Source organism: Schistocerca serialis, chromosome 2 (genome assembly GCF_023864345.2).
Source record: "Schistocerca serialis cubense isolate TAMUIC-IGC-003099 chromosome 2, iqSchSeri2.2, whole genome shotgun sequence".
NCBI lineage: Eukaryota > Metazoa > Arthropoda > Insecta > Orthoptera > Acrididae > Schistocerca > Schistocerca serialis.
In genome coordinates, this window is record NC_064639.1 from 95,330,363 (window position 1) to 95,618,720 (window position 288,358).

Genomic DNA, 288,358 nt, shown 5'->3' on the forward strand with positions numbered 1-288,358 from the left:
AGATTCCTTACGAAACCCAAACTGCTCTTTGAAATCACTGTCGTTATACAGCAGAAACTGGTCTCTTCTCTCCATTACAACCCTCATTCTTGGGATGTTCACCTCTTCCACCATCTCCATATATTCTTCGTAGGACAGGTAATCCATAGAATTTGACACTTAAAACTCAGAACTCAAAGATCGCATCTTGCTCTCTTACTATACTACTACTACTACTACATAGGAGTAAATTTTGGTCTTACTTCCTCCGTAAGTTATTAACGTATTAGTGTATTCTTCAGTGGTGCTCCCCACAGCAATGGCGCAAATAAATTTACTTCTAAAGTAAATAAAGAAGTTTACTCCTGGAGTAATTTACTCCTCTAGTTCAGTACTATCGCCTGGAAGTTGCCGATTTCCTTCCCTCTTAGTAACTTACTACTTTAGTTTCAGTTATTCCTGTTTGGTGCTCGCCACCCGTAATGGTCTTCGAGTCAAAAAAAGTCAGAAGTTAGTGACCCATTAGTCACCATTTCTCCCCAATACCGGCCACACATGTTTATACTGTGTACATGGTATATGTTGCATTTATTATAAGTTATAATGGGCTTAGCTGCCGTACTATTCAAGTGCATCAAGTAGCAGAAACGTAAACATGACGATCTCTGTTATGTAAATACGTACATACTGATTGTGTCACTTACTAAGTTGTAATGGCGCAACACCTTTGGTGAGACGAAATCTTTTACACTCAGTGATTTTAGTGGATAGTTCCTTATGCAAACATTGTCTCATTTTCGCTGCCTCTTCTCTATATTAAAGTATATTTTCAGTTTCATGACAGTCGTTCAATTACACTATGAAGAACGAAATGGTTTTTTTAATTATATTGTCTATGGATGTTACCACTTTAAGAAACACTTTTAACGGTTTGTGAAGCTGTAATGGCACCAGCACTAACAAGGAAGGCTTGTGGCATGTATTCTGTAATGAATTCGTGTATATACTCTTGCAACCTCCTGCTGTGCTTTGTGCAGTTCTGTAAGCTGTCGTCTTTTGCTAACACGAGGAAAATATTTTATATCTTGGATCTGAAGATGATTAGATTGTTAGCCAAAACCAGTAATCAATTCAAATAAAGAGGATTTCATGTATGAACTTGACTTCTTGGGTTTTCGGTATCTAATATAAATAAAAAATTTAAAACACATCGCAGATATGTAGGTTGACAACGTCAACAGACTTGAAATAAACTATCACTGGTCCACAAATTTTTCCTTTTCAATTTTCACAGACACGAAAGTATCCACACTTCATAAATTTAGATATCACGGTTAAAATTGTTTCCTAGATCAAGGTTATAAGAAATTATACACATGTGTGGCGAAATGGCTACTGATGGCAACTAACTTCTGACACGCTGCAAGAGGTGAATGTTTTACAGTTACACTCATGGGGCATTATAAGAGCAGAATGCAAAGCCATTGTCCCAAGGGCCCTCTGCCAGAACTGTGTGAGCATTGTCGAATGTAGAAACCCCGATTTTAACTGCTGTTTGCCACAGCTGCGTGCTCTCGTGTCACGTCAGTCCACTCGTTATTGAAGAAATGTCGTGGCAGTGAATGTATGTAAGGTGAGGTGCTGAAATTGAAGAATATTGCTATTGTACATGAGTACACTTTTACAAAAATTCACCTTACCTGCAGTAACAAACCTGATAATTTTTGGTACATTTGTAGTTCGAGAAGCCAACCTCTCATTAAAGCAGTGAACCAAGCATACGACATGTAGTTCTGGTGTCTAGTTCGAGACTAAGGTAAATCGTGGACTTCACACTTGGGTTGGACCTCGATGCATGATAAAAACGTCTCCATGAAGTTTGGCGTGCCTCCTATTTAGCGCGGATTGACGCGATGCATTGGACTGGTATTTTTGTATGGTGCCTCGCTTCATAAAAGGAATCAGTACCAAGAGAAACGGGAATATTCAGTACCCTGACATCACATTTGTAATTCGCCCTGTGGCTCATGGCAGAAGATTGTCAGCTCCTGTTCCTCCACGTGTATCGCTATCACGCAGCGATAGCGGTGATCTCGAACCGACTCATACAGCTTCAAATGTCCAAATATCCACCAGTGACAGTCACCATACATTTACACAAACGTCGTCATTTCGAGTACCACACACAGTCGCACATCGTGAACTCAGTGATCTGATTAGGAGTTTAGATAAGCATAAATCCAATCTCTTGCCCTCGTGTCTGCAGCAGACCTTGCTGACACAGTACATGTGTCTGTGTTTCGGGAGTGTCGGAAAAAACTTGAGTGTCATTTCGGTACCGAAGGCGACATTACATTCTGCAGTGAAATTAGCGATGTGTTAGAAGAGCTGAACATTACATACAAACCAGACGAGTAGAAACTCTTTATGCATGGCTCAAAAACAGACTGGAAGGCAGTAGCTTTGCACAATAGTAATAAAAAAGGCCACCCATTCTTGTCTCATATGATGCCCTAGCCAAATATTACATGCTGAAATCCGCTGTAAATTGTGGAATGAGTGGCTGGTATTTGGAGATTTCAAAGTTACTGCGACGCTGTGGTGTTTCCAAAAGTGGTTTCACTAAGAATTGCTGCTACCTATGAGACAGGGCCAGTCACACTAGGGGAAAACATTGCGCACAAGGGGAATGGCCTCCACACACACCTATTTTGCCTGCGTAACAAAATATTGCCGAAGAAATTCCAGTGAATCAAAACAAAGTTGTTCTGCAATTTTGCACATTAAGTTCCGAGTCATGACAAAATTTATTAAGACTGTCCACAGGAATGAAGCAGCATCTCATTGTTTGTGTAACAAGTTTCCATGACTCAGTGGAGAGACGATCACAAAGGATTGTTCCACAGATTTCCTGGCTGTTCCATTCTAACCCATGATCAGCTGCATGAACTGCATTTCTTTCGTAACAATTTTGGGAAGCAGGAAGGCGAAAATTACAGGGATCTTGTGGACGGACTCATTCCTACTTCTAAGGTCATTGGCTGTAACATGACCCTGCTTTACCACCACCTCGGCGGGTCATCAGAGAACTTTCGTTCATTCAGTGATGAGGACGGCGGATGCTTCCACCAGGACATATCTCCCATGGAACAGCGGGACACGGGACGGTGGACTGGTACAGTGTTGGCTGATTTCTGCTGGGTGCAACAGGGAGATGTTCCAGGCGCCACTCGCAAGAAGGAAGGCAAAGAAACGGCGTGACACGTAACTTTTCAACTTACTTGTAACCCAGGGTTAGGAGGAAATTTTAATCGTGGTATTCGGGTTCAGCGGATCCAAATGTGTATAGACCGTCTACTTTGGTTTCTGCGAAAAGTCCACTGTGGATCAGCCTTATTAACAGCGTTTCCGCTTTAACGTCACCTGATGTCATGCAATGTATTTCGCTGTGGGTTTGTGGAGAATCACGTAATACTGCTGGTGACTCATCTGCTCGACCTGAGGCTTGAAGGGGCTGTCGCAAAGTAATTACTCGAGACGTGTTCGTCAATGAGTGGGAAGAAATCGTCAGGTAGTTCCGTGTGTGTTCTATGGCAAAAGGATCTCTCGGTGCGCTACCTTTTTAGAAGCTCTGTAGAGGTAGCTGTCCAACCTGACTTTTTGTTCCACGTGCAGGGTGATCAAAATAAAACTGGAAACCGAAAATCTCCTCTTTAAAAACAAACATGAGTTTCGCAGACAGAGATCTACTCTGTTTATCTTTGAAATTCAAAACCCTGTAGACAAAGGCAACCGGGTACATAGGGTGTTCCTTGCTTCAGGAGGGCATTCGGTGCAGTTTAGCAGCGTCGTTCAGCTAACCGACTATAGGGGCCACATTTCTGAATGTATTTAAGACTTTCTAAGAGGTACGACTCAATATATTATCCCTAATGTGCTGAAAGGGACAGGTGTAGAGGCAATTTCTGAACAATTCCAAGGGAGAGTTATAGCATATCCACTGTTAACAACAATCACTGCCTGACAGAAAGTGATGCAGCCAGAAGAGGAGGAGGAAACGAAACGAAACTTCATGGACTGAGAGTGTTGTGCTATTATTCGAGTTAAATTTGCAAAAAACTTGGCGGTATGAGCTAACGTATTAGTATGATGGTGCACCCCGTTTGGCCTGGATGTACGCACTGATTCAGTTAGGAAGGGTTTCATACAGCCTTTGTTTAGCTGGCCCTCAACTATTGGAACTGGCCCTTGATATCCCTGTCATTGGCGCTGAGACATAGTTGACATCAGAGATTGTCACACACATGGTCTACGGGGAACAAATCCGGAATATCCGGGATCATGCTGACTACAGAAATACTTTAATATAACGCAGACAGTTCATAGAGGCATATGCCATGCGTGGACAAGCATTGTCCTATTGAAATATGGCTCCATGATTCTGTCACATGAGAGGCAGCGTAAAATGTTCATGACATACCATTGTGCTCTCAGAGTTAACTCAGTCACTACCAACGTTCAGAGGCATGCTGTTACGCCATTCATCGCTGAACACAGTGCGATGCTACTCGTCAGCAGTCCATGCTTCCCTGCCATGGCACCACTCGAGATGCAGCCATTTGTGTTGTGTTGTTAACTGCAGCCCACAATTCGGAAGGTAATTCCCTAGTCCGCCCTCTCTTAATTTCCGATGAATGATGTGGGATTACACAGAATGTTGTACAGATTCCATTACTTGTTATTGTTCTCGGATGGCAGGCACAGATGTGATGAGGTTGTGATGTGGTCGGTGTAGAATACGGTGACCCCCCATTGTGATGGTCAGATATGGTTCACTAGAACCTGGAAGACAGGTACTTCTGCCCTCACTTTAACATGCGGTGCAACATTGGTTCACAGTCACTTCTAAGATTCCCACAGATCTGACTATTACACCATTCTACCAGCCGGCCAAATGGAGTCCCACAAACTTTGTCAGGTGCTGCTGAGGCTTTTTCAACTGTGTACAGGGCACACTGGTGATTTTTACAGCGATCACTCATCACCTGAGGCTGTTGAAGCCGTTATATTAGAAGAAATATGCTTACTTTTCTTGGTAAGCCATTGCTACTAGGCGTTGTGGACCAACAAAATAATCCCTAACTAATTCTATTCATCTATAATTAACTAGGGGATCGCTAACGTTGGTGTCCTACTTCACTATAGCGTTCGACTACAAAATTTCCAGGGTATCTCCTCTTTCACCATATTAAATGGCTTTTTTCGTTGGCGCAATAATACTGACAACCGCACATACGCTGCCAGCTACTGGTGTTTAATACCATCTCAGAGCCATTAGCTGACAACTGCTGACGGCTTGTGGCACATACACACTGTTAGCTTCTGTTACTAGAATACTATTTCAGTTCTGAATGCCTAGTTTTTTTGTCTGGAACTGTCAGCTAGCACTGTCTTGCCTGCTTAGCATTGTAGTTTCCACTATATCGTAAACTGAAATTATCAGCAGAAGTTGACGGAAGACGTTAATATCCTTTCGTAGGTCATTATAATGTTAGATGACTTCGGAAAGTAATTGAAAACGTATTTTAGAGAGAGTAGTAACCCTTGTTTCTTACCTATATGAATGGGTGTTAAATTCGGATCCTAAAACTATTGTTCAGTACATAATTTCTTGAAAGCGTCATAGCGTAAGCCAGTACTTTCCAAGAATACATTAGATCAGTACTGCATACGCTGTTTTCGATATTTCAGAACAAATATTTTCGTATGTTGAAAAGTAGTACAAACAATTCTTGGTTTCTTCTAAGTGGAAAGCTCGAAATACTTTCATTGACAAGTGCACTTTAACCTGTAAGACACTACAGAAATAATCATGTTTAACAGAAGAATTAAGTTGCGACAATAGTGCCACATCTGTCTTTTACTGTTAGAGAAGAAACCTTTGTTTATTTTGGTAAACACAGATAATACTTCCGTGGTGCAAAGATTGAAATTTGATTCACATTCAGAAATCTGCGTAGAACGTTTTCTAGCATCGTCATTGACAGAGCAGCTTTACATGCTGCATATGATGCATTTTAAAGCTATACTTGCGAACGGTACACAACGCATGTGTGTTTTGTACTATTGTAGAAGAAATTATTACGCATTTACATATTTAATTCAGAAAGTTTTTGTACTTACGAAAATCGAACATTCCTTTCTGTGGCACTCTGCCCATCATTGTCTTTGATATAAGCAGTGTGTGTATTTTGCGTATTTTGAAGTTACACTTGCGTATTACGAAAATATGTAATTTATGGTTTCATCAAAACCCACTATTTTTAGTAGGATTTGTTGTAATAAAACGTTTGAAAGTGTGAAGGCGGTGGATAACAGTTCTATTATTTAGTAGTTGGTTCTTGTGACAGCGTCTACAAAAGTTTTAGATAGGTCCGATCATTAAATGTCAAAAAGTCGTTTTTGTACACCGGCGGGAACATAAACAGAATATGAACCACTGTAAGATATGTCCATTACGTATTTTTGACAGTTTTTTGGAATGTAAATAAAATTGTGACACTAGTACTCCCAATAAGCCATATGTGTTTTTTCCTGTTCTAGTACAAACGTATTTTGGTAAATAATACAGACAATTCGTGGTCTCTAAAATGTGGTAAAATGATTGAAGTCTGCTAGTCGTCAAGTGCACATTCAATTGCAAGTTAGATCACCTGTGGCAATAAGTAAGCTGTATGTGTTTAGTATTGCTCTAGGAGGAATTCTTTGCTTAAATTGATAAATGATATAGACAATGTAGCTGCGGAAATATTTAACTGTTTCTTGCAACAAGTGCAACCAAGCGTGGTACGAATGTCGAACTTTACTCGTTGTCAAGTAGGAGAAAAAGAAATGAAGATTTTCTGTTTCCTTTTAATGGCTACTAAAATACTGTCAGGTGATTAATTGTTTCATAAATGACTGGTAAGATCCTGGTCTTTGATTGGAGACGAGCAGAAGATGTGTATTTTTTTTTTTTTCAGGAAGTCTCGGACTAGCTGTCTGATGTGGCTTGAAGGGAAGTAGAAAAAAGGCAAAATACTGGGCTATGATTGCAGTATCTAGATATGGGTATTGAATTAGAACTGCCCTGGCCAATGAACCTGGCTTAAGAAGAAGTTGAAAAATGTGATTGGTTGCTGAAATACTGGGCTGTGGTTGTGAAAATGAAATTTGCTCTCTGATTGGACCACCAGAGTGGCTTAAGATATGTAAAATCTGCCTAGTTTGTTTCCAAGAAAAGAGACGTGGCATGTGAGAAGAGAGGGCATGATATCTTCATAAAAAGGATGTTTGGAATGTGACAAAATGGGTTCAGTACATATACATTTACAGTACATATACAAAGTGTCTCAAACTTTTGCGTCAAATTGAAACAGATGATAGTGATTCCACAAATTATTAGATTGACATAGTGAACTAATGGTCGGAAATTCATATTTATTGTTTCAGGGGCATACACAGCATAAACTGCATAACAACAACATAGTTTATAGTAACTGTTGAAAGTGAAGATCGCTAGTTTCAGTGTATGCATAGCAACGACACCAACAGTACTGCTGTACGCTCTCAAAGATCACTGGTGTCTGGCGTACCTGGAGTACGGTAGTAACAATTATCACTACGCACGCATCACAAGCTTTCCAATGCAGCTGACACCTGAGATAGTTGGGTGTGTGTGGAACAGGTTAATGGCCAGTGCGATGCATGCGATCGTCATAGGATATGCGATAAGCTGTGTATAGTATGTCTGTTTGTTGATCAAGGGTGTATGTTATGTATCACTTGTTGTCTGTTCCAGTGTACAACAGACACCAGAGATCTTTGCCAGAGTGCGGCAGAACTGCGTGCTTCTTTGCAATACGTCGGTCGTCGGGTGTCGTTTTGAACAATTACTATGAGTTACGTTGTTGTTATGCGGTGTCCGCTCTGTTTGTCCATGACACAGTAAATATGCTTTTACGACCATTGATTTACTATTTAGATATAGTCGGTTGTGGACCCACTACCACCCAATTCAATTTGACTCAAAAGTTACCACAGTGTGCCTGACCAGCAGGTGCCAGTTTCCGCTAACATGCAGTGATTGTAGCTCTTGCACTGCGTGACCCATCAGCATGTTATGTGTTATCAGATACAATAATTTCATTGGCACTGACCGACCCGACCACGTCTTACGAAAGAAAATAATTTCATACACAAGAAGATGGGATTTTAAAATCCCGAAACTGGTTGTGGTTAGATTAAATACTAGTACAACTGAAGAGTACTTCGCTCAATTAATAAAAAAAGGTCTTGGTGCACGCTGTATACGCAGTGAAATGTGAGTTGGATGGTACATACTGGCGTCACCAATTGGCTGAGACAGGTCATATCAGATAATCTTTTCCTTGTAGCAAGAAGCGTTTCTCAACGATTTCAGGCCTGTTCTGTACCATCTCTTTAGAGTACTTTGGGTGCAGTTCAGTACTCATGGTTTAACTCCACACATTCAGTGTTTCGGTAACCATTCTTGTATCATTCAAAAACCAGCATCTGTAGTCAGCATTTAAGATAATCAGAAGGTAACAACAACACCGCTGTCAGAGGTTCCGTGGTCTGTGAAGGTCGTTATTTAGAACTGTTGTGCCATCTGGAATCAATATTATACATTTCATATAACCCGCTAAGGTTATCCGGAATTGTAAGTATCAAAAGGCTATTCATGTCGAAAGAAGAAGCTTTCTGAAACAAGAAAATATTTCGACATGCCTAGTTTTTCCAAACATCACTGCAACCGAATGAAAATTGAAATTTACAATCCTCAAATCAGTCACAAAGGTCAATCACAGTACAACGCAAACACAGGCTTGTAGTTCACAAAGATGTATTAGACATATCCCAAAAATAGTTGTACAAAATCTTTTACAAAATCGGCCTTCCAATAGCCACCAATAACAAATATAATTAAAAACCTTATACAGTCTTTACAGGAATATACGGAACGAAACAAGTCAAGTAAAAATCCTTCCTTCTAACTAAATAACAAATAGCCCCAGATAAATGTAGATGACACGCATAATTGCCCACAAATTTAACTGGAATTTACCGAGACCACATCCCCGTTGGTAAAACAAGCAACAGTACCGAACATTAAATAACAAATTTTTAAGTAAAAGAGCAAATTCTACACACGGAAACCTTAGAGCAACAAACAGATGGTAAAAGAACGGAATTGTGTAGTGACTTATTCCACTCGACTCACTCGCGAAATCCCTTTCAAGCATAACAACAAGACTTAGGCAGAGAAGACAGTTATCTTAATGGTCAGTTTAGGTTCCACGCAACAGTTGGCACACCTCAAACGGATGACCCACCCTAATACAAGAGTGATCAAACGCCTAGGGACAGGAGAGGAGTCTCCAAATAATTACGAGAGAGAATACTCAACATCCGTCAACTACTGGGGCGAGCAGCAACTCTGACAGGATACAGCCAAGTAGTGCCGACAGTCACGAAAACGTAGCTGGAGGAGTTGACGGCGCCCGAACACATTTCAATCAAGGCGCCGTCCCCTGTATTCCCGCTCGTAGTAACATTTAAATTTTTTTTAAAAAACCGACAGGCAACCAAACCAAAGAATACAACACAAACCCTCTTATTTCAGAGTTACGCCCCCCCCCTTCCCCTCTTTAAATTTAATACCCTTAACATATGCAAGACCTCAAACAAATAGCATGGAAAATTATACACTTCTTACAGCTCATGGTTCTTTACTCTTACAGGCAGACCCCAGTAACAAGCATAAAATCTGGAGACGTTAACGGCCTGCCGAACCAAGAGCATAAAAACCCATAATACAAGACACGAAAGTCACGGCCCCTTCACCTACATCTACATTTATACTCCGCAAGCCACCCAACGGTGTGTGGCGGAGGGCACATTACGTGCCACTGTCATTACCTCCCTTTCCTGTTCCAGTCCCGTCTGGTTGGCGGGAAGAACAACTGCCGGAAAGCCTCCGTGCGCGCTCGAATCTCTCTAATTTTTCATTCGTGATCTCCTCGGGAAGTATAAGTAGGGGGAAGCAATATATTCGATACCTCATCCAGAAACGCACACTCTCGAAACCTGGACAGCAAGCTACACCGCGATGCAGAACCCCTCTCTTGCAGAGTCTGGCACTTGAGTTTGCTAAACATCTCCGTAACGCTATCACGCTTGCCATATAACCCTGTGACGAAACGCGCAGCTATTCTTTCGATCTTCTCTATCTCCTCTGTCAACCCGACCTGGTACGGATCCCACACTGATGAGCAATACTCAAGTATAGGTCGAATGAGTGTTTTGTAAGCCATCTCTTTTGTTGGTGGACTACATTTTCTAAGGACTCTCCCAATGAATCTCAACTTGGCATCCGCCTTACCAACAATTAATTCTATATGATCATTCCACTTCAAATCGTTCCGTACGCATACTCCCAGATATTTTACAGAAATAACGGCTACCAGTGTTTGTTCCGCTATCGTATAATCATACAATAAAGGATCCTTCTTTCTATGTATTCGCAATACATTACGTTTATCTCTGTTATGGGTCAGTTACCACTCCCTGCACTAAGTGCATATGCGCTGCAGATCTTCCTGCATTTCGCTGCAATTTTCTAATGCTCCAACGTCTCTTTATACTACAGCATCATCCGCTAAAAGCCGCATGGAACTTCCGACACTATCTACTAGGTCATTTATAGTTATTGAGAAAAGCAATGGTCCCATAACTCTCTCCTGTGGCACGCCAGAGGTTACTTTAACGTCTGTAGACGTCTCTACATTGAGAACAACATGTTGTGTTCTGTTTGCTAAAACTTCTTCAATCCAGCAACACAGCTGGTCTGATATTCCGTAGGCTCTTACTTTGTTTATCAGGCGACAGTGCGGAACTGAATCGAACGCCTTTCGGAAGTCAAGGAAAATAGCATCTACCTGGGAGGCTGTATCTAATATTTTCTGAGTCTCATGAACAAATAAAGCGAGTTGGGTCTCACACGATCGCTGTTTCCGGAATCCATGTTGATTCCTGCAGAGTAGATTCTGTGTTTCCAGAAATGACATGGTACGCGACCAAAAAACATGTTCTAAAATTCTACAACGGATCAATGTCAGAGATATAGGCCTATAGTTTTGCGCATCTGCTCGACGACCCTCGTTAAAAACTGGAACTACCAGTGCTCTTTTCCAATCTTTTGGAACCTTCCGTTCCTCTAGAGACTTGCGGTACACGGCTGTTAGAAGGGGTCAAAGTTCTTTCGCATATTCTGGTGTGGAATCGAATTGGTATCTACATCTACATCTACATTTATCTCCTCAGGCCCAGTGGACTTTCCTCTGTTGAGTGATTTCAGTTGCTTTTCTATTCCTTGGACACTTATTTGGATGTGAGACATTTTTTCGTTCGTGCGAGGATTTAGAGAAGGAACTGCAGTGCGGTCTTCCTCTGTGAACTAGCTTTGGAAAAAGGTGTTTATTGTTTCAACTTTACGCCTGTCATCCTCTGTCTCAATGCCATTATCATCCCCTTCAAACGGAGACCACAGAATAAATCATAAGTTACTCAAGTAACATTACAAGCACACTGTCTTAACACTAAATAAGGCCTGCGCACTATCCTAAAATGACTCATGGAGCCCTCGCACTACTCATGTCTATTACTCCTGTCACTGAGCAGTGTTTTACAATCTTAAAACCACTACTCAACATAAACCGGTACCAAGAGTGAATTCCTTATTACCGCCACGGGGGGGATAATCACATGAAATCACTGTTTCCGGCTGTGAATACAAATTACAATCATGTTGATCACAAAACACAACTTGAAAGAAATAGGAGAAGCCCATCGTTAGTAGTAGCAAACAACGAGAATACATATAGCGTACGTAGGCATCCAGCATCAGGTAGTACAATATACACACTTGCTAGTGCATTGCAAGCCATCACCACCAGTCCATCTCGACACGCTCCTCAAACCATAACACAGCGCCGCGAGCAACCAACGCTCCTTCGTAACGGTCACTCCAAGACTCGCCAACAGAACTTCTGCCCAAGAAGCGGGAAAGGACCACTACTAAAGCCCCGGAGCGGAAAACCAAGAGAACCATAGCCGGAAGTGCCGAGCTTAAATGGGGACCAGAAGAGGAACACCAAGGAGAACACGCGCATTCAAGCTCGAACGGGATTACTGTCCATACTAGATAAGAGTATCACTGGCGCCTGCGACTACCCCACAGCTCTCCGAATATAGTAGTTCACAACTGCAAAGAGAATAACGGTCAGGTAATTGAGAAGGCTGTGGGAAATGATTTGACATTCAGTGTTAGACCACTGCCAAAAATTTAAGGCTAATCACATAAACAGGACATATTGTGTTATCAGGATGTCGGAAGAATCACTGAACAAGCTACAGCTCAATCACAAGACATTTGGCATAAAGCGGTGCCCGAAACAGAATGTTAGGAAAATTCTCATAGCTAAGATACACAGTTGCAAGAAAACACAATGCGAAATATTTTCCATAACAAAAGAAGTTGTAAATAGGGTAACTCCTAACAATCACAGATGCTGCACGGCGACGTGGCATGCTCTCTACGAGATGGTTCAATATCTCCCATGGCAGTCGATCGCATTCCTCAGCAAAAGCAGTGTGGAGGTATGGAAGTGTCTTTGGTGAGCACTGACCGAATGAAATTCGCCGCCCTAATGGAATCCAGGCTTGTTCTATAGTAATCAGATTCCAGGACGTCGCTGACGAGTCCATGAGAAGAATGTCTTCAAATTCACGAAATTCATCCACCAGAGCAGCTGGCTATATCATCCGTAAAGAGGAAGTCTGGATCAAGTGCACCTGTGGAAAGGCGGGCATGGGATCACAGTACTGTATCTCTGTACCCGTGACGTTTACAGTATTCCTCAGACCACTGAAGGTGTGCGGCTCTGTACGGCCATTAAACACGATGCCTCGCCATATCAAGACGCTATCACCACCAAACCGGTCACTTTTTACGATTTTCCTGGGTTTTGTCGGCAACTAGGGTCTCTCCAGAGTAATGTAAGACAAGAATAATTTTGCAAACTGGATTTCCGGTGTGACCGAGCGGTTCTAGGCGCTTCAGTCTGGAACTGCGCGGGCGCTACGGTCGCAGGTTCGAATTCTGCCTCGTGCATGGATGTGTGTGATGTCCTTAGGTTAGGTTTAAGTAGTTCTGAGTTCTAGGGGACTGGTGACCTCAGACGTTAAGTCCCATAGTGCTCAGAGCCATTTGAAACAATTTTTTGAAGCGGGATTCATCTGTGACAGCATATTCCTGTAGTCATCCGTGGTCCAATTTTGATGCTGCCGACGCCACAACACACGAGCTCGCCTCTGTGCTGGAATGGGCGGGATGCAGGCGGCCGAACGTCTAACTACAAGCCCTGCTGTTCTGAGCCTCCATTGCACAGCTCCTGAGGCAGCTGCAAGCTCTGCAGTCAAATGTTTGCAGGTGTAGTCCGATTTCGTCGGGCACTTAAGGCCAGATATCGATCCTGCTGAGTGGTGGTTAGTTGCGGTCGACCTAGCAGTGACCTACAAATAACGTCTCCTGCGTCTTCAGACCGTCGCCAAAGCCTCCAAATGACACCTCGTGGCACGTTCAAGGATACTGAGACTTCAGTCTGTTCCGCTTCCATGCGGCCGAGTATTCCCCGCAGCAAAACAGTGTCCGAAAGGTGTCTTTGTAGCACAACGTTGTCAGCATCACCAAGAGACTTGAGTGGTCTCATGCATCGTTTGTGTCTATCCTTCGGTTACGCCGCTATTCACAGCACGGAATATTTGTTTCCTGTACAAAGCGAACAAGTAGGCTTCGTAGGAAAATATTTATGGTGATGTTGGGTGATTGCTTATCTTGTCTCTTTTCGTTTTCGTGTTTTCGTGATTATGCTTAACTTTTAGACACTAGTGTACGTATTATTGTGGTTTGCTGGTACATTGTTGAAGTGTGGGCCTGGAAGCCATTACATCGAATCTTGACCGAATACTCAAATTTTTCAGTTTGTCCTTACGTTAGCCTACAATTTCAGTTCGCAGCCAAACTACAGATGCTTTGAATTCCACGTTAAACTGAAGGTGCCTTCTCACCAGTTACTAGGTTGAGTTAGATGCATTTCGAAGTGGCTTCCTGTTAAAAGAACATGCAGGCAGGTAGCTGGGCATCCCTTCTGAGGGACTTCGGGCCATTCGTGAGATACGACTTTCACTTACTTGCTTACTATTGTTAGTTATTAAAATTCAGCATGGTTTTCGGGGAAACTCAGTTGTAGATTGTGTGAGACAAATGTGTGTGTACAAGAGGAAGAACCCTGTCGTAGGCCAGACCTGGGATTGCCACAATCGCTGCAGGTAGTCAGTCATATTACTGCAAGAACGAGTAGATGAACGTCGTATGATCAGTGGATCGTTTGATAATACCAAGACAAGGTCTGATCTTTCAGCACGTGACAATACATCTTTGAATTATGGGACTGTTGGTGGACAGAAGACCAACTACAGTGGTATTGGGGGCGGTGCTACCGGTAGGTAGGAGCAGTGGCACATTGCTGCTTGGCAGTGTCGTCGCCTTTACGACTGTGAACTTTGGGACGCGTGACCTCAGCGTAGGTTCAAATGGCTCTGAGCACTATGGGACTTAACATCTGACGTCATCAGTCCCTAGAACTCAGAACTACTTAAACCTAACTAACCTAAGGACATCACACACATTCAAGCCCGAGGCAGGATTCGAACCTGCGACCGTAACGGTCGCGCGGTTTCGGACTGAAGCGCCTAGAACCGCTCGGCCACTCCCGCCGGCCTCAGCATAGGGCTTCCGACTATAGACGTTTCAGCCGTGGTTGTTCCGACCGTCATAGGCAGCCACATAGTGTGTGAGGCTCTGCCGATCGTTTTGTAATAAGAACATCCCTTTATGTTAAATGTATGGATAAAATGTTTATTCTCATATATTACTGGCAACACATATGGTAAACATGCATCATTAACTTTTTTATTTTCCTGCCCAATTTATTATTTTTTTTTACTTTGTTTTAATTTTATTTTCTTTCAATGAAATTATTTAGCAAATGATGAAACTTCTTCTCTAGTTTTATGAACTGTAAATTCTCACTCAAATTTTTGGGAGAAATTGGGATTATTATCATCGTCGTCTTAAAAAGTCCAATTGAGTCTTATAACGTCTTTTGAAAATTTGTCAAGAACTATGTACATTTTTCTTTTCCGAAGAGACTTTTCAAAAAACATTTATTGCTTGCTCCTTCACTTTATTTAAAAGAAATTATACGTGCGGATGTCTTTGATTTATTGAGGTATTTAGTTTCCTACGCCACTTTGCGTCAGCATTCGTTATCCTCTGCCGGTGATTAAAACTTTCCACATTTCAATTGCTGTAATAGGATTTTGCATCCATGGACATAATGTGCGAATTTAATGACCTTTTCTCCATTGGGCATTTCCCCTATTATTATCCTCCACGCTTCACCAATACTGCCGGCCGGGGTGGCCGAGCGGTTCTAGGCACTACAGTCTGGAACCGCGCGACCGCTACGGTCCCAGGTTCGAATCCTGCCTCGGGCATGGATGTGTGTGATGTCCTTAGGTTAGTTAGGTTTAAGTAGTTCTGAGTTCTAGGGACTGATGACCTCAGATGTTAAGTCCCATAGCTCTCAGAGCCATTTGAACCATTTTTCACCAACACTGTTTGGTGGAAGATGGGCCACAGCAGCTGACACGCGGCAAAAAAATCGGACTTCTTCTTTATCCATGTATTTGTGTGTTAATCCAAGTTGTTCTATTATGTTCGACGGACATTAGTTGAAATGAAAATTGCAGACGTCAGTTGAAGTGAAATGAACGTTGACATTTAACCCCCAAATGCTCGAATAAATGTCTAGAGGAAAGATAAAAATCAAAAATCTTGGTGCTTTAGAGGTACCCGAAACACTAAGGAGAATGTAGCACTTGTCGGAAGCGTTAGTAGCTTCACGAACAACCAGCATCTACCGACACTGGCATTCAAAAACAGTTAACATTCCCGTTATTTGCACGGCATTGGCATGATTTGAATTCATGACACTCGACATTAAGCGATTAATTGTAGTCATTTCAAAGCCTGTCAGCACACTTTCCGGTGCGGAAGAATTTGGTCGGAAAACCCACAGTGCAAAAACTGCTTGCGCTCGTGAGTCCCAGAGTCGCAAACATCACAGTCGGGTCTAAAAGCCCAGGTAGCCCGTTGGGCGCCGCGTATGTCCAGCGAGTCGTGTCGCCGGCGGATAATGGGACGCAAATTGCCGGCTTTGAATTTCGAAACCTGTCGTTTCAATTCGAGCCGCGTTTTATCATCGATCCGCGTCAGATAATGTATTATCTACTGGGCTGCGAAAGGGGGTTAGGGAGGGAGTGCGTGTGTGTAGGAAGGGGGGGGGGGGGGGGACACGTCGTACCCCCACCATTTCGGTAAAACGGGCCTCCCCATCGTTAGCGTGAACGCGAACGCACTGTCACGCGCTAAAGACGGCTCCGGTGTTTGGCTCAACAGCGTCTGGTACTCACAAGGCGTAAGTAGGTGTGTAATTACTAAAAGTCTTTTTGTGTGCTTATTACGTGGAACAAGTGTCTCAACGAAGAAACTGTCCAGATTTATTTACTGTTTATTTTAAATGGCATTAACTGGTAATGTAGATTTCCAATTCCACAACTTCCGTGTAGTCGTTCGTTGTCCAGGGTGCAGGGCCACAGCTTCATACCTATATTTGAGGCGATCTTTTAGCTTTATAAATAACCGACTGTTACCCGCGGCTGTCCTCGCACAACGGATGTTATGGTGAGCGACGGTAAGTAAGCAAGCTACTGTGAGTGAAGCAGTGTCAGCTGTCCTCACGTGTCGGGTAAGTTTGTTTCTTCTGGTTTCTTTTAGTGTGCGAAAAAGAACTGGGGTCATAAGCTATAGAACACGAAGAAAGGGAGGAGTTAAAAAAACTACTGCACGTCAGTTCGAATTGACGTAAGAGACGACAGCTACAAACAGCTTGTTACTCAAATTAATTATCGTGTAAATTTATGTTATGTTGATGAGTAATAATACAGGGAATCCACTGGGTCGATATGACATTCGGAATCCCTCACAAATTGCCGGTGCTGAACGCACGCAAATTATGTTTAAAACGTTTTGATTGAGCCGAGTTGAAAAAGCGAAAACCATAATATAAATAAAAATCATTAGATAAACGATAAATTAAAATTTAAGACATGTACATCAACGACTCCATTTGATGAGAAAGTTACAGAACCGTAATTGTATTTCATATTCGCAAAGAATTATCAAAGTTATTCACATGGCATTTAGATGTCTTTATCTATCAAATAGTAATTTAAAATATGGTGTTTTATGTGAAACTACTTATCAGAAGCGAGGTACAGGATGTTTCAAAATGAATTTACGTACTTCCAACGTATATGCACAGAGGGAAAAAATTGCAACAGCAAGAAGGAGTTGTGTGACAAGAACGAAACTTGGTTGGCGAGTTTCTACATCTGAAAGACGACGTCTCTGCTCGTCTGCTTCATAAGAGTGGTGCTGATAGCACCACTATGAGGATGAAAAACAGGTTTGCTTTAAAAATACACGCTGTAACGGTCGTGAGCTTTAGTTACCGTCAAGACTGGAAGTGGTGAGTTCATGTTAGTCAGGTTAAACTATCAACATATAACAGTATTTGCTTATGGTTCATTTAAATTCTTTTTTAATTTTTTACCTTAAAAATTTACGCAGATTGGTACTAAATTTGCTGTATATGTAAGGTAAAGTGTGTTATACTTGAGGTTGAAGTCCTTTGTATTGAATGTGAATAATGGAAGTAAAATACTACGTAAATTGTTAATTATGTTAAATACGTTTCTTATGACCTTCCGTATTTAAAAATATTTCTGTGTATAAATTGCTCATGTTGATGTAAATTTGAAAATTTTATAAATAGTCACGCTTAGCAACAATGTAAGAAATAGGAGTTATGTTAAAGCCAGTTTTGTTTAAAAAGAAAGTGGCTCTTGGGAATGGGAAAGGCGGCAAGGGTGAATTGTCACGCTACCTACAGCAAACGCGGGAAGTAAAACAGACAGTCTGTAGGCAGCAGTGATTGAGGCAACACCTTTGTGGAGCAGGAGAAGCTTTGATTGGCAAATTCAAACAAAATGCATCAGATGGAGACTGCCAACAGCTTACCGCATAGCTACGAGTTGTTGGGCTAATGTATACAGAATTGAATGACGCCAAGGAGAGAAATTAAGCCCATACGGCAAGAGACTTGCAGGCATTACTATGGGTAGTGTAGCCGCCATCACACCCAAGCCTACAGCCACGAGATAAGACTTTTTTGTAGTAAATTTACTTTTGTACTGCGTGAACCATTAATTTAAAGTGGGTTTTAAAAATCATTCTTGAACTTTAAACAAAGTGGTTCACCCTGATATTTTATCCTATCATACGCCTATATAGGTTCCTTCTTTGTGTTTGACGAATCCGAGTATCCTATTTTACACACATATGAAGTGCCAAGTTAATATAACGAGCCACCTCATAAATTGTTTATGTGCTTTCATAACAATTGCAAAGTATTATAATAGAAGTTTGCTTACGTGAAATTCAGTCAGGGTGTAGCGAAGTTAGTAGAAGCTGGTAAATGATTATACAGTGTTAGTTCATAAAATAATAGCTTTTGAAAGTAAATTCTGGTAATAAAGGGGTTTTCTTGAAGTTAAATGATCAGTATAAAAGAGTGTGCTTTAGTATCTAAATATTTTAGTCTTTAAGTTTGTTTCTTATAGAAAATGATTTTCTATATGTCCCCCCCCCCCTGGAATTTTTTTTTAGCCTCCTTCAATTTACCTAATGGCCTTTTTTTTACTTTTAAAAACGTAATGTATAAGGGTGTAGTAGTCAAAAAGAATTTCAATTGTCTGCACAAACATCATTTACGTGGAGTAATACTTATTTGAAGAATAAATTAAACAGTAGAAAGAAAGTAGGCAAAATTCATACTTCTGCTTTTCCAATACTTCACCGTTTCATTGCGGATATGCATGAGACCTAAGTATATGTTTTAAACCATTAAAAGAACTTGAAACTGAGGTGTCCTACCTTCAGTATAATATTATTCATAGTGCGTTTCTATTTAACCGCTAGGTAAAATCCCAGGAAAAGAAAAGAATAGTCTGATTTACTTATTCATTAGACACAACACACAGTCAGATCCTGTAAAAAGGGTAACACTACTGATTAGCTTTTCCTATTAAGAGGACTATCCTCAGATAGCGCACTGTACATGAAAACTAAACTAAATTTTAGTAAGACGGTTACGCGTAAGAGGACTATTTGTTCTGTCGGGGTATAGTATACGTGATAGCATAGAGACAGGGTTTTCTGTTATTTGGGTAGGAGCATCCTAAATTACAATGTAAAGGTAGGGTTATAAACAGCTCACTGAGTTTGGACGAGGTCATGTACTGGGGCCGCGAGAGGCTGGATGTTCCTTCTGCGATACTGAAGGAAGACCTGGTAATAATGTAGCCACTCTACATGATGCTGGCTGGCAGCAGTGATCACGAGAATGTACAGTCGCAAGAAGACCGCGCTACAGATGGCCACGTGGCATTTCCGAGAGGAAGGTCATCGTGTTCGGTGTATGGCTCTGGCTCTTCATACTGCATGTGCAGCAGCTATTTGAGTATAAGTTGGCACCACAGTGGCACAAGGAACTGCTACATATCGGTTACTTCAAAACACCTCCGAGCAGGACGCGTGGAACGTTCATTGCACTGACTCTTCACCACCGCCATTTGCGACTTCAGTAGTGTGAAGCGAGATCTCATTGGAGGGCAGGGTGGAAGTGTGTTGTGTTTTCTGATTAAAGCTGGTTCTGCCTCGGTACCAGTGATGCCTGTGTGTTTGACGACCAACGCAAACACTCGGTAGAGTCCCATTCTTATATTCACAGTGAGGTGGTTGCAGTGAGGTGGTTGCCCATCTTATTGAAAAATGAAGCTGCCTCCGTTTAGCCTCGGAAACAACCTGTTTTGTAACATAGCGACATACTGCTGTTCGTTAGCTGTATTTCCACTGAAGAAGAATGAACCGTAAACAGATGTGTACGTCATCGCAAAAAACGCGTTGACTTTGGGTGATTTTCGTACACGTTCAATGTGTACATATGGGTTCTGTAGGCCCCAAATTCGAAGATTGTGTTTGTTTACTTTCTCACTGTGGTGTGCGTACTGTAAGACCTTCGGTACACACACCATCAGATTATTTGACTTGTCGCTCTAACGAAGTAGGCGGGTGTCAGCAATATGTCTCGTGGTCTTATCGTGGCGTGTTTATCTTCTGCCGTTGGGTCAAACGATAGAAATGCCACTTGCACGCTTAGAGTAGCAGATTGCCGGTGATCAACTTTAAACAGAACTTGATTAATTTTCCCACATTTATTAAAATAGTAACAAGCATAAAAATAACTTAACTTGGTTCTGGATGCTATTTACAATTGACAATCTGAAGTTCCTCTGGTCTTGGCACGTTAATCTTACTCTCACATATCTCCGATACTTGACAAAGTGTCTACACATTTCTCTTCAGGCTATGTACAGGAATATGATTATCTTATTAGGCGCAGACTGAAACTTGACTATAGACTGGTACAGAAAAATGCAGACTAATGCAGACTGATGCAGACAATTGCAGACAATTGCAGACTAACCAATCGGAGGTCTGTACACTTGTTATAATACCTCGAGCATTCAGGTACCACTGCGCGAGTGTGATCCACGAGGAGAAAATGTTCTACGTTAGCAGCAGTCTCATTGGCTGCGTCACATATTTATACGCGAATCGGCGGAAGCAGAATTTGGTCCGTCTCTCAGACAGCGCCATCTCGTAGTGCGGAGACGAACGAGCGCTGCGCCTGCGCTGTTGTGCTTAGCGGGGCGCGCTCTAGTGGGAAAGTTGTGTACGCGCTGACTACGCGGAACTATGTACACAACACTCACTAAGGTGGAAAGTCGCTTCATCACTGAACACCATGCGCTGTGCGAAAGTGTTATCATTGTCAATAGCATTCTCAAGGTCGTCGGAAAATGTCACACGTTTACGTTTGTCGTGATGACGTCGGTCCTCTAATACCTGTTATTGATCAACGTCTCAACATACACCATTTTGTTGTTTTAGGCAGTTTCACTTTCCCACTGGCAGGATGAGTCGATTTTGTAGGGCTACGATGGAAACTGTTTGAATTCGTGCGACGTTTTCGGCGGAAACACGAAGGTGGCCAGAACTCTTTCCTTCACATACACATTCTGTGTCTACAAACTGGCGATATCATCTGTGAATGTTGCATCCATTCGAAATATCACTTTGGTACCTCAGCGTTAAACACCTGTACACGATAATCACGATATTACAGTTAGCAGTCTCCAGAACACAAAATGACTTCTGCTGCTGAATAGCCATTATGCAGCATATGATAGCCACCCAAGGCCCCAGAATCCCGCAAATGGTCTGCTGTGAACAGCGAACGATTTGAAAGGCGGCTCCTGTCGTGGTAAACTTATGAGCTTTTGGTTATAGCATACCTTCCTTTGCGTTGTGTCATAAACATGATTTTTCATTTAAGTATTTAACTGCAAGACAGCAATTAATTTATGAAACAACGGGAACTAGTCACTGTTTACCGAGTTTCTTTGTACGCACTACAAGAAATACGCCATGGTTGTTTGTCCATAACCAAATACAGCTTAGTACGTTAGCAAGAGCACGAGGTGCAGCATGCCGTTGTTTTGTGCCCCACATTCTTGAACTGAAATGTATTTATTTTCGAACCTCAGATCCACCGGTACTGTCAAACATAGCAGCTATTCTTAAAAAAGGAATGTAATATTGGTGATGTATCTTTCCTGGAAATGTAAGTGCTACGGCCGAAAGTCGATAACATAAAGCATCTATCATATGCACGAGACTGTGAAAGATGACATTGGTACTTTCCCGAATTAATTCATGTAATTAAACGGTGTACAACTTTCACCAGTTTTCTTCACGTACACTAGAATGCGCTGTTGTTACGACTAACAAATACTCTATGTATCCACCAACAAATATATTAAGATCGATCTGTATCCTTACAAGCCACAATACTTTTACCACAACAATGGCGTCCAGTCGAAGGCTCAAAATATTCCACGCCTACAGCTAACTCAGTGCGTTTAGTTATCTTTGATTACAAAGTCTTTCTAGTAGCTAAGCAAACAGTAGACAACCGACAACTAGCGGCAATGAATACAAACTGGACTGATTATACATTCGTTCTTCCAATAACAGCGCCTGTCGCAACGGTCGATAGTTTTGGCAACACAATGCTTTGTAATACCGATACGCTCACTTCTTTTGAAACGACCTGTATTTTGAACTCTTGCCTCGATTTAAAAACGTCACTTTCTTCACAACGTTTGTTTTTCTAAAAAAAAGTGTCAAAATTAAGATAATCAGTGTTCCCATATCAGAGTTTTAAGGATTATTTGATGGAAGCCATACCGTACAAAACCTGTTATGTCACTACAAATAAGAGATGGCTATGACTTCCTAACGTGTTAGTGAAGCTGGAGATAATTTCTAAAAGAGAAACCAAACACGAAAACCTTAATCATGAAAAGAAAGCTGATAAAGTAAATAAACGTAAAATGAGTAATATCAAAAGGAATGCATAATTTGCACAGTGGCGGAAAGTGTCTGTTATGTTAGAAAGTATAATTTAGGTCGTGACGAACAAAGCAGAATTAATTTGAAGCAATCGATTTGGAATAGATTTATTGGTCACAGTTTGTCTCGGAATTCTGAAAAGGGCATCAAGTTGAACGGGATTGTGTCGCACTATGTAGCATGGAGGTGTGCGGTTCGTACTGTGAGTGCTCACACTGGTGACGCTACCAAGCAAACTTACTTCATGCCTCTCCCGATTTAAGTTCTCTGTCGCAGTTTTGTACATACACCGTCCAGTCACATTAACGTGACGACTTGTCAAAAGCCTGAAAAACATCCTTTTGCAGTGCGGAACTCTGCACAAGACGTGCACGAAGAGAGTCAATGAGGTTCTGGAAGATACCGACAGGAATGTGGAGCCAGTGCTGGGACCAGCTGTACAAGGATTCTCGGTTGAGGATCGATTTCGCGAACAGCCCGTTCGAGGTTATCTCACAGACTCTTAAATGGCTTTAAATAAGGGGAGTTTGGTGATCAGAAGACTGTGGTAAGCTCGCGTTCCTCTGTCCTGCTGTTAAATGACATCGTGCTGGCGAAAATAAATTGCATGTAGGGTTGGACGTGGGCCCCAAGGTTAGATGCACAGATACACTGTGACTTCCAGAATGGCGAGAGCACCTAGGGAATGCTACGAAAACATTTCAAGGACCATAACACTCCCTCCTACGACCTGGACCGTTTTGGCGATTGTTGTAGGATGTTTGATTTCAGGCGTTTCAAGCTCATGACGGTATGAAAGGTGATTCGTCCGAAAAGATCACTTTGCCGATGAACAAGAGTCGGGATGGGTGCATGAACCAGAGACCTGTTGCGCGGCCCATGTACAACAACGTTCGCTGACCAATCGTTGAGGAGACACTGTTGATAGCCCCTTCGTTCATCTCGGCGGTTAGATGCTTAACAGTTACATATTTATTCGCCCGTTCACATCTCCGCAGATGCCTTTCAGCCCCGTTATTTATGGCCAATGGTTGCCTGAGCTCCAGTTTTGCATAGAGCCATTTTGCCATGCACAGTGTACTGTAACCACAGCTGCGTGCGAACAGTTTACAAACTCAGCCATTTTGGAAATGCTTCCATCTTTGGCCTGAAAGCAAATGATCATGTTCATTTGGGCTCAACTTCCACATAACGACAACAGCTGCACTGTTTGCAGTGTGCCCCATACACACCTTATATACCCTACACTGCTAGTGCTGCCACTTGCCGTCTGTGAGTGGTAATTGCACGTTGACGCTGAACATAGGCAGTGGTCACATTAATATGAATGGATCATGTATGTACACACGCATAAGATTTAAAAAGCACGCTCTTGTCTCAGAAATAAAACAGTTCCAATACCCAAATTCAACCAAGTTTTTTTTCTGGGAGTCATCAAGCGGATGCGACAACTGGGAATCCCATCGCAAAGATACGCATTTGGTGACTCTGTCTGCCACATCCCCAACTCGTTTGTAGGTAACGGACGAAAAGGAGGAAGTCTTTATCAGCCTGTCCTGGTCTCAAGAGTTGGGAACGAAAGAAAGAGAGAAAGAGAGAGAGAGAGAGAGAGAGAGAGAGAGAGACGAACGTGTTTTGAGTGCTGTCCATAAGCTGCTTCAGATTTCAGGTATGTATGCCGGTGGGTTCTTTGAAAAGTGGGTGGCCGATTTCTTGTCTGGTGGGAGCTACATTTCCAATCATTTGTGGGACGCTGCGTCACCGTCGTCCGAATTACTGTGGGACAGGAAGTCCGCTCCGGTAAGGTAGAAACTCCAGGTCATCCTTCCATCCCTCCCACGGGCGCCTGACATCCCTCCGACCAGTAGATTAGCAGAGAAAAGGTTTTTCTGATTCATCTTTTGTCTTCCATTCGCAAAGGGCGCTCTCTGTGATTGCGTTTTTGTTCCTACAGTTTATGCTCCATTGGACAGATGGCCGTTGACGTTTAGAGCGTGAAATGTCTGGAAGCAGATGGGTCCAGCCTGGAGAAGGGAGTGTTACGGTCTGGGAAATGTTTCCGTTCCATTTCCCGGGTGATCTCAGCAATTTAGAAGGCGCAATTAGTCCTTGGGGACGCTGTCCACCTCAATCTGCAGTTTGTTCTTCTTCCTCACATTGGCATCTACCAGAAGGACAATGCAATGTATAACACAGCTCGCAATGTATGTGAGTCGTTCGAAGAGCGCCAGGATGGGTTTATCGTACCCTCCACCCCTCCTCCACCCTCCCCCCCTCCCCCCCAGACACCAAAGTTCCCTCATTTAAACCCAGTCATTGAGAGTCTTTGAGACCACCTCGAACTGGCTGTCCGCGCCATGACAATCATTGTACTGCTCGCCACGACACTGGAGTCAGCACGGTTCCACGTCCCTGTTGGTACCTTCCAGAACCTCACTGACTTCCTACATGTCTCGAGATACAAAACGTGGTTATTCATGCTTTTGACAGGCAGTCTCATTGATGTGACTGTACATTTTTGAAAATTTAAAGCAAGTTTACAATCTTTGCACTATTTGAAGTCTTAGCAAGGTCAGGCTGAACATATGTTCGGTTTCGTAAAGACTGCATTTCGCTGTAGTTAGCTGCATGGTCTGCTAGAAGTCTGAGGTCGCTATTAACATTGTCGAGAAGGTCATTAACATACGGTTACTACAAGGACAGCAACACACCATTCACTAGGGTACACCTGAAGTTATCTCTACATCTATCGTCGACTCTCCATTCATGATGACTTTCTATGTCCACCACCCCAAGAAATCGTCAATACAGTCGCAAATTTTGCTTGATGCCATATACGATCGCACTTTTGATAATAAGAGTGGGCGCAGTGCTCAGTCAAATGGTTTTCGGATATCGAGAAATCCTGCATCGACTTGACTGCTTTCAGGACGTCATGTTATGAAAGTATCAGTGCATGATGCATGTTTTCGAAACCCATATTGACTGGCATGGAGGAGGAGATTGTTCTCTTCGAGAGAGATCATTATGTGTCAGCTCAGAATATGCTCAAATACTTTACTTATAGCTAATACAGGTGTTTCCTGGCAATTATTATTCTGATGTGCGATTTGGGAATGGAACAGGAGAAGAAGAACAGATAACTATGCGAGACGCTTCGTAACATGGCTGTGTAGATGTAGATACAGACGGGTCCATACTTCTCCTCTGCAGATGGGGATAACATTGGAGAGGGGTACAGACGGCGTGAAAGACTTTTAGAGTTTGTATTCGACTGTAATAGCAAAAGATTGTGGCGTTTAGATGTTCAGAGAGGCGTGGAAGGGCAGCGGCTCGATTCATTACGAGGGAGAAACTGACGAAGAGCGTCGGCAGACAGATGGAGGCCACACCCGCACAGTTTCTCACGCTCCGTCGGTGGACCTGACAGCTCGTGCCGTCGCCTGCCGCCAGAGGCGCTGCCTGCCACGGGTCCGGGTCTGTGTCGCTCTGCTGCCTTTGTGCGGCGCCCCGACCGCAGCTGACACACAACTCTTTGTGGCTTTTACGGCCGTTACGGGCCGATGCTGCGACTCGTGTCCTGCTGTTGACAGCTAAATGACCTCCGATGGAAAATCAGTTATCGGTGCAAACTCTGCGTCACCAGAGACAGCTCCGCTCAAACACAGCTCTGAAACAGCTCAAAGCGATTCAAATGTCAGCATTTTACTCGTCAGATTTTGCCTTTCCTCTATACCGAATGAGCTCGTGGGAATAGAACGAGGATGGGTATACGCCATTCGTAACGTTGGACGCTCGCTACACTGTAACTAGAATCTGAGTGACGTTGCTTACTGCAAAGCCTATAGGACAGACGCACTGCGCAATACACTCACAAAGACAGGTAGGAACTATCGAGTGATGCGTCGTGACAAGACGATGGCGCAACGGCTGCTGCCTGTAAGAGCTACCTGTATAACAGACGCATCACCCTTTCGCTTAATCACAAACGTACACTACGTGGTCGAAGGTATTCGGACACCTTATATAATGCGGAGTTGACCACTAGATGCCAGAGATGCGAAACCGTGGGTATAAAAGGAGACGGGGGGGGGGGGGGGAGGTAATTCCTTCTAATTCCTATAATCAGAGTTCCCTTAGACTTTATACCTGTACAACTGTTCCATGTCGAAGTCGGCTGTTAGCAGCTGGCAGACAGCCTAACACGACGTAAGCGACGCCTCACAATCGTTACAGAAGGGAGGATGGTCGAGGTGGCACACTTCTTGACCGGTCGATCTTACCCTCACTCGGTGAGTCGGGAACTGCCCGCTGAACGGCAGGACAATTTCCACACACGTGATCGCCAGGAAATAATAGCAGAGTTCAAGCCGTCATGAAGTTGAATGGTGGAGACGACCCATATTAAGGTCCGCTAAAGGCTCGCGTGACCGGTCGATCTTACCCTCACTCGGTGAGTCAGGAACTGCCCGCTGAACGGCCGGGTGTCGGCTTATCTAGCCCCAGGCAGAACGATATTTCCGGGACAATTTCCACACACGTGATCGCCAGGAAATAATAGTAGAGTTCAAGCCGTCATGAAGTTGAATGGTGGAGACGACCCATATTAAGGTCCGCTAAAGGCTTTATGGATGCTTTTGATCAGATAGTACATTTTCATATACAGCCACCAGGTAATAAGGATTGATGAGAACGGTTTTCAATGGTACTTAGTATACCCATACAGTCAAGGCGATGCAACAGCTGAAGAAATAAATGGACATCTTGCGCCTGCTACCAGATCAGTTTACAAAATTTATCGAAATCGTTAGAAAAGTAGCGATTAGCACTGTCAGCAAAGTTTCCTCACAACAATCTACAGTAATACCGATGTTAATAAGTGTCAAGGCTCAATTGGAAAAGATAAATAGTAATGTTTTGATATTGGAGACTGAAATATTAAAATTTTTTTTTCTTCTTGCCGTAGGAATGATTGCTTCAAAGTCATTTTGTATGTTAAATTAGTGCAGTCGCTACAGGATTATTACTAAACAACCCATAGTATACTCCTAGATTTATCTCTTAACTAAATGAGTATCTGACATGACCTAGATTTGTTTTTATTGCTTTAGTCCATACCCTGCTCCCTTTGTCCATCTCCTCTGCTCTCCTCTCTTTGTCAACCTCAACCGCACCCCACACTCTGCCTATCTCCCCCATCACCTCTCTCGGTCCATCTTCTATGTTCACTCTCTCTATTTCCTCCTCCCCACTCTCTCTGTCCAGGTTCTCCTTCCCTTCTGTCAATCTCCTCCTCACCTCTGTGAGGCCATCTTCTCTGCCTCCATTTATTTTTCTCCTCACACATTTTATCTCCTCCTTCCTCTCACTACTTCCCCCCACTCTGTGTACCTCTTCCTGCCCTGTTTCTGTCAATCTACCCCTCCTCTCTCTCTCTCTCTCTCTCTCTCTCTCTCTCTCTGTCTCTCTGACCATGTCCCCTTCCCTATTTTTGACCATTTCCTCCTTTCTGTCTCTCTGTCCATCTCCTCCTCAAGCCACTGTCGGCATCCTCCTGCCCTGTATCTTTCCTTCTCCCCCTTCCCACTCTCTCTGTCCATCTCCTCTTCCTTTCCCTGGCCATTTCCACCTCCCCATCTCTCTGTTCATCTCTTCTTCAACCCTTTATCTCCTTCTGGCCCCTCGCTCTGTCCATTTTCTCCTTCTCCTCTTTCCGTCTCCTTCACCCTTCTCACTGTCCATTTGCTGATTCCTATTCTCTCTGTCCATCTCCTCGTCTACCATATCTGTGTTCATATTTCCTTAGGCCCCTCTGTCTGTCCATCTCTTCCTCTGTCCTTCTCTCTTGCGTGTTATCACTCCACCCTCAATAGCAGGTTGCTGGTTCATAATTGCACAGTATTTCTTTAATGATAGTAAATAATAAGTGTATCAAGTTTGACTGAGTCAAGAGTTTAGAAGTTTTGAACCCCTTACTTTGACTGCAAAAGCTCATAGATATATTAAATTTATTTCACTCATATCTACTAGCGAACTGCGCCCTGCTGTTTCGTTTTGGCATAGCTCAATGTTTATATATCCTGAACTATGTGTTATACAATGATATAATTCTATAGGTACATTAAGGGCAATTTGTTGATACTATATGCGAAATGTTGCGAATAGATTTAGTAGCAAAGAAGTAATAGATTTAAAAGTCATGCAAGATGCGACAGTTTTTCACGCTTCACGCTCCACGGTGCTTATAACGTCATATCTCGTAAACTATGGGAGGTAAAATGGTAAAATTTTTCAGATACGTTCAACGTGGCCATTTGTATATGAATACTGTCTGGAAACCTTGTCATGAATACACTTAGTAGTGAAGAAGTAATAGATTGAAACGTCATGCCCGATTTGACACTTTTACTGTATGAACCGGGAAAATGCAGTAAGAAATAAACTTTTTCAATTTAATCACTTTTTGGGTGGTGGTAGCAAGCAAAAGTTTCGTAGAAGTTCGAAATTATCTGCAAGTCACTAAGTGGTATCATTCTCAAACACTACTTGATTAAATTCTGGGTATTCATATGTCGTGGCCTACACTTGTTTTTCTCCCTCACCGATTTCGTAGGTTAGTATTTGTTACCTCACAATGATTCTTCGCAGGCAGAAAGTGATATATGACCAAGTTTGGTTGAAATCGGTCCAGTGGTGTAAGACGAGACGGGGGAATATACATACATACACAGCTGCATGCATATGTATATCCACTTTACGAAGTATAGCTGACGCCTATCATCAAGTGTCTGCCGGTTCATGTTATGCAACACCCCCAAGACGCTCTCCCGTAGTCAAACAAATTTAGGGCCATTCCTGCAACCCTTTCTTATATGCAGGCAATATCCTCTGCCAGTCCTACTTCATTTATGTTCCACATACTTTTCCACACATTTTTAAATTGGTCGCACTGGAGTTATGTAAGTTATTTCTTTTGCAGGATAACAGCATATTCCCAGTATCCTACCATTGAATCCAAATCTGCCACCTGCTTTGCCTATTTATGATCATTCCATTTCATAATCCTACATACTGTTACACACAGGTATTTGCATCAATTAACCGACTGCAGGTACGATCCACTGATGCTGCGGTGGCAGCGAATAATACTTTCAGGTTTTGTGAATGGCGCAATTTTACATCTCTGAAAAGTTATGGGAAAATTTCTATATATCACAAAGAAAACTATAACATGTACAAACGTTATGTGTAAAGGTGCATGGCCACTGCAAAGAGAATTCCGCTCATATTACGTGCATCTCTTGAGTCTAAGTAGTAGTCTGCAATTACTAACCCTCTAATCAAATAAATGACTCATTTTACGTTACTTTTAAATGTTTAAACCGTTTCCCTCGCATTAACATTTTAATCGAGTGCAATTTCACTTTGATTCAGAGAACATTTACAAGCATATCCGACACCAATGACACAAAGTTACGAACAAGTGATGTTAATAAACTGTATCTAAGTTATCGATTTTCCTCGTAGTTATTTACTTTGCATATCAACCATCTGGAAATGTATTTATTCTATTCGCTAGTCAAAACTGTACTACTTCCACAGCAAATTTCAAAAGGATGAGAATCAGAGCATTATTAACTCGTGGGAGAGGGGGGGCTTCGTAGGCCTACTGACTCAATATTTCAGTGTTATATCCACGTCCTATGATATATGAGCTTGAAATCAAAGGAAGCTGTTACTGCTTTCACAACTGAGTGGTTATAGAATTTGTTGATTAAAATTAATTTATTTGAATTTATTCTCCATGTGCCTTGGAAACCCCTCCATCCTGTCGGTAATACAACGGAAACATTACAGGTGAGTGATACTTTGGCTTTAAATATTTAAAACGAAACGAACTTTTGCGTTGTTGTCTTCAAACATCTTTTTGTGACGTCGGCGGTTTATATTTTTATTTTTTTCTGTTGCTATTAAACAAGTAACATGGATAGGCAACGTTTACGTGGTAGTACTATTCAAAGAGTGCTTGAAGACGTCTTGAATAAATCAACTTTAGATGGAAGCGAAGTGAATTATGATGTGGAGGAAACTGAAACTGATTCTCCATCTGAGAACGAAGATGAGGTTCAGCCCAACACACCAGATGCTAATGATACCAATTATGATAAATTCATTGCCAGTTGTGGGCCCGAGTATGTTACAGAGCCACCTCTAGAATATCGGCGTTCTGTACAAAGTATGTTGTAGGAAAGAACGAGACTAAGACAACAAGCAAAACCTGAGTCTCCGAAACAGGCTACAGAGCTCATTTTTATTCCTCCTCAGATAAAACTACACAGAAAGTGGCTGCGTCAGTTTGAGAGGTAGCATGAGCCCCCTCTCATATTTCTATCACTCTGAGTAATTCGATTTTCCTCTCTAATTGCATGCGGTGAAAGTTGCTCTTCCTTCACACACAGACTTCCCACGCAGCGTCTCTCATTACGCGGGTGGTCCGATGACAGGTGGGATCTGCTGATCTTGAAAGGGTTACGCCGATGGGTGTGAGGGAGTCGAGTGGATGATTTCCAGACGCAGACATTGCCATAAGAGCGGGGTCGACACGCCCACAGAGGCCTGACGGAGCGGCTGGGCTAGAGATTCCGTTACTTCGCAGAAACTTTGTGAAAACACTTTGTGGCGGGCTACCAGCGAGGCGTGGGAATCACTTGTGTTCACAGGCAGTCTTTGCGGGTAAATTGCAGCGTTTTCTGCAAATTCATAACTGTGATTGGCTTGCTCATGGCATAGCTGCGTAACGTAGCAAAATCGGCGCAGAAATTGGCGCCAAGTATCTCCATTGGTGGAATAGTATTGCGTCGGCAACAGAGTGGAAATTTCCGCTGGTTTTCGAGTTGCTCATTGGAACGTTTAACCACGGCCACTGTCGTGGGGGCGGGAATGTTCTATGTTCGGCTTGTATGGGTGCTCTTGAGGGAGTGGCTCTCCCATTTCGGTCGGAGTAGGTTGCAAGACTGAGCTCTCGCTGCTCTGGACAGCCTGCCTTCCGTTGGCTGTCTAATGTACTTTCATTTAATTGTAACTGTTTGACGAAGTTGCTGAAGTTTCGACTTCAACGTAACTTTCCGAGTACAGTTGGCAATTGAGCGCTCTGCGTACAAGCGGCCTATGTTGTCTGTCTTGAGCAGTTTTGGTTAAAGTTGACTGTATCAGAGTTATTGAGTGACATCGCTTGCTAAAATCACTCACTGGACCGTCAGTGATTGTGTAGCGAGTCTTCTTCGTCTCCCTCAGAGGCGTATTTGAGTTGCTAGGAAGTCTTTAGTCTGGAACAACCAGACCAGGAGAATTTGTTTCGGGCTATACTCGCGACATTATCATCACCACGACGGGATGTCGAAGCAACCAGCCATCGCCTCCGGTTTGCCAGATCGTGTCCTTGCAGTTGAGAAGACAGCTTGGTAATGTATGTCCGCAGCACTGCCAAATCAGGGAATTTTGCTATGTGACAATCAGAGCTCAGCAGAGCGCGCCTGTTCCCGTCTTTTCTAACGTGGTTCTGTCTTAGGCGTCCATTGTCTGAGTTCTCACTACTGTAGCAGCTATTAATGTTGGGTTGGCTGGGTGTTTCTCTTAAGATTTGAGTTGCAAGGAATTGGCTCCACATACCACTTGCTCATAAATGTCACAATCTAGTTTATGGACAACTTCACCTTCACAGCATTTATTTGAGTATCCAATTTGACGTATTGTAAATATTTTATGTCTTTTGTTTATTATTTTGAGTTTAGTCATAATAAATCAAATTGTTATTTTGGACAGAACTTTCCTTCTGTGGATCGGTAAAGCAACCCTTTCATTTCTCACTACGTTAATGAAACTTTCCTTTATCAAATTAATTTCTATCAAATTAAATTATTGCAGGTGCCAAACTCTTTTCTATTCCTTTTGCACGGTCGGTTACAGCCAGTTCGCGTTTCTTCTTAATCCATGTGCAACAGCGAAAGTCGGAGTTAGAAAAGGGGGGCCTTAGAGCATCATTTCCATATGAAGATTCTAGAAGAATTTAGTGTTAAATACACTGCTAGCTCCGGCATCTCGCTAGTTTGCTCATAAAATTTAGACGGTTGAAGTGTCTTTACTCTGAACGTCTTCTGACTTCCGTTGCTGCGTATCGACTGGCGAGTGTTCATCAGAAAACTTCAAACTACCGTCTAGCCTAAAAAAACCCTCATGTGCACTTCGCAATTACTCGGCTACCTGAGCAGCTGCTCTCTTTGTGTGGCGCACGCCAGACCTACCCAGGGAAGTTCCACAAATCTTCGTTGGATTTTCTCTCTTTATCAAACGCATCTGGTGCGGAAACCAGGCTGACGAGCAATTTCAAGTATTGGTCGTGCTAGAGTTATGTAAGTCAACGGCCTTGCCGCAGTCTTAAAACCAGTTCCCGTCAGATCACCGAAGCGCTATAGGGCTGGGCTAGCACTTGGATGGGTGGCCATCCAGTCTGCTGAGCGCTGTTGGCAAGCGGGGTGCACTCAGCCCTTGTGAGGCAAACCGAGGAGCTGCTTGATTGAGAAGTACCGGCCTGGAGAGCAGTGTGCTGACGACATGCCCCGCTATATCCGCACCCCGTGACGCCTGTGGGCTAAGGATGACACGGCGGCCGGTCGGTACCGTTGGACCTTCCAAAACCTGTGCGGACAGAGTTTAGTTTAGGGTTATGTAAGCTATCTGCTTTGTTGATGGACTACATTTCCTGAGGATTCTTCTGATGAAACTCATCCTGGCGCTTGCTTTGGATATTTCAAGGATATGACTGCTTCCAGTGATTCCTCTGCAATCGTGCACTCTTACTGTAATCGGTCTTACTGTCTATGTATACGCAGTACGTCACATTTGTTTATGTTGAAGGTCCAATGCCACTCCGTGTACTACGGATCGACGTCTGCAGGTCTTTCCGTATTTGGGTACAATTTTCTAGCGTCACGACCACGAAAAGCCTCATGGAATTTCCGATGTTGCCTACTAGGTCACTTATATGCACTGTGAAATGTAATCGTCCTGTAACGTTTCCTTGACGCACGCTCAAGGTTATTTTTACGTCTGAGGACTTTTCTCCTTTGAGAATGACATTATGTGTTCTGCTTGCTATAAACTTTCTAATTCAATGACGCAGGTGGTCTGATCTTCCGTAGGGTCGTGTATTATTCATTAGGCGCCGGTACCTATTTGTATAAACATACTGTGAGAGTAAGATACCCCACTACCACTACAATTGGGGGTGCGGATGAGAAGGAGTGACGTAAAACTCTTTGAAAGTGACTTTTTGGTATTTATTTTCTGTATCTAGTTGACTTAGAGTACTCTTAAAAGTATGAAGTGCAATTTATCTCTTATTTGTGCTGTTGAGTGCGTCAAATAGCTCGCGAGAATGAGCACTGCATCGAACCAATAGTTCTGTGGAACTGTCTTGACACCTAAGATCACGGCCCACAGCTGAATACCACAGATGAAAAACAGATAGAAAAGAGCAAAGAATTAGGTGTACATATGTGCAATACATGTCGTACATGTATATGCTGAGCTTCTCCTCCTAAGCCACTGGATTAGTTTTAACAAATGCTTACTGTCTACAAAGAAATAATGTGGAGATAAAACCAACGTCCCTTATGACTGAGGGTGATAATGAGGTGACGGATAGGGAAGTGGGGGGGGGGGGGGGGCAAGGAAGTGGGCTGAGAGAGGCAAAGGAGAAGATGGATGACAGAAGTTGAGGAGGATGATGAGAGAAAAAGACAGGTAGGAAATCGTTCGACAGGGGGGATGGACAGAGGGAGGCAGAAAGTGGAGTGGAGGAGATGGGTAAAGGGTGGGAGGAGACTGTGTTGTATGAGAGGTTTGTGTGGGAGTAAGACCAGCCTTATATATCCTTTTACAGTGGCTACACATGTATATAGGCATGCCTGAGAGAAGGCTGAGATGGATACTGGAGGATATGGAGAGGCAGAGATCAGAATTGGATGGACAGGATAGAGAGGGCAGGAGGGAATTGGTAGGGAGACAAGGGTCAGGAGGAGAGGTAATGGTAGAGAGAGAAGGGGAGTAGGAAAGGAAGAGAGGGTGGAGGATGAGGTGGTCAGGTAGGGAGGTGACGAGGTGATGGGCAGAGAGAGAAGAGACTAGAAATTCGTCCAAGAGGTGTGTGCATTTTATGTGACACTTGTGTATGCAGAAAAAGCTGTGGGGAAGGTCTAGTATGTACTGTATACAAAGCTGAGAGTTTGTTTGTAGATGGTAAAGCTCCTCCCAGGCCCCTGGACATAGCATCTCACGCCTTATAGACATGACTTGCAGGGCAGCCTACACATCAGAAGCCTGAAATTGTTTTCCATCTGTCCAGCACAACAGGCTTATTCAGATGAGGTAGTATATCTGCTTTATCAGTGTGCTTTGGTGGCAGCCTACACATCATTGGGAAAAATGGCTCCCAAGGCTCTGTCATACAGGCTCCGCTGCATGAGAGGCGTGTTGTACGAGTAATATCAGCCTGCTTTATCAACCTCTTTTGCATGGCAGACAGACATCAGCTATGGCCTGAAGATGATGTACTGAATCACCAGCACTGGTTGCCGTAAAATAACATCTAAATGATGGCTGCAGTTGTTTAATTTTATTATGTGCCTGGGGAAAGTTGGAGATGGATAGAGAAGGAGATGAAGAGAGAGAGAGGGGGGGGGGGGCGGCAAGACTGGAAGTATTGGGACAGAGAAGCCAGGACAGAATGGATGGGGAGAGAGGGTGTTAGAGGGGATAAACGGGAATAAACAGAGAGAGAGGGGGAGAGGGAGATGGACAGAGGGAGCGGGCAGAGGAGATGGCCAGAAAGTGAAGAGGGGAGACCGCGAGGTTTAAGTAATTCTAAGTTCTAGGGGACTGATGACCACAGATGTTAATTTCCATAGTGCTTAGAGCCATTTGAACTATTTTGAAGAGGGGAGAGACGATGGGTTGAGAAGTGGGATGAGGGGATGGATAGATATGGAGGCAAATAGATGATAGGCAGAGAGGAGAGGAAGAGATAGATCAAGAGATGTGTGCAGTATGTGACACCGGTGAAGCTGCAGGGAGGAGGCTTGTTTATTATAAAAGTGCTTGTATGTGTGTTTCACCCATCTCGTAATGATCAATTACAAATAAACTTAGTACACTAACCTCATTGCATGGAAGGAAGTCTATGGTTATAGGAACTTGAGTCGTGAATTTACTTTCAAAACTTTTTCTTAAGAATTTACTTTATTTACTAGCGACTCATCAAGAACATTAACACATTTAATCACACTATGTGAGCGTGGAAGTAGTTGCCAGTGGGTAACTGATGAAAAATAATTTCTTTCAACAAGTGGAAATTTTATTGCTAAAAACCCTTTCCTTTTATTTAAAAAAAAAAACAGATTTAAAAATTATAATCAGAAAGCGCCCTCTAAATATCAAGTTACAATTTTACAATTTATTCAGAGGCAGAAATAACATTTTTTTTTTTTTTTTTTTTTTTTTTTTTTTTTTTTTTTTTTTGAGCTTTCGGGCTGAGAACCTTGCCGCTCCCTTTTAACACGGCCCTAGTCACGACCGCCCACAAAAACCTCTGAAAGACTACAATTGTGCAAATCTGCAACACACCTGATTACTTTAAACTAAAAATTTTAACAACTCACACAAACACATAAACTACGCACTCCGAGGGAGGAATGGAAATGGTACAAAACACTCGAATTTAAAAAAATTACTTGCCACCGAAAGTGCAACTTGTTTTTAAAGGAAAACTCTTACGTTGGAACGGTGGCAACTTTATATACTAAAATGACCATTTAAATAAAAACACACGAAAACCAGTCTTACATAAAATGTACAAATATGCTCTACATTACACATATACTGCCTCTCAAGGTGATAGGCAAGATACAAACATATTTTAGGAATTCGGCCGTTACACTTCAGGCAATAAATTAGGTAACACCGAATCTGACAACATGACAGAGGCAGCTGTTAACGTACGGCAGACCGACAGACAGACAGACACTAACTGCCTAACAAATGCGGACGAGAGACAGACGAGCAATCTGGGGACGAAAGACTGACCAAGAAAAACCGTAGAATTTAATAAGTAAATGAAACAACATCTCACGAGTCACTAAACTTCTAATAAACTGCGATGCCTGGCGAAGAACTGGCGCAGCACCCCCCAAAACACTCTCCCGAACCGTCCGCTGCCAGCCGCTTCAACGGACGCAGGAAGGCGCGCCGATCTCCCGTCTCATGGCGTCACAGCTCGCACCGGTCAGCTCGACGTCGTGGTTTCACTCCTGTTGCTCTCGTGTCGGCCGCGAAGCCACTATCCCTCGCTATACGGCGCGGCCCACTGGACTGACGTGGCGACCTTACATGCGCCGACGCTCAAGACGGACAAGTAATCTGGTGTATCAGTGGGCGACCACAACCGATCGATCCAACAGCCTGGACTGACGTGGCGACCTCACATGCGCCGACGCTCAAGACGGACAAGTCATCTTGTGTCCCGTTCCAGTACGCGACCGAACAACCGATCGATCCAACCGCCAATGACCTTTGCCCGAGCAACTCGAGCAGACTGGCGGCCTAACACATAGTAGCACTCCGGTCGACCGACAGACACTGACTGGCCTACACTGACACGGCTGACCAACTGAGCAGACTCGGCCCCTAGCGAGCTCATAGCGCCTCTTAAATGCACGTGAGCAAAATGGTTCAAACGGCTCTGAGCACTATGGGACTCAACATCTATGGTCATCAGTCCCCTAGAACTTAGAACTACTTAAACCTAACCAACCTAAGGACATCACACAACACCCAGTCATCACGAGGGAAAGAAAATCCCTGACGCCGCCGGGAATTAAATCTCATTTTGTTCGCTTTCGTTCGTTGCATCTGCTCGGGGCGGACGTTGTAAGACATCCGTTTAAGTTCGTTGTTGATCGATTTACTCAGTTTTTTTTTTTTTTATTACAGAGGGCTGCTAATCCTCTGACCGAACACGCTGAGCTACCGTACCGGCTGCACGTGAGCAGGCTACCTTTCCCCTTTCCCACCATAGGGAGACACCAAAGCTGCGATTGCCACAGCGGCGCCACCGCCATAAACGGAGGGCGACTGCTTTACACTACGCGCTGCGGCGCGCTCTTCAAAACAGCAGATTTTACCACGGCTCAGACCTATTTCCCATTGGGGTGGAGATGTGGGTTTAAACGGGGTGATGTGCGAGAGGGACAGGAAGAAGGACAGAGAGAAGAGGGAGTAGTAGATGGATAGAGAGAGAGAGAGAGAGAGAGAGAGACAGACAGACAGACAGACAGGCAGACAGACAGAGAGAGAGAGAGAGACAGAGAGAGAGGATGGAGATAATTGACAGTCATGGGGGTAAGTAGGAGATAGGGGTAAGTAGGAGATGGATGGAGGGAGGGGCGTCGAATGAGTTTGGCAGATAATAAGAGGGAAGGGGATACGGATAGAGATAGGGGGAGAAGAAGATCTGTGTAGTACGTAGGTTTTCCTAGGAGGAGTGATCGATGTTCAGGGAAAGGAACGATCTTTCGGTGTAAAAAAAATTTCTAGTCAATATGGACTCTAAAATGCATACCTTCGGACCAATGAGCCTTTCTTCTTCGAAATTGTTGAAAAAAATTCTTCGACTGTAAGCTCTTTGGTTTTCGTATGTTGGAATAAGGTAGTAGGGACCAAAACAAGAAAAAAAGTGCAGTAAACATAGGCTCACACATTAAGAGCTACGCACTTTACAGAACGCTAAGGAAAAATGTGAAGAAGATAAGAGTGTAACATGCCGTCGACAGCGTGGCCATGAGAGACAAATTACAAGCTCGGATTACGAAGGGATGAAGAAGAAAATAGGCAGTAAATTTCGCAATGAAATCATTACGCTATTTCCTGAAGCGATTTGGGAAACCACGGGGAACCTAACTCTGTGTAGCCGAAAGGGGAGGGGTGGAGGGTGATTTAAAGATGCTTCATAAACTGCATTCAGTTGTGCTCACACTGTGAAGACTGATTGTTGTTGCAACGTAGCATGGACAGATGGGAATTTCTACGGGGGTGCAGGGGAAACGTGATCAAGAAAATTATAACTATTGCTAAGTTTAATCAGTAGACAACAGTTGTTTCTTACATCGTTTGGCGCTGCAGTGGTCGGGATGGCGAGGGACTGGCTGGGACGTATGGGGCTGACGACGTTCTGAACGACCAGTAGTGTACTCTCGGCGTAAGCTCGAGGAGCTATGCTTCAGCTGCTGCTGTAGACCCATTAGTGTTGGGAATGCAGGAGGAGATCGCAATTCAGGAACTAAAAAATTACAAGGCATGTGGTGAAGACCATGTATTTGCAGAAATCTGGAAGAATGCTAGAAAACCTGCGGTCATAAATATCCACCAAAATCTAATTAAAATGGATCACAGAGAAAATTCCAGAGCACTGGACCTCAGGAATAATTCATCCATTATTTTAAAAAGGAGACAGAACCAACCCAGATAATTACAGAGTTATAACCCTTCTGGACATCAGATACAAAATTTTCTCCTGCATAATGTACAGTAGGATCAAAAACATTATGGAACCCCAACTTGGGCAATATCAAGGGGGATTTGCATCATACAGAAGCTGCTCAAACGACATTCTTAGCCTGAAACTAATAACGGAGTATTTCAAGTATTGAAACAAAGTTATTCATATCATTCATAGATTAAAAAAAAAAGCATATGATAGACCCACACTTATAAAAATCCTCAGATCATGTGGCCTCCATCCTAAACTGGTAAGATTAATCAGCTAACTTTAACTAGCACAAATTCGAGCGTAAAGCTTAGAGGAGAAATGTCAAAAGCTTTCACAATAAAAACAGAAGTAAGACAAGGTGATGAACTGTCCCCTTTGCTTTTCAGTGTGGCCTCGATTACATCGTGACAATCTGATAAAAAGAAAATCCATGTAAAATCAAAATTGGAGGAAAATCAGCAATAAGAGAAAACGGCCTTGGGTTTGCTGACAATTTAGCTCTCTTAGCCCATGGCATGGAAGAAGTTCGTGCTCAGATCACAAGTCTCCAGAAAATTGCTTCAAAAATATGATTACAAATATCCTTTGAGAAAACTGAAATCATGCCCATGAAACCTCTTTGAAGAGAAAAAATCTTCATAAATGATCAAGCAATTAACATACTTCCGCAATTTAAATATCTTGGAGAAATTATTTTGCGCAACTTGGATGAGGAAGCAACATCGATAAATAGAACCAACAAAATGAAAAAAAGCACAATTTATAACCTGGTCAGCATATAATAAGAAATGCCCGTCAATAGACACTAAGATCCAACATTACAAAACTATAACTCTCCCAGAAGCAACGTATGCTTGTGAAACTACGTTCCAAATTAAAAATGAAAGAACAGATCAACTCCTCAAGACTGAACGAAGAATTATCAGTAAATGCATCAATAAAAAATACCAGGTTGATGGAGTCAGGAGAATCCTCCCTAATGAAACAGTCTGTTGTGAGATTGACTCAATCACCAGCACAATGAAGAAGAAAAGAATCTCATATTTCTTTCATGTCTTACGACTGCCTGACAACACTATTTTAAAACACCTAGTGGTGATGAGTCTCGGAATGAAGACAGAAGAACAGTGGGTCAAAGAAATTCAGCAAGATCTTGATGCAGTTCGACTCAGAATTACTGATGTAGAGAACAAAAACAAAATTAACATTCTACTTACGAATCATAAATTTTCAGCTGAAATGATGCAAAGAAGACCGGTAGAGATTTCATACGAGTTAAGAAAATTGCGTTCAGAACGAATGAAAAGTTACTGGGCTGAGCGCAAGAAGCAAGTAGTCTAATCTTCAAACAGAAAATGAACATGGAATGACTCGAGTGATCCAATGTAGCCTATCAAGTTAATAATAATAAAAATGAAGATACCGCCTCACAGAACATGTTGAAACTTTGTGATACGATACTACGTATTATGATATGGACATAGAAGAGTCGAATATCTTGCATTGAAGATGATGACAAAGTGGCCGAAATTGATCTGCAAAATAAAGAATTTCAATATTTACCTCTGACGCTGTCACTTGTCAAAAATATATGTCTTCACATTGTTCTTGTTGTCATCTTATAAATAAAATTAAGCTGTTCCCACCAGTTTAGGAGCAGAGACTGAGTGAAAACCACAACCTTGACACAGTTTCCACATTGTGAGCAAAGTGTGTGCATAGTTTGACCCGTACACCTTAACCTTTTTTACGACACTTGGTCGCCCTCGGAGACTCAATAGAAACCCAAAATGCGTACAGTTCGTTTCTGGAAAAAATCCACTCGGGTGACGAGACACATTGTTATCCGTATGAACATACCACATAACAACAAAATGCCCAATGGCTTGGAGGGTCAGTGCTTTGACGACATAATCGGCATTCATGCCAATGTAGCGTCTCAGTTGAATAAAATTACAAAAACAGATTTTTCTGGAAGTTTCAAGTGACTGTGTAGTCGTTCTGTGCATTGTACTCAAGAGGGAAGATACCATGTACAAGTAGACCACCTGAAGCATTCAAAGCACCATCTTAACGTTTCTCTATTCTTCAAATAGGAAGATGAAATAGACGAGGCTGTTTTGTTTCAAATGTTAGCTTAATATCAATTTAGATTATTTAGTTACAACAAAAGTTACACTAGGAAGGGTAATAAAATATATAACCTTTGTTTTTGATTTGGTATTACTGAGTGAAGACTATGGAATCAAGATGAATGTGAAGAACATCGAGACAGCGATTTATACAAAGTAGTCGATGAATATGAAGTCGGAAGTTTGTGAAGATTTAGTGAAACATGTTTATTACTGTACATAGAATGCAAAGTTGCCAGTTATTGAGGTATAAACCAATAATAATTAAGGCAAACGAATTGTTTCACAAAAGCAGGTGCATTTTCTGTGTTTCATTAAATAAACATTTAAGGAAAGGTTTAATAGAGTGTTTCGTATGGAGTGTTTCCCTGTATGGTGCCGAAACATGGGCACTATGGCAGAGACAGGAGGAATGTTTAGAGGCTTTTAAAGTGCGGGTCTGGAGAAAATTGAAAATAGGTTGTGAAATTATCTGATGAAACATGTAATGAAGAGTTATTAGACAGCTTGAAGGAGAAAAGATAAATACTGGAAGCAATTAAGAAGAGCACAAGAAACTGACTGGGACACCCAATGTGAAGAGACTGCACACTAAGGGATGCATCAGAAGAAATGGTGAGTACAAAAAGTACCAGAGTTAGAAGGTACCAATGAACTGACAAAACCAATATAAATGTCTCACAAGCAGTAACGAAAAGGAAGGCGGAAAACCAGAAGAACTGGACAATGCTGGTCTTGTAGTAACGGACCTGCCTGAGGGACATATGACATCACTGTGATATGGTGATGGTCTTAAATGCATCACAGTCATTAACTTTTACAGGTCTTAAAATGAGTTTTACTTTTGTTTTAAGCTTACTGCTTGGTTAAAGACTTAGCTACAGCTATGGCTAGACCAGAATGCAGGTGAGCGAGCATGCCCCAGCCCACTAATTCACCTTACTGCACAATAGTTGGTTTTTAAGAACTGTATCAACTAATCTTGTCCTGATGTATGAAATGAATTGTCGAAAATTCATCCACACTGTATGGAACTCGTCGCTCAAATTGACGATATTGTAAGAGACAGTTAAAACAATTGCCTTGTTATTTAAAGTCCCTCAGGTAATGATTAGGCAACGAAATGTATCCATTGAAACCAAACAGGTACCTCTGCAACCCGTGTCAAACACTACTTGCCCTCAAAGCCAACAAATTTCATTGAACGATTTTTGGGTAGTTATTGGGCTTAGTGGTCTCAAGACTCGTGCTCCAAAGACCAAGCCTCAGAGTCCCTCCATTGCTATGAGTCTCTTTAAGCCTTCACCACTAATATTCTAGTCCACAACAGATTATCATCTTAACAGAGTATAATTTGGAAAATCACTGTAAATAGCAAAAATATACAGCAGGAGCTACTGATGATAAGTTATGAAACGAGGACATAAAGGATTAAAACTACACCTGCACATACTTTCAGTTACATTGTGCTAAAAAGAGACGTCTTAACTTTATTTTACCAGACGAATTTCAAAGAAGAACCACGTCCTCACATTAAGAGGCGATTACTTTGTGTGTTTCAGATGTTGAAACACTTTGTTTCTGAGTGCGAAATTCTTTAATGTCACAGTTGCAATTACCATAACAGAATTAATGTGTAGATCTGTTTCTCAGATTTACGAATGAGTGTGTACCAACAATTTTCGAATTTTCAGACATATATCACGAAAGCAGAAGTGGCACACCGTAATGGTGGCTGCCTGCACTGTCGAGCGAAGCGGCTGGCGGCGGCCCGCCGCCACTGTATCTCAACGTGAAGGATGTGCCGGCCTTATCGCGGCTCCTGAGCAGCACCCAGCCGGAGAGCGGCGGGAGGAGCGGTGGCCCGCCGGTGACCCGGCGGCGGTGGACCTCGTAAATCAGGCGCTGCCTGCAGGCTGCCGCCTGTGGCTGAACAGGCGACCGTGACAGGATGCGGCCGCTCCGCATGGCCAGTTCAGCTGCGTGGCGCATCGTGTTCTCCACAGCAGCTACATCTGTTGGCTGTAACTACTGAGTGCTGCTGAAATTGAATGATTACATGATATGAAAAAGATAATGGCAACAATAAAAGTATTAGCTATTCTAGTAATTCCACACTCGCATGGTAGTTTGTTTCAGGCTACTTTTATTCACCTAACTGTGTAATTCATCACTGATTAATATAATTTGTATTTATACCACCTCCGTTTTGTAAAGTTTCCTGGGATACACTGTTTGGGTTTTAAGGGATTTGATTCACTTTATAGTGTGTCTGCCCTGGAATGTCTTCTTCGATCGATTAGCCTCTATCAAGTCTCTATTATTTTGTAGCCTATCTTGGCTTTTCACACACTCAAACTGTGGGCTCCAGTGCTTCTTTCTTGATAGGTGTTGTTCCTGGTTTTATCATCCAGGAAAATATCGAATCCATCTTCGAAGCTTTCTTACCTTTACGTTTAATCAATGCTCCTTTTCTTCCATTGAAACCAACATCCATTGCCCTGCAGTGCCAATAACTAGCCGACGTCAAGGTAGCCTTTATAACTCAGCCGATCGTTTACTCAATGACTGCTGTTGTAACAGTACGCAGAATTACAGTTGCTGCAACGAAATCATCACCTATCATAATTCACACCATATTACATTGTCAATCTTTGACAAATGAACTTGATACTCTGCGTAATTGGACATGTTTCTGATCATTTTCATGTCATTAAGTGAAATTGTTCAGACATGTTCCTGCCAAAATGCAATAGTAATCGAAAGCAAAATGTAAATAAGAAAGCCAAGACAGTATCTGTATAATAGACAATCACTGATAACCTAATTAAGATCAATACAGGTATCATTTGGTTCCAATTCAGCAAATACAGAAAAAAAATGGGTTAAATCTATAGACAGCAGTCTTGATACTTACACACTAAATAATGTAACAAAAGGCAAAAAAGTAAAAGCCCACCGTCTTGCGATAGTATCTATCGGAGAATGTTGTGAAAATATTGCTACACTCTTGCTCCATATGATAATTCTAAGAAACATGAGGAAAAAAAGAAAACAGGATAGTCAACCATCCCGCCGTGAGAGCTTCCACAGTTATAGTCGAACGAAATATCCATAGAAAATTTTAGCACCATCTGGGATTGTCTAAAGTCAAAGAATGGATCCAGAAGATCCACCCAGTCTGATCTAGATCGGTCTAGTGCTGAAACTGAAGAAAAAAGAAAAACGAAACATTAAACTAAGGTTTCAAGAATTCATCCATGAGGATACTGCTACATCGGTACCTGACCACTCACACTCTTACAAACACAATAAACTGAAATAAGTTTCCACAGTATTGAAAAAAAGACCAATAACGTTGAATACGAGCTTATTATGTAGCTCTGTTTCAGAAAGGGCAAGACAACAGCCCTAAAAAACTACAGTCTACAGTCCAAAATCGTCCATCTATTGCTGTATCCTGGACCAAATCCTAAGCTCAAATATTGTGTAATTAAAGATGGGAGAGAATCTGCTGCCATCAGAGAATCAGCACAGGTTCAGGCAAACCAAATCCTATGAATCACAGCTTGTTTCATTGGCACTCAAAATCTTGCAAACAGTAGGCACTGAATAATAGGTAGAATACATTTCTTTCATTTCCGTCAATGATCACAAAATTTTAGTCCTATAACAGCCGGATTGGTCAGCAATGACCATCTTCAAATCTGCAGCAAAACATGAGAAATTTTAGTGTAAGCAGTAGGCAGTTTACATCTTAAAACAGTAAATCTGCCATAATGTAAACCATACTTTCATAGACATAGAAACGTGCGCTTAGAACAGGTATGTCGTGGCATACCTGTTTTACAGCATGTCCTTATATAATGAAGCCATAGTGGCATCGCCACAGAGTATACGCAGTACCAGCTTAGCATCGTCGTACGTATTTAAAATGTGATGCAAACTAGACCACAATACCGCCGGAGTCATACTGTTAACGGGACTACTCTTCATAACAAGCTGCTGTACAGTAGGCACAACATCAGTGGGCCGGCCGGGGTGACCGAGCGGTTCTAGGCGCTACAGTCTGGAGCCGCACGACCGCTACGGTCGCTGGTTCGAATCCTGCCTCGGGCATGGATGTGTGTAATGGCCTTAGGTTTAAGTAGTTCTAAAGTTCTAGGAGACTGATGACCGTAGAAGTTAAGTCCCATAGTGCTCAGAGCCATTTGAACCATTTGAACAACATTAGTGGTCTCGTGTACACAAGGTATAAAATGAGAGCATATTGGTGGAGCTGTCATTTGGAGTAAGAAGATCCATGTGATAAGCATTGAGACATGATTGTGACAGCACGAAGGAAATTAACAGGAATGGTAGTTGGAGCTAGACACATGGGTCGTTCCATTTCGTTAGGGAATTCAATATTCGGAGATTCCCAGATCGACAGTGTGTCGAGAATACTAAATTTCAGGCATCACCTCTCATCACGGACAACACAGTCGGTCCGCAGCTCGTGGTCTCGCGGTCGCGTTGTGACTTCCCGAGCATGGGGTCCCGGGTTCGATTCACAGCAGGATCAGGGATTTTCACATGCCTCGAGATGACTCGATGTTTGTTTTGTCCTCATCATTTCAACATCATTCTTGAAACTGGCGAGATTGGGCTGAGCAATGGTTGGGAATTTGTATGGCCGAGCTGTTCTGGGCGCTTCACTCTGGAACCGCGCGACCGCTACGGTCACAGGTTCGAATCCTGCCTCGGGCATGGATGTGTGTGATGTTCTTAGGTTAGTTAGGTTTAAGTAGTTCTAAGTTCTAGGGGACTGATGACTTGACATTTTTAATTCCATAGTGCTCAGAGCCATTGGAACCATTTTTATTATTCCACTCTCGAAAAGCGCACGTAACAAGCCAACACCTATGTCTTTGCGTGTGAGCTCTGATTTCCCATATTTTACTATGATGATCGTTTCTCCCTATGGAGGTCGCCGCACGAAAATATTTTCGCATTCGGAGGAGAACATTGGTGACTGAAATTTTGTGAGAAGATCCCTCCCTAACGAGAAACGCCTTTGTTTTAATGATGTTCAGCCCAAATCCTGTACCATGTCCGTGACACTCTCTCCCCTATTTCTCGATAATTCAAAACGTACTGCTCTTCTTTCAACTGTCTCGATGTAATCCGTTAATCCTATATGGTAAGGATCCCACGCCGCGCAGCAGTAGTGGAAAAGAGGACGGAAAAATCGTGGGTAGGCAGTCATTCGTTTGCCTTTCCATAACAATTTCTATGTGCTCTTTCCAATTTAAGTTGTTCGTAGCAGTAATTCCGAGTAATTTAGTTATATTTGATCGATTTATCGTGTAACCGACCTTTAGCTCTCATTACCTCACACTTTTCATTATATTGGGTCAATTGCCAATTTTCGCATCATACAGATATCTCTTCTAAATCGTTTTGCAATTTGGTTTAATCTTCTGATGACTTTACTAGACGATAAATGGCAGCATCATTTGCATATACCTCAGATTGCCTCCAAAATCGTTTGTATACGTAAGGAACAGCAGAGGGCCTATAACACTACTTTGTGGAACACCACAAATCACTTCTGTTTTACTCGATGACTTTCCGTCGGGTACTACGAACTATGACCTGTCTGACAGGAAATCGCGAATCCAGTCGCATAACTGAAACTATATTCCATATGTACACAATCTGATTACAAGCGGACTGTGAGATATAGTTCTGCAAATCTAGAAAAACGGAACCAATTTGAAATCGTTTTTCAGTAGCGCTAAACTCTCAAAACCTGTGTTTATTTAGTGACAATAGACCGCTCTCTTCAAGGTGATTCATAATGCTCGAACATAATATATGAGGGTCGTTCAATAAGCAGTGCCCCACATTTTTAAGTCATTAATATCCTAGACAAACGTCCTTGTTGATGTTTCACATTTTATGTTTGTTCTGTGCGCTGGTGAAGTTTCGAACCGTCCTGGCAGACGACTGAGCCGTAGTACAGCGTCAAAATGGTGTCTACATACGACTCACGTTACAAGCAGCTTGCTATTATTGAACTCCTGTGTGCAGAAAAAGAAACCATGATGAACATCCATAAGCGTTTGTGTGCAGGGCGGTGATGCAGCTGACAGGAGTACAGTCGGGCGACAGCTGAAGAAAGTTACAGACTCAGGAAATGTAGAGAGGTTTACATGTAGAATAAGGTGGGTGCACGCCATGATCAGCAACGCACGGGACGTCCTGTCACAGTGACTGCTCCAGACATGCTGGGTCGTGCGGATGCCATTATTCGTGCCAACCGGAGCATCACAATTCGACATTTGGCTCTACGCTTGTCGGTCAGCATTGGAAATGCCTCTTCAATGATCGATACTCTCGGATATTCAAAGAGGAGCTCACGATAGGTTCCACGAACGCTCACAGTGGACCGCAAGATTCAAAGAAAGGCCATTTCATCTGAATTGTTGGAGCATTTTGAGACCGACGGAGAGGCCTTTCTCTCACGGATCGTTACGGGGGACGAAAGCTCGGTGCACCACTTTGCGCCAGAAACTAAAAGGCAGTCCATGGAATGGCTTCATCCTCATTCACCACAAAAGAAGAAATTCAAGAAATCCCACTCTGCTGGAAAAATTATAGTGATGCCAAGAGGGCCATCAATTCAGAGGCATACTCTGAATAAACAGAAGAACTGTTTCTGACGTGTTCGTTCAGACAAGAATCCAGCAGAAATCTTGCTCAAACACGATAATGCACTCCCACACACACGTCTGAGAACGCGGGAACACATCGTCAAATTGGATTGGACATCATTGCCTCATTCACCCTACAGTCCAGACCCGGCACCCTCGGACTTCCATCTCTTTCGGCCGGTTAAAGATTCTCTACCGGGAACACTCTTTGAAGATGACGAAAGTATCAGTCATGTAGTGAAAACATGGCTACGCCTACAGGAAAAGATCTTTTACCAGCAGGAAATACATGCTCTTGCTCAACGTTGGCGCACGGCCATCGAAAGTGATGGAGACTACATAAAAATAGGACATGGACGAGACATGTTGATGTATATTGTCACCAAATTCTGACTCTTAACAATAAATATGTTCTGTATTACTTATTGAACGATCCTCGTATGTTCCAAAATCCTGCTCCACATTGACGTTAACGATATGGACCTGTAATTTAGAGAATTACTCCTATTGCCTTTTTGGAATATTGGGGGCGACCTGTGTAACTTTCCAGTCTTGGGTACTGATCTTTCGTCGAGTGAGCGGCTGGGTATGACTATTAAGTGTGGAGCTATTGCATCAGCATACTCAGAAAGGAACCTAACTGATATACTGTCTGGACCAGAAGACTTGCTTTTATTAAGTGATTTACATTGCTTCACTACTCCGAGAATACATACTTCTAAGTTAATCATGTTGACAACTGCTCTTGATTAGAATTCTGGAATATTTACGTCGTCTTCTTTGGTGAAGAAATTTCTAAAGGTTGTATTTAATAACACTGCTTTCGCAGCACTGTCGTTGACAGTATTTCCATTGCTATCGTGCAGAGGGCTTTGATTGTGTCTTGCTGCTAGTGTACTTTACATACGACCAGAATCTCTTTGGATTTTCTGCCAGGTTTTGAGATAGTTTCGTGGTGGAAACTATTATCAACATCTCGCGATGAAGCTCGTGCCAAGTTTCGAGCTTCTGTAAAAAAATCACCGATCTTGGGGATTTTGCGTTCGTTTAAATTGGGCATGCTTTTTTCGTTGTTTCTACAATAGCGTTCTGACCAGTTTTGTGTATCAAGGGGGAATCAGCTCCTTCGTTTGTTAATTTATTTAGTATAAATCTCTGAGTTGCTGTCGATACTATTTCTTTGAATTCTACACTTACATCGTTAATTTGGAGGAAGTGTGTATTGTCTCTCAGGAAGGCGTCAACCGAATTTTTATCTGCTTTCTTGTTTAGGCATATTTTTTGGAGTATTTTGAAGGTATTCAGTCTCGCTACGACAACCCTGTGTTCACTAATACCAGTATTTGTGTTGATGCTCGTTATTAGCTCAGGATTATTTGTTACTATGAGGTCAAATGTGTCTTCACTAGATATCGCCATTGTAAGTCTACACATAATCGTGGATTATAAGATTGTACACAGTGCAATAAAATGAAGAATATTGTAGGCAAAGTCTATCGTGGATCCACTAAGTGTGTAAGTCTCCACGTTATAAAAGGCAATGAATCAAAAGCCCCAAGTAAAGTTATATTCAAGCTTGTTAGAAAAGGAAGCGGTTAAATGACAAAATGAAATTCTGGTACGTTCTGTGGTCATTGTAGACGAAAATAATAGCATACACAAGAACAAGGTTATCCAGCTAATAAAATGAAACAAAACTGATATAATAATTAGGGAAAGAGGCGAAATGGATGAAAACACACAACTTAAGCGAATAATTAGAGCTCTCTGTTGACGTAGGCTCCAGAATGCAGCATAGGCGAGAAGTCTGGGAAACTTAACCGCCAAAGGGTCTTTCATACCGTGCGACACGTCGTTCGAAGAAAAGTATGACAAAATATTGTTTGAGTGACTTAATAAGCTTATCTTGTGAATGAAGTATATTACGTGAACAGAGAAGGGACAACCAAACACGGGAGTAGTGGGTGGGTTCCGTCTTCCTACATTTCCGTAAGGCGTTCGAGAGCATCACTTTGTCGAATCGCAACCATAATACGCTCGTAAGGAGTACCTACCTTTAGCGACAAGATACTCGTTCATAATAGTTTTGACTAGTACAACCGAAAACATTATCCTGGACGGGAATAATCCTATAAAAACCAAATTAGTTTAAGGAAACGTAATAGGAGCACTAATGTACTAAATATATATAAATTATTTACAAGGTGCGGTGACCAGAATGAGTTCCGTTCGCTGACGATATGTTTCTTAGAGGAAAGTAACGTTGCTTTAATATCACCAGGGAATGAACGATTTGGACAGTAATTCATCTTTCTGTGCTCAATGGTAGGTCTCTTCAAATGTACATGAGTGCAAGGTAACGCACTTAATGAAGAGCAAGCTACTTTTAGCCATGCAGTAAATGAAACAGCTTGTCAGACTCTTTAGTGTGTAGCTGTATAAAATATTCGAATGGGATCTATACATAGTTAAAGTAATACAGAAGCTCAGTTGGGCAAGTTTTCCACTTGGAAGTATTCCTCACTAGGATGATTTTGAAAACTTTTTCCTGTAGTCTTATATGGCAATGCACCTAAAGCGAACATAGTATTTGTTGAGCAAATACAAGCAGTGCAAATACTGCGTAAAGAAAGTGATCATACCCTTTGCAGAGACCTTTGCAAGGAGCTTGGAATTTTTGTACGAACTTCTCAGTTATTTATTGTTGATAATAAAAATGAATTTCAGCTGAATTACATATTGTACAGACACAGTACGAGTCATAAAATTAACATTTGGGTACATTGGGCACATGCTTTCGCCTGTTCTAGGATTCATCGTGGAGTTCCCTAAAAGAGTTTCCACAAGTTCCTTACATTAAGTAAGACATGGACAAGCCCTGTCAACAAATTAAAAATATACTTAAGTTGCTACTCCTTCTAAAAATAGTTGGTTGTGTAGATAAAAGGCTCAGAAATTTCTATTAGCTACATGGCAGACAACAGCGTACGTTTTAAGAATGCAGGGCAAGTAGTAGCACACTACGGACCGCCGTTGATCAATAAAGAATAGGCAAACTCCTTACACTGAAAAGTCCCAGTCTAGTGATACAAGTATGAAGCTAATAGAAGGAGATAAACAGAAGTTATTTAATAGCTGAGGAAGCACTTTTTTTTATTTTTTAAGCTCTTCTTCCGATTCATTGTTGCGTTTACGGTGTATAGCCATGTCTGCGGAGTTGCCTGACAGACAGTTGTAACAACAGCAACCACAACATAGTTTCACCCTCTGACAGAGGGTGCTAGCGTAGTACCACTACTATACAATTCAAGTTACGTCCACTGAACTAGAACGTGACAGTCTCATTCCACACATGGAGTATTTAGAGGGTCGTGCTCCCAGCGACACGGGATTGTCTTTGAGTTGTTTACGACTGTTAACGAGAGCTCTAATGTGGTCTCCGAGTACCTGCTTCCCGGACTCCCCTGACGACGCTCTAGAAACCAGCGACCCTCGACAGGACTTATACTCTGGGACGAGTAAAGCGCTTTGTTTAAGACTTTGTGTCTAAGTGGTCATTAGCGGACTTGGATGGTTTACACCGATAAGAGTTATAACTGTACCTACTTACTGTATTTACAGTATAATAAACCTGGTGTCTCATTTTTGTCACTAAGTAATTGTGCAGCCACATTAATAAATTGAGACAATAACTTTATACATAATACCGCGCATGCCTAAGATGCTCAGAGTACTTTGCATGGCGTAAACAAAAACTGTATTAAGCAGTTTAGTCTTATAGGTACGGAATTAAGGAAGTGATACATGGATGAACAGAAAGAAAAGTATAGTAGTTTTTTAGGAGCCTCAGATGCAGAATTAGGAAACGATTGAATAAATCTGGAAAAAGGAATGCAATAAGAGGCGAATGGAAAGCTTTGAGAGATCGAACAATGACGCCGGCTCAGGTACAAATAATAAAAAATGCATGCCGCTGTATAAATTCTAGGATAAAATACAATACGATCATTGTTCGTGAAAAGAGAAAATATTTTTAAAAATGCAGGAATGCAAGTAAGCAAACGGGAATAAATGGCTCTAAAGTTTGAGATTGACACAAACTGCAAAATGGCAAAGTAAGAATGGGTAGAAGAGAAATGTACGACAGCAAAAGCACACATGAGAATGGCGAACATAGATGCCACCTACAGAAAAATTTAAGAAAACTTTGAAGAAAAAGTAATCACTGACCAGTATATTAAGAGCTCAGCTGGCAAGCCGGAACCAAGCGAAGAAGGGAAAGCTGAAAGGTCAGGCTGTTCCAACGCTGCCCTCGGTTGTTGGCCATGGGTAATTACAATCACGAATGCTTCTGCTTAGTTGATTGATCAGCCACATAGCCACAGGTCAGCTATTAGAAATTCCGCTGTCTACCACTGCCCTTGGGCACCCGAGCTGAGACACAAACAAATCTAATGGCCACCTGTGAACGGGGTTGACAAAAATGTGAAAACACAAAAACACAACACTCTATAATACTTAATACGGTGTAGAGAAAGCGTTGTCATTCATAACAGCTTTCAGCCTTTCAGAATGGACAAATCCAGGCCTCTATGCTTTTATGTGGCGTTTTGTTTCACACTTCCTGCGAAATTGTGGTAAGTACACGTAGCGATCATGGAGGTGGATAGCGATCACGAATTCTTCTGTCCACAGTAGATCACAAAGGCTCAGTGATATTGTTAACTAGTGACTAGTGGCCAAAGAAGAAGTGACTATTCATCCGCAAGCTCATAAACCCAATACTGGATGATGTGAGCCATCGTCTTTGAAAAAGATATCACTGCTGAGGAACAAACACTGTACCATAGGATGGACCTAACCAGCAAACACAGCCTTCACACACAGCGGCGAGGAGGGCCGGGCTGGGCTACGGAGAGGTGCAGCAACTGTCATCGTATGAAAGCTGGACAGGAGCTGAGATGATCAGCGAACAAAGTAACATAACAGACAGAAGGTTTACTTAACTTGTATTTCTCCAAGTGTACGAAGACTCATTACAAATAACGCAACAAGAAACACAGACCAGCGATCACAGTGTCGACAAGGACGAGGCTCTCTGAATTAAGTTCAAACAATGGAGTTGGAGCCTTCACCAGGTGGCGTCTGCGTAACGCCTTGAAGCGAAGAGGCTCAAAGTCCAAGTGGGGTCTGTGGCTGCCGCCGCCCGTCCTTAGACCGCTCCCAGTACAGAGCAGCTGCCGGAGTGCCTCAGCGGGCGCGCAGTGCTGGCCACGTTGGGTCCTGCAGGACTGTTGCCGGTGTCTGACACAAACTTGCAGTTTCGTTGCCAACTCTGACGCCCATGCGGTGGTGTCGATGATCACATAATCATCGTCAGTAATGCGACCTTCCAGAGTAAATTAGGGCCAGAAATTGTGAACAACGTGGAGTAAGACTCATCCAACTAAATAATTTTCTTCCGTTGTAGTCAAGGCTTCATAGCTTTGGGACTTAGTTTCCCTGTTATAGGAATTTGCATCACTGATGGGTGATTTTGTAATTCCAGATCTCCCGGAAATTCTTAGTTTATAGAGCGTCTTTCGTGCTTATATTTCGTCACAATCGTGTTCAAAAATCGTCTGTCACGATCACTCAACATTTGTTCAGGTTGTGACTTAGCGGACGACATTTTTCCGCTTACCCCTGTATGTGAAGATGAGATGGGAGAGACAGCACCGTGAGAAGAATTTGACAGAGTACTGGGTGACCCAAATCGATAAAATCGTACATTAGCGACATCTCTCATAATTGTTGACATCCTTTTTGAGAGCCAGCCATGCCAAAAGTAATGCACATGGTGTGCGAGATATAAGAGACAGTCGAAATGGTGATATTTCAAGAAAACTGTAATAATTTGATTTCCTTGGAAGGCGGGTGCCGACAGGTGTAAACATTACGGACATACAAATCAAGTTAATAATTCGCGGTTGCAAAACACTGACTCGAATTATTTAGAGAGGAGTGGAACCCAGTTTCATTCCGGAGACACACAGAAATGTACGGCCACATAGGCAATACCGATTTGAAACATAGGTTAAAGAAACGCAAACCTAAATTTATACCATACATTCTTCGTAATTTTGAAGATAGGAGGTGAGTGGAATGGTTACAAGATGAAGTCCAAGAAAAGTAAATCAAGAGTAATGGAATTTAGTCGAATCAAATCAGATAATGTTGCAGGAATTCGATTAGGGAATAACAGATCACTTACGCTATTTAGGCACTGGATGAAATAGGAGGGAAATAAAATGCAGACAAGAACTAATAAGAAAAATATTTCTTGAAAAGAAAAATTTCTTTAACATGGAATTCTTACAGCTATTTCCCACCACTGTTGGCAGGTGGTCCTTTCTGGTAGTGGTTAAATGTGTGTGGAAATCTGCAGGATTGATTCTGCGGTACCGCAACGTGTGAGGAGTCAAAAATGCTTTCTCAAAAGCAACATTATTTATTATTATACTGAAGAGGCAAAGAAACTGGTACATCTGCCTAATATCGTGTAGGCCACCCGCGAGCACGGAGCAGTATCACAATACGACGTGGCATGGACTCCGCTAATATCTGAAGTACTACTGGGGGGGCTTAACACTATGAATCTTACAGGGCTGTCCATAAATCTGTAAGAGTGCGACGGGTTGGAGATCTCTTCTAAATAGCACGCTCCAAAGCATCCCAGATATGCTCAACAATGTTCATGTTTGGCGAGTTTGGAGATCAGCGGAAGTGTTTAAACTCAGGAGAGTGTCTCTGGAGCCACTCTGTGGCAATCTGGACGCGTGTGATATCGCATTGTCCTGCTGGTATCGCCTGTCGGAATGCACAGTGGACGTGGATGGATGCAGGCGATCGACAGGATGCTTACGCGCGTTTCACTTGTCAGAGTCGTATCTAGACGCATCGGGGGTCCCAAATCACTCCAACGGCGCACGCCCTACACCATTACAGAGCCTCCACCAGCTTGAACAGTCCACTGCTAACATGCAGGGTCCATCGATTAATGAGGGTGTCTTCATACCCGTACACATCAATCCTCTCGTTACAATTTGAAACGAGACTCGTCTGGCCAGGAAACATGTTCTCAGTCATCAACAGTCCAATGTCGGTGTTGACGGGCCCAGGTGAGGAGTAAAGCTTTGTGTCGTCCAGTCACCGTGGGTATACGAGATCGCCTTCGGCTCCGAAAGCCCATATCGATGATGTTTCGTTGAGTGGTACGCACGCTGACGCTTGTAGATTGCGCAGCATTGAAAACTGTAGAGGTTTGTGGAACGGTAGCACTACAGTGACGCTGAACTACTCTCTTCAGTCGTCGTTGGTCCCGTTCTTGCAGGATCTTTTTCCGCCAGCAGCGATGTCAGAGATTTGATGTTTTACCGGATTCATGATATTCTCAGTACACTCGTGAAATGGTCGTACGGGAAAATTCATACTTCATTGGTGCCTCGGAGACGCTGTGTCCTATCGCTCGTGCGCCGACTACAAGTTCAAACTCACTGAAATCTTAGCAACCTGCCATTGTAGCAGCAGTAATCGATCCAACAACTGCACGAGACGCTTGTTGCCTTGTATAGGCAATGATGACCGCAGCGCGATATTCTGCCTGTCTACATATCTCTGTATTGGTATACGCATGCCTATACCAGTTTCTTTGGCGTTTCGGTGTGTTGCGTTTCATAGAGCACTCCGATGATAAATGCCCAGTCACATTCAGGGTGACAGATATTGAAATATATGAATAGAGACGTAAATTAGGTACAAACTATGGCGTGCACCCACTTTATTCAACATGTAAACATCACTACAGATATTGTGTTATGACAGATGTTATGTTATGACACGTTCGATATGCCTGCTATCATTGGCGATGATGTGGCGCTGACAAATAGCAAAATTCCGCATGATCCGCTGAAGTGTCGGAACACTGGTGCTGTCGATGAATTCTTGAATGACTGTTTCAATCTCAGCAATGGGTTTGAGGCTACTGCTTTACGTCCTGTCTTTAATACTGCCCTACAAAAATAAGTTGCATGAGTCCAGATCCGGAGAATATGGTGGCCAATCGAGGCCCATGCCAGTTGCCTCGGGTACCTCCGAGCCAGAATGCGGTCCCCAAAATGCTCTCCCGGGACATCAAACACTCTTCTGATTCGATGAGGTCGAGGTCAGTGTTGAATGAACCACATCTAGTCGAAGTCAGGATCACTTTGGATGATGGGAATGAAAGCATATTCCAAAACCTTCACGTACCGTTCGGTAGTCACCGTGCCATCAAGGAATATCGCACCGATTATCCTGTGACTGGACACTGCACACCACACAGTCTCCCGTCGAGGATGAAGAGACTTCTCGATGGCGAAATGCGATTTCTCAGTTCCTCAAATGCGCCAATTTTGCTTATTGACGACCCATCCAAATGAACGTGGGCTTCGTCGCTAAACCAGACCATATTTACAGGAAAGACTTGTTCGACAATTCTGTGGACAATCGTGTTGGAGGAACCTAGCCATTGCTCCATGCCGCTGGGGCTTAATGACTGATGGACTTGAATTTTGTATAGGAAGAGATGCAGGTCTTCAACAACGATTTGCCGCAGTCTCCTGGTTGATTGCCACCTGTTGCGCAGCTCGTCTCGTCGGTTTCCTGGGGCCATCTTGTCTCCTCAGTGTTTTCAGGCGAATTAAATTCTCGGTTTTTAGTACAGTTGGAACGGTTGTCTTCAACTTGAACTCGGTCGCAAACGTCTTTTGAGCCGCAGTTTGGCTGTTATTACTTGCAAAGTAGGCCTTCACAGGCGCTATGCGCTGAGGCACGCTGTACCTGACATTTTCACTTCAAATGGCCAATAACAACAAGCCGCGTGAGCATGCGCATATCAATTCCCATCACCCCCCGCGGCTAACCGTGCTGTTTGAACGTCTTAACGCAAACCGTTCGGAAGTTATGACGATTTTATTTAATGTAGTTCAATAACTGCCACTGCACTGTCACTACAACAGAATACAGAGTACTTCAGGAGGAATGGTCAGTATTCAAGCATATAACAGGTGCTCTCATTTGGAGAAAAATACTTGATATAGATTCATACCGTATACCGTATGGTTCCCAACACATTTAATGTACATCGTTATCTCTGGAACAGATGGCTTTACACACGACTGGTTTGGATGATACTTTACGAACAGAATTCCGAAACCTGTGCTGAATAATTCAAACAATGTTTGGAAAGGTAGAAAACTTTACTGACTAGGAAGAAATATCAACGGGAGTCACACAGGATTCAACTTTTGGGTCCACTCCAGTTTCTATGGCAGAAAGATACCTGAGCAAAAAGGTCGAAAGTAACGAGGTAAGTTGGGCTATAATAAGACATAAAAATGTCTGGGTAGATAAAAACATACTTGCACAACACTAGCCCAAACACAAATGTACATTAAATTTTGCTGTTTATTTATCTGTCGTGTTGTTCTGCCGGACATGTCCGACTGAATAGACACCACATTGTGATACAAAGGCCCCCTGGGGATGGGATGGGAGGCAATTTTAAAATTTCAAATATGAACCCCGACTTTTTATTGCAGAATAAGATTTTACGTAAGAAACTACGTACATTTTATTTTAAACATTTGTTTTGATTCTTTGTAGTTGGCGCTGTAATTCAAGAAAATTCATGTTCTCATTTTTGTGTGGAAAATGGTTATGGATAAATAAAAAATACTTATTTTCTTCGTAAATTTTGATTCGGTAAAACTAAAACTCTCACTCTCCCCCTATAGGGTGAGATTTGAGAGAGAGAAATTATAGTTTTACAAATGTTGACCCAAATACAGTATAAATTTTTTCGACAGATTCGGATAAGTTTTGTATGTTTCGTGGTCATTAACTAACTAGTCAGATTATTTGTTTGATACATAAAAGTTGCGTGGTCTCATGAATCATCTAAAACTTGCACCGCGAGTATTGCAGAAATGGAAAGTAATCTGATTAGCGGTTTTCACAGAATGTATCGGTAGTCAAGGGCTCATATGGTTAGCCACTCAACATACTGTAATAATACTTAGAAATTGTATTTTTGTGCAAATATACAATTTATTAAGTGGAACATTGGCTATTGACACTAACAAACTAAAAGTAGGGTACGTTAGAATGTTTCTGGTGTTTGTTGCAGGATTCTAGTGCGAGTCTTTTACAAGATATCGTATTGTGAAAACATCCTACACCGACACTTGGACAATACTATTGCCAGCACACAATAAAGAAAAAAGTGCATACACTAGTTACGTGGATTCTCACCAGTAACGAGACAATAGACTGTCACTGATTGTATTCAAAGTGACCACCGGCAGAGGCAATACACTCTACCAGTGTGTTAGCATTTCAGCGGAGATATCCGAGCAGACTGTAGTAATATGTCGTGGCATATCATGGGGTGTAGGTTGTATGTCCTTGTAGACAGCATCGTTCAGCAGTCTCCACAGAAAACAGTCTACAGGCGTCAAATCCAGGGAATGGGCCGGCTGAGGTACAGGTCCTCTGCGTGCGATCCAACGATATGGAGAAGATTCGTGAAGAGATGCTGTAGTACTTCGTGCGCTATGGGCTGGACAGCCATTATGTTAGTACTACAGGTTCCTCCTAGTCTGCTGAGGAGCATCTTCTAACATCCGTGTAACATGGCCTGTTAGGAGACTGCGATACTTGTGCTCGTTCAGTGTTCCGTCTACGAAAAACAGGCCTGTGAACTGGTGCCTCACTACCCCACACAACACGGTTACGCTGCATTAACGCTGACGTTCCATCTGAGGAAACCAATGGGGATTGTCAAGAGAAAAATGGTGCATGTTTCTGCGGTTTACCTGACCATGATTGGTAAATGTGACTTCATCACTAAACAAGATACGTGATGCATCAGGAGTATCCTTTCTTAATGACCACAGTGAGAAGTTAACACGGTTCTCATAATGGTTTCCATGCAGCTCTTGATGGAGAGTGATGTCACAGGGATAGAGCCTATGTCGATGAGGAATACCTAGGACACTTCTCTAACTCATGTCACTTCTCGTGCCATTGTGCGGGAGCTAACGAGTGGATTAACTGCAACATCAGCAAGAACATTAATTTGGACCACTTCTGTCGTCATTTGTCTGCTTCTGTTGCTTTGGCTAGGTGTCACATTACCGCTTTAAAGTAACTGGTTGAAAGAATTTTTAAATAATTGCTGAGATGGTTGAAGTCTATCGGGATATCTTACCACGTACACCAACTAGAACGAACTGCATTCTTCCTACAGTCTGCATACACGGTGAGCATGTCGGTTTCTTCTGCACTGGTAAATCTCATCGTCCATTCACGACCTCCATCTTGGACTGTCTCGCACTAATTCATTAGCAAGTGCCAGTGTACTCAGGGAACACAAGAACACACTGTAAGCAAACATGACATCGTGCATAGCAACTATGCAGGTTGAATGGCTCAAAGAAACCTTCGTGTGGAACGTTGCACAATACGATATTTCTTCAACCACTCGCAGTACATTCCTGAAACAAACACCACTGACTTAACTGCCTCGGCCATCAGGATACGTTTCTTATTTGAACTAAATTCTCGGTTTGTCAGACGCTACTAACATCCATTAAGCCCTTTGCCTGCAGGTTTTGGATGAGTCCCACAACTGATAGGACGCAGTGTGCGTCCGCATTGAAATTGCCGTATTCCGTCTATGCTCAATTGCTCTTCTTACAGCAGCACGAATCTCTACTAACTTTTGCCTGTCCTCATTCTCTCGATCTTTCTTGTACAGCGAACGCAACTGCCTTTGCTTCCTGAGCATTCTCCGAATTGCGCTGTTAAACCACGGTGGGTCTTTTCCGTCCGTAATCCACTTTTTCGGTACATACTTGTTCAATGCGTGATTTACAATGTGTTTAAAATTTGCCCATAATTCTTCCACGTCCATCGTACCTGAAGTAATTGAAGTCGATTCATTTACTAAGTGGGATGCTAACAACTGCTTATCTGCTCTTTCTAGTAAGAATACTCTCCTAGTCTTCTTGACCGACTTTTTAACTTTCGTAACCGTAATCTTAATGACATCATGACCACTAATCCCTGTCTCAACACTAACACCGTCTATGAGGTCTGGTCTGTTCGTGGCTACCAGATCTAAAATATTTCCATTATGTGTTAGCTGTCGACTTAGCTGCTCAAGACAGTTTTCGGATAATGTGTTCAAAAGTAATTCACACGACGACTTGTCTATACCACCTGTAATGAATCCATAGACATCCCAGTCTATACTAGGTAGGTTGAAGTCGCCTCCGACTAATATAGCATGATCCGGGTACTTCTGCGATACAGAGTGTAGACTCCCTTTGAATGATTCTAGAACTGTCACTGTGGAACCTGGTGGCCGGTAATAACACCCAACAAGGCGCTGAGCACTATGGGACTTAACATCTGTGGTCATGAGTCCCCTAGAACTTAGATCTACTTAAACCTAACTAACCTAAGGACATCACACACATCCATGCCCGAGGCAGGATTGGAACCTGAGACCGTAGCGGTCTCGCGGTTCCAGACTGTAGCGCCTACAATCGCACGGCCACTCCGGCCGACAGATAACTTCACAATCACACTCTACTTCGACCTCAACAGACACAATATTTTCGTCAACTGCAACTGCAACTCCTACTGTGTCTAATCTGTCTTTCCGATACAAGTTTCAACCCTCAACTAAATATTTCAGAATTTCCTATCTCAGGGTTCAGCCAGGTCTCAGTCCCGAGAATAATTTGCGCGCCACACGCTTCCTGGAGGGCTGTAAATTCAGGAACTCTATTCCGAACACTCTGAAAATTTACAGCTGATATCTTGATAGCTGAAGTGTCTTTACACTGAGCGCGTCCTGATTTCCCTGCCTGCACGTCGACTGGTGAGTGTTCATCAGGACACCTCGCACTACTGCCTAGCCTAAAAAAAAACCCATGTGCACGCCGCAAGTACTCTGCTACCAGAGTAGCCGCTTCCTTTGTGTAGTGCACCCCTGACCTTTCAAGGGGCGTCCTACAATTCCCCACCCAATAGCGCAAGTCTAGAAATCTGCAGCCAAGACCGTCACAGAGTCGACGAAGCCTCTAGTTGAGACGCTCCACTCGGCTCCAAACCAAAGGACACCGAACCACTTGTAACACCACAGCTCTTATGCTGTATGGATTCATTTTGCTTTATTTAATGTTACATTGTTGATCGCCTGTGAATGTGTTCAAATCGATAGCATAAAATTGTGTATTCTTTTCTTTGTCAAACCTTTGATGTCGTGATTTGATTCTATGCAAAGTAGTGTATCTGCAATTTGTATTCTTTGTCCCATTTGGAGGGAACAGAACTTATTGTATGTAATTGTAATTTTGTGTGAATAATTTTTTGTAGAAGTGTCAATATGTGAAAATGTTCTGTTTTATTTAATGTATTTGTTTGCTGTTATGTAAATTGCTGATCCTCACTTAGGGTTCTTAGTTAGTTTGTATGTAAATGGTGTAGTGGTTCCCCTCTGGAACGGAAATGCGTAGCACGCGCAAATTGTGGTTGGCATAGGTGGAAAAGGTGGAGCTGATAGTCAGTCGGAGACGAGCCTCTAGTCGGAGACGAGCCTCTAGTCGGGAAGGAGCTACCAGTCTGTGCACTGTCAATGTAAAGCTGCATATCATGCTGATTCAGAGAGAGGCTTTTACTGCTTCTTTCCAATGCCTCGGATGGGTGGATAAATAGCTGGATCTATTCTGGAATTAGTATGAATCATCGCCATGAAGATACGATAAAGTCCGGCAATTCTACCTGTAATTCCACCTACCAACATGCAGTTGCCACCACATTGCGCAATCACTGTAACGTAATACTATATTGATGTACAGTGAAGGATCAGCCTAATGGATGTGTTAGTGTGCTGAAATATAAGGTAATTCATATCGGAATTTATTTACTTACCTTGATTTTACTCCTCATCATAACACCTCTCAGGGTCCTCTCCGTTTGAAGTAAAGTGATTACCGAGTGTCCTTACTGAAAGTACGTTGAAGCCTAGAGTTTGGTTAAATAATGCCTCTTGAACTTATTAGAAAGATAGTTAAAGCTAATGTGGTAACAGAGTGAGTTAAAGCAAAGGTTATTTGTCCAATAATAATTTTCCTATTGAAGCTGTTATTTAAAGTGCTGTTACCAACTTCAAACTTTAGGCTGAGTCTTATAAAGTAAATGATCACGTTGTTGTCTGTAGTAAATTCTAAAAAGGAGAGTCAGTTCCTTGCAGTTTTGTCAACATTGTATTTCGTTGTAGTAAAAGTGAGAAAGCTGCAGTTGTGAAACGTTACATTCTCATGTATGCCAAGTGTTTGTCTCTCTTGTGTGCATATTAACAGTATAAAGACCACTCAGTTTGTGTAAACCCTGAAAGTGATAGTGTTTTTCTGTACCTGTTATAATTTTGAAAATAGTTCCTGCTGCTCTAACTGTTAGCTTCAATCTTAAAACATATGTGTGTTAGAGTTCATTGCACTCGCGCGTTGCTAAGTCTAGGTTGTGTCTGTTGTGTTGTCCATTATAGTTACTTATACCTACTTTCATAAACGAGAATGTTAATCTTTCTCTTGCCTAATTAGGCTGGCGACCGTTTCCCTTATTCTATAAACAGTATTGCTAGGCAAAATTTTGTTTGTCACTATTCCAATATTAACGTAATTCTGACTTTCATTTCCGATAAGCCACTTCCATTAGGAACAATACGGTCAACTAAACAAAATTCCTCTCAGAGGGTAACATTGCTCTGTTGCTTTGTGCCATAGTTACTTTTACAAAATTGTTTTATGTTACAACCTGCTTCTGGCATTGAGGTTATGGTACAGTAGTATAGCAGACGGGGAGTGTTATACGTGGCGCCGCGTGACAGGACGTTGTTCAGTTTGCACCTACAGACGGAAAAAAAAATTATAAGTAGTTAGCATTTTACAAACATTGAGTGAACATAAAACGTCCAGCGGCACGAACCTGTACATTACTTGACAGAACTAGTAGTGAAAGTTCAGTTTAAATTAAAAATAAAAGGTATCAGTACTTAATAATAGCTAAAATGGACAGGAAATTAGAAATAAATTTAGACGCGCGAGAGCAGAATGCAACCGAGAGCAGTTCAGGCAGCACACCAACAGATGGCATGACGCGCGAGTTTAATTACGTACGTTATCACGCAGACGTTAATAAACAGATCGAAGCTATGTGTGTAGCGCGTACTAAGCAAGACAATGTAGGCGATGTTGTCGAAGACAGTGGTTATGTTAATGAATCGCGGGATATGTTTGAATCACCAAAAACTGAAAGGAAATTAGAACTTGAACACGAAAATGTAGCAGAACCTAAAAGTGAAAAGAATTCAGATATGATAGAATTGTTAAAAATATTGTCTGCACAAATTGCAGCACAGGGTGACAATATTAATGCACAAATTGCAGCACAGGGTAGTGATATTAGTAAACAGATTGAGAAAGTTGATGTAAAAGTAGACATTGTGAGTAATGAAATTAAAAACCTCAAAAGCGAAATTACTGTCATCAATGGCAATATTGCCAACATACAAGGACAAATTGATGACATTAACGAAAGATTTGACTCCGAAGTAATTAAAATTCAAGATCAAATTGAACCCTTAGTATGTACTAAGGTTGACGAAAAGGTATTCGGTATTCAATCCGAAATACAAACCGAATGTAACGCGGAATTTGCACAGATTAAACAATCTGTAACAGAAACAAGCAGAGCTCTAACCAAACAGATTCTTACTTGCGAAAAGAAGTGTGAACATAACACTTCACAAATCCAAGGCAAAGTGTATGACTTGGAAAGGAAAATACAAACCGGACCTACACATTTTACTGAAATAATGCCTCTCAGTAAAATATTAGAGGGCGAGGAAAAATTCGACCCAGCGAAGAGACATAACGGCTGGCACCCCCTAGACTTTGTAAAGAATTGCGAAAGAAATTTTCCTGAATATTTGTCTGACCAGGAAAAAATTAATGTTGTAATTAGTGCACTAACGGGAGAAGCAAAAAGGTGGGGGTTGAATCTGGATACAAACCAGATGTCTTTTGAAAATTTTAAGCAAAAGTTTATTGACGAGTACTGGTCAGAACAAAAACAAGACCAGTTGTGGCGTGAGTTTTTAATGACCAGGGTGTATGATATCAGAGGTAGGCAAACCATGAAAGAATTTTGCGAATCATGGTACAGAAAACTGATACATTTGAAGGCTAGAAGGACTGAAGCCGAGATCGTTTGGGTTCTTTGGCAGAAACTGCCTGAGGATTCTAAACGATATGTTGGGAGTACACACAGTAGTTTTTCTGCGTTCTTGGAAAGGGTAGAAGATGAAGATCACTGGCGAAGAAATCGCGAGTACCGTCCCCATAATAACAATAATTATTTGCGAGAAAGTAATGACCAAAATGAACAACCTGAAAACGAAAGATATCGTGTAAACACGATTCAAAGAGGTCGGGCGAGAGGCAGGGGAAATTACACTACGTGCGGTAGAGGATACATGACGCGGAATTTCCAAAATAGAGAAGAAATGGAAAACTGGAAACCGCGTGTGTTACGGGCCGGATTCACGCGGAAACCGGTTTTGGGCCCAAAGAAAAGATGTCAAATATTAGATTCGAGAAGGAAAAATGTAAACTACGGGGCAGAAAGGTTAAGGACGCACCTATAGCAGACGGGCGCGGAGTGATACATAGTGGCGTTTCCAGTGCTAAGTCACGTGACCGTTCGTGCTCGGGCCAGCCGTTGCCGAAGCAGCGTACATTGCACTTGGCAGCAGACACAAATGGCAGACGGCGGAACAAGATGGCTGCCGTAGAGAGAAACAGAAGAGGCGGGATCGGACACTTCCGATGGCCGGTTTCAGTAGTAGATGAATGTAGAGATGAAAATAAAGTTAATATGTCATATGATAATGATAACTCGGTATCGGAATCGTGCGAAAAGACTTCAGTAAAGAATGAAAGGGAGATAGTAAACGCGAATGAAAAAGAGAATATTGATACTGTTAATAATGTATATGAGGTACAAGACGTAGATGTGGGGGAGGTTATGATGAATAAAGAAGAGAGGAAGGTAGAATACGCCACGCAAAAGACGTGTGCACAATTAATGATAGGTGAAAGTGATATAGAGGAGGACGTTAGTAAACATGACATTATAAGCAGTGCAGGTGAAGTTATTGTTGATGGAAAGGTGCTTAATGATTTTAATGCAGAAGGATCTGATAGGGATTTCGCACGATTACCTGAAAATGACAGCATGGAAGAAAATGAAATGAAAGTTATCGAAGTACATGACGATTATACTAAGTATGAAGTTAAGGCTGAAATCGTTCAAAGTGATAAAACAGAAGTGTCTGACTGTCCGAACGATGTGCATTGTGTAGAAAATGAGTTAAAAAACGAAGTGGCTGAAACATCTAGTGATAATCTGCCTCACTGTTTAAAAGTTGCCTTACTGCTCGAATCTGATAACGAAATAGAACCTAGTGATAGCTCAGACGAAGGAGAGACGACAGATTCAGATACAGATGAATTTTCGGAGGTAGACAAACATACCTTTACAGAAAGAGGTTACGAAAAAATTGACGACATCTTTTCGAAACAAAATCCGGAATGCGTAACTGAAACAAAACCGAAAGAGCCGCCGGATGACACTATATTAGGGCAGGCTTTACTTAATGTAATGACAGAAATAGATTTACAGAAACCTAAAGAATATTCAAAGATAAATATAGTAGAACGTGAACTGTTAAAGATCTGTAAAGATGTAGAGGTCCACAAACCTAAAAAGCCACCTGATGAAACAAAACGTTGGCAAGATCTGAATAGGTTAGTGAAAGATGTAGAAAGTAGGAGGCCTAAAAAGCCACCAGACTTAGTAACTGTTTTATGAACCATAAAAGACTGCCTTGTTAATGAAGAGACTGGAGGCAGGGTGCTGTATTTGTATATATGTTGTTAATATAATGCATGACTTTATTATTATTATTATTATTATTATATCTGAGTGTTACCTGAAAGTGGATTGTTGTTTTGTTGATCTTGAGACCTGTTGGAGGTTGTTGCTTATTTATTATAGTGTACTGTTTAACTTTGCTTAGGAAATGTTTAATTTCAATTTAACACTTACTGTTGCCAGTCTAATTATGATGAGAGGGTCATGTAGTGTGAGAAACATGAAAACTTTATGAATAAATATGCTTATGGTAACTTAATGAAAGTGCAAAGAACTCTTCAAGATAATAATTAATTTCTAATATACTTAAAATTCAGAAAGGGCTTATGTTTGCAGTATGTGGTTTACTTAAAGATACATGTAATCAGAAGATGGTTATTAACCCTCAGGGGGCAATGCACTCTTTGCATTGTCGGGTGCCTGATGAGCACCAGGGACCCGAGTTGTTGCTAGCACTACATCCATTTCTTTTCGTGCTGCCAACCTTCCTCTTCATCATTCAGAACTTTTACTATCTTCTTTCCTTCTTCTCTATCAGAGTGTATTGAATAGTGTGGCAATGATGTAAGATATTGTATATTGTTTGTGGACAAGTAAATGGAAAAATAATATGGGTACACTAGAAAATGGCAAAGAATAATGAAAATATAGTGGGTACTGTAAAGGAAAAATGAAATTAAAAAGTAATTGGAAAGAGAAATATGGATGAGAAAAGGTAAGAATATTGAAAAGAAAAGGTAAATGAATGCCATAATATAATTAAATGTAAATGTTTTGAAAAAGAAAGGGGCAAATATGGTGTTGAAAAACTGTATATGTGTTTAAAACTGAGGAGATGAACCTGGCTAAGGTATGTGTAAAGTAGATGTGAGGTATGTGGCTAGTGCCAGCAAAAGAGTTGGCAGAAATCACTTGCAATAGGATATGAAATTATTGTCCTGATCTTGATGTATGTAATGACCTAACTGTGTGTGGAAAAGCAATGATAAAGGAGTAGTAAGAAATACTTTATCCTAACTTGATCCTGAATATGACATTTAATTCTTTCTCGATTAATGTATATGTTACCTGATTGTGTCATTTGAAAAGAAATGGTTTTGTTACCAGTGTCTAATTGCTGTTTCAAAGTTACAGGTTTCATATTTTATACCACTAATGCAAATTTTACCAAAAGTGTGTCAGAATGATAAAAACCCTGGAAATGATGACAATAAACTGCTCAAAAATATGTTGATGAGCAGTAAAACAAGACAAAATAATAAAAATGCTGTGGTCCTGATGCTAAGGACTACAAAATATACGAAGTGAGCAGTAACCAAAGGACTTGCCATTGTGGGGCAAGGAGCTGATAAGTGGTCATGAACTGCCAAACATAGAGGCTGGGGCAGTGTGTCAATTTAAAAATGTGTTTTTTGTGTATTCTTAATCTAAATTGTGTTTTTGTGTCTAAATGTGTATGTAAAAAGACTGCTAAACCAATAATGGGTAGAATGTGTAACATGGACTGCTAGTGCTGAGGCAAGCAGTGAATTAAGTTAGGTTTTTTTTGAGCAATATGTTATAAACTGACTATTCTTATTGAAGTCAGTGAAAAGTTATTATAAAATGTATAAGGAATCTTATTTAAATGGATGTAGATGTTTTTAATACTAGGTTTTTTGAAATAATGTAAAGTTTTGGACTGCCTTGTTTTGAAACACAGCAGTGATGATTAAAGATAGGCTCTGAATATGTTAGTGTGTTTATGTGTAACAAATATTTTGGACTGCTATTAATGTAGAGCAGCTTTAAAGTTAATTATTTTGAAACAACCTTGCAAAGTTACTTTGGTATTTAAGGAGTCACTTGGAAAAGGTTTCTCATAGTTGTTTGTATAAATAATTGTGCATATCCAGATGCAAACTGAAATTTTCAATATTTCATTAATTGCTGAACCTTGTAAAATATACTGTGATCATTAATATGCTTGTGTGTCTGTGAAATTTTACATTCCTCTATAATTATTGAGAGACAAAATTCTGTTTTGCTAACTTAGAATGTCCTGTGTTATTGTATATGTGTTTAAATTTTTTTCATATTATTTAAAGGCTTTTCCTATTCTACTTATATGTAGATGAGTTTGTGTACTGATTGCCTATTAATTGAACTGTGTGTGTATGAAAAGAACATGCTTAAAGATATCTTGTGTAATGGTGCAAAATTAGTTTCCTTAAACCAGTGTGAAATTGAAAATTGCTTTAGATATTTTACTTTGAAAATATTTTGGAAGAAATACATGCAATTTCTTAGTGTATATACTGTATATTTGTAATGTGTGTGTGTGTGTGTTTTTTTTTCTCCCAACTGAAGTTGGATGGAATAATTTTTTTTTTTTTTGCAGCCAGCACCACTTAGGTGTTATGGATGGTTCCTTGAAGTATCCCTGATGGGAAACTTCAACGAAACATGGGGCATGTGTAACACCACAGCTCTTATGCTGTATGGATTCATTTTGCTTTATTTAATGTTACATTGTTGATCGCCTGTGAATGTGTTCAAATCGATAGCATAAAATTGTGTATTCTTTTCTTTGTCAAACCTTTGATGTCGTGATTTGATTCTATGCAAAGTAGTGTATCTGCAATTTGTATTCTTTGTCCCATTTGGAGGGAACAGAACTTATTGTATGTAATTGTAATTTTGTGTGAATAATTTTTTGTAGAAGTGTCAATATGTGAAAATGTTCTGTTTTATTTAATGTATTTGTTTGCTGTTATGTAAATTGCTGATCCTCACTTAGGGTTCTTAGTTAGTTTGTATGTAAATGGTGTAGTGGTTCCCCTCTGGAACGGAAATGCGTAGCACGCGCAAATTGTGGTTGGCATAGGTGGAAAAGGTGGAGCTGATAGTCAGTTGGAGACGAGCCTCTAGTCGGAGACGAGCCTCTAGTCGGGAAGGAGCTACCAGTCTGTGCACTGTCAATGTAAAGCTGCATATCATGCTGATTCAGAGAGAGGCTTTTACTGCTTCTTTCCAATGCCTCGGATGGGTGGATAAATAGCTGGATCTATTCTGGAATTAGTATGAATCATCGCCATGAAGATACGATAAAGTCCGGCAATTCTACCTGTAATTCCACCTACCAACATGCAGTTGCCACCACATTGCGCAATCACTGTAACGTAATACTATATTGATGTACAGTGAAGGATCAGCCTAATGGATGTGTTAGTGTGCTGAAATATAAGGTAATTCATATCGGAATTTATTTACTTACCTTGATTTTACTCCTCATCATAACACCTCTCAGGGTCCTCTCCGTTTGAAGTAAAGTGATTACCGAGTGTCCTTACTGAAAGTACGTTGAAGCCTAGAGTTTGGTTAAATAATGCCTCTTGAACTTATTAGAAAGATAGTTAAAGCTAATGTGGTAACAGAGTGAGTTAAAGCAAAGGTTATTTGTCCAATAATAATTTTCCTATTGAAGCTGTTATTTAAAGTGCTGTTACCAACTTCAAACTTTAGGCTGAGTCTTATAAAGTAAATGATCACGTTGTTGTCTGTAGTAAATTCTAAAAAGGAGAGTCAGTTCCTTGCAGTTTTGTCAACATTGTATTTCGTTGTAGTAAAAGTGAGAAAGCTGCAGTTGTGAAACGTTACATTCTCATGTATGCCAAGTGTTTGTCTCTCTTGTGTGCATATTAACAGTATAAAGACCACTCAGTTTGTGTAAACCCTGAAAGTGATAGTGTTTTTCTGTACCTGTTATAATTTTGAAAATAGTTCCTGCTGCTCTAACTGTTAGCTTCAATCTTAAAATATATGTGTGTTAGAGTTCATTGCACTCGCGTGTTGCTAAGTCTAGGTTGTGTCTGTTGTGTTGTCCATTATAGTTACTTATACCTACTTTCATAAACGAGAATGTTAATCTTTCTCTTGCCTAATTAGGCTGGCGACCGTTTCCCTTATTCTATAAACAGTATTGCTAGGCAAAATTTTGTTTGTCACTATTCCAATATTAACGTAATTCTGACTTTCATTTCCGATAAGCCACTTCCATTAGGAACAATACGGTCAACTAAACAAAATTCCTCTCAGAGGGTAACATTGCTCTGTTGCTTTGTGCCATAGTTACTTTTACAAAATTGTTTTATGTTACAACCTGCTTCTGGCATTGAGGTTATGGTACAGTAGATAGCAGACGGGGAGTGTTATACACTCTGGGAACGATGCTGCAAATAGAGAGCTCTTCTTACACACCGCGTGCGAGGAGAACTGTCTTCACCAAATCGGCCTGCCGCGCGTACGAACTGAGGATCGCCTCAGAACCCGAGCGACGGGCGCCATTGGTGCCGACGTGAGCAACTACCTGCAGGCGACTGCACCCCGTACGCTCGAAAGCCGCAGGCAAGGCCGCTTCCACATCTTGGATGAGGCCCCCCGGCAGACAAACCGAGTGCACGTTGGATTTCTTTCCAGCCCAGTACGCTATTTCCCTAAGGGGCTCCATCACCCGCCTAACGTTGGAGCTCCCAGTAACCAGCAAGCCCCCCGTGTGCCTGCTCCGGCTCTGCTGAAGGAGCGGCCACCTGCCCACTGACAGGACGAACGGGCGAGGCCAGCCGGCCAGCCTCCACATTGACCCTCCGCCTCGAGCGACGACAACGCGTTGCAGTCCGCCACTCACCCTGAGGTGAGGGCGGCCCCAACGCGCCGGGTACACTAGAAGGCGCCTCGGCGGCTGAGTCAGCGGACGCAGCAAGCGACACCTTGGGTGTCTCAAGCGACGCGCCAGACCCTCCGCCGTCGCTGCACCTCGAGGCAGCAGCCTGAAGGAGGCTAACCGTGGCCAACAGCAAGCTCAGCTGCTCGCGAACCGCGGCCAGTTCCTCCTGCGCCCGCACACAGCACGCACACGCCCTATCCATCCTGCTGCTAATATCTAACGACTCCGGAAATTTATAGTCTACAGTTATCAATAAGCAATATTACTCCTCTCAAATACGAGAATACTCAAGGATTTTATGTAATTAAATATGCAAACGCACGGACACTCGTAAAGTAATTAAGAATCGAACTACAAAGTAAATATGAAAGCTAAATGTACTACTCGCTACTGCACTGCTGCTGCACTGATACTTCACCAGTGGCTGCTCAAGGCTCACTGTTAAATGTTAAATTGTGGCTTACATGAACTATACGCACATAACCTAACCACAACTTTTCCTGTTTATTGAGTGATTAAATAACACATCATATATGTTACCTGCATATCCAGTGACAACATTATTCAAAACGTACCCATAATTAATCGTCTACTTTTAATTCCTTTCTATTGTCTCTGTTACTTTTTTTTGTGAACAAACAACTGTCATTTTCAAAATTACTCATTTCAAGTTTTCTGAACACACAAAGTTTGTATGATGTAACCAAGACCAAAGCCCACAGGCGGAAATTTCTTTAAATGTCTTTACTAAGAACAACGTTTGTGCAAGGATAAGATTTATTTATTTGATGTCGGAAGATCTGTCATAGAACACGATCTGATTTTCCTGATAACTGAAGATAAGATGTCTGGACTATTTCATACAAATCTAGTGCAAATAATTAAATCATTCGCTAAACCACCCAAAGTTCAATAAAGTAGGAGCAACAGACGAAGGAGCCCTGACAATTATATTTAACAATAAATGAAGAACATTATTCATATTTATTTGGTGATTTCTATTTGCATCGAAGACTTTTTCCGGTGTTAACTGCAGCAGCGCTTTTGTTCTAATACAGAATTAATTTATTATCACTAGAAAACATAATAACAACAACATTAACGGAAATTCAATAAATATTCATATAGTTAGACGTGGCTTTTCACGATGACTGTGGAAGCCAGTATAACAAGTCACGTGATTCCGTTTGGTAAATATCCAACTGGTGTTTCGGTGGAATTGAGCGAACTTGCTGCGCATATCACTTTACATTAAATTGCTCTTCAAGAAACACTGAAGTTTGTTATACGTTTGTAAAATGTAGGGGTCTCCTGACCTTCAGTGCTTACACATTTCGCCCTCACAATCATGTTCTGCACATCAAGATGCTTCATTCGAACCCAAACTCGATAAGATAAAGTCAATGTTGTATAAATTCAATTGACAAGTGAGTGCACCATGGTTGAAATACTCGAGGCTGGCGTGCACACAAACATTCCTCACTCGACGGTCACAGAGGCTTTTAGTTCCGGAGAGAGGCCACACAACGGGACGCCAGGCCCTTCAGAGGACGACCCAGCCCATGTCGGCCAGTGACTGCCCGTAGCGGACAGCGTGGGCCCGAGTGGAAAGGGGGGAACAACCCCGTGTTTGGCTTAAAAGCAAATTCCGCTACACTGTGTGGGAGCGGCCAGCCTACGCATTCTTTACACATAGCACGCAGTTTCGGAGATTTTCACAGGGAGACTGCAAACGCCAAACGCCAAAGCTACAAGTTTCCGGATAGGTCACCTTAACCGAAACGTCATTCTCCCGCTTTAGAAGAGCAATGCTGATTGGGAGACGATATTTCTGACGCTTTGAGCTGAAGGAATATTGGAAGAGACCGAAAGATATACACCCTTCACATCTGGCGTGGAGAGGCGAGGTTCCGTTGTCGCTCTTGGAGTGAGAACACGTAACGAGAGCGTGCGCACTCGTACGTGGACTCGAAAGGGCGAGGAACAAATCTCTCCTCAGTACTTCACTGGGAGAGCACCTGTGTCGAGAGTTAAATCAAAGGGCGACTCTATACTGAGTCCTTGCGATTAAGTGTTGTTCACTGTGTTGGCCAACACACTTATTGTGTGGTGTGAACGCCTGCGAGCGAATTTTGAGTGTCATCACGGTGGACTGGTTATCTGGCCGGTGTACCACGCCAATGATTAGACTAGGGGCGAATAGGAGTCCTTGACTTCATCAAGGCATAGGGGGAGTTTGATTGGCGAAGGTCAATCCAGATAGAACGAGAGTTATCTTATTTGTCATCAGCGGGCGGTGCAGACAGCAATCATCGCAGCTTACGGTATTGTGCACTACAGCTATTGCAAGCCCCATATTTCCTCCACAACAGTACACTTCACTGCATTTCACATGCGACAGACTCGACCATACCTAGCAACATTCTAAAGGATAATTATTCAAGTTGAGTAGGCATGCCTCTCAGCCATTCTGCCAAGTTAACTACCATCTTAAACTTTGTGCAGAAATTTCGTTAGCAAATCCTATCCTTGAAAGGTAACTTCACATTCCGAATAAGAACCAGGATATAACTTGTTCAATTCATAACTAAAAGTGTCATTGTGATTTCTCAGAATTTTTGCAAAATAAATAATAACTTTCGTTAGTTTCATGTTTTTCTTACACTAACTAGCACTACTCCAGTACCCAAGTATCCCACTAGTTAAGTAAGAAATTTTGTAAATTTTTGTGTCATTTCCTTACAGCGGACGACTCCAGGAGATATTTTTTCAGGCATTTCTCTTTAGAACGTTAGGAGCGTCTGCCTGACTTCTGTAGTAGTGTGGGTGTGGAAATTACATCTTGCAGGAGCCACAGGGTAAAGGGTACATCTCAGATTAATCCGTTGTGCAGAATAACAGAATAACAGATCAACCCCCCACACCTCAGACGTTAATCAAACAATTCTGCTGAAGTGAACATTGTGTGACCAACAGTACAAAGAGTATAGTAAATTGTGCATGAAGTTCCAGCTAAGGAATGTCAATTTCTATTTTCCATTTTATTTTCTTAATTACGTTACAAATGTTCTTAAGCTAGGTAGGAAATGCACTGCTTGGGAAAGGCCACAGACATTTGTATTTTAATATGTTTTCATTACTTCACTCTCTTGTTTGTCTGTTTGTTCAGTAGATACATTGAAACTGATTTTAAACTAACTCCTCAATGAGCTATAGGCTTGAAATTTTGAACACAGCTGAGAACTGGATGACAATGTAGTATTAAATCGCTTTCTTGTCGGTCTATTCGGCAGGGGTGGGGATGAAAACGTTTGGTAAAACCTTCCATCGTGATTGCCTTGCAGGACTGGCATGCTGTGATGGCAGTATCGAAGTGTGTTCCAGGCAGTATGCAAGAGGGAGGACTGGGGGAAACAGCTGAGCAGTGTAAGAGAATATGGACAGAGAGAAGCGGGTGACGAAATTAGTGCACGACATGTGAGTTATGTGTAGAATTGAGTTGTAGCTAAAGAGGCAGTATATATTTAAGTACTTATTTAAATAAGAAATATAATCCAATCAAAATGTGTAAAATACGTTGAGAAATTTCCTAGACATGACCACTAAAAAGCAGAAAACAATTATTTATGAAAATGTTTTTAAAAATGTAACAAGTTTTAAATCAGACTGAAAAATACAAAGTAATTTTTCCTAGCCCCATCCAAATGCCTAACCCTATACACAGAGCCCTAAAATGTGTGGTTACGAATGTTTAATAGCTATGCCAAAACTCCTAAGATTTAAAACGGGACGCATGCAGTACATAGTTAATGCATGAATAGTTCACCACCTAGTCCGATTTAAAACGCGTTATATTAAAAATTTATTTTCGTTTAAATACTTATTTCTTGCTATTCGTGTCTGAGTTTACACAGAACCATAGTTTGTCGCTATTTATTTCTTGACTGCAGTAAAGTAACTCCTACACATCGAGTTAGTGTGGATGATTCGCCTGGTATACTGCTCTCACAGGAATTTGCGTTTGGAGGTGGAGTGGAGGAGACCACACGATGGTCGAGCACCTGCTGACATACTCCTACACACAGCGTGTTACCAGACAGCGCGAGTCGACTGGGAATTGTTCCCAGGACAGCGTAAAGCCGAAATTCCCACAGTTCTGTGTGCATGCATTGCCGTGGTTTCCTCGAGGAAATTGTCATGTGACGCTGGAGGAAAGCTGTCGAAACACGCATTGAATGATGAAACAGTGGACTCTGCTGGGTAAGTGGACGTGTGGGCGGCGTGCTTCTGGCCGATTTCCCGCGCGGCAGTGTGGGGTGAGAGCGACGACCCTGGACAGCCCTGGCGGCACGTGCCCGGCGACACAGTAAATATTCAGTGGCGCGTTGCCACGGCGACAGCGTGCGGGGGCGCGCCGCTGCAGGTGGCGCTCCCGCCACGGCAAACGCCCGGCGCCGACGCGTTTTTCTGGACAGCACTCTGCAGACCTCGCATTCACTTTTCGACCCCTGCAGCTTCGTCTATCTTTGCAAGAATGAAAAATCTTTTCGGACGCGCTATCCAAAAACCTTTCAACAAATTCGCATAATAATAATTGATCTGTTATTTTTTGCTTACTTCGTTTGCAAAACATTTGTCTATTTTATCTGAGTTGTACGAAATATCATTCGTGACGTTTGTAGAACTCCTGGGCAGGAGGTGTTAACAAAGAAATTTCTTATGCAGGTGATGTTTTAGAAAACAGGCGTAAAGTACCATATCAAAATTTCTCGTAGGATAGGGGTCGAACCTGTATTTCACGAATAGTCAGTCGCGTACACTAGCAAGCACATCTCCAGAACAGACCCAGAATCTCGTTGTCACACTGTGAAAATGGCTCTGAGCACTATGGGACTTAACATCTGTGGTCACCAGTCCCCTAGAACTTAGAACTACTTAAACCTGACTAACTTAAGGACTTCACACACATCCATGCCCGAGGCAGGATTCTAACCTGCGACCGTAGCGGTCACCCGGTTCCAGACTGAAGCGCCTAGAACCGCACGGCCACACCGGCCGGCTGTCACACGGTGATTCGGCCCTACTGTTTCAACTGTTTTAATGTATCATCTTACACGTATATCAGCATTGTCATTGCATCAGATATCGACAGCCTACATCAGTATACAAACCCTGGGTAACGTGCATCGCGCAGGATATTTGGCATCTCTACTAATCATTCCATGTCCTGTTGGGAAATGGAGCTCGGGAAAAACTTTTCTACGCCTGCGTACCAGCTCTAATTTATCTGATATTTATCTGATTCTATCTTAGTGGTCCTTACGCGAAATTTAATTTGCGAGCAGTGGAACCCTTCTGCGGCCAACATTAAGTGCGAGTTCTGTAAACTTTCTCAATAGTATTTGAGGGAAAAAAACATCGTCTTCCGCACAGGGATTCCCATTTGAGTTCACAGAACATTTCTGTAAATTTGCCCATTGATCGAACCTGCCGGTACTATATCTACGGGCATACTCCTCAATTGGTAAGATGTCTTCCTTTAATGCGACCTGGTAGCAATCCCGGACACTCGATCAGTATTCAAGAATACGTCGCATTAGTGCTCTATACTCGGTCTCCTTTTTGTATGACCTACACTTTCACAGAATTCTCTTAATTAAGCGAAGTCGACTGTTCGTCTTCCCTACGACAGAGCTTATGTGCCCGTCCAAATTCATGTTGCTTTGGATCGTTATGCCTAGCTATTTCATCGGCATGTCAATCAGCGCACCATTAATGTTATATTCGAACAATATGGGATTGTTCTTCCTACTCATCTACACTAACTTGCACTTTTCTATATTTAGAGCAAGCCGCAGTTCATCACACTAACAAGAAACTCTGTCTGAGTAATCATCTATCCCCCGAGATTCACTCAGCTACGACACTCCCACGTACATTACAGCGGCACCTGCATATCGTTGTATATTGTTACTCACGTTATCCGTCTGATCGTGAGTATATAGAGTGAAGCGCCAAACAGACTGGTGTAGGCATGCGCATTCAAATACAGAGACATGTAAACAGGCAGAATACGGCGCTGCGGTCGGCAACGCCTATATAAGATAACAAGTGTCAGACACAGTTCTCGCCCCTGAGTCCTTTTGCTTTCCCCTCCACTGCCTTCCCCACTCCTTCTCGCGTCCGCTCTGCCCCCCCCTTTTCTATGTCCTCTTTCTCCATCGGCTCCCCCCTCTTTTCTTTTCCATTCCTCCCCCCTTTTTTCATCCTCATCGGTCCAGGTCCCCCCCTCCCCCCACTGCCACCATCTGCCACTGTGTCGCCTATAGTGCTGTTTCCAGTGAATGTTCAGTGTTGTGCGTCCCCTGTCAGTGTTGCGAACAGCCACCATACTGTCACACGTTGTGTTTTTTTATCTCGTGCGAACGGACTCCAGACTGTCGCCGTGTTTTTTAATTGAACCGGTCTACTTGCTATGTGTCTTCATGCGCATGGTCAACGCCGTGATTTTATATTTTAAATTCCGTAACTTTCGGCCACTTTAGTGTTATTAACAAAGTCACACTTTTATCGCCTTTTTATATTGTTTGTTATTTTACCATTGTTTGTTTGACTCTTTTCTCGGCTGTAGAGCAGCGTATTAACCTGCTGTCAGCCCGGGAGGGGGGGGGGGGGGGGGAGGAGGAATCGAAAATCAATAAAGGAAAAAAAGACGCAGTTGTGAGATCTGTTACTGGCTCTACAACGGCCGGTTATCAAGATTTAAGTGAGTCTGAACGTCGTGTTGTCGTCGGCGCACGAGCAATGGGACACAGCATCTCCGACATAGCGATGAAGTAGGGATTTTCCCCAACAACCATTTCACGAGTATAACGTGAATACGTGAATATCAGGAAAACGGTAAAACATCAAATCTCCGACATCGCTGCCGCTGGAAAAATACCCTGCAAGACGACTGAAGAGAATCAGCAGATTGCTGCTGATTTCAGTGCTGGGCCAACTACAAGTGCCAGCGTGCGAACCATTGAACATAATCGATATGGGCTTTCGGAGCCAAAGACCCCTTCGTGTACCATTAATGACTGCACGACGCAAAGCTTTACAGCTTGCCTGGGCCCGTCAACGGTGACATTGGGCTGTTGATGACTGGAAACATGTTACCTGGTCAAACGAGCCTCGTTTCAAATTGTATCGAGAGGTTGGACGTGTACGGGTATGGAGACAACCTCATGAATCTATGGAACCTTCATGTCAACAGGGGTATGTTCAAGCTGGTGGAGGCTCTGTAATGGTGTAGGGTGTGCACAGTTGGAGTGATATGGCACCCCTGATGCGTGAGACGACTCTGACAGCTGACACGTAAGTAGGCATCCTGTCTGATCACCTGCATCCAATCATATACGTTGTGCATTCCGACGGACGTGGACAATTTCAGCAGGACAACGCGACACCACACATGTCCCAAATTGTTACAAAGTGGCTCCAGGAACACTCTTCTTAGTTTAAACACTTTGGCCTGCTACCAAACTCCACAGACATGAACATTATTGAGCATTTCAGTGATGCATTGGAAGTGCTGTTCAGAAGAGATATCCACCCTTTTGTATGCTTACGGATTTATGGACAGCACTGCAGGGTTCATGGTGTCAATTCCTTCCAGCACTACTTCAAACATTAGTCGAGTGCATGCCATGTAATCTGAGATAAAAAAAATTATGCGACAGCGATATGCACGTACACAGATGGTAGTAGTACCGCAAACACAAAGTATAAAAGGGCAGCTCATTGGCGGAGCTGTCATTTGTGCTCAGGTAATGCATGTGAAAATGTTCCTGACTTGATTGTGGCCACACTACGGGAATTAACAGACTCTATATGTGGTATGTCAGTTGGAGACAGAAGCATGGAACATTGCGTTTCGAAATTCGTTAGAGAATTCAATGTTCTGTGATCCACAGTGTCAGGGGCGTGTCGAGAATACCATATTTCTGGCATTACCTCTCACCAGTGACAACACAGTGGCCGGAGGCCTTCACTTAACGGCTGAGGGCAGCGACGTAGACGTATAGTTACCAGTACTAACAGGCAAGCAACACTGCGTGAAATAGTGGTATAAATCACTTTGGGACGAATGACGAACGTGCCCGTTTGGACAATGTGGTGAAATCTGGCGTTAATGGGCTACGACAGCAGACGACCAACGTGAGTGCCTTTGCTAACAGCATCTGCAGGGCCACTCGTGTGCTTGTGACGTATCTGTTTGACCGCAGATGGGTGGAAAACTGTGACCTGGTCAGATGAGTCTCGATTTCAGTTCGTAAGAGATTCTGGTAGGTTTCGAATGTGGCGCAGACACTACAAATCCATGGGTCCAAGTTGTCAACAAGACACCTTACTAGCTGGTGGTGTCTCCATAATGGTGTGGTATGTGTTTACATGGAATGGACTGGGTCCTGTGGTCCAACTGAACCGATCATTGACTGGAAATGGTTACTTGGAGACCATTTGCTACCATTCACGGACTTTATGATCCCAAAAAACGATGGAATTCTTCTTGATAAAAATGGGCCGTGTCACCGGACCACAATTGTTCGCGATTGGTTTGTAGAGCATTCTGGACAAATCGACCAAATGATTTGGCCGATATGAATCCCATCAAACACTTATGGGACGTAATAGAGAGGTCAGTTGGTACACAAAATCCTGCACCGGGCAACATTTATGGAATTATGGACAGCTGTAGTGGTATCACGGCTCTATAGTTCTGCAGTGGACTTCCAACGACTTGTTGAGTCCATGTCACATCGAGTTGTCGCACTACGCCATGCAAGAGGAGGTCCTACACGATGTAAGGAGGTATCATATGGCTTTTATCACCTCAGTGTACAGGTGAAATTACGTCTCCTTCATGTGTAGTAATCAATATGTGTATGTTGTTTTGGAAATACAACTGGACTCACTTCCCTTACGATTTGTGAAAACAGGGCTACAATGAGCAATTGAAAAGGAAACTGTCATAAAGGTTGCTTTTGAGGTGCTTGAATAGAAGCAGAGTGTAGCAGAATCGACAATTATCACTGTTTACAGTACCGCGAGGAATGACTCACTTGGAGAATTGCAACCACAGAGGGGACGCATTCCACAGCCAGTTTTCGACGGGTGAGTAGCTGATCGCTTCTCTTTGGTGGCAGCGTCAGCTCAAGGCGCGCTGGGTCAACTCGCACCAGAATTGGACAGAATTGAAATTAGAAAAGGTGCGCCTTCCCACGGCAGTACCGCGAAATATGCGATCTAAAATACATTTGAACACGTTTGCTGTACTATTGAGATAGTAGGAGAGCCATTTAGAAAAGTGGAACTGCAAAATTCCCTTTGTGTGGAACCAGTTTTGTAAATGGCTCTCTTACGACCTTAATTGTGTAACAAACGAGCTCAAATGTATTTTTGTGCACATATTTCAGAGTTTTTAGTGGGCGGTCATTTCTTTACCGTGCGGCAGTTCCACACATTAGACAATTATTGTGCCATAATACACAATGTCATGTAATAGAATCCGATGCAGACATCAGTCTTGTCCACATAGTTTTGATGTACTGATATGCAGCAATCGAAAGTCTAGACATATTTGTTAAAGCACGAGACTTTTAGCGAGTTTAAGGCTGTTCTTTGGAAACTTTGAAATGGAGGCAACAGGGGAGATAAGAAGCTTTTTATGGAGAGGTGTGGTTCCATCCTCGTCATGTTGTTAGCAAGGACGTGGTGTAAACGCATGCTGCGAAGCTGAATCTTTTTTCTTCTTCTTCCAAGTAACTTTGAAGTCTCTGATTGGTCATATCGGTGTATGCAGAACAAGGGCCGCTCTCCCAGCTTCGAATGCCAGGCTACAGCTCGTGATTGGCTTGTGCCTACGTGGGGGAAGTCTCAGATGTGCTTTGCTACCGAGCTGAGGAGGAAGCGGACAGAAAGAGAAGAGATCTGACTCTTCTACTGGTGCTTCGCTAGTAAAGAACTGCAGGTCTCTACCTAAACGGTGTACTTTTGCTACTGTGCCACTTAGATCCTGTGCCAGTCACCTTCTGAACCACCAGAGGTACCGCTTCTAGCGTCTGGTACACAACGAGCGAAGCGTGGGTGTACTTATTTGTCTTGAGTCAGCCGTCTAAACATTTGACGTATTCCGTCACGCATAGTTGTGGCACGGAGTCACATTGGTTTTGCAGACCAGCGGGTCCACCTGCACACTGGAATCCATTGGGACTTCAGAGGCTCATAGGAAAGTACTTGCGTTCCGAATTAACTGAACACGAGACCGCGTACTTGGATTTGTCAGCCGTGCGCCATTAATAACAGATTGCGGCCGTCCATGACTTCAGTCACCCAACGCACTGTGGTGTGCCGCCCTGACCAGCAGGAGGGTAAGATATTCGTTGCTACGGCGTAGGGCTCCAATATATGTTTCACAGTACCCTGTTCCTTCGAACCATATTTTACTTCTTGGAATAGTAGAATACAGATGCTTGATGGTGGCGTAGTTTTCGTGCCATAGTGCATTTGTGTCAGCGACTTCTGTGTCACTTGTCGTCCGATTTCCCGTCGTTGCTAACGGTGTTGTCGTATTATTTTTGTGGTGTTTACTATTGCATTTTCTTTGTATTTGGTTGTTTTTGATTCTGAATCTCGTGTACTATTGTCATTGTATAGTACTGCGAATATCTTGTGAGTTATATAATACAGTTGTCCATGTGTTGCACAGATAATTAAAGTTTGTTGTTGATAGAGAATTTGAATGATAACGAGAAGTAGGGTTAGACAAGTAGACTGGTAGCGGGAAAATAAAGCATACTTCATGGAGGAAAAACGCAATGAAACGGTTGAGGCACAGTTTGAACTTAGGGAGGCGTTGGTGCTGAACGGTGTTAGCAACAACGATGGCGTGCAACAAGCAAAATCAGGGCGACGAAAGCGATATGGCTTTTTTTGATGGGACAGACAGTGTCAGATCGGGTGTGATAAAAGATGTGTGAGTATCACAACATATCGATGCTTATTAGAAATCCGGACAGAGAAGACAGGGCGGTATCAGAACGCAATGATGCGGATACAACACCACAGAAATCATGTATGAGTTCGGTCGATCACGATAGTGAGGAAAAGGAAGAGGACTTTAATCTGGTGGCATTTTTAATGGGAATGGAGAAGAAACTTGATGGACTAAAAGCAATGGAGGAGAACATTAATGAGAGGAGGACGGACACAAAAAATATCGGTGCTCAGGTAAATCAGATGCGAGAAGAACACAAGTCATTGGCAAATAAACTCCAGGAAAACCTACGTAAAGTATCACCAAAGCAATCAAAGTTTTAAAGATTGCACGTGATGCTAGGAAGACGGCAGAGAGTGCCAAGACAGTTGCAAGTTTCGCAAGACTAGTAGCAGCTGAAGCATCGAAAGCGAGTAAGCGCATAGGATTGCAAGGACGAGAGGCGGTGATCAATTTGAACACGAAGGTCGAAAGCGTGGGAAAGCAGCAAAATGACGCGGAGCAGCACACCGACACAAAAATACGTGAAGCCACGGATTTTCATGCGACAGTGGCCATGGACAAATTTGAATCCGAGCTGAGCAAATTAGGGACTGGTTCGGATGTAACAACTGCAACTCCAGTGAGCGAGACCGAAGAGCTCCGGACTCTACTTTCGTTGAAATCGCAACAGGAAGGGATCAACGCTCGCGTGAAGAAGAAATTGGAGGAGGCGCTAAGGAAACAATTTCAAATGTAGCGAAGCCCGAGCGCAACAGAACCGGAGCCGGCCAAAGTGGCCGTGCGGTTAAAAGCGCTGCAGTCTGGAACCGCAAGACCGCTACGGTCGCAGGTTCGAATCCTGCCTCGGGCATGGATGTTTGTGATGTCCTTAGGTTAGTTAGGTTTAACTAGTTCTAAGTTCTAGGGGACTAATGACCTCAGCAGTTGAGTCCCATAGTGCTCAGAGCCATTTGAACCATTTGAACAGAACCGGAAACAAATTCAGACGGGACGGATAACTGCATACCGTAAGCAGTGAGCAGAGGACATGGTGAGATTTCGCATTTTCTCGAAGCCGAGGAGGGAGCACAAACGTGGGGACGTCGAACGAGCACATCCAAAGGTCTGATATTTTCCATAGGACGGAAGTTGTTGATGAAACGCCTTTTGATTTTCAACCCTTCTTACAAGAGCGAAAATTCGAAATTTTCCCAGATGAGGGTAATTTTACTCGCCCACCTACTTGGATATCAGAATTTGACCTCTCTTTACCTTCGAATTTTCCTTTAAAATGCAAGCTGGACATTATTTGCTGACACTTGCAAGGTTGAGTTGCGGAGAAAATGCGCGGAATATCAGCAACTTGTAGAAGTAACCAGGAGTTCATGGGCAGCTTCCTAAATATTTACTGCTCCAAGGAGACGCAAGAGCGCGTAAAATACGAGACGATTGTTGGGAAAGATTTCGAGAGTTCAGGGTACAAAAGCCCAGTCAAGTTCCTTGATATAATGATTGACAAGAACCAGTATCTTGACGTACCATGCTCTACTGGTGAAATCATTCGTCATTGTTACACCAAACTTCCGTCAGCATATCCACAAGTATTAGCTGGCAGGTGTAATGTGGAGCTCAGTTCTTTTCTTAACACACTTTACGAATTAGAGTGCGCATTCCGAGCAGAAAAGCACAGAGGAGAGTCTGACAGATACGTCGCAGACTCTATGTGGAGTCCACAATATAACTTCTACAATAATAGGAACGGAAATGAGCGGAATGGAGCGCCTTACGGAAACCACGGTCGGGAAATTTCGGGGGGTAATGGAGTTGAACATCGAAGAGACTGCAATGTACTACGCAACAGAGAGAGGCTGGAATGGAAGGAGGAATGAAGGCTACGGACCACAAAACAATGGATGGCGAAACCATGGTTCCGGTTTCAATGACAGTGGGCGCAAATGAACAACGGAGGAAACGGAAGTGGAGCTCAGATCGAGGAAACTGAGATTCGCAGACTGAACGCAGCTAGAGGGGCGCGAGGAAATGCTAACCAACGCCACTGACCTTCTGAACAAGCCACAGACAGTTTAATTGTTGGTGACAGCCGAACGTAAGCTTTGTAGCATAAGTCTGTTTAGTTATAATAATTTTAAAGATTACAGTCATTTCTTTAGATCTTTTTGTCATTTACCATGGTAATTAGCATAGGAACTTCTCCCATTACTGTTAGTTGTAATAGTTGGCATTGTTAGAATTTCACTGTACAAGTATTTCTTCGTAACATGTAGCAAGTGTATAGATGTACAGTTGGTCATCCCAGAGCTGAATAAATTACAATTGTTGAGCGTAGAAATGTGCCGATTTCACGACGGAAACTTCGTTCTTTATTTGAGTCCTATTTCGCGCGAGTTAATGTATTCTCATAGCAGTTTTGCAGTTTGCACGGAACGACAGAATCAGGTGTCACCACAACGATAGAATTTTATATCTTCGAGTATGAAACAAGTGAACATCTTCTTGTAACATCTTAGAGATCAGCTACAATCATATTTGTTTTGTTTGTTATGTGTGCATCGCAGTACACGCCCTTGTACGATCTGATATATATTTCGTAGTATAGTGTGTGAGAGGAGTGTCGTTGAGTTTAGTTTGCGAGATTCTTGAAGGTATTTTGCAGGATGGTCGTGCATTGTCCACGCAATAGGCGTGTTGACTTTCTTGTGTATTTCGCTGTGGTTTGTGACCAGAGCCCAGTGCAATGTGTCTTCGCTGTGGGCTGATTATTGTTATCGCCAGCTGTGTGACGTATTTGGGGTGTGTTTTTTGTCTGTGGATGTCGCCTTTGGTGCGATGTTTCTCGTGAATGGGATATTTTATTCGAGTTTGGTTACACACCTCTCTCTCACACCTTTTAACTTTCCCCTCCTTGGGGAAGTGTTTTGAGGAGTTTGTAGCCTATTTGGCTTTTACCCCACTGTGTGAGTTGTGGTCGTGTGATAGTCAGTGGTCGAGACACCACTGATCGCTGCTACAGACAAGGTCCTGCCACACCGAGGGTGCTGCCTGTGCTGTACATGCCGAGAGAAAGGGGTAATCCGTCTTGGCAAACTCATCCGACATAGCTGCCACATCTAACCTGTTACATGACATGTGTATTGCGGTGTTTTCGTGTGACAATTGTATATTTAAAAAATTGGAGTCCCTAAAGACTTTTGAGAATGGAGCTATAGGAAGCTTTGTTTTCATGTATGTTTCTTTTATATACGTTTTATATGTGCCTTGCTGTTTTCATTTTACTAGATCACATGTATTATCTGCGTTTTATTATCAAGTATTATATTTCTTAATGCACTCATGTATTTTTTTTTTCGTTTTGTGTAAAGATTCACTTGTTTTATGACAATAATATGTTATTTTGTTGTGTTGACACTTATATCTTTGCACTTAAGGGACATACTTACACATTTTAGAGAAATGAGATGCACAGATGACGTGCCCTTGATTCTAGTAGCCTTAATATTTACGTTGCCAATACATGTCATGTGGAGATAGCACTTACTGAACGAATTGCTAACGTGAAGTTTGTAAGTACTGCTAGCCTTACGCTGATATACACCATGTTGTTTGTGATATTCCTACACCTGTTGTGGGGAGTAGTTTCTGTTAGAAACGTAATAATGGTCCATCGCGTTTTCATTATAAGGTGTGTTATCGCATTGTATATAGGTTTGTCCTTCTGAAGAAAACAGGTTTAAATCCGCCAAAATCATGGTTAAGGTTGTTTTAAACCGACAAGTAAAACTGGCAGTGCATAAGCACGCTATTAAACACATTGACAATAAAGAGCAAAAATTCATAGGCCCTGAATAGTGGCAAACGTAACAAAAGTGGGTGTCATCAATATCTAAGTGCAATATAAACCAACAAACAAAACTATATGCACAAAAATTGTATAACAGAATTTTGAGGAAATGGACCACTCACGAACACTACCGGCAGTTGTATGAAGACTTTTTTTTTTTTTTTTTTTTGCGAGCAGCGTGGTCTGAAGCCATCGAAAAACTGTCTACAGACGAGCTGTAGGAATCGAGTTTTTCGCAAAGGAGCGTTCTCTGCCCTTTGATTTCTTTCTAAGAATAAGTATGTCTTCCAAATTTTTCGGTGTGTGACTGGCAGTCAGTAGGTGTTCCGCAGACGTAGAGTTATGTATGTCAACTGCTTTCGTTTCCAAACAGACACGGTTCAAAACTTTGTTGTACTACGATATTGATGCCCCCGACTTCTGTTACGTTGCCACTATTCAGGGCCTATGAATTTTTGCTCTTTATTGTCATTATATTTAACAGCGTGCTTATGGACTGGGAGTTTTATTTCTTGTACGATGATGATAATGATGTTTGGCCTGTGGGGTGCTCAACTGCACGGTCATCAACGCCCGTACAAAGTCCCAGTATTTTCACAGTCCAATTTTTTTTCACCGTCCAATCTAGCCACTGTCACGAATGATAAGGGTGATGATGAAGCACCCAGTCTCCGGGCAGAGAAAATCCCCAAACCGGCCGGAAATCGAAGTAGCAACGCTAGCCACTAGATCACGAGCTGCGGACTTCTCGTACTATGATGTACTGGAGATGATACTAATTTCATTGCTGTCTTTATGTTTATAATAACGTACTTATGCGCAGACATGTATGTTTCGTGATTTCCGCACGATAGTGTAATGATAGTCCTATAAGGATCTTAACTTATACCAGTATATTTTTTGTATGTGTGTTTTTCAGCATCTTATTCTTTACTTGTTGATGCGCATGGCGTATTTATGTTAGTAATTTGCATGTGCTTACGCTTATTGGCTGCTTGTACCACCAGGTGTACATGTTTATCGGCGCATGCGCCTCAGATGTTTTCCTGGTACCCATGCTGCCCACTCTCCCTTAGTTGACGTGAAGCTACTGACATGGTCTGTGATTCTTTTTACTGGTGTGACAAGCCATTGATACTAGGGCCCTCAATTTTTAGACATGCTCATACAGACCGGTACCGATACATGTCATATGGAGGCAGATTTTACTGAACCAATTACTAATGTGAAGTTTGTAAGTACAACTTGTCCTATATTGATACATACCATGTTGTTTGTGATATTCCTACACTTGTGGGGAGTAGTTTGTGTTAGACACGTAAAACTGGTCCAAGGGCGTTTTCATTATAAGTTATGTTATAGCATTGTATACAGGTTTGTACTTCTAAAGAAGACAGGTTTAAATCCGTTGAAACCATTGTTAAGGTCGTTTGAAAACCACCATTTATTGTAACTGCTTGGCTGTCTATTATACCTGCAGCTTGGAGTCTATTACTCGAGTAGCAGTAGAACTGACCATGATCCAGTGTCCAATAGCAGAGGCTGTCCACTGCCAGTCAACTCCAAAGATGACCCTGCAGGAGTAGCCCTCTAGAACTGCTCCAATATCCACGCAGATTCTGGTAAGGACACCAGCAGCTTCTGCTCCTCACCCCAGGGCATAGAACGTGGGTTAACTATTACTGACAATACACACCATTGTAATGGGAGGTATCTTGTTTCCAGAGAGAGACCACAAAGACACAGGGGGCATAACCATCGTAGGTGTACATCCTGGTGTACATCCAACTGGCTTTGGGAAGTGCTGATGGCAGCATGAAGAGCGCCACTAATCTGGTGTCAGTGCCCACACTATTGAACCCTGACTGAGAGGACACCACTGATCTTTATCCAATCCCCAAGCCACGCCAGACTCACCATGTTCCCTGGGTAGTTCTGCTCGACCAGACCAGTGTGCAGTATATGGCTAGCCACAATCAACTGTAAACGTTTCATGTCTGAGTCTCGCCATGCTTCGCCTGTCTCAAATTTTGTACACTGTCATTGGCATATCAGTGACCTGGACTCTGCTGGTGATTAATGTGCACTGGTCTCTTCCCCATATTGCATTGTAAACTCTGCTTATGGACAAACTTTAAAACTTTCGAAAGAGCGCTAACCCTGCTTTCTGCTCCATATCACTCCTGATCTGTATGTGATATTGCTTGTACTGTGGGGTGAATGTCCATTCCTCACACCAAATTCGTGCATAGGCTTTCCCTAGCATATCAAGCAAGTAAACTTTATACCCTACACCTTGAGTTCTATGAGTATTTACTTTCCTTCAAAATCCAAAAGCTGTGACAACTTTTATCCCTTGCACAGGTAATTCTGTAATCTTCATTTTAATCTTTATGATGCATTAATTTCACTTAATGACCCAGAATCACTACTGTTCTCTTGTTTTGGATGCTTGCGTTGGTCGTTGGCTAAGGAACTTGCGTAACTTCATTTACTTCCTTTTCTGTAAATGCTTCTTTAATATACATCTTTAGTCATATCCAACGAGTAGCAAAAGTGATCCATTACATGTGGCTGTTTGCGATTGGACAAAGTATGAACTCCTCTCAAATTAGCTCCGTCATATGTGCTTCGACCTCCTTCTGGTGTGTGTTCACTGTTTTGGCTATTATGTAACATTCTGTGTTTCATGCATTCATACCTCACTGAAATGTTCCGCTTCATCCTGTTGCTTGGCTGAAATTACATCGTGGTAGCCCATTTTCTTCCCAGCTGTGACATGCGTCTTTCCTTTCCCTGTGATTTTTATTTTGCTTGCCGTAACTTTAAGAGTATCTGCAAACTACATATTTTCCCCCCCAATAGCGCTTCAAAAATGGCTCTGAGCACTATGGGACTTAACGTCTGAGATCATTAGTCCCCTAAAGAACTACTTAAACCTAGCTAACCTAAGGACATCATACACATCCATGTCCAACGCAGGATTCGAACCTGCGACCGTAGCGGTCGCGCGGTTCCAGACGGAAGCGCCTAGAACAATTCGGCCACACCGGCCGACAATTGTGTTTCAAGAATACTTCGTCACTCCCAAATTCAATACTAGAGAATCTTCTGTCTTAAAATATTGCGCTTCTAGAACTGTTTTCTATGCTTTTTGACCAGGAATGATTCAAGAACGTTTTCACGAATTTATGGTATGTTTTATGTAAAACAGGTCTTAACAACTGGCCGGTTTTGAGTGCGAGTACTCGCGTTTGCTCAGGCACGTGCTCGCGAGCAGGTGCAAGGTCGTGGAGTAGGGAAGCAGGGGAGGGAGGGGAAATGCGCGCGCACGTATGAATGAGACCGCAGCGTGCCTATTGAATTCGCGCCGACTGTGTAACGTTAAAAGTACTACGATCAGCTCTAACAGTCACTTCGCTGGTTAAGAATCATGTCAAGTCGCCGTTGTGTAACCCCAACCATGCTTTCGCAGTTCAACCCCCATTGGGAGGAATTGTATCTGTTTACAGAAAAAGATGGTGTTGCAAAATGTTTAGTATGTCACAAAACGCTGAATTCTTTTAGGAAATTTAATTTGCAGCGACATTATATGTCGTACCACGTGAAAGGCTACGGACGTGGAAAATGTGATTGACCAGATCGTGCACAGGAAGTTATTAAACTTAAAAGGAAGCTATCCGAAGAAGATCTGGACGACAAAGAAAAATCAACTGAGGCAGCTCTCAGAGTGGGTTACAAAATTGCTTTGCTTTTAGCAAAATCCCTGCGCCCCTTAACTTATGGCGATTTAATAAAAGAATGTTTGGTAGTTGCAGCGGAACATTTGTGTCCATCTCAAGTTGAACAGTTTCGGATTGTGCCATTATCTAACATGACCATTATGCGTCGCATACAGGACATGGCAGACGACGTCCAGAGCCAGCTTGCAAATATCTGTAAAGATTTTATGGCGTATTCTCTCGCTCTGGACGAAAGTGTTGATATCACTGGAACAGCGCAGCTTGCCATATTTATTAGAGGTGTTAATAGAGATCTTCAGGTGAGGGAGGAGCTCCTCGATGTAGTAGCCATGAAGAACACTACAACCGGAGGTGATATTTTAAGTAGTGTTGAAGGAAGTGTTGAAAATATAGGATTGTCGTGGAATTCTTTAGTTTCAGTGTCTACAGACGGTGCACCAGCGATGACAGGGAAAAAATTAGGTTTCGTTGCGCTGTTGAAGGAGAATATGCAAAAACTGACCGTGCCGAATGAAATAAGGGGCGTTCACTGTGTGATTCACCAGGAAAACTTATGTGCAAAGAGTATCACTCTAAAAATTGTGATGAGTGTTGTTGTTCGTACAACCAATTATATAAGGATGCATGGGCTACAACACAGACAATTTAAAAGTTTTCTTGAGGATGTAGAAAGCCAGTATGGTAGCCTGCCTTATTACAGCGAGGTCCGCTGGCTTAGTCGTGGCGAATTATTAAATCGAATTTTTGCCTATTAGATGAGATAAATACACTCCTGGAAATTGAAATAAGAACACCGTGAATTCATTGTCCCAGGAACGGGAAACTTTATTGACACATTCCTGGGGTCAGATACATCACATGATCACACTGACAGAACCACAGGCACATAGACACAGGCAACAGAGCATGCACAATGTCGGCACTAGTACAGTGTATATCCACCTTTCGCAGCAATGCAGGCTGCTATTCTCCCATGGAGACGATCGTAGAGATGCTGGATGTAGTCCTGTGGAACGGCTTGCCATGCCATTTCCACCTGGCGCCTCAGTTGGACCAGCGTTCGTGCTGGACGTGCAGACCGCGTGAGACGACGCTTCATCTAGTCCCGAACATGCTCAATGGGGGATAGATCCGGAGATCTTGCTGGCCAGGGTAGTTGACTTACACCTTCTAGAGCACGTTGGGTGGCACGGGATACATGCGGACGTCCATTGTCCTGTTGGAACAGCAAGTTCCCTTGCCGGTCTAGGAATGGTAGAACGATGGGTTCGATGAAGGTTTGGATGTACCGTGCACTATTCAGTGTCCCCTCGGTGATCACCAGTGGTGTACGGCCAGTGTAGGAGATCACTCCCCACACCATGATGCCGGGTGTTGGCCCTGTGTGCCTCGGTCGTATGCAGTCCTGATTGTGGCGCTCACCTGCACGGCGCCAAACACGCATATGACCATCATTGGCACCAAGGCAGAAGCGACTCTCATCGCTGAAGACGACACGTCTCCATTCGTCCCTCCATTCACGCCTGTCGCGACACCACTGGAGGCGGGCTGCACGATGTTGGGGCGTGAGCGGAAGACGGCCTAACGGTGTGCGGGACCGTAACCCAGCTTCATGGAGACGGTTGCGAATGGTCCTCGCCGATACCCCAGGAGCAACAGTGTCCCTAATTTGCTGGGAAGTGGCGGTGCGGTCCCCTACGGCACTGCGTAGGATCCTACGGTCTTGGCGTGCATCCGTGCGTCGCTGCGGTCCGGTCCCAGGTCGACGGGCACGTGCACCTTCCGCCGACCACTGGCGACAACATCGATGTACTGTGGAGACCTCACGCCCCACGTGTTGAGCAATTCGGCGGTACGTCCACCCGGCCTCCCGCATGCCCACTATACGCCCTCGCTCAAAGTCCGTCAACTGCACATACGGTTCACGTCCACGCTGTCGCGGCATGCTACCAGTGTTAAGACTGCGATGGAGCTCCGTATGCCACGGCAAACTGGCTGACACTGACGGCGGCGGTGCACAAATGCTGCGCAGCTAGCGCCATTCGACGGCCAACACCGCGGTTCCTGGTGTGTCCGCTGTGCCGTGCGTGTGATCATTGCTTGTACAGCCCTCTCGCAGTGTCCGGAGCAAGTATGGTGGGTCTGACACCCCGGTGTCAATGTGTTCTTTTTTCCATTTCTAGGAGTGTATGTTCATGGAAATAAATAACATGTGTGTTCCTGAATTGAAAGAGCCTTCATGGAAATGTGATCTCGCGGTCTTAGCAGATTTAACTAGCCATCTGAATGCTTTGAACATTTCACTACAAGGTAAAGATCTGCTAATTACTCATTTCATAGATCGAATACGAGCTTTTAAAATTAAATTGACACTTTGGGTGAGTCAGCTGGAAACAGGAAATCTAGCTCATTTTCCTAAATTATCATCCATGCAAGATGTTCACAAAGACTGTGAAAGTTATTCACATAGTTTAGTTGCCCTTAAGGAAGAATTTGATCTACGCTTTCAAGATCTGACAGCACTAGACAGTGATTCTGATCTGTTCTCCTCTCTATATTCAGCGAATATTGAAGTGATTCGTCCTGAGCTGCAACTAGAAATTATTGACCTGCAGTGTGACAGAGAATACAGAGACAAATTTCAGAACAAGAAAAACATTTTGGAATTTTACAGACACTTCCCTCAGGATAGATTTCCTCATTTGCACAAACTGGCGGCTACAATTATCTCAATGTTCGGTTCCATGCATGTTTGTGAATAACTGTTCTCTGCAATGAAATGTAACAAGACGCGCCTGAGAAACGCATTGTCTGATCAAAATTTAAACTGCACGCTGGGCCTACGATGCACAAGAACAATTACTCCGAACATAGACGCAATTGTAAAGGGCAAAAAGTACAAGATAGCAGAGAATCCCACACTTCAGTGACACCTTTTATTGTGTAACAGTTCACAAGTTAATACGAATGTAGAGGCATACACTAAGCTAATAAAATTATGTGGCAGGTGTACATTCTCCTTTATTTGTTTCATTTGTCACAGTAATAATTCGTGAGTGATATCCCTGCAGGTGGCCGCGGATTTACATTGACTGGCGGCAGCTGTTGTGTGCCCCACGTGACTCTCCTCACTCTTCGCGCTGGTCCGGTAGTGGGGGTAGCGTGCTCGCGCTGCTCCTTGCTTGCGCCTTGCTGCTCACAAGGGAACCTCCCAATCGCACCCCCCTCAGATTTAGTTATAAGTTGGCACAGTGGATAGGCCTTGAAAAACTGAACACAGATCAATTGAGAAAACAGGAAGAAGTTGTATGGAACTGTGAAAAAATAAGCAAAATATACAAACTGAGTAGTTCAAGGGAAGATAAGCAACAATATGGACTGTAAAAACGCAGGAGCGCCGTGGTCTCGTGGTAACGTGAGCAGCTGCGGAACGAAATGTCCTAGGTTCAAATCTTCCATCGAGTGTAAATTTTAATTTTTTATTTTCCGTTTATGTGACAAACTCTTATGTTTTCATCACTTTTTTGGGAGTGATTATCACATCCACAAGAAAACCTAAATCGGGCAAGGTAGAAGAATCTTTTTACCCATTCGCCAAGTATACAAGTTAGGTGGGTCGACAACATACTCCTGTCATGTGACGCACATGCCGTCACCAGTGTCGTATAGAATATATCAAATGTGTTTTCCCGTGGAAGAATCGGTTGACCTATGACCTTACGATCAAATGTTTTCTGTTCCCATTGGAGAGGCACGTCCTTTCGTCTACTAATCGCACGGTTTTGCAGTGCGGTCGCAAAACACAGACACTAAACTTATTACAGTGAACAGAGATGTCAACGAACGAACGGACATATAATAACTATGCAAAAAAAAATGAAGTAAAATTTTCAGTCGAGGGAAGACTTGAACCAAGGATCTCTCGTGCAGCAGCTCACGCTACCACGGGACCACGGCGCTTCTAAGCACACTTATTCCATGATGTTGCTTATGTGGCCCATGGACTAGTCAGTTTGTATATTTTGCTTATTTTTTCACAGTTCCACACAACTTCTTCCTGTTTTCTCAATTGATCTGTGTTCAGTTTATCAAGGCCTATCCACTGTGCCAACTTATAACTGAGGGGGGTGCGATGGGGAGGTTCCCTTGTCAGAGCTTGCTCCGCGAGCACGTATGTTGTGAAGCCCTGATGTAAAAGTACCAAACCTGTTTCCCACTATATTGTTCGAATCTGCCCGCATCTCGTGGTCGTGCGGTAGCGTTCTCGCTTCCCACGCCCGGGTTCCCGGGTTCGATTCCCGGCGGGGTCAGGGATTTTCTCTGCCTCGTGATGGCTGGGTGTTGTGTGCTGTCCTTAGGTTAGTTAGGTTTAAGTAGTTCTAAGTTCTAGGGGACTGATGACCATAGCTGTTAAGTCCCATAGTGCTCAGAGCCAGAGCCTTCGAATCTTTCGGCAACTCACTTGATGTTTTTTGGTTCTCGCCAATGCTCCAGAATAATTCCTTCAAACTGCCAAATGAAAGTCAAATAATGACTACATTGTTTTTATTGAAAAATTGCAGACTGCATACAGGCACCAGTCAGTTACCATAGCTCTACTTTTCTGCTTTGTCGTTCGTACCGTGTTTCTAATCCTCGTCTGTTTTCCCCTTTTAATTTAGTGCTGTCATTATTGCTCTCTCTTTCATGAAGTTTCTCAACATTTTCTTCAATTTCTCTCAATTTAATCTAGACCACATTTGTGTTCCCTCCACAATTTGATTTTACGCTAGAGATCTTACCGCTAATCTTATGTTCCTCATTCAGAATCAAACCTGAACAACCTCAGAGTCTAACCGATTTACACATGCTTGATCAGCTCCACTTTTCTCATTACAGGAATTAATTTATTTTGGCAACACATCGCTTATGCTCTTGTTATATTCAGTAAGATTTATGAGAAATTATTTTTTTCTGTATTTATTTATTCCTTCGAGGTTTGACTCTCTTTATTGATTTTTGTAAGATCATCTGCTTCTGACTTCTGATTTGAAACTTTCAAACTTCTATAATTTTCACATCACCCTGGTACAGTATTTGATGCATTTTCATTCAGAGCTTGTAAGTTATTATCTGTTTAACTTCGATTTTTGACAAAGATAGCATTGTTGAATTCGTCCTTGATTCCGGTAAAAATTTTTGATTTTTTCTCTTAATATTACCCTTTTCAGTATTTCGCACATTTCACAGAGTGTCATCTGAAGCAGTGCAATCCATGAAAACGTTATTTTGCTTCGTTCGTAATGTCAACGTCAGATACTGTATATATAATGTCCTCATCATAAATTATTAGTTCGTAATGCTCAGTCATGACAGGAAACTATTTCTGCTGTGTCTGTGGCCCCCTGTAATGTTTTGTGGTTCCTGGTTGGATGATGAGAAGGTGGTATGATAGGTAGGTGGCCGGTTTCCTCTCACTGCAACACAAATTGCAGGAAGCAATTGAGTACTTAACTTCGGTGACGTCCAGTCTGAATCACATGTACTAATTCTTGAATTTTATCAGTGTCCTTATCACAATGATACACAATGACTAACGTTCCATCAGAGGTAACTAAGATGCTGTAGAAGACTAGAGCACAGTGCGACGTACTGAGCTACTGACTGAGACAGTGAGGCAGCTCCGTCTGCAGCGGCGGCCTATATACACGCTGTCCAGGAGGCGTTATCGGCGCGAACCCTGGGGGTATGTCATGGTCTTCTCTTGTCGTAGGCGCGGTTAGTTCACCGCCTGCTATACAATGTTTCCTAGTGCCTACTGGTGTACTGGCGAAGGCGTACGCCACCACAATTTTTAAGTAGCTATCAGGTGTATCCTGTAGCTTACCTGAAGGATCATTGCTTTCACTGCTAGCAAGCAATCCTTACCTACTATTAAAAACATATTACTCTTCATTTGCCATTTTAGAGTTAATAACCTTAATTACAGTTTTACTAAGAGTCCACAGTAAAAACACCACTACAGTGTACTCTACTGTTAAATAAAGTTCGCACCGTTTTCACTTCCAGCAACTATGTTCATTCAACTCAGTTTTGCTTCCCGTGGCTGTGTGTTGCCGACCTGAAGTCTCACAAGGGAACCTCCCCATCGCACCCCCCTCAGATTTAGTTATAAGTTGGCACATTGGATAGGGCCTGAAAAATAGAACACAGATTAATAGAGAAAACAGGAAGAAGTTGTGTGGAACTACGAAAAAAATTTGTAAAATATACAAACTGAGTAGTCGATGCGCTAGATATGCAACATCAAGGAGCGTGTGAACTCTGGAGCGCCGCGGTCCCGTGGTTAGCGTGAGTGGCTGCGGAAGGAGAGGTCCTTGGTTCTAGTCTTCCCTCGACTGAAAATTCTACTTTCTTTATTTTCGCAAAGTTACGATCTGTCCGTTCGTTCATTGACGTCTCTGTTCACTGTAATAAGTTTAATGTCTGTGTTTTGCGACCGCACCGCAAAACCGTGCGATTAGTAGACGAAAGGACGTGCCTCTCCAATGGGAACCGAAAACATTTGATCACAAGGTCATAGGTCAACCGATTCCTCCACAGCAAAACACGTCTGATATATTCTATACAACACGGGTGACGGCATGTGTGTCACATGACAGGAATATGTTGTCGACCCACCTAACTTGTACACTTAGCGAATGGGTAAAAAGATTATTCTACCTTGCCCGATTTAGGTTTTCTTGTGGATGTGATAATAACTCCCAAAAAAGTGATGAAAACATAAGAGTTTGTCACATAAACTGAAAATAAAAAATTAAAATTTTCACTCGAGGGAAGACTTGAACATACGACCTCTCGTTCCGTAGCTGCTCTCGCTAACCAGGTGACCACGGCGCTCCTTAGCTCCCATTGTCCTTGATGTTGCCTATCTTCGCATGGACTACTCCGTTTGTATATTTCACTAATTTTTTTCATAGTTCCACACAACTTCTTCCTGTTTTCTCGATTGATCTGTGTTCAGTTATTCAAGGCCTATCCACTGTGCCAACTTATAACTAAACCTGAGGGGGGGTGCGATGGGGAGGTTCCCTTGTCAGATAGCTGCTGGCATTTTCTGCGCACCTGGTGAGGCACACAAGCCCTACGCGTACACAAGTCTGCTGCAGCAACGGCGGAGCTTCCAACTTAAGTTGCCATGGGCGTTACCTGAAGTCGTTACGTAATGAACATTTTGTGGCAGTAACGCTCACATGATTCACGTCACGCACGTACCGATATTTGCTTAATATAGTTTTAGCCTTGTGGCATTTCTCGATACAGCACCCATAATAATGTGACGCATGTATAGTTCTTTGCACAATTGTACACAGTTCGCTTTTATTGTCACGACAGTCCATTATTTTAAATTGTAATTCCACGCCTCAAAAACTCAAATTTTCCCAGTAGCAATTTAATATACAGTGAATAATTAGCACGCTGTTCCCAGAAGAGATTAAATGTACGGCGAATAATTAGCATTATATTTCCCACTAGAGGTTAAATGGTCGGCTGATAAATGGCGCATCATTACAGAAACTGTGTGACGTTCCCCTGTCTGCGTTGCCACAAATAGCGCGTGGCTCTCTCTACCTGTATTGGAATAGCCGAATTTGTAACTGACCTAGTGGTATCTCGCCGCACCATAACGAAATCCTAGGCTTGTAATAGTTATGTGTTGATGATATGTTGAGACAATCGTCAAAAGAACTAGAGTTTTGCACTCACAACATTAACCAACGAAATCTTCTACAATTTGCTGATGATGAACTTTTTAGAGCTAGCAGTGAGGACACCCTTCAAAAATTCATGTACAAATTAAATATTACTACTGAGGTCTGTAACTTAGAAAACTCAATCAAAAATACAGCTTCAAGATCCACTTTCCAAAAAGAAAAAAAGCGTCAAAACCCACTCCTAACCAGTATTGTCATAAAAAGCAAAATAAAACAAATAGACGGGGCTGAACGAATGCAACTTCTTGAAGAATACCATACACACAAAAGATAAAGGCAAATAGGAAAAAATTAAAAATACGGTTATATTAATGGGAGTGAATACCGAAAACAGAATGAAAAGATGAGGAAAGAAACTCTACTTACGTCACACAAAACTGACGTCAATACTTTATGTCAGTGAGACCTGGACAATAACAGCTGGAAATCAACGACAAATACTGTCTGCAGAAATGAGGTTTTTAAGAAGAGCAGCTGGCTATAGACCACCTTATATGCTAAGGAGGATGACAAACAGATCAGAAATAGGGGTGTCAAATCAGGCACCTTTCAGCCGTCTAATTTCCAAAGTGGTATTTTATTTAGCTACCAGTTTCGGCGATGTACTTCACTATATTCGGGCCCCTGACCGGCGTGTAGGAAGACTCCCACCTAAAAGTCGCTGAGGGGGCCTGAAGATGTCGTAGTACATCGCCGAAACTGGTAGCCAAATAAAATAACACTTTTGAAATTATACTGCTGAAAGGTGTTGCTTTGACATCCTGTACCGAACAGCAGAGGCCCGCAACCATCTCTGAAAAGATAGAAGTACAGAGGTAAGAAATAGGTTTTAAAGGAACAGATGGATAGATCATCTAACAAGAATGGATGATTATAGAATGTGTAAAATAATAACCAATTTTCTGCCAATAGGAAAAGATGACCAGGCAGAGAAAGAGAGAGACCTAGAGAGATCAAACAGTAACTACTAAGTAAATTAAAGTCGTTTGATATGAATGGCTGAGAGAATCCGAAAGCAGTTTCACCCGCCTAACAGGAAAGATTTTTCCTATGCTTCGTTCCAGGAGGCACATTCTATTCGCAATGTATGACGGCTGTGTATGTAAGTGTATCTGTTAAGTGTAGGTGACCTGAGTGTGTGTCTGTGTGTGTGTGTGTGTGTGTGTGTGTGTGTGTGTGTGTGTGTGTGCGTGTGTGCGTGTGTAGTGTAGTGTAGTGTCATGTTGGTGTTGGAGATGATGAGAGCAGGAAGATGATGAAATCCAGTGCCGGCGCGGAGCCTACTCTTCAGGAAGACCACTGAGGGGATCGCCAAGCTCATCAGTCAACTGACTGGTTTGATGCGGCCCGCCACGAATTCCTTTCCTGTGCTAACCTCTTCATCTCAGAGTAGCACTTGCAACCTACGTTCTCAATTATTTGCTTGACGTTTTCGAATCTCTGTCTTCCTCTACAGTTTTTGCCCTCTACAGCTTCATCTAGTACCATGGAAGTCATTCCCTCATGTCTTAGCAGATGTCCTACCATCCTGTCCCTTCTCCTTATCAGTGTTTTCCACATATTCCTTTCCTCTCCGATTCTGCGTAGAACCTCCTCATTCTTTACCTTATCAGTCCACCTAATTTTCAACATTCGTCTTGTAACAGAACGTAAGATCGTGTATGTCAGTAATTTTCGTGTATGTCAGTAATTTCTTTACGTGTAATGTTTTATGTAAATATAGCCTTTGACTGCGAGTTTAACGACTAAGAGACAGTTATCTTTGGACATGCGGAAAGGAGGTCGATCTTTGGGGGAGGTGGTTAAAGGACTTTGGAGAGAAAGCGTGGGCAAGAGGAGGTGCGAATACAGATGTGGTGTAAAACAATGTCTTATTGCATATTATTGTAGAAGTGTTAAATGTGAATAAATGAATTAAATAGTGATTTGCAAAACTAATGTAACGTTTGCTCTCTAAAAATCAAAATACCACATCGCCCTACAAACCAGTTAGTCTCATCCAAACACAAAGAAAACCGCGGGAACATCGCAGTGGAATCACCTCTAGAATTCACGAAGACAACAACGCAGCCATCGATATGAGTTAAGTACCAAACTGTTCGTACTTGTTAACGACCTCGGACTATAAATTTGAATCTCCTGTAGTACCTGAAGTCACCATGTGGACAAAGGAGTAGGACAACTTATATACAGTGGAAATCATAGGAAGAGGTCTGTTAAACTTGGGGGCTCGTCCGGGATATTACAGTTAAATGCGATGGGGCTAATTGCGCTTCGTTTGCGGAACATTACAAACTTTATAATTCGTAAAACGTGAATAACATTGTACACGTTTCCTGGACCAGAAAAAGTAGTGTGAGAACCAACAAAGTGCTGGCTTATCGGAGAGGTGGACCTGTGATCGACGTAGTGGTGTGAAAAGATAAGTACAATTCTGCTTTGTTTTAAACTTTTCGTCAAAACTGTATCCAAACACGTGGTGCCATCATGACGCTATCAGAAGAAATTAAAAAGGAAGTTGGAGAAATGTTAGACTCGAACGTGTGTGGTGTAAGTGACGATCCAGATGACTCACAAACCGAAAGAAAACCGGATCAACAGGACTGGGTAAGTTTACTCTTTGCCAGAATGGGACAAATGCAGACCGAATTAACAAGGGCAATGAACTCAAATAGTGAATTCCTAGAATCGAAAATAAATGCATCTAGTGAAGCGCTGGAAGCAAAAATGAAAAGCAACGGTGATGTACTGAAAGAAGAGATCTCAAATTTAAAACTTCAATTAGGAGAAAGTTTGAAGGGCGTGAACTCCAAAATTGAAGCTATAGAGAATAAGTTTGTGACCTTAGAAAATAAGTTAGCCACAGTTAGCTCAAGTCAAGGGAAAGAGATTGAAAGGTTAACTGCAGCTCAAAGAACTGTGGAGGAGAGGGTAGACAAATTAAGTCTAGATACAGAATCAAAAGTTAACTCCTTAGATGCTGAATTAAATAAGATACAAGAGTCTGTAACATGTAACTTAAGTGTAATAGACAAGAGATTCACTGAAATGCAAGATAATTTTGTGTCTAGAAATTTATGTATGAATGGTGGAAGTGTGTGGAGTAATTCACCTGTAAAAAGTTTTCCTTGTGATAATTTACACCCTGTAGATTTTTTGCAACACTGCTCTGACAACCTTGTTACTGGCATGTCTGATAGTCTAAAGATTAAATTTGTTAAAAAATTTCTTGAGGGAGAAGCTTTGTCTTGGGCAAACCAACATTTTGATGAGTGGAAAACGTTTGATGATTTTAAGAAGAGTTTCTTAAATAAGTTTTGGTCTGAGACTGAACAGGGTAGAATAAAAAGTGAATTTTTAAATGGGCCTATCTTCAGGGGCAGAAACCACTCAATGAAAGACTTTTGCAGGGATCAACTTAGGAAATTGGTGCATCTAGATAAACCCTTCGACGAAATGACGCAAATTGATGCCCTTAAAAGGAGGTTACCTGAAATAATACAGTGGGAATTAGTGCATGGACCTGACGACTGTTTAGACCAGTTTCTAAAATATATAGACAAATTAGGCAGGGCAATGGAGAGAAATGTGCAACAGTTTAGTAACGGAAACCATTACAGTGGGAGGTGGAATTCTGATTACCGTGGAGAGAACCCTAGAAGGGACGATAGAGATTTTCGGAATGAACACCAATATGATAGAACAAGAGAGTACAATGCTAATTGGAGAGGGAGTAACTGGGAAAGCAATGGTGTAACTAGGAACAACAGATGGGAAGGTAACAACAGAATGAATACAAATTGGAGGAGTGACAATAGAGGTAGACATCCGGAAAACTCCGGACCACCTCAATGAAGGTCCACAGCTTTGGGGCGAACCGATTTAAACATAATAGGACCACTAACTTTCACACAAAACCCAATACTGTAAATAACTGTACCATTAACAAACAGGTTAAAAACCAGGAATACCAAGTGAATTATATAAATTTTGATAAAAAATTTTGGGATGCTATGTGGCACAGTAGACCACCACAAAATAAACATAGGAGAGACCAAAGTTCTGACTCAATTCTGGATGAGGAGATGTTAAATGATTTTTACAGGTGGGCAAAAAGGGGAGAGCAAGCTAATAATGAAGAGAGTAACAAATGTTTTAGTTCAGAATTGGGGGGGTTGTTCACACAAGAAGGTAATAGTGAATCAGCTGATGATAAACCTAAGCAACAGGAAAAAGAATCAACCATAGAAAGTGAAAAACAGAGAGAAATAGATGAAACTGGCAGTAAAGTATACCATAGTAGTGATGATGTTAGTAATTTTGATGTGAAAAGTATGGTAAGCAAACCAGTAAGTGAGTACAATGTTTTTATTGAAATAAATAATGAAGTTTTGGAACTTGATGATAGTTGTGGTGATGAAGTACAGGAATATGATAAGAATAATGAAGTGACAGCTGAAAATCAATTGCTACATGCCTTTCCTGATGAGCTCATGGTTAATCAAAGTGGTGATAACAAAAGTGAAAATATTGTGAAAGAATTAGATTTGCGTGATATTATTGAAAGTAAAGGAAGCCAATTTTTAGAAATCCTGTGGAACCAATATAATGAGAATTGTAGTAGCAAAGTGTTTTGGTATCGTCTAAGTATAATTAGTAGAGTTTTATGCCCACGCTGGTGGGAGAGTAAAAGAAAGAGTCTGAGTGAAAGGTACATAAACAGTAAGGAGATATTTTGTGTGCAGCCAAAGTGTAAACTTGACACTAGTAACTTAGAATCTGAAAATCAGGTAAACCTGATGAAGACTGAAAGGGAGGAAGGAGATGGAAATTATAAAGAAATTGAAAAAGATTTATTATATGAAGTCCCCGAGGGGAAGGCAGATGAAAAGGAATTAGGCTGTCCATACATTAAAATAAGAGTAAATCAGTGGGAAGGGCACTGTCTTATTGATACAGGAAGCCCCATATGCGCAATTTCAGAAAAATTTAGAGATAAAATTAGAGATGGTAAGAACTTTGTAGAAATGCCGGTTGTAGGGGTAAAAATCAGAGGTGCCACTGGTAGGCAAAGTAAGGTAGTTAAGAGTCAAGTATTGTTAACGTTTCAAATTGAAAATGTGGAGTTTGAGCAGGGTTGCCTTGTGGTCCCAAGGTTAGAAGAAAATATCATTTTTGGCATGGATTGGGTCTTAAAAGTGGGTGTAAGCTTCTCTTGGGAAGATAAGACTGTTATAATTACTGAACCTGAGAAAAATAGTATTCTGAAAACAGAAATGTACATCCTTAACTGTAGTAATTCTTGCAACCATATCAAAGCTGTCGTAAGCAAGGTAGATAATCAAGCCATAAGTGATAACACATCCTTTGATCTTATAAATGAACAAAATTTCGAAGAATTAGTCGAAGTAAAATTGAAGGAAGCTGTAAATCTAAGTGAAATTCAGAAAAATCAGTTAAGAGAAGTGTTATGGGAATTTCAGGATACATTCAGTGAGAGACCAGGGAAGGTAAAAGACTATCAGTGCAGACTTCAACTCAGAGATCATCATCCTTTCTTCCTAAAACCATATGGCATTCCATTCTCCAGAAAAAAAGATGTAGAAAGGGAAATCCAAAAAATGGAAACTTGGGGGATTATAGAAAGGAGTAGAAGTGCTTACAAAAACCCATTAGTAGTTGTGTCTAAGAGAAATGGTGGGGTTAGACTTGTACTTGACTCTAGGCACCTTAATAAGTTTTTGATTAGAGAAAATGACCATCCTGACAATATGGATGAACTCCTGCACAAATTTGATAATGTAAAATTTATGAGTAGCCTAGACTTGACATCTGGTTTTCACCAAATACCACTTGAACTTGATTCTAGGAAGTATACTGCCTTTTTGTATGGTGGCAAAAGTTACCAATATTGTGTTGTCCCTTTTGGATTGAATGTATCGGTGGCTGAATTTATCAGAGCACTGGATTTTGTATTAGGTGATGAATTGTCTTCAAAATTAATAGTATATGTAGATGACATTCTTGTAACTGGAAAAACCTGGGAAGATCATCTAAACCTTCTGAGACAAGTCTGTTCAAAATTGAGGGAAGGTAGAATGACCGTAAAATTGGAAAAATGTTGTTTTGGAGTTAATGAACTGAAATTTTTGGGGCATAATATTTCAGAAAAGGGAATCTTACCTGATAAGGATAAACTTGAGGCCATTGTAAACTTCCCTACTCCCAAGAACAAAAAACAACTCAAGTCCTTTTTTGGTCTCACTGGATTCTATAGAAAATTTCTTAGTACCCAAGCTTTAAATGCAAACTGCTTATGTAACTTACTAAAAAAGAATACTGTTTGGGATTGGACACAAGAATGTCAGGATGCGTTCGTGGAAATAAAACAACAACTGTCCCAAAGTCAAATGTTGTATAGACCTGTTATGTCGTTACCATTCTGTATAATGACAGATAGTAGTGAGACAGGTTTAGGGGCACACTTGTTTCAAAACATAGAAGTAGAAGGAAAACTAGAACACCATTCTATTGCTTTTGCTAGCCGGGTTTTACAAAAGTATGAAAAATCATATACAGTCACAGAGAAGGAACTACTTGCCATCCACTGGGCATTTAATAAGTTTAAAAGTTATCTTTTAGGCCACAAGGTAATTGTTTTCTCTGACCATAAAGCTCTATCGTACATTCAGGAGTGCAGACTTTATCATGACCGTATAACAAGGTGGGTTTTATTCCTTCAACAGTTTGACTACGAGATCAAATTTATTCAGGGTAAACATAATGTCATTGCAGATGCCCTTTCCAGACTACCAGTAGGTGCAGATGTTGAAAATACTTATGGAAAAGAGGAGAAAGAGTTCAAACTTATGTACTTAAAGGGTGTAAAAGATGAAGCTGAAATACTGAAAATCTGTAATGATATTCGTAGAAACCAAAACCATGATGAAAATTGGAAGTTGGTTAAAAGTTATATAGGGAAAAAGGGAGGAGAAAAGGTAGATCAGTATTATAAAGTACAAAAAGGGATTTTGTTTAGGAGACCTAGACCTGACTTAGACAATTGGAAACTATGTTGGCCTGAGCAATGTATTGACACGTTAATCAGTTACTTACACGAAAGCTTCGGACACTGCGGGGCAACAAAATGTATACCGAAGATACAGGAAAATGTATACTTCTATAATATCAGTAGGAGAGTGAAGAAAAAACTTGAAACCTGTGATCGTTGTCAGAGAGTAAAAGTGAGCAACCAAACATCTAAAGGATTGATGCAAAACATTTTACCAAATAAAAACCTTGAATTAACAGCTATTGATCTATATGGACCACTACCAAGGTCAAGGGGAGGGTATAGTTACATCTTCGTTATAGTTGACGTTTTCTCTAAATTTATAAAATTGTATACATTAAAGAGAGCAACCAGTAAACAAATTATCATCAAGCTGACGAATCATTATTTCACAAATGTTGGTATTCCCCAGGCCATCATATCTGATAATGGGTCACAGTTTACATCTAAATTATGGAAAAATTTTATTGAAGATACAGGAATAAAACATATCTTGATTTCGGTTTGTCACCCATCAAGTAACCCAGCAGAAAGGTACATGAGGGAAATTGGAAGGCTCTGCAGAACATACTGTAGTAAAAATCATGTTAATTGGATTGAAAATGTTACTGACTTTGAGGATATAATGAATAGCCTACAGCATTCATCCACTGGTTTCTCACCTTACGAAGTAATGTTTAATAGACGACCTGCAAATTTGATTTCTGAGAATGTTGATTTCCCACCTTGTCAAACTATGACACCCCAGGAAAGAGAGACAGCTGTTAGGAACACTATGAAAAGACAAGGAGAGGTAAGAAAGTGGAGACATGATGCAAGAAGTAAAGGAGTACAGTTCAGGGCAGGAGATCTGGTTTTAGTAAAAACACAGGAAAAATCTAGATTGATGAGTTCTGAAATAAAGAATTTTTTTGACATCTATATAGGCCCCTTTGAAATCAAGGAAAACCCACACCCTAATGCCTATAGGCTAATCTACCCAAAATCCAAGAAGTTATTTGGACTGCGCAATGTTACAGAGTTAAAACTCTACAAACATGACCCATAAAATAGTCTTTAATAAGTAAAATGCTGCTCGGAAAGAACTAGTTGACTGGCCCAACTACATCACTTTATTGTTTTATCATTCAAGGAAAACTTCATGTCAAAGTGTGGGACTAGGTCAGCTAAAAGTATGAAGTAGATTTTGTGTTAATGTGAATTATGTCTGTACTAATTTCTCTTTGTTCTCTAGTATACCCATTCATTAAATTTGGTATGAGATCAGTGTGTCTGGCTACGAACCATTCTACAGTGTCATAGTAATGTCTCTTAACAGAAACCAAAGTTAATGATGTGGACACTTTTAAAGTAATAAGATATGAATAGTGATTGTGTGTAAGAAGACAAAACCTTGTCATTTGTAAGCTATGTCAGATGGAACGTTATTTAGTGGATAAAGCAAACTGGAGGTACTTGTCAGATTATGAGAGTGTACTTTGAAAGACCAGGTATGTTATAGTGTGTTAAAAATATAGTGGGTAGTCATGAAATTTAATCATGCAAATTAAGAATGTATTGAGGTTTAGAGCATTATGGAAACAGATGTTGGTGTATTACTTTTGAAACACTTGTGATGGATTGAAGGTTATGTGACACTAATTTTGAAGTTTATGTTGTGGGAGAATATTTTGTAATAGTTTAGATAATTTAATGTTAAAGTGAATGAAGAGCTGTTAGGAATTTATCCCATACCCTGTTACACAATTTGGAATAATTTCTATTCATGGCAATATGCTATTTGAGCACAGGAGAGTAAATAAAAATGAAACGCTGCTTAATAATGATGTAAAGTTAAGGTATAAATACTAACAATCTTACACAATTTAAGTGTAGAGTTTGTCATAATTTGACCTATAAAGCTGAAATAGATGTATAATGTGAGGATACTGCAATTATAGTCACAATCATATGGAACGTCTCAGCTATCTCATTATAAAGGAAACATTAAATCATAAATATGTAAACCAATCTGACTCTGAAAATACAGTGCTGGTCGCACATAATTCAATTTGCACTGGATTCACCATGTGATTCCATTCATCACGTATACATGAATTTTCCCTAAGAGACAACCATTTAACATTGTGTATAAGTATTACAATATTTTGAATTATGCCTATTTTATGTATGTGGTTAAAAGAACCTGTGTATTTTAGAATAATGATTTCTTTAGATTTAATGGTTGTTTTGGGCACAATCCATGCCATAAGGTATTTTGTTGAAGCACTTATATTAAAAGATTGTGAGAGATGCCTGCATTCCACAATTCACTTAATATATTCTAAAGAAACCACTGACAATCAGAAAAATGAGGTTAACTAAGATGCATTAAGTCAGTATTGAAGTAAACTTGAGTTTATCCATATACTATATAATTATGTTCCCATCTTAACACGGCTGTGTCAGCTACCATGATCAATTAAATATAAGGTGCCATATTTTATTGTTAGTTATAAGCTCATTACACTTATTGCTCAATACAGCCAATGTAACTTTCAAATTGTATATCATGGAAAGTGTATATATATATATATAACTAAGATCACTTGGGAACCAATTTTATTACTAACTTTCGGAACTGGAAATTTTATTATGATGTGTGTATTAGACATATTTTATTCCATAGTGACACACAATCCCATGCATGCCATGCACGGACTTGTGTGGGGGGGGGGGGGTATTGTAACAGAACGTAAGATCGTGTATGTCAGTAATTTTCGTGTATGTCAGTAATTTCTTTACGTGTAATGTTTTATGTAAATATAGCCTTTGACTGCGAGTTTAACGACTAAGAGACAGTTATCTTTGGACATGCGGAAAGGAGGTCGATCTTTGGGGGAGGTGGTTAAAGGACTTTGGAGAGAAAGCGTGGGCAAGAGGAGGTGCGAATACAGATGTGGTGTAAAACAATGTCTTATTGCATATTATTGTAGAAGTGTTAAATGTGAATAAATGAATTAAATAGTGATTTGCAAAACTAATGTAACGTTTGCTCTCTAAAAATCAAAATACCACATCGCCCTACAAACCAGTTAGTCTCATCCAAACACAAAGAAAACCGCGGGAACATCGCAGTGGAATCACCTCTAGACTTCACGAAGACAACAACGCAGCCATCGATATGAGTTAAGTACCAAACTGTTCGTACTTGTTAACGACCTCGGACTATAAATTTGAATCTCCTGTAGTACCTGAAGTCACCATGTGGACAAAGGAGTAGGACAACTTATATACAGTGGAAATCATAGGAAGAGGTCTGTTAAAGTCTATAGCACCACATCTCAAATGCTTCGATTCTCTTCTATTCCGGTTTTCCCACAGTCCATGTTTCACTACCATACAATGCTCTAATCCAGACGTACATCCTCGGAAATTTCTTCCTCAAATTAAGGCCGGTATTTGATATTAGTAGTCTTCTCTTGGCCAGAAATGCCTTTTTTGCCATAGCGAGTCTGCTTTTGATGTCCTCCTTGCTCCGTCCGTCATTGGTTATTTTACTGACTAGGTAGCAGAATTCCTTAACTTCATTGACTTCGTGACCATCAATCGTGATGTTAAGTTTCTCGCTGTTCTACTACTTCTCATTACCTTCGTCTTTCTCCGATTTACTCTCAAACCATACTGTGTACTCATTAGACTGTTCATTCCGTTCAGCAGATCATTCAATTCTTCTTCACTTTCACTCAGGATAGCAATGTCATCAGCGAATCGTATCACTGATATCCTTTCACCTTGTATTTTAATTCCACTCCTGAACCTTTCATTTATTTCCATCATTGCTTCCTCGATGTACAGATTGAAGAGTCCTTGTCTTACACCCTTCTTAATACGGGCACTTCGTTCTTGATCGTCCCCTCTTATTATTCCCTCTTGGTTGTTGTACATATTGTGTATGACACGTCTCTCCCTATAGCTTACCCCCTCTTTTTTTCAGAATCTCGACCAGCTTGCATCATTTTATATTTTCGAACGCTTTTTCCAGGTCGACAAATCCTATGAAAATGTCTTGATTTTTCTTTAGCCTTGCTTCCATTATTAGCCGTAACGTCAGAATTGCCTATCTCGTCCCTTCACTTTTCCTAAACCCAAACTGATCGTCACCTAGCGCATTCTCAATTTTCTTTTCCATTCTTCTGTATATTATTCTTGTAAGCAGCTTCGATGCATGAGCTGTTAAGCTGATTGTACGATAATTCTCGCACTTGTCAGCTCTTGCCGTCTTCGGAATTGTGTGGATGATGCTTTTCCGAAAGTCAGATGGTATACCGCCAGACTCATATATTCTACACACCAACGTGAATAGTCGTTTTGTTGCCACTTCCCCCAATGATTTTAGAAATTCTGATGGAATGTTATTTATCCCTTCTGCCTTATTTGACCGTAAGTCCTCCAAAGCTCTTTTAAATTCCGATTCTAATACTGGATCCCCTATCTCTTCTAAATCGACTCCTGTTTCTTCTTCTATCACATCAGACAAATCTTCACCCTCATAGAGGCTTTCAATGTATTCTTTCCACCTATCTGCTCTCTCCTCTGCATTTGACAGTGGAATTCCCGTTGCACTCTTAATGTTACCACCGTTGCTTTTAATGTCACCAAAGGTTGTTTTGACTTTCCTGTATGCTGAGTCTGTCCTTCCGAGAACCATATCTTTTTCGATGTCTTCACATTTTTCCTGCAGCCATTTCGTCTTAGCTTCCCTGCACTTCCTATTTATTTCATTCCTCAGCGACTTGTATTTCTGTATTCCTGATTTTCCCGGTACATCTATGTACTTCCTCCTTTCATCAATCAACTGAAGTATTTCTTCTGTTACCCATGGTTTCTTCGCAGCTACCTTCTTTGTACCTATGTTTTCCTTCCCAACTTCTGTGATTGCCCGTTTTAGAGATGTCCATTCCTCTTCAAGTGTACTCCCTACTGCGCTATTCCTTATTGCTGTATCTATAGCGTTAGAGAACTTCAAACGTATCTCGTCATTCCTTAGTACTTCCGTATCCCACTTCGTTGCGTATTGATTCTTCCTGCCTAATGTCTTGAACTTCAGCCTACTCTTCATCACTAGTATATTGTGATCTGAGTCTATATCTGCTCCTGGGTACGCCTTACAATCCAGTATCTGATTTCGGAATCTCTGTCTGACCATGATGTAATCTAATTGAAATCTTCCCGTATCTCCCGGCCTTTTCCAAGTTTACCTCCTCCTCTTGTGATTCTTGAACACGGTATTCGCTATTACTAAATGAAACTTGTTACAGAACTCAATTAGTCTTTCTCCTCTTTCATTCCTTGTCCCAAGCCCATATTCTCCTGTAACCTTTTCTTCTGCTCCTTCCCCTACAACTGCATTCCAGTCGCCCATGACTATTAGATTTTCGTCCCCCTTTACATACTGCATTACCCTTTCAATATCCTCATACACTTTCTCTATCTGTTCATCTTCAACTTGCGACGTCGGCATGTATACCTGAACTATCGTTGTCGGTGTTGGTCTGCTGACGATTCTGATTAGAAGAACCCGGTCACTGAACTGTTCACAGTAACACACCCTCTGCCCTACCTTCCTATTCATAACGAATCCTACACCTGTTATACCATTTTCTGCTGCTGTTGATATTACCCGATACTCATCTGACCAGAAATCCTTGTCTTCCTTCCACTTCACTTCACTGACCCCTACTATATCTAGATTGAGCCTTTGCATTTTCCTTTTCAGATTTTCTAGTTTCGCTACCACGTTGAAGCTTCTGACATTCGACGCCCCGACTCGTAGAACGTTATCCTTTCGTTGATTATTCAATCTTTTTCTCATGGTAACCTCCCCCTTGGCAGTCCCCTCCCGGAGATCCGAATGGGGGACTATTCCGGAATCTTTGGCCACATGTCCTGTGGATACACGTTACGTGTCTTTAATGGAGTGGTTTCCATTGCCTTCTGCATCCCCATGTCGTTGATCATTGCTGATTCTTCCGCCTTTAGGGGCAATTTCCCACCCCTAGGACAAGAGAGTGCCCTGAACGTCTATCCGCTCCTCCGCCCTCTTTGACAAGGCCGAGGCTGACTTCTTATGCCGCAAGTCTTCAGACCACGGGTACAAACTTAATGTTCGCATAAGTAGGAGTATCACCATCAACAGTGCCGCATACCTTCACTACATGAGACCCTACGCAGTGGATTGGAACTGAGTTGAGGCCATTGGCGAAAAGATTGGTGATCAGGGACTTTATACCTCCATCCCCTCTTCCCTAAAGACAAAGGGAACCAGACGGTCACACATCCAACTACTAGCCACGCCCGATGGCACTTCGGCGATCTGACGGGGATCGGTAGATCCAACTCCGGACGGTCGTTGACAAAAGGTAACCAACCACAGATAATAGGGTTCAAATGGTTCAAATGGCTCTGAGCGCTATGGGACTCAACATCTTAGGTCATAAGTCCCCTAGAACTTAGAACTACTTAAACCTAACCAACCTAAGGACATCACACACACCCATGCCCGAGGCAGGATTCGAACCTGCGACCGCAGCAGCCTCGCGGTTCCGGACTGCAGCGCCAGAACCGCACAGCCACCGCGGCCGGCACAGATAATAGGGCTACTGAACAAAAAGAAGTAACATGCAAATGCCTAATCTACATCTACATCCATATTCCGCAAGCCACCTGACGGTGTGTGGCGGAGGGTACCTTGAGTACCTCTATCGGTTCTCCCTTCTATTGTTCGTGGAAAGAAGGATTGTCGGTATGCCTCTGTGTGGGCTCTAATCTCTCTGATTTTATCCTCATGGTCTCTTCGCGAGATATACGTAGGAGGGAGCAATATACTGCTTGACTCCTCTGTGAAGGTATGTTCTCGAAGCTTCAACAAAAGCCCGTAACGGGCTAATGAGCATCTCTCCTGCAGAGTCTTCCACTGGAGTTTATCTGTCATCTCCGTAACGCTTTCGCGATTACTAAATGATCATGTAACGAAGCGCACTGCTCTCCGTTGGATCTTCTCTATCTCTTCTGTCAACCCTATCTGGTATGGATCCCACACCGGTGAGCAGTATTCAAGCAGTGGGCGAACAAGTGTTCTGTAACCTACTTCCTTTCAAATTGGTTCAAATGGCTCTGAGCACTATGGGACTCAACTGCTGAGGTCATTAGTCCCCTAGAACTTAGAACTAGTTAAACCTAACTAACCTAAGGACATCACAAACATCCATGCCCGAGGCAGGATTCGAACCTGCGACCGTAGCGGTCTTGCGGTTCCAGACTGCAGCGCCTTTAACCGCACGGCCACTTCGGCCGGCCCTACTTCCTTTGTTTTCGGACTGCATTTCCTTAGGATTCTTCCAATGAATCACAGTCTTGCATCTGCTTTACCGACAATTTATTTTATATGGTCATTACATTTTCAATCACTCTTAATTCCTACTCCCCAATAATTTATGGAATTAACTGCTTCCTGTTGTTGACCTGCTATATTGTAGCTAAAGGATCTGTCTTTCTATGTATTCGCAGCACATTACACTTGTCTACATTGAATTCAATTGCCATTCCCTGCACCATGCGTCAATTCGTTGCAGATCCTCCTGCATTTCAGTACAATTTTCCATTGTTACAACCTTTCGATATACCACAGCATCATCCGCAAAAAGCCTCAGTGAACTTCCGATGTCATCCACAGGGTCATTTATTTATATTGTGAATAGCAACGGTCCTACAACACTCCCCTGCGGCAAACCTTAAATCACTCTTACTTCGGAAGACTTCTCTCCATTGAGAATGACATGCTGCGTTCTGTTATCTAAGAACTCTTCAATCCAATCACACAATTGGTCTGATAGTCCATATGCTCTTACTTTGTTCATTAAACGACTGTGGGAAACTGTATCGAACGCCTTGCGGAAGTCAAGAAACACGGTATCTACCTAGGAACCCGTGTCTATGCCCCTCTGAGTCTCGTGGACGAATAGCGAGAGCTGGGTTTCACACGATCGTCTTTTTTGAAACCCATGGTGATTCCTACAGAGTAGATTTCTAGCCTCCAGAAAAGTCATTATACTGTTCGACGTCCCTTCTTGAAAACGGGGATGACCTGTGCCTTTTTGCAATCCTATGGAACGTTACGCTCTTCTAGAGACCTACGGTACACCGCTGCTAGAAGGGGGCCAAGTTCCTTCGCGTACTCTGTGTAAAATCGAACTGGTATCCCATCAGGTCTAGCGGCCTTTCCTCTTTTGAGCGATTTTAATTGTTTCTCTATCCCTCTGTCGTCTACTTCGATATCTACCATTTTGTCATCTGTGCGACAATCTAAAGAAGGAACTAAAGTGCAATCTTCCTCTGTGAAACAGCCTTGGAAAAAGACATTTAGTATTTCGGCCTTTAGTCTATCATCCTCTGTTTCAGTACCATTTTGGTCACAGAGCGTATGGACATTTTGTTTTGATCCACCTTCCGCTCTGATATAAGACCAAAATTTCTTAGGATTTTATGCCAAGTCAGTACATAGAACTTTACTTTCGAATTCATTGAACGCCTCTCGCATAGCCCTCCTCACACTACATTTCGCTTCGCGTAATTTTTGTCTGTCTGCAAGGCTTTGGCTATGTTTATGTTTGCTGTGAAGTTCCCTTTGCTTCCGCAGCAGTTTTCTAACTCGTTTGTTGTACCACGGTGGATCTTTTCCATCTCTTACTCATACTCATACTCGAAGAAAGAAGAAGAAAAAGAAGACAGCTCTCCCTAACTGGCGTCTTCATTCCATATTGTCACCCCCGCGCAGAAATAGCAATTAGGTTTTTTGATGAGAGTCTAGATGGAACAGTATTGAAACGGTGTAAGGTTCTTATCTCATCTAAGTAACGATGTCCATAGTTTATACAGATACCGGGTATTACTTTTATAAATACATTCCTTCAGAGAAAATAGCGAACTGAGTCATGCAATGTTGTATATTAATGCGTACACCTATGTCATTCACAAGATAAACTATCCATCTGTGCCATTAGTCAATATTCAGTCCTTTACCCCATTCTAACTAAACAAGATATACGAGGGTAATCCCAAAAGTAAGGTCTCCTATTTTTTATAAGTACATAGACCCGTTTATTTCTATAATGGTTTACAACAGTTTACAGCTTAAACATTTAGCTATCTTTCGACATAATCACCATTGCTGTGGATGCATTTTTGTGGACGCTGAGGCAGATTTTGTACTCCCATGTCATACCAGCACGCCGCCGTGCTGTTCAGAAAGTTTGAACTGGCGTGATTGTTGCTTGGTCTCAGGTGTAAAGTGGTACTCTCAGGTTTCGTCACCCGTGACAATTGAGTCCAGAAAGTTGTCCTGTTCGGCTGCAAGGCGGTGAAGAAATGCGCGGAAAGCATTAACTCGTTGCCGCATGTGGTCCTCAGTCAGCATGCGTGGGACCCATCTTGCGCACACCTTCCGATAGTTCAATGTCTGCGTTAAAATTCTGTGAGCGGTGCTTCGGGAAACCTCAGGAACCAACGTGCAGAGATCATCCAGCGTGATCCGCCGGTCTTCACGCATGCTTTGCTCAACTTTCAACACTGTCTCTTCAGAAATTGACGGACTCCCGCTCCTTTCTTCGTGGTGAATTTTGGTCCGACCAGCTGCAAACTCTCTACACCACTTACGAACAGTTTTGACATCCATGCACGACTCACCATAAACTTCGGTCAATTGGCGATGGATTTCAATCGGCGCAGTGCCCTTTGCGTTTAAAAACCGAATAACTGCGCACAATTCGCACTTGGCGGTGACATCCAACGGGAGCTTCGTTCTCAGTGGCTGCCAAGCCAAGACTGACCGCCTCAGAGTGGCGTGCGCATGTTTACACACAGCGTGTGAAGCATTCTTCCTAACAGTGTGACAAACTGCCACACAAACAGAGTTCTGTACTTATAAAAAAATAGGAGGCCTTACTTTCGAGATTACCCTCGTATTATCAATGTATCACAAATCAAACTAGATATCCCCAACCTCTTAACATAGTCTGCCTTATTCACAGATGACCGAGCTTAACCGCAAGAGTTCTAACGAAGTGCTATCTTACTTAACACTCCTGGCTCGATCTGCTTCGCTCGGCAGTCATTCGTTCCACAGGCGATGACATACAAAGTGATTCGCGTCCTCTTCGCACATAATTGCTCATATGCACTGGTGTCAAGGACGAAAATGACGAATACACGATGTGCCACTGCCATAATACATAGCTCGACGAAACTTAGGCCACACACAGAAAGAAATCATACAGTTTAATAGAGAAAAAACTGAAATAAATACGCAATAAAATGAAAAGAAATGATACTTTAATTCAAAGGTAATAATTACATTAAAGTCACTCCCTAGACATTATAAGTGGCGGTGCATTGCTCTTAGTAGGGTGTGTGTTTACCACAGACAGCAATGCATGGTCTGAAACGTGTTCCCATTCTGGCCACAGGGTTTTCTAGCGATAGGATATTCTATGCCTCCGCCGGCGAGGATGACAACCACTGGATAGTTGATTTGTGAGTGTGAACGTGCTGCAGTCCGTCTCCCCAACGCATCCCATACGTGAACGATGGGATTCAAGTCAGAGGAACGGGCAGGCAGTCCTTTCGTCAAATATTCCCTCGTTCAAAGAGCTCCTCCATTAGCGCTCTTCTTGTGAGCCATAAACATGAAGTCCAGGACCGAATACACCCCTGAAAAGAAGGAGTACAGCGTCACAGTAGTTTGACCGGCGAGTGTCCCGTGTTCAAGAATTTGAGATCAATGGCCAACACAACATTACTCTTCCCCACACCTCTATCGCCAAAACCACCATGTTGGACAGAGTTCCTGGATGTATTAAGAGATTTCCCGCCATATTAGGGTACGACGAGCGTTGTGGCGGTCAATATGAAAAAATATCGATGTTACGCCTAAGAGAACCGCAGCTGGACATGAATCCTACACAATAAATAAAGAAGATAATGGGCCACAAGTTGCAATGAATTTAAAATAAGTCACAATGAAGTACAATTTTGTTGAAGGGTCAGAGTGTTTTAAACCTATGATCACATGTAAAGAAGACTTGGAGCCGGTCAAAGTCGTTCTTATACCGCAGTTTGTGGTAACATATTCAGAGGTAATATATCGACATTTCTGACTGTTTCTCTTCGGTCTATACCAAATTTTCATGGAAGTGACAAAGTTCCGTGGCAGCTGAATTTCTGTCTGATAGCATAACGAACTGCTGGGAAGAAGCAGATTACGCTGATACAATAGCTCCCTACTTAGCAATCATATACAACCGCTCGCTCACAGATAGATCTGTACCTACAGATTGGAAAATTGCGCAGGTCGCACAAGTGTTTAAGAAGGGTATTAGGATTGAACTACAGACCTATATCATTGACGTCAGTTTGCAGTAGGGTTTTGGAGCATATACTGTATTCAAACATTATGAATCACCTCGAAGGGAACGATCTGTTGATACGTAATCAGCATGGTTTCAGAAAACATCGTTCTTGTGCAACGCAGCTAGTTCTTTATTCGCACGAAGTAATGGCCGCTATCGACAGTGGATCTCAAGTTGATTCCGTATTTATAGATTTCCGGAAAGCTTTTGACACCGTTCCTCACAAGCGACTTCTAATCAAGCTGCGGGCCTATGGGGTATGGACTCAGTTGTGCGACTGGATTCGTGATTTCCTGTCAGGAAAGTCGCAGTTCGTAGTAATAGACGCAAATCATCGTGTAAAACTGAAGTGATATCAGGTGTTCCCCAGGGAAGCGTGCTGGGACCTCTGCTGTTCCTGATCTATATAAATGACCTGGGTGACAATCTGAGCAGTTCTCTTAGGTTGTTGGCAGATGATGCTGTAATTTACCGTCTAGTAAGGTCATCCGAAGACAAGTATCAGTTGAAAAGCGATTTAGAAAAGATTGCTGTATGGTGTGGCAGGAGGCAGTTTTTCGCTAAATAACGAAAAGTGTGAGGTGATCCACTTGAGTTCCAAAAGAAATCCGTTGGAATTCGATTACTCGATAAATAGTACAATTCTCAAGGCTGTCAATTCAACTAAGTACCTGGATGTTAAAATTACGAACAACTTCAGCTGGAAAGACCAAATAGATAATACTGTGGGGAAGGCGAGCCAAAGGTTGCGTTTCATTGGCAGGACACTTAGAAGATGCAACAAGTCCACTAAAGAGACAGCTTACACTACACTCGTTCGTCCTCTGTTAGAATATTGCTGCGCGGTGTGGGATCCTTACCAAGTGGGATTGACGGAGGACATCAAAAGGGTGCAAAAAAGGGAAGCTCGTTTTGCATTATCACGTAGTAGTGGAGAGAGTGTGGCAGATATGATACACGAATTGGGATGTAAGTCATTAAAGGAAAGACGTTTTTCGTCGCGCCGAGATCTATTTACGAAATTTCAGTCACCAAGTTTCTCTTCCGAATGCGAAAGTATTTTGTTGAGCCCGACCTACATAGGTAGGAATGATCATCAAAATAAAATAAGAGAAATCAGAGCTCGAACAGAAAGGTTTAGGTGTTCGTTTTTCCCGCGCGCTGTTCGGGAGTGGAATGGTAGAAAGATAGTATGATTGTGGTTCGATGAACCCTCTGCCAAACACTTAAATGTTAATTGCAGAGTAGTCATGTAGATGTAGATGTAGAAGATCACGCAGAAGATTCAAAATTTGGAGAAGACACTGACGCAGATGATATATCTATCATTGCAACTGTCTCAGAAACTGATACTTTAACTGATGGTAGTGTGGGTAGCACAGAGTGAAGCGCACCAGTGGGTGAAGCGTCTAATATAGATACAGCAGTGAGGGTAGTCTGCCTGCCTGTGCTTCAAGAAGCATTTCATGTAAGACGTGAAACTAACTCTGATACTTAAGTGGTTGTAAATGTTGATATATATGCATTGTCTGATGTTGGATTCGATTTCCACTTCAATGGGAAATCTATTCCTCCAGAAGCAGACATTGCTAATTTCCTGCAGATGTTTCAGAATTTTTCATAACTGATTATGTACTCCTGATTCACATGTATGAACACCACAATTTCTGAGGAGACAGTGTTGAAGGTTGAGCAAAGCACGCGTGAAGATCGGTGGATCACCCTGGATGATCTCTGCACGTCGGTTCCTGTGGTTTCCCGAAGCACCGCTCACAGAATGGACTAGGAAATACAAAATAAATGGAGCTGTTTTATTGAGTGCTGTTCCCAAACGGCACTCAAACAGCACAAAAAATTTTGACATAAATTTTATTGTTATCCTGGACAAAACATTTTGTCACTTAAAGGGTTTACGTTTAAATTCAGTTTTTCCTTATTTTACGACGAATATCCAAACGTGAAAAATCGTAAATTTAAGTCATGCTATTTTCTTTTTTCTTCGTTATTATAATTATGTCAGTTGCTTTACGGTGCAGTATCTATTCTTTTACAGTATATCTTACTTAATGTGCAATTTTACGTCGTTCTTATAGCTTTCACTAGGAGTGATGACAATGATATGCAGAACTGCAACCGCACTGAAGCTCCAAAGAAAGTGTTATATGCATGCGTAATCAAATACAGACAAAACAGGCGCATGAGCGATGGGACACAACATCTCCGAGGTAGCGATGAAGTGCGGATTTTCCCGTACAACCATTTCATGAGTGTACGGTGAATCTCAAGAATCCGGTAAAACATCAAATCTCCGACATCGTCACGGCCGGAAAAAGACCCTGCAAGTTTGGGACGAACGACGACTAAAGAGAACTGGACCATCAACAAGTGTCAGTGTGGGAAGCATTGAACGAAACATCATCGATATCGGCTTTCGGAACCGAAGACTCTCTCGTGTACCCTTGATGATGATGATGATGATGTTTTGTTTGTGGGGCTCTCAACTGCGCAGTTATCAGCGTCCGTACAAATTCCCAACCTTTGCTCAGTCCAAACTCGCCAATTTCACCAATGATGATGAAATGATGAGGACAACACAAACACCCAGTCATCTCGAGACAGGTGAAAATCCCTGACCCCGCCGGGAATCGAACACGGGACCCGTGCTCGGGAAGCGAGAATGCGACCGCGAGAGCACGAGCTGCGGACTGCACCCTTGATGTTGCATGACACAAAGCTTTACTCTTCGCCTGGACCCGTCAACATCGACATTGGACTGTTGATGACTGGAAACATGTTTACTGGTCGGACAAGTCTCATTTCAAATTGTATCATGTAGATGGACGTGTACGGATATGGATACAACCTCATGAATCCATGGACACAGCATGTCAGCAGGGGACCGTTCAAGCTGGTGGATACTCTGTAACAATATCGGGCATGTGCAGTTGGAGATATGTCTAGATAACACTCTGACAGGTGACACATACGTAAGCATCCTGTCTGATGACCTGCATGCATTCATGTCCATTGTGCATTGTGACGGACTTGGGCAATTCCAGCAAGACAATGCGGCACCCCACACGTCCAGAATTGCTACAGCGTGGCCCCAGGAACACTCTTCCGGGTTGAAGGACTTCCGCTGGCCACCAAACTCGCCAGACATGAACATTACTGAGCATATCTGGGATGCCTTGCAACGTCCTGTTCAGAAGAGATCTCCACTACCTCGTACTCCTACAAATTTATGAACAGTCCTGCAGGATTCATGATATCAATTCCCTTCAGCACTACTTTAGACATCAGTCAAGTACATGCCACGTCGTGTTGCGGCATTTCTGCGTGCTCGCAGGAGCTATACACGATATTACACAAGTGTGAAAGGGCACGGCCAACTTCCTTCCCTGTCCTTCCCTAACCTGATGAGACAGATGACCTCGCTGTCTGGTCTCCTCCCCGAAACAACCAACCAACCTACTGGCCTTAGAATAATTTCCATGTTGTCGGATACCGCGAAAGACCTAGCTGCCTCCGATAGTTATTATTTCATTGGAAAACCAAATCAGGAAGGTTATAGTTTTTGTGTGTTCAGGCTCATCGGAACTGCGTCCATGAGAAAACTGTTTGTGAATAACTCCACTTTCTGTTCATGTTTTGAAATTATATATACAGCAAACGTACTTTTAGGAATGGGAAGAAGAGCTATGTACGGTTTATTTCTCAATGTTGTTGTTGTTGTTACTGTTGTTGTCTTCAGTCCGAACGTTGGTTTGATGCAGCACTCCAAGTTATTTTACCTCGTGCAGTCGTTTTCACTTATGAATAACGTACTGCGGCCTATATCCAAGAAGAACTCCCTGGTACTGAGAGTTTCCTCGGGTAGCTCAAGGATCCTAAAATAAACATCATTCAACATTTCGGCTATCCATTTGTCCTCCATCTTCACGTGTTTTGTAGGTCCCCATACCGTAAACGGCGCACGCTACGCCCATTAGATAAGTCCCCCCCCCCCCCCTCCCCAAGCATGGGCAGGTGGTGGCGCTATCCTTAGTAGAACACCGCCGCAACGATACAGCGGAATCAAAGGCTATTTTCAAATACTCGGGCTGGTCGCACAGAAGAACTTTCTGTTTCGATGTGGCATAGTACAGGGTTCCAAGTACCGTACTGGTAAAACGAAAACCATTGTCTCTATTAATGGAATTGTCTGCAAACGTAATCTGAATTGCCTCTTTCTAAATAGTATTCCAAAACCCAGAAGTGCTGACAACCATCATAGTTCCGTAAAATTTCATCCCGTATCCCTCGTTCAGAAAATGTTCTGCAACTGCCGTATTTTCCGGCTGTTGCAGCGTCATGTAACGAAGATGTTCCACGTAACTGTCCTGAAATGTGCAAACAATGTTTATAAAAAGGCAAATGAAACTAGGTTGGTAGACAATTTAACAGAGACACTGGTTTTCCTCTTAGCAGGACGTGAAACTGTAATCAAAACAGAAAGTTCTTCGATACGGCCGGCCGAAGTGTTTGAAAACAGACTTTGAGAGTGTCAGTGTTCTACTGTGGGCGTTACTCGAGTAGTGGAGGGCAGCAACTGTGAAGCGAGCGCGGGGGCCCTATGTGGTATGGAGGCCTACGCATAGTGGACGAAAGTCAGGGGGTAAGGATATGGTGAAAGTATCCCATACACGAGATATAAAAATGCAATGCGTGGGCAGTGACAGTCTTTGAACGACGATTGGTAGTAGGAGCTAGACACATTGGGCGTTAAGTCTTGGGAATCTTTAGGGAATTCAATATTCTGAGATCTACAGTATCAAGAATGTACCGCGAATACCAGATTTCTGTATTACCTCTCACCACGGACAACGCAATAGCCGGCGGCTTTCACTTAACGACCGAGAGCAGCGGCGCATGCACTCAGTTGTCAGTGCTCACAGACAGTCAAAACTGCTTGAAATAGCTGCAAAAATCGATGTTGGACGTAGGACGAACGTATCCGTTAGGACAGTGCGCCGAAATTTGGTTACGGCAGCAGACGACCGATGCGAGTGCCTTTGCTAGCAGCACGACGTCGTCTGCAGCGACTCTCCTAGTCTCGTGACCATATCATTTGGGTTTGGACTGAAAACCCGTGGCCTGGTCAGATGAGTCCCGAGAGCTGATGGTGGGTTTGAGTGTGGCGCAGAACCCGCGAATCCATGGACCCAAGTCGACAACAAGGCATTATGGAAGTTGTTAGTGGCGCCACAATGGTGTGGGCTGCATTTACAATGGACCGGACCGATCGCTGACCAGAAATGATTATTTTCGGCTACTCGTTCGCAGCCTTTCATGGACTTCATGTTCCCAGACAACGATGGACTCTTTGTGGATGACAATGCATCGTGTCGCCGGGCCATATCTGTTCGCGATTGGTTTGAAGAACATTGTGGACAGTTCGGGGGAATGATTTTACCACTCAGATAGCCCGACATAAATCCTATCGAACGTTTATGGAACATAATCGATGCTTCAGTTCGTGCACAAAATCCTCCTCCGAAAACACATTCGCAATTAGGGACAACTAGAGACGTAGCATGGCTCTGTATTACTGTAGGGCTTCCAACAAATTATGAAGTCTCTACAATACGCTGGGAAATGGAACGTCCGACACGATTCTAGTAGGTATGCAATGACATTTGTCACCTCAGAGTGTATAGGATAACGATTTGCAGACTTGGCATCAGTTTTCGGTCGGACTCAGCAGCAGTGCTTTTCTGACAATGATGACGGACAGATGAGAGCACAACCCCTCCCCCCCCTCCCCTCCGCAGTATGTTCCCCGAGAGATAAAGTTAAATAAGCCTTAAGACTTAAACCAAATTATCTAACAATTGTTCAACATTTTAAAGACACTTGAATGAACAATTGAAAAAAAGAACACAAGGACAAAAGCTTCAAGTCAAGAGAGGTCAGGGCCACAACTCAGAGAGCATAAGTCTTGCAAATTGCATTCTTTATTACTAAATTATAATTGATAATCAGTCGAATTTTACATGTATGTAAGAATTTTATTTGAAGTTCATATATTTGTTTTCTTATACTAGGATGACGCCAACAGTGGCCATCCTCAGCCGTATAACACTGAAAATACTAAACAGCTGGCTTCTAAAACAGAATAAACAGAACTCTAACACCGAAACAACTATAAAACACTTACATCAGACCCACGCCATTCGCGAGATAGTTTTAAAGGTTATTTTAAAAAGAAAGAAGCTTCAAGACATTAATAAATTTTAGATAACACCAGGAAAACAGTTGGAAGATCAATTAAATCAATGAATGTTTCATGTGTACGATCGTGCAACAGAAATAAAATTTACATAGAACCACAACCTGCAGATTAGATTCAGGTAACAGAAACTCACTTGAGAACTGCAAAGGCCCAACAAGCTTAAGCATTCTTAGTGCCAAGAAGTCTGAGATTTGCAATCTATCCGCACATAAGGACAGGTGCTCACGATGATCAATGGTGCTGTGAAGTACAAATAAAATAAGTCCACAAATCTCGCTCGCCATCTATCCTGAAGCCAAAATGAAATAAATACCGTGCCGCAATCTCCGCAACAGAGCAAGTTTCTGCAGCACAACGGAAAGACCGACACAGTTAAGCAGACTGCGACGTTTACTTCTGTAGAAACGCACAGACTGTGGACAGGGCGGAATCAACAGCCGTGGTCGCTGGTCGTTGTCAACGATACACAGAAAAAGGTTCACGCAACTTCACTAGCACCGCTAATCACATATCTCATTCCACATAGGGTCGTCCACAGCATATATCGCAGCGCAAGATTACTCTTCCATGACAGCCACCTTCAGGATCCCTTGGCGGTCGGGACACACACACACACCGTCTACATTGCTTTTCCACGCTCTTCAAACCTCTGCGGCCCTACCCCGACCCTATCGACGAGGAAAACATCGCGCGTAAAGAAATTACCGCTGCCATCGACAATAGACCATGCCAACCTACCCCACTTAAACCAGGACAACCGGGAGGGAAGCCTCCACACCTTAACATTAACATTGTCTTTACTATCATGCTGTATCTGACAAATGTGGACCCGCATACGTTTCTTGGTTTTAGTATGCTGCATCCAGAAACTGACAGGGGATATTTTTTTCCACCACTTTACACTAACCCACAAAGCAATGGACCATCTTCTGTGTAAACCCGTTAGAACCTTTGCTTTGAGCCCAAAAGCTACACATGTACAGTAAACTGAATGTCGCACATGGAGGTTCCCATTCGCGGCACCCCGCATTGTACTTCCCTGCCTGTCTCTGATGCACTCGCGCAGTGTTACGCAGGACTGAGTACCATTTGAGCTTAATATCAGAAAGTCAATCCTCCCTGGCAGGAGATCACCAGTCGTCCACAGGTTAGGGAGGGGGAGTTAACGGAATGGCTCAATATCAACTGGGCAGGTGTAAGCCTATGTACTCCATGGAGCTAAGCCCATTAAAGGCTGACCCAACCACTTTGCCGACCTATCCCGTCAGGATTGACTCTTGGCGTGATATATGATGGAAGCCGCCATTAAATTGCGGTTGAAGCGATAGGCGAGGGACGGCTGGCTGCAGTACGGTATGGCAGTAACAAAACTCGTTGAAAGTTGCTGACAGAATCGTGGCCGCGTTGTCACACACTAGGGTTGAATGAAACTGGAGAAGATACTGGTGAGGTGGTTAATGGTTGCGCAAGCCGTGTTTCATCTACTGAGGGTTAGCCATACAAATCGACAAAACCCATCAACGTTCGCAAAGATGTATCGATAACCTTCTAAGGCATGGAGAAAGGAACAACATAATAAACCGCTTACCCGTGGGGATGCCCTTCCGTGTGGAACACAACGACCTATGTCGGGTGTTCGAGTTCGGCTTAGCCGTCTTACATAACTCGCACTGCACCATCGAGTTCTTAACGTCCTTTACCAAACCATTCCAGGTAACACGCTGTTTAAATAATTCTGGATTAAAGTCACTGGTAAGAGCTTTCTTCAAAGCACCGAAGGCTTCCTGCTGGGCCGCCGACAAACAGAAACGCCCATTCTCCTTCCAGAGCTGATTCAGTGGGGCAGCTATTAGGGCAATGGTAGGAATATGCTTCCTAAAAAAACTTACCATCCCGCACCCGACAAAACGTGTCCCAAAAATGAAATCTAACAGTGGACAAGGTTTACCCTGGGCGTCCAGCCTGCTTAAGCCTACTTAAAACCTGAGACAAGTGGTGCAGATGCTCCTCGAAGCTCCGACTATACATAATGTCGTCTATGTAATCATAAACGCAGCGAAATTGGCGGTTCCCCAGCACCGAATCAAACAGTTGCGACAGTACTGCCGATCCAGTAGCGGGACAAAAGGCACACGATTGAATTTTTAAAAACCATTCAAAAGCATGTTACTACAAAACAAAGTTTAAGACCTGAAGTTGCAACTGAGACTGTTAAAATCCGTTGTCTTGAATATAAATTTTTTTGCGCGGCCTTTGCTTTTGAAAGCTTTTTAACAATTAAAGCAGATCGCCCTTCAACACTCTCATAATGAGAAAATTATACCACAGGTTTAAACTCATACAATGTGTATTCGGTGCAAAATAAGGCGACAGTTTTAGATTCCTCAGCTAACGGTGTCTGGTAGGCCTACAATGCCAAATTGAGACCAATGATATTAAAAAACTGAGTGCCTGAAAAGCCACGAAAAACAATTACGTATATCAGGCAAGTACAACTTTTCGATTAAGAGACTTCTAATCAACGACTGGCCTCTGTCCTGGTCCCCGGCCTGAGGCACCGGTAAAATCGTCGAAACATAAGGCGACACTGATGATCTAACAACGTCGCCCTGCAAAAGATAACGTTTACACCCTGTTTATACGTACACTTATCAGCCATATCATTATGACCACTTACTTAATGGCCAGTATATCCACCTTTGTCAGGTTAACGTGGAATGAAAGCAATAAGTCCATGGTAGGTAGCTGGAGGGAGTTGGCCCGTATCTGCACAGCACAGTTCCCCTAATTCTGGGGAGGGCGGCGATGAGCTCTGACGGCACTGTAAGTCACATCCCAGATGTGTTTCTATCAGGTTCAGATCTGGTGAGCCGGGAGGCCAGCACATCAATTGGAACTCATCACTGTGTTCCTCGAACCACCCCGTCACACTCCTTGCCTTGTGACATGAAGCATTATCTTCTTAAAAAATGTCACTACCATCGGGAATAATGGTAGTAATGAAGGGGTGAACATGGTCCACCGCGGTCAAGGCGCTGGCCGACGCCCTTCACAAGCGACGTAGCCGTATACATCTCAGTACTACACACAAGCAACAACACAGAAATCAATGCGCGACGCACGACAGACGTATCCGTCAGGACAATGCGACGAAACCCGCCATAACGGGCTGTGGCAGCAGCCGAGCCACCTGAGCGCCTTTGCGAACGGCGCATCGTCTACAGCACCTCTCCAGGGATCGTGACCATCACTTGTGCCCAACACGACTGGAAAACTATTGAAACGTCCCCTCAGAAAAATGAATGAATTACAGTACTGATAAACCTCTTACGTTATTTGATTTTCAAACAGCTGAGCAGAACTAAACGTACTCGGACATTTCTCTCTTTACCTATTCTGATCAACACTAAACTGACACACAATATTTTTAGCACAACGCAATCTGACTTTCAAAAATCCCTACAAAATAATGGCCCTGACTCACAATACCTATACCTTTCATGAATCACTTACCTCACAAAAATCTTCGTTACTCGAACTACTGCAATACAGCGAGCGCCAATACTGCCAGCTAAATAAAAGATTCTAACTACTGAAGGCACTAACTACCGATAGGCATAGTTAGCAAATGAAAGATTTTGATAGAGAACAAACAATGTATTTACCATAATAGCGTTCAAAAGTCATAATATATATATCAGTTCATGACATCCAGTCTTACAAATAAATTTACTCTCTCTGATGGACACACGTCCAGATTATCCGCTCTCAAAACTCCGCCATCTCACTCCCCACATCCACCACTGCTGGCGGCTCACCTCCAACTGCGCAACACTACGCGCTGTTCACATCCAACTGCCCAACACTACAATAGCAAATATTCCAACAATGAAAACCAGCCACAGACTTCACAAGGCACAGCCAGTGATTTTCATACAGAGCGCTACGTGGCGTTACCATCATAAAAACCTAAATAGCCTACTTACATAGACCACATGCTCCCCCACAAAAAATTTTCCAAATTTTATTGGGCTGTGGCCAATAATGATTTGATAAAATTTTCATAATTATAATAACAAAGATATCAAATGTACACACATATTGATGCAATGTTGGTCAAAAGCAAAAAATTTTCTCATAAAGACAGTCCTGATCATTCATCACAATAGTAATTCCAGTTTTCTTTTTTTCTCTCAAAGTCTGAGCAGTGAAAGATAATGCACACGGAAGTAGTGGATTTCCATGCAGTCTTAAGAAGGAGTGTTGTCCTTCCAACGGAAAGACAATGCTGACTCTTGACATGCAGACAGGTAATGGGCCACAAAAGAGCAAACCCACAGCAGATTCAGTCGAAGTTTTGAAGAATATTGGTAGATCGGTCTTCACAGAGCAGACCCACTGTAGCCCTGGTAGAGATTACGCTAGTGGTGGGCCACCAGAGGTGCAGACCCACTGCAGTCCTGGTAGAAATTACGGTATTGGTGGGCCACCCGAGGTGCAGACCCACTGCAGTCCTTGTAGAAATAATGGTACTGGTGAGTCAGCAAAGGTGTAGACCTACTGTATTCCTTGTAGAAATGGCCAGCAGCCATCTGTTGCGACTGTACAGGTGCCCAATCACCATCGAAGAGTCTTGCAGACAATATAGCAAGTCCATAACCACCACTTGTGCGCTCACAAAGTTTTTGGAATTGTTCTTAGAAGCAGCAGTGCTATTAACCAATCCGTTGCTGAATTATTAACACACGTGCAAACACTAACAGTCCCAACTTCTCACATATTGTGCATATACAATGACCAACATAAATGTGTGCACTGAAATGAATTCTTAAAAGTTACTTAATTTGATGAACTGGTGCCAATTACGATTTCATAACATGAGAATACAATTACAAAGGTACAAAATACATCATTAAAGAACATAACAATACAAAAAAAATGGCTCTGTGCACTATGGGACTCAACTGCTGAGGTCACTAGTCCCCTAGAACTTAGAACTAGTTAAACCTAACTAACCTAAGGACATCACAAACATCCATGCCCGAGGCAGGATTCGAACCTGCGACCGTAGCGGTCTTGCGGTTCCAGACTGCAGCGCCTTTAACCGCACGGCCACTTCGGCCAGCATAACAATACAGATAACATTTGTAGTAATACGGGCTTTACAAAAGAATCAACATAACATATACATCAGTGTTACAGGAAATATGACATAGGTAAATATATAAAACAATGAAAATTGTTTCCGAAACATTAATTCCACACATGAGCATTAAAACAAAACAGAATAAATAATGTCTAAACATCTTTACGAAGTAAATAACATATTATTAGAAAAATTCTACAACATAACTCTTATCAGATAAACACATAAAAACAAGAAGAACACAAATACACAAGGATAAAGGAAAGGACAGGGTTTGTTTTACTGCAGTATTTTGCAAACAAAACTTTACTTCTTGGAGACCTCCCTTCGTTCATCATTATTCCTAAAAAGTCCTATCTATATCTGCTTTCTGTAATCTACTCATATCCACTTCCAAAATAATTATTCATCATTGTACAGTACCCCTCGTTTTAAAAAAAAAAACCGCCATCTCACTCCCCACATCCACTACTGCTGGCGACTCACCTCCAACTGCGCAACACTACGCGCTGTTCACATCCAACAGCCCAACACTACAATAGCAAATATTCCAACAATGCAAACCAGCCACAGACTTCACACATCACAGTGAGTGATTTTCATACAGAGCGCTACGTGGCGTTACCAACAAAGAAACCTACACAGCCTACTTACAATATGACCTGGACAGATGAGGCCCGATGTCTGTTGGTAAGAGCTGATGGTAGGGTTCGACTGTGGCGCAGACCCCACGAAGCCGTGGAATCAAACTGTCAAGAAGGAACTGTGGAAGCTGGTGGTGAATCGATAATGGTGTGGGCTGTGTTTATATGGAATTGGTTGGGTCCTCTGACCCAACTGAACCAATTATTGATTGGCAATTTTTATTTTCGGCTACTTGGAGACCATCTGTAGCCCTTCACAAACTCCATATTTCCAAACAAGGATGTGCCATGTAAATGGGCCACAATTGTGTGCGTTTGGTTTGAAGAACCTTTCGGGCAATTTGAGTGAATGATTTGGCCACCCTTGTTGCCCGATATGAATTCCATTGAATATTTATGGGGCGTAATCGAGAGGCCGGTTTGTGCACAAAATCCTGCACCAGTTACACTTCCGCAGTTATGGACGGCTATGGAGGAAGCATTGCTCGAGGACCTGTTGAGTCCACGCCCCAGCTAGCTTCTGCACTACGCCGGGCAAAAGGGCGTTATTCCATGATTTTTTTCTTACCTCAGTGTATATTTTAGATCAGTGCATTGGAGTTTGCATGTTTTGAAAGGGTACAGTACCGCCCGACATTGAAAATAGGTACAACATACTTCATTATTTTTGTCAGAAGAACACATTTCTTTTGTAAAATAACTCAATTTCAATTAATACAGCGAAGCCGGATACCAGTGTGGGAAAGAATGACAATTTATTTATTTAATTGATCACATGTGCACTCCCACAAAATAAATCCCTACATCCAGTTTGGTGAGATCTGTGAAATGAATGAATGTATGGTCGTCTGCTAACTGCAGATAGTGAATGTGAATATATGATCATCTTTGAGTCGATCCATTGGCCACCTTTGTGGGACCAAAGAGATGAAATTTACCTGAGCTTTGAGCGCCTGAAATGTGGCTGACCAATACGGTAGCATGGTCTTCCCCCCACCTCGACAGAGGTGCGAGATGACCTAGAGAACGGCCATGTTTCAGCACTCTGCCGCTGGATCTTGTGCTGTTAAGACCTGTTTTAGTTGTGCTCCGTAATGACGAAAGACTGGAGACATGGTATGCATGTGGAATATTTAAGAGTAGTTTGAAATATTAATTTCTCTATTTCAGGAACTTTTGTGGGGAGAATTAAATGTCAGGCAGCTAATATTAATGGGATTGTAGTAATCTTCGGAAGTGACCAACGGTCACAATGAAACCACGTGTAGCAATAAGTTGAAATACTTCCGTGTGCTTAAGTTAAGCTGAATTACTAGCGTGTGTACAATAAGTTGAAATACTTAAGAAATAGCGTGTGTACCATAAGTTGAAATATTTAAGAAATGGCGTGTGCAGGACTTGAAATTAGAGACGAGTACTTCCACGTGGTGAGTACTGTGTGAGTCTCAAACTGTGTATGAGACAAAAGATAAAGAGAAGTACTCGTCCATGGTATCAGTTGAGGACTCGCGTGTGTGATGAATACGTTCTTAATATTACTTTGCGTGATATGATTTCGTGTGACGCTAGATTCAAACTCTGAGAGAGAAGCAAGGTGAGTCGGCCGTCTATCCAGCAACGCCACTTGGCTTGCATTGCACAGGAAGACGTGCATATATCTCCAGAGTTCATAGTAGGAAAGTAGAATTACGAAGTGGGGCAGTGTCGTGTGAAACTGGGATAAATATTAATTGAAGTGGGAAAGCTGAAAGTGATAATGTTGTGACCATTCTCTGTGTAGTATTTCATGTTGTAGTGTGGTGTATGTCATGTAATTTGGGTATGTGTGGTTTGCATGAGAGAGTAGCGAGGTAGTTTCAAAAGATTAGTGGGTATGCTTGTTCCTTCGGTACCGCTCGGTCTGGAGGAAAGTTTAGTGATGATGATTGCGAGAGTCGAAGTGTGAGGTATAATAAAAGATCCACCATCCTATCCAGAAAGTGCACTGTAGCGTTAAAAATAATTACGAGACCATAATATAGAGATTCACCATTGTAAAACCATGCCCACTGGGCGGAATTTCTCATGTGTTATTGTTGTAGGTTATAGAATTTGTGTGTTTAGGTTAGAGAATTTATCGGAATAAATAAGATAGTGAAAAGAAAAAGATTGGTGGACTTTTCCTTCGAATTGTATGTTGTCGTAATGTCCCGAATTTATAATGTGTGCGCCATTCATATTCAGTGCAGTGGCCACGTGTTGACAAAAGCCGTTAAATAAAAGACAAAAAGAAAATGTGGTATTGCCAGTGCGTAGTGTATAGTCAGAGTTCTGTAAATTACTGATAGTCAGATGCGTGTTTCCGTTGCGTATTATTCACACAGGAGGTTGATTAGTGACTTAATTGTGAGAGTACTAGAGTTCATGTTACTCGATAAATAAGAATGAATCCACTCGCTTGGCAGACCACTCATCTTGCAGGCCTGACTGCTTGATGCCACAGTATGAGCAAGGCATGTGGGTGCCTCTCAGTTTATATGGTTCAGCAGCATTCCGGTAGGGAGAGCTGCTATTAAAAAGTAACTGTTGATCATCAATTGTCATTGGGGCGTTTCAATCTGTTTTAAGATCTTCTTGTCTCTGCTGAGAATGCGTTATATTTTGCGTACAACCTCTGAAGTGCCACAGTCGGTTAAATTTCGCTTTTGCGGTGGTCTGCTAGTACTTTCTAAGTGATCTTGTATGCTTTGTAATTTTTGAGATGTTACGTCAATTTTTTACACGGTACAATTGGGATAGGGACTGTGCATGTTGTGATCGGACTCAAGGAGAATTGACTGCGGTCTGTAAACAGCTGGAACCTGTATTGGCCAAGATAAACAGGCTTCTGGTTACTGCTCAAAGCTGAGGCGACATTGGGGAGCTAGTGAGGAACCTGAAACGCCTGTGGTGGCATTGGAATCCCCTGGTGACATGGTCATCACTGCGTCTTCCGATACACTACATTTGAGGCTACATTTACATTTGAGCGGCGTACAGTAGTGGGTTCACGTGTTGCTAGACAGAAGGCAAAAATGGGGAATGGGCCACATTGCTGGCGTGAGGAGACGTGGAGGGAACCCTGCCGCGGGCAGTCGAGCGGAAAAGGTGCAACTGGCTGCATATAGCGACACATGTCGGCGCGAATGACGCCTGCCGCTTCTGTTGTGAGGTCAACCTCGGCTCCTTTCGGAGTATGGCCGATCTGGTGAAGACAACTACCACCGCATGCGGCGTGCAGGCTAAGCTGCCTATCTGTATCACCGTACCCAGGTTTGATCGACGTGCCCTGGTTTGGAACGGAGTGGAAGGTCTAAAACGACTCTGTGACTGTATCGGATGCCAATTTCTCGACCTCCACTATTGGGTGCAGAATTAGGCTTCCCCTTAAGAAGTCAGGCCTGCACTACGCTCAGGAAGTCACTACTAGGATAGCGGATTATGTGTGACGTGCACATAGGGGTTTTTTAGGTTAGAGAAATCCCCTTTGGGAGACAAAATGCGTGCTGCCAAGATCAAAGTTAAATCAGCCACACCGTTCTCAGGGGACGCTCGTCCTTAGAGATCGGGTGTAGAAAAAGTTAATATGGCATTAGTAAATTGCATGATCATCCAAGGTAACGTCCCAGAATTACTATCATTTACTGGAGGTAATAATGCCCAGAATGTATAAGGAACAGAAAGTTTGTTGAAATTGGAAGTGAATAGCAGCGAAATCCTATGTTCAGCTTGGAATGTTTATCGTAAGGATAAATTAGTCGTCACTGGTGGCGGTGCGTTTATTGCAGTAAAGAACTCGATAATATTTAGCGAGGTTATCACGGATCACAAATTTGACTTAATGTGGATGAAGTTAAGTATCACAGATCGGGCAAAAATAGTAACGGAGTGCTTTTATAAACCGCCTGGATCAGGAGTTGTAGTGAATATCGTTAGAAGTTCTCCTTGTCATGCTGTTAAAATGAGGAGGGGAGAGTCACTTCAATTTGCTATGTATAGATTCGGCGAGTCATGCTGTCAAAACTGGTATCAGAGACAGGGAATCGTGTGACATTATTCTGAAGGTCTTGTCCGAAAATTATCTTGAGCAGATGGAGATCCAACTCGTGAATGTAACGTCTTCGTCCCCAAAGAAACAAAGACCCGTAGTTATTGATTCAGTTAACGTAGAGTAAGGTATAAGTGATGATAAGGCTTTGATAGGAACTATGGCAACGGATTTTACAAGGAATGTTAAGAAAGGTAGGAAAGTATTTTTGCTTAGCAAGAGTAACAGGATATAAATTTCAGAGTATCTGATAATTCGGCACCAGATATTCAGTGATGAGGACGAAGACGTGGAGTACAAATGGAAAGAATTCAAAAGTGTCGTTCAATATGGCTTAGAGAAGTATGTTCCGAGGAAGGTCTTAAGGGATGGCAAATACTCGCCGTGATCTAACAGCTTGTTAAGAACTTGCTATGTAAGCAAAGAGAGCTTCATCTCACTCAAAACGCAGCAGACAAACAAAAGCTGAACGAAGCGAAAAGAGCAACGGCAGCAGCGTTCAGCGACTCCTAAAGTAAAATTTTTTCAACGGGTCTGAGGAAAGGCCATAAGAGGTTTTGGTTTTATGTAAAATTAGTAAGCGGTTCTAAATCGTCTATTCATTCACTCAGTGACCATGCTGGCACCGAAACGGAAAACAACACAAGGCTAAAATACTAAATCCATTCCTCCTAAACAGTTTCGCCGTGGAGTATCGCAAATCGATCCCTCCTTTCAATCACTGAATGAAGTTCGAAATGACAGGTATTGAGATAAATGAGCACGGGAATGCAGCTACAGTCGGTTACTGGTGGAAACAGCATCTACAGAAAAATATCCAGGAGAAACTAGTAAAACAAATAAGTAGGAAAAGCAGACGCCAGGCTGAGATTCATAGGGAGAATCTTAAGGAAATATAACTCAACCACGAAGGAAGTGTCTGATAAGGAGCTTGTTCGACCTACTCCTCATTATTGTGCATCAGTCTGGGATCCTTACCAGGGAAGAGAAGAGATAGTGAAGAACCAACGACGTGCGGCGCGTTTCGTCGCGGGATCGTTTAGTCGGCGCGAGAGCGTTACAAAGATGTTCAACAAACACCAGTGGCAGACTTTACAAGAAAAGCGTTGTCCATCACGGAGAGGTCTGCTACTGAAATTTCCAGAGAGCGCTTTCCGGGAAGAGTCGGACAACATATTACTATCTCCTGCTACCTTTTCGTGTAATTTAACGACAAGTAAATACGAGAAATTAGTGCTAATGCAGAGGCTTGCCTATAATCATTCTTTCCACGCGCCTTTCTTGAGGGGAACATGGTAGGGGGGATCAGTTACTGGCATCAGAAGTACCCCCCACCACACACAATTAAGTGGCTTGCAATGTATGATATGGATGTAGATGCTATTTGGTAAATATTTCGAGCTACAATGGAACATATAAAACAGAAGTGGAAAGAACTACTGATCGCAAATATTTGTGCCACCTCTTTGCGTCTCAAAGTTTGGTAGATTTCTTTGACGGCAGTCTGAAGACAACCAAAGAATAACACATAGCTGCATGTGTGTGTGTGTGTGTGTGTGTGTGTGTGTGTGTGTGTGTGTGTGCGTGTGTGTTTGTGTGTGTGAGTGTGTAGGAGGAAGGGGCGAGATCTCAAGACAACTAAGAACAACATATAGCGGCGCGCGCTCGCGAGCTAGGGCGCGTGTGTATGTGTAGGAGGTAGGTGCTACATCAAGGAGAGAAAGCTGGCATAATTAGAACTTCACTCTAAACTGCTTTAAAACACATCTACTCGATGGTTGAAACGAACTCCTTTCTCTAAATTTAGAATTATATGTTGCACGGGTTTCTTGACGGGGTAGTCATAACGAAACATTGTTTTATCGTGTACAACAATATCGCACTAACAACGACCGATTATGTGTGTGTGTGTGTGTGTGTGTGTGTGTGTGTGTGTGTGTGTACGTGTGGACGTCTGTGTGTCTGCGTGTGTGTATGAGACTCTGTGTTTGTACGGCTGCTCTTCGTTGGTGGACATACCTTCGTGTCTGTGTGTAACTGTGTGAGGTCCGGTGTGTTCTCAGTGTCTCACCACGCTTCGATTGCGCTTTTGTGCGCACACAGCGTTTTCAAACTTTTGTTTGATTATTCGTAATCAAATGACAGTTGCGATTGGCTAGAAAATAATAATTATGGCGTAATTGACCGCCTACAGCTACAACTGCGATATGGACGGCTAATACTAACAGACGCCAATTAGCGCAGTTCAGCTGGCAATCACTTTTGCACGCCCGAATACACATTTTAATTAAAAATTAGAACAGGACTGTCAGCTTCAAAGGCCGGCACGTTCAAAAGGGCGACATTCTATTGAATAAACTGAAAATCAAATGACGTCACGACTGCTCAGCTTGAGAGAGCTATGAACGACAGAACATATGAAGACTGGTAATGGAAAGCGTTCTAAGAGCCAAATCTCCCAACAAAATTGATTTGCATCCAAAAATATTTAGAAGATATCCTGATGCCACAGAAGTATGCTGCTCACCGCATCGCACAAAAATAATGAAATAAATTAGAAAAGTAAAAACTATACGAAGATCGTTCTGAGTCCTATACCAGGAAACCGAGTGAGTCTAAGTGCCAATAATCTTTTTTCGAAGTACCATTAATGCTGGGGTACCATGTTTCATTTGTGGTAATACAAGCACAGAAATACAGCAGTAAGGTTTTAGCTAGTATAACTGCAGTTATTATAAACCGACCCTCATGTCTATGAAATTTCGGAACTCCGTAAGGTAGCACCGCCTGGCACAAAGATCATGCACCATGTAACGAAAGGTTAGAGGCACTTTCTCTACGACTTAGCACTCTGAATAGAGTCTACAGACATGCAAAAGGGTGCCGAGGACGCTATAGGACTGGAAACGCATTTTGAGGAATTATCACACTTAGATCTTTTCCATTTCGTTTCTTCACATGGCGACGCAAGCGGTTTCTGTTCTTTATGGGGCATTCATTAGAACGGCCTTTGTATTTTCATTTGTATCAGGCATATTTCAGTACATAGATAAGCCCAGGCGCAGAGAAGCGTTATGTACTAGTAACTGCAGATGGGTTACATTGTTTCTCAAGGAGAAACTCAGATCAAAATCATTCAACAGAATTAGGTCTGGAAACCTCACATAGTTCTTCCAATATCTTACAACTGTACCTGTGCCATCGAGCCCTTTGGGGTCATCAGATGAACATGTTTCTTGTCCTTGATTATGATGGTCAAAACAGTTTTTTCGCACATACCACCTGCCTTTTCATAGTTTTAAAGGAAACTAATAGTGAGTTTGGACCGAAAACACGAGTATCTCTTTTGGAAACCCTAAATGCCCTCGTCGTGACAGTTTCGAAGTCTGTTAAATAAATGTCTGACCAATTCAAAGGTATCTCAAAGATGTTTTCTTTGACAGTGTGGGAGAAAAATTTGTGATTCATAAGAAGGACAAGAAACTTTTTCATCTGGTGATCCCTAAGGGCTGGGCGGCTAGTACGGTCGTGACATGTATACGGCGTTCCATGTTGGAGGAAGTCTCTAAGAAAGTTTTCAGATCTGGTTCTGCTGAATGATTTTGATGTGAGTCTCTCCATGAGAAACAATGTAGCCCGTCTTCAGTCACTGGTGCATTACGCTTCTCTGCGCCAAGGCTTACCAATGTACTGAAATATGTCTGATAGAAATAAGGCTTCAAGAGGAATATAATAATCCTAGTTTCAAAGAAAGCAGGTGTAGACAGGCGTGAAAATTACCGAATTATCAGTTTAATTAGTCACGGTTGCAAAGTGTACGGACACGAAACCTTTACAGAAGAATGGTAAAACTTCCAGGCCGACCACAGGGAGATCAAGTTGGATCCCGGAGAAAGTAGAGTCAATACTGGCTCTGCGACGTGTCATAGAAGATAGGTTAAGGAAATGCAAACCTACATTTATAGAATTTGTAGACTTAGACAAAGCTATTGACAATGTTGATTGGAATATTCACTTCCAAATTCTAAAGCTGACAGGGATAAAATATATGGAGCGAAAAGCTCTTCACAATTAGTACAGAAACCAAATGGCACGAAAGGGAAACAATGGTTGAGAAAGAAGTGAGGCAGCGTTGTCACCTATTCACAATGTTATTCAATCTGTGCATCGAGCAAGCAGGAAATAAAAAAAAAATGGAGTTGGAATTATAGTCGAGGGAGAAGAAATAAAAACTTTGAAGTTTACGGATGACATCGTAATTCTGTCAGAGACAGCAAAGCACTTGGAAGAGCAGTTGAACGAAATGGACAGTATCTTCAAAGGAGGATAAAGGACGAACAGCAACAAAAGCAAAAGGAGGATAATGGAATGAAGTCGAATTAAATCAGGTAATGCTGAGGGCATTAGATTAGGAAATGAGACGAAGTAGTAAATAAATTTTTGTATTTGGGTAGCAAAATAACTGATGATGGTCGAAGTAGGGAGGAATGGCAAGAAAAGCGTTTCTGGAAAAGATAAATTTGCCAACATCAAGTATAGATTTAAGTGTCAGGAAGTCCTTTCTGAAAGTAGCCATGCATGGAGGTGAAACATGGACGAAAAGAAGAGAATAGAAGCTTTTGAAATGCGGTGCTACAGAAGAATGCTAAAGATTAGATGGGTAGATCACATAACTAATGAGGAGGTGCTGAATAGAATTGGGGAGAAGAGAAATTTGTGTACAACCTGAGTAGAAGAACGGATCGGTGTGTAGTACATGTTCTGAGGCATCAAGGGATCACTAATTTGGTACTGGAGGGAAGCATGTGGGGGTTAAAATCGTAGAGGGAGACCAAGAGATGAATACATTAAACATATTCTGAAGTATTTAAGTTGTAGTAGAGATGAAGAGGCTTGCACAGGACAGAGTAGGATGGAGAGCTGCATCAAACCAGTCTTTGGACTGAAGACCACAACAACAACATCAAATAAGGATACTGAGACAGTCACGTGGAACAATTTGAAATCCTGCTGAACCTTGTTTTGTATGGTGTTCTCTCTCGTGTATATTATATGAAGCCATTTCTTTCATTTTATGTGTATGGACAAAGAAAACGTTATATCTTCAGCATTTATTTACAGATATCATTATTGTAATGATTTACTATCATAATCATGAGTTGCTTATTATTTTCAATTAACAAAGTATACATATGTGAAAGGGTACAGTATAAATGAATTCAGAAGATAAAATAATCTAAATATGAAACAAGTGTAAGTAAAATAAGCGTTTAGACATTTTAATTGGGTATGTCGAAAATACTCTGACAGCACATTGGGTACAGTTATTTTCCAAAAATGGCGTTTCAGGAAACAGCTTCATTACACATGAATGTATGTAGCACGAAAGCGCCTTTAATTCATCTTGTAAGAAAAGTTTTTGTGGTGTCACCGCCAGACACCACACTTGCTAGGCAGTCCATTAGTATACGTCGGACCCGCGTGTCGCCATTGTCAGTGATAGCAGACCTAGCGCCACCACACGGCAGGTCTAGAGAGACGTACTAGCACTCGCCCCAGTTGTACAGCGGACGTTCATAGCAATGGTTCACTGACAAATACGCTCTCATTTGCCGAGACGATAGTTAGCATAGCCTTCAGCTACAATTGCTACGACCTAGCAAGGCGCCATAGCTTTGATAATTAATATTGTGAAGCATGTATCATCAAGAGCGATGTTCTACAAATGTGGATTAAAGTTAAGTATTACAGCAACTGCGTCCATTTTCTAAGTTCTCATTTCCTTTTAACTGTTCCAGACCTCACGCCAATCTGCGTGAGCTTAACGAGTGCCTTTCGGCTTCCTCTCGTTGTGACTTGGCTGTCGTGCTAAGTCACAACAGTTTTCATTTTCGAAAATGTATTTTGCAACCTTCAAATTGTTACAAACTTCGATTATACAGTTTCCGAGAACATTAATTACACTCTTGTAGGCGCTTACTAGGTAGGCGGCGGAATCCTTGAATACTAAACTCGAACTCGAACTCATTCTTCTGTAAAAACTATTGACAATTTCGTCTTCCTGTTACACGTACGTCGATGTCCTAGTCATGCCGCTCACTTCTTGTCAATATAAATCAAATCAGTGAGAGGAAGTTCGTACTGTTCCCTCGTTACTGACATTTCCTTTTGTCCGGTACACTTTGCTATATCAGTGATACATTTGTAGAGTCAGTTGAAAGAGGGATGCGGTACACAGGTAGGGGAAGATACCGGGCCTCCCAAAAAGGCAGCTGACAGGTGTGTGTGAGCTAACCTGCAAGCGCTGAAAAGCGGCCGGTCGAGCGCTGGTGCGCAGCTGTTCGCATCGCCGCCTGCTCTGCTCTGTTTGATTGTCGTCACACCCACAGTGGACTCTTGGACAGCGCCACTGGTTTTCTCTGTGGCGGAATGTGGGCCCTTTGGAACAGGCCTGCTTCAGCCTCAGCAACCGGGGCGTGGCAGACAGCCGAGAGACACGCAAGTGGCAGTGGCCGGCGCGCGCCATCTCCACTCCTGTGGAGCGGCTGCGGTCTCCACAGCACCGCGGCCCATAAGCTGCGCGCTGCTCAAGGTCTTGGTATGGGCGGAACGGGGCGGGGCAGCGTTCAACGCGACACCAACATATTTGGCGATACATGAGTGCCGTGGCGGCAAGCATTTCGGGAGGCGCCCGCAGCTGGCATTGGAAGAGTGTAGCGAGCAGTGCGCATGCAACGCAAACCAGTTTCAGTTTCTCGAGCGTGCAGTGAGTGGCGACTCATGTGCTTTCGAGAAACTAGCAGAGCCACCAGAAGTTTGGCAATAGAGTCATTCTTAGTATAAAACTGGGTCCATCTGAAGGAAGATATGGAGCGAAATAGCAATGATGTTTAATACTGTGAATATTTTTATTGTGTCATTCTGATCGGCAAATGTAATTCATAAACATGTCTTGCACATCTCCTGCCTCTAGGGATAATAGATGCAATTGTTAATTGTGTAACACTACTTATTTTTGGAAAAAATTTAAAAACGAAGAAAATTGCTGATGGCGCGCGCATTTGCATCTTGACATTACACAGAAAAAAGCAGGGCCATAATATCAGACATACACAGCTTGTCTTAAACAATTACATTTACCATACACAATTTAATCCAGCAAGAGATCTTGGTGTTTAACGACCTCACCACAATTACAATAAAACATGAACGTTTACTTAACCAATGTGTAAAGCATTAATTAAAGTTGCTCCTGGCACAAACATTTGATAAAATCAACTTGCCAAACGCAAACCGTCAAGACTAGGCTATACAATGAATTCTCTTTGCAATAACATTTCATACCAAAGGAATAACGTAAATAAATATTATAAAACCCAAGGAATAAATTGTAACTTCTAAAATCTTAATGCTCCCTAGTGAAGGCAGCCGGTGCCCAAACTTCTGACTAAGGAATAACCAGGTAGTCCCAGTACAGATAAACACTAATTAAAATAAAAAACAATTAATAAAAGAGAACCTTGGCATTTAAAGATTTCTTGGTAGGATACACACATAAAACCTTTCTTTATAAAACTTTAAACCCTTACCACTCACACACACGGTACAAATAACAACATCCTGAATGATAAAAAAAAGGACAATCAACCAAGTGAAGCCTTAATGAATCTGATCAGGGACTAATGAAAAGAGTGCCACTCGACTTTACAAGATGAAAGTCATACGTCAAGCCCGAAGTACGCTCGTCAGAGTGGTGAAGGAATGGGGTACCAATCAAAACGACCTGATGGAGCCAGAGACAATGAGAGGCCTCTGTTGGATTCCTTTCATGTTAATTTCTTAAATATGTTGTCATTTACGGCATAAATTCCTCTTCCAAATTTACTGTGGTGTTTCTATCTGGGAGGAGACTCAGCAGTGGAACGTGTTACTTTTAAACATAAACAAGAACGATCTGTCATACTACAACACTTTAAAACACAGTTTATATGTAATTCATGTCACACAGTCTCATACGGAACCTACATCCCCTTTCTTTTATATACTGTGTATGATAATATACTGTCATCCCCCTTCCCTTCCGTGTGAGAGGATGAATGAGTAAATGTATTTCTAGTTGTATGCTTGATGGTAGCAGACAAGCCTGTCTGCTAGAAAACAGTAGCACCAATGTCGGAACAGGTAGCTACGCTTTCTAAAAGCAGAGAGGTTTCTATCCTTAGTATGGTCCTGTCCGTCCGTTGTCATGTTGTTATAGGAAGCTACCTCTCTGGTCACTTCCGTTTGTATCTGTTAAGCACACTCGGTAGGGGCCCAGGTCAGTCTGTCCGCAGCGAGCGTCTGAAGTGGTAAGATCTCCGGCAAACCGCGTGTCTGCTAAGTCCGTAGGACAATGGATTTCTTAAGGTCAGCCTAACTGAGAATTTAATCACCTTTATTTCAGGTTTAGCTCTAAAATATCTAATGTTATCTTAAATTGCAATGCAGTGTAATTCGAGTTTGAAGTTTATAATATCTTCCGGTAGTTGCTTTGTCACTACTTTGTGAGTAAAGTGGAACCACGTGTTGATCAGTAACTCTAACTAAGATCATCAATCTTAAATGCGAATGTGGGTGAGTTTATAACGTCTCGTCTTCACAATATTTTCCAATATAGCAACTTTTCTTTATGTTTAACCCACGTGGGGTGTACTTTGTGAGACCAGTACCACGTGCTTATACAATTGTTTGAGCCATCAGGTTAATAGTAAGACGATAGTAACCAGTTCGAGATTTTTCTTTTGTAAATTGCGTTTCGATGTAATTTATTTTAATCATCAAAATTATTGTGGAGTTACACTCTTTGTGTAAACCAAGTTGACCATGTGAAGCATGTGGTGTAAGCATCAAATTAGCCCTCAGCTATTCTTTTTGGGCAGATTTCACAGAGAGTTAGTATGAATTTAGTATACCAGTGTGTGGTAATTTCATGACGGACAGGATTGCGCTATGAACGTAACTTCGTTGAGTGAAAATTGAATCGGTTGCTTGTGGTTAATTTCCTCTTGGATATGTTTCAACGTTCTACATGTGTTATTTTATGAATGCAGTGTTGTATGTAGTCTCCCAATCTTGACTCCCTATTTGATGTGTTCCGTAAGATTACAAACTCACATTTTCACAATCCTAAATAAGGCACCAGTTTAGTTATGAATCAAGTGTGATATGCTGAAATTTTAACGGAACAATGATCAATGTTAAAATAAATGTTCAAATATAAACTGATTTATTTCTTTTTATTTAAATTAAGATGAGTACTAAAAGATTATAATTAATGTTAGTCTGGTTGGGAATTTAGTAAGCTAGACTGGATACCTGGTGAAACAGTTGCGCAGTAATGCAAGGTTAACTTCCTCAGATAGCTCACAGCTTTTAACCCACTTTTATGGTCATGAATATCAGTACCGCTTTCAGAACAAATTAATGCAACAACATTACAACAAAGAGCGAAGCAATACTCGAGTTAAAGACGTGACCGAGGAAGAGAGCGTCCACAAAAAATGGTTAAAATGGCTCTGAGCACTATGGGACTTAACTTCTGTGGTCATCAGTCCCCTAGAACTTAGAAGTACTTAAACCTAACTAACCTAAGGACATAACACACATCCATGCCCGAGGCAGGATTCGAACCTGCGACCGTAGCAGTCGCGCGGTTCCGGACTGAGCGCCTTAACCGCGAGACCACCGCGGCCGGCAGAGCCTCCACATGGAGCCGGCCAAACGAATTACAGTTCCGCTGGCATCGGCCGAACCGTCAAGCCCCGAAGCCACGCCGCAACCTATCGGGCGAAACGCACTGCGCTCCACGTAACTGAAACATAAATCAACTACAACAGCACACTTGAATTTACACATTCATAGTACACAAGACATAAAACCATAGCTATTAAAACAGGAAAGCTCGCCTAAAAACGGTTTTTAACTGAGCAACTTAAGCATTCATTTGAACACCATAACGCCACGCGATGGTAGCAGCTGAGTTTACTTTAAAGACAAAGTCGAGAAGTACTATATTTTCATGAAACATTGTGTCATGTTACGAGACAGCATCGTCTTTACTTGTATTTAAAAAGGACGGTTAGCACCACCATAAACATACAATCACTAAATAATGAGCAGCTCACCGGTCTGCTGATCCTTTATCAAGTAGTAAGAAACCAAGGTGGAATGCCTAAGCCCCGCAGTCATGGCGTATGTGACTTAACTTGCCACGACACACTCGGGACAAAACCCACACATATTAGCGGGCGGGAGGTTAATCAAGGCTACGCTCCGGCAAGCTATTCTTCTCAACGTTCACAACTTGGTGAGGACAAAACCAAACACCGCGCGTCGTGCCAGAACTCCAACTTCGCCGCCCTCTCCGGCCGTGCAGTGAGCATATGCACCGTGTAAGGGCCAACGTCCCGACCCCGTAGTACCTCGCGACAAACAGACCACAAGATCCCTGGCTGCCCCGACACTGCAAACTTAAATGGCCGGACCCGCAATGAACAACTGACTCGCAGCAGGCCAAAAGGAAATCGAAAGCAAATACGACACTATCGGGACGGAAGTATTGGGGCCAGCCGCCAAAATATCTGCTGAGTTCGCTTTTACTGATGTCAAGGGACTTACAAGTTCTTCCTCTGACGCTTCGCTGATGGAAATTTGTGCAAGCTACTCTCAAGCGTGCATCGATCTTCTTCAAAATGTAATCAAATGCAGAGCATCGTGTATCCGTGGAATTTATCACGATGTATTTCCTTCCGGTCTCAAACAGTATAACATTGCGTCCGACTGTATTCTTTATCCGGTTCTCTGCAGAACGCTACTACACATAGCGGAACAGTGAACTGCTACTCACAAGGGAAACTCTCCATCGCATCCCCCTTAGATTTTGTGATGAGATAGCTCAGTGGACAACCCGTCAAAAAATAAACACAGATCAAGCATGAAAACAGGAAAATGGCGCACTGAACTTGAAAAAGAAAACAGGAGCAGTGATTTCCCAACCACAAAAAATGCAACTTGAGCGATGAACAGAAGGAACGGAGTCGTGGTTCATATAAAGAAACAAAGATTTAAAAAAAGAAAAATATAATTAAAAGTAGAATTCAGCAGGGAATTGTAAAAAAAGGAAAAAAAGGAAATTTGGTAGACCCGGGTTCCAAACCCTATCGTGCCTTTTTTGAATTTTTTTTTCACTGTCCGTCCAGTCATTGAAATCTTTGTTCTCTTTCTGTAGTCTTGGCAGTTGTTATACGATACATTGGTTATAGAATATGAGTCATGTGGTGACAATACATTACCGTCGGAAGTAAATGGTTTAAATGGCTCTGAGCACTATGGGACCTAACTGCTGAGGTCATCAGTCCCCTAGAACTTAGAACTACTTAAACCTAACTAACCTAAGGACATCACACACATCCATACCCGAGGAAGGATTCCAACCTGCGACCGTAGCGGGCGCGCGGTTCCAGACTGTAGCGCCTAGAACCGCTCGGCCACTCCGGCCGGCGTCGGAAATAAACGTAATGTATAGTGAGAGCAGGCGAGATACCAGATAGACGTCTCATAGAAACGAAAACAACAAATAAAGGGCTGTGAGCTATGTTACAGCAGAGAAACTTTCGCCTCCCTTAACCATCTGAATAATTTCTTTTATCTCATTAAGCATTTTCACAATCTCCTCCTCATCTGCGGAGCTAATCGGGATATAAACTTTTACTACTATGGTGTGTGTTGGCTTTGTGTCTATCTTGGCTGCAATAATGCGTTCACTATGCTGTTCACGATAGATTATCCGCATTCCTATATTTTTACTTATTATTAAGCCCACTCCTGAATCACCCCTATCTGACTTTGCATTTATAACCCTGTATTCACCTGACCAGAAGTGCTATTCCTGCTGCCACCGAACTTAACTAATTCTCACTATATCAAACTTTAACTTATCGATTTCCATTTTTTAGTTCTCTAACCTACCTGCCCGATTAAGAGATCTGACATTTACGCTCCGATACGGAGAACGCCAGTTTTACTTCTCCTGATAACGACGTCCTCTTGAGTAGTCCCCGCTCGATGATCTGAATGGGGAACAATTTTACCTATGAATCATTTTGCGCAAGAAGATGCCATAGAGTAGAGCCATAGAGTAGAGCTACATGCCCTCGAGGGGGATTATGGCTGTAGTTTCGCCTTGCTACTGCCGTTCGCAATAACAGCATAGGAAGGCCGTTTTGGTTGATGTTACAAGGCCAAGTCAATCAATCATCCAGACTGTTTCCCCTGCAACTACTGAAAAGGCTTCTGCCCCACTTCAGAACCCACACGTTTCCGTGGCCTCTCGGGTGATATCCCTCCGTTGTAGTTGCACGGCTATCTGTATCGCTGAGGCACGCAAGCCTCCCCACCAATGGCAAGGTCCATGGTTCATGGGGAGAGGGGGTAGGGGCGGAGTTAATGCTGATGAGCGGGCGAAACAAAGTCCTAACGTTCGGATACAGCATCAGTAGTGTCCTTATTGACACAGTCACGTCGTTAAAATATCTGGGCGTAACGCTGCAAAGTGATATGAAATGGAACGAGCGTGGGTGAACTGTGGGAGGGAAGGCGAGTACTCAGCTTCTGTTTATTGGGAAAATTTGAGGAAAGTGTGGTTCACTTGTGTAGGAGGCCGCGTATAGGGTGTTAGTGTGACCCATTCGCGAGTACTGATCGGGTGTTTGAGATCCACACCACGTCGGGTTAAAGGAAGACATCGAAACAATTCAGAGGCAGGCTGCAAGATTTGTTACCGGTAGGTTCGAACAATAAGCAAGTGTTTTAGAGAGGCTTCGGGAACTCAAATGTGAAATCCTGTAGAGAAGGCAACGTTCTTTTCGATGAACGCTATTGAGAAAATTTAGAGAACAGGCATTTGAAAAAAAAAATGGCTCTGAGCACTATGGGACATAACATCTATGGTCATCAGTCCCCTAGAACTTATAACTACTTAAACGTAACTAACCTAAGGACATCACACAACACCCAGTCATCACGAGGCAGAGAAAATCCCTGACCCCGCCGGGAATCAAACACGGGAACCCGGGCGTGGGAAGCGAAAACGCTACCGCACGACCACGAGCTGCGGACTGGCATTTGAAGCTGGCTGCAGAACGATCATATTGCCGCCGACACACATTTCGCGTAAGGACCATGAAGACAAGATTCGGGGAATTGGGGCTCATACGGAGGTATATAGGCAGTCGTTTTTCCCTCGCTTTATCTGCGAGTGGAACAGGAAAGAAAACGTCTAGTAGTGGTACAGGGTACCCTCCACTACTCAACGTACGGCGGTTTGCGGAGTATGTATGCAAATGCCGGTCTAAGTGGTGTCATCCCGGACATGACTCTTTGTGAGGCACTTCTGTTTCTGCCATTAAGATGATGAACCATTAACATTACGGCTGGCGTAATACATCGGGACATGCACAATGCAAGAAAAAAATTTTAAATCCTCAGCGACAAGATCATTTTTCTGGCAAGTGAGGAGATAGTTAAGTCATCACTGTAGGTGTATGCGATAATAAATTCAGACCACATGAAACACAACAATAAAGAGTGCTCAAACTGCCCCATCAATGCACACCGCACCTGCCCTTGCAAACCATCATAGGGGTGCTGAATGACATCCTGCGGTAGACCGTACTAACCCTCTTGCACCTTTTCTTGTAATTCGGCAGGGGATCTTGCATGTCCTGGATTACGAGTAAGTTCCCACTTGATCACGTCCCAGACGCGTTCAATGGGCGAGAGATCTGTTGATTCCGCTGGCCGGAGCAGTCGCTCTACACCACGAGGAGCACGTTCCGTCGCAGCTCCCGAAGGCGGACATGCATTGTCCTGCTGAAAAGGCACATCACTGTCGAATAAATGACAGTAGCACAGAAATAATGGCCTGTGCAACGTAGCGGGCACTTTACTTTACTCTGTAGGAAAACGAAATGTGACAGCGAGCTGCAGCTGATAGCGCACCACACCATGAAGCTTAGGATGAGACCTGTGTATTGGCGAATGCACTTTAGAAAAGGCCGCTCAACAGGTCTACACTGGAGTCCTATATAACCGAGTAAGCTAGCACAAAATAAGAGATGGGGTGAGCACATCCTAACAGGATAGGCTGCCCGCACTAGTTCTAGTGACCGAGCGTAAATGCCGTGGCCGAATACGTAGCACGTAACGCGCATTACACGTGTCATTAACCGTGTGAGACTGCAGCCAGTGCGGGCTTCTCATTCGTGGTGTGTGTCTCTCTGTAATCATGCAGCGCGAGGAAGCCAGTGCAGTAAAGCGTAAGATTGAAACCAATGTTTACACATTGAAGAAACGGGAATGTCTAAAAAGCCAAGTATGGAGTACATTTCTGTCGGTTGTAGACGAAAATAGTGAGTCTACTGAGTACGTATGATGCATAAACTGCTCCACATTATTGTGTTTCCAGTCGGTAACCACTCGTTTAAAGAAACACAGTTCCAAGAAACCTCACAAAGATACAGCTCCTTCAGGGATACCGGCAGTAATAAAAAATAGTATTACAGCAAAGTGTGTTGCAATGTGTGCTAAGGATATGAGACGTTTTAATGCTGTTTCCGGTGAAGGTTTGATAGAACCAGACCAAGAATGAATACATCTAGGTGTGCATTATGGAGAAGTTAACGTGGTAGACGTAATGCCACATCCCTCTACTATAAACAGACATGCCAAAGAACAAGCTGATGCAATGCGAAACAGCATAATGCCTTCTGTTATTGCGGAAATTATTAATAAAAGATGTGCTGCTACAGTTGATATGTGGACTGATTCGCATAATCAGGTGCACTATTTGACGCTTACTACACATTACATTAACACAGATTGGTCTCTTGTGAACAATTTTTTATTTACAACAAAAGTCCCGGACGTTAAGACGACGGGAGTGAATATTATGAAAGAAATTGAAGAGAGGATGGCTGATTGTGGCATTTTGCCGGACATGTTGCACAGTTTTGTTTTTGTCTCCGACCAGGGTGCCAATATAATAAAGGCTTTGGAAAATCACGAAAGGATTCCTTGTGCTGCTCATTGTATAAACGCAGCACTTAGCCATACTTTCGATGAAGATAACTTCTTGTTAAATCATGCCCCGAACGCTTCCCACGCCCGGGTTCCCGGGTTCGATTCCCGGCGGGGTCAGGCATTTTCTCTGCCTCGTGATGGCTGGGTGTTGTGTGCTGTCCTTAGGTTAGTTAGGTTTAAGTAGTTCTAAGTTCTAGGGGACTGATGACCATAGATGTTAAGTCCCATAGTGCTCAGAGCCATTTGAACCATTCCCCGAACGTCGCATCAACAATAAATACTGCAAAATGCATTGTAAGGTACATTAAGAAAAGTGGCCTCTGCTCGCCTTGGAATTATCGTTGAAACAAGAGGTCTGCACACGCTGGAACAGCTTGTACACTATGCTGGAATCCTTACGTATTCAGTATAACGAAGTTCCTACTTTGCTGACGGAAAAGGACTCCGCTTGCAGATTGCAAGGGTATGATAATGAGCTTTCACGAAAAACTGTGCATTTTCTGAGACCATTTAAAGAGGCCACAGATGAATTAGAAGGCGAACCGACAATCCTGTTAGTTCTTCTTTGGTTTCACATACTGCAACAAATTTGCTGTTTCAATGACACTGACTGTCCGGTGAGTAATTACTGCAGTTAAAAGCAGTGTTTCATTATGACACGCGATAGATTTATAATTAACTAGCGTAATTGATGTGTACTAACAGATATGTATTTTTTAACAGGAGGTACAAAGGATTAAAAATCGAGCCTTGGTTTTCGTTTCGTTTGAGAGAAGATTGTGATCACTTCCAGTCATAAAATTGTTACGTTTCTTTGGTCGTCCTTCAGTGATCTTAATTGCTTGAAATAAATGAAAAGCAGGAATTTCTTAGCAATGAGCGACAAATGTGTGCTACTTACGCAGGTACAACGTGCAATCATTAACATCATCGTTTTTGCATAGTTAGTGGATAGTGTATTGTAGAGAAACGGGAAATAATTCGTATAATATTTCATTAACGTAAAAAACCTCGTTTTTACGGGAACGTTTCGATGATTACCACATCAGTTCCGTATTACTTGTCTGTTTTGTTTATTATCATAGATCCTTCAAGTACTGTGTCATCACCTTCCAGAAAGAGAGATCGTTTCAAGAAATGGAGGAACAACAGATCATCCGCAGCAGATGAAGTAGATTTATACATTTTAATGCACCCCGGAGATGATGATGGCGGTTCTATGCGCTTCAGTCCGGAACCGCGTGACTGTTACGGTCGCAGGTTCGAATCCTGTCTCAAGCATGGATGTGTGTGATGTCCTTAGGTTAGCTGGGTTTAAGTAGTTCTAAGTTCTAGGGGACTGATGAAGTCAGATGTTTAGTCCCATAGTGCTCAGAGCCATTTGAACCATTTTGAGATGATGATATCTTAAAGTGGTGGAGCAGACATGAAACAAATCTGCCAGGCCTGGATGCAGTTGCAAGACGTATTTTATGTATCCCAGCAACAAGCGCACCTAGCGAAAGATGCTTCAGTAAAGCCGGCATGTTACTAACAAATCGCCGCAGCCAATTACATCTTGAATGCGTTAGTGATTTACTGCTGATCAACAATAACTATAATTTTGTTTCTGTAGCAAACAAGTGAAACTTATGACAAGTTATATCTGTAAATGTTTAATGTTGTTCGTAAGCTTTCTTTATGAAGATGGTTGTCTTCTAGATTACAGGGTCAGCACTTGTTTAATGTTTCCTATTAATGAAAGGAAAAACAGATCTTCTGTTTGGAAATTAGACTCGTCTTCTATCTGCGATTGTATTGAAATATCATTCTACTTTCCAGGTGCTTTATGAATTTAGCTGTGTCACGTACCCGTTCTTGGAAATGTTACTTTTGTATTTAAAGAGAGAGAGAGAGAGAGAGAGAGACGTTGGATTTGTACAGTAAGTACAGTGCAGCGAGCCGGGGCGAGGCGAGGTGAGACGTCAGCGGTGACCGGCCGTGCTCGGTTATCCGCGTGTCCGGAATCCGGACAACAGACATGGGGCGAGTACGTGACCGAGCCGAGTCGTGTGGGGCCGGACACGAGCGGCTCGGTCCAGAGGTGTACAAATTCCCATTGCAGCCTGCTTGCCCCTAGCTCCTCTGCAACCATTCATGCAGGTCAGCCTGCCGCGACGTAAACACAAGAGTACGCATGTACTGAGGCATAGTGGGTAATGCGACCGACTTGGGCTCCCGCAAGCCCGGGCTACCTGGGTTCCCGCAGGCCTGCCAAGCTTCACGGGACCCGCTCAGCTTGCTGCGCCTGACAACAGGTTGCGCTGTCAAGCTACCGTGACTAGAGTCTCAAGTATGTTACGACATGTGTGCAAATTTGACAAGCAGTTCCCTCACTCCGGAAATTTCTTGAAAGAGGACAAAGATTTAGTGGCCGAAAATGGCGTCGAAATGTGTGCTAAGGACCTGAGACCATTTAGCAGTATAGAGGGAGAAGGATTTCATGGTAACCCGCAAACGATGTCAAAATCTTTTGTAAGGTACTCTTTTCCATGCACTGTCCGAAATATTATGTAGACAGTAATGTTCCTCTTGATGGTCAAGTGTGCAAAATTTCTTCAAGATCGGAATAAAACTGTAGGTTGGTGTAGAAGTGTGTAAGTAAAGTACCCTCCGCCATGTACCATTCAGAATTTTAAGCAGACAGCGCCCTTCATCCTCTTTGAATATCAAGTATGCCAAATTTCATCAAGATCGGAATAAAAACGTACAATTTGTCGAATTCCGTTAGGTAAAGTAACCTCTGCCATGCACCCTACGAAATTTTAAGTAGACTGTGACCTTCCTCTTGGTTTCAAGGTATAGTATGCAAAATTTCATCAAGATTGTATGCAATACAAACACACGGACACAATGAAAACACACTTTCAGTTTTTCTCAAATTTTCCAATTTTCCGGTCGATTTTCGAAAAATTTTATTTCATAAAAACCTTGTCCTGAGAATTACGAACAAAGCAAAAAAAAAAAAAAAAAATTGCCGAATTGGTCCAGCCGTTCTCGAGTTTTACGCTTATCAACGCATTTGGCAATTCATTTTTATTTACATAGATAATAAGCCCGAAATATACGCGTAAAGGAAGAATGTACAAATAAAACCCAATATTTTTTGACCTGAAATTAATATACATATAATGTTAGGGTTTGTCTTTTGGTGCTCAGGTAAAATAAAAACTTTTAATTAACGTTCATAGTACGACAATGAAGCGCGCAGACTAAACGGCTGCGTAGCGCAGCTCGGCAGTAACATGGGAAGGCAAGCAAGTTTCCCGCAGCCTGCCCGGGTTGGGTTGTGCTTGGCTTGGCTGGGAGTGAAGCAGCCTGCCCGTTCTGTTGGCAACGCGCGGCGGCCTGCCCGCCTGGCCACCGGGCAAGCATGGGCGGGTTAAAAGCGGAACATGTACACCTCTAGCTCGGTCCCCCTGTCAACTGCCGAGTCGTGACCGGTCAAACATTGCGCGCTGCAGCACTCTAGTCTACACCATACAAGTAAGTGTACGTACATCACTCGCTTACAGACAGAACCTGCTGACATCGCTGAATACAAAAGAGTTACATACTTCTCTTCAGTCAACACTTTCACGACACCAAAGTAGCCGTGCATGGCAGTGTAAAGGTGTCAGTGGTAGCTCGGCACATGTGGTCGTAATCCTGCTGCAAACAAACGGTTGCCAGTGGTCTCTGATGACACAGCGGGGGAAATATGTGCCCAGATTCCGTCCCTGGATGATGTTCAGTTCGGCACAGCTGCTCGCACACTGTGTCGATCTTGACGCAGATTCAAAGGAAACTACCGGCATTTGCCTGAAGCGATAATGGGAAATCACGGATAACATAAATCAGGATGGCCGGACGCTCGTTTGAGCCGTCGTCCTCCTGAATGCGAGTCCAGTGTGCTAAAGCCGGCGGCAGGCAAAAAATGTAATTCGAAATTGTAGTGAGTGCTTGCTCGGAATATTATTTTGAACGCTTAGTTCATGAGCCCACACGAAGCTTAAATGATTGGGAAAGCATACTTGTCTCTTAGCTACAAATAATCCTGGACAGATAGGAACTATCGTGACAGATTCAGGGATTAGCGACCACAAGGCAATAGCTGCTACGCTGAATACCGTAACACCCACAACCATAAAAAAGAACGCGAAGTACATCTATTTAAAGAAGCTGATAAGATGCTCTTAACTCCTTTTTAAGAGACAGTCTTGACTCCTTCTAATTTGTAGTATCGACAGCAATTGAGAGATATATATACCACATAAATTAATAAGTGATGTTACTGATCCTCCATGGTACACAAATTGGGTCAGACCGTTGTTGCAGAAGCAACGAAAAAAGCATGCCAAATTTAAAACAACGGAAATCCTCAACATTGGCAAAGTTTTGCAGAAGTTCGAAACACAGCGCGTACTTCAATACGAGATGCTTTTAATAATTTCCACAACGGAAGTCTGTGTCGGAACCTGGCAGGAAACCCAAAAATATTCTGGTCATACATAAAGCACACCATTGGCAAGACGCAATCAGTACCTTCACTGCGGGATGACAACGGTGAAGTCACTGATGACAGTCCCACTAAAGCAGAGTTATTAAACACGGTTTTCCGAGACTCCTTCACCAACGACGACGAAGTAAATATCCCTGAATTCCAATGAAGAAAAACTGCCAAGATGAGAAACATAGAAGTAGGTATCCTCTGTGTAGCAAAGCAGCTTAAATCACTTAATAAAGGCAAGGCCTCCTGTCCACATCGTATACGTCATGTTCCTGATGCAATAGCTCCATATTTAGCAATTATATAGTCTACAACCGCTCGCTCACAGAAAGATTCGCACCTAAAGACTGGAAGACATATAGTCAACACGGATTCAGAAAATATCGTTATTGTGAAACACAACTAGCTCTTCATACTCATGAAATAATAAGTGCTATCGACAGGGTATGTCAAATTGATTCCATATTTTTAGATTTCCAGAAGGCTTTCGGCACCGTTCCTCACAAGCGTCTTCTAACCAAACTGCGTGCCTACGGAGTATCGTCTCAGTTGTGCAACTGGATCCGTGATTTCCTGTCAGAAAGGTCACAGTTCGTAGTAACAGGCGGAAAGTCATCGAATAAAACAGAAGTAATATCCGGCGCTCCCCAAGGAAGTGTTATACGCCCTCTATTGATCCTGATCTATATTATCGACATAGGAGACAATCTGAGTAGCCGTCTTAGATTGTTTGCAGATGATACTATCATTTACCGTCGTTTAAAGTCATCAGATGATCAAAACGACTTGCAAAATGATTTAGATAAGATATCTGTATGGTGCGAAAAGTGGCAATTGACCCTGAATAAAGAAAAGTGTGAAGTTATTCACATGAGTACTAAAAGAAATCCGCTACATTTCTATTACGCGATAAATCAGCCAAATCTGAAGGCTGTAAATTCAGCTAAATACTTAGGGATTACAACCACAAATAACCTAAATTTGAACGATCACATAAATAATATTGTGGGTAGAGCAAACCAAAGACTGCGATTCATTGGCAGAACACTTAGAAGGTGCAACAGTTTTACTAAAGAGATTGCTTACACCACGCTTGTCCGCCATATTCTGGAGGATTGCAGTGCGGTGTCGGATCCGCATCAGGTGAGACTGACGGATAGCATCGAAAAAGTTTAAAGAAGGGCAGCTCGTTCTGGATAATCGCGACATAGGCGAGATAGTGCCACAGACATCATAGTGAACTGGAGTGTCAACCATTAAAACAGAGGCGTTTTTCGTTGCGACGGGATCTTCTCATGAAATTTCAATCACCAGTTTTCTCCTCCGATTGCGAAAACATTCTGTTGGCACCCACCTACGTAGGGAGAAATGATCATCACGGTAAAATAAGAGAAATCAGATCCCCGAGCGCCGTTCGAGGGTGGAACGGTAGAGAGACACCTTGAAGATGGTCCATTGAGCCCTCTGCCAGGCGCTTTATTGTGAATAGCAGAGTAATCACGTAAATGTAGATGCGGATGTAGATGTAAATGTAACCACCCCTCTCTGTCATCCAACTTCCCTTAGATCCACAATGCGCATGCAATCAATTGACTAAAGCTGTTCGACAGGGGTATGTAGTCGTCAGTTGGGCACGTTTAACGAATGTTAAAAACAATGCTCACCTCTAAGCATAGTTACTGCCTGCAGAGAAAACAAGGGAGGGTGCACAGAGAGGCCTCCTGGTTTCCTCAGCACTTCAATACGGACATATTATGTAGCGCCCCATGCTACTGAACACAGTCCTTGAGTTTGCTGATTTTTTTTTCTTTTTTTCTGGCAGTGCATCCGCAGGCCACGAGTAAAAGCAGATTTCAGAGTACCTGTTAGCTCAACACAAAAGTTTTGTCTCAAGTACAGATAGTGTTGAGCATCAGTGGACAAAGTTCAAAACCGTCGTACATAATGCGTTAGATGAGTATGTGCCAAGCAAGATCGTAAGAGATGGAAAAGAGCCACCGTGGTACAACAACCGAGTTAGAAAACTGCTGCGGAAGCAAAGGGAACTTCACAGCAAACATAAACATAGCCAAAGCCTTGCAGACAAACAAAAATCACGCGAAGCGAAATGTAGTGTGAGGAGGGCTATGCGAGAGGCGTTCAATGAACTCGAAAGTAAAGTTCTATGTACTGACTTGGCAGAAAATCCTAAGAAATTTTGGTCTTATGTCAAAGCGGTAGGTGGGTCAAAACAAAATGTCCAGACACTCTGTGACCAAAATGGTACTGAAACAGAGGATGACAGACTAAAGGCCGAAATACTAAATGTCTTTTTCCAAAGTTGTTTCACAGAGGAAGATTGCACTGTAGTTCCTTCTCTAGATTGTCGCACAGATGACAAAATGGTAGATATCGAAATAGACGACAGAGGGATAGAGAAACAATTAAAATCGCTCAAAAGAGGAAAGGCCTCTGGACCTGATGGGATACCAGTTCAATTTTACACAGAGTACGCGAAGGAACTTGCCGCCCTTCTTGCAGCGGTGTACCGTAGGTCTCTAGAAGAGCGTAGCGTTCCAAAGGATTGGAAAAGGGCACAGGTCATCCCCGTTTTCAAGAAGGGACGTCGAGCAGATGTGCAGAACTATAGACCCATATCTCTAACGTCGATCAGTTGTAGAATTTTGGAACACGTATTGTGTTCGAGTATAATGACTTTTCTGGAGACAAGAAATCTACTCTGTAGGAATCAGCATGGGTTTCGAAAAAGACGGTCATGTGAAACCCAGCTCGCGCTATTCGTCCACGAGACTCAGAGGGCCATAGACACGGGTTCCTGGGTAGATGCCGTGTTTCTTGACTTCCGCAAGGCGTTCGATACAGATCCCCACAGTCGTTTAATGAACAAAGTAAGAGCATATGGACTATCAGACCAATTGTGTGATTGGATTGAAGAGTTCCTAGATAACAGAACGCAGCATGTCATTCTCAATGGAGAGAAGTCTTCCGAAGTAAGAGTGATTTCAGGTGTGCCGCAGGGGAGTGTCATAGGGCCGTTGATATTCACAATATACATAAATTACCTTGTGGATGACATCGGAAGTTCACTGAGGCTTTTTGCGGATGATGCTGTGGTGTATCGAGAGGTTGTAACAATGGAAAATTGTACTGAAATGCAGGAGGATCTGCAGCGAATTGACGCATGGTGCAGGGAATGGCAATTGAATCTCAATGTAGACAAGTGTAATGTGCTGCGAATACACAGAAAGATAGATCCTTTATCATTTAGCTACAAAATATCAGGTCAGCAACTGGAAGCAGTTAATACCATAAATTATCTGGGAGTACGCATTAGGAGTGATTTCAAATGGAATGATCATATAATGTTGATCGTCGGTAAAGCAGATGCCAGACTGAGGTTCATTGGAAGAATCCTAAGGAAATGCAATCCGAAAACAAAGGAAGTAGGTTAGAGTACGCTTGTTCGCCCACTGCTTGAATACTGCTCAACAGTGTGGGATCCGTACCAGATAGGGTTGATAGAAGATATAGAGAAGATCCAACGGAGAGCAGCGCCCTTCGTTACAGGGACATTTAGTAATCGCGAAAGCGTTACTTGTCTCTTAGCTACAAATAATCCTGGACAGATAGGAACTATCGTGACAGATTCAGGGATTAGCGACCACAAGGCAATAGCTGCTACGCTGAATACCGTAACACCCACAACCATAAAAAAGAACGCGAAGTACATCTATTTAAAGAAGCTGATAAGATGCTCTTAACTCCTTTTTAAGAGACAGTCTTGACTCCTTCTAATTTGTAGTATCGACAGCAATTGAGAGATATATATACCACATAAATTAATAAGTGATGGTACTGATCCTCCATGGTACACAAATTGGGTCAGACCGTTGTTGCAGAAGCAACGAAAAAAGCATGCCAAATTTAAAACAACGGAAATCCTCAACATTGGCAAAGTTTTGCAGAAGTTCGAAACACAGCGCGTACTTCAATACGAGATGCTTTTAATAATTTCCACAACGGAAGTCTGTGTCGGAACCTGGCAGGAAACCCAAAAATATTCTGGTCATACATAAAGCACACCATTGGCAAGACGCAATCAGTACCTTCACTGCGGGATGACAACGGTGAAGTCACTGATGACAGTCCCACTAAAGCAGAGTTATTAAACACGGTTTTCCGAGACTCCTTCACCAACGACGACGAAGTAAATATCCCTGAATTCCAATGAAGAAAAACTGCCAAGATGAGAAACATAGAAGTAGGTATCCTCTGTGTAGCAAAGCAGCTTAAATCACTTAATAAAGGCAAGGCCTCCTGTCCACATCGTATACGTCATGTTCCTGATGCAATAGCTCCATATTTAGCAATTATATAGTCTACAACCGCTCGCTCACAGAAAGATTCGCACCTAAAGACTGGAAGACATATAGTCAACACGGATTCAGAAAATATCGTTATTGTGAAACACAACTAGCTCTTTATACTCATGAAGTAATAAGTGCTATCGACAGGGTATGTCAAATTGATTCCATATTTTTAGATTTCCAGAAGGCTTTCGGCACCGTTCCTCACAAGCGTCTTCTAACCAAACTGCGTGCCTACGGAGTATCGTCTCAGTTGTGCAACTGGATCCGTGATTTCCTGTCAGAAAGGTCACAGTTCGTAGTAACAGGCGGAAAGTCATCGAATAAAACAGAAGTAATATCCGGCGCTCCCCAAGGAAGTGTTATACGCCCTCTATTGATCCTGATCTATATTATCGACATAGGAGACAATCTGAGTAGCCGTCTTAGATTGTTTGCAGATGATACTATCATTTACCGTCGTTTAAAGTCATCAGATGATCAAAACGACTTGCAAAATGATTTAGATAAGATATCTGTATGGTGCGAAAAGTGGCAATTGACCCTGAATAAAGAAAAGTGTGAAGTTATTCACATGAGTACTAAAAGAAATCCGCTACATTTCTATTACGCGATAAATCAGCCAAATCTGAAGGCTGTAAATTCAGCTAAATACTTAGGGATTACAACCACAAATAACCTAAATTTGAACGATCACATAAATAATATTGTGGGTAGAGCAAACCAAAGACTGCGATTCATTGGCAGAACACTTAGAAGGTGCAACAGTTTTACTAAAGAGATTGCTTACACCACGCTTGTCCGCCATATTCTGGAGGATTGCAGTGCGGTGTCGGATCCGCATCAGGTGAGACTGACGGATAGCATCGAAAAAGTTTAAAGAAGGGCAGCTCGTTCTGGATAATCGCGACATAGGCGAGATAGTGCCACAGACATCATAGTGAACTGGAGTGTCAACCATTAAAACAGAGGCGTTTTTCGTTGCGACGGGATCTTCTCATGAAATTTCAATCACCAGTTTTCTCCTCCGATTGCGAAAACATTCTGTTGGCACCCACCTACGTAGGGAGAAATGATCATCACGGTAAAATAAGAGAAATCAGATCCCCGAGCGCCGTTCGAGGGTGGAACGGTAGAGAGACACCTTGAAGATGGTCCATTGAGCCCTCTGCCAGGCGCTTTATTGTGAATAGCAGAGTAATCACGTAAATGTAGATGCGGATGTAGATGTAAATGTAACCACCCCTCTCTGTCATCCAACTTCCCTTAGATCCACAATGCGCATGCAATCAATTGACTAAAGCTGTTCGACAGGGGTATGTAGTCGTCAGTTGGGCACGTTTAACGAATGTTAAAAACAATGCTCACCTCTAAGCATAGTTACTGCCTGCAGAGAAAACAAGGGAGGGTGCACAGAGAGGCCTCCTGGTTTCCTCAGCACTTCAATACGGACATATTATGTAGCGCCCCATGCTACTGAACACAGTCCTTGAGTTTGCTGATTTTTTTTTTCTTTTTTTCTGGCAGTGCATCCGCAGGCCACGAGTAAAAGCAGATTTCAGAGTACCTGTTAGCTCAACACAAAAGTTTTGTCTCAAGTACAGATAGTGTTGAGCATCAGTGGACAAAGTTCAAAACCGTCGTACATAATGCGTTAGATGAGTATGTGCCAAGCAAGATCGTAAGAGATGGAAAAGAGCCACCGTGGTACAACAACCGAGTTAGAAAACTGCTGCGGAAGCAAAGGGAACTTCACAGCAAACATAAACATAGCCAAAGCCTTGCAGACAAACAAAAATCACGCGAAGCGAAATGTAGTGTGAGGAGGGCTATGCGAGAGGCGTTCAATGAACTCGAAAGTAAAGTTCTATGTACTGACTTGGCAGAAAATCCTAAGAAATTTTGGTCTTATGTCAAAGCGGTAGGTGGGTCAAAACAAAATGTCCAGACACTCTGTGACCAAAATGGTACTGAAACAGAGGATGACAGACTAAAGGCCGAAATACTAAATGTCTTTTTCCAAAGTTGTTTCACAGAGGAAGATTGCACTGTAGTTCCTTCTCTAGATTGTCGCACAGATGACAAAATGGTAGATATCGAAATAGACGACAGAGGGATAGAGAAACAATTAAAATCGCTCAAAAGAGGAAAGGCCTCTGGACCTGATGGGATACCAGTTCAATTTTACACAGAGTACGCGAAGGAACTTGCCGCCCTTCTTGCAGCGGTGTACCGTAGGTCTCTAGAAGAGCGTAGCGTTCCAAAGGATTGGAAAAGGGCACAGGTCATCCCCGTTTTCAAGAAGGGACGTCGAGCAGATGTGCAGAACTATAGACCTATATCTCTAACGTCGATCAGTTGTAGAATTTTGGAACACGTATTGTGTTCGAGTATAATGACTTTTCTGGAGACAAGAAATCTACTCTGTAGGAATCAGCATGGGTTTCGAAAAAGACGGTCATGTGAAACCCAGCTCGCGCTATTCGTCCACGAGACTCAGAGGGCCATAGACACGGGTTCCTGGGTAGATGCCGTGTTTCTTGACTTCCGCAAGGCGTTCGATACAGATCCCCACAGTCGTTTAATGAACAAAGTAAGAGCATATGGACTATCAGACCAATTGTGTGATTGGATTGAAGAGTTCCTAGATAACAGAACGCAGCATGTCATTCTCAATGGAGAGAAGTCTTCCGAAGTAAGAGTGATTTCAGGTGTGCCGCAGGGGAGTGTCATAGGGCCGTTGATATTCACAATATACATAAATGACCTTGTGGATGACATCGGAAGTTCACTGAGGCTTTTTGCGGATGATGCTGTGGTGTATCGAGAGGTTGTAACAATGGAAAATTGTACTGAAATGCAGGAGGATCTGCAGCGAATTGACGCATGGTGCAGGGAATGGCAATTGAATCTCAATGTAGACAAGTGTAATGTGCTGCGAATACACAGAAAGATAGATCCTTTATCATTTAGCTACAAAATATCAGGTCAGCAACTGGAAGCAGTTAATACCATAAATTATCTGGGAGTACGCATTAGGAGTGATTTCAAATGGAATGATCATATAATGTTGATCGTCGGTAAAGCAGATGCCAGACTGAGATTCATTGGAAGAATCCTAAGGAAATGCAATCCGAAAACAAAGGAAGTAGGTTAGAGTACGCTTGTTCGCCCACTGCTTGAATACTGCTCAACAGTGTGGGATCCGTACCAGATAGGGTTGATAGAAGATATAGAGAAGATCCAACGGAGAGCAGCGCCCTTCGTTACAGGGACATTTAGTAATCGCGAAAGCGTTACTTGTCTCTTAGCTACAAATAATCCTGGACAGATAGGAACTATCGTGACAGATTCAGGGATTAGCGACCACAAGGCAATAGCTGCTACGCTGAATACCGTAACACCCACAACCATAAAAAAGAACGCGAAGTACATCTATTTAAAGAAGCTGATAAGATGCTCTTAACTCCTTTTTAAGAGACAGTCTTGACTCCTTCTAATTTGTAGTATCGACAGCAATTGAGAGATATATATACCACATAAATTAATAAGTGATGGTACTGATCCTCCATGGTACACAAATTGGGTCAGACCGTTGTTGCAGAAGCAACGAAAAAAGCATGCCAAATTTAAAACAACGGAAATCCTCAACATTGGCAAAGTTTTGCAGAAGTTCGAAACACAGCGCGTACTTCAATACGAGATGCTTTTAATAATTTCCACAACGGAAGTCTGTGTCGGAACCTGGCAGGAAACCCAAAAATATTCTGGTCATGCATAAAGCACACCATTGGCAAGACGCAATCAGTACCTTCACTGCGGGATGACAACGGTGAAGTCACTGATGACAGTCCCACTAAAGCAGAGTTATTAAACACGGTTTTCCGAGACTCCTTCACCAACGACGACGAAGTAAATATCCCTGAATTCCAATGAAGAAAAACTGCCAAGATGAGAAACATAGAAGTAGGTATCCTCTGTGTAGCAAAGCAGCTTAAATCACTTAATAAAGGCAAGGCCTCCTGTCCACATCGTATACGTCATGTTCCTGATGCAATAGCTCCATATTTAGCAATTATATAGTCTACAACCGCTCGCTCACAGAAAGATTCGCACCTAAAGACTGGAAGACATATAGTCAACACGGATTCAGAAAATATCGTTATTGTGAAACACAACTAGCTCTTTATACTCATGAAGTAATAAGTGCTATCGACAGGGTATGTCAAATTGATTCCATATTTTTAGATTTCCAGGAGGCTTTCGGCACCGTTCCTCACAAGCGTCTTCTAACCAAACTGCGTGCCTACGGAGTATCGTCTCAGTTGTGCAACTGGATCCGTGATTTCCTGTCAGAAAGGTCACAGTTCGTAGTAACAGGCGGAAAGTCATCGAATAAAACAGAAGTAATATCCGGCGCTCCCCAAGGAAGTGTTATAGGCCCTCTATTGATCCTGATCTATATTATCGACATAGGAGACAATCTGAGTAGCCGTCTTAGATTGTTTGCAGATGATACTATCATTTACCGTCGTTTAAAGTCATCAGATGATCAAAACGACTTGCAAAATGATTTAGATAAGATATCTGTATGGTGCGAAAAGTGGCAATTGACCCTGAATAAAGAAAAGTGTGAAGTTATTCACATGAGTACTAAAAGAAATCCGCTACATTTCTATTACGCGATAAATCAGCCAAATCTGAAGGCTGTAAATTCAGCTAAATACTTAGGGATTACAACCACAAATAACCTAAATTTGAACGATCACATAAATAATATTGTGGGTAGAGCAAACCAAAGACTGCGATTCATTGGCAGAACACTTAGAAGGTGCAACAGTTTTACTAAAGAGATTGCTTACACCACGCTTGTCCGCCATATTCTGGAGGATTGCAGTGCGGTGTCGGATCCGCATCAGGTGAGACTGACGGATAGCATCGAAAAAGTTTAAAGAAGGGCAGCTCGTTCTGGATAATCGCGACATAGGCGAGATAGTGCCACAGACATCATAGTGAACTGGAGTGTCAACCATTAAAACAGAGGCGTTTTTCGTTGCGACGGGATCTTCTCATGAAATTTCAATCACCAGTTTTCTCCTCCGATTGCGAAAACATTCTGTTGGCACCCACCTACGTAGGGAGAAATGATCATCACGGTAAAATAAGAGAAATCAGATCCCCGAGCGCCGTTCGAGGGTGGAACGGTAGAGAGACACCTTGAAGATGGTCCATTGAGCCCTCTGCCAGGCGCTTTATTGTGAATAGCAGAGTAATCACGTAAATGTAGATGCGGATGTAGATGTAAATGTAACCACCCCTCTCTGTCATCCAACTTCCCTTAGATCCACAATGCGCATGCAATCAATTGACTAAAGCTGTTCGACAGGGGTATGTAGTCGTCAGTTGGGCACGTTTAACGAATGTTAAAAACAATGCTCACCTCTAAGCATAGTTACTGCCTGCAGAGAAAACAAGGGAGGGTGCACAGAGAGGCCTCCTGGTTTCCTCAGCACTTCAATACGGACATATTATGTAGCGCCCCATGCTACTGAACACAGTCCTTGAGTTTGCTGATTTTTTTTTCTTTTTTTCTGGCAGTGCATCCGCAGGCCACGAGTAAAAGCAGATTTCAGAGTACCTGTTAGCTCAACACAAAAGTTTTGTCTCAAGTACAGATAGTGTTGAGCATCAGTGGACAAAGTTCAAAACCGTCGTACATAATGCGTTAGATGAGTATGTGCCAAGCAAGATCGTAAGAGATGGAAAAGAGCCACCGTGGTACAACAACCGAGTTAGAAAACTGCTGCGGAAGCAAAGGGAACTTCACAGCAAACATAAACATAGCCAAAGCCTTGCAGACAAACAAAAATCACGCGAAGCGAAATGTAGTGTGAGGAGGGCTATGCGAGAGGCGTTCAATGAACTCGAAAGTAAAGTTCTATGTACTGACTTGGCAGAAAATCCTAAGAAATTTTGGTCTTATGTCAAAGCGGTAGGTGGGTCAAAACAAAATGTCCAGACACTCTGTGACCAAAATGGTACTGAAACAGAGGATGACAGACTAAAGGCCGAAATACTAAATGTCTTTTTCCAAAGTTGTTTCACAGAGGAAGATTGCACTGTAGTTCCTTCTCTAGATTGTCGCACAGATGACAAAATGGTAGATATCGAAATAGACGACAGAGGGATAGAGAAACAATTAAAATCGCTCAAAAGAGGAAAGGCCTCTGGACCTGATGGGATACCAGTTCAATTTTACACAGAGTACGCGAAGGAACTTGCCGCCCTTCTTGCAGCGGTGTACCGTAGGTCTCTAGAAGAGCGTAGCGTTCCAAAGGATTGGAAAAGGGCACAGGTCATCCCCGTTTTCAAGAAGGGACGTCGAGCAGATGTGCAGAACTATAGACCCATATCTCTAACGTCGATCAGTTGTAGAATTTTGGAACACGTATTGTGTTCGAGTATAATGACTTTTCTGGAGACAAGAAATCTACTCTGTAGGAATCAGCATGGGTTTCGAAAAAGACGGTCATGTGAAACCCAGCTCGCGCTATTCGTCCACGAGACTCAGAGGGCCATAGACACGGGTTCCTGGGTAGATGCCGTGTTTCTTGACTTCCGCAAGGCGTTCGATACAGATCCCCACAGTCGTTTAATGAACAAAGTAAGAGCATATGGACTATCAGACCAATTGTGTGATTGGATTGAAGAGTTCCTAGATAACAGAACGCAGCATGTCATTCTCAATGGAGAGAAGTCTTCCGAAGTAAGAGTGATTTCAGGTGTGCCGCAGGGGAGTGTCATAGGGCCGTTGATATTCACAATATACATAAATGACCTTGTGGATGACATCGGAAGTTCACTGAGGCTTTTTGCGGATGATGCTGTGGTGTATCGAGAGGTTGTAACAATGGAAAATTGTACTGAAATGCAGGAGGATCTGCAGCGAATTGACGCATGGTGCAGGGAATGGCAATTGAATCTCAATGTAGACAAGTGTAATGTGCTGCGAATACACAGAAAGATAGATCCTTTATCATTTAGCTACAAAATATCAGGTCAGCAACTGGAAGCAGTTAATACCATAAATTATCTGGGAGTACGCATTAGGAGTGATTTCAAATGGAATGATCATATAATGTTGATCGTCGGTAAAGCAGATGCCAGACTGAGATTCATTGGAAGAATCCTAAGGAAATGCAATCCGAAAACAAAGGAAGTAGGTTAGAGTACGCTTGTTCGCCCACTGCTTGAATACTGCTCAACAGTGTGGGATCCGTACCAGATAGGGTTGATAGAAGATATAGAGAAGATCCAACGGAGAGCAGCGCCCTTCGTTACAGGGACATTTAGTAATCGCGAAAGCGTTACTTGTCTCTTAGCTACAAATAATCCTGGACAGATAGGAACTATCGTGACAGATTCAGGGATTAGCGACCACAAGGCAATAGCTGCTACGCTGAATACCGTAACACCCACAACCATAAAAAAGAACGCGAAGTACATCTATTTAAAGAAGCTGATAAGATGCTCTTAACTCCTTTTTAAGAGACAGTCTTGACTCCTTCTAATTTGTAGTATCGACAGCAATTGAGAGATATATATACCACATAAATTAATAAGTGATGGTACTGATCCTCCATGGTACACAAATTGGGTCAGACCGTTGTTGCAGAAGCAACGAAAAAAGCATGCCAAATTTAAAACAACGGAAATCCTCAACATTGGCAAAGTTTTGCAGAAGTTCGAAACACAGCGCGTACTTCAATACGAGATGCTTTTAATAATTTCCACAACGGAAGTCTGTGTCGGAACCTGGCAGGAAACCCAAAAATATTCTGGTCATGCATAAAGCACACCATTGGCAAGACGCAATCAGTACCTTCACTGCGGGATGACAACGGTGAAGTCACTGATGACAGTCCCACTAAAGCAGAGTTATTAAACACGGTTTTCCGAGACTCCTTCACCAACGACGACGAAGTAAATATCCCTGAATTCCAATGAAGAAAAACTGCCAAGATGAGAAACATAGAAGTAGGTATCCTCTGTGTAGCAAAGCAGCTTAAATCACTTAATAAAGGCAAGGCCTCCTGTCCACATCGTATACGTCATGTTCCTGATGCAATAGCTCCATATTTAGCAATTATATAGTCTACAACCGCTCGCTCACAGAAAGATTCGCACCTAAAGACTGGAAGACATATAGTCAACACGGATTCAGAAAATATCGTTATTGTGAAACACAACTAGCTCTTTATACTCATGAAGTAATAAGTGCTATCGACAGGGTATGTCAAATTGATTCCATATTTTTAGATTTCCAGGAGGCTTTCGGCACCGTTCCTCACAAGCGTCTTCTAACCAAACTGCGTGCCTACGGAGTATCGTCTCAGTTGTGCAACTGGATCCGTGATTTCCTGTCAGAAAGGTCACAGTTCGTAGTAACAGGCGGAAAGTCATCGAATAAAACAGAAGTAATATCCGGCGCTCCCCAAGGAAGTGTTATAGGCCCTCTATTGATCCTGATCTATATTATCGACATAGGAGACAATCTGAGTAGCCGTCTTAGATTGTTTGCAGATGATACTATCATTTACCGTCGTTTAAAGTCATCAGATGATCAAAACGACTTGCAAAATGATTTAGATAAGATATCTGTATGGTGCGAAAAGTGGCAATTGACCCTGAATAAAGAAAAGTGTGAAGTTATTCACATGAGTACTAAAAGAAATCCGCTACATTTCTATTACGCGATAAATCAGCCAAATCTGAAGGCTGTAAATTCAGCTAAATACTTAGGGATTACAACCACAAATAACCTAAATTTGAACGATCACATAAATAATATTGTGGGTAGAGCAAACCAAAGACTGCGATTCATTGGCAGAACACTTAGAAGGTGCAACAGTTTTACTAAAGAGATTGCTTACACCACGCTTGTCCGCCATATTCTGGAGGATTGCAGTGCGGTGTCGGATCCGCATCAGGTGAGACTGACGGATAGCATCGAAAAAGTTTAAAGAAGGGCAGCTCGTTCTGGATAATCGCGACATAGGCGAGATAGTGCCACAGACATCATAGTGAACTGGAGTGTCAACCATTAAAACAGAGGCGTTTTTCGTTGCGACGGGATCTTCTCATGAAATTTCAATCACCAGTTTTCTCCTCCGATTGCGAAAACATTCTGTTGGCACCCACCTACGTAGGGAGAAATGATCATCACGGTAAAATAAGAGAAATCAGATCCCCGAGCGCCGTTCGAGGGTGGAACGGTAGAGAGACACCTTGAAGATGGTCCATTGAGCCCTCTGCCAGGCGCTTTATTGTGAATAGCAGAGTAATCACGTAAATGTAGATGCGGATGTAGATGTAAATGTAACCACCCCTCTCTGTCATCCAACTTCCCTTAGATCCACAATGCGCATGCAATCAATTGACTAAAGCTGTTCGACAGGGGTATGTAGTCGTCAGTTGGGCACGTTTAACGAATGTTAAAAACAATGCTCACCTCTAAGCATAGTTACTGCCTGCAGAGAAAACAAGGGAGGGTGCACAGAGAGGCCTCCTGGTTTCCTCAGCACTTCAATACGGACATATTATGTAGCGCCCCATGCTACTGAACACAGTCCTTGAGTTTGCTGATTTTTTTTTCTTTTTTTCTGGCAGTGCATCCGCAGGCCACGAGTAAAAGCAGATTTCAGAGTACCTGTTAGCTCAACACAAAAGTTTTGTCTCAAGTACAGATAGTGTTGAGCATCAGTGGACAAAGTTCAAAACCGTCGTACATAATGCGTTAGATGAGTATGTGCCAAGCAAGATCGTAAGAGATGGAAAAGAGCCACCGTGGTACAACAACCGAGTTAGAAAACTGCTGCGGAAGCAAAGGGAACTTCACAGCAAACATAAACATAGCCAAAGCCTTGCAGACAAACAAAAATCACGCGAAGCGAAATGTAGTGTGAGGAGGGCTATGCGAGAGGCGTTCAATGAACTCGAAAGTAAAGTTCTATGTACTGACTTGGCAGAAAATCCTAAGAAATTTTGGTCTTATGTCAAAGCGGTAGGTGGGTCAAAACAAAATGTCCAGACACTCTGTGACCAAAATGGTACTGAAACAGAGGATGACAGACTAAAGGCCGAAATACTAAATGTCTTTTTCCAAAGTTGTTTCACAGAGGAAGATTGCACTGTAGTTCCTTCTCTAGATTGTCGCACAGATGACAAAATGGTAGATATCGAAATAGACGACAGAGGGATAGAGAAACAATTAAAATCGCTCAAAAGAGGAAAGGCCTCTGGACCTGATGGGATACCAGTTCAATTTTACACAGAGTACGCGAAGGAACTTGCCGCCCTTCTTGCAGCGGTGTACCGTAGGTCTCTAGAAGAGCGTAGCGTTCCAAAGGATTGGAAAAGGGCACAGGTCATCCCCGTTTTCAAGAAGGGACGTCGAGCAGATGTGCAGAACTATAGACCCATATCTCTAACGTCGATCAGTTGTAGAATTTTGGAACACGTATTGTGTTCGAGTATAATGACTTTTCTGGAGACAAGAAATCTACTCTGTAGGAATCAGCATGGGTTTCGAAAAAGACGGTCATGTGAAACCCAGCTCGCGCTATTCGTCCACGAGACTCAGAGGGCCATAGACACGGGTTCCTGGGTAGATGCCGTGTTTCTTGACTTCCGCAAGGCGTTCGATACAGATCCCCACAGTCGTTTAATGAACAAAGTAAGAGCATATGGACTATCAGACCAATTGTGTGATTGGATTGAAGAGTTCCTAGATAACAGAACGCAGCATGTCATTCTCAATGGAGAGAAGTCTTCCGAAGTAAGAGTGATTTCAGGTGTGCCGCAGGGGAGTGTCATAGGGCCGTTGATATTCACAATATACATAAATGACCTTGTGGATGACATCGGAAGTTCACTGAGGCTTTTTGCGGATGATGCTGTGGTGTATCGAGAGGTTGTAACAATGGAAAATTGTACTGAAATGCAGGAGGATCTGCAGCGAATTGACGCATGGTGCAGGGAATGGCAATTGAATCTCAATGTAGACAAGTGTAATGTGCTGCGAATACACAGAAAGATAGATCCTTTATCATTTAGCTACAAAATATCAGGTCAGCAACTGGAAGCAGTTAATACCATAAATTATCTGGGAGTACGCATTAGGAGTGATTTCAAATGGAATGATCATATAATGTTGATCGTCGGTAAAGCAGATGCCAGACTGAGATTCATTGGAAGAATCCTAAGGAAATGCAATCCGAAAACAAAGGAAGTAGGTTAGAGTACGCTTGTTCGCCCACTGCTTGAATACTGCTCAACAGTGTGGGATCCGTACCAGATAGGGTTGATAGAAGATATAGAGAAGATCCAACAGAGAGCAGCGCGCTTCGTTGCAGGGACATTTAGTAATCGCGAAAGCGTTACGGAGATGATAGATAAACTCCAGTGGAAGACTCTGCAGGAGAGACGCTCAGTAGCTCGGTACGGGCTTTTGTCAAAGTTTCGAGAACATACCTTCACCGAAGAGTCAAGCAGTATATTGCTCCCTCCTACGTATATCTCGCGAAGAGACCATGAGGATAAAATCAGAGAGATTAGAGCCCACACAGAGGCATACCGACAATCCTTCTTTCCACGAACAATACGAGACTGGAATAGAAGGGAGAACCGATAGAGATACTCAAGGTACCCTCCGCCACACACCGTCAGGTGGCTTGCGGAGTATGGATGTAGATGTAGATGCAGATGTAGATGCTCACTAGCTGTTCCCGACGGTGGCGAGCGTTCGCCAGGTGGCCACACACCGCCACTTGGCCGTCGGCCTGGGCTCTGAGGCGCGCCCGCAGTGCTCCCCAGCGCAGCCCCCGTGGCCGTCCAACCCCGCCCCCGGACGCCCCCTGTTTAATTAACGGTCCCCGCCCCCCGCCCCCGCATACTGCCTGCTGGCTACTGGCCACCGGCGCGGCGCAGCGCAGCGCACCCCTAATTTTGGTGTCTTTTGTGTGCGCCGACGCTACCGCGCTTCCCCGACCGCAAACATAACGTTTCGCAGATACTTTGCGAGCCGCGCGAAGAGGAATAATGTCGAGAGCAGCGGGAGCAGCGCCAACTGCAGTGGTCCCCCTGAGGAAAACAGCGAGTACGTCCGAATATCTGCTGAAGAGGAAAGAGGCCAACTGTGTACCCTCATGCCACTCTCAAAATACACTTAGATGTCTGAGAACTGTAATAGACGTATTCAAATGCCTTTTCAAAACAACAAAAACAGCAATAAGAACAATAAAAATTTAGAACCAGTAGCAGAAACAAAGCCATTTTTGCGAAAAATTGCTGAACATGAGATGCAGTACATAGGACCTCATCGGAGCAATTCGCCGCTGCATCTGGGATTTCTGATGAGTACTTTTTTGGATACTACAGATCTTTATCTACACTACTGGCCATTAAAATTGCTACACCACGGAGTTGACGTGCTAAAAACGTGAAATTTAACCGAAAGGAAGAAGATGCTGTGATATACAAATGATTAGCTTTTCAGATCACTCACACAAGGTTATCGCCACCTACAACGTGCTGACACGAGGAAAGTTTCCAACCGATTTCTCATAAACAAACAGCAGTTGACCGGCGTTGCCTGGTGAAACGTTATTGTGATGCATCGTGTAAGTAGGAGAAATGCGTACCATCACGTTTCCGACTTTGATAAAGGTCGGATTGTAGCCTATCGCGATTGCGGTTTGTCGTATCGCGACACTGCTGCTCGCGTTGGTCGAGATCCAATGACTGTTAGCAGAATATGGAATTGATGGGTTCAGGAGGGTAACACGAAACGCCGTGCTGGATCCCAAAAGCCTCGTATCACTAGCAGTCGGGATGACAGGCATTTTATCCGCATGGCTGTAACGGATCGTACAGCTACGTCTCGATCCCTCAGTCAACAGATGGGGACGTTTGCAAGACAACAACCATCTGCACGAACAGTTCGACGACGTTTGCAGCAGCACAGACTATCAGCTTGGAGACCATGGCTGCGGTTGCCCTTAGGCCTTGACGCTGCATCACAGACAGGAGCTCCTGCGGTGGTGTACTCAATGACGAACCTGGGTGCACGAATGGGAAAACGTAATTTTTTCGGATGAATCCAGGTTCCGTTTACAGCATCATGATGGTCGCATCCGTGTTTGGCGACATCGCGGTGAACGCACATTGGAAGTGTGTATTCGTCATCGCCGTACTGGCGTATCACCCAGCGTGAAGGTGCGGGGTGCCATTGGTTACACGGCTCGGTCACCTCTTGTTCGCATTGACGCCACTTTGAAAAGTGGACGTTACATTTCAGATGTGTTATGGCCCGTGGCTCTACCCTTCATTCGATCCCTGCGAAACCCTACATTTCAGCACGATAATGGACAAACGCATGTTGCAGGTCCTGTACGGGCCTTTCTGGATACAGAATATGGTCGACTGCTGCCCTGGCCAGCCCATTCTCCAGTTCTCTCACCAACTGAAAACGACTGGTCAATGGTGGCCGAGCAACTGGCTCGTCACAATACGCCAGTCACTACTCTTGATGAACTGTGGTAGCTGTACCTGTACACGCCATCCAAGCTCTATTTGACTCAATGCCCTGGCGTATTAAGGCCGTTATTACGGCCAGAGGTGGTTGTTCTGGGTACTGATTTCTCAGGATCTATGCACCCAAATTGCGTGAAAATGTAATCACATCTCAGTTCTAGTATAATATATTTGTCCAATGAATACCCGTTTATCATCTGCATTTCTTCTTGGTGTAGCAATTTTAAGGCCAGTAGTGTAGTTAGCACATTGAGGACATATTCTGGGACATAATGGTAGATAAAGCAACGTGTAGTCCATCTAATAAGTCCCATATCAAGTGCAGTGTAGACTTCGTGGGTGAGCTCTGGTAGAGGATGGTATTTCGAGGTGAGTCACAAACCGTTCAGGAGCAGCACAATCCGTTTATTACACGCCTACATCGCTCAAGCACACATCAGATGGTGCTGGGATAGAGGCCTCGACCCACTGCCTGGCGTTGTTACGTCACAGTAGGATACTGACCACTCTGAGCTCCGGGTAGCCAAGGCGTGACTCGACCTCACATAGACCATGATCCTAGTCTGCAACCAAGCTATATCACGGCTGATGTGGCAGCCTACTCTGCCACCATTGTTCCAGAGATGGTTCAGACCTGCTCTATTGTGGCGAGTAACGTATGTAGACGCCCAGGGAGTGAATACTGGATTGAGGAGGTGACAGATACTGATGACCACTCCAATAGCTCGTCGGTTAGGAGCCCAACAGTCAGTAGCTAGACTACCCAGCAGGCCATCCAATTGTGACGATGGTAGAGTGGCAGCGACCTCATGGTTGAAGTTGACAGTATGACGATCGACATCCCAATAATTCACCGCTACGATTGACCTGCCTGGATTCGCGACTAGTATTTATTGGTGCACCTTCAATTTACAGACTGCTACCATGTATGGTAGTAGGGCATCCCACACACTTTGGTGACTATTCGTATGATAACCCAGCATCTTCTTTATGCCTCTGTGGACTTATGTTCTCCACTCACGTGTCAGGATCATTGGCTAGCCTGGATCGTACAAATTCGTGTAAAATTTATACAACTGCCTCATTAACTCTGACACAAAATCGGTACCCTGATCCGCTACTACAGTACCCGCTGTCTCAAACTCAGAATCCGATGGTTCACATTTGCCTGAGCTACTGCCTCTGCCAGCTGGTGTGGGCAGCGATCACACCCAAATAACGTAAAACGTGATCTCTTACAGTTAATACATATCAGTACCCAGTCGGTTTTTGTGCAAATTGTCAGAGGATATCCATTCTGTTCATCTGGAATGGTCTATTTGGCACTATCAATCTCTGTAACACAATGCGTCAATGACAGCTCCGTGCACAGGTGTATATTCCGCAGCACTTTATTCTACATCTTGCTTGCACGTTTCCCACCGATAATTTTCTGCAGTACGTCGCTCAGCAGTACGACGACCTCCATTGCCCTGCTAAGACAGACACATGGCCATATCTTAACAGTTCACTGTGTAGAATCGCCGGCACGTCAATATTTCACCTGCAGTTCGTTTGTTTGTACAATACTTCATCGTCGAAACAGAATACGACTTGTATCACACGCTGTTAACAGTCGCGGTCATTGGCTTATGCTGTTGATTAGTAAACTTTCAAGCCGGCCGAAGTGGCCGTGCGGTTAAAGGCGCTGCAGTCTGGAAACGCAAGACCGCTACGGTCGCAGGTTCGAATCCTGCCTCGGGCATGGATGTTTGTGATGTCCTTAGGTTAGTTAGGTTTAACTAGTTCTAAGTTCTAGGGGACTAATGACCTCAGCAGTTGAGTCCCATAGTGCTCAGAGCCATTTGGAGCCATTTTGGAGTAAACTTTCACCGCGGCCCACCGAACGTTGGCTGGGGTGAGGAAGCACGCTTCTGACGTTTGAGCCAAGTACAGCTGTTGACACGGTACACACGTACCGGTCATTTTACAGTTTATTCGAGTCTTTTGCCCTTTTGGGCGTTTGTATTAATGTTGGACCATGCCTCTTTAGGCAGCTTGTAGTTTTAATGTGTTCCGAAGAAGGCGTGGTTATCCGCGCCGATACTTAAATCAACATCCCGTTTCTACTTGCAATCGAGGCGGATTCTTTATAATCATTAAATTATTCACGATTGCTGACTCGCTGCAATGTTAAAAGTTCTCAGACTTTACATGCTTTGTCACACCATACTCATCAGACTCGAGCCAGTTATTGAACACCTTCTCCCCAAATACAGGCTCGATTTCAGTACACATCCCTCCTTTATATTATTTCTTATGTTTACTATCTACACATGCCTTTGGTTTAACATGCATATAAAGTAAGGCTGTTCTATCATCAGAGTTTATCTCCACATATTAATTTTTCTCTACCCAGCCTGTCTCTTCAACGTCCATATTTTATAAGGTTTACCTTTTATATTGAATTATGTAGGCTACATGTAGATAAATGTTAAGCAGCTTTGGGTAGTATCAACTGCTTTTACGAAAAGAGTACAATTTTTTATTAAGAAATACACTGTAGGGAACTCCAGTGTTGTAAGCGCTTGCCAGCTGCTGACAAGCTTCTGTCGTTTTACTATCTAATAGCTTCAAGCACGTCGTTTACTCTTGGTTAATCGCTATATGATTTATCAAGCGCTCATGTTACATAGGCCACTTGTAACATACGAAAAGTGTTGTAACATTAAAGCGATTATATTCTCCGTTGTACACTGTATCACTCTGTGTTTTCGATCATATACTTATGTAGGCTCCACTATGAATGAGGTGATCTATAGTGAGTGGTTCTTCAGGGAGTTCTGAATAAGGAATGTGGGATCAGAGTGGTTGTGGATTCAAATGGTTTTTCGAAGTTGAGCTTGAAGGGATAGTGTTGTTAGAGAAGTGGTGGGGTAAGGGGCAACAAAGAGGCGTGAGATCCAAAAGCTATGGCAAGAATTCTGTGCTGCAGGTGGGAAGGGAAATCAGATTGCAGCGCCTTTTCAAGGTGTGAAGTGTGATATTTTGTGGTTTGGAAGCTACTTTTTTTGGATGCATAGAATTTTAGGATTTAAGAATTGATGAGATGAAGAAATGTGTTGGAGAAGATGTTCGGGGCATGGTGTGGTTCAGTGGAAGTTTTTGGGTTTTAGGATGGTTTGGGTATCAGTGTTAGGCCAGTCATGGGAACGTTTAGAGTATGGGTTGTATGAGAGGTTTGACTGGGGACTGGCGCTGGTTTTCACATACTTTATTTCGTATCTGGCGCTGATGGAGTTGCAGGTGACAGAGATGTGACTGGTGCAAGTCAAAGCTATTCCATATGGCACTTTTGCAGGTTTTATTGTGACTGTAGTAGTTTTGGCATGTGATGACGCTGGTAACAATGAGCAGCAGTAGGGGCTGGTGATGCAGTTAAAATGATGTTGGTGGCTGTGACGGTGGTTGTGGTGGAGGGGGGGGGGGGCAGGGGAACTGCAGGGCATGCTGGAGTGATACCATCAGCAGAGGAGAAACCTAGTAGGTTAGAGCCCATGTGCATATGTGGAAAGGCTAATGAAGCCATTGAAGTAGTGGGGAAATTGGCAAAATTGAAGAGAGCTGGTAGAGATATTGAACAGAGTTAGGGAATAAATGGAGATGGGAGTACATACGGGTGGAAATAGATGAGTGTGGGTAGTCCATTTTAGATTGTGAGGGCAGCAACACTGAAGGTGGAAGGCGGAAGAACCTTGGCGAAGGCGGCCACAGGCGGGCAATGAAATGGTAGCAAAGGTGACGAAAAGCCCCCACCAGTTCTATCGCTCCGATTTTTCTGTAGAAACTAAAGCGGCTGTGTGTGGTGATCATGTTGTACAGGCAAGTCGCTGTGTTCTTGTTTACAGTAAACAAACTTACTTATTATTTTCATCATGGCAGCAACACCAGCAACCGTTACGAAATTGTCTCGAATAAAAACCAGCCCACAGTTGCACTAATTATATTTATTAGAATAAATATAATTTGTGCAAATACGGGCTGTTTTTCAGTCGAGACAAAACAAGTTTACAGTAAACACAATTACTTGACAACTTGTTCTGAGTAATCGAAAGATGTGAGGAGTTATCGAGACGAATCTGAAGGATAAGCGGTCCTGATCACTTCACTGCATGCTTCTCACCATTGCGCCAACCCACAAGCAAGGGCTGTGACAATGCAGGTGCTTCACGAGGTTGCTATGTGTTCCCTCTATTCAACTCCAGGAAGCAGTGGTACAGGCGGTTCCTATGAACCTGCAAAGACTTCATACCGGCTTTCTGCTCTTGTGAATTTCGAACGCAAATCACTTTATATGGAGCTGTTAACAAAATGTGGTTTGGGATTTTGAGAAATTTGTGTTGAGATCAGAGCTTTGGCCTCTGAACATTCGGCACAAAACCTCTAAAGAATCATTTCACACCGCAGAGCTCTTGGCTGCTCATGGGAAGTCCTCAATGATCAGTTCTCCAGCAACTTTCTATCTGGATATACCTGTCTGTAATGATCTGACACCACATGTAATAAACTACCAAGTGCCTATCGACCCTTATGTTCACATCAGAGCTGCAGGATGGTCACTTCTACGCCAAAATGGCATATGGAGGATATGTGGAATGGGATCTTCCAGTACCGCAGTGAGTCTGAAGTCAGTACTGGTTATTCGAGAGCAACGTTGTTTATTAAACGGTGCTTCCATGTAGGATGACGACAACTATCCCCATATGCCGGCTGAAGGTTAGTGGATCCTCAGACGGCGAAGTGCGTCAGTGGCCTTACTGACGCAAGACTGGACTCAGCTCAGCAGCCACCGAGCTTACGGCTTGTCTATACCTCAGACAGTCTGAGGCAGCTGGCAGGGATGTGCAGACACCTCGCACTGAAAGCAGTACCCACAGTGACTGGCTGTAGTGTCAGGCCATGGTACCCAACGGCTGGCTTCGCTTTGGTGGCACCAATCGGAAGCACAGCGGCTTTGCCCAGCGGATAATGATGCTCGATGCAGCTGTAGGTTCTTCGACAAACGCCTGATGTATGGCTGTCATTACAACTGTCACGACAGTGGTGGAAGACCAAGTGCTGCTACTGGCTGAGTGAGAACACCTCTTACCTGGTACGGCTCGGGGTGATGTGACAGGCGCTTAAAGTCATGTAGGCAACTGCGGAAGTACAGCTTTGTTCTGCGATACGCTGCAATCCACCACACCGTTGGTGGTAGAACGTCGTGATGCAAAACACTAAGAAAGCACTCCTTAGCTGCTCAGCTGCTGCATTTCGCATTTGGCATGCCCTCGACACAACGCGACTCCTATTCGGAGGCCGCTACTGCAACGTATCAGATATAGAAATGCCAAAAATAGCCCTACAGGTAGCCTTGCAGCGTTACAAATCGAACACTTCGTGTGTTCGTAAGCATCTTGCATAGAGCTTCTAACATCGCTAGTATGACCAACCACTTGTAAATAAACATGACGTTGTACGCTAAAGAGCCAAAGATACTGGTACACCTCCCTAATATCGTGTAGGGCCCCTGCAGAAGTGTTGCAACACGACATGGCATGGACTCGAATAATGTCTGATGTAGTACTGGAGGGAATTGACACCATGAATCCTGCAAGGCTCCCCATAAATCCGTATGAGTACAAGGGGGTGGAGATATAGTCTGGACAGTACGCCATAAGGCATCCTAGATATGCTCAGTAACGTTCATGTCTGGGGAGTTTGGTGGCCAGCCGAAGTGTTTAGACGCAGAAGAGTGTTGCTGGAGACGCTCTGCAGAAATTCTGGACGCATGGAGTGTCGCATTGCCCCGGTGAAATTGCGCAAGTCCGTCGGAATTCACAATCAACCTGAATGAATGCAGGTGGTCAGACAGAATGCTTACGTACAAGTACGTGTCACGTGTCAGAGTCGTATCTAGACCTATCACTCCAACTGCACCTCATTACAAAACCTCTACCAGCTTGAACAGTCCTCTGCTGACATTCAAGGTCCGTGAATTCATGAGGTTGTCTCCACACCCATACACGTCTTTGCGCTCAATACAGTTTGAAACGCGACTCGTCCGACTAGGCAACTTATTTCCAGTCATCAACAGTCGAATATCAGTATTTACGGGCCCAGGCGAGGCGTAAAGCTTTGTGCCGTGCAGTCATCAAGGGTACACCCGTTGCCTTTGGGCTCCGAAAGGCCATATGGTGATGTTTCGTTGAATAGTTCGCACGCTGACGCTTGTTGATGGCCCAGCATTGAAATCTTCAGCAATTTGCGGAAGGGTACCACTTATATCACGCTGAACCATTCACTTCAGTGATAGGTCCCGTGTTTGCATTATCTTTTTCAGGCCACAGCGTCGTCGGGGATTTGATGTTTTACCGGATTCCTGGTATTCACGGTACACTCGTCAAATGATCGCGGAGAATCCCCTACTTCATCGCTACCAAGGAGATGCTGCTTCCCATCGCTCGTGCGCCGACTATACACCACGTTCAAACTGACTTAAATGTTGATCACTGCGCAGCGCCACGCCCACTCTTCTAGTTTGCAATGTTTTATTACTTCCTGCTGTCATAAAAGCATCGGAAGAGTATAGAACGCTGTGGACCCGTTTGCGTCTTGTTATCTTTGCCTTCCGCTAGCTATTTTTGACAGCTGTTATTGTCTGTGGTGCAGAAATATATACATTTCAGTTCTGCTGTTAGTGTGAGAATTAGACTGCGTTCAACCTTTTCTTTGTATGACTTACCGTTTGAAATGCCAAGATCGGGTGGTAAAGTGTTTAAGAAAGTGGCTAAAACTCGCGATTTATGTGTGAATAAACAGTTTCTACAAGTGAGTCAACATAATTCAAAGGAAGATAATTGTGAAGCTAAGACAACGGGCAGTGCACAGAAGGAACTTGAGATTGGTGTAGAGTTTCAGCCCACTAAAGACGAAGTGAATAGTGGCTTTAGGGTAATTGATTTTGAAATTATGTGTCCTATTATTAGAAACTCGTGTGCATGTGGTAACTGTGGCATTAAATATTATTAAATAATTGTGTCATTTACGACAGCAATGACAGAGATGGAATTTGTGCAATATACGCTTGTTTTGTGACAGCTGTCAAACTGACAGTCAACATTCAAATCAAAACATAAACTGCTAATAATTGGGTATATAAGATTCTGATATGGGATGAGGTGTGTTGGTGTTACAAGGCAAGATAGAATCTGTTTTGTGCGATGATAAATATGCCATCTCCGTCTGCCTCATACTCAACACTAAACAATCATCTTCTGAACGCCTTGGAACCAGAGTGCAATATCAGTTTGTCAACAGAAGTCAGACAGAAGTAAACGACACTTTGCCTTCTACAGATATATGTGTTTCATGTGATAGCACATGGATGAAAAGGGGCCACAAGTTCCTACACGGTGTTTCATCAGTTATAGGTGTTGACACAGGAAAAGTTTTGTATGTCCAAATACTGCTCTATTTGCGCACAGAGAAAGACGTTAGACGATAAGGAAGAAGAGAGACAATTGCAAATAAAACACAAAATAATTTGCAGCAAGAATTATGATGGAGTTGCTGGTGGCTTGGAGCCGGCAGGTATTAAATTAATATATCAACGGAGCGAAATGAGGCATGGAGTTAGATATGTGAAATATGTTGGTGATGGAGATTCTAGTGGTTTCAGATCTGTTGTAGAAAGCAAGCCATATGGAAATGGTTGCAGTGTGTGGGGCACATTCAGAAGAAGATGGACGGGAGACTTGAGAAACTGAAACGACAACAAGAAGCTGTAAAACTCAAAGATGGAGAGCCACTGGATGGGCCATAATGCTTGACTGACAAAGAGATCCACAATTTGCAAATACATTACGGCAAAGCAATAAGCCAAAACACTGGAGACTCGAAGGGAATGCAGAAGGCCGTATGAGCAATATTGTTTCACAAGTTGTCAACTGATGTGAAGCCAGTTCACGAATTGTGTGATAAATCCTGGTGCAAATATAAGTAGGAAAATGCAGAAAACAAAACCTATTCACATGAACATAGTCTTCCTGAAGCAGTCCTAAACACCATAAAGCCAACATTCCAGCTTCTAGCTGATCCAGATTTGTTAAAGAAAGGCACCCATGGTGGAACACAAAATCAGAATGAGAGCTTCAACAGTCTCATTTGGAAGAGATGCACAAAAACAACACTTAGCTCATGTACTGTTCTTGAAATTCCCACATATGATGCATGTCTGGTTGTTCCATAAAAACACGGGCGAACTGCCGGATATCAGTAACGTCCTGCCACGATATTTCGGCGCAGAGACTTTTGGCCATCTTCAGCTGAGTACCACTGTAGTGGAAAGCTTTAAACATCACATGCATGTCTGCTGTTTAATGATGTTAACAATGGAAGAATAAGGACCCTTACTGAGGTTGCTTCACCGAGAAGCTATTGAAGAAGATAGATACTGCGAGTGTTGCACGTTCTGAGCTGTCTGTGAAGGATATAGCCAAAAGGGCACGCCAGAAACAGACAATAAGCAAACAGGTACACGAAGAGCAAGAAGACCAAATGTATGGTTATGGTCAACATTAAGGTACTAGTTTATGGTGTAAATCTTTATAAAATCTTTTATGTACATTTCCCGGAACTTTCATTTTTCAGTGTTTAAGGAACACTTTCCCCCGAACAACTGTAGATAGAAAAGCGAAATTTTCAAATATGGGTGAAATCTTATGGGACGCTAAGATCATCAATCCCTAAGCTTGCACACTACTAAACCTAACGTATCCTAAGGACAAACACACACACCCATGCCCGAGGGAGGACAGCGAAATTTTCAGCAGAATTTTTTCGTATTTTAACATAACTTACTGTGGTAATACTTCTGTCAAAATCATTTAGTTTTCTGTTAAATTGAAATTGCTTTGTTTCATACGCATAATTTTTGTAATAAATGGTAAGAGCTCTAAAACTGATACTAAAATCTGTTCCACACGTTTACTTATCTGATTACTAAGAATTGCCTACCACAATATGAAAGTTGCAAGTAAAGTAATTTTTGTGAAAATGTTCTTCGTGTGATAGCATGTGTTGCGAAAATTTCCAACAATGCCGTGATCAAATTTTTTGAGAAAAAGTTTTGAAAAAGTTCCAGAATGTATCCCTTAACATAATTACCTCACGTACAAAATTTGGTACTATCATCTTCCAAACATCAGAAACTGTGTTAGATTGTGTAAAGATGTCCCTTTTTCTCCTACGTCCCCCATTTAATTCAGGCGCTAAGTTTTACAACATGACGTCAGCACTTTCTCTCGAAACGCGTTGTTGGGCTCTGTCTAGAATAGAAATGAGGTTGAATGCTACCAATGATTACTATAAAATTTAACAACCGTTGTCTCACACCCTTAGTCGATAACATTACAGAGAATCATGTCCTTTGTCTGCAACCGACAATGTATATCATGCAGGAAACTTCGTGAAAGTTACTTATACAAGAAACAATAGTACCTTTTTCAATAAACAACGCAACATGATATGTGTTTTCTATTAAGAAAGATCACTTTTTCTACTGCACTGAAGAGCTACAGCGAATACAGCGCATGAAAGTGCTTAACTATTGATCATTTTTTGTATGGCACACTCCACTTAAACCTTGCATGAAATTAAGATGCAGTTCCAGTTATGTACTCAAATCTGTACCTGAAGGGGAAATTAGACATATAATACTATATCAGTGTCCAGCATCTTACAGCTTACTGTTCCTTTATCATTTGTTTCACAGAACCTGCTGACTCTGCTAACAACTTTAACAAGTCGACTCTTGCTTCCACTCAGTATTAAATTTTACTTTTCCCAGGAGTTCACTAGGGTAATAATAGATAGAACTGTTGATAAGACTAAGGCAATCAGCCACTGAAAGCAACAGACTGCAACGAATATTGGTTTCATTATTTTATCACTGCGTTTCAGGAGTAGAGCGTGGAAGTCGTTACGAAGGCGATTGACCCTGTATTGCTGACCCGCAGTGGCCCAACAGCAGTTGTTGGTGATCGTGCGGTTAACCAGTCCGTGATGTAGACCGCTGACCCCGGACACGGCCGGTCGTCACCAGGTCAGCGCGACCGCTGCCGCCCTCTTGCCCTCTCGCCCTCCTGCCCTCCTCACAGACCTCGCAATCCTCTGGTTAGAAACTCTTGCCTTCGCTTCCCATCTCTCAACAGAAGGAAATTTCTCCAATCCTTCCTATCGACGGTACATAACAAGGGAATCGTGGTTTAGCTCTCAATCTAACGTTTCCCGATGATCTGTGTTCTCTGTCTACTACTTTGATGAGCTAAGTATTATACATATACAGGTGAAGGACTTGTATTGTAACTAACATCGGGAAAATTTCTCCAAGTTTCTGGGATTGCAGCATAACTGTTTCGACAGCCTCCCTCGGTGCCTTCATCAGGCTTCGAGAGCTGACTTCGTTGCACTGTACTCAGAATCCCGTCTAATATACTGGAAGCAAAATAACAACATTACTTCTGCGACAGACAGGAGCCTTAGAATGTGTCACTGATGCTGAGAAACCTTCATTGATGAGAATGAGATTTTCACTCTGGAGCGGAGTGTGAGCTGTTATGAAACTTCCTGGCAGATTAAAACTGTGTGCCGGACCGAGGCTCGAACTCGGGACCTTTGCCTTTCGCGGGCAAGAGCTCTACCATCTTTTTTTCGATATGGTTCGTTGCGTTTGGTCTGGGCGAACGTCACAAGACATCCGTTCAAGTTGTTCTTTCCTTCCTTGACTCAGTTTTTTTTTTTTATTACAGATAGCACGCGGCCCTCTGACCGAACACGCTGAGCTACCGTGCCGGCATCATCTGAGCTACCCAAGCACGACTCCTGCCCCGTCCTCACACTTGGCAGAAGTAAAGCTGTGAGGACGGGGCGTGAGTCGTGCTTCTGTAGCTCAGATGGTAGAGCACTTGCCCGCGAAAGGCAAAGGTCCCGAGTACGAGTCTCTGTCCGGCACACAGTTTTAATCTGCCAGGAAGTTTCAGCTTCATTGATATTTTCTTTTCACTACGAGTGTTGCTCTGCCAAGCAACGAAGAACAGTTCAGTTAACATTACAATACGAAGATGACGTAAGTTAAACACTAACATCTTACTTTAACTATGTATATGCACTAAGGCGCCAAAGAAACTGTTATATGCATGCATATTCATATATAGAGATGTGTAAACAGACAGAATACGACGCTGCGGCTGGCAACGCCTATATAAGACAAGACTGAACGTGGTGTTATAGTCGACGCACGAGGGATGGGACAGAGCATCTCCAAGAGTGCGACCATTTCACGAGTGTACCGTGAATATCAGGAATCCGGTAAAACATCACTGCCGGAATAAGATCCTGCCAGAAAACGACCAACGATGACTGAAGAGAATTGTTCAACGTGACAGAAGTGGAACCCTTCCGCAAATTGCTGCAGATTTCAATGCTGGGCCACCAAAAATGTCAACTATGCAACAGAACATCATCGATATGGGCTTTGGGAGCCGAAGATTCACTCTTGTACCATTGATGACTGCTCTGCACAAAGCTTTACGCCTTGCTTGGGCTCGTCAACACTGATGTTGAACTGTTGATGACTGGAAACATGTTGCCTGGTCGGACGAGTCTCTTTTCAAATTGTATCGAGCGGGTGGACATGTACGGGTTTGGAGACAACGTCATGAACCCATGACCCTGCGTGTCAGCAGGCGACTGTTCAAGCTGGTGGAGGCTTTGTAATGATGTGGAGCGTGTGTAGTTGGAGTGATACGGGACCTCCGATACGTCAGGTGAAACATACGGAAGGATCCGTCTGTTCACCTGCATCCATTCATGACTTAAGAAGTTACGTCCCATAGTGCCCAGAGCCATTTGAACCATTTTTGAACAATTACAGTCCCTCGTCCGTTTATTACATGCTAATTCACTTACATCATACTGTACTCAGAAATACGTTGTGTGACAGTATAAGGGACATGTAACATCACAACCGTCACTGACGACGTAATTCTAATGGACGCTATCAGTGGTGTCGCAGTTTCTGAGTGCAATTTCTGGTTTTGTTTCACACCCATATTGCCTAACAGTCGTGCAATCTCGGGCAGTACACTGTTCATCATACGAAGTTTTTGCAGAAGGTTCAACACAAGACAAACCACGGAAATGAAATGTCTGACATTTCCAGTTTCTGCATATTTTCTCGCAGAAGCATGACACTATTCACAAGTTCAAATTAATAGCGTATCTAAACAAGACCCCTTGGCTGTAATTAGTCTGCTGACGAGCATCAAGTTTTTTATCCATAGTCTGCTCGTTGAAATAATTAATTCTTCTCCTCATCACTAATAGAGTCCATCAACGCAAATTTCGAGAGTTTACACCTCTATGATTGGACCTTTCTTCAGTAAATTCGGGACTCATAAATGATTTGCGGTATTGGTGAGTTTCACTAACATGTTCATTCTACCACAAAAGCAACGATGGAAGATAACGTAGTCCGTAGCAGTACTGTGCATATATCTGAGCACCATGACTCAGGACTGAAATGAAAAAGTTACAGCAAAAATCCATGCTCTCTGACAGATCCGTAATCTTTTCATGTTTGGCCTGACCTAGTGGGCATCTGAATGTCTATCCAAAGTTCTTCGTACAGATCTGCCACACGGTTTTGCTATGTCGTGTGACTAGGGCCTCCCGTCGGGTAGACTGTTCGCCGGGTGCAAGTCTTTCGATTTGACGCCACTTCGGCAACTTGCGCGTCGATGGGGATGAAATGATGGTAATTAGGACAACACAACACCCAGTCCCTGAGCGGAGAAAACCTCCGACCCTGCCGTGAATCGAACCCGGGCCCTTAGGATTGACATTCTGTCGCGCTGACCACTCAGCTGCAGGGGGCGGACGCACAGCTTTGCTGATGATTCAGGTTGACTGGTAACCTGCCTAACAGTGTTTGTTGCCGATACGGGTTTAATGAAGTCCGTAGTCCCTCCTCGTACTCTGCAGGACAGATGGCTGCAGGAAGTAGGTTAGTCGCAAAGAAAGAGGCAGAACATCGCAGAGAGGCAACATCGACTTCAGAGTGAACCAAATTTAACAATCCTCCGCCATGTTTTTGGAAGTCAAAACAAAAGGGCCTGGTACATGATAGTGCATAATGAAATTACGAAACCTAGATTAAAATAATAAATTAACATGTTCACTTAAAATTAAATACATGGAAGTTCTTTCTTTGCTGGAGTATAATACAAATGAATAAAACCCTCAACAGAGCATATTTTTAAACAGTAGAGACATGAAATGAGATATATTCGTAGTTTTACTGCTTTTGTTCGTGCACTTATATGTTATGCAAACTTTAGTCCTGATTTCGGAGAGAAATTCAGCAACTGCATATTTTACAATTCGCACATGTGCTGTATCTCGCTTCTAAAACAACCACAGAATGACAAGTGACTAAAATGAGGAAACCACAACCGCTTTCGAATGGTGTTCGTCTGAAATCGGAAATCTGTCACGTAACATTCAACATTCGTTAATTTGGAAAGCATTCATCGCATTTCGTTGTTTCCGAACAGAATAGAATATTTATTGATCTTTGAATATGTTTACATGTAATTGGTGTTGTCATATGCCTTACACCTTACTGGGCATTAAAATTGCTACACCACGAAGATGACGTGCTACAGACACAAAATTTAGCCGACAGGAAGAAGATGCTGTGATATGCAAATGATTAGCTTTTCAGAGCATTCACACAAGGTTGGCGCCGGTGGCGACACCCACAACGTGCTGATATGAGGAACGTTTCCAACCGATTTCTCATACACAAACAGCAGTTGACCGGCATTGCCTGGTGAAACGTTCTTGTGATGCCTCGTGTAATGAGGAGAAATGCGTACCATCACGTTTCCGACTTTGATAAAAGTCGGATTGTAGCTTATCGCATTTGCGGTTTATCGTAGCGCGACATTGCTGCTCGCGTTGGTCGAGATCCAATGACTGTTACCACAGTATGAAATCGGTAGTTCAGGAGGGTAATATGGAACGCCGTGCTGGATCCCAACGGCCTCGTATCACTGGCAGTCGAGACGACAGGCATCTTACCCGCATGGCTGTAACGGATTGTGCAGCCACGTCTCGATCCTTGAGTCAACAGATGTGGACGTTTGCAAGACAGCAACCATCTGTACGAACAGTTCGACGACGTTTGCAGCAGCATGGACTATCAGCTCGGAGACCACGGCTGCGGTTACCCTTCACGCTGCATCACAGACAGGAGCTCCTGCGATGGTGTACTCAACGTCGAACTTGGGTGCACGAATGGCAAAACGTCATTTTTTCGGATGAATCTAGGTTCTGTTTACAACATTATGATGGTCGCATCCGTGTTTGGCGACATAGCGGTGAACGCATATTGGAAGCGCGTATTCGTCATCGCCATACTGGCGTATCACCCGGCGTCATGATATGGGGTGCCATTGGTTACACGTCTCGGTCACCTCTTGTTCGCATTGACGGCACTTTGAACAGTGGACGTTACATTTCAGATGTGTTACGACCCGTGGCTCTACCCTTCATTCGATCCCTGCGAAACCCTGCATTTCAGCAGGATAATGCACGACCGCATGTTGCAGGTGATGTACGGGCCTTTCTGGATACAGAAAATGTTCGACTGCTGCCCTGCACAGCACATTCTGCAGATCTCTCACCAACTGAAAACGTCTGGTCAATGGTGGCCGAGCAACTGGCTCGTCGTAATACGCCAGTCACTATTCTTGATGAACTGTGGTATCGCGTTGAAGCTGCATGGGCAGATGTACCTGTACACGCCATCAATGTTCTGTTTGACTCAATGCCCAGGCGTATCAAGGCCGTTATTACGGCCAGAGTCGGTTGTTCTGGGTACTGATTTCTCAGGATCTGTGCACCCAAATTGCGTGAAAATGTAATCACATGTCAGTTCTAGTATAATATATTTGTCCAATGAATATCTGTTTATCGTCTGCATTTCTTCTTGGTGTAGGAATTGTAATGGCCAGTAGTGTAATTTACATTCCTTCTTGTCACAAATACTGCAGCGTGTTTTTTTTTTCTTTTTTTTTTTTTTTTTTTTTTTTTTTTTTTTTTTTTTTTTTTTTTTTTGCGGCTATTTCCCGATATCGATGGGTGTGGTTAGACAGCAATCTAATTTAGCTGCTGCGTGTGAAATGAGTAGCTGCGAAATTTATATTTTTCATATCACAAATACGTGGCTGTTTATTTCCGTATAGGTTGCGATTTCCAAGAGTGTGAATAGGAAGGAAACTAAGAGCACAGCTTGAATTGCTACGAATGAAACGAGCAACAATCATATTTATAATCTTGTTCCTCACAAAATATTTAGCTGCCATCGAATCCTGATCAACCCTCTCGTAAATTTGGCTGTCAAGACAAAGAACGCACCACACAGATAGCAGCTGAAGCCACGTGAACGATTCCGAACGCCAATTGCGCGCTACACTACTTCTATTCACTGGTGCACAATTACCTCCGAAAGTGTGGCGGACGATAGTACTGTGTGGCACCGCAGGGAACGCTGAACAACGTGTCACAGCCTCTCTATTTATACTCCGTCTCTTTGATCGCAACGATATCTTTTGTAGCTGCATCCCAGGGTGGCTGGGATGGGAAGTCATCCGTGCCGAAAAACCTGTGTCAGCGATGGTTGTGTGGAGACAGGGTGGCATGTACCGACAAGGATAAGCACTATGTCTTCAGGCCACGAGTGGCTTACCGGGACCATCCGACCGCCGTGTCATCCTCAGTGGAGGATGCGGGTAGGAGGGGTGTGGGGTCAGCACACCACTCTCCCGGTCGTTATGATGGTATTCTTGACCGAAGCCGCTGCTATTCGGTCGAGTAGCTCCTCAATTGGCATCACGAGGCTGAGTGCACCCCGAAAAATGGCAACAGCGCATGGCGGCCTGGATGGTCACTCATCCAAGTGCCGACCACGCCCGACAGTGCTTAACTTCGGTGATCTCACGGGAACCGGGGTATCCACGGCGGCAAGGCCGTTGCCTCTGCCGACAAGGATGCGCATTCTTATAGCTGACGGTGCAGCTGGAGAACAGCCACGTACCTCAGCTGCAAGTTCCCTCCAGTCCTCGCTAGGCACCCAACGCCATGTTGTTTTCACTTGGTCAGCTGTGACAGCTGAGGCTCATGCTTCATTTTCTCGTGCAATTGTGTACGTCAGATTGGTCGTAAATGCTCTTGAAGACTAGTACATCATGGCATTGGACAACAATACGAGAAAGGTCCTAACAATACCACTGCACACGGTTAGCAAATAAACAGAAAGTCAACAAAATCTTCACAAGTAATGTAAAAAAAAGAAGGCAGTACTACTTACAGCTCTGTGACCTCATAAGTCTAAATAAGTACTGTGGTTCTTAGGCCTTCAAAACTGTAACAAGTGTTCATAAAGCTTGCATAAATAAGCCTAGGTTCCGCGGTGATAAGAGTATTTAAACTATTGAAGTCACTCTCCTTGGCCTGTTAACGATTGTCGGAACACATCTAATGATTAATAATATGGGCCATATTCTGCCTTAATAAATCATTATTCCACTAAAAAGCCGGCCGGAGTGGCCGTGCGGTACTAGGCGCTACAGTCTGGAGCCGAGCGTCCGCTACGGTCGCAGATTCGAATCCTGCCTCGGGCATGGATGTGTGTGATATCCTTAGGTTAGTTAGGTTTAATTAGTTCTAGGTGACTGATGACCTCAGAAGTTAAGTCGCATAGTGCTCAGAGCCATTTGAACCATGTTTTCCTCTTAAAAGAGTTTATTAATTAGCTTAGTCAATATCAGTTTGTGGAGATGCACATGTGTGTAGATAGCATGGGTTTCTTTATTAAGTTACTGAGCTATTGTAAGTAATCATACTCCCTGATTATTGTGATAGGTCTTCCTGTCTCCCTGTCTGTCTGATGTCCTCTTCCTTAAGCAACCTTCAGCTAAAGTGCTCCGTTTTTCATCTAGGTTTCGTAGGACTGTGCTGAAGCACGCCACGGTGCACATACGTGCCCTAAGTTCGACGACTTCACAAAGCATAAAACTTTATCAATCTATGCATCATACCTGCTAAACATTTACGTAAATGCATCCCATAGCTGTAATGGCCTCCATATTTTACTTCTTTTTTTACATTAAGGTGGTCTTAACAAGGTTCTAGAGCCCGTAGGTGGTAATCGTATTACTGTAAAACTGCTTAATAGAATGTTCTTCCACCGTATGACAGTGGTATCCACTGCGAACAGCTTATTCAAAATTGCACAGATAAGTCGTACATTATCAGTTGGTTGGACACACTTAACTTTTCGTGATGTGGCGTGCTACAAAATTAACCTCCCATAAACAATTGCACAATGCCTCACGCTACTGCCGCAGCTAATCTCAACTTCAACAAAATCCTCATAAGCTTGGCACTGCATCACGTAAGGCAAAACATAATAACCTCCCCCCCCCCCCCCCCCCCCACGTCTACCAGAAATAACTGCGTACTGCGTAGTACGAGCGCTACTGACTTCAAATATCAATTATAACTCGCAAAAAGAAGTCCATGTGGGGAAAATTTATAGAACGTCTCAACCAATACACTCATTATTACAAACTTTCAATTGTGCCTCAACAGCTTAAACATCACGGGAAATCTTCCATACACTATTCATCTCCTTTATTCTTCAATGTGCATCGCCCACGGCTATAAAAGTGGTGATTACCTGTTCAACAAACCTCTTTAAAGACGAAATATGTCGCCTACCTTTCGACTTGCAAATTCTAATGCTCTCAATCTTCACAAATTGTTTATGAATGATTTTCCTCATTCTGTATGGCCCACAGACTACGCGGAGAAAGTTATGGGTAATGAATCTGCTCTTGTGTGATCTTCTTCTCGATTTTAATAACACATTACCTGTAGTTGTTTTATGGGATCTCATTGTTCATACCAAAGCAGACTGTGTTTTACATTCATACGAATTTCCACATAACAATAATTAATTACTTTTAATCTAATCTAACTAATCATACTTCTAATTGTTACTGACTATTTTCATCATTAATGTCGAACAACGTGCTACATATCTCGTCATTGTTATTGCTGTTCAAAACTTGTACCGTGTTCTCTACTCAGCTTGCATCAGCAGAACAGACGGATCTCTTGGAACAGCTACACTTTCATCTCTGGGCTTAATTCTCCACTTACGCATTCAAATTCATCTCCACGGTAATTTCGTCATCTTCCGGTAGTTAAAATGTTGCCTTTATCCAATCTTTTACTTGGCGAAACACATCAAATGTTTTACCAGCCTTGGATAGCTTATTGCAACTAAGTACTTGTAATTAATACAACCGTCCTCTGACTCGCTACTCCATACATTTTGCCATCTTCTGTCGTCCTCATCTGATCCTTTGAACACCTATTTATTATTTTCTATGACTACTTCGCTCATTACCTCTGTCTCCAGTACTCCAGATGATACAGGTGGTTCAGCCTCTCTTTCTTCCACACTAACTCTTCATTGCATATTTCCGTTACTCGAAGTTCTACATTTCTTTTTAATGTATTTTCGTCAATAGTCAAAACGATGCCTAGCATTTCAAAATTTTCCTTGCATGATTCACCCTGATTGTCCTTGAGATTTGATTTGAATTCTTTCTAGTCAGAACACACTAGTGCATAGAGGTACAATACCACCTTGCAGAAATTGAGAAAGTCAATACCGAGAATCACTTTCACAGACAAGTTCCATATGATCAAAGAGTTTGTGCTAAGCATGTGTGACTGATACACAAAGTCAGCTCTGGCTTGCTCCTTTACTTTCGTACATTTTCCTTGTATTTAACCATGACTCTCATCCCTTGTACCTTAAACAAAAGCCACATCTCATCTTTATCGTACATGTCATATACATGTGATTACGTAGGCTTTCCCGGCGTAATAAGTCTTGAAAGTCTCTTCGGGTTTGCTGCCGGATCCTAAAATCAGCTTGACACGATATTTCGGCGATTTTTCCGGATGTTGTAGCCTCGTGTGACGGTGATGTTCCACACACCTGTCATGCACTGTACGAATAGAACGGCCAACGTAAGCTTACTCACATTGACACGGGATTTTGTACACCCCGGGTTTCCTAAGTCCCAAATCATCCTTCACAGAGCCGAGCAGAGCCCTAATCTTAGAAGGTGGACGGAACACGCTCTTAATGTTAAAATTCCTTAAAATTCGTCCAATCTTAAACGATAAGCCTCCAGCATAAGGAAGAAAGGCCACACATTTATGTTCCTCTTCGTACACCTCCGGAGATGGTCCTAACTCCATAGCCCGGGCTATGCAGTAGCAGAACACTGCTTAAATGAGAGACACAAAATGAAATTTGAGGAAACTGTTGTGGTTGCCAACATTTGCGGTTTTTGGAACAGTGTCTATAAAGAGGCGATTGAAATTAGGTTGGCTGATTTTTTAATCAACAGAGACAATGGGTTTCCTCAACGCAAAACATGGAATCCTGTATTACCTCGCATCAAAACTGAACGTTCTTCGGTGCGGCCTTGATTGCGATAAATCGTTGGCAGCAGTGTTTCACTAAGGGCGGCGCCACCTCCCTGTTTTGGAAGGCAGAAACTGATGGGCGGCGCATGCGCCGTGTAGTGAACGGTGGACTATGTAGGACGTCGATTTGCACCCTGGCGTCAGTTCTCAGCGGGACTCATCAGCAGAAGCAGCGTTTCCTGAAGATGGCGAACTGTTGGATCGCCGAAATATCGAGTCAAGTTGATTTTAGGATCCGGCAGCAAACCCGAAGAGACTTTCATGTCATATACATCCTGACTGAGACTTAGCTTATACTTCCTGAATCTAGCATGCATGGTACAGTTACATCCCGTAGTTCAACATCGAGTACACGATAAGCAATATCTCCTTCTACAAATCTTCGAAATGGACATGCCTCATGGCTGCTGAATTCCTCCTAGTGACGAAGTTGAAAACTTAGTCACTAGTCAGTCTCTCATCACATTTCTTTCTTCCTCATATTGTTGCGGATTCGTTTGCGGACGAGGGCCATATACTTCAACGACGTTCGCATCCTCTTGTCTTTCGTCATCACATCCTTCGTGATCTCGCCTATCGCGTGCCCTATAGGGCTTTGCCCAAGAAATGTGCTAATTGTTCCTGTTCCAGTTGTTACCCTTCTTGTGGGGTGAATGCCCCTCTCGCCAGTTCGCATTCGGTGGCCCACGTTATGGCAACTCTATTGCGTTTGCACAAAGTGGACTGGTTCTCTGAAATTGGTGTCACGACTGTAGCTAAGTTCATCTAGCACAAAAAGAATGCACCTGCATCATCCATATCACAACCGTCTAACGTACTGTCTCTTTCAATATGGATTGGCCGTATGGTTTGTCAGATCTATATGAGCTGCTTCACCACAAACAGTGCGTCCAAGAATTGGTTTTCCTGACCATTTCTATAAAGCAATGCGTCGGACTTTAAAATTGAGAATCCGCGTATGACTTCGTCAAATGCCTAGTTTGACATAGTCCTGTTTTTCCTTCTCCCCAAAACTCGTGCATAAACGCGTCTTTAAACTCTTCATATGTTTGTGACTTTGGCGTGATGACGTACGTAGTCACGGCTGCTTCTTGACATAGGTGTGCTCAAATAAAGTTGATTTTCTAACCATTGCGTTGAGATCTAGGAAAATATTCCTGCAACTACTCGATCCAAATTTTTGGATTTAGGCAGTTTGACCTGTCTGGAAGCAGTGTGTGTGTGTAAAAAAAAAAAAAATCGGATTCGTTCCATGCCATGCTGAGCGCCACGTACAGGTTGTGAATTTCTTGAAATTAAACGTTTTGCAACCAAGGCTTTCTCATTTCGAGAGTTACAAAATGACTCTTTTTCTTCGGGGTGCACGTCCTAAGAACTTAATCCTATTGACACAGCTAATTACTCTTCCACGGCGTGTGGTACAAGATCACCAAGCATATACGTCAGAGTCTGCCAGTTAACTCTCACAATTTGTCGTCCTCTTTTTGCCCAGCTTCCTCACTCATCAGTGTTGCACCGATCCACATACTACCTGTCGATCCACTATTTCGTTGTCTGTCTTTAGACAATTGCACCAGCGCTTCGCAAAACAGCACTTTTATTTCTTCTTGATCTTCTCGACTACAGTAACTACCCGAGCGTGCGTCGTTACATGATGAAGATTCCTCTACCTGCTTCTTAATTTGACAAACGTCGTCCGTGACTACATCCTTCCGTTCTTTAACGTCATTACGTAACTCATTAGTCGCGTCCTTCACTTCTTGAGTAGCAGCGACTAATTTATTTTCGCAACTGCTGACTTGATCCTTAATAACGCCTTTTTTTCTCTCTTCTGAATTTTTAACTTCTTCCCCAATCTTTTCGTCTAGTTTTTCCACTCATACGTGCACGTCATATGTTAATTGTTATTGCAATCTCTTAACGTGACCTTTATCTTCCTCGAACTGTTCTTGAACACTTTTAAATGCGCAACAGTTTTCTCGTCTTGATTTTTGAAAATTTCTTGTATCCTTTTCAAATTTTCGTGTGTTCAACTTCTTGAAACATTAACTTATCATTTTGAAATTGTCAGGTATGATTTTCAGCGTCTTAGGAGTTACTGCTGAAGACGAATTTCGAGCGTGATCGGAAACACCTTTCGTCACGTTTTCGCGGCCAGCAGCTACGAAATGTTCCGTTATCAGAAAGACTATCACATTGTCTTCACCTAACTCCTGACTGTTCTACGTTGTCCTTTAAGTTACTCTGTTTCTCTCTTCATCGCTAACGACACGACTATACTACTTTTCCCACTTTCCGTCACTTCAGAACCGTGCGAACTGCCTTTGTCGATCTCTATTTTAAGTTCGCTGTTTACATACTGATTCGTTTCTTCCCTTTATATAGTATTCATTCTTTCTAAACAACGTACACATCAGTTCCTTAGTCTACACAACACGCAACACAATAAAATCGTAGCCAAACAAAGAGACAAAATATTTCCCCCAAAATTTCAATTAACAGAAGTTCAGGACAGAGGATGAAATTTTATTCAGCAACCTTTCCTAGGAAGAAGTACAAGTTAATAAAAAACGCCTGCAACTTCTCATTTAAAATTCCTGATGTTCGTTCATTATTAAGTGTTTTTCCTTGCCTTCCCGGTTAAAATTTCAAACAGTTAAAAGATAATTTGACTACGAAACTCAGAGGGTTCCAGGTTTCAAAATTCCTGGCTAAGGGTCAACAAAACCGTATGTGTGGTTTCGATTGCGCATTTTACCACACACTTACATGCTGAAGTCAGATCTCTGGTGAACTACAGGGAAAGGAAGCATTCCATGTGGCCATGGAAACTAATTTAAAGTAAATGATAATATCGCAAAGCGGAAACATACTGCTGAAACCATAATTAGTATAGGTGGTCCAGTTACGAATGAAAATATTGATACCACAGTAGGCACAGTGACATCTTAGTGAGAGGAGGGATCATCTGTCTGTAACAGAAACAAGTGATTTCTATAACAATCATGTTCATTATCGTAAACGTCAACATACGAATTACGCTCTGATATAGCTGAATGAACATTTAATAACTGGACTAAGGATTGTGATTCTAAAATTTAGTTTGGCACAAGTGGGTGGGCACAATAAGAGCATATTAATGAGAAGATTTCATGGGTACGACCAGTGACTAGAAGAGTGGTTGCTTGATTACAGGATGAACACGGAAGAACAGGTAGGAACACCAGAGAGTACAGCGGAGCGCACAATGGGAGCAACCAGCTGGATGTGAAACGGTAAAACAGTTCAACTGCCTGCTGAAGGATGTGAACTAACTTCCCATTATAACCTCATCGGTCTTCTCTGGCTCATCTCGCCAACCTCACATGGCGTGAAGGTGGAAGGCAGCAGGGCTCCCCACCAGCTCCAAGAGACAAATGTGTATTTCCCTATCTCCTAGCAGGAAGTGTTCAATATCTTAACGCTTTGAATGTTTGCTGCTTGTGTCAAAATAATAATCTCGAGAGCTAGTAGAATCAGACATCGCGCGTTCCGTCCAGTAAAATATTAGCAACAAGGTTAAACAAACTCCAGAATTCGTTATTATTAACCAATAGTGTTGCGGCGCGTGGAAGAAGCCAGGAGATTCTCCCACTCCACAGAATTATTCTGACAAACAAGGAAGCTCCCACGTAGACGCGCATGACAAAGCGCGCGCTCTATGGGAAACAACATTATGAACCAATAGGAGCCCTTGTTTCAGAAAGTTAAACACATCTTTATTCTATAACGTGGCCATTGAGGCAATGGTGGGTCTCACGCTGGCCTCTGGGAAACGACACCTGCGTAGATTTTTCATCGTTCTAAAAGGGCTCATCAGACAATGCTATTTTCCCCTCTGGCAGCTAACTGTCCCTGTCAACAGCCCAGAGTAGGGAGAATGGGGAACTACCTGCGGATGAAACTGAGTTTCGGTCTAACAAGTTTACGGCACAGCTTGTTCCTTTAAGAAAACGTTTATTTTTTCACCGGCAGCTTGAAGCCTCTCAAGACTGCAAGACCCTCGCAGTAAAAATGAGAAGTGAAAAGAAGACAATAAACAGAACAGTCTCTGGCGGTGCCGAGTATGGTCCGCAGTTGTGGCGACTATATTGATCAAGGGAATGAGCATGCAAAATTCTGAAATATGTTGCGCAACTTGTGCGTATTTCACGAAGGGCACCTGTCTACACACCACGAGCTGCACTTCAAAAGTATTTACTGCCCTGAATAATTTATGGGATAGCTTAATTTGACCTATGGTATGGTTCTGTATTTCCTGCTGCAAGCCCAAGCACAATCATTATGCGAAAGGAGGTCGTCTGAATCTTAGCTACCAATGGTAATACGAAAGGTGAACCTAATTGTACCGTATTACTGATCAGTTAGCAAGTAACAGGGGGGAAATCTATTTCAGTTAGCACACAGGGCAACGTTTAACTTGGCGTATGTCGCCTCTTGGCCTGCTAAATTCTCGACCGGGTGAGCAAGAGGCGTACTGGGTCCAGAGTTGTTAAAGTAGAACATCTGAGCCCTATACTTCCAAACTGACCTGACAAACGGAAAAACGACAAACGAATGCAGCGGATACGGAAAGATACGGCGCAAACTATTTTCTTTCATACAGCAGCCATTTTCTTCCATAGATTTCTGATGTCACACAAACACTCTCTTAAGGACTATTGCTTTCAGGAATTTGGTTACTTATTGCATAGCTTGATACCAAATTGGACGTATGTAAAACATAGACAATCTTATACCACTTTTATCTACATCTACGTTTCTGTGCAGTATATTCACTAGAAGCCATAGTACGGTGCGTGGCGGAGAATACCATGTCCCTCTACTATTCATTGCCTTTCCTGTTCCACTCGCAAATAGGACTAGGGGAAAACGACTGACTAAAAGCCTCCGTGCAAGATACAATTTCTGTCATTTTATCTTCGAAGTCCGAAGTGCTGCGAAACTTTGGCGGCAGTAGAATCGTTCCGCAGTCGGCCTCAAACGACGGTTCTCTAAATTTCCGTAGTCGTGCCTCGCAAAAAGAGCGTCGCCTGCTCTCCAGTTGAGTTCATGAAACATCTCCGTAGTACCTGTGTGCTGATCGAACTTACCGGTAACAGACCTAGTAGGGGGCCTCTGAATTGCTTCGAGGTCTTTCTTTAATCCGATCTACTAAAGGAAGGGTCGCCGTAGCGTTCTACATGCCACCTACTTTATACATGAGTTACACTTTCGCAAAATCCATACAAATCATAAAAAGTGATGTACGTATGTATGTATACATGTATGTTTGTATCGGCCACAGCTCCTCCTAAGCCATCGGCACGATTTCAACAAAACTTGGTACACATACCATTTAATGTCTGGAAATAATCACTGTGGTGATAAGAACCATCCATCCATTAAAGGGGTGGAGTGTAGCCGACGAAACGAGAATAGCCATACTTTAGTTACCCCGTAGTTGCGAATGAGACTACTTAGAGACCTGCAACAAGCTTTACACATTATTTCGAACCTCTACGAAACTTTTTCCGCCGACGAACCCCTCAAACGTCTTTACTAAAGTGTCATAAACACTGACATGTGTGAAAAACTACCGCAGCATGAAATATGTTTAAATTTATAACTTCGTTGCTACTGATCATATTCGCAACGCTTTTCGCAGAGAGTATTCACATATGCCACTGAATATACCTAGAAAAATATATCATTGTACAACTCATAGTTCAGTAGATATGACTTCATAAATGCGTAAGAGACTTCCGCATCCTGGATGACTTTGTAACTTACTATTTCTTTGCTACTAACACTTTCTACAGCACATTTCCCAGAAAATAGGCACAAATGCCGCTGGATGTACCTGCAAAATTAAATCATCCCACAGCACATAGTTCAGGACGTACGACGTCATAGGCATTGAGCTGCAAGTGAAACTGCTGAGCGAAATTCGCTAGACATACAGGTGAAATATATGTATAAATACGTGTGAAATTTGTTACATATGTGTGAAATATATATAACATGTGCGTATGTGGGCAAAGTTACGAGTAAGAAGCTCGTCCTAAATTCCTGGAAAGATTTCAATCTAATTTGGTACACATATTATTTACAATCAGAAGGAAATACTGTAGGGATAAGAACCAGCAGCCTTCTACGGGGTTGAGCATGATAACGTGGAGAGAGAAGGAAGGACGAGGAGGTGGACGGACAGCAAGGGGGAAGGGGAAGATAGGCACAGAGAAGGAGGAGATGGAGAAAGATGGAGGATGTGAGAAATGGACAGAGAAAAGGAAGAGGAGGAGATGGACAGAGAGAGGGGACAGAGGAGGCGATGGACGCAGAAAGGAAAGAGGAGGTGATAGACAGAAGGGGACCAACAGAGAGTGGGTGTCGAGGAGGTGAACAGAAAGAGGGGGTAGTGGAGATGGACCAAGACGGGAAAAGAGGGGACACACTGACAGAAGATTGGAATAAACTCATATCTGGGCAATGCTGAGTACTCAGCTAGTTCTCCGAATAAAACGAAGTTGAGCATTCGCCTTTATGAACCTCCCACTCTCATTCTTTCCTCCCTTACGAATAAATAAGGCCAGATTTCGGCAACTTAGCATTGGAATTTATTGTGAAAATGTTCTTCATACGTTTGGGACAATGATGTACACTCTAAGATAAAGATGGCTTCCCATCAGTGGCAGCAAAACTGGTCCTAGAATATCATCGATGTACCGCTGTGCTCTAAGGGTGTTTCAGATGTCAACCAAAAGGACGCTGCCACAAAATGAAATGACACCTCACACCATCGCTTCTGGCTGTCGGGCTGTATGGTGGTGACGGTATGGTTGGTACCCATTTGCCATCTGGGACGTCTCCAGACTCTCATTGAGCTCCTACGACCAGCAAAATTATGTCTTTAGACGCCCCAGACAGTAATGGGATATCAACCCAACTGTCACATGCTTGAAGAGCACACTTTCTCAAGAAGTTCGGATATCTACAGAACCAATTACGATTACCGGTGCCTTGTCTTTACATGCACAAGTGATACTTGGTGACATCCATGCGACGCTTCTGAAGATTATAATATAGAAACTGGTTGTTAATTAAACAATCAAACTGCTGTTGCTGCAGTATTATTACATTTCACCTACCAATCGCTGTTCCACGCTCCTGAACCCAAGATGCCCTTACATTTACTAACCCAGTAGCCATCCGCCATATGGCGCGACAACCAGGAGTGATGATCGGGTGAAATTTCATTTCATAGCAGGATCCCTGTGTTTATCATCCACGGCACAGAGCATATTGGTTCTTCGACGATATTCTATGGCCCGTTTTTCGGCCTTCGTACCACGCCACTCTGGAATTACGTTTCAGCAGTATAAAGCCCACTCCCACAGTATGGGGGTTTCTACTGCTCGCTTCATTCTTGCCAAGTCCTAGCCTGTTCAACAAGAACGCTGGATGTCTCCCTAATGGAGAATGTCTCGAAAATTATGGGCGGGACCCCACAATCATCTCGAGATTCTGTTGATCTCACACGCCAACTGGACAGAATTTGGCATGATAGTCCTCAAGAGAATATTCAACAACTGTATCAATCAAATCCAAGCCGAATAACTGCGTGTCAAGAATGCACCAACACTTACCGACTTGCTGTATTTGTGGAACTCTTTCTCTTGAATAAAACATTCAGTTCTCTGAAACTTTAATCATTTTTGTGTGACTGTACATGTACATCACATCTACCGATTTCCGTCCTGTATGGACATTTCCCTCGTAGTGCATCGTCCTTCTTTCTTGTTTTTTTCCCCTAGAGTGTGTTTTATAATAGACCTACTGACATCCACTCACACAGGAAATCGAATGAGACAAAAATGAATCGTCCCTTACCACAGTAACTACTAGAGAGCTGCAAATTACTCATTCCGTAAAATGACTATAGATTCTCGACAGACTCGCGTGACACAGTTCTCTCCAACTAAAAGGAGGCTACAGTCAAGCTTGGAATTACCGATGTCCGCGTAGCTTCCGACACCGTGCTAAGAAAAATCATAAGACTCGCACATCACTGAATTTGAAACATTCTGAATTAACACTTCGGACATGTAGTTGCAGCTGAGGATCATGGGGGCAGAACTAGTGCAAAATTAATCACCTATTTCATGGACCGACCACGCGACTTACTACACGCGAAATGATCGCACGCAAAAGCAAAAACAAGTGAAGCGCATCACTCCCTAATCCTGACGGTGCTGATATCAGTAGGCTGAGACGCGACTTAACATTTAAAACCTCGCCCTGATTTGATACACAACGCCTCGTTCCGTCAGAACGTGCGTACTCGCCGGATGCTAGAGTCCAAATGTCTAAGAAAAATGCAAGGAGCGGCAAATTACCAGTCCCTGGCACCTGGTGGAAATGGAAATGTCGTGTGGCTAGGGCCTCCCGTCGGGTAGACCGTTCGCCTGGTGCAGGTCTTTCGATTTGACGCCACTTCGGCGACCTGCGCGTCGATGGGGATGAAATGATGATGATTAGGACAACACAACACCCAGTCCCTGAGCGGAGAAAATCTCCGACCCAGCCGGGAATCGAACCCGGGCCCTTAGGATTGACAGTCTGTCACGCTGACCTCTCAGCTACCGGGGCGGACTGGCACCTGCTAAAATGTTATGACTGCAAAGCCAACCTTAGGGGTTACAAAAGCGTAGGCGGCCGTTGCCGCCAGGTACTTTCTGAAGAGAGAAAAGTTCCAGAAAGTTCCAGAAGGCTCTGCGCGTTATTTTTGAGGCCAATGAAAGGATTGGTATTTAAAAACAGCGGGAGGGCTGGCTGCTGCCGTTGACACATTTTCCCACCAGGCAGGCACAAGGAAAAGTCAATGATCTCGCATACAGTTCCGAGAGAAGGTCAGAAAGAGATTATCTCTGAATTTATGTCGTCATGTTCAAGTGACTACACTGGGACTTGCCAAATGGAAAGGAATGAGACTGCTGGTCATAAAAGCTAAATGGAAAATAAACTCAAGTATCCACCAGAAAATCCTCCTCCAAGCACCAGAATGTGGCAGACACAAATGTATCAGAGAGGGATTTTAAATAAAACGTACTAAGTCAGAGAAAGATAAAAATATGGAGGGGGTACGAAAACAATGAACCCCTTTCAACAATTGACATCAATTACATTCAGTTGACATCAATTATATTATACTCTTATATCTTACTTGTCGAAATGCGGTATTATGTGTACATAGCGAGTGCATGCTACAGATCTATCAGGGTTTGGTCTCAGAGGTAGAGAGAGACCTGCGCTACGAGACTATGTGACCTGACCAGTAGCTGTATGTGTTTTTACTGTGACTGTAGTGTTGGATACGACCAGAATGTGTTTCACATTAGCAAAGTGTACACTCTACGACCTGTCTGAGAGAAATAATTCAATATATCGTGATTATGTGCGTATGGCTGCGAATAAGGTTATGATCGGATTTAAAATATTCATAGCAATATGTCTTTCTTAAATCCACATCAGTTTTAATTATGAAAATGATTTTGTATTTTACAAGCATGTTCGATCATGCAGATGTGCTCAGTAAATACATAATATTATGTGTCTTCCTTAGTGCATGCCAAATCGCTTGTTTTACCCACATCGATGTGCCTACATTTATCTGTTCATCCTCTCTACCACATTTCACTCCTAATGAGTGAATTGACTGAATACTTGAAGACTGCCACACGTAGGTACGATGACTCGTTACCAGATGTTGTGCGCAGCTTCTTACACAACGGTAAGGAGAGCTCGACTACAGAGTGGTATGGTAAATGTCATCGTAGGAAACCTGGACATCAGAAGCGATTAGCGGACAAGTTAATACTGTAAACAGAAGATTTACTTCTAATTCTTCAAGAAACAAGTTCCAGTTAATACAGCAGCAACAACAATGGAGCAGCGACTAGGCGGCCCCTTCGCAGCGTCCCAGTCATGTATTGTTGGTGTTTTGCCCTTAAAGAGCGCAGTTAGACTAAAGTACATGGCAATTCCTTTTGCAGCCGTCCTTGCTGCCAAAACTTCCCTCATTCGCTCGCGGTGTTTCTGCTTCCGGTCCTCTGTCCATGCTTCTTGTTGGCTTCGTGTCTTCGGTTTCATCTTGGTTGACTTTTCGGTTGCCCATATTTCTTTCATCTTCCGTCTGTGATCTTGTTTTCGTTCTTCGGTCCATTTTATGCCTGTTTGTTTGTCACGGTGTATCTCATGTAGTATACTTTTCTTAATGATGTTTCTGCATTTTATTCTGTCGTTTATCGTGTTTGGTGTGCTGTTGAGTTGGTTCAGGTCGCTTTTACCTCTGCCACACATTTTTTGTTACCAGTGGTTACCCAATCAAAGATCTGTTTGGTCAGTCTGTGTGATGGCATTCTGTATAGGCGTCCATAAAATTTTAGTCTACTTTTTCTAATCCTTTCTGTGATTGTCTCCCTATGCTTGTATAGTTCCTCTGTAGGTTTCTTGATCCATATTCCATTGTTGTCAGTTGCGTCAAACATTTTCGTACGTATTTTCCGTTCTACTTTTTCTAGTTGTCTGATACATGTATGCCCTAGGATTAGTGTGGTCTCTGCTGCATACAGTGCTTCGGGGAGCACCAACGTGTCGTAGTGGCGTAATTTGGCTTTTTGTGAGATATACTTCTTGTTGTAATGATTCCACACTTCTTTGTATGCCTTGTCCAGTTTAGTTTTTACTTCTTCGTTTGAGTCTCTGTTATGTCCGTTTCACCGAGGTATTTGAAGTTTCCTGTTTTGTAAATCGTGCCGTACTTTGTGTTCAGAGATGAGAGTTTCTTTGTGCTCATAAACTATGCCTTTTCGTAAAAGATCTCTAGTCCAGTTTTGGAAGCGATTTCGTGTAGTTTTCAATAGCTTCTTTTGTTTCCTGTATACCTTTCTTGACAATCGTCAAATCGTCTGCAAAAGCCAGGCATTTAATCTGTAGGTTTCCTAAGGTTATCCCCTGTTGTGATATTTCCCAATCTTTTATTACCTTATCTAACACTAGATTGAAAAGGAGAGGTGAGAGGCCATGGCCTTGTCAGACACCTGTGCGAATTTCAAAGGGCTCTAATGGTTCGCCAAAGAACTTTCCTTTGGAGGTCGTGTTGGTCAAGGTTTGCTCTATGATAGTCCGTGTTTTGTTGTCCACTTTCTGTTCAGCCAGAGTTTTGAAGAACGTTTTCCGGTCGATAGAGTCGTACGCCTTTCTGAAGTCGACAAAGGTAATGATCAGGTTCTGTTTGTGTTGTAAAATCATTTTCAGGTTCCAAGTTTGTTCGGCACAAGACCACCCTTTACGGAAGCCTACTTGGTATTCCCCAATCAATTGGTCGCTCTGACATTCTAGTCTGTTTAGTAAAGCCTTAGAGAGGATCTTGTATGTGACCGGTAGTAGGAATATTCCTCTGTAGTTTTTCTGGTTAGTCTTGTCACTTTTTTGTGTAGTGTGTGTATCAGGGCAGTTTTCCAGTCGTCAGATATCTTCCAAGATCCTGTGGATGTCTTTGGTGAGTTCTGAGTCTTGTAACTTAGAGATTTCCGCTATAATGCCGTCTTCTCCTGGTGCTCTACGATTCTTGAGTAACTTGTTTATTTCTCTAACTTCTTCTAGAATTGGAGGTTCACTATCTAGCTTGTACGTGCTCGTTTCTGTCATCAGTTCTTCCAAAGGGGGGTCCGTATTGAGGAGTTTTTCAAAGTACTTTGCCAGAATGTCACAATTGTTTTTGGTATTGGTTTTCAGGGTTCCATCCGGTCTTCTGAAGCACAAGTTGGGTGGCTGATATCCAGTCATATTTTCTGTGAACTTTCGTAGAAGTTTCTTGTATTGTTCTTCGTGAAGTCCGATTCGATTTCCGTCAGTCACCGTTTATCATACTATCGTTTTCCACTGCGAATGATTTTGCTTGATTGTTTCTGTGTTTTCAGGAAATTAATCCAACTCTCTGGGGATTTATGGCTACAAAATTTTTCCGACGCTCTGATTCGTTGGTCAGTAGCTTGGTCACATGTGTGGTTACACCAACGGTGTTTCCTTGCGCGTGGTGCTCGTGCTAGTTTCATGGAAGCTCGTATTCTTCCTGAAAGTTGTGTCCAGCCAGTTTTGTCTAATATTTATGTCTGGTTTAAAGGAAGGTATTCTGCATCTGGTCTAACAACTGGAGCTTTTCCTTAGGCAAAATACGAATCCTGGTCTGTAGTAGGTGGTGGTCTACGTCGACGTAGCTTTTACGTGTGTCTACGTTCAAAATTTCTTTTTGAGAGTCTTTCTGGACTATTACGTGGTCTATTTTTAGTTCTTGCTTTCCGCTGGAGAATTTCCATGTGGTAAGTTTCCGTATTGTTTCTGGAATTTTGTTGACATAATGGCGAGATCGTGGCCTTTGCAAAAGTCTATCAAGCGTTTTCCATTCTTCTTTGTATCCTTATGGGGTGTATGTTTTCCTGTGGTATGTCTGTATTCCTTTTATTTTCCGAGTTTAGCGTTGAAGTCACCCAGTATTACTTTATGTGCAGGAAGTTTCCTGATAGTTTCTTCCCTCGTTTACTTCGCTAATGCCGAAGCTCACCATAACTAGCGGCAGTTGCGTTAAAGGTGGCTGCCTTCACTGGACTCGAGCGTGCTAGCTGTGTGTTTTGGTTTGAAGAATCGAAGTCATCGACAACAGTCCAGCGCAGCCGGCCGGAGTGGCCGTGCGGTTCTAGGCGCTACAGACTGGATCCGAGCTACCGCTCCGGTCACAGGTTCGAATCTTGCCTCGGGCATGTATGTGTGTGATGTCCTTAGGTTAGTTAGGTTTAATTAGTTCTAAGTTCTAGGCGACTGATGACCTCAGAAGTCGCATAGTGCTCAGAACCATTTGAACCAACCAAGCCAGTTCAGCGCATTTTCCGTACCAAGTACGCTAAATATCCTCCTACTGGGCCTACAATTTATGAGTGGCATAAATGTTTTGTAGAGAAAGAGTGTTCAGTAACTCATGGGAAATCATCAGGTCGCCCAAGCATATCTGACGACTTAGTTGAGCGAGTGAGACAACAATTTTTGATACCACAGATCGAAGAGGATTACCAAGAACGAAACGTTTACTTCATGCGAGATAGTGCACCATCCAACTACCTGGCTGACGTCCGGCATTTTCTCAGTGACCGCTTTCCGGGCCAATGGATTGACCGTGATGCGCCTATTTTCATGGCTCCCACGTTCCCCAGACCTACCACCGTTCGATTACTTTCTATGGGGATTCATCAAGGATATCGTGTTTGTACTTCCTATGCCGGCTTCTCTAGCTGAACTTAGAGCAAGAATTTACGCCGCCATTGAGAAAATTAAACCTGCAATCCTACAGCGAGTTTGGGAAGGAACTGACTTCCAATATGACGTGTGCAGGATAACCAAGGGAAGCCATATACATTTATAGTTTAAGGTAAAAAAACTTGTCGTGTTTCCCTACAAAATAACATTAAACCAAGTTCTATATCTTCTTTCAATAAATTGATACGAAAATTTAAAGTTGTGAAGTCCTTTTTGAAACATCCTGTATATATGTGTGTGCAAGTATTTTGAAGCACACCGTCCATTGTATATTGTTGAACACGGATGTCTGCAGCATACTACCTCTACGTGTTCACATGTTACCCAACGACATGGTCAATTATGATTTTACTGGGACAAGACCGTCGGGATTCGACTGTCGATCAATGGAAATGGTTCAAATGGCTCTGAGCACTATGGGACACAACTGCTGTGGTCATCAGTCCCCTAGAACTTAGAACTACTTAAACCTAACTAACCTAAGGACATCACACACACCCATGCCCGAGGCAGGATTCGAACCTGCGACCGAAACAGCAGGGCGGCTCCGGACTGGAGTGGCTAGAACCGCACGGCCACAACGGCCGGCGATCAATAGAATCTTGTTGACTCTTCGGGTACATCACATTCTTGCCACACTAGGTCGATGGTCGTCTTCACAAACGCTGTATTTAAAATACGTTTATGGCGTTAAATACACTACACAACAATTGCTACACCACGAAGATGTCGTGCTACAGACGCGAAATTTAACCGACAGGAAGAAGATGCTGTGATATGCAAATGATTAGCTTTTCAGAGCATTCACACAAGGTTGGCGCCGGTGGTGACACCTACAACGTGCTGACATGAGGAACGTTTCCAACCGATTTCTCATACACAAACAGCAGTTGACCGGCGTTGCCTGGTGATAAGTTGTTGTGATGCCTCGTGTAAGGAGGAGAAATGCGTACCATCACGTTTCCGACTTTGATAAAGGTCGGGATGTAGCCTATCGCGATTGCGGTTTATCGTATCGCGACATTGCTGCTTGCGTTGGTCGAGATCCAATGACTGTTCGCAGAATATGGAATCGGTGGGTTCAGGAGGGTAATATGGAACGCCGTGCTGGATCCCAACGGCCTCGTACCACTAGCAGTCGAGATGACAGGCATCTTATCCGCATGGCTGTAACGGACCGTGCTGCCACGTCTCGATCCCTGAGTCAACGGATGTGGACGTTTGCAAGACAACAACCATCTGCACGAACAGTTCGGCGACGTTTGCAGCAGCATGGACTATCAGCTCGGAGACCCTTGACGCTGCATCACAGACAGGAGCGCCTGCGATGGTGTACAGAACGACGATCCTGGGTGTACGAATGGCAAAACGTCATTTTTTCGGATGAATCCAGGTTCTGTTTACAGCATCATGATGGTCGCATCCATGTTTGGCGACATCGTGGTGTCCGCACATTGGAGGCGTGTATTCGTCACCCAGCGTGATGGTATGGGGTGCCATTGGTTACACGTCTCGGTCACCTCTTGTTCGCATTGACGGCACTTTGAACAGTGGACGTTACATTACAGATGTGTTACGACCCGTGACTGTACCCTTCATTCGATCCCTGCGAAACCCTACATTTCAGCGGGATAATGCACGACCGCATGTTGCAGATGATGTACGGGCCTTTGTGAATACAGAAAATGTTCGCCTCTGCCCTGGCCAGCACATCTCCAGATGTCTCACCAATTGAAAACGCCTAGTAAATGGTGGTCGAGCAACTGGCACGTCACAATACGCCAGTCACTACTCTTGATGAACTGTCGTATCGTGCTGAAGCTGCATGGGCATCTGTACCTGTACACGCTATACAAGCTCTGTCTGACTCAATGCCCAGGCGTATGAAGGCCGTTATTACGGACAGAGGTGATTGTTCTGAGTGCTGATTTCTCATGATCTATGCACCCAAATTGCGTGAAAATGTAATCACATGTCAGTTCTAGTATAACAGGTTTGTCCAATGAATACCCGTTTATCATCTGCATTTCTTCTCGGTGTAGCAATTTTAATGGCCAGTAGTGTAGATAGAATGTTACATAGATACAGGCAGTACCAATGCTGTAAGAATGTACAGGGTGATTCAAAAAGAATACCACAACTTTAGGAATTTAAAACTCTGCAACGACAAAAGGCAGAGCTAAGCACTATCTGTCGGGGAATTAAGGGAGCTATAAAGTTTCGTTTAGTTGTACATTTGTCCTCTTGAGGCGCTGTTGACTAGGCGTCGGCGTCAGTTGATGCTAAGATGGCGACCGCTCAACAGAAAGCTTTTTGTGTTATTGAGTACGGCAGAAGTGAATCGACGACAGTTGTTCAGCGTGCATTTCGAACGAAGTATGGTGTTAAACCTCCTGATAGGTGGTGTATTAAACGTTGGTATAAACAGTTTACAGAGAATGGGTGTTTGTGCAAAGGGAAAAGTTCTGGACGGCCGAGAACGAGTGATGAAAATGTAGCCTCCAAGAAGCCCTGATCTTACCCCCTGCGATTTTTTCTTATGGGGGTATGTTAAGGATATGGTGTTTCGGTCACCTCTCCCAGCCACCATTGATGATTTGAAACGAGAAATAACAGCAGCTATCCAAACTGTTACACCTGATATGCTACAGAGAGTGTGGAACGAGTTGGAGTATCGGGTTGATATTGCTCGTGTGTCTGGAGGGGGCCATATTGAACATCTCTGAACTTGTTTTTGAGTGAAAAAAAAACTTTTTAAATACTCTTTGTAATGATGAATAACAGAAGGTTATATTATGTTTCTTTCATTAAATACACATATTTAAAGTTGTGGTATTCTTTTTGAATCACCCTGTATATCTGGTAACTGTTATGCCACATATACAAATGTGTAACTGAGTTGGTTTTTGGACTCAATAAAGATCTGATCCTAGAACGAAATCTGTCGCTTCTAATAAAATATATAGTTACAGATGTGTATTGCATATATGAAAGTGATTCACTTACTTTACGTTGCTCTCTGAATTGTTTTGTTCGTGGACCGCAAACATAATACGCTATGCCAGACAGACAGTATGAGGGGGACGCTAGTCGTAAGTTAAAAACGCACAAGGCACTAGTTGCTCGTGAGTACTCAACAACGGGCGGCTGTCGTGTATTTAGAGTGGAGGGCCTCCAAGACCGCCTGGAGGCCTCTACTGCCGTGTGACAGGTGGACAGAAGCCGAAGCAAGGCGGAATGCGCTGCTCCGCTGGCAGGTAGCGGGCGGGAGCGGTTCGCAGCTGCCTCAGCAGAGCGCGGGCAAGTGGCAGTGGGCGTGGTCCCAGAGATTAGCGGCCCCTGTGATCCCGGCCGGGCCGCTAACAACACGGCGCGCTTTGATCTGCTCCCCGGGCGCTCCGGCCACTTCTGCGGGAGAGCGCCGCCGCGCCGAGTCTAAGACAAACACACACAGACACCCGCGCAGACGGATCGGCGGCCGGGATTACTCCAGTAACCTTCGGCTTTGGCTCGTTATCGCCCCAGGGGACGGCTCCGCCTCCTCTCTGCCCTCAGCCGGCGCGCGAAAACGCTGCTGCCCATTCCTGGCTTTCACGCTGTGAGCTTCAACAGGACGTCAACCTTCATACACGTCCACTCCGCCTGCTATAGGTTACACAGTGTCCCACAATATAATACTGGAAGCAATATTGCCAGTAGGTTACCGCTGTGTATGAAGCCCACATTTCTCTAACCACATATCGGAGTGTTATAATTAAACTGAGCTACTCACGGACGTCCAGTACGGGCTGAAATGATCGTATGGCGTCGAAACTTGGTATATATTCTAATGCGTCAATGTGGAACCGATTTACACTCGAAAAATTAGTTCCAATTTTTGGGCACCAGGTGGAAATCTGGCGCTGTGAATGCAAAAAACACTTACCGTATGGGAATGTTTCCATATGTAATGGATTGGGAACGATATGGACAGAAAATGTGAAGCAAGTGAGAAACGCTTAATATTTATTATATTATTAACCGCCACTTACACAATTTGTTCAGTATGAGCACTGGAGACGTCGACGAGATGCTGTAAGGCACCAGATTTGCACCTAAAGGGCAACATTAGATTTTTTTCTGAGCATAAACCGGTTCCGCGTTAACGCATTAGCATATCTACGAAGTTTCGCTGCGATACGATAATTACAATCCGCAATGGACCTCCGTTAGTAGCTGCATTTGAATTATAATCAGCCAGTACTTATACGAGATGTCATTTGAGGCAAAATGTTCCCCGTCTTCTATTGTAACGCCAACTGTCGCAGTTCTGACACTCCCCGTGACGCGGCGTCCGGCCTCTTCCAAGTCACCTCTCTTTCCCACGCCACTTCGTTGAGAATTTCTGTGACTCCGTATTGCAGTATGAGAGAAATCAGTAATCGTATTGCAGTATGAGGAAAATCAGTAAGTCGACATATTTTGCTTATGTTTATTCAATAATATCATGTGGAATAATGTTCTGGAGTAACTCATCTTTAAAGAAAGAAGGTTTTCATTGCCAAAAACCGTGCCTACTCGCTATCATCTTCTAGCATCTGTTTAAGGAGTTGGGCATTCTGACTACTGCTTCACAGTATATTTAATCTGTCATGAAATACAAATGGCTCTGAGCATTATGGGACTTAACATCTGAGGTCATCAGTCCCCTAGAACTTAGAACTACTTAAACCTAACTAACCTAAGGACATCACACACATCCATGCCCGAGGCAGGATTCGAACCTGCGACCGTAGCGGTAGCGCGGGTCCAGACTGAAGCGCCTAGAACAGTTCGGCCACACCGGCTGGCTATTCCCTCATGGAGTTTGTTGTACATAATTCGCTACAGTCGACATAAAAGTCTTCTGGGTATCGTACCGCGTCATAATGTTAAAACTACTGCTGCTGGAGAAAAACCAACCTTTCGGTCACGATTGCAGCGGCCTTCTTCTGGGTGTGATGGTGAACTACAGTTCCAAAGCGACGAGATACGTAATTACAATACTAAAAGAAAAAATGACTCAACATTAAGGTTGTCTTTAGTACAGAAAGGGGTGCACGACGCTGCAACAAAAATTTTTGTCCACTTAACCAGTGATATAAAATGTCTAACAGACAGCAAGGTAAAATCTGAAAATAAATTGAAAAATTTTCTCCTAGACTACTCTTACTATTACGTAGAAAAATGTCTACGTTTGTAATGTGTAAAAGGTGGTGGGTAAGAATTGCTAACTCAATCTGTATATCTTGTTTTCATTCCGGAAAAAAAAAATTATTATATGGTGATGTTTAGACTACAGAGAGGTGTACAAATTAATTTGCAATATGAATTCAAAATGACTCGTTCCATATCTTGACGATTTATCGTGCAAAATTATCCATGGAAGATGGAAGTAACTGACTAAATAACTAACTAACGTGGTCGCCGACGTGTATGTTGCGAGCAAACTAGGAGGTGGCCCTGACGTCAGTGTAAACAGAGACGCTAATCCAAATCAAACTTCAGGCCCACACACGTACAAGCGCAACTACTGAAAAGAGTACAGTTCTATATCCAAAATATGCACTTATCCAATGACACACAAACACTCAGCTTCAAGAGATGGTGGTACGAAATTGCTAAGCTGTGACACTGCTCTGAGGGCGCGTCCAGTTGGTGCAACGACAGTCTTCGGTCCGGCGTAGGCACCGACGTGGTGGCGTCCTGCATTGTGAGACGCCTTCGGTTCCTCCTTCGGACAGGTGAGCTGCAATGAAGTGGAGCGGTAGTGACGATGCCTCTCGGAACTGGTACTTAGAAGGTCTCTCGCTGGAACTCTCGAAGGAACACTCCTCCGACGGTTAAGCCACGGAGTGCGACTTGTATCCTGCGGAACTGCGACACTAAGCTGCACGCTATTCGTTCCACGACAAGCGTGGCGCGAAACGCAGTTCCGTCCCGCAAGCGACCTCCGTAGCAAGCCTCTAGAATTTGCTGGCGGACTAGCATCGCCTGGCATGTTAGCCGTCCCGCATAGCTTCCGTTGCTTGGCGGAAGTCTAACATACAGGAGCTGCTGCTCAGGGGCACAACACACTGCGCCGCTGATAAAACCACTTCGTGCAGGTGCCTTAGCTCTTCCACTAACCTAGGTTTGTTTAGGCCCAGAACGAGGGGCAACACTAAAAATCGGTAGAAGAAAAGTTTTGTAAGCGATCTCATCGCAAATGAAACACTTTTAATCCTTTTTATTTTTTAAGTAGTCAGGCTTCTGACTGATGCGTTCGGCCAGGAATTGCCCTCCTGTGCCAACCCCCTCATTTCGCAGTAGCACTTGCAACCTATGATCTCAATTATTTGCTGATATACCCCAGTCTCTTTCTTCTTCTACAGTTTTTGCCCTCTATACCTCCTTCTAGTACCATGGAGGTCATTCCCCGAAGTCTTTACAGATGCCCTATCACCCTGTCCCTTCTCCTTGTCAGTGTTTTCCAAATATCCTTCTCTTCTCCGATTCTGCGCGGAACCTTTTCATTCCATGCCTTATCAACCCACCTTATTTTCAACATTCGTCTATATCACCACGTCTCAAATGCTTCGGTTCTCTTTTATTCCTGTTTTCCCACAGACTATGTTTCACTGCCATATAAACGTACATTCTCAGAAATTCCTTCCTCAAAGTAAGGTCTATATTTGATACTAGTACACTTTCAGCCAGGAATGCCCTTTTTTCCTAGTGCAAGTCTGCTTTTGATCTCCGCCTTGTTCCGTCCGTTATTGATTATTTTGCTGTCTAGACACTAACACTCCTTAACTTCACCTACTTTGTGACCATAAACCCTGATGTTAAGTTTCTCGGTCTTCTCATTTCTGCTACTTCCGGTCTTTCTCCAGTTTACTCTCAGTCCGTATTCTGTACTCATTAGACTGTTCATTCCATTTAGCAGATCATTTAATTCTTCTTCTCTTTCACTCAGGACAGCAGTGTCATCAGCAAACAGTATCATTGATATACTTTCACCCTGAATTTTAATCCCACCCCTAAACCATTCTTTTATTTCCATCATTGCTTCTTCGATGTAGAGACTGAACAATAGGGGCGAAAGCCTACATCCCTATCTTATACCCTTTTTAATCCGAGCAGTTCGTTCTTGTTCGTCGACTCTTATTATTCCCTCTTGGCTCTTGCACATACTGTATATCACCCGTCCCTCCCTACAGATTACCCCTATTTTTTATGAATTTCGAACATTTGCACCATTTTACATTGTCGAACGCTTTCTCCAAGTCGACAAATCCTACGAAAGTGGCTGCGTGGGCCGCCATATCGGTGGGTGACCTTGAACGAGTTTCGCTCGGCCGCCGCTAGAGCGGAGAGGATCGCGCTATAGTTCTAACTAAGCGCGATCCGCTGGAAAAATACAGGAAGCGGCCGCCATGTTGGTTTCTCGGCGCACTACTTCCTGCTGCGCCTAGCTTATCTGTGATGTACATCCGCTATGCAGGCGCTGCACGCTCATTCTACTCGAGGCAGCCGCACTGAGCACACAGCCATGCCGTACAGGAGGAGAAGATATACAAGAAGATCAAGATTGCCTGTGTACAAGACTGTGGATACATTTAGTCTTACTCCTAATAATGTAGCACAAGAAGAGCTACTAAATGGACCTATTACTTTTGTAGGAGCTAAGATTCATTTTTCTTGTACAACTACAGAGGTTGTAACTGGTAATAGTTGGTTAACTATTGCTATTGTAAGGGGCAGTGATAAGCCTCAATTCTATTGAATTTCGAACATTTGCACCATTTTACATTGTTGAACGCTTTTTCCAAGTCGACAAATCCTACGAAAGTGTCTTTATTCTTCTTTAGTGAACTACACTTTCCTACAACATTAAATCTTGCATTTCTCTTCCCTTATGCTTACTTCATAATAGAGTTTCACCATGAAACACTTCAGCAAGACGCTCCTACACACTTGATTTTGATAAATGATTCCAGTGATTAGTCACCAATAATATATTTATACCATACTGCACCCTTTTGTCTAATTTAAGCCCACTTCATGTTATTTTCTTTGTAACAGGTACTTTTTCTGCAGTCTCAAGTTTCCACTTGATTACCTCAGGATGTTCATTTTTACTAACCGTTTTAGTAAGCTGACTCGATACACCTGTCAGGAAACGGAAGAACTCTATGTTTACAACCTCTGGCCAAATCTGTGCAGCCGGCCGGGGTGGCCGAGCGGTTCTAGGCGCTACAGTTTGGAACCGCGCGACCGCTACGGTCGCAGGTTCGAATCCTGCCTCTGGCATGGATGTGTGTGATGTCCTTAGGTTAGTTAGGTTTAAGTAGTTTTAAGTTCTAGGGGACTGATGACCTCAGAAGTTAAGTCCCATAGTGCTCAGAGCCATTTGAACCATTTTTGAAATCTGTGCATCTGATGGCAAACATGCAATTCTTCATTCCCGCAGTTAACCTCTCTTCCTTCCTCTCCACCGCTAGTCTCCATGCTTTCTTCTCTTGTATCGATAATATATCAAGATTTTTACTACTATAATAATTTAACTTTAAAATGGTGGTTTACGAATGCAAACAAGAATAAAAGAATTATAACGTGAAATGAGGTTGACTGATGCCTTAGTGATGATAATGGCTTACTTAGAGACCGTCAAAAGTGACCGACGATGACGACATGTGATTTGGTGGTAAACTCCCTGAAAATTCCCATGACAACGGCAAATCAATCTTTGCATCATTCATGAAGTGTATGTAACTGCTGTTCATACGTCTCCAATCAAGACTTTTCTTGTCTTTGCTACTTTTTACAAAGTATCTATTCGAAAAGGGAGGAGAAACTTTTGTCTGTGGCCGTTTAATTCGGTTAATGAGTACGAAGTATTTCGCGACGGAGTTCTTGGATAAAAGTTTCTCAGTTAACACGCACCGTGAAATTCGGATAAAATCCCAAGTTTTTGATGACCGCCCCCATCCCCTTCGCCAGGGGCTGATTCTGACTGTCCTCAAGCTACCAGAGTTCTCAGTTTTACGCTGAGAGTACGGCACTTCACTGACTGACGTCAGGGATCTGGCACACGCACAGGTGGCGCCGGCTCCTTTCATAGACTACGTCCAGCTTCACCAGCAGTGCCACCGATCGTGTCAGGAGTCAAACTACGTGCATTCTTCCTCTGTAATCTTTCTTTACCAAATTCACGTTCTGATGTACAGCTAAGTGCATGTCCAGTGTCTCTGTTGAAGTTGTTATCTACTTTCCACTGCTTTCCTAATCAACGAGTCACAACAGTTCGAAGCGTGACTCAGAATTCTCGTACATTCAATCATAGCCTTACGTTAATTAGAATGTGCTCAGGCATCGATGATTTTTTTCTCCTACGTCAGGTGTTTCCTGCAGCACACCTTGACAAACGCTACATAAGTACACGTTCCTACCAGCACCATATATCCTCATCGGTCTACGCGCCTCCCACAAGATCTACTCCTCCTCCAGAGTCCCTTCTCTTATTGCTCTTGCCCCTACGGACTCATGCCCGGGATGCACTCACATTCCCCGGCAGGTACAGAGAGACATCAGAAATTTATTAAATGCTAAAATACGTCGGGACTGACGCCATAAATGCACCAGATTCAACACAAAAACCACAAGAACCATCCCATACTTAAGGAAGGAGAGACACACTGCAGTCAGTTGCAATCCCATTAGTTTTTATTATACTTGTAAATGTAGATTTCTGCTATAAATAGCCATCTTCAGTGCTTTTTAGTTACAGATCAACAGACTCGCGGCGGTTCATGTCTCCATACGATCCCACAGGCATGATCCACATATGGCGACCTGAACTGCCTCAAGTCTGTTGAGTTGTAATTAAAATACACCGAAGATGGCTATTTATAGCCGAAATCTAGATTTATAAGTACAATAAAAACTAATGGGATTGCGACTGACTGCCGTGTGTCTCTCCTTTCTTACAATACGCAGCCTCTGTGCAAAACGGTTCCTGATGGAATCAAAGATGGTCATCCAATACTTGACACCTAAGCAAAGCTGATCATTTCGCGCCCAATTTTCATTACTGCCTGTTCCCTACAGTTTATGAACGCACAGATTCAATTGTCCCGCCCCCGGATCCCAGCTTTCAGTACGTCACCAAACATACTCATACTCAATTATATGCACCATCACAGAACATGACTTAAAACAAGTACTTCGAAAATAACGCAACACTTCCCCTGGTGGCGACTGCATTATCTCTCTAAACAGAAAAAAGTACCCCTTTCCTTCCTAGTTCTCTTGGAACCCTTTGTAACACGACCCGAAACTGCGCATAATCTTCAGTGTTGTGTCTAGGAATCCTGCATTCTCGGTTCGCTGGACGAACAACTCGTATTAATGAGTTTTGTTACAAAAAGACAGTTAGAGATACTTAGCGTTGGCAATCACACAGATGTGTCGCAAGCAAAGAATGACATACGAAATAATCAGTCTTTGCAGTGACTGCTGATCTCTAACTAACTAAAGTCTTTCCTGAAATGCTATCGAAGTGTCTAACGTTGGCGCTGCTATCCAAGTGAGCCGCCACCAGTCGGGCTCGGCGCTTGCGTTGTCTCCACATAGGGGCCGCTGCTGTCGCGTTGTCGTCCCGGAAGGGAGGTCGGTCAGCGAGCGATTGGCTGACCTCTCCTCACAGCCTTCCCTTCTTTATCGTTCCCGACTGACGTGCCGGCACTTGTCTTTACGCCTTAACATTCAGAGTCATACTTTACCTCAAACTGCACAAACCTGCTGCTCATACCTCCTCTTACCGTCACCTCAACATCACTTCGGTGTTTACCAACGTCTTTGAATCCTTTCTCTTCCGACGCATCCGTCAACTCCTGCTAGCCCGAGTGTCTATCGTCTGTATTTCTCCTCTGATGAACAGCTCCTGTATCTCATTCACCTCTTACCTCACCGGCTCAAACACCAAAAAATTCGCTTTTTTTGTATCATTCGAGCAGGAGAAATCCTGTAGCCGAATTTGGTGTTCCAGTCTCCTTTTTAAAATTTAAAATTAACCACGTCCGTCTTATTGCACCATTCATCTCTAACCGTCCATCCTTTGTCACTGTTAACAATTCCAATTCCCATCTTGTCCATCCCACTACAGGCATGCTCCTAGGCTCTTTCTCCTCTCTCCCTTATCTCCTCTACACTGCCGCTAAGCCCAAACTACTTCCACCAGTCCGGCTCCTTCAGTATGCAAATAACACTGCTTTCCTCGCCCTCTGCCCTAGGCTCCAGAAATCACAACGAGCCCTCCAAATCGGTCTCAACGAGTTTACCTCCTGGTGCAACCAATGGCTCCTCAAGACCGACACTTCCAAAACCCAGTCAATAATTATGGGACTAGCCCATCGGACCTTCTATCTCCATGACTTTCACTTATCATTTACGACCATCACACTCAGATAAATGATAGACTAATGTATCTTTGACTAATCCTAGACTGGCAGCCGACTGGGAACCCTACCTACTAGCTATCCGACAGAAATTCCACAATAAACTAAAACTGATAACTGCTGGACTTGGGGATTAACCTATACTATCCTCTACACCAATGAAACCTTGATCTGACTTATCCTCAGCTACACAAATGTTTCGCGGATATCCGCTCCACCTACTTTCAATCAGTCACTCCAAACACATGAACGTCAGGCACTCTGTTTTTTTTCTGTCTGTTTATCTTATCCCACGTGGATCCTCCTCACCACATCGAACATTTTTTCATATACCGTGCTATCCGCGAACTACATTGCAATAAACTTCAGTAAACTTCCATCATTCATCACCAGTCATGCTACGCTGCTGTACCTTTACAAATACATTCCACCATCCCTACACACACACACACACACACACACACACACACACACACACATTCCATATCCTATCACTTTGCAACCACAACCGACTGTATCCCCCAGGTAATGAAATACACCACAATAATTATCAGTCCTACCAACTATAGCTCTTCCGCACCTATCCCATTCCACATCAGGGTTCCCTCTCCCTCGTACTCTCTTCATCTCATCCCATCCCTCCTCTCTTGATACTATTAACCTGCCCACCTACAAAACTCCCCGTTCCTTTCCATTATGCCACACTACATCCTAACATCTTCATCAATTTCATAGATAGAACACTACAGCGATTATATAAGGTGGTTCTAGTGAAACTTTCACTACATGTGATGTTGTAGACTGAAAACTATTTACCGTACGGGCACCAGACTTTGTAGGAACGATGTGTAGACTGTGAGCTGCAGGACTTGCGTTCTTAGCAGTGTTAGCATCATGTCATGCAGATAATCGCATGTACTGGTACGGTGACGCAGGGTTGAAAAACAAGCATCAGTGTACGATACAGGTGCAGATAGTCGGAAAGGTTTTCTTCACAACGCTGTTTTATCAAAACAACAGTGATGCTACAGTTCACGTGTATCATTGCATCTAACGAATAGGAGAGGTCGTCTTTTCACAGCGTGGTTGAAGAACAAGAGTGGGAAGTTCGAATTAACTGGCGATTTGGGAATTGCTCCTGGGAGATGTTGACGGCCGATTGCGCCACAAATTGTTGAAATGGTTGCTGTTGCCATGTTTAGGTTACAATCAGCAGTCGAGATGGCAATAATATTTGTTTATTTAACGTTTTCGGCTTATGTTAAAGCCATCTTCAGAATTTTTGGCTCTGCTAGGGTTGGAGCAGCAAAGTTGCAAACAGTACTATTACATACGGAGTTAAAACAAGACAGAGAAAAGATGTAGGAAAATTAGAAACAGTACTATTACATATCGCGTTAAAAGAAAATAGAGAAAGGTTGTAGCGTTTACCCCTATGGTTGCTTCTGGAGCCTCCTCGGTTTTCTCGTAATGCCACGATCGTGCACTGTGAATGATGGCTGTGGGGCCAGGGGTTAAATAATGTGCAGTTCCCAGCCAATATAAAACGCTTCACAAGAACTGAAATGTCGTTGCTGTATGAAATTTTCATAGTAAGTTCTCGTAGACCACGTATAAGTACAAAAGAAGTTAAAGCATTGTAAAGCATCAGGCAAGTAGTCATTTACGGCAAAATAAAATAAACAGACTTACAAGAAGCAGTGGTGTGATCTAATGACACTGGTGTGAAAGACAAACACATCGTTCTTACTAATGTTTTGTCGATAGACCAACAAACTAGACAGTGGTGATTCTATGCATGTACGTATATTACATAAGGACGTAAAAACAGATAAAACTAAATTAAAATATATAAGCAAAAATATACACGTCGTTGCCGGCCGCTGTGGCCGAGCGGTTCTAGGCGCTTCAGTCTGTAACCACGCTGCTGCTACGGTCGCAGGTTCGAATCCTGCCTCGGTCATGGATGTGTCTGATGTCCTTAGATTAGTTAGGTTTAAGTAGTTCTAAGTCTAGGGGACTGATGGCCTCAGATGTTAAGCCCCATAGTGCTCAGAGCTATTTGAACCATACACATCGTTGTATATTTATCATTCAGAAATGAATGCTTGTGAAGCGTTTACCATTGGCTGGTGAAGACGTAATCCAAATCAGGCGCTCGAATTGCACAATATTTAGCGCCTGGCTCCAAAGCCATTAATCAGTCAACCATAAGGATAAACACTGCAACCTTTCTGTATTTTCTTTTCACGTAATATGTAATAGTACTGTTTCTAATATTTGCTACAGCTTTTCTCTCTCTTGTTTTAACGCCATATGTAATAGTATTGTTTGCAACTTTGCTGTTCCAAACCTTGCAGGGTCAAAAATTCTGAAGATGGCTTTAACATAAGCCGAAACCGGTAAATGAACAATTATTATTGTGATCTCTACTGTTGATTGTAACCTAAATATTGCACCAGATCGCTGCACTCCATAGGCAATGTCGTCTAAATTTACTGTTGCCGTGGCTGAGAATTATGGATGCAATGTGCGATTTGCAAGCAGTGTACAAGATACGTCACGACAGCTGAACATTCTATGGCCATCATTCGGAAAATACTGAAAAATATTGTGAGAGTGCGGTTCCAGTCTGTCATGGTTGCAGATGGTCGTCACATTCAGCAATGTTTGTAGCTTGTATCATAAACATGGTACGCAATTAACAAATGTTACCTTCTCATGTGGAAATTAAAGTGTGTTTCTATCAACCGAAGTTCGTTATTTCTCTTCCTCATGCCCTTACAAACATTTCTACAAAGTTTCATTGTTCTGTGATAATTCGTTTCTAATGGGGGCCCTCTGATGTAGCGAAACTCTGACTATGACCACCCCGTATTTACAGTCATACCCTTCCCGCCCACAGGACACCCAACGTTTTCTCTCCCTATAACCTTTTTTTCTCCAGTGTAGGACCTGCAACATTTTGGTGACAGCACAACACCCCTTTTTAATAAACACCACTGTCCATTTCAAAGCGTTTTAAAATATCTATTTTTCTTTCATCTTTATCTGTTAGCCTTTCTCATTTTAATTAGAAAAAACGAAAAAAGACCTACATTGTCTTTTACATAAATAGCATAATACATTCATCTTTGAATATATATTAAATAAATTTCTAAATTTGCTACCTTAAATAATGTTGTAAGATCTTTATTTTTATTGTAAGGCATTTTGGTTCAAGAGCAGGACATTGTACCACTGGCAACCTCCCCCCCATCCCCCCCCCCCCCACCACCCCAATCCATATGAGACGAGGTGGGACTAATTAACAATGAAGAACAAACGTCGATCTTTCAAAATTTCGATAGTTGATGTGACCGTGAAGTACAACACAACGATGAGCAGTAGCCCATGCAGAAGGGCCGGCCGAAGTGGCCGCGCGGTTCTGGCGCTGCAGTCTGGAACCGCGGGACCGCTACGGTCGCAGGTTCGAATCCTGCCTCGGGCATGGATGTGTGTGATGTCCTTAGGTTAGTTAGGTTTAACTAGTTCTAAGTTCTAGGGGACTAATGACCTCAGCAGTTGAGTCCCATAGTGCTCAGAGCCATTTGAACCATGCAGAAGGGTCCACGTAACTGCTGCCACGTTTGCAACGAATATTATAAATTCCTGCTACTCCGAAGCTGAGAATATCTTTATAATGAAGTCACACCTTCTACACACTGATCTGTACCCTGAGCCTTAATCTAATTTATGTTTCATGTACGTCAGGTTAAAAGTGGATGTAGAGGCATATATCATTAGAGGTAAGATAGATACTGCCTACAGGAAAATTAAAGAGACCTTTGGAGAAAAGAGAACCGCCTTTATGAAAATCAAGAGTGCAGATGGAAAACCAGTCCTAAGCAAAGAAGGGAAAGCAGAAACGTGGAGGGAGTATATAGACGATCTATACATTGGCGATGTGCTTGAGGACAATATTATGGAAAGGGAAGAGGACGTAGATGATGAAATGGGAGATATGATCCTACGTGAAGAATTTGACAGCGCACTGAAAGACCTAAGTCAAAAAAATGCCCCTGGAGTAGACAACATTCCATTGGTTTATGGTTAAGTGTATAGAACCGGCAATTTTTGAATGTTTGAAATTATCTACTACTCAACTAAAGTAAATAAAAACAATTGACGCTGACCATTAGCTTATAATGTTAACATACTCTGCACTGTGCATGCTACTCCACTAGCCATGACAATAAAAGGAAGTACAAAAGTAACAGATAAAATAAAATCTTTTGAGTGCAAATATATGAAGCTGATTTCATATGATTAAAACACTGAGTAATACTTTATTTTCATGTATGTGGAGCGATATTCAAAAAATAGCCGTTGTGAGTGGATACATACATGTGTATCACTTTGGTCGACACAAGCCTTGGAACACTGTTGTGCATATAAATCTGAGCGCATGTTCTTTGCTGAATATTGGTTGAGTGGAATTCTAGAGAGTTTAAGGAAAAATATGTTTAACTCAGATCCTTTGAATTTCCGACGAGGTAGCTTAAAATGTTGTATCGAGAAGTACATCAATAAAACTAGGTATTGGGGAGCAAACGTCACACTGTGACATTTTGCATGTTTCGAAAACGAAATTATCTATTGAAAAATTAATGGATGTTAGCTAACCGAACCTGGTTGAGTTAATGTCAGTTATAGCTTCAATTGATATTATTTATAAAGACGGTAAAGTTGCGACAAACCAATGACCAAATCAGTTAGCTGTTCGTAGTACCTGCGCTGGTAGAGGATTTAAACCATCTGGTGAGCGTCAGTAGGGTCACCAGAATTATGAGCAAAGTTCTCAGGGAGAATACCCCTGCGTCAGTCGTTAGAATAACAACAACTATGATACTACTATTCGAATTGAAGATGGAGAAGGGAGATTACTATGATAATAATAACCAGGGTAAATAGAAAAGGCGAAACCCGGAGACGTAACCCCAGTTATATGCCACAGAGTGGCGATAGAAACAGTTACTGGGAAAACAGTAACCACACAGATATATCAAGTATACCTAACTCTAAGAAACAGCTCCCAGTCATTGCTAAAGTAGTCGATGATAACAAACAGTCATTAACCAGTAGATTGTAAAACTAATGGTGACGACATCCAGCCCTGGAATGTTGGTCATGGGGTGTAATAAGGGCTATGATAGCGGAGTAAACATACTAATATTCACCTATGGTAGTGGGATGAGGCACGAGGTATGCTAAATTGCTAATAACAGCAGTAATCAATATTCAATTGTTTTGCATTTCACAATAATTTCGCAGTAACAGTTATGCCAGTTACATTTGTTCTCGATACCGGCTCATATGTAAGTGTCATGTCCTCTGGTTTATTAAAACGAAGATGCGAATGATTTACAGATCCCACTCTGCCTGTTAGTAACTGTAGAATCCTAGAAGTTGTCAGTACTACATCAAAGCATGTTAGAGAACAGACCTGCCTACAGGTGACGCTTCGAAGTGTAGTGATAGGATGCATGTTTCTTGTGGTGGAAGGTTTAGTGGTGGACTGCTTAATAGACATTGAGCTACCAAGAGAAATGGATGCAAAGCCAGACATTTCCTCAGGGAAAGGTCTTTTTCAGTGAACTGTGTACCAGTTTCAGTTGACCTACTGAAAGCTGGTGATGCAGAGGGAAGATTCTCTCAATACGTCAAAATAAAGCGGTTAGCTACTAAGGTACTAACATTTTACATACAGGATCCTGCAAATAATACCCTTCTTTGTACTAAGGAATGTATACAATTAAAAGTATGAGAATGAAGCTCCTTCACTGAGAGACAAAGCTCTAAATTACTAGACCTGATAACTACAGATACATATGTCTTCTACGGGAAGCCTTGAGCAATCTGAGGCAATCAATACCACCTGAATTTCATACCCCAAAAAACACTTTGTAATAGTTCCTATTCTCTTCCATAGTTAAATGGAGCAGCAATGGACAGAGTAACTGTGGAGGTCGCTGAATCATAAGACAGTCCACACAGTCGTCAGCTTCTGTCAGTTTCAGAATCTGATGGCTATGTTAGATTAGTGAGATCCAACAACCAAATTAATGTACCTGTCTGAACCACACTGGAAAATATTGATGAATTAATACCAAGATTTCACAAAAAACAATACCATACTAGTGTCGACCTACATAGACATTATTGGCAGGTTCCCCTGACAGCGGAATCTAGCAAATACACAGCTTTTGTCCATTCCATTAAGTTACCAATTCAGAGTGTTCCCATTTGGCCCAAATGTCAGCTGAGGCATCTTTATAGGAGCACTTGACTCTATTCCAGGACCTAAATCATGTGACATTGTTTGTAGATGATTTGATGACTATCTACAGATAACATCGATCTCATTTGAAAGGTCGTGAATAAATTTTCACAATCCGGTGTAACTGATAACCTTGAGAAATCTAAGTTCGGTCACAAAAAAGCAAGTTTCTCGGTTCTAATAACATCACATGGAACACTACCGCACAGTGGAAAGCTCAGTTCAGTGGTTAATCTTCCTGCTCCTTGTATGAGAAAGCATTTAAAAGGATTCATAGGGCCCGCATCCTTTTATTGAAGTTTTGCTCAACTTAAAACCATTTCTGCACATCTATAGAATGAATTTGGAAGTGGTCCAGGTCTCAGGACTGACAGTTAGCATTTGACAGTATTAAATAGGCACTGGTCAGTTTTAAAACTCTTTATCATCCATATGTGAGAGTTGGTTTCTGCCTGCAGGTAGATGCATCATGCGCGAGATGGGGGCCTGTCTCTTCCAAATAAGGGAAGTAGACGAAACGTCTACATTATGTACCGTTACCTTCATGAGCACAATGTTGTCCTGCAAAAGAGGATATTCAGCTACCGAGCTGGAGACTATGGCAATTGCGTGGGCATTTCGAAAATTTTATCACTACATGGATGGGGCACACTCGGAAGTATATTGCTAACATCAGGATCTGAATTTTCTAATAACTTGCAACCTTGTACAAGCACGCATAGCAAGGTGAATAAACCACATGAATGAGAAGGATAAGTTAGTAGTGGACACCCTGTGAGGTTGCGTAAAATTTTCCATGTAACCCAGGAAGTAATTTAATGATCTGCAGAATTAATAGTGTCATTGATGAAGAACGCAGGAAATATTACCAATATCTCTGTACGTATGTGGCCACATTACACAGTGCAGATAGTGCAGCTTTGTAAAACAGTTATAACAAAACCTGAATCGAAAGCTCACCGTACATTACACCACAACCAAAGATCTTTTCTTCTATAATAGGAAGCTGGTGTCCGACCAGTGGTACCAGTGATGCATGTGCAACTAGGGGTATTGCAAATATTACTTAATAGAGTACACTCACTGCGTGTGAGGATACTTTGGTGTCATTAAATGTGGACAAAACACGTATTGCTACCTTCCTAACATGGGCAGAAAAGCGCGAAACTCACTAAAATCCAGCACTATCTGTCGAAAAACCAATGAAATCTAATCGATGTTAATTATACACAATTTTGCCTACATAACTATTACAGACAGTTGCAAGAGGTGTCCGTGGATGCCATGCAAGAGCCCATTCGATTTATTTACAAAAATATTCTTTCTCTGCTGACGAACAATCCAACCAATTTAACCAGGTGTTGCTCGTGAAATTTCCTGCGCTACCAACAAATAAAACAAATCTTTACATCGAAAAACAATCTGGAAACTAGTTGTTGCGTACATGTTCTGGGGCGGTCTTCTATTTCCTTTCTCAAAACATAACGTTACACAAGTACATCACAGTACCATAGGAACAAAATAATCAGTTTATGAATTATCGTGCACATTGCGACGTATCACAAGTGAGTCTTAAGTATGGATAATTGTGGGAATACACCATCTTTTTTCTCCTAATCAGGGTCTGTGTGTGTAAAAATGTCATCAACTTTTAATGTATATCCATTGGCGGTGAACTGTCAGTGTTGTGAATATCTGTTGAAACTTTCCAAATTAACATTTATTTAGTTTGTTTTGCTTACAGTCGAGTTCAGGATTTACTTTTTTTTTGTTACACAATAGTAAATTTTAAGAAATTTGCTACCTTTTCCGTATATTTCCGATCTTCATTAGGTTGTGAGGCTGTGTAGTGAGACACAGCCAGAAATCTTCTTTGCTTTTTTTTCTTCTGTCAGAAAGTAGTGTACTGTATACAGTTATACAGTTCACAGTATTGCATTTTGCGGTAGGGTACAGAACATCGATGCGGGTTAATCTGCTGGTGTAATATATTTGGGAGCCGTTCTTTTTATACTCGACAGCTTCTGTCTGACAATCTGCCAAATTTCAGTTATTTTCTTTCTTTCTTTTTCTACATCTACATTTATACTTCGCAAGCCACCCAACGGTGTGTGGCGGAGGGCACCTTACTTGCCACTGTCATTACCTCCCTTTCCTGGTCCAGTCGCGTATGGTTCGCGGGAAGAACGACTTCCGGAAAGCATCCGTACGCGCTCGAATCTCTCTAATTTTACATTCGTGATCTCCTCGGGAGTTATAAGTAGGGGGAAGCAATATATTCGATACCTCATTCAGAAACGCACCCTCTCGAAACCTGGCGAGCAAGCTACACCGCGATGCAGAGAGCCTCTCATGCAGAGTCTGCCACTTGAGTTTGCTTAACATCTCCGTAACGCTATCACGGTTACCAAATAACCCTGTGACGAAACGCGCCCCTCTTCTTTGGATCTTCTCTATCTCCTCTGTCAACCCGACCTGGTACGGATCCCACACTGATGAGCAATACTCAAGCATAGGTCGAACAAAGTGTTTTGTAAGCCACCTCCTTTGTTGGTGGACTACATTTTCTTAGGACTCTCCCAATGAATCTCAACCTGGCACCCGCCTTATCAACAATTAATTTTATATGATCATTCCACTTCAAATCGTTCCGTACGCATAATCCCAGATATTTTACAGAAGTAACTGCTACCAGTGTTTGTTCCGCTATCGTATAACATACAATAAAGGATCCTTCTTTCTATGTATTCGCAATACATTACATTTGTCTATGTTAACGGTTAGTTGCCACTCCCTGCACCAAGTGCCTATCCGCTGCAGATCTTCCCGCATTTCGCAGCAATTTTCTAATGCTGCAACTTCTCTGTATACTACAGCATCATCCGCGAAAAGCCGCATGGAACTTCCGACACTATCTACTAGGTCATTTATGTATATTGTGAAAAGCAATGGTCCCATAACACTCCCCTGTGGCACGCCAGAGGTTACTTTAACGTCTGTAGACGTCTCTCCATTGATAACAACATGCTGTGTTCTGTTTGATAAAAACTCTTCAATCCAGCCACACAGCTGGTCTGATATTCCGTAGGCTCTTACTTTTTTCATCAGGCGACAGTGCGGAACCGTATCGAACGCCTACCGGAAGTCGAGGAAAATGGCATCTACCTGGGAGCCTGTATCTAATATTTTCTGGGTCTCATGAACAAATAAAGCGAGTTGGGTCTCACACGATCGCTGTTTCCGGAATCCATGCTGATTCCTACATAGTAGATTCTGGGTTTCCAAAAACGACATGATACGCGAGCAAAAAACATGTTCTAAAATTCTACAACAGATCGACGTCAGAGATATAGGTCTATAGTTTTGCGCATCTGCTCGACGACACTTCTTGAATACTGGGACTACCTGTGCTCTTTTCCAATCATTTGGAACCTCACGTTCTTCTAGAGAATTGCGGTAAACGGCTGTTAGAAAGGGGGCAAGTTCTTTCGCGTACTCTGTGTAGAATCGAATTGGTATCATGTCAGGTCCAGTGGACTTTCCTCTGTTGAGTGATTCCAGTTGCTTTTCTATTCCTTGGACCCTTATTTCGATGTCAGCCATTTTCTCGTTCGTACGAGGATTTAGAGAAGGAACTGCAGTGCGGTCTTCCTCTGAGTAACAGCTTTGCAAAAAGGTGTTTAGTATTTCAGCTTTACGCGTGTCATCCTATGTTTCAATGCCATTATCATCCCAGAGTGTCTGGATATGTTGTTTCGATCCACTTACTGATTTAACGTAAGACCATAACTTCCTAGGATTTTGAGTCAAGCCGGTAGATAGAATTTTACTTTCGAATTCACTGAACGCTTCACGCGTAGCCCTCCTTACGCTAACTTTGACATCGTTTAGCTTCCGTTTGTCTGAGAGGTTTTGGCTGCGTTTAAATTTGTAGTGAAGCTCTCTTTGCTTTCGCAGTACTTTCCTAACTTTTTTATCGAACCACGGTGGGTTTTTCCCGTCCCTCACAGTTTTAATCGCCACGTACCTGTCTAAAACGCATTTTACGTTTGCCTTGAACTTTTTCCATAAACACTCAACATTGTCAGTGTCGGAACAGAAATTTTCGTTTTGATCCGTTAGGTAGTCTGGAATTAGTCTGGAATCTGCCTCCTATTACTCTTGCTAAACAGATAAACCTTCCTCCCTTTTTTTATATTCCTATTTACTTCCACATTCAGGGATGCTGCAAGGCCTTATGATCACTGATTCCCCATTCTGCACACAAACCAGTGTCCCTCGCTGTTGATTAAATTACAAGAAGGACAGGATACTGAATTTTCTAGATGGACATCATAAAGTGTAGACTTGGTCGGTACTTCTCTGTTAACTGCTTTAAACCAGGTTGCCCTCACGTTTAATGATAGATTCTGACAGCTCATTTTCTTGCAGATGCCTTTCCAATCATAGACTGGAAATGTTAATTCAATCGCACTTTTACTTTTGTTTCGCATCAGTTTAAGTTATATTTTCCCTGTCTTCGTCATATTCTGCTCCAGCATGTTTTTCTCTATATAACTGAATTCAGTTAAATCGAGCAATGGAAAATCCAGGACGGAATGCAACAATACGAGAGAAGGAAAGTTGCTGCTCACCATATAGCGGAGATGTTGAGTCGCGATAGGCGCAATAAAAGGATTCACACAATCATAGCTTTCGGCCATTAAGGCCTTTGTCAGCAGTAGACACACATACAAACACACACACACACACACACACACACACGCGCGCGCGTGCGCGCGCGCAAGCGCAACTTGCACACAAGTCTGCAATCTCAGAGAGCTGAAACTATACTGTGATCAGCAGAACCAATGCATGATGGGAGTGGTGACTGGGTGGGGGTAAGTAGAAGGCTGGGGAGGAGAGGGGGGATATTATGGTGGGAGTGGCAGACAGTGCAGTGTTACAGTTTAGATGGAGGGTAGGAGAGAAGGTGCGGAGGGGGGAGGGGGTAAGTAGCGGAAAGGAGAGAAATAAAAATAAAAATTAAAAGACATTAAAGGACTGGGTGTGGTGGTGAAATGACGGGTGTGTAGTGCTGGAATGGGAACAGGGAGAGGGTTGGATAGGTGAGGACAATGACTAACAAATATTGAGGCCAGGAGGGTTATGGGAACATAGGATGTATCGCAGGGAAAGTTCCCACCAGCACAATTAAGAAAAGCTGGTGTTTGTGGGAAGGATCCATATGGTACAGGCTGTGAAGCAGTCATTGAGATGAGGGGTATCATGTTTGGCAGCATGTTCAGCTACAGGGTGGTCCACTTGTTTTTTGGCCACAGTTTATTTGTGGCCGTTCATGCAGACAGACAGCTTGTTGGTTGTCATGCCTACATAGAATGCAGCACAGTGGTTGCAGCTTAGCTTGTAAATCACATGTCTGGTTTCACAGGTACCCCTGCCTTTGATGGGTAGGTGATGTTAGTGACCGGAGTAGGTGGTGGTAGGAGGATGTATGGGAAAGGTATTGCATCTAGGTCTATTACAGGGGTATGTGCCATGAAATAAGGGATTGGGAGCAGGGGTTGTGTTAGGATGGACGAGTATATTGTGTAGGTTCAGTGGACGGGGGAATACTACGGTAAGAGGGGTGGGAAGGATAGTGGGTAGGACATTTCTCATTTCAGGGCATGACGAGAGGTAATCCAAACCCTGGTGGAGAATGTAATTCAGTTGCTCCAGTCCCAGAAGGTACTGAGTTACGAGGGGACTGTACCTCTGTGGTCGGACTGTGGAACTTTGGGAGGTGGTGGGAGACTGGAAAGATAAGGCACGGGAGATTTGTTTTTGTACAAGGATGGGAGGATAATTACGATCAGTGAAGGCTTCAGTGAGACCCTCTGTATATTTAGAGAGGGACTGCTCGTCACTGCAGATGCGACGACCACGGATGGCCAGGGTGTACAGAAGGGACTTTTTGGTATGAAACGGATTGCAGCTGTCGAAGTGGAGGTATTGTTGGTTGTTAGTAGGTGTGATATGGACGGAGGTACTGATGTAGCCATCTGTGAGGTGGAGGTCAACATCTAGGAAGGTGGCTTGTTGGACTGGGTAGGACCAGGTGAAGCAAATGGGGGAGAAGTTGTTGAGGTTCTGGAGGAATATGAATAAGGTGTCCTCACCTTCAATCCAGATAGCAAAGATTTCATCAAGGAATCTGAACCAGGTGAGGGGTTTATGGTTCTGGGTTTTTAGGAAGGATTCCTCTACATGACCCATGAATAGGTTAGCATAGGATGGTGCCATGCGGGTGCCCATAGCCGTACCATGGATTTGTTTGTAGGTAATGCTTTCAAAGGAGAAGTAATTGTGGGTGAGGATATAGTTGGTCATGGAGACTAGGAAGGAGGTTGTTGGTTTAGAATCCATCGGGCGTCTGGAAAGGTAGTGTTCGATAGCAGTAAGGCCATGGGCAATAGGAATGTTAGTGCACAGGGAGCTGGCGTCAATAGTGACGAGCAGGGCACCATGTGGTAAAGGGAAAGGAACTGTGGAGAGTCGGTCGAGGAAATGGTTGGTACCTTTGATATAGGAGGATGGATTCCAGGTAATAGGTTGAAGATGTAGGTCTACAAGAGCAGAGATTCTCTGAGTGAGGGCACAGTAACCGGCCACAATGGGGCGTCCTGGGTGGTTGGGTTTATGGATTTTAGGAAGCAGGTAGAATTTGGGAGTGCAGGGAGTGGTAGGGGTAAGTAGAGAGACGAATCTGAACCAGGTGAGGGGCTTTGGATTCTGTGTTTATAGGAAGGATTCCTCTAAATGGTGTATGAATAGGTTAGCATAGGATGGTGCCATGCAGGTGTCCATAACTGTACCCGGGATTTGTTTATAGGTAATGCCTTCAAAGGAGAAGATACGTACCCCACCCAGTCGCCACTCCCATCATGCACTGGTGCTGCTGCTCGCAGTGTAGTTTCAGGTCTCTGAGACTGCAGACATGTGTGCAAGTTGCGCTTGCGTGAGTGTGTGTGTGTGTGTGTGTGTGTGTGTGTGTATGTTTGTCTACTGCTGACAAAGGCCTTAGTGGCCGAAAGCTATAATCGAGTGAATCTTTTTGTTGTGCCTATCGCGACTCAGCATCTCCGCTATATGGTGAGTAGCGACTTTCCTTCTCTCGTATTGTTGAATTCAGTTAAAAATTGTTTCAGATATTTAATTCCGGTTGGGACGTGTTGCACATTTATTGATGGATTCACACTGACTGGTGTAAATATGCTGAGCAAGTGCGATGTTAAGCTCTCGAATGATCTTTTCCATAATTTGTACATTGTACATACAAATAAGGCTTTACGCTTTATGTTATCATCCACAAGGCTTATTTCACCTCTCTCTGTTGAGAAAGTGTCGAATTTAACTTTGAATAACTTTCCAAAGGTTACAAAATGCACCAAAGGCCGACATAATTCTGGTAGTTGTGTCTCGATATCTAATATTTTCATATGGGAGATGACGTTTAACTCTCCTGAGTTTTGCATACGTATTCCGAGTCAGATATTGATGATATTTGATTGTGAGACCCACGTCATCAGAAAATACCCAACAAATACTAATTTGAGCATTTGTGTACAGTCCTCTTGTCTGTTACTCCAGAGTGACTAGCACCGGTTCTAGTGTGATGTGGGACAGGCCAATCGGCACTGGACATTCCTATCTTACCGAACTGTTGCAGTTCAATGTTCTCATTAGTTAGATGAACGTTGGCTTAATATTCTGAACATTAATTTGATAAAGCGTTGTGGAAAACACATTACCGCCATCGTCTCGAATAAGTAATGATGATTTACTCCGTCAAAGGCTTCTTGAAAGTCTAGTGACGTTACAGCGCATTTCAGTTTTAGAGTATCTGCTAAGGCTATTACATCTCTATAGCCACGCACAGTCTGTATAATCGCTCTGTCCTTACCCACGCTGGTTTGGTAAGGGCCGGTTACTGTAAGCATTACATTCTTGAACCCGTAAGCTAGTATACCTGTCATGATCTTATAGTCACTATCCAGCATAGTTATGTGTCTAAGGTTTTCGATGGATACACTGTGTGGGTTTTTTGGAATTATAACCACAATTCTTAGTAGTATTCTATATGACTATAAACGGTTCATAGAGCGCCACTTTTATTAGATTCTAGGTTACTTCCGTTCAATCTAAAGTTTTTTAAGTTAAAAATGTCCGAACCGTATCAACTTATCGAATGAACAGACATTGCTGTAGTTTCATCCATTTCATCAGCCCACGACATTTGAGAGACAATATTGCGACTACCTCTTTCTATTTTACTTAATATGGTAGCTGAGTAGCCGAGTACAACTGACCCTCGATTTGGAGCGATAGAAACAGCCAACAAGTTGCGGACTTGTGGTTGACATGATATAGATAGATTTTGTACTACGTTTTCCACTCGTCTTTCAGTTAATTTAGCACTGGCCAGCTATGCCTTCTCATGTGTTGAAGGCGCGGTGTGTTGCATTTCTGAGTGTGAGCCTTTGCTGTTTCTGCCACGCGGGGTAGCAGCGCCGTCGAGGCGTCCTATCACGGTTCGCACGGCTGCCCCCGTCGGAGGTTGGAGTCCTCCCCTGGGCATAGGTGTCTGTGTTGTCATTAGCGTAAGTTACTTTAAGTTAGATTACGTACTGTGTAAGCTTAGGGACCGATGACCTCAGCAGTTTGGTCCCATAGAAACATACCACAAATTTCCAATATTTGCTGTTTCTTTTGAGAGCGGACTCTAGTTGAAGTTTCGTCATTATTGGTAACAGTTTCCATTCATGGCTGTTCTCACCAACAGAGAGGGTCTCTCATTGCTGTCTGCAACAGACTCGTTTAGAGGATCCACATCTGAGTCTTTTGGATGTGCTCCAGTCGAAGTCACATCTTGTGTAACATTGATTCCATGGGTGTATTCTAGTCCATCTTGCATCTGCATTTCCTGGTCTCTGTGCAGTACTAGTGACATTTGCATTGGCAGTGATTTCGGTGTCTACAGTCGCTTGTCACAGTAAATCAGCAGCCATTACATACATCACTGATAAAGTAGTGACAGCTGCAGGCCACAAGGTCTCGACTTTACGCAACAGGCTGACGCACCGTTGCAAACACTGGGTGGCCACCTCGCCTGTAGAGCCTCACGCTGAGCAGCTACCAGGCTGTCCTTCATACGAAACTTGGACTCGGCGGCCGCTGCGTACGTCACTGATAAAGTAGTGTCAGTTGCAGGACGCGGAGCCTCAAATGCACAAAAGTGGCCCACATGCCTAAATAAAGACTGGGCGGCCACCTGACTTGAAGAGCCACGAGCTGACCAAGTACCAGGCCGTCCTACATACGAAACTGTGGCTCAGCAGGCGCTGCATACGTCAGTGACAAACTAATGACAGCTTTAGAAAATGGTGCTTCACCTGTACACAAATGGCCCACGCGGCTCTGCGAACACTGGGCAGCTACCTGGTCCGTAGAGCCACTTGCTCAACGGGTACCCGGCTGTCCTTCATACGAAACAATGTCTCGGATGCAGCTGCGTACATCGCTGATAAAGTAGTGACAGTTGCAGGCCAAAAAGCCACGCCTGTACGCAACTTGCCCACACGCCTCTTCAAGCACTTGGCTGCCACATGGAGTGTAGAGACACACGCTGAGCAGGTACCAGGCCGTCCTTCATATGAAACTATCGCTCCGCAGCCACTGCGTACGTCACTGATAAAGTAGTGAGATTTGAAGGCCACGGGGCCTCACCTATACGCAACTAGCTGACGCACGTTAACAAACACTGGGTTGCCACCTAGCCTGTAGAACCACACGCTGGGCAGCTACCTGGCTGTTCTTCATACAAAACTATGACTCGGCAGCCGCTGCATAAGTCAGTGATAAAGTAGTGACAGTTGCAGGCAACAGAGCCTCGCCTGTACGCAACTGGCTGACTTACCTATGCAGACAATGGGTGGCCACCTGGCGAGTAGAGCCACATGCGGTGGAGGTAACACACTGTTCTTCGTACCAATCCTTGGCTCGGAAGCCGCTGTGAACGTTAGTGATGATGTAGTGACAGTTGCAAGCCGCGGGGCCTCGCCTGTACGCCACTGGTCCCGCACCTCTGCAAAACCTGGGCGGCAACCTGGCACGTAGAGCCACAATCTGAATAGGTACCAGGCTAACCTTCATTCGTAACTGTGGCTCAGCAGGCGCGGTACGTATCAGTGATAAAGTAGTTACTGTTCTAGGCTGCTGGGCCTCAACTGCACACAACTGGGCCATACGCTCCATACGCTTCTGCAAACACTGAGTGGCCAACTGTCCTGTAGAGCCACACGCTGAGCAGGTATCAGGCGGTCTTTCATACGAAACGGTTGCTCAACAGATGTGTCACATGTCAGTGAAAAAGTAGTGCCAGTTAAAGAATGCGGGGCCTCACCTGTACGCAGCTCGCCCACACACTTCTGCAAACACAGGACAGCCACCTGGCCTGTAGGTTCACATGCTCAGAACCTACCAGGCTGTCATTAATACGAAACAATGACTCAGCAGCCACTATGTACGTTAGTGATAAAGTAGTGACAGTTGTAGGCCACAGGGCCTCGCCTGCATACAACTAGCCCACGTGCCTCTGCAAAGACAGTGCAGCCACATGTCCTGTAGAGCCACACGCTGTGGAGGTACCAGGTGGCCCTTCATACGAAACTATGGCTCAGCAGCTGCTGCGTACGTTAGTGATAAAGTGATGACATTTGTAGGCCACTGGGCCTCGCCAGTACACAGCTGATCCAAGCGCCTCTCCAAAACCTGTGCGGTAACGTGACCTGTAGAGGCGCATGCTGAGCATGTACCAGGCTGTCCTTCATAAAAAAAACTGTGGCTCAGCAGGTGCAGCACATATCAGTGATAAAGTAGTGACAGTTGTAGGCCACAGGCCCTCACCTCTATACAACTGGCCCATGCGCATCTGCAAGCACTGGGCGGTCACCTGTACTGTAGAGCCACACGCTTTGGAGGTACCAGGTGGATCCTCATACAAAACTACGGCTCAGCAGCCGCTGCATATATCAGTGATAAGGTAGTGACTGTTGTAGGCCGCGAGGCCCCGTCTGTATACTTGTGGTCCACATTCTTCTGTAAACAATGGGAGGCCATTGTGCCTGTACAGCCACACGCTGAATAGGTACCAGGCTGACCTTCGTATGGTACTTAGGCTCAGCAGCCGCTGCCTACGTCAGTGATAAAGTAGTAACAGTAACTTGCTATGGGGCCTCGTCTGTACACAACTGGTCACCACGCCTCTGCAAAACCTCAGTTGCCACCTGGCCTCTAGAGCCACACTCTGAGGAGGTACCAGGCTGTCATTCATACGAAACTGTGACTCAGCAGCAACTGGGTACATTAGTGATACAGTAGTGACAGTTGTAGCCGGCCGAAGTGGCCGTGCGGTTAAAGGCGCTGCAGTCTGGAACCGCAAGACCGCTACGGTCGCAGGTTCGAATCCTGCCTCGGGCATGGATGTTTGTGATGTCCTTAGGTTAGTTAGGTTTAACTAGTTCTAAGTTCTAGGGGACTAATGACCTCAGCAGTTGAGTCCCATAGTGCTCAGAGCCAGCCAGTGACAGTTGTAAGCCGCGGGTCCTCTCCTGTACACAACTGGCCAGCGCGCTTCTGTAAACAAAGGTCATCTGTCTCGCCTGTAGAGCCACACTCAGAGCAGGTACCAGGTTGACCTCCATACGGTACTATGGCTCGGCAGCCGCTGCCTATGTCAGTGATAAAGTAGTGACAGATGCAGGCTATGGGGCCTCGGCTGTATCAAACTGGCCCACGCACCTCTGCAAACACCGGGCAGTCACCTGGCCTATAGAACCACACGTTGAGGAGGTACCATATGGTCCTTCATACGAAACTATGGCTCATCAGATGCTGCGTGTGTCAGTGATGATCTAACGACAGTTGTAGGCCACGGGGCCTCTCCTCTGGCCCACGTGCTTCTGCAAACACTAGGCGGCCATCCGACCTGTAGAGCCACATTCTGAGCAGGTACCAGGCTGACCTTCATGTGGTGTCACCGCCAGACACCACACTTGCTAGGTGGTAGCTTTAAATCGGCCGCGGTCCGTTAGTATACGTCGGACCCACTATCAGTGATTGCAGACCGAGCACCGCCACACGGCAGGTCTAGAGAGACTTCCTAGCACTCGCCCCAGTTTTACAGCCGACTTTGCTAGCGATGGTTCACTGTCTACATACGCTCTCATTTGCAGAGACATTTTAGCATAGCCTTCAGCTACGTCATTTGCTACGAGCTAGCAAGACGCCATATTCAGTTACTAAGAATGTATTCTGAAAAGATAATATTGTGCATCATGTACCGTCAAGAGCGACGTTCATCATTAATGGATTAAAGTTAAGTATCAAAATAATTACGTCCGCTACCTGAATTCTAATTGCTTGTCATGTTCCAGACCTCACGTCAGTATAGTTCTTCCCTCCTCACGCCAGCCTGCGTGAGCTAAAACGCGTGCATTTCGGCCTCCTCTAGTAACACGGATCTTCTGCCAACACAACACTTCATACGGTACTTTGGCTCAGCAGCTGCTGCCTACATCAGTGTAAAAGTAGTGACAGTTGCAGGCTACAGGCCCTTGCCTGTATGCAACTGGCCCATGCACCTCTGAAAACACTGGGGCGCCACCTGGCGTGTAGGGCCACATGCTGAGGAGGTACCAGGCTGTCATTAATATGGAACTATGATTCAGCAGCCACTGTGAACGTTAGTGATAAAGTAGTGACAGTTGAAAACCACGGGCCTCGCCTGTATACAACTGGCCCATGCGCCTCTGCAAATACTGGCCGGCCATCTGGCCTCTAGAGCCACATGCTGATCAGGTATCTGGCTGTCCTTCATACGAAACGATTTGCTTTGCTGCCTCACACGTTTACGTTGGACGGGCTGTGCCTCTGGAAAACGACCTTTATATGGTATCAGCGTTCTGTACCACACTTGTTACGGGTTGCAGATTTCGGCCGCGGTCCGTAATAGATATCGCTGGACCCGCGAGTCACGACTAGCACCGCTAGCGCCGCTCCGCGACTTGTGACAAGGATCTAGAGAGCTCTCGTCCACTCTTGCTCGGCACGTCAGCTAGAAATGTAGCATGGCCTTCAGCTGATGGGAAGCAAACTCTGACAAGGCTCCTAGTCAAGTATGGCATAAGTAATGCCTGTCTAGGTATGTTTGTAATTATATGTATGCAGCATATGAAGAAGCCTGTAATACAAGTACAATATATATTATTTTTTACCACTACTAACTATTTCAGTCGTTGCAGATACCGACTATGCAGCCAGTTCCTTACCGACTTCACTGCCAAACCTGCAATATGTTTCTATTTAGCATTGGCCACCTGTCATCATAACAACTGACGACGAGAATCATAACATTTTAAGCCCATATTACACGACGCACCTAATATACAAAAGTCTGCACCAGCGCCCCGAACGTACAAGTCTGGAACTGTCATCTTTTCCTTTAGACCTATTACACGATACACCTAACTTTTAGTCTGCACCAGCCCACTAAGGAAACACAGTCGGAACCAAAGGCATGTTTACTTCAGTTACGTCGGTGAGTGTGAAATCTGATATAATTGTAAATGTGCTATTCATTCATATTGAAACTGAGAGACCTGACTTCGTATTTATTAAGTAGTTATTGTTATCTTGTACAGCTATACCGAGATTACGTTATGATTACACAGAATTATGGACAATATGTTCGCCTTATGGGGAGCCGGAGGTGGTCAAATCCAAAAAATTACGATTTTTTTTTGCTACCGAAAATTAATTGGAACATTCCTCTTTAATGTAAACTTTGAATTATAGTTCGACTCGCCCTAGAAGTGGAGTTATTACCATTTTCCCCCACGCCTGCAGAGGAGATGGGCGGCCGCTGAATGCATCTAACACCCTCTCGTGACTTCCTGGCGAACTGCTTGGGATTTTCTCGGCCTGTTACGCATACAGCGCCTTATGTTACGCATACAGCGAGTGTGCAAGGGTTGACTACATTCTTTTCTGTGAAAAATGAAGCGCTAAGAGCGCGGAACATCGTCTCTTTGCTGTTTACCATTTCGAATTAGTTCAGTGTTGCGCCTGTTGTTTGTAGTATTATACTTCTTGTGTAAAGCGTTGTTCTGGTTACGATGCCACGTTTGAGTAACCGTGTATATAAGAAGAGGAAGAACGTAGGGAAAAGAAAATTAACACTAATACCAAGTTGCGATACTACAATTACTGAAACAGTGCGTTCTTCTGCTAAGCAACACATGGCCGGCCATAGCCCTGTGACATCTTCTAGCAAATACTACTTTGGGGATGGTGACTCCAAAGGCTTCAAGACTATAGAGGAACTGAAACCATATGGAAATGAATTTGTAGTTGTAAAGTTGGAATGCATTGGGCATGTGCAAAAGCGTATGGGTGCACGGCTTCGAAGGCTCAAACAAACTTTGGGTTCAAGTAAGCTCAGTGATGGAAAGACAATAGGAGGGAGACGCAGGCTTACTTACGAGGTGCCGGCCGGAGTGGCCGAGCGGTTAAAGGCGCTACAGTCTGGAACCGCGCGACCGTTACGGTCGCAGGTTCGAATCCTGCCTCGGGCATGGATGTGTGTGATGTCCTTAGGTTAGTTAGGTTTAAGTAGTTCTAAGTTCTAGGGGACTTATGACCACAGCAGTTGAGTCCCATAGTGCTCAGAGCCATTTGAACCATTTTTTTACTTATGAGGTGATTGAACGTCTACAGAGATACTATGGGTATGCTATAAGGCAAAATACTAGTAATGTTAGTGACATGCGAAAAGCAGTGTGGGCATTATTCCTTCATACTGCCTCTTCCAATGAATACCCTCAACACAGCCTGTGCCCAAAATATTCCTCGTGCAAATATAACGCAAAAAAGGACTATGATCACAAACATGGTTTGCCAGCAGCTGTGATAAATGCAATAAAACCAATTTTTCATGACTTAGCACAGCCAGAATTGTTACACAAATGTCCACACGGAAAGACGCAGAATCCTAATGAGAGCGTAAACAATTTGATTTGGAAAGTGATTCCTAAAAGGGTGTTTGTAAGCATAAAAACACTGCACTTTGGCATTTATGATGCAATAGCAACCTACAACCAAGGGAACAGTGTGAAGCGTGAAGTTCTGAAGGCATTAGGATTTACAGCTGGGGTGAACACTGTACGAGCACTAAGAAATATTGACAGAGAAAGGATAAGAGGAGCAGAAAGAAGAGAAAGGCATATGAAGTATGATGGAACAACAGGCCAGAAAAGAAGACAGAAGAGGAAGCTTTTGGAGGATGAAGAAGAAGACCCTGATAATCCATCCTATAGTGCAGGAATGTATTGAGAAACTTTGATAGCCATTTCCAGTAAATTAGAATTTTTCGAATATAAGGAACATTTTCTCAAAATCCACTCAAGCTAGAGAGATGAAATTTTTATACAGCACTCCTAGTGGTCAAACTTACATTGTAACACAGCCATTTGGCAATATGTTCAGTAGTTTTATTTCAGTTTAACTACAAAGCAATTATTTGTAAAAAAATGGGTCATTAATAAAAAAAATAATTGGAAGGAAACTAGAAAAGCTACTCCAAAATCCCTCTGTCATATCTGCAATACTAAACCACTCTATATGTAAAAAAAATTCAAATTTTTCTATTTGGTAGTTTATTCATAAATGTTCCTCAAACTTTGTGATTTTAACATGGGCAGCATAGGCACCTCCGGCTCCCCTTATGTTACGCTGGTACGTCCAAAAGATTACCTGTGTATACGTTTCACAGCAGTTTAGACGTGGACTATGTTGCATTGGACAATGTCTGCCTTAGCGGTTAGGAGAAGGCCAGAACGACGACGTTGTTTCAGGTGCAGGAATTGGGTTCGACTCTAGCTGCGGAAACGGCGTGGAGGCGGTTAACGGAGGAGTTAAGGCCCGAAGACCCACAGAAATTTAGGAACTTCGTCAGAATGGATGTACTTGGTCGATGGTGCGTGATAGGATCACCGCAACTGGCAGAGCGATGAGGACGCTGTTTCGTTGCAGTGCGACCACGAATATGGAGAAAGATAACTGCTCTGGCCCCTCTGGCTATTCTCACAACACTAACCCTCCTGCCACGCTGAAATGGTTCAAAAGATACAATCCAACCAAATCAATGCTACTTTCACCAGTTAAGGTGGTACCTACATATCTAAAGTAAAATTAGATATGCATCTACGTGCAACATGTAAACTCGGAATTAAACATGTGGTAACATACTTTATCGTGGTACAGTGTATCGAGAGGAACATACAGACACCTTTTCTTACCTCTATAACCACGCTTATAATTTCTTTGTATCATTCCATTTCTACAATAAGAATATGTACGGCTTTTGTCAAACACAATTTAAAAAAAAAGAGAGAATTCTCATTTATTTTATCACTTTATTAATAAAAAATTACTCACTGAAAAATGTGTAGAATATTTCACGAAGTACGTAAAAGGGTCCTCAAGAACTCACATACGAGATTTGGTCGTGTACTGACCAGGGGTGAAAGCAATAAAAAGCAGAAAGGCCACTGGAAATGCTGCGTTCTGTGCATGAGTGGAAACTCCTCTGCTACCGGGCATGCGCGTATACACGGCAGAATAGAACCACCCCTATTTCTGCCCAGCGGATGTACCGTCTGCTAAAGTTGTAGCTTCATCCGTTATGCCGCTAGGTGGCAGGGGTGCTACACCTGACTTGTCCACCTTGGGTGTGTCGTCTAATAAGGGCTTTAGTTGCTCGACACTGTTCAAAACTTGAAGCAGCGCTCCGCAGTATTACTTATGACTTTCCTATACATGGGTACAACGACATTTACTTTGTCGTGACACTTCAAAGGGTAATTCGAAAATTCTGTCTCTCCTAATACTGACACCGGCATACACGTCACAAATGTTACCATCCCTATGCTCGAAATTTAATGTTTCCCCCGCAGGAGTCGACCACCTTATCACAAAAATCAGCCGTTTTCAGTTTAACAAATACAACACTCGACAGAAATGTCATGTGGATACCAACAACATCTTCAGAACTCAGTTTAACTGCTTATTCTATAAATGTCTCCACATCAAGAGAGATCGGTTTTGCGGACCCTCTGGCAAACGGAAGCTTCAACGTATCGACTGTAGCGGATTCCGCCAGTACTTTCTCATCCCTGAAAACTTCCATAAAGCCCTGAAAGTGCAGCCACGAGCTGCAGCAGTGCGCAAACTCACCAAGAGCGAGCAGCGTCGGCCGCTGCAGACGTCCGCGTACCGCTGCACCCCCTGGTGGAGGCTGTGACAGCCGTTGGACCAGGCAGGCGATTTTTTTTTTTTTCTCTCCGATTCTTCCAAGTTCGATTGAGTCGTCAGATTGCAGAAATTAAACTTCAGACTATCAATAGTTCATCTACATTTTTAATATTTTTTGGAATTATCCGTATTAACAACGTTGTTTATGTTGCTAGGCAACAATACTGTCACGGACGCAGACCAAATTTCTTATGACATCTGTCACAAAAAGCAGACGACATGCGTTACATTCGTAAAACCATCCGGAGAGATTAATGAAAACATACTACATACACCACCAAATGAATTACTACACAGGCGCTGTTTTGGAAGGCACAGAAAAATGACGGGGTAAATACATCCCCACGAATCCCCAGGAATGTGGATTCATGGAGTGAAAAGACGTGACCAGTATCATCACTTTCATGGAAAGAGCTTGTCCAAAGAAAAAGTGTCTTGACAGTAAACTACAGAATGTATGAAAGTTAGAGGTTGCGCATGAATTTTCAACCAAAAAACCACTCTAGGACCCCTCTGTTAAACAAAAAATTAATAACATCAGTTGATATAAAGGGCGTTCATTTTAAATGAGGACATTGAAATATCTCGAAAAACTACCCATCAGATCAGAAAGAAGTATTGTTGAATTTGTTTAGCTGGAGAGATACACCCAACAATACCGCACTCTTCACGGCCATAGGGGCCAGTCAAGTATTCCCTTCTTCGACGTGTCGGAGGAATACAACGTTGCGGATGGGATTTCAAATTATAAATTACACTGGCCTGTTGTAGCCTCGCAACATGGAGGTGGGGTCCACGTGACAGTGGATATTCAACGGCCACTGAGTACATGTCGTAATTTACGATCGTGGACCCATTTCTATGCGTCCGATTACATAGCCATGCGTAAAGAAATGGATAAAATGTTTCAGACAAAACGTATGTGCATTATACCGTAGAATCGTAAAATGTAATAAAAAATGGGGTTTCCCATTGAAGTTTTCAAAGTTGTACCCGCCACCTACGGACAGGGTGGTGTGGGGGATCATTGGATGTCCCCCTCTGAGACAAACAAATTGGAATTGGAATTTTCTTGATCAGTCATCTATTTTTCTAGACACTTCAGTATCTTCCGTTAAAATGAGCACCCTGTTTTAGGATGTGTCAAATACTCTGACTTCGTTTTCCAAAAAGCGAAGGGAGTAATAAAGCTGTTCTTTCGTTAGCAAAATCCCAATCATATTTTCTCAGGAAATAGCAATTACATTGCTTTGCTTCGTAAATAACTACTTCAATCTCGTGATATTTTGACTTTTCACGTAAAATTCGCCGCCAACTGGCTTCTTTCAGGAAGTGTCTCCTTTATCATAATTTTTCTGTCTGTACTTCTGCTCTAAGAACAGGAATACACCACATCACACAAATAGTGACATTTCCTTGCCTTTATTTTTTGGGTACAAATAGCCTCTTCTACTTGCAAAAATCTGAGAGTTCGGTTCATGCCTAGTAAAAGGACAAGAGAGGTAACTACCACTCACATGAGTAACTTCACTGGAACTCATCGAGAAACGCGGCCTTCTGAACTCCAGACTCTGCGTGTTCTCTTCTATTAAAAGAGCAGACTGCAGAGAATGTCAGAAATTATCCAGCAGCCACTCTTTCGAAGGATAATTAACCCAAATTTGGGGCTAGAAAATAGTTGTCTTGTGGAACCAATTTTAAATCGTAGAAGGACAGCCATGAAAAAGATAGAAGAAAGCTGGGAAAGGCCGAAACACATCACTAGGCAGACGAAAACTGGAAGTGAAAGAGGCTTTTATAGAAAGTCAGGGAAGCTCTTTGACATCCTCAACTGCAAGTACGAGAGTAAGCTATATTCAGAATTTGAGAGTCCATGTATAGGTGGTGCTGACTGTAAACATGAAGTACACGTATCCTGCTCTGGTTCAAGGGATATGAACATCCCTGCAATGAACTGTTCTACATCTACATGTATGCTCTGCAAATCACATTTAAGTACCTGGCAGAGCGTTCATCGAACCACCTTCACAGTTCTCTATTATTCCAATCTCGTACAGCGCAAGGAAAGAACGAACACCTATATCTTTCCGTACGTGCTCTGATTTCCTCTATTTTATCGTTGGTGATCGTTTCTGCCTATGTAGGTCAGTGTCAACAAAATATTTTCGCATTCGGAGGAGAAAGTTAGAGAGAAGATTCCGTCGCAACGAGAAACGCTTTCCTTTAATGATGTCCAGCCCAAATCCTCTATCATTTCAGTAACACTCGCTCCCATATTTCCCGATAATACAAAACGTGCTGCCCTTCTTGAAGTTTTTCGATGTACTCCGTCAGTCCTATCTGCTAAGGACCCCACACCGCGCAGCAGTATTCTAAAAGAGGACGGACAAGCGTAGTGTAGGCAGTCTCCTTCGTAGATCTGCTACATTTTCTAAGTGCCCTGCCAATAAAACACAGTCTTTGGTTAGCCTTCCCTACAACATTTTCTATGTGTTGCTTTCAATTTAAGTTGTTCGTAATTGTAATTTCTAGGTATTTATGATGACTTTATTAGTAGATAAACGACAGCTTCATCTGCAAACAACCTAAGACGGCTACTCAGATTGTCTCCCAAATTGTTTATATAGATAAGAAACAGCTAAGAGCTTATAACACTACCTTGGGGAACGCCAGATATCACTTCTGTTTTACTCGATAACTTTCCGTCAGTTACTTCGAACTGTGACATTTCTGATAGGACATCATAAATCCAGTCACATAACTGAGACGATATTCCATAAGCACGCTATTTCACTACAAGCCGATTGTGTGGTACAGTTTCAAAAGCCTTTCGGAAATCCAGAAATAGGAATCAATCTGAAATCCCTTATCAATAGTACTCAACACTTCATGTGAATAAAGAGCTAGTTGTGTTTCACAAGAACGATGTTTCTAAACCCATGTTAACTGTATGTCAATAGACAGTTTCCTTCGAGGCAATTAATAATGTTTGAACACAATATATGTTCCAATATCCAGCTGCACATCGACGTTAACGATATGGGCCAGTAATTTAGTGGATTACTCGTATTACCTTTCTTGAATATTGGTGTGACCTGTGCAACTTTCCAGTCTTTGGGTACGGATCATTCGTCGAGCGAACGGTTGTATGTGATTGTTAAGTATGGAGCTAATGCATCAGCATACTCCGAAAGGAACCTAACTGTTGTTCATTAATAATCAAAGAGAGAAGGTTGATACTGTTGGACAGTATCGAATTGGATTGCCAAATCTACTGAGCACAGAAGAAAAATTAAAAAAGCGGAAGAGGCAAGAAGATGAGTTAGGCAAGTAACAGAGGCTTCTGGCAAAGTGTGTACTCATGAGAAACGAGAAGGATATATTAGAAGTCTGGAAGCAAGCAGAAGAATGATGTCTAGGAACGAATCGAAGTAAGATTTGACGAATATCTTTCGCTGAAGCTTTTCACATTTTTTAGAATGTGTTTTCCTTTTTGAGCAAATTTTGATAAGCTTTATATTAATTTATCTCCTTTTGTAGGAAATTATTACTTACTTATAATCAAGCGGAAATTTACCTAGCTAAATGTTTATCAGTAAAGTAAAATCTTGTAAACTGGAAAACCACGCATCAAACGGCACATTTTTGGACACTTCGTTCACAAAAATAACGAAATTTTAACGTTAGCCTCTAAAACGACACGCCCTATTGATATATACAGGTTAATTTGCTCTTATCAGAACTCCTCTTGCAGGAGTTTATTTACTGTTACCCTGGAAGTCACAAGATGAAAGGAGTGCATCCACACTAGGATCTGAAGAGATATTTCTAAAGTTAAAACTGTCAGTGAACAGATGTAATATATGAAAGGTCTTACACAGAAATGCATGACTACTGCTGTGCGGTAATGATATAAGAAGAAAGTTTGACATAGCCTCTGGCAAACAATCTTTGATTGGGCATGTAAAATGTATTCATTTACATGTGTAAAGAGATTAATTTTCAGTTTGTGTATTTGATGTGTTCATCCCTCAGATAGTCAGTAAGACATATTTTGGTGAAATCCACAGCAAGCTATTATTAGTGTCCTTTGTGTACATAGTGATTTTGTGTTTTCTTTGTGTTAGTAAGAAAAAAATCCCTCACTCACAAGTTAAGACTTTTCTATGCCTTCCAAATTAATTAACTAACGTGTTCTGTCCCTCTGCAAGGATAATGATATCAGCTGTAAATTATTAATTAAATGCTGTTAAGGAGTCCCTCGAAATCAGTAGTCCTCACCAGTAAATAACTGAGTTGTGAATGATGAAGAATCTAGACCACGTTGTCTCAGATGGTTTCACCACTAGTACGCGAACATACATACAGGCTGATCGGTAACAATCTGAAAATGTTGTAAATGTGTTGCAGGGTAGGCTGTGCTGAGAAATAATTGTTAAGAAAAAAAGTCGATACGTTCCACCGTTTCCGAGCTAATTGCCGGTGAAGTTAAACAGTTAGTCCATTGCGTGAGTAAATTCAAGCGGCCTGCTAGAGTCGGTGTCGCCAAACGTGTTCTTCGTTTGGTTTTCCCAAAATGAACAAGTGAGCCATACCAACATTGGACCTGAGGCGGTGGTAAGGATCAAACCCGAGCCGAAGGCTGAGCAGTCTCGTGCGCTGTCGTCTACACTATGAGAACAACTAACACTTATTGTAGCTGGTGGACCTCATGAATTATACGATCTCTTTCAAACTCAGTGAGGTGCTAATAAAGGTGTCTTTGTCTCCTTTAAGGCATTCTTGACTAACATCAGCTCACCAAGTTCAATCTCAAAGGTAACTAAAGCTCACGACCATTGCAGAGTATATTTAGAGCGAACGTGATTTGCACCCTCATAGTGGCACTACGAGCGCCACTCTTACACGACTGGCGCAAAATTTAGATAGACATCATCTTTTAAATTTAGAAACACGCCTCTCAACTTTAGTTTATATCGCATAACTCCTCGGTATTGTTATATATATATATATATATATATATATATATATATAATATAGGGTGTTACAAAAAGGCAAAAAGGTACGGCCAAACTTTCAGGAAACATTCCTCACACACAAAGAAAGAAAATATGTTATGTGGACATGTGTCCGGAAACGCTTACTTTCCATGTTAGAGCTCATTTTATTACTTCTCTTCAAATCAAATTAATCATGGAATGGAAACACACAGCAACAGAACGTACCAGCGTGGCTTCAAACACTTTGTTACAGGAAATGTTCAAAATGTCTTCCGTTAGCGAGGATACATACACCCACCCTCCGTCGCATGGAATCCCTGATGCGCTGATGCAGCCCTGGAGAATGGCGTATTGTATCACAGCCGTCCACAATATGAGCACGAAGAGTCTCTACATTTGGTACCGGGGTTGCGGAGACAAGATATTTCAAATACCCCCACAAATGAAAGTCAAGAGGGTTGAGGTCAGGAGAGCGTGGAGGCCATGGAATTGGTCCGCCTCTACCAATCCATCGGTCACCGAATCTGTTGTTGAGAAGCGTACGAACACTTCGACTGAAATGTGCAGGAACTCCATCGTGCATGAACCACATGTTGTGCCGTACTTGTAAAGGCACATGTTCTAGCAGCACAGGTAGAGTATCCAGTACGAAATCATGGCGGTGAATCGAGGAAGTACAGTACATACTGACGAAACTAAAATGAGCTCTAACATGGAAATTAAGCGTTTCCGGACACATGTCCACATAACATCTTTTCTTTATTTGTGTGTGAGGAATGTTTCCTGAAAGTTTGGCCGTACCTTTTTGTAACACCATATATATATATATATATATATATATATATATATATATATATATATATATATATATATACGCGCTTCGAAGCTCAAACGCACGTCCGCCATGTTGCAGTTACTTCCTTGCCAGTGCTGCCACCTGTTGAAGAAACATAACATTACTTTCTCACAGATATTTAACCTTGTAAAACGGGAAATAAATTGTCTGTGACAGTTCAAAGTGTGTATACATATATCTTGACCACCCTAAATAACTGTTTGTCCAGATGCAAATTAAAAATGTTTCAAGCAAATGTTCTTTAACCGTCAGGGGGACATCAGTCAGAATGATTGCCTTCTTTGTAGATCTGATTTTTACAAAAAAACTTTCTTAAATGGCATCCTGTATTTTTTATTCGGTAATTCATTTCTTCTCCTAAGGACCTATTAAAAAACGTATAACAGTGTACCATTAACGAAAGCACGTTATTAATTACATAACACAACATTGACGTTGACACTCCCAGCGCTTAGAGCAGTACTCGGGGTAATGGAACACATCCACGTGCTGACGTTGGCAGAGGAAAAATGTAAACATAAGTAGAATGCACGCCCGTCATTTCGTCAACCATCGTCAGTTGAAGAGTTGTTTGAGTAGAATGTACACCAACGAAGAGAAAGTAGAAATTCTACATATCCATGGGGAATGTAAGTTACCAGAACAGTAACTCCAATACTGTTTGCTTATGTACGGATACATTTAGTACAGTAGTTTAGTCCTGTTAACTACTGTTGTGTAGAGTGGGCACACAGTAAAGGCTGTCCTTCTTACAAACTGTATCGTCATAACTTTTCTTTTATTGTTGTTGTTGTTGAAGGTAGGCGAAATGATACGCAGGCAGCGGAACTGCACAGACAGCGATATCCTGACAAGAACACACCTTCCCGACGGAAGTTTTCTCGTCTTGTTGCGACGCTTCAGGAAACGGGAAGTTTCAACACACGACAACACAACACAATCATCGTAGAATCGCGCAGACGAAGCTGCCGAAGTTACTGTTCTCGCTATGAATCCACATGTGAGCACACGACAGCTTGAACACGAGATTGGCATTCCTAAAACCTGTGTACATCATATTCTTACACGTCACCGGTTCCATCCTTACCATGTACACCTACATCAAGAATAGCATGGGAATGACTTCGAGAATTGTGTAACTGTCAATGGGCACAGCAGCAAATCCTCGACAACCCAAACTTCTTCTTCAATGTTCTGTTTACCAATGAATGTTCCTTCTCAAACAAAGGACAGGTAAATACAAGGAACATGCATTATTGGTCTAGCGACAACACACGATCGCTTAGACTGCTGGAGCACGAGCGTGAATAGAGAGTTAACGTCTGGTGTAAGATGCTTGGTACTACAATTATTGGCCTTTATTTCATCAATGGTAGTCTAAACAGCATGGCGTATGCCAACTTCCTCGGACGAATTCTTACTCTTCTTTTGGATGAAGTGGAGCTAAGAATCAGAATGTTTATGTGGTATCAACACGTTGGATGTCCAGCACGTAATGCCTTGCGTGCAAGTCGTGTTCTGAATCGAAGGTGTCCTGCCAAATGGATTTGTCGAGGAGGAACAGTTACTTGGCCTGCTAGGTCTCCTGATTTAAATCCTCTGCACTTTCTTCTTTGGGGCTGCATTAAAGACGTTGTCTAGCCCGTTATTCCAACAACTCCAGAGGACATGCAGGAACGTATCGCGCTTGTTTGGAATTCTCTTCAGCAGGCAACACTGGAAGCAGTAAATATTTCTTTCATTCAACGAGTGCACCAGTGTATCGGTGTCCAGGGTCACCATTTTGAGCACCTTTGAATGTTCTACTTCAGGGCAATGGTACAGGAGAGTGAAAGTCAATTTAGTGTTATGCTTTTACTTGGTTTCCATTTGTTTTCTGACAACTTCAGCAAATGGACTAGTTTGTGATCCCAGGCTCAAAGTCAGTGTTGTGTTATGTAATTAATAACGTTGTGTTTCAGTGAATGGTACACTGTGATACATTTTAATAGGTCTTTAGGAGAGGAAATGAATTACCGAATAAAAAATACAGGGTGCCATTTGAAAAAGCCATACCGCTGTTCATATCTTTGTAAAAAAACAAAGCTACAACGAAGGCAATCATGCTGATTGATCTCCCCCCTGACGGCGATAGAACATTTGCTTGAAACATTTTGTAATTTGCATCTGGACAAACAGTTATTTAGGGTAGTGAAGATAAATGGGACACCCTGTGTATATCTCACCTACCTCTGCCACCTCAAATATCTCTGGAACAACAATAGATATTCCCGAGCCCGAATGTACGGCAGGTGCTTAGGAAACCAAATACTATCCGAATTTTTAAAACTTAAACAAATACTATTTTCAACACGAACTTGTATATTTTCAAACGGACACCCCCTATTATTTCGTATGCAAAATCACAAAAATAATGGCGTTGGTTGCATCGCAATACGTCAATTACATACCGAGAATTTGCGAAGCGAAGTTGACGCTTGAAATAAAAGAAGCGTACAGCTAGCGCACGTCCAGAGACTCAAGTGTGCACCTCACGCTGCCGGCAATCGTGGTGTGATTGGCGTACTACGTCAGTGGAGTGCTAAGGTATGGTGTGGTATTGTATGACAACACATCATCTGTCCATATTTCACTGATGGCACTCCTAAATAGGGATAGTTTAGCCCCTTCTTCAGCTGTGCCTTACTTGAACCGGTCCACCTCTTATAATGTGTCAAATAATGCGGTATCAGAATGATGGATGTCGTGCGCATAATGTTTATTGTTGCGAAATGACAACTAGAGGCACAATTAGTGGGCGAGTAGCAGTAATCGTGTGACGGGTAGACGCAATTGGAAGCGCGTGTGCGTGCATTGTTATTGCTGCTGCTCTTTCTTCAACAGCTTGTTGTCCAAAATGAACTATTGTATGTGTTCTTTTAACCATTGTCTTCCGTAGGAGAAGGGCGTATTCTGTTAATCATACCGAACTCAGCAATTTTATTTTGTACATTAATGAAATTGCACTAGCACGACTCAGTTAATGTACTGTAGTTAATACTGTCTGGACATTATCGACCACAGAGAATATATTTCTTTTACGCACTGGTTTTCGTCAAGGTTTCCAATATGATAGATAAAACTGTCTCTCAAGTATAATTTTATCAAACTTCCTTCATATAAGTAAAAAAGTCGTTAATATTTTATGACTCTATTGCTACGTATGATCAGAGTGTTTCTTTGCAAAGAACTGATAGTTTCCAATAATTTACAGCTGCAATTAATTTCAGTCTTATTCATATTACACTGCCCAAAAAATAACAAAAACCAAATTAAACTGTCTACAAGAGATATAATATATGCTAGCCACCGAGTGCCGTCCTCTGTGCATAAATGTGGACGTCTCGCTAGCTTCACAATACCATGTTGACAGCAGCAGTCTTTCTTCATCTGCAGAATGCACCTGTCAAAATATGGCAGTAAAATTTTGTTCACAAAATGGTGACACAGACGCACATACCAGATATCTCTATTAAAATTATAGACGACTTTTTACGAAACAGAACATTGTTAATGACCAGACTAGGTAGACGTTCTGCTCTTAAGCAGATGTTAGCATGATATTTTTTTTAATTATTTGGCTTTTGGAATATGCCAATACAGTCATTTCAACGCAGGACATGTTATATTACAATTTGTTTTGACAGTTCATGGTATACATTAGTTTAAATTGTACGCTAGTACGAAGTTAAATGGGCTTGAAAATGTAACGCAGGATACATATTAGAAGTGTACTATCAAAATCCTACCGGTAACACAATAAGAAATGAGAAGTCGCCGTTGGTCCACATTTGAGATATTCCCAATTCAGTCCAGGTTAAAGACTATTATATATATCTAAAGTAACAACAGAATGTTCTCTGTGTGTCCTGCAAAAATAGTTTCAAAAGCTACGCATAGAGAATCGAATATTTGTACACGTGTATAAGTACTATCTAGACAGAACAGGAGACCAGCATACAAGAATCAGATTTTTGTATCACTGCCACTCACGTAGGTAGATACGCCAGTATTCAGATACATACATATAGGAGGTACACAGTGACTTACATTTAGAGGCTGAGCGTTCCATATTCTGCTGAGTAGCACGTGGGGATATGGTTAGTTAATTGCGCTAAGGTTTCCTCCTGGCAGAGCAGTTGCCAAGAGTATTGCATTAGCAGGTCAGGGAGCTTTGTAGGGATGTTGACGAAGTCATGCAGTAGTTTATATGTCGCCATATCGTTGGCTGCTAACAAGATGTGATGGCTGCCGCCGAACTGGTGACGAAGAGCCCGAAAATTACTTGTAAAGACGCCTCGTCGTTTGCTTCAGGGTACCGGACAAGCACTACCAGAAACTTCACTAGACTTGGACCCATCCGCACACGCCAAAGTATGCATTGTGACAGTCAGACAGAAATACCATAGCCGTTGTGTCAGTTAGGCCCTGGTTTTGAAATGTTAAACTGGTCCTGTGGTTCATTCTCTTCAACAAGTAGCATGTTGGTGAGGATTGACGTGAAAGCCCCAGTGTACAAGGCTCCGCGCTGTCCAACATTTGCTTCAATAATTATGTTAATGACATGCCACTAGATCCGCACTGCAATATTACACAATACGCAGAGTACACGGCAATCTTTAAGCCGTAATAACGAATACTGTATCAGTTGACACCAGCGCCAACGGTCAAGTGGTGCAGGATGGATAGAATCCCAGCGAAGGTAGAGAAAAAAAAATGCAATCTACTCAGTCTACTTCACAAGAAAGGACCGATCTTACACGACAACGTCACTATAAACAACGTCAGAGTATCACGGAAAACAGAAGGAAAATACATCGGCATAACGACTGGACACGAACTCCTTTTCCATAGATACGTTAGTCAGATTAAACTTACATCTTTACAAATCAGTTATACAGATATCACCAACTTGTGGGTGTTCTGCATAGATGAAAATTAACAGAACGAGGATGCAGGCTCTCTGTCCATTAGAAAAAAAAGTTTCTCCACTGGAGTTCACATGTGCCCCCACCGACAATGATTACGACGCTGCACTAAAAAATAAAGGAGACAATACTAAAAACGATAATCAAGGCCATAGCACGACAACTCTAGCAGAAAATCCACTCACTGCATGAATCATTTGCATAATACGACTTTGAAACTGCCGTGGATTCCGAGAACCTCAGACCATATGAGAAGATGCAGACGAAGACCAGGAACGAAGAATACTTAGTACTTTACTCAGGAAGCTAAACTAAGGCCACACCTCAGGAATCATACCGCCACCGCGAAGTGTGGCGAGTAAATGAAAGTTCCAAAACAAACTGAACAGAGTAGTAAACAAACGAAATGAAGCGCGCCCATCCGCAAATACAGTGAGCACTTTATCCTAACGCGACGACACACAAAAAGAAAAACTTATGGGACAGTCAGGCTTAAGCCGGTCTTACGCGACACACGCATCTTGTGCAAGTCTGCAACAGCGCCACAAGCGTACAAATTCGGAAATGGAGGCTTCTGCACGTCGGTTACGTCGTTGAGTGTGAAAGCTAAAATGTTTGTAGCGCTGCTGTTTCATCATATTGAAACTTCTGAGAGGTCCAGGTTACCATTTATTAAGCAGTTATTGTAATGCCGCGCACCTAGAATGAAATTGCTTTAAGGTTATACAAAACTGTGGACCAAAGTGTTCGTTTTATATTATGTTGCTACCAGCAAATGACGTTTTTGTTTCACGGCATTTTGGACATGTAGCAGTTGTGTGACAATGTACGCCTTAGTCGTTAGCAGAACTACGACCTGATTCCGGAGCAGGAATTGGCATCGATCATGGCTGGGAGGGACGAGTGAAGGCAGGGGCATATACTCCATGTTAATGAAGGAGTCGGGTGTGGAAGAAGCTTAAAATTCTGTGTTCTGCCTTACGGCAGGTCTTGTCATAGGGATAGCCTCGTCAGAGAGGTCCACCGCATGAGCGTCTAGGGAAGTGATTCCAGAGGTGGTTTCCCGTTGTCTTCCACTGATGATAATAGAGACAACACAGCACCCAGTCCTTGAGCGGAGAAAATCTCCGATCCAGCCAGGAATCGAACCCGGGCCCCTTGGCGTGACAGACCGCCGCGCTGACCACTCCACTATCAGGGCAGACAGACTGGAAGACACACGGGAATTCAGGAACTTCGTCAGAATGCATGTGCCTCGTTTTGACAACCTGCTGTAGATCGTACATGAAGGGATTCGCGCAACCGACACATAATGAGAGAATCTATTTCACAACAGTGCGACCGCAAAGATGCGAAATGGCTTTTGCTGTTCTCACTGGTCGTGGCCGGCACAACTGTCTGACTCTCTTTCGGCTATTCTCTCAACACTACGCTCCCTGGCATGCTAAAATAATACAAGCTGCTATTCTCTTAACACTATGCTCCATGGCATGCTAAAATAATACAAAAGATGCAGCCAAATCAAACATGTGCGGTACTTTCACCAATGAAGATGGTACGTACACACTCGAAAATAAAGGTATCTGCATCTATAGGTAAACGAAAACAAATGAACTGCCGGTCGGAGTCGTCGCGCGATTCCAGGGGCTACAGTCTGGAACCGGGCTACCGCTACGGTCGCAGGTTCGAATCCTGCCTCGGGCATGGATGTGTGTGATGTTCTTAGGTTAGTTAGGTTTAAGTAGTTCTTAGTTCTAGGCGACTGATGACCTCAGAAGTTAAGTCGCATAGTGCTCAGAGCCATTTGAACCATTTTGAACAAATGAACTCAGAATCAGACATTTGTAGACATACTCATGGTCTTCGCCGCCGTGCAGTGTCGACGTGCTGTTGTTTCCGCCTGCGGAGCGCGCGCGCTCGCTGTTGTTTACATTTCGGCGGCCGTCACTTACGTGTCGCTTACGTGTAGTAGAACCATGACCAACCGTTTTAGAAAATGAACGCTACGATTCACCTTCTGCAACGACTACGCACGACCAAAGGCCTTGGAATTGGAACGCTTCCTAGCGACGTTGCTAAGATCCCAGCTTCCGACGTCTTGGGCATCCATTTGTCCATATTAAGCAGTACGGTGTACGTCAAAGTCGTCAATGATGCGGTATGTGAAAGAATACTTCGTGACACCAACCATGGATTACGCCTTTGCCACGCCGACGGCAATGTCGGAGCGGTCACTGTCGACCATGCAAGCTTAGGAATGCGCACCATACGAGTTTTCGAACTCCCGTTCGAGCTTCCAGCGGAAGACGTTATCGCGGCTTTCCGCCTCAATGGCACTGTACATGGCCACACTGCCGGACGCTGGGCGCAATTCCAAACGTACCCCGTTCTTAACGGTGTACGACAGATCACCATCGATTTCCATCGCCATTACCTGCAAATTACCGGGTGCCGCGCGCTCGTCATATACGACGGCTAACGTAAGACCTGTTCCGGGTGCGTCAAAGAAGATCTGAGTGTCTTCAGCGACGAATCACTCAATTGCCAGCCGCTACCGTAGCGCCTCCGGCTCCGGCGACGGTTTTACCGATCACCTACGCATCGGTGCTCTCTTCTCCTCCCACCGGCCGCCGCCCGTCGGACCACGTACCGGTGACCCTTCCAGCTGCTACGGATACCGCCGGGGCCGCCACGTCGCGCTCACAGCCTGACGCTACTCCGGCGCCACTACCAACAGCGACGACTTCCGACACCCGCCCGCCCGATCATATGGACGTCCCTTCATTTGACGTTCCCGCGACGGCCTTCCTCCCAGAGCGACGCGACTCCCGGCCTACTTGCGACACAGAGGGACGAACCCGCAAACAACGTTCACCTAAGAGGCGCAAGAGGAGGCGCCGTACGGTCTCGGAACGAGACGGATCACCTCCCCCTGACGCTGCAGAGGCCGTCCGACCCGACGAGACCTCGGAGAACCTGCACGACGATACGAATGACGACAACATGACGCCGACAGTGGCCGTGTCGATGCCTACTCTACCGGCTCGCCCAGGTGCTCCTGAACCAATGGGCTCCACCGTTGCGACTGCCGCCGAGGCGTCCTCCGCCCCTACGACCGAAGTGGAACGTACGACCATCCCAACGACAGCGCCTTCAATGGCGTGGAGTGAGGACGTAGATGAAGACCCGGACCACACAATGGGGACAGAGTTACCCCAGAAGGAAGCATCGTGGAGATGGCGTGCGGCACGACTCGCCGTTGCCTCGCTCCTCTTTATCCTCAGGCTGGTGGAATTCCCCTCCACAGCGGGGTACGGCTCCAAACCTACCCAGTACGAGGTGCATTCAATTTTTTTTCTCCGGACTGGAAAGAGATAGAAACATGTGCATTGTTTTAAAATGAGGCTGCGTTCATTGTCAATACGTCCCAGAGATGGCAGCACCATACGGCAGATGGAATTTTACCGCCAGCGGCGAGAATGAGAACTGTTTTAAATATTTAAAATGGCGAGGTTTTCCTTACTTGAACAGCGTGCAATCATTCGTTTTCTGAATTTGCGTGGTGTGAAACCAATTGAAATTCATCGACAGTTGAAGGAGACATGTGGTGATGGAGTTATGGATGTGTCGAAAGTGCGTTCGTGGATGCGACAGTTTAATGAAGGCAGAACATCGTGTGACAACAAACCGAAGCAACCTTGGGCTTGCACAAGCCGGTCTGACGACATGATTGGAGAGAATTGTTTTGGGGGATTTCCGAATGACTGTTGAACAGATCGCCTCCAGGGTTGGCATTTCTGTGGGTTCTGTGCACACAATCCTGCATGACGACCTGAAAATGCGAAAAGTGTCATCCAGGTGGGTGCCACGAATGCTGACGGACGACCACATGGCTGCCTGTGTGGCATGTTGCCAAACAATGTTGACGCGCAACGACAGCATGAATGGGACTTTCTTTTCGTCGGTTGTGACAATGGATGAGACGTGGATGCCATTTTTCAATCCAGAAACAAAGCGCCAGTCAGCTCAATGGAAGCACACAGATTCACCGCCACCAAAAAAATTTCGGGTAACCGCCAGTGCTGAAAAAATGATGGTGTCCATGTTCTGGGACAGCGAGGGCGTAATCCTTACCCATTGCGTTCCAAAGGGAACTACGGTAACAGGTGCATCCTACGAAAATGTTTTGAAGAACAAATTCCTTCCTGCATTGCAACAAAAACGTCCGGGAAGGGCTGCGCGTGTGCTGTTTCACCAAGACAACGCACCCGCACATCGAGCTAACGTTACGCAACAGTTTCTTCGTGATAACAACTTCGAAGTGATTCCTCATGCTCCCTACTCACCTGACCTGGCTCCTAGTGACGTTTGGCTTTTTCGAACAATGAAAGACACTCTCCGTGGCCGCACATTCACCAGCCGTGCTGCCCTAGCCACAGCGATTTTCCAGTGGTCAAAACAGACTCCTAAAGAAGCCTTCGCCACTGCCATGGAATCAGGGCGTCAGCGTTGTGAAAAATGTGTACGTCTGCAGGGCGATTACGTCGAGAAGTAACGCCAGTTTCATCGATTTCGGGTGAGTAGTTAATTACAAAAAAAATCGGAGGCCTTAGAACTTGAATGCACCTCGTAGCGACGATCAACACTAACACCATTAATTCGCCCGTGAAACTTCAACTGCTGCGAGAGATGATATGGGCGTCAGACGTCGACATCGCACTACTACAGGAAGTACACTTGGCCACACTTCCAGACGTTGCGAGATATAACACTTGTCCTCCTCCTGGTGACCACCTGGGACGCGGCGTAGCCATCTACGCCCGAGAAGGCATTCCGTGGCCGATATCACATACCTTCCATCCGCCAGAGGCATGGCCGTCACCGTCATAGGGACGCCTATTGTCAACATTTACGCTCCGTCAGGCTCCACCCGCAGACGCGACAGGGCACTCTTCTATTCTGAAGAAATCGCTCCTTTGTTTCTTAGACGCTATTACCATTACTTGCTTGGGGGTGATTTTAATTGTGTCTTGCACCCTAAAGATCAAGAGCCCCACTACAACACCTGTCAAGAACTGCGCCTTGTCGTCCGACAACTGTTGCTCCGCGACGCTTGGGAAGTTCGGCACGGCGACGCGCCTGGACATACTTACCAGACGAGTCACTCTGCGAGCCGCCTTGATAGAATTTACGTCTCTCGGGAACTCACGCCTGCAGTCCAAGGAGCAGAACTTTGGCCCCTGGCCTTTTCGGGCCACTGTGCCTACATCTGCAACATTCTTCTCCCCCAGCAAGTTGTCTGGCGTAGTCGTGCACCGTGGAAGCTAAACACCTCCCGTCTTCATGACCCCGAATGTCTTCAACATGTTACCGAGACATGGACCACCTGTGAACGTCGCTTACCTAAGTACTGCACGATATTGCCCTGGTGGCTGGAATGTGCCAAACCTGCCATTCGACGTACTTTGATTTAGTAAGGCAAGGAAGTTGCTACGTGGCGCCGGCACACTACCGACTATTTCTACGCCGTTCTCCGCGACCTGGACGCCCAGCCGTCAACCCCGGGCCCCCAGAGGGAACGCAGCAGGATTAAGGCGCAAATTGTAACGCTGACATGCCGTAGACTGCAGGGGGCTATGGTGCGAACCCGATGTCGAGATTCGGCGGAACAAGAACATCCCACCATGCATCATATCGTCTCCGATAGGAAACATCGACGACAACGACTCATCACCGAGATCAGCACCTGTCGCGGCCAGCACGTCACTTGCCAGGCCGAAATCGTCAGTGCCTTCGTCGACCACTACCGCACAATGTACCAGGAGGAGACTACCAATAACCACGCTGAAGAGTCTGTGTTACCACATGTAACTCACACCCTCACCAGCGACGAAGCGGACGAGCTGATGGGGCCCAATTACGCGTGACGAAGTCCACGATGCGATCAACAAAGGTGCTCTGAATAAGTCACCTGGTGTCGACGGATTGCCGACAGAATTTTACCGCGCTTTCCTCATACTAATGGCGTCACGGTGGACGACGATGTTTCGTGAACTGATGACGATGGGGAACGCCGTACCGCCGTCCTTTGTCACGAGAATTATTATACCCATCCACAAACCGACACTGGGTGTGACGACAGCACATTACCGTCCCCTGACTCTGCTTAACGCAGACTATAAAATTTTTACACGCCTACTGGCGACGAGATGCCACAAGGTCCTGCCTAGCATTCTATCCCCGGATGAGAAAATTCCGGGTGGCTTAGTTAATATACAAACCGCCACAGGAGAATGTCACGATTTAATTGCACTGGCAGCGGCGTGCAGACTCCGCGCCGCGGTGGTTGCCATTGATTTTGACAGCGCATTCGACAAGGTGCGGCATAGTTTTCTGTGCTCAGTGATGAACCGCAAGGGTTTTCCACCAGCCTTTATTGACGACATCCGGCGCCGGTACGGCACCGCCGAATTGCTGATTAAGGTCAATGGCTGTTTGGCGGGACCAGTGGCGATCCGGCGTTCTGTACGGCAAGGTAGCCCACTTTCGACCCTACTGTAAGCCATAAACCTGGACGCATTCATCGGGAGTCTGACGAGCCACCTTTCTGTCTCACTTTGTGACAGCACAGCTTCCGATGTCGTGCGTATGCGGACGACCTCCTCCTCTTGATTCGCTCACGGAGTGAAACACAAACGGGACTTGATTTGATATCAATGTACGGAACTGCAGCGGGCAGTAACATGAATGTGGCTAAATCCGCGGCGATGTCCATTGGACGCGATCTCTCACACGACCACTTAGCACCTCTCCCGTGTGTACAAAATCTACGATACCTTGGTATCATTTTCACCTCCACCGTGCGCCGCTCCGCTGCCATCAATTTTCGGCGTGCGCTCCAAACTATCCGCACGACGGTGCGACAACATCTTTTCCGCCAACTCGATTCTTTACAACGTGTCCAATACCTCAATCAACATGTGGCGTCCAGAATGGTCCACATCGCACAGGTCCTCCCGCTGCCATCACCTATTGGACGCAGCCTCTAGGCTGCCTTCGGATACTTTCTTACGGCCGGTACGCTCTTTAAGGTCCGCTACGACACTCTCACCCTTCCCCCGCGAGCGGGAACCCTCGCCCTTGTCAATGTGCGACTCCGAGCGACGTCCTTGTACATGTCCACCATGCACAAGCAGTGGCAAGGTGGACCCTCCCTTACGCGCAGCTTGCTGGAAATTCTTGTGCCCACGACCGTAACACCACCAGTACGAGTCGGACACATCAAGCACCATCTGACGCACATTTATGATTTCATCGTCGACTTCAGTTATGCTCACACACACTTACCGAACACGCGTTCTCCTCGACCTAAAGATTTTTACACCCCACTGCTTCGTTCCATACCCAGCAACAATATCGAACTCAGACATCCGTGCAAACGGTGGCTCACGGTTTGGCGTCATATCAAATGGTTCAAATGGCTCTGAGCACTATGGGACTTAACATCTATGGTCATCAGTCCCCTAGAACTTAGAACTACTGAAACCTAACTAACCTAAGGACATCACACAACACCCAGTCATCACGAGGCAGAGAAGGCGTCATATCCACCAGCCTTTTCTTCCCTCCAACGTCCGGGCAACATGCTACAAGGTTGCAAATGGAAAATTCGGCACAAATCAACGTCTTCAGGCCATCGGACTAACGGACTCTCCAACTTGCTCCATTTGCCACCTCATGGATGACGGTGTTCATCAACTGACTTGCTCTGCCGCCAGTGACGTCTGGAGAGTTCGTTGCCTGTTACCTTCGCATTCCGCCGGACTCGATTGACCCATGGACTTTTATCCATCCTGAGAATACTCATTTCCCCGCCACCAAAAATCATGCGATTGTATGGGTCAAGGGATGGACGATCACCTGCATGTATAATAATGGCGACAAATCACGCCTTGGTTTCTGGCAGTACTTACAAACCGCCCACAGTGAGTGAAGTCGAGCACCGACCGCGCTACCGCGCCCTCTTCGCCAATTACTTAAACGCGATCTTTACGTCACACCCGCTCAGTTGGATGGGGCCACACGCCGACAGCACTCCCGCCCCCCCCCCCCCCCCCTGCTGACATCTGAGACTCCCCGCGCTACTTTCTACATTGTAACCCACAGTGGAGTACGCGCATGGACACGCGCCTCCTTTCCTTTATGCGCTATACCAGAACACACTGGTTTTTCCCCCACTCCACTGTATATTGCTTTACACCTCTTAGCTTACATCAGTATTATTATTCTTTTTTTCCTACACCCTGTTAATAAAAAAAATTGCTCGCCTTGTACGAATGGAACGTCTCGTTTTATTTCCACCGGAAGGATGCCATTTCTGCTGTATTTGAGCTTGTACCAATAAAGATGTTTTGTTCATTTACCCTGTCCCTGGTAAAAAAAAAAAAAAAAAAAAAAGAGTCGTTTCCTTATGCGTTGAGATGCTAGTGCTATATGAGAGGGCGGCTCCGATCTCGGTGAAAGCCGCTGAACACAAATGTTTTATTTTCCATTTTAATTCATGGAGTTGCAAACTGCTAGTAAAAATTCCTTATACGAAATCTGAAGAATGCCTTTACACACAAATCTTCGTGCAATTTCGACTTCGTAAATTATGTTAATATCACGGATGTTTGCTTTGCAAATCCCAAGGTGCTTCATTGTAAACTAATTTCTGAAAAGATTCAAACCGACTGTCAACGCTACGAATTTGACCTTTGTTCATCATATACGTCTAACATGTCAGGAGGTTCTTTATGAAGTGAACATGTTGATTAATATGATTCCTCTTCTTTAAATTTTTGCAAAAGCATTTAACTGTAGAGGTTCTCTGACACCGGCGTTAGCAATTCCTTTCCGTTCTCTGAAAACTCAAAAATGATAAAGTTATCTGGTTTAAATCTGATGACCTTAACTATCATTACCGATCAACGTTAAATACTTCACGATTCCATACATGGAACTCCAAATGCACAGTGTTCCTACACTGCTACGGAGCATGCATTGCAAGGTATTCACACAGTTTATCGCATAGACTTACCATAAGGAATGAAACAACAACTGTAATACACTTTACACCACAGACGCTCGCTCTGCCTTGACGAAAACATCCGAAAAAAAGGAAGAAAAATGGGGGGGGGGGGGGGGGGGGTAGCGTCTTTGATTAGTAATCAAAACGGGATCGGTTCGAAACCGGCCACGGCTTCAATTTTGATTTATAATCAGCATTTGGTGGCCGAAGACTTCCGACGTAAGAAGTCACCCCCCATTCTGCCAACGGCCTTGTCAAAGAGGGTGGAGGAGCGCATAGAGGTTCTCTTGTCCTAGGGATGGGAAATTGCCCCTAAAGGCGGAAGAATCAGCAATGATCAACGACATGAGGATGCAGAAGGCAATGTAAACCACTGCATTACAGACACATAACGTGTATCCACAGGACATGTGTAACTGAAAAAGTTGATTGTCTCTACAATGGGAAAAGATTCCGGAATAGCCCCCCATTCGGATCTCAGGGAGGAGATTGCCAATGGGGAAATGACCATGAAAAAAGAATTGAATAATCAGCGAAAGTATAACGTTCTACAAGTCGGAGCGCGGAATGTCAGAAGCTTGAATGTGGTAGGGAAGCTAGAAAACCTGAAAAGGGAAATGCAAAGGCTCGATCTACATATAGTTGGGATCAGTCAAGTGAAATGGAAAGAGGACAATGATTTCTGGTCAGATGACTATAGGGTAATATCAACAGCATCAGTAAATGGTATAACGGAGCAGGATTCATTTTGAATAGGAAGGTAGGGCAGAGAGTGCTTTCTGCGAAAAGTTCAGTGATAGGATTGTTCATATCAGAATCGACAGCAAACCAACACTAACAACGATAGTTCAGAGAGAGAGTAAGTGTATGAGGGTATTGAAGGATAGTACAGTATGTAATGGGATACGAAAATCGAATAGTCATGGGAACTGGAATGCAGTTGTAGGGAAAGGAGTAGAAGAAAACGTTATAGGAGAATGTGGGTTTGGGACATGGAATGAGAGAGGAGAAAAACTAGTTGAGTTCTGTAACAAGTTTCAGATAGTAATAGCGAATACTCTGTTCAAGAATCACAAGAGGAGGAGGTATACTTGGAAAAGGCCGGGAGATGCGGAAAGATTTCAGTAGATTACATCATGGTCAGACAGAGATTCCGAAATCAGATACCGGATTGTAAGGCGTACCCAGGAGGAGACAGACTCAGATCATAATATAGTACTGATGAAGAGTAGGCTGAAGTACAAGAGACTGAATAGGGAGAATCATTACGCAGTGAAGTACGATACAGAAATACAAAGGGATGACGAGACACGCTTAAAGTTTTCTAAGGCTATGGATACAGCAGTAAAGAATAGCTCTGTATGCAGTACAGTTGAAGAGTGGACATCTCTAAAAACGGCAGTCACAGAAGTTGGAAAGAAAAACATAGGTACAAAGAAGGTAACTGCGAAGAAACCATGGGGAACAGAAGAAATGCTTAAGTTGATCGATGAAAGAGAGAAGTACAAAAATATTCAGAGAAATTCAGGAATACAGAAATACAAGGTGCTGAGGAAGTAAATAAATAGAAAGTGCAGGGAAGCATAGACGAAGTGGCTGCGAGAAAAAAGTGAAGATATCGAAAAAGAATTGACTCTCAGAAAGACTGACACAGCATACAGGAAAAGTAAGGCTGGTAACATTAAGAGTGCAACGGGAATCGCACTGTTAAATGCAAAGGAGGGAGCGTACAGGTGGAAAGAGTACACTGACAGCCTCTATGAAGCGGAAGATTTGTCACATGTGATAGAAGAAGAAATAGGAGTCGATGTAGAAGAAGCAGGGGATCCAGTATTTGAGTCAGAACTTACGAGAGCTTTGGAGACTTAAGATATAATGTGCAGAACGGATAGATAACATCCCATCAGAATTCTAAAATTATTGGGAGAAGTGACAACAAAACGACTATTCAAGTTGGTGTGTAGAATGTATGAGTCTGGGGACATACCATCTGACTTTCGGAAAAATATCATACACCTTATTCCGTAGACTGCAAGAGCTGACAAGTGCGAGAATTATCGCACAATCAGCGTAACAGCTCATGCATCCAAGTCGCTGAAACAAAAATATGTGGAACATTAGAAAAGAAAATTGAGGATGTGCTAGATGACCATCACTCCGGCATTAGACAAGGTAAAGGCACCAGAGAGGCAATTCTGACGTTGCGGTTGATAGTAAAAAAAAAACTATAGAAAGATCAAGATACGTTCATAGGAGTTGTCGACCTGGAAAAAGCGTACGAAAATGTAAAATGGTGCAAGATGTTCGAAACTCTGAGAAAAACAGTTTTAAGCTATAGGGAGAGACGGGTATGTACAAGATCCAAGAGGGAATAATAAGAGTGGACGACCAAGTACGAACTGCTCGGATTAGAAAGGGTGTAAGACAGGGATGTAGCCCTTCCCCCGTAATGTTTAATCTGTACATCGAAGAAGCAATAATGGAAATAAAAGGAAGGTTCAAGAGTGGAATTAAAATTCAAGGTGGAAGCATATCAATGATACGATTCGCTGATGACATTACTATTCCGAGTGAAAGTGAAAAAGAATTACATGATCTGCTGAATGGCATGAACAATTTAATGAGTACAGAATAAGGACTGAGAGTAAATCGAAGAAAGACGAAAGTAATGAGAAGTAGCAGAAATGAGAACAGAGAGAATCTTAACATCATGATTGATGGTCACGAAGTACATGAAGTTAGGTAATTCTGCTACCTAACCAGCAAAATAACGAATGGCGGACGGAGCAAGGAGGACATCAAAAGCAGGCTAACCCAGCAAAAAGGGCATTCCTGACCAAGAGAAGTCAACTAGTATCAGACATAGGCCTTCATTTGAGGAAGAAATGTCTGAGAATGTATGTCTGGAGTACAGCATTGTATGGTAGTGAAACATGGACTGTCATAAAAGTGGAACAGAAGAAATGTGGTGCTGCAGACGAATGTTGAAAATTTGTTGAACTGATAAGGTAAGGAATGAGGCGGTTCTGTGCAGAATCGGAGAGGAAAGGAATATGTGGAAAACACTGACAAGGAGAAGGGACAGGATGATAGGACAACTGTTAAGACATCAGGAAATGACTTGCATGGTACTAGAGGGAGCTGCAGAGGGCAAAAACTGTAGAGGAAGACAGAGGTTGGAATACTTACAGCAAATAATTGAGGACATAGTTTGCAAGTGCTACTCTGAGATGAAGAGGTTGCCACAAGAGAGGAATTTGGGGCGGGCCGCATCAAGCAAGACAGAAGACTGATGACCCAAAATGAAAAAGGACATACCTTATCAGGGTGCAACTTATCTAGACGATTCTTACTGTATGTCTCAGTAAGCACGCTCTAATTTCTATGTGTCATTACTTGTCTACCATTTATTTAATAGTATGGTGATTTTATAGAATATACAGTTGATACAAGGCAAGTGATTTTATAGAATATACATATGATATAAGACAAGGTTAAACCTTAAAGTCCGTGTTTTTCAACCAATTAATTAAGCTGGGTGTGCTGGGTGTAAGAGAGAACAAGTCGTCGGGAATTCCAGGGTATGGATGAAGTGGACAGCGTTGTTCAGTTGTCTGCTCTTCTTGATTACATTCACACATTGGTGAACTGATCTAGCCCCATCTGTACGTGAAGTAGCTACAACAACCATGTCCTGTCCTTAACCTGCTGAGGAGGCACCAGAGGTTCCTCGGTAGGTCAAAACCCTTTGGCTTCTTTGTGGGATCAAGGTGATGGGCTCTTGTTCCCAATGTTTTTGTTGACCATTCATGCTTCCAGCTTTCATTTAGATCGAAACCATCAGTGATGAGTTGTCCTGCAGTAACACTTGCTGGTCTTTTTGATCGCAATCGTTGCTGTGGCGGATGACAGAATTCCTGGTGCTGTGGTAGAGAGGGTGATGCAGAGATTTTCTTGGCCTCTCTTAGTAGAACTTGTTTCCGCCTTAGGTGAGGTGGAGGTATGTGACTTAGAACAGGTAACCAGTGGCATGGGGTTGATTTGATGAAACCAGTGATGCAGCGCATTGTGTCGATTTGTGTCTACCTTCTTCACATGTCCACTTTCCAACCAGACAGGTGCACAGTAGTCGGCAGCAGAGTACACAAGACTACTACCAGTTAAACGCAGACAGTCAGCAGAGGTTCCCGAGGTGAAACCACTGAGCTTATTTAGTATGTTGTTCCTTGCAGCAACTTTATGAGAATGCTTCGTGATGTGCTCTTTGTAGCTCAGGGTTCTATCTAGAGTGATTACGAGATATTTTAGGAAATGATTGTACCTCAACGTTTGTCCATTGAGCAGAACTCTTGGTTTGTAGTTCGCAGCACGATTCGCTATATGGAAACAATAGACTTCAGTTTTTGATATGCTTGGGATCAATCTTCAGGTCTTAAAGAAAGTTGACATCTTCTCCAGATCCTCCGTAATAATTCGTTCAGCATCTTCGAAATTACTGCTCTGTGCTACCAGTGCGATGTCATCAGCATAGATGAATTTAGTTGATATTGTGGTTGGTAAATCATTAATGTATAAATTGAACAGTGATGGGGCTAAAACAGATCCCTGCGGTAGTCCATTATTTAGTTTCCGTTTGTGGCTTTTAGAGCTGCCTACAAACACTTCAAATTGCTATTCACTAAGCATGCTGGATATTAGATCCACAATTTCTCGACTTGGTACAACTTGCAGTAGCTTGTAGATCAGTCCCTGTCGCCAGACTCGATCGGTGCAGCTGCGTCCTTGTCTGAAGCCAGCTAGTTCAGGAGGGGCAGGAGCCTCGTCGGACGGTGCTATTCTGGTTAGGAGAACTCGTTCCAACATTTTGAATGTGCAACTGAGCAGTGCTATAGAGCGGTAACTTTCAGGGCTGTCTTCAGGCTTGCCTGGTTATAACTTTCGACGGTTTGAAGTGTCTGGGAAGTTTGTTCTCTTTGAGTATGTAAGTCTACCATAATACTCTATCATTAGATGTACAGATCTTTTATTCAACGGCAGTGCAAATAAGAGAACTGTCATCTGTTTTATTACTGTATCTACTGGCAGAAAAGTTTGTAGAGCACATCCGCAATAGCGAAAATGAGTCCTCAAGCGCTCAAACATTTCTCGTCTGCTGACCAGAAATGAAACCAGTAACAGGCTGAAAATCAGCTCGAAATGCTGTATTCATCACACTCACGCATCCACCTATTCCTCTGCGATGCGCGAATGCACTGCAAAACTCAACGGTTACTATTCTCCCGGAGGATAACCGCTGTGCAAAAATCTCATTTCCACTTTTTCTGCCGTTAGGTGGCGGCCCGCCTTCCACATGTTAGATGTGGCGTGTGACACCGACTCAAAGGAAGGCCTCGGCGCTTGTTGGTGACGTCACATCAGCTAGGCACGGCGAACGCCAGGTCTGTTGCAGGCAGAAACGCCTAGGCGTGCTTATCACTATAAATCTCTTATTTTTGGACAAAATGTTTGGTATTGTTTTTGTGGTGTCAGCGCCAGACACCACACTTGCTAGGTGGTAGCCTTTAAATCGGCCTCGGTCCATTAGTATATTTCGGACCCGCGTGTCGCCACAGTCACATGCACATTAGAAAAGATAAATATTCCCCTCTTGCAACTGAAAGGAGAAGCTTCATAAGATAAAAAAATTTTATTTGATAAAACAATTATCTCTATTCTGCCTCTTCTTCTGTCCCCCACCCCCTCTCCCAACGTTTACAATCGCAAGATATTTCATTAACATTCAGTGTTCCTCACCACATAGTCAACCAAGATACCTTAAGAAGAGTACCGATATGTTCACAGTTTCTTGTCAAAGCAGCCCAGTACAAACGTAAGTTTCTCAGATTTACAAATAAGGTAAAGAAGCACGATTTCTGTTGCTGCTGGACCATGGTGTTGTTTTTGTATGTCAATCCTTAAAACAGGTGGAAATTTAGGTTCAGGAGTATACTATTTGTTAAGAAGTGTAATGAATTGCACAATTAATTGACTGCAGAAATCTCTCAGAACAATGTGTGTTGGTCAACTACCGCCAATAGTTTCACATTTTCCTGTGTCGGAGAGGGAGACACCACCATTATGAGTATGCCTGCAACAGACCTGGCGTTCGCCGTGCCTAGCTGACGTGACGTCACGAACAAGTGCCGAGGCCTTCCTTTGAGTCGGTGCTGGTGACACCGGCTTTAGCCCCCGATGACGATGTTAGAGACAGTCTGGATAGCTTGGGATTTTATCCGAATTTGGCGCGGCAAGTTGACCGAGAACTGTTTACCCCAGCTCGCTTAAGCGCTTCGGCAGAGAACGGGACGTCAGCCCGTCGCTGCAGCGGCGCTCCACACGCCGGGCCGCATTCCGCAGCGGCGCTGACAAGCAAGCCATCCCAGCCGGCGGCGGGCGACCGTCACCTAACCTCTGCTCCGCTCTGCCCGGGAACAAATAAAACGGCTTCCGGGCGGCTGCCTGCAGCGCTATTTATTGCGAATTCCTCAACGCTGCCGCCGCGGCGCGACGTAACAATAGCGCCCCCCACCTGCCCCCCTAGCCCCTCCCCCTGCTGTATTATTATATGACGTTCGATAAAGCCCAGCCGCGGCGGCCTTCCGCCCCGAGCAGGCAATCCTCCATCGACCGGATTCGTGAAAGCGGATCGCGCTTCTGGCGCAGCCCGCGCCCTGTAAAACCAAAATAGCGGCTGCCGACCGAGCCGGTTACCAGGCAAATACTTCCCGGGCCAGTGGATGTGATCCGCTGAAACGCCAACATGTTTGTCGTTCAGGTCGCCGCGTCGCTGACTAAGCTCGTTTTGGGGGGCTTGTCACGTGTAGAAGCCTCACCGTTGATATTCTGCCTTTCCTCCTCTCCATTTTTTTTTTTTTTTTTTTGACCGTACGAAGCAGTAGATCGGCTCTCCACTGAAGAGCCAAAGAAATTGGTACACCTGCCTAATATCGTATAGGGCCCCGGCGAATACGCAGAAGTGCCGCGACACGACGTGACGTGGACTCGACTAAAGTCTGAAGTAGTGCTGGAGGGAATTGACACCATGAATCCCGCAGGGCTACCCATAAATCAGTAAGTTTACAATGGGGGTGGAGACCCGTTCTGAATAGCAAGTTGCGAGGCGTCCAAGATATGCTAAATAATGTTCATATCTGGGTGTTTGGTGGCCAGCTTAAGAGTGATCCTGGAGCCACTAGGACGTGTGGGGCGTCGCACTGCCATGCTGGAATTACCCAAGTCCGTCGAAACGCACAATGGACAATGCAGGTGATCAGACAGGATGCCCACGTACGTGTCACCTGTCAGAGTCGTATCTAGACGTATCAGGGTTTCCATATCACTCCAACTGCACCATTACAGAGCCTCCACCAGCTTGAACAGTCCCCTACTGATATGAAGGATCCATGGATTCATGAGGTAGTCTCCATACCTGTACACGTTATCCGCTCGACGGAATTTGAAATGAGACGTGTCCGACCAGGCAACATGTTTCCAGTCATCAACAGTCCAATGTCGGCGCTGTCGGGCCCAGGCGAGGAGTAAAGCTTTGTGGAGAACAGTCATCAAAGCTACACGAGTGGGCCTTTGGCTCCTGAAGCCCATTTCGATTATGTTTCGATGAATGGTTCACACGCTGAAAAATGGTTCAAATGGCTCTGAGCACTATGGGACTCAACTGCTGAGGTCATTAGTCCCCTAGAACTTAGAACTAGTTAAACCTAACTAACCTAAGGACATAACAAACATCCATGCCCGAGGCAGGATTCGAACCTGCGACCGTAGCGGTCTTGCGGTTCCAGACTGCAGCGCCTTTAACCGCACGGCCACTTCGGCCGGCTCACACGCTGACACTTGTTGGTGGCGCAGCATTGAAATCTGCTGCAATTTGCGGAAGGGTTGCACTTTTGTCATGTTGACCGATTCACTTCAGTCGTCTATGTTCCCGTTCTTGCAGGAACTTTTTCCAGCCGCAGCCATGTTGGAGATGTGATGTTTTACTAGATTGCTGATATTCACTGTACACTCGTGAAATGGTCGTGCGGGAAAATCCCCACTTCATTGATACCTCGGGGATGCTGTGTACCATCGCTCGTGCACCACGTTCAAACTCACTTAAATCTTGATAATTGTTGCAGTAGTAACCGATCTAACAATTGTGCCAGACACTTGTCTTATACAGGCGTCGTCGAGCGCAGTACCGTATTCTGCCTTTTTACATATCTCTGTATCTGAATACGCACGCCTGTGGCAGTTTCTTTGGCGCTTCAGTGTACATTAACTGAGTTGACCAGGGTGACGCTCGATTTTGCAACCGACATTCATGCTATATTTTCAATAAAATAACAAATTACGGAACTGGCTTTAGACTTTTATTTTACACCCTTAAGACCGTAACTGTATTTTTTAAAGTGAAAACTTGCACCTAGAGGTCATTACAAGACACCGACGAAAGACCTAGATAGCGTGCGAGGGTGGTTGTTGGGAGTTCTGAACAACACAATTTTCAACCTGGAATGAAATTTCAAAAGGGGCGTTCAAATGGATGAATCTGTCTGACGTGGTACGTAGCAAATTTTAAAAAAATAGTTTTTAACATAATGACGGCATTCTGAAATAAAAGTCGACAATAAAAGTTATTATAAAGACGTGCACCACAAAAGTAAATTAAAATATATAGTGAAAATATACAGTAGAAAAAACGTCGTCTAGGTGTCTAGGTATAAGTTAATTGTAAGTATATTTCATGAGTTGGGGTTCCAGCCAACTTGAAAAAAATGGTTAAAAGTGAGAGAGAGAGAGAAAGAGAGTGAGAGGGTTTAAAGATTCAATTTGTGTTTTTTAATACTGAATCTGAGTAATCCTTTAATCGAAAATGCCAGCTCCATACTGTTGGCCTGTCTTTCGCTGATGTCGCAACACTCTCATTTTGAAGAAATTATATCGAATACCAGGCTTTCGCTTACCAATCGAAGCGTTGGGATTACTTTCCGAACCTTGTCTATCCTATAAATACGTTTGTTTGTCATTTTCGGGCCCTCGCGTTTCACTTCATATTAAAAAAAAAAAATGGAGCGAGGTGGCGCAATGGTTATCGCACTGGACTCGAATCCGGGAGTATGACTGTTCAGACCTGCGTCTGACCATCCTGATTTGGGAAATTTCCGTCATTTCCCCAAATCGCTTCGGGTAAATGCCGCTATGGTTCCTGTGAAAGGGCACGGCCGACTGCCTTCTCCATCCTTTCCTAATTCAATGGGACCGATCACCTCGGTGTTTGATCCCTTCCCCAGAGTCAACCAACCAACCAACGGCATAAAAACACAAGCAGCCAGGATGCAAGAACGTGGTTTCAGACTGTTTACCATAAACTAACCATGTTACGAAGAGAAATCCTGTTGAGAACAGTATTTTAGTTGGTTTTAATGCCCTCTTTGATACTGTCCGAAAAAGTAAGAGGGTCGCTGTTCTTCCGGTTACAATTTGATGCTAGGATGCGCCAGACCCCCATGCAATAAACCGAGGTTTTAACGTATTTTAACATTTATGGCACGCTTTACATTAATGAGCAGTAAAAATAGACTCTCTGAGCAACATTTTAAGCCAATGAAGTAATTAGGCTAAAACAAATTTCTATTCTGGTTCACCCCGGTAAGTTGCGTGAGTGACATACCGTTGCTAATGAGTTAAGATTGTTAATCGAAGAAATACTGAACGCTCGAGAGTTTTAGTTAACTCTCAGATATGCCAATAATCGCTCGCAATATCCATATGAAGTAAAGCAGTCAAACAAGGGATAGAAACACCTTGGATTCAACTTATCTTTCTTTCAATTTTGCGTAAACGGTGACTGTTACTTTCTCTCTACGAAAGGAAGCTAGAAGGGGTGAAGAAAAAACAGTCGCACTTAGATATCGGCATGCAAGTCCTCATACAGATTGAAGACAAAAAAGTATATCTAGCAAAGTCAGATCGGGCGCATCTTGAAAACATATGTATGAAAGCAACGAGACGGCAACACTGCCACCAAGAAACAATCAATGCCTTCTCTCAGATATAACAATGAAGATACTATCGAACACGTTGCTGCCAAAGCAGATTTACTAAACACAGCCTTCCGAAATGCCTTCACAAAAGAAGACGAAGTAAATAATTCCAGAATTAGAATCGAGAACAGCTGCCAACATGAGTAACGTAGAAGTAAATATCCTCGGAGTAGTGGAGCAACTTAAATCACTTAATAAAAGCAAGTCTTCTGATCCAGACTGTATATCAATTAGGTTCCTTTCGGAGCATGCTGATGCATTATCTCTATACTTAACAATCATTTACAACCGTTTGCTCGACGAATGATCCGCACCCAAAGACTGGAAAGTTGCACAGGTCACACCAATATTCAAGAAAGGTAATAGGAGAGTAATCCACTAAATTACAGGCCCAAATCGTTAACGTCAATGTGCAGCAGGATATTGGAACATATATTGTGTTCAAACATTATGAATTACCTCGAAGAAAACTGTCTGTTGACACACAGTCAACATGGGTTTGGAAAGCATCGTTCCTGTGAAACACAACTAGCTCTTTATTCACATGAAGTGTTGAGTGCTATTGACAAGGGATTTCCGATCGATTCCGTATTTCTGGATTTGCGGAAGGCTTTTGACACTGTACCACACAAGCGGCTTATAGTGAAATTGCGTGCTTATGGAATATCGTCTCAGTTATGTAACTGGATTTGTGATTTCCTGTCAGAGAGGCCACAGTTCGTAGTAACTGAGGGGACGTCGTCGAGTAAAACAGAAGTGATTTCTGGCGTTCCCCAAGGTAGTGTTATAGGCCCTTTGCTGTTCCTCGTCTGTATTAAAGAGACAAAAAAATGGTTCAAATGGCTCTGAGCACTATGGGACTCAACGTCTGAGGTCATCAGTCCCCTAGAACTTAGAACTACTTAAACCTAACTAACCTAAGGACATCACATACATCCATGCCCGAGGCAGTTTTGGAACCTGCGACCGTAGCGGTCTCGCGGTTCCAGACTGTAGCGCCTAGAACCGCACGGCCATTTTAGAGACAATCAGAGCAGCCGTCTTAGTTTTTTTGCAGATGACGCTGTCGTTTATCGACTAATAAAGTCATCAGAAGATCAAAACAAATTGCAAAACGATTTAGAAAATACATCTGAATGGTGCGAAAACTGGCAATTGACTCTAAATAACGAAATGTGTGAGGTCGTGCACATGAGTGTTAAAAGGAAGTCGTTCAACTTCGGTTACACGATAAATCAGTCTAATCTAAAACCCGTAAATTCAACTATATATCTAGGTATTACAATTACGAACGACTTAAATTGGAAGGAACACATAGAAAATGTTGTGGGGAAGGCTAACCAATGACTACATTTTATTTGCAGGACACTTAGAAAATGTAACAGATCTACTAAGGAGACTGCCTACACTACGCTTGTCCGTCCTCTTTTAGAATACTGCTGCGCGGTGTGGGATCCCTAGCAGATAGGACTGACGGAGTACATAGAAAATGTTCAAAGAAGGGCAGCACGTTTTATATTACCGCGAAATATGTGAGAGAGTGTCATTGAAATGATACAGGATTTGGGCTGGACATCATTGAAGGAAAAGCGTTTTTCGTTGCGGCGGAATCCTCTCACGAAATTCCAATCAGCAACTTTCTCCTCCGAATGCGAAAATATTTTGTTGACACTGACCTACATAAGGAGAAACGATCACCACGATAAAATAAGAGAAATCAGAGCTCGTACGGAAAGATATAGGTATTCGTCCTTTCCGCACGCTGTACGAGATTGGAATAACAGAGAATTGTGAAGGTGGTTCGATGAACCCTCTGCCAGGCACTTGAATGTGATTTGCAGAGTATCCATGTAGATGTAGATGTAGACACCGTGTAGGGCATTACAATATACAGAGGAACTTGTATGAACCTCGTTCCGACTACAATACTAGCCGTCGTAGCTCGCTGAGTACACTGTAGGGACACCAAACCTGTGTCCACCATGAAGGTCTAGTTCGTATCCTCATCTGGTTATTTTTTATTTTATTTTTTCGACTCCAGTTTCCTATTCCTCGTCGTTTACAAGCAGGATATCGTTTTCGCACGAGACGATAGCCAATCACATAACAGCGGGATCCATTAAACGGCGTGCATGTGTCTACCACCCGCGCAGTGCCCAACCATAAGTGGGCCTGTCAGCTTCATGTAGGCGGCTACGAGATGAAGTACAAAAACGATGAATACATCGACATACTATAGGCGCTGGGTGCATCTGATAACGAAGCTGCTGCTGCTGCTGCTGCTCGTGCGTACGCTGCACGGTACCCTCAAAGCCGCAGTCCCGATGAGAATGTTTTTTGTCGCCTGGAGCAACGCCTTCTGAAAACCGGCAGTGTCCGCCACAATTAATGCAGAGCGGTCGTCCAACGACTAGGCATACTCCACAAACGTGGGACGCGATTCTGGAATCCGTTCACCAATCACCTCCACGAAGTACCCCTGATATTGCTAGGCACTTACGAATATTAAAGATTAAGCTTATCCATTACGGGTATTTTCGAACCCGTGACAGTTAATTGAATGCCATAAAACTGCAACCAGACACTTTTTTGTATAGTTATTTATTATTCCGTGAACCTGTTTTTGAACAGTTTCACGTTCATTTTCATATGGTTCTCTGGAAGTTATATAACTATTTCTAGCATAATACTGGGTGCTGGCTCTGTGACTAGAAGATGGAACACGCTTTAATGTATCGCCATGACTATTGTTTATCTGTTGATATGGATGCAAAATATAGTTTTTTACTTACTGCGACAGTATGGGCGGCTTTTCCGTTAGCGTCCTTCTGTCTGTTTCCAAATTTATGGTCAGTTGGTATATCGCTTCACACACTTTTACACAATCTGTATTCATTTATACTGTGATAGCGAAACTTTGCCAGCAGTCAGCATGTGCTATTCAACTATTGCTTGTAACGAAGATCTTGACGAAAAGATATGACATAGGCTCACTTTTCTCAGAGATGTGATTTGTTCTGGTTTACATGCATTAAAGTCGATACAAGGGCAAATGTTTTGATCAGACTGCCGATAACATGGGAGCACAAAGTAAAATAAATAAATGAATGAATTATTACAAGAATAAACGTCAAGTAATCTGACATCTTATTTCTAAAAATGGCTCTGAGCACTATGCGACTAGAACTTAGAACTAATTAAACCTAACTAACCTAAGGACATCACACACATCCATTCCCGAGGCAGGATTCGAACCTGCGACCGTAGCGGTCCCGCGGTTCCAGACTGAAGCGCCTAGAACCGCTTGGCCACACCTGCCGGCGCTGTGGTTTCAGCATTATGGTCCGATGACACCCTTTACAATGATTGTACACAAATGAAAATTTTCGAGGGAAATGGATTGCTCATGGAGGTGCAATGTTCTAGCCTGGCTCTTACCCGGACCTTAAACCAAATAGATTTTTATTACTGAGGACATTTGAACGGCCAAGTTTATAGCACTCCAGCCTTGGATGCACTTTGCGCAGCTCTCATGCACGCCGCTTTGCGATGGTGGATGTAGCTGTGATGCATGGGGTCCAGCAAAGTATTCCGCCCAGTTGCGAAGTGTTTCGATATACAAGGTGGTCGGTTTGAACATCTTCTCTAAAGTACGTGTACGTACTAACTCTATGGAGATGAGCCTGGATGTCAAACATAAAGAATGGAGTTATTATAAGTAGCATAATATCCAATCTAGTGTAACCTACCTATTGTGCTTTCTGTACCTCATTGGACACAGAAGATGTTGGCGTTATTTGTGTCACGGACCGAACAACGTTGTAATTTATCTCTGTAAGCAATTCATGTTTTGTCTTAATATTTAAATAAACGTAACAGTAACAGAAATAAGTACACAAGTTACCCCCTTGTGGAGGTGTAAATTGGCTGCAATTTGATGCTTTAACTGGAAAAAGAAATATGTTTGGCGTGAATGCGACCTGAGCAATGGCGAGTCTACGTGTCCATACCTCACGGCATTGCCTCGTCTCTTTGAGATAATGGAACAGCTGCGGCTTAGTCCAGACCTCATGCAGCATGTATTTGGTCATTCTGCAGGCAGTTACAGCAATGCCGGAGCCTTGTTTTTTTTTATCGCTTTTCTATTAAACCTACTGGCGGGACTAGGCTTTGCCACATTAGAAGTCGGCTTTGTTTTTACTTTCTAAAGTATCCTATGTAAAGCATTAGGGTTCATCTTATCCCTCTATCAAATTTCATCGGTCAGTGGTTTAGTCATGAATACGTAACAGAACAGTTAGTTTCACTTTTATAATATTAATGTGAATATTTTATACTGAAGCGCCAAGGAAACTGGTATAGGAATGTATATTCAAAAATGTTCAAATCTGTGTCACTTCCTAAGGGACCAAACTGATGATGTCATCGGTCCCTAGCCTCACACACTACTTAAACTAATTTATGCTAAGAACAGCACACACACCCATGCCCGTGGGACAACTCGAACCTCCGGCGGTGGTGGCCGCGCAATCCGTGACATGGCCCCTCAAAGCAAGCGGCCACTCCGCACGGCATGCGTATTCAAATACAGAGCTATGTAAACAGGCAGAAAACAGCGCTGCTGCCAGCAACGACTATATAAAACAACAAGTGTCTGTCACAGCTGTTAGATCGGTTACTGTTGCTACAATGGCAGATTATCAAGATTTAAGTGAAGTTTGGAAGGTAGGAGACGAGGTACTGGCAGAAGTAAAGCTGTGAGTACCGGGCGTGAGTCGTGCTTCGGTAGCTCAGTTGGTAGAGCACTTGCCCGCGAAAGGCAAAGGTCCCGAGTTGGAGTCTCGGTCGGGCACACAGTTTTAATCTGCCAGGAAGTTTCATATCAGCGCACACTCCGCTGCAGAGTGAAAATCTCATTCTGGAAACATCCCCCAGGCTGTGGCTAAGCCCATGTCTCCGCAATATCCTTTCTTTCAGGAGTGCTAGTTCTGCAAGGTTCGCAGGAGAGCTTCTGTAAAGTTTGGAAGGTAGGAGACGAGGTACTGGCAGAAGTAAAGCTGTGAGTACCGGGGGTGAGTCGTGCTTCGGTAGCTCAGTTGGTAGAGCACTTGCCCGCGAAAGGCAAAGGTCCCGAGTTCGAGTCTCGGTCGGGCACACAGTTTTAATCTGCCAGGAAGTTTCAAGATTTAAGTGAGTTTGAACGTGGAGTTGTAGTCGGTCCACGAGCAATGAGACACAGCAACTCCGAGTTAGCGATGAAGTGGGGATTTTCCCGTACGACCATTTCACGAGTGTACCTTGAATATCAGGAATCTGCAAAAACATCAAATCTTCGACATCGCCGCGGCCGGAGGTAGAACAGAACAAGACAGAAGTCGAGCCTGAACGTAATAATAAGTTAAGTACATCTTCAACTCAGGGAGCCAGATGTCATCGCTGTATCAAGAGCTGTATGCTATGTGTGATAAGGGGAAACGGTGGACGTCATTAAAGATGCAAAGAATGAGGATTCATGTTGCTCTGCATGGGAAGCACGCCGAAATTAAAGCGCAAATAAGGCAGACTTTGAATGCCACTCAAAGATACAGACTACTAAATTTTGGAGAACAAAGAATTTGAAGTCACACTGGGACTGGATTTATGGCAATATCGTGTAATACTGGATCTGAAGAGGGCATTAGCAAAATTTTAAAGTTAAACTGAGAAGAGATTAAATTACAATTTGCAGACCATACGGAAACAATAACTGAGGAAAGCTATATGTCAGATCTGCTATTCGCAAAAGAATTAGAATATTCATTAAACGAGGAGAGGGAAGAAGCAAACAAATGAGACTGGCAGCAGTTCGATAACAAAATACAGAGAGAGCGTACGGGAAACCTCTACACCTGGCCCCACTATAGACATAGTTGATGTGACAAAGCTTCTGTTTTATTAGTTGAATGTCAAGATGACAGCGATGAGACACAGCCAGCACCCTTTGGAGCCTTCGTGAAACGAATTGAAGAGATGGAAGCAGACATTAAAGATGATGACGAACGGGAAGATGTAAGAACGAATGACTCCGCTGTATGGACGAGTGGCACTGATGACGAAGATGAAGCGGAACTGTTAATACGCTCCATTTAAACCATTTATATTACAGTTTTACTAAAGTTATTGTTGTGGCACTCTGTTACTTCACAAGAATTTTTCTATTTTAATGCTTGTGAAATATGGCTTTTCGATAAAGGAATCGACCAGTCTTTGTTTTGTATTACTGTATCATATTTCCCATTTCTCGTCTGTGCCCTTCCATGACTGTGTGATTGCATGAAGTTTGAACGTGATGCGGTATAGAAAGATGAAGGCCTAGCCAAAGATCATTAGAGTGTAGTGAGCTCTGTGAAAGCAGAGAGATTGCCTGAAGGCTTCGGGAAAGATCGTCAAAATTGACAGTGGAGGGTATCAGGTGGTTACAGCCAATAAGAGAGGTGCCCCTCCAAGAAACTGGAACTAAGAGACGTCGTCTCCGGAAGTCCACCACGCTTGTGCATTTCTAGAAGGGATAGCACGAGGTACCGACGGTGCTGTGGCGCTCCTGCCGATATGGTGGATAAAAGGTATAAAGATGAGTCATATCATCGTGGATAACGTTGGCTATGTGTCTTTTAGAGTAAATGTAGTCAGGGAAGTGTAAGAAGACGGTTTAATTGTAATTTTGGCGCTATTAATTGGTAAATCGTGGTGGTGGCCATTGAGTATGAGTGCTGGCCACCAGCTCTGCACTCTGGTGAATAACTTAGGGCAATATTTGTTCATGTGAGAGAATGAGTCGAGCTATTGCATTGTTGTGAGGTAACGTTGAATGCCATACAAGTTTCTTTGTAGCGTGGTCACGAGCACATGTTCATGCCAACTGTGCGAGTGCATGTTAACAAGGTGAAATTTAATGTTTTGTTGGTGGTTAATTATCTTAAATGTTTGCTAAAGAAAACAGAAGTCCGGCCACAGTACTTTCATTCAGTTAATTTATAAATCTCAGGCAGATTATGCGTGACTTCTAGTGGCTCTACAGGGTTCACCATGTGGGTGCGTGGAACCTGTTCTGAGTCCATGCCAGATATGTTAAAGTGACTTAATGTTTCCTATAGTGATTTTGAATAATTTGGTACGTTTTTGTGAGAATTTTTTTTCGATTTTAACTTTTTTCTTTGTAAGTAAGGACTGTCCATGTGTGAAGCAGCAGGTCACATGGTACATAAATTGAGAGTGATTCAGATATTGTTTAATTTCTTGCCATACGGTACAACGATTTTCATGGCCCTTAGCCACATATTACGCAATAATTTAGTAATTGGCGGTGAGTTGCCTTTGTACATACTAAACAGCCACTGTGTTCCCATCATTGTGTATTCGTTAGCACCTGCCCGTCCAAACAGTTTGGTTCAATCCCTTGTTGTGGAATAATATCTCATGCAAGCTAAATTCGTTTATTCATCTCAGATTTTAAACGTCGTAGTAGATTTTTTATTTGTTTGTCATGGTTTTAGGGCGCAAAACTGCTACGGTCATTAGCGCCCGGTCTGTGACTTAGGAAAAGGTAAAAAAACGAAACTGGAAACCAGCAGCAATGGGAGATGGTAGCGAAACTCAAAGAAGTGGGGAAACCAAAAACAGAAGGAAAGCTTAAAAAACCACTATAGGAGGGGGGTTGTCTGTCCCCAAAAAGAGCTTCAGATGACTGACGTCATCTCACTGGCACTAATGAACTCGAGAACGCGATCGGCTGAGCTCGTGTCATCTGCTAAAATGGAAGATGTATCAGGCGACAGATGTAGACGGGCGCGTAATGGAGTAAAATAGGGGCACACAAGTAAAAGGTGTCTCACCGTCCACAGTTGAGAGCAGTGGGGACAGAGTGGGGGAGGATTGCCGCATAAAGGTGTCGATGGCTAAAACTACAGTGCCCTATCCGGAGTCTAGTTAAAATTACCTCCCCACGAAGAAGAGTTCGGGAGGAAGAGTCCAAGCACAGGGAAGAGCTTTCACGTCCCGCAATTTATTGTTGGGAAATGTCGACCAAAGTGCGTGCCATAAAGGAGCAACACGACGAGATAAGACACTCCGTAGATCGGCGAAGGGAATCATGCGAATAGCTGGCTGAAGAAGAGAGACTGCAGCCTTGGCCGCTACATCGGCCGCCTCATTTCCACAGATACCAACATGTCCTGGGATCCAGAGGAACGCGACAGAGACGCCCCCCAAGTGGAGCAAGTGGAGGCAGTCCTGAATCCGGTGGACCAGAGGGTGGACAGGGTAGAGAGCTTGGAGACTGAGGAGAGAGCTGAGAGAATCTGAACATACTATATCCGCTGATGGCGAAGGATGTATTGGACAGCCTGGAGAACAGCGTAAAGCTCTACAGTATAACCCGAACACTGGACGGGAAGCCAAAACCGATTTGAGGTGTCGCCAATAATATAGGCACTCCCAACACCAAACGACGTTTTTGAGCCATCAGTGTAAATAAATGTGGCATCCTTCATTTGTGCGCAAAGAGCAGCAAGTGCCCGACGATAAACAAGAGAAGGGGTACCATCCTTGGGAAACTGACAAAGGTCACGGAGCAGGCAGGTCCGAGGCCGGAGCCAAGGCGGTGCTGTACCCAAGTTGTCAAGAAAGTTTTAGGAAAGTGGAAGGAAAGAGAATGGAGCAGTTGACGGAAGCGGACTCCCTGTGGTAGTAGGGAGGAAGGGCGGCCTGCATATCCTAAATCCAAGGAGGCGTCCAACAAAAATGTCATGGGCCGGATTAGCAGGCATGGAAGACAGATGGCTAGCAACTACTCAGAAGGACAGCTCGCCGATTGGACAGCGGAGATTCAGCAGTCTCAGCATAAAGGCTTTCCACAGGGCTGGTGTGAAAAGCTCCAGACACTAAACGTAATCCTCGGTGGTGGATAGAGTCGAGACGCCGAAGAATAGACGGCCGAGCAGAAGGTGCCATTTAGGACACGGAGGGTGTTGAGGGATCGCAGACAGCGAGCCGAAAGAGAAGAAACGTGGGAGGACCAACACAGTCTTCTGTCAAACATAAGACCCAAGAATTTAGCGACGTTCTCGAACGGAAGATTGACAGGTCCTAGATGTAAGGAAGGCAGAAGAAACTCCGTACGACGCCAAAAATTTACACAAACGGTCTTACTGGGAGAAAAGCGGAAGCCTGTTTCGATGATCCAAGAGTGGAGGCGATCGAGACATCCTAGAAGACGTCGTTCAAGAAGGCTGGTCCGTTGAGAGCTGTAGTAGATCGCAAAATCGTCCATAAAGACGGAGCCCGCGACATCAGCAAGGAGACAATCCATAATTGGATTTATGGCAATGGCAAACAGTACAACAATTAGCACGGAGCACTGGGGTACCCCGTTTCCTTGCGAGAAAGTACGGGAGAGAGTAGTGTTCACCCGCACTTTAAATGTGCGCTCTGCCATAAATTCACGAAGAAAAAGGAGCAGCCGACCTCGAAAGCCCCAAGAGAACAGTGTGCGGAGGTGCCCGTCCTCCAACAGGTATCGTATGCTCTCTCCAGATCAAAACATATTGCTACTGTTTGGCGTTTCCGGAGAAAATTGTTCGTGATATAAGTGGAGAGAGCAACAAGATGGTCAACTGCAGAAAGATACTTTCGGAAACCGCATTGGGCAGGTGTTAAAGGACTGCGGGCCTCCAGCCACCAGGCTAAACGGCAATTCACCATAGGCCCCAAAACCTTACATATACTACTCGTGAGAGAAATGGGACGATAGCTAGAGGGGAGATGTTTGTCCTTTCCAAGTTTCAGAATAGGAATGACGATAGCTTCCCGCCATCGTCTAGGAAAAGTACTGCCGGTCCAAATTCGATTATATAGGCGAAGGAGGTAACGCAGACTATGGTATGATAAATGCAGCGACATTTGGATGTGGAGACCATCCGGCCCTGGGGCAGAAGAGCGAGAAGAAGAGAGTGCATGTTGGAGTTCCCGCATGGAGAAAACAGTATTAAAGCTTTCGCGATTTGGAGAGGAGAAAGCAAGAGGTTGCACATCCGCTGCACGTTTCTTCGGGAGAAACGCTGGTGGGTAATTTGAAGAGCTCTAAATCTTTGCAAAGTGTTGACCCAATGAGTTAGAAATTGCGACGGGGTCCACTAATGTATCATGCGCGTCAGTGAGCCCAGAGACCGGGGAGAAACTAGGCGCGCCAGATAACCGTCGAATCCGACTCCAAACTTCCGAGGAGGGAGTGAAGGTGTTAAACGAGCTAGTAAAGAAGTCCCAGTTTGCCTTCTTGCTATCGCGGACGACGTGACGGCATCGCGCACGGAACTGCTTATAGCGGATGCAGTTGGCCAAAGTAGGCTCGTGTCTGAGAACGCGAAGAGCACGTCGCCGCTCACGTATTGCGTCACGGCATCCCTCGTTCCACCAAGGAACTGGGGGGGGGGGGGGGGCGCCGGGGCAATTCGGAGGTGCTTGGTACTGAACGTTCCGCAGCTGTAAGAATAACTTCTGTAATATGAGTGACCTCATCTTCGACGCTAGGAAAGTGACGGTCATCGAATGTCGCTAGAGACGAAAAAAGTGTCCAATCGGCTTGGGCAAACTTCCAGCGTCTCGGACGCATATTTGGCAGTTGTGGCTGCAATCGAAGGACACATGGAAAGTGGTCACTCGAGTGTGTATCAGCAAGAGCGAACCATTCGAAGCGCCGAGCTAGCGGAACAGTACCGTCCGAAAGGTGCAAATGAGAGAAATTTGTCGTGGAAGCAGACAAAAATGTAGGGTCCCCAGTGTTGAGGCAATCAAGATCTGCTTGGAAGAAGATGTCCATCAATATTGAGCCGCGCGGACAAGGATGAGGAGATCCCCAAAGTGGATGGTGGGCATCAAAGTCCCCAACCAGGAAATAGGGGGGGGGGGGGGGGGGGGGGGAAGCTGACCAAGAAAATGAAGGAGATCAGCTCGTGCCATTGCTGTGGACGATGGAATGTATACAGTACAACGAGAGAAGGTGTATCTGGAGAGGGAAAGACGGACAGCGACAGCTTGGAAGAAAGTGTTCAAGGGGATTGGGTGATAATGGAGAGTATCACGGAGAAGAATCATGAGTCCTCCATGTGCTGGAGTGCCTTCAACAGAGGGGAGATCAAATCGGACTGACTGAAAATGGGGGAAAACAAAGCGATCGTGGGGACGTAGGATTGTAAGAGGATCGACAATTCATTCCGATTGGCTCGAATGCCGCGGATATTCCAATGGATAATGGACATAGGGTGGACAGAAAATGGAAGAATGTGACCAAGGTTGCCCTTATCTCAACGACTGCTCAGAGCTTGCGACCGACAACGTGGAACGGCATTCAGCCGAAGGCAGAAGATCCTGATCCATAGGTTGTTGGGGAGCAGTTCCTGCCACCAGCGATCCGCCGGTTGATCGGCCGCCAGCAGTGCGCCTCGGCGACACGCCATGGCGGAGAACTGGGTTTCTTATTAGCCTTCTTGGAAACAGGACGTTGAGATGAAGGGGGAACCGATGGTTGTGAAGTTGGGGTACGTAAAAAATCTTCACGAGTAGGCTCTTTTTTGGAAGTCCGGGTGTCTGACTTTGGGGCTCGAGATTTAGCAGAACCCGATGAAGGGTGAGCCATAGAGTGAGCAGGCGAGAGTGGGGGAGGTTGAACGGGCGATCTTTGTGCTGGCCGATCTGACGACTGTGGCACTAAAGGTGAGATCACAAGTCTGCGTGGCTGCCTCCTTTGTTGGCCGAGGAAAGGACAGTGCTGTATTTATCTGTCTGAGGCACAGTGGGCTTTCGACTGGCGAATAACTTTCGAGCAGCAAAGGTCGACATCTTTTCCTTTGATTTCCTGAATGAGCCGTTCGCCTTTAAAAATGGGGCATTCTCTAGAGGAAGCAGCATGGTCACCCATACAGTTGATGCAACGAGGGGATACCCTCATGGGCATCCTTGCCACATGTAACGCATTTGGCCGGATTGGAGCAGGACTGGCTGGTATGATTGAACTGCTGACACCGATAGCAATGCGTAGGGTTTGGGATGTAAGGGCGAACGGAAATTATCTCATAGGCCGCTTTTATGTTCAATGGGAGTTGAACTCTGTCAGATGTCAAGAAGACAGTACAGGTTGGAATAATGTTCGTGTCAACCCTTTTCATGACTCAATGAACAGCCGTTAGGCCCTGATCAGACAGGTAGTTTTGAATTTCCTCGTCGGACAATCCGTCGAGGGAGCGTGTATAAACGACCCCACGTGATGAATTTAAAGTGCGGTGCACTTCCACCCAGACAGGGAAGGTGTGTATCACTGAAGTACGCAGCAATTTCTGTGCCTGGAGGGCACTGACTGTTTCTAACAACAAGGTGCCATTTCGTAATCGGGAACAAGACTTTACAGGACCTGCAATGGCGTCAACACCTTTCTGAATAATGTAAGGGTTGACCATGGAGAAGTCTTGACCTACGTCAGACCGAGAAACAACAAGGAACTGTGGCAACGATGGAAGAATTGTCTGTGGCTGAGACTCAGTGAACTTACGCTTGTGAGCAGACATAGTGGAAGGTGAGGAAACCATTGCGGAAGAATCCCCCATGATTACTGGCGTCTCCGATGGCGCGCTCCTCCCGCCTTAGGTGATTGTTCACACCTCAGGTCACACCTCCCGAGAAAGGGACGGAGGGACCAATCGGCACTTTCGGAAGGTATCAGCTTGGGTAATCACCCCTCCCTTGGCCTGGCCATTACCAGGCGGTACGTATGTGTCCTACCTGTCTACCTGGGCCGGCCGGTGTGGCCGTGCGGTTAAAGGTGCTTCAGTCTGGAACCGCGTGACCGCTATGGTCGCAGGTTCTATTCCTGCCTCCGGCATGGATGTGTGTGATGTCCTTAGGTTAGTTAGGTTTAATTAGTTCTAACTTCTAGGCGACTGATGACCCCAGAAGTTAAGTCGTATAGTGCTCAGAGCCATTTGAACCATTTTTTTGTCTACCCGGGGCGGGGAATTACGCGTTACCCTGTCTCAGGCTACGCATGGGAATGTGTTGGTCGGCCTTCAGACACATACAGGGATGAAAAAAGAGAAAGGGAGGAACAAAGAAAGGGAAAGGAAAGAAGAGAGGTCTCAAACGCCACAGCGGAGAAAAGGGTAAAGAGAAGAGGTAAGGAAAAGAGAAGGACAAAGGAAGGACAAAGACTTGCCAGCAGAGGAAGCGAAGAAGAGAGACTGTTGTATAGTTTCGAGCGTCCGTCTCCGGACGTAGGCACTAAACATACTCCCAGAGGGGGAGAAATGGAAGGAAAGAGGCGGAGGTAAGGGAGGGGGGCGAAGATGGGGGATGGGGGAGGATGCGGAAAAGGAAGGTATGTAGCCCGGAAAGGAAGGAGGGCCACATTAGCTCGGGGTCCCATGCTCGCTACTCACGTATCCACAAAATAGTTGTGGACGCTCTGGGAGGTAGATTTTCTTTTGTTGAGTCAATACACACCTCCTCGTTTCATTAAACGATGTCAGATTCGGTGGCTGTTCTGATAGTGCAGTTACACAAAGATACTCAGCAATCTCCGTTTTGCTTCACTTTCCCGCAGTGCAAGCTGAGGCAGGCAGTCAGAATGCCAACCACGCACGTCACCTCTCCCTTCCCTGTGGTTTTAACCCGTTCGTGTGTGAATGTTTCACAATACTGCGTTGAACGAGGAAGTTCTTTTTGTGTGTGGGAGACCAAATCTACTAAAACTCTTAACTTTTGTTACTAACTGGAACGTGAAAGGCACATCAAAACTTAATTTTCTATAGCAAGGTGGGGAAGCGCAACTGCTATCACCATTCCTCCTCCTCTCCCTCCCCCCCCCCCTCTCTCGCCCCTCACGCATCCCTCAACCCCAAGCACTTCCCTTCCCATCGAATCTTCCCTTGCGCTACTGTGAGAGAGAATGTGGTTTCGTTCTTATCCAACCCTATAACGCCATATTGAAAACAGTGTTTTAGAGCAACAAATTTAGATGATTATGGAGTACCACATTTTGAGATCGATGTAAAAAAAAGTACTATTCCGTTTCATCAGTAAATGCTGGTTGTGTTGAACTTCATTGCAAAAAATGATTTCAGGAAGAATGATCGAGGTTTGAATTGACTTAACTGTGGTCGTGATAAAGCAAATGGTTATCACCCTCTGTACTGAATGGGTACAGTTAGCGTTAACCTTTGCTTCGTTAAATAGGTTATATTTCAGGTTCTATGTTGTAACAGTGCAGTATGAGTAACAAACCCACCAGGGACATTTCGACCCTTCTAAAAGAGCCCAGGTTGACTGTTGATGCTGTGATTATGAAATGGAAGGAAGGAATAGCGAATGCTAAACCAAGAGCAGGCACACCTTACGTACTGTCTGACAAGGACCGCCGAGCACTGCGGAGAGTCGTTGCAAAAGACCGCATGGAATAAGCGGAAGGGGTCACCCGCGACTTCCAGAGTGCTGCCCCCACTCCAGCTGGCACTCTGTGCTCAGGGAGTTGAAACGATAGGGCGACAATGATCGTACGGCTCCCCATAAACCGCACATTTATGTAGTCATTGCTAAGTGGTTGACTGGAAAAGAGTGATTTGGAATGATGAATTAAGCTACACCCTGTAGCAGCCGATGGGAGCATTCAAGTTTAGTGAACGCCTGGTGGACATTGCCTACAGTAGTTTACTAATGGGGGATCTGGGACACATTTTGGGACGTATATACGCAGCTAAGGTTAGCTGCGGTACCGTACCCAAGCTGCCGTCGCTTGTCATCTGTTCATTACATCACACTTGGCAGCCTTCCAGCTGGCGGGCTACACAGGCACGCACGCACACACACACACACACACACACACACACACACACACACACACACACGTAAACACACACACACACACACACACACACACACACACACACATATTAGAATACACCAGATGTTGCAGATGTGTTTTTTTTTTTTTTATGAAGGACATTCCTTGGACTCATCTCTTTAAACGAGAGGGAAAAGGAAAACAAATAAAAAATATTAAAGCAAGGCTTTTTTAAGTGAGAAAATATTTATTGCAGGATTAGCTTACAAATAATTTTTCTATAAACATACATAGAATGACGAATTAATAGACTACATAATTTCATATATTAATCAATAATAGCAGCTTCTCGAAGTTATTCCTCTATTGAAATAATTTCATTGTCGTGCGAGTTGTTGCCGGCTGTTTTTGAAGCAAGCAGGAAAACTAAACGTTCGCCAAGTTCGTTAGGGTTATTCCAGTGAATGTAGTCCGTACGTGATTTAGTGGAGTACCTCTTCCAGTCTTTAATGTCAATTTTTTTCTCTTTCTTCGTCTTTTTTATCTTCTTCTTTAACAGGTTCATAGTAGATTCCTTTTCCTGCACGTTTTTTGCTTTTGATTTTCACCGCTTTGTCACTTTTGTAATCATCATCTTCTTCATCATCATCATTGTCAGTAGTGTCTTTTTCTTCTTCATCATCATCATCGTCGTCATCTTTTACTGCAGAGTATGCTAGGGAAGAAGTTGACGCTCCCTCTGCACCAACAGTGTGATGTTTTGGAGACTCAAGTATTTTAATCAATGGCTTTATGATGTGTGTATACTTATACCCTCTGTTTGCATTTACAGGTTTGAAGGACATATAATGCTGTCTAAAGGCATTGGTTGCTTTGAGAATTTTGGCGTAATTTTGAAGATCACGGGTGGTGTAATTCTTAGGCCTGATTTTGAACAGTAAATTGTATAAACCTCTAGCTCCCGGATATCTTACATTGTGAATTATTAAATCATTTTCATCGACGTCCACTGGTGAGTTTCCAATCATCCATCCAGCTCCTGACGGGTCGAATCTGATACCATACACGGTGTCACGGGTTCTGTCTATTGGTTTATTAAAGTATGAGGCTGGCAGTCGAGCTGCTGCAGTCTCTGCTACACGTGTATTTGACGTTTTTTCACTTTTTCTTTCTTTAACATCACAGATATTGATATCGCCATCATATGCAGCAGCATTATTATCATCAGCAGCACCAGCAGCAGCCGTAGTGCTATCCTTTTCTTGTTTCCGAAATCGTTCTTTATTAATGGAAACCAGTTCTTTCAGCGGCTGTGAAAGGGGTCTAAATGTCTTCTCTAGCGCAGACTTGGTTTGAGCTTTCTTTTGTGAAGAGCTAACAGCTTTCTTCGAATGTTCTGTCGAGCTTTGACGATCTGTTTTTTAAGATTAATGTTTCTTTCGATAGACGAAGAAGAAGAAGAAGAATTCCGAAGCATGTTGTCATTGCCAACTGATCAGTCACCATCATAACATAATTTAAGTGATTCCTTTAATTTATATAACATGATAGTCAAATTCGGCATGAAGTGATTTATTTCCGATTACTAAGCGATCGGTTCTGGTGAACTTGAATCTGTCTCCCTTGCGTACAGCAATCTCTGTGTTCATCGAAAGTTGGCGGATGTCGCCATTCAGTTCAAAGACAACTGTTTCGATATCTGGGCTAATAGAGCGCAAAGTAACTTCGCCATCATAGGGAAATATATATTCATACTGACCATTGTGTAAAACGTAAGCCAATTCGTTGGGATCTCCCGAAGGAATGCCGTCAATTCTAAGAATGAAAGAAAACTTCAAGTTTGCTTGCTTTTCAAAATATCCTTTCGTTATCACATCTGAATCCAAAATCGGTTCACGTACATTTGTAATACGTTTGTTCTGAACGTCTAAAACGCGTTCAGTTACATTAATCAGGTCAAAAAACTCTTCAACTTTTGCAGCCATATTTACACGTACATTGTTTTCTAGCTCATTCAAGCTGCTAAGCTAATTTTGCAGCTTATAGAACAACAGATCAACATACAGTTTACTTGCTACATCACTCCTCTGTGGCTTTGCCATCTCAGAATCGACTTTTTCCTTCACACGTCTCACAGAATTTTCAATTCTTCTTCGAGTATCCTCAACATATTTTTCCGTAGCTGCATCATGATCAGTTGCGGGGTCAGCTAAATTACCGATAGTTGTACGATTCTTGAGCTTAAGTGACCTTTCAGTTACATCGAATGCGTGTCTTTTTTCCATTGCGTTATCTACATAGGCTTTCGTGCAAGCGTCATGATTCTCAGCAGGTTCATGCAAACCACTTAAACGTTTATTATTGAAATACACTGTTCTGTCAGTAGCATATATGGTAGAAAAGAAAGAAGCCATCTGCGGCAATAATTTTGCCAAGAGAGTATCAGTGTAAGATTTTGTGTCAGCATTTTCTTTTACTTTTGCTTTCGGCGACAAACCTTCACTATTCGTATCTATTACGTGTTTCTGAAATAACTGATGTACTTTATCGATAAGATCTGTTATAACGTCGGAGTATGACTTGAATTTTGAATCCACATACTTTTTATTAGCAATGTCATTACTGTACTGAGGATCTAGCACCAGCAGCAGAGCGTTGCTGCTGCTGTTGTTGTTATTGTTGCTGCAGCTCATGCTTGATGACGATGATGATGATGATGATGATGGTGTTGCCTTTGCAGAAGCCATGGCGTTAATAATCTGTGTTGCTCCAAGACTCGACTTAAATACAAATATAATTGTCAAAATTTACTCGATAACGTCCATTGTTTAAATTACCATCTTTGCTAATAACGAGAAAATCATAGGTGTTCCCATTCCATGCTCGCTTACACATTTCAAGGAATTCATTGAATGTCATATCGGGATTGACATGATCACTGAAGACATGCTTCAAATTACGCTCATCTTGCTTGAAGAGCACAATAACATTAGCATTATCTCTGATTAATTGCTTCGGGATTTTACTGTATGTTTGACATAAATAGAAACTGTCTATACCATAATGATGTCCCATGGGAAAGTAAGTTTTCATGTGATCTTGTTTGTCACAAGCAATGTCATCAAATATAAAAACTGAAAGCCGACGTGCTTGATCTGGTGGTATAACATCTTCCTTACTGGAAAATGTAAAATACCCAATATCATTTAGGTTCTTTAAAACTTCTTCTAGAAATTTGTACTTGTATTGTTGCAGCGATTTGGAAAACACATAAACGTTCTTAAATTTGAGACCATTTTCGTGAATTAGGAGATTAACAACCACATTTGTTTTTCCACAGTTGGAGGGACCTGCTACTATACATCTAATCGTATCAGGAAATAGATCACCATGTCTTCGATCTTGCATTAGCACTCCATCTCTGTGTTCATTAATAGGACTGATGGGAAGCTGAAGTACATGTTTCTTGAAATGCATCTTCAGGCACACCAAGAAGTCTTCTCATATTACAATTGCTAATATAAGAGAACATTCTAAACTGTAAAAGACCAGTCTTTAGTTAACACTCGAGCAATGAAGATGTGTCACAGTAACAACAATAAACAGAAGAAATAGAAAAGGAAGAAGAAGCATGGTGGTTCTCTTCTTAATCGCACGATTAATAAGTTACCTGTCGAACTTCATTTACCTGGTTACTCGTACTGCGGTCCAGGGACAATGTTAGAGGAACGACTCAAAAGAGGTGACACTGGTATCAATCCACTAGATGAAGCGTGTAAAGAACATGACATAGCGTACGCAACTCACCCAGACAATTTGCCTGACAGACATCGAGCAGATCGAATTCTGGCTAGAAAAGCGTGGGGCAGAGTAAAGGCAAAAGATGCCAATTTGAAGGAAAAGTTGGCTGCTTTAGCTGTGACCGGTGCAATGAAAGCTAAACTTAAAATGGGGATGGGTGTGAAGAAAAGGTTGAAAGCAGCTGGTGCAGTACTGAATAACATAATTAAAAAAGTTCGAAGTGGTCTCAAATATGTGAAGCCAGGCAGTAATCTGATGACAGTTGTGAAAGTAGCTCGTAAAATTGCTTCACAAGTTGCACCGACAAAAGCCAGGGGGAAATTGCTCGACAAAGAACGAATAATACCTATTCCCAAAACAGGTGGAATATTACCTCTAATTCCAATATTTGCTGCTTTATCGGCACTCGGAGGACTAGCCGGAGGTGCTGCTGGAATTGCTAAGACAGTTAATGATGCAAAGAGTGCTCGAAAGCAGTTAGCTGAAATGCAAAGCCATAATCGTGTACTTGAGGCAATTGCTTTGCGCGATGGAAAAGGACTGTACTTAGGTCCATACAGGAAAAATGGATTCGGTCTGTATCTAACTGGTATAAATGGAATGAGGAAAAAAAAATTCTCCATAAATAGCCTTCCTACAAGACCACTTTCCAACATTGTCTTACAGCACTACGCTAAAAAGCTGCAGATACCACACTTTCGAGGTGTCTTTATGAGAGATACTTTACCTTCAAAGTCTAATACTCGTGAGAGTGCAATTATTAATCTTAATACCGAAGATGAACCAGGTTCACATTGGGTAGCTTACAAATAGAAAGGTAATATTGTGTACTATTTCGACAGCTTTGGAAATTTACCACCTCCTCCAGAAATAGTAAGATATCTTAAAAACTGTACCATAAAATATAATTATAATACGTTTCAGTCACTTAACAGCCGGAGATGTGGTCATTTATGTTTAAAGTTTCTGAATTCCAAATAAAACAGTCAGCTTTGCACGTCACTGTTTCAGTCTAACAATGGACATTGAACACGGTGTAACATTAAGTCTGACGGGTAAAGAGCCACTTCTAACTGCTGTCTTCAATCCTGCACTAAATTTATCCTCTCATGTTTTGAAATTGCTTTGCTAAACCTTTTTACGTATAATTCCATCCCAAATATTACATCAGCAAACAATAATTTCTACTTCTACAACTACTTAAACGATGTAGAAATTTTGGACAAAGTTAGTCTGCCACATGGAACATATGAACTGCATGACATTTTTTCAGCGTTAATGAAAGAAATTGAAGCATACAACTTGAAGATTGCCAATGATAACTCAATCAACAAGAAAAAATATGAAGTACAGTTAAATATTTCCTTCAATAAAACACTGAATCGATGTCAGATTAAGAGTAATGTTACTATTGATTTTAATATCTCTAACAACATAGGTTCAGTTTTAGGTTTTGCAGATACTGTAGTTGACAAACGAGTCACGAAGACAGCTGAATATGCAGTTAACATTCAAAGTGTTAACGTCTTGTGAGTTGACTGTAATATCTCAGGAGGGTCGTTTCACAATGGAGAACCTACACATACATTACATCAGTTCTGGCCTACTGTCCCACCAGGATATAAGATTGTGGAAACGCCGAATTCACCTATTTACATGCCAGTAGTTGCAAGATACGTTTCGGAATTAAGTGTGGCAATTAGAGATCAAGACGGGAATCTTGTGGATTTTGACGGGCAAGAGATAACTGTTCGATTGCATTTGAGGAAAATACGTTAAAAAAAAAGAGAGAAAGGAATGGGTATCATAT